This window comes from Hetaerina americana, unplaced genomic scaffold, assembly GCF_022747635.1.
Source record: "Hetaerina americana unplaced genomic scaffold, ioHetAmer1.1.p SCAF_7, whole genome shotgun sequence".
Classification (NCBI taxonomy): domain Eukaryota; kingdom Metazoa; phylum Arthropoda; class Insecta; order Odonata; family Calopterygidae; genus Hetaerina; species Hetaerina americana.
Genome location: NW_027287316.1, coordinates 7,333,947 through 7,550,048, shown reverse-complemented (window position 1 = coordinate 7,550,048; position 216,102 = coordinate 7,333,947). Strand labels below are relative to the sequence as shown.

The window sequence follows — 216,102 nt, the reverse complement described above, 5'->3', positions numbered from 1 at the left end:
TTTTTATGGTTTTGGGGGAAACTTGAAAAATGGCTAGGATGAGTGGCTGGCCCATTGTATAGAATGTCTTGATGTCATGGAGGAATGGGTTTTTGTGCATTGCCATTTATTTCTTCTCTCTTTTTCTACTACCAGTTTGAATTAGTATTTAAGCCAAAAAAAATGTTCTTGTTTAGGACTGAATTTGGCATTCTTGTGCATGTATTTTTACTCCCCCTTTGGTGCCAAGACCTTCCAGCCCTTGACAAGCTGTATTTCCCCCCCTCCTCCTTGACTGTGGTGATTCTTTTTTATATGTTGTGCAATCGACACCAATTTTCTTTTGGGATTTCCTTTTTGCCATGAATCAGGAGCGGTAGTGGATCAAGTATTCATAATAATGTCCAACAGAGAGTGGGGTTTAACCTTTCCTCTGTTTTTGACTTCCCATCAAGTGATTTGCATGTTTGTGTGCGCGGTGTTTGTTGGGCATTTTGGGGGGGTGAGTGATGTGAAGAGGATCGTTTTTCATGCATTAAATGTGCATTCAGCTTGTCCTCTCCTCTTGCTCGACCCATCTGGCACGGTGTGTGTAATTATTAATGGAATAAATAAAAGATAACAATAATAAAGGCATAAGCAGGGAAGCAGAAATAGTCTTCTCTCTCTTGTCATCAATTTTTGAGGCATATTCAACCTTCTTCCAAAGCCTCACACCGTAGTGACATGTAACTTAGCGACTTCTTTGTTGTTTGCATTCTGGGAACCATGGAAAAAGTTTTGGAAACGAAACTGTGGTACCCTAGTGAATCGTTCCAGACTTCTCGAGTCCACTTGTGTGCTTGTACCGATGATGTTGATGGGGTTCCCATAGCCTTCATTGGTTGAAAATTGGCCATTTCGTAGGAGAGGAGGGTAGAGAAAAATAATAGGTAATGTTATAACATCAGCATTAATGACTTTAACCGTATAGACTAATTTTTTTAAGAGAATCAAGCCAGAGACCCCCAGAGTCTGTCTGTCTGGGGAGAAAGAGAGAGAGATAGAGAGTGTATTTATAAACAAGAGAGGGGAAGAGGAGCGTGTTTTTTCACGCCTCATCCTTTTTACTGAGGCGCCTTTCTTTTGCATTCAATATATTTTATGTGGTTAGTGGATTTTTGATAAGAATTGGAACTAACAAGTGTCCATTATTTTTATGCTTAGGCAGTCAAAGCTAATGAATTTATCGAAACCAGGAAAGGCTGTTGCATGAGGCAGAGGACGGTGTGGATGTTTGAATTTTGAATGCATTTGCAGAAAGTTCCTCGGTGGTTATGTGCTTTTTTGAAAAAGAAAAAATCTATATATATATATATATATATTATATTAATAAATAGGTCATTGATAATGGGAACGAAGGAAAAAAAATGTGAAGAGAGCAATGTGTCGTGTGGTTTGTGTTTTTTGTGAAGTCGGTGGTTTGTTGAGGCATGGGATGCGTCTAGGTGGGAAAAACTCTCCCATGTGTATGTCTGAGTGCGTGATTGTTGTCCAAAGTAAGGATTCATTAAAAAATTGTAACAACAGAAGTTGGAACTTTAACATTAAAACAGTTCTCTGAGTATTGTCGAGGAGATGATAACCAAAGACCTCCTCACAACTGATGGAGAAATGCAAATTGTCTTATGTAGCCAAATGGAGGGGGGTGAAGGAGTGTGTTGCGCTTCTCTTGGCTGCACTGATCTTCGTCTTCAAGGCTAATTAAGTAAAGAAAGGGATGCAGTTGATAAGGCATTTATTCGATCTTGTATCAGGTTTATTAAGATTCATAATTTGCAATTGAATTGTACCATGATAGCCTCTTTGATATTTAATTATACAATGATTATCAAGAATAAAATGGATTTTTTTCTTTGTTCATTGAATTGCATTTTGCAAGGTACCACCACAACCTTAACCCTCTAGTTTGTAGTTTTATTTTAAGTAAATATGGAGTATCCATCCTTGTTAAAATAGCCAGTGATCTCAGTCTTTGCGAAATATGTCTAGAATGTTCAATTACAGGTTATATTAGGGTGATCTGAAAAGTTATTGGTTGGATGATGAAATTGACAATTTTTTCAAATAATTTATTTTTCAACATGGTCGCCCTAAATATAAATACCTTTCATCCAGTGGTGTTACTGTGCCATTATCCCATTTCTGTAGTTTCCTTCCTGAAGTGCCACAAAGCACTCATCTACAGCCACATTGGCTTCTTGACTGGAAAGAAAACCTTGACCAGATGGGAAACTTTCTGAGTTTTCGGAAGAGGTGGAAGTCAAAGGGAGCTGAATCTAGGTAATAGAGTAGATGTTCCAGCTCATCATTTCAGTGCAAATCCCTCAATTTTCACAATAACAAGATATATTTGTGGGCAGGTGTATTGTCCTGATGGTGGACTGATTTTTCAATTTGCAAGCCAGGTCTGCTTCAGACAAAATTTTGCATAGTTTTGTTCGAAGATTAGAATAATACTCCCTAGTTATTGTTTAACCTTTTTCAGCATATTCCATGAACACAATTCCTTTCACATTTCCAAAAAATCAATGCCATGGCCTTTCTGTTATGCCTTCTTTGGATCTGAAGAACCAGCCTATATCCTCTACATCGTTGATGTTTCAATTCTGGCGTGTAGTGGCAAAGCCTTGTTTCATCCATTGTCACCTATCAAATTAGAAAAAAAACTTATTTTTCATGAAATATGCAAAGCACATTATTTGGATGGGACTGGTGACAACTATGTTACCAGTTTCCAAATCATCCAAATGGATTTTTGACCCACATTGTGCAGTTGTGGCACAAATGTTGCGTAGAGTTTTGCTCTGCGCAAATCCTCGTACAGAATCTGGCTGAAACATTTTTTTTCATATCCCTGGAGTATTAGCAATTTCACACGCCTTGCGTCAATTTTCTGAAACCATATTGTGCAGTTTCTCCATGATTTCGGGTGTGGTTACATTTTTCGGATGTCCTTCATGTGGATCATCATGGAAGCTTTCATGGCTACGTTTATAAACCGCTGCTAATTTATTCACATTGGAAATTGAAGGAGAAAGACCCCTATATATGTGCATTTACAATTCTCACATGAATTTTGGTCTACATTGCACCATCTTTCACGAAGAATTTTATCACTGCATGGTACTTGATATATTCCATTTCCCACGAAACGTCTGCTAGAAGTGATTCTTATGACTACCTTAAGGCGAGCTGCTGGATGAAATGTCTTGCAATTTCACATGCCATCTACTCACAAATGTGGCATCATGAGATTAAAAAATCATGGAAGTAGTTCTGCCATTTATGGGCGAGACTGAGAACTTTTCAGACCACCCTCATATATATATATATAAATCTGGATGCGTTTGTTTATCGATTCCTTTCTTGCGACCAAAATAGTTCATGGATTTAGATTAAATTTGCCAAAAGCCTAGATGGGCAACTTGTTCAAAATGGCATACTAAAATTTGAGTTTGTGGTCCAGACTAGAAATATTTGTTTTTCAATGGTGTTTAATGGAAAAAATATACTTATTTCATGTAGAATAATTTACTCATTAAAATATGAAATAATTATGCCATGAGTCCGGGATGAAATGCTGTCTCAAGATTGAAAGTTTTGTGTGGATTTCTTTTTGTATCTCATTTGAGTTTAAAGAATATACATTTAAACGTGAATTTATTAATATTTAATTTTTTTAGCGTCTTTAAGTGGTTACTATTTTCTGAAGACAACATTGTGGACGCTTCTGACAAGGACACACTTAGGCCAAAATTCAAGGTCAATGGGATTTTTGTGTCAATCAGTAAAACTGACAGGAATATATGTATTTTGGGATCGGAATGGTGGTTGCTAATTTACTGGATTCCCACCCTGAATTCTAAATCCATGAGGTGGCAGGATTTTTCGGTGGCATCCTGATAGATGCTTTTTGGAGGGCAACACGGTCACTCATTAGATGGGATGTGAACCATTTGATGCCTTTTGTTTTAAGACTAGGTTAGTGATGATGCAAGATTTCATACCATCCACCCTCCTTTCCCATAACATGCTGATCATACCAAATTACCCACAAATGACCTCAGCTCTTGGTCACCTCCCCTAATAACTAATATTAGTACTATGAGATGAGCTATTGAATGTAAATAAAGAAAATAACAGTTTATTTTATTATAGGACAATTCGGGATTGTAAATTGATATTGTAACATTTAAGGTAGGTTTTGGATGTATACAATCTGAATATCATATTTGATTCCATGGTCTAACAAGCCTTAAGCCTAGCTCCTCTAATATTTCGGATACGCTACAGAGTTCGTTTTACAAATCTAGCTCCTCTACACTAGGCGATCCAATTTAATAACTGTCTAACTTCGTATGGATCCCTTATACTAGAAACACATTCTAAATTAGGCCTAACCAGCGAAATTCATATAATTTCTCTTTGACATTTTCATCACATTTACCCAGTACTCTGTCAATAAATACTAATTTTTTGTTAGCTTGTCCATTTATTCCCCATTTGTGATTCACCCAAGAGAGGTCGTGAGTGAGGGTTACGCCTAAGTATTCAATCGAATCTAAGTATTCCATTTCCTTGTTCACGATGCAGCAGGCGTTCAGGAGGGAATTGCTCTTTTTCCAAAAATTCATCTTTACCCACCTTTTTAAGTTTAAATCTAATTGCCAAGTGTCGCGCCAGCGATGTTATAGGATTAAGATCATGTGATAAGGCTGCTGTGTCCTCAGGATCACTGGCTCTTTGGCATTCATTTGTTTTAGTTTGCATTGTCAGTTTAATCAAAGCTCTGCGCTGGCACTGTTGGCTCATTCGACGGTGATTTTGATCTAAACGCGTGTTTTTTTTCAATCTTCCTTCCCAGATAAGCATTTGCTTGAGATACCAGCAGGACTCCAGCACTGAAACCTTTTATTTTTTTTGGTCGAGGTTCCTATGTTTGTGCCTGTGCACGAATGAAATATCGCGGTGGAAGCGTCATAAGTTTTGCGAAGCTTACTCGTAAATGGAAAAGGTAAAAACGGGGATGGGGTGGCAGATTCTGCCTTTAGCAGATTATCATTGTTTCCCCTGAAATCTCTTGTTCCCGATTAATGACGTCCTTCATAGGGTCTGGCGAGGGTTGGTCAGAAGCATTCCCCGACCTGGAACCCAATGTTCGGTTGTCAGAAGCTGCAGGACAGCAGTGCCCTTAATACCCAATCTCTCAACCAATGAAATGATGAAGGCTATACAACTTGGTTGGCGAAAGCTCCGGAAGAGGAGTAAGGGGTTGAAGAGTCGCTTTGATTATCACCGCTGCGTCGCTGAATTTAGGTTTGTAGAGTGTATTTTTCAGGTATATCGTTTTAAGTTGAAGCAATTGTAACAATTATCACGTGAAGGAAGCGTCTTACCCAGGGTGTCGAGCGGGTGTGTGGTTGCCGTGCGGGCGACGGCTCTGCGTTAGGTCGTGTCTGTGGGCGGTTGCCCCCTCCCCCCGTGTAAGGGCGTGAGTCGATGGGAGGGGGTCGGGCGCCGCTTCGAAAACAAGTGCGACGCGGGCGTCGTCGTCCTAAGGCGAATTTTATAATTAGGGGCGGGCGTGGATAAATATGTTTCCACACCCGTCAGGTACCGGAGGGGGGGTAGGGAGAATGACGTCCTCGGATTACGTCACCGCAGATCCTCCCGTGGCCGGTCGTCCCCGGGAAGGAAGCGATGGGTGCACGCACCCATATGCGACACGCCGATGCGAGCGCAGTGCACCGTTGTATGACGAAGCGCGGGATGGATGGCAATGGAGTGACCGGCCAGGGCCCCGGGCTCGACCACCCGGCGCCCCGCCAGGGCGATCTTGAGGCGGCGAGGGCGCCAGCGCTATTATTTCGTTATTGCGCATAATCATAAACTATTGATGCGGTTCATTTATATTGGAGATTTAATACGACGATTCATAGAGTATGATTCGTAGGATTCATAACAATGGAATGGTATCATGTCATTCGATGCATTCATATAAGTTTATTTAGTTTACCTTCATCACCAAGGTCTGTTCGAAGAATGTTTGCATTCTTCTTCCATGTACCATTATTTGACGGTCAGATGCAGTATTTGGCATTTGGGAATGTAAGTTTGATTTGAGAGTTTCTGAGGTTTTTGGTTGTTTCTTTCGCAATGTATGCACTGTCGCGCTTATCTCCTTTTTATTCGATTATTAACCATTTTAAATTCTTTTGTAACCGGGTGCCCAATGATTGGTAGATTGGGAATGTAACTTGGTCCTGAATTTATCCGTCTTTCCGAATTTGCCGTTTCAGCACGTTTACTTAATTTTATTATTGGATACCACGGAACGGTATCCGATGGTGTGGTGGCTTATCAGGGTGCGCTAGGCAAAGGGGCTTTCATAAGGAGGAGGGAGTTGATGACAGGGACGTTGAGTAAGGATATTAAGAAAAGACTCGTAAAAACTTTAATATGGAGCGTAGCTATAATTATAAATAAAATGAATATGAAATGTGCGGCGCAGAAACGTGGTCACTGCAACAGGAGGATAGACGTAGATTGGAGGCTTTTGAAATGTTGGTTTGGGGAAGAATGGAGAAGGTGAAATAGACAGAGGAGAAAACAAATGAGGAAGTACTTGGTATGGTGGGCGAAGAGAGGGGTTTGTTGGGAGAAATCCTATGGAGGCAGGAAAAGTGGATGAAGGGGGTATTGACCGGCAGTGGGATGTTGAAGACTGTGATAGAGGGGAGTATGTTGGGCAAACGAGGAAAGGGAAGGATCAGGATGGGGATGTTGGACGGGATGATGGGAGGAAGAAAGTACTCAGAGATGAAGAGGGACCTGATATAGAGTAGGAGACTGGATTTTGTGTGTTGTTAGGAGTCACAAAATATTTATTAAGTAGCTGTGTCCATCCAACAACCTACCTTAACCGGTAGATTACCTTATAATAATGATTGGATAGGAATAATAACAATGCAAGTACACGTAGAGAATTTGAAATAGATATATGAAGACTCTCCAGCAGGACCAGAAGAAATGGCAGATGACTGTCCAGACGGGGATGAGTTGGTAACAATGTTACTATGTAATGTAAGTGTTTGTAAGGAGAATAAATGAGGAAGCCGTAGGTCCTTGGGGAGAAGACACTTAAAATGATGAAGAAGGAGAAGATTTTTATTAAAAAGTATACATTTTCATTTCCACAGTACCTGTATTATATTTAGACACGACCCGTGCTTCGACGTTCAACTTCATCATCAGGGAGAAGATCTATTGATTTCTGTGAGGGCCAGGAATGTGTTCTTATCGGTACTGATTTATTATCTGATTTATTGAGAAAAGGCGTGGTGTTGGAATTAATGTTACTGATCATCTAAAAAATTTGTGGTACATTCGTTGCAGGAAGAAAGTGAGGAAATATTTATCGGAATGAGTTCCTCGCGGACTTACCGGGGGAAATGGCCCTTGTCCTTCGCTATTACTTTTGCTCCCTCGAAATCGATGACGTTTCCCGGCTCACTCCAAGCATGCCCGGCGGTGGCTAATGAGTAAAAAAGTGGAGTGTGTAAGCTAGGATGTGAGTATGATGTAGTGTATGTTGGGCTAACCGGCCAAAAGTTTCAAGAACGGATAAAAGAGCACCAAGCCTGCGTGAATAAAAAAGTCAACGTCACATTTTGCAAAACATTTATTGGAATATGGCAGTGACTTTAAATTTGAAATTTTGCAAGTAGAACAGAAAGGACTTAGACTAGACTTAGCTTTGGAGCAGCTTGAAGTGTACGCTCCAAGGAGAATATTGTTAATGACCTTTTGTACACCTCCCACTCCCCCCTTATAGACTTAACACTTCTTGATACCTGCGCTTATGAGGGTAAGAACCCCTCTACTTCCCCCACACCCTCCCTTGACCTCAGAGATGTGTAAAAGGTTTATGTATTCATGTCTATGAACCGATAAATCCCACCCACTATCCTCCGCCATTATGAGGAATGCTCCTCAAAGGGTGCCTCATGTTTTGTACCCTTCCCTCCGACTATCATAGCTGAATTCCCTATTCCCCCACCCACCCTCCGACCCTTTCACCTCCCCGCCCCTACCGGAGTGTAAGATGGATATCCGTCAGAGTTGTCACCTGAAGATGACGTTAAACGTCGAAACACGGGTCGTCTCGTGATAAACATTTTTCAGTGGAATCACAAGTTGCTATTTTTCATTTCCGAGTTAAATTGTTTCTTTTACGTCGCCCTGCAATGCTCTTTAATCCGTGTTGAGTGTGAGATCCGCGAGGTATTTGAAATCTTAAAAAGACCCCCATCTACTCTTAGTGGTTCGGTCCCTCTTTGACTAATAATCACCGAATACTTTAGCATTTGCCTAGTGATATAATATTCTATGCCACGCATCATGGTGATGGCTCGCAGGATAAATATACTAGTATACATATAGACGCGTCAGTTTGGGTACGGATTATGTTAAATTCAAAAGGTGCGTGAACGGTACATGTATACCTCCTGCGTAATATCTACTAATTACCATTGATTTTCAGAATTACCGGAACTTTGACGAAAATTCAAGGAATGACGCACTTCGGTATCGGTATCCAGAAGAAGGAACCTCCATTTTACGCATTCACTGAAGGCGTTAAATTATTTAGTAACGGTCAGCCTTTCGACCGATTCTCGGAAACAGGGACAATTCTCTGCATTAATTACGTGTCCACAGAATCTCTCGCCCTCCATTCCATGTAGTGAGGAAACTACGGGCGCGTCACCCGTAGATGACGCGGCTAGTCCCCTCCTCCCCCGCTTAAGTTCAATCCATGGCGATCACCGCTGTTCTCTCTCTGCTTCTTCGGATGAGAGCTCTGTTTTGAAATAATCCATTGCTGATTTGCTTTTTTTTTAATGAAATCTTTGAACCCAAAACGATGATGAGTGTAATTCCTCATGGGCTTTCTACGTCCATATCTCTCTGGTCCACGCTGTCCTCCGCGGGTTTCTTCGTTCTCCCATGCATTCCCTCCATCTTGGATCTAGTATACGCGACCTCGCAAGCGGCCAATGTGGTTCCTAATCTAAAAAATAAATGCTTATCTAAATTGGGGAAGTACTAAGCATGAAGGGACAGCCATGCGTGGCGTGAGATTGTAAGCATTTTGCATTGATGTGCATATTAGCGGATGACACAGTTAAAAGCTACTGTTGCGGCATCTCACGCAGTTTCTTTGAAATTGACCAGCCATCGAGTGGGCTTCTACTCATTAACATAAGGGCGACAGACGAATATTACGTGATGCATTATGATCGGAAACTTGCGAGGAGAGGACTGAAACCCCAGACGGATTCTGGCAATGATAATTAAGTCCCGAGTTGCTGTTCTTTCCTTCCGTATAGAATGATTAATGAGTGATTCCTCGAGAGGGCGTGTGAGGCGGAAGTGGGAATGGAGCTCTCGGCCAGAAAACCTGGGATTCGATTCCGGGTGACTCTAAGTCGCCCCCAGCAACGACCGCAATTAGTGAAGTGCTTCTGATCCAGAAGTTCTCTAGCTGGGGAACATTGGCGTGTCACGCCGAAGCGGATAATTAGCTGTCCTCCCCCCCCCCCCCATGACCATTAATAAACGCCCCCGATAACAATGCGTGGGTTCCACCCGCTTTACAGGGTGAAGTGAACGAGGTGACCCCACCCCCTTCTGACCAACCTTCGGGTCGATGCCTGCGATTGGTGCATCCCTTTCACAACGCTCTCTTGGTGCCGTCACCGTTGGCCATTGATGAAACAGAATCACAAAATACACTACTCGCCCGCGGAGCCTCGACCCCCATTCACCAAAACTTCCCTCCGCCATTCATCGCATCCCGTTATTCAGATTCGGCTCAGTTCCATGGCGATTGACCCCAAAATACTCACTCCCATCCTCCCCCACCCCCTTGCATAAAGAGGGCGCATCGGAATAGGACGCTTCCGAATTTGGAAATGGCGGACCGTATCGCGATCCATTGATTGAAACAGTCCGACAGCGCCCTTTCCCTCAAGCACGTCATCATGATATCCGTTAACAAAGCGATTTGGTTTTTTAAACATTCGAAACACTTCAAGAAGAACGCCAATGGAGCCCCTTTATTCGAGACACTTTAGGATGGAATGGCTTCCATATGGAGTTGAGCACGGCGTGATTCCCCCCGCTTTAGGCCGGCGGGGACCGTGGAAATGTGCACCGATGGCCGATTCGTCATCGTCCCTCGGACTCCTCTTCGGATGAGGTCCCACCTCGCCGCCGTGGGGATGCAGGCACGAGCGTCTCCGGGGGGTTCGGGGGCGAAGACGTGGCCTCCAGTCGGAGGGTCACGGTATCTGACGGGTGGGAAGGGAAACCCGTTGCCGTCTCCAGCACTAGGATAGTCGGGTCCGTCAGGGAAGGCACCTAACCCGCACGGATCCCATTCTAAGACGGAGTCAACACAAGAACCAGTAAGAATCACTCTCATATTGTAACCGATCCACACAACTCCATTTGCAACTACGCGGAGACACTAGCACTTTAGGCGCGTGACCGCGCGAGCACTAATCAGAAATGTGATTTCCGTTGATATGCTGAGGAGTTATTCATGCGAGTTCTATGGGCTTGTGATATGTCTCCCTTGAAAGTGGCATCGCTTTCGATCGATTATTGAAAGCTCTTCTGTTAATCCATATGCACACACGACGAGTCCGTTAGCGTGCGGTTCATGCTTTCATCGGAAACTAGAAATTAGCAGAAAATCATTTCGCTGGACCGCTATTCGGTAACGGCTCTGGAACACTTACTCGCTCGAATGGGGATGTTTGTGAATGCACCCGTCGACGCCCGTGCGCCATCTGAGCGGCGGAACTACGTCACCCTCCCCTTCACTGTCATTCACGCTAAACAAACGAGAGCGGTAAACCGAAGGAAAAAGTAATCGCAGGCGGACTGCCACAATACCGTGCACATGGCCATGCATTTGAGCACACAACTGCATCTGATTAGGTCTGCGTCAATCGAGAAACGGACGCAGTGAGTTATTGAGCTATGCGGGGATAATTACGGCTATTACTCAGGAGACTTCTGAAAAATTAGACGCGAACTGGGGCTTCAATCAGCGCCTTCAGCACCAGCCGAACTGTGGTGATCTGAGCCAGCAGGCTGGTGTCATTTTTAATGGTTTCGCGCCCTTTTATTTTTAGCAGTATTATGTTATTCCATGATCGAAGTGTTGGGGAACTGGGCGAGGGAAGATTGGGAACTTCTTATCGAATTTATTATACGGTAGCATTGTTATGGTCGAGTTAAAATTCTTATTTAACCAACGCAAAGCAATCGATGGCTTTGGAATATGCCGCAAGTATTTGGGATCCTAGGGAAAAAATCTGGCAAGAAGAGTTAGATTAAGTCCAGAGAAAATCCGCTGGATTCGTTAAAAATTGTTATGATAAGAACACAAGTGCGACAGGTCTCTTAAGGGATTTAGGCTGGGAACCACTTGAAGTATGGAGAGAACAAGCGAGGCTTAGACTTGTAGAAAGGTTCAGAACAAACGAGTTTAACGATGACACTAAAGGACTTAAAATGGCCCCACACTACTTAGGTAAATCAGACCACAAAGATAAAATAAGGGAAATAGATTCCAGTACAGATAGATAAAAATACTCATTATTTCCCCGAACAATCAGAAATCATAATATTAAGAAACCGAAGTCATTTTAGAAATATTAAAAACATTGAATTTAAAAGTCGGAGCAAAGTTAAACACTGCAAAGCTGTTAGGTATACCTTCAGGTGCATGTGTATGTAAGATGTAGATTGAGTGTTTGCATGTGTGTGGGGTGTAAGTGTTCATGCATGAATGTATGCCATGTTTTTTTTTGTGGATGTATGATTTTGTGGTTATTGCATGCGGTTTTTTTTTCTTTTCTAAATTACGGGTGGTGTCCTAACACCCCCTGCCACACGCCCTTGCGGCGGCTTGAGAGGTATTAAGTAGATGTAGATGGCGCAAAGCTTCGTTTATCCCGTCGTGTGTCTGTGATCTCTCCTACGCCAGATACCCCTGGCCCTGCCTTATTGAGAAGGAAATCGGAATGTGATTCCATCGTCCTCAACTGAAGATTCAGTCTATTCTCTGAGTCATTAATTCATATTATGCGGTTTTTAAAGGATTTTTACTTCGGGAAGTATTTATCTCGTGTAGAAAGAGTTAATTGTATTAAGCCCGAAGTAATTAATTAGGAGTAACTGGATATGATTCCTTTCGGGGCGAGATTATGGAATTGAGCGAATTATCGCAACTCTTTTGTTTCGCGGTCTCTGGCAACAAAGTGGGTGGAAGACGACTCTCCTAGCAGTGCGATCATTTTTGGCAAAACAATCCTTGAGGAATGATTGTAGTGTTACCTATTGAAAATTATTAGATATTAGCTCGAGTGTTGTTGAGGGAAGCGGTCATTTTCATACGGATTGTTATACGCTAACAACCCGCGGGATTTTCTATTGCAGCACACATGTTAACAATGCGCAATGTGAGCAAATTAGACAGTCTGCACACTAAAACAGGAGGATGTGTACTTAGTGCAGGGACATTTAGACACCAAGATGGTGGTTCCAGCCTTACCCATCGCCACACTAGGCCGAAACGTAAGTTACTTTCTTGACAGTCCACATACTAGTAAAAGTAAGAACGGCATGCTTGAGTGTGTTCACGCGGAGCGGGCCACGGTCTTTGAGAGGCGACGGGTGCTCAACCCCCCCTCCCCGCCACCTCCCAAGCGGGTGGTCACCGTGCAGGCGACGGCTCTGCGAGCGGTCGTGTATGTGGGCGATTGTCCCCCCCCCCCCGGGGGAGGAAGGGCGTGCGTCGATGGAATGGGGTTCGGGCGCCGCTTCGAAAACAAGTGCGACGCGCGCGTCGTCGTCCAAAGGCGAATTTTATAATTAGGGGCGGGCGTGGATAAATATATTTCCACACCCGTCAGGTACCGGAGGGGGGGTAGGGAGAATGACGTCCTCGGATTACGTCACCGCAGATCCTCCCGTGGCCGGTCGTCCCCGGGAAGGAAGCGATGGGTGCACGCACCCATATGCGACACGCCGATGCGAGCGCAGTGCACCGTTGTATGACGAAGCGCGGGATGGATGGCAATGGAGTGACCGGCCAGGGCCCCGGGCTCGACCACCCGGCGCCCCGCCAGGGCGATCTTGAGGCGGCCGAGGGCGACTCCCGCCGGGTCACGAGTTGGCGTCCAGCACATTCGGGGTGCCCCCACTATTTGCCCCGTGCACCACGAGGTCAGTGATGCCACGGCTACACCCACGCCTCCAATCGGGACGACGCCCTTACCTGCTATGAGTATCCTTTTGCCCTCTCCAGCACTATCCTGCAATTTGTTAATTATCTTAAAGTTGACTTAAACTCGGCTAGTCAGTCGTCACGAATATAACCAGCCGTTATATTACGCTAATTTGCGCGAAAAATCATTTTGAAACCAATACTTACATCGTCGCTTTAAGTAACATCAACGGTGGTATTAATATTGCGCCGAACAGATATGTAGAGACTTGACGTGTTCAATGAGAGGAAATTAAAGTGCAAAATTTACAACAAGACCAAATACGTCATCTGAGGCCAACATCCGGATGTTGGACACACAAATTCGCTTAGCTGACATACATTGGTCGCTTGGATCCGGCATATAAAATTCGGGAAATAGATGCCAGAACTAGCAGACTCAAGGACTCCTTCTTCACACGGACAATACGGGATAGCAACTGCAGGGTTATGCATAGCAAAAATTCCACTTGCCACCCTCAGCGTCTAGGGAATAATTAGTTCTACTTAATTGCATGTACTTTCATTAACCTCGTGTGTTTTGTTGTGAAAACCTATTCTTTCCGCATGACCTCATTAGGATGCCTTTAAATAATGTAGTGGTCTTTACAGCATTGTTTGTTCTGCCTTGTATGTTTTCAGGTTTCTCCTTCTATCCCTCGTCTCTCTCTCTCTCTGTGGGGGGACCCTCCAGCTACCTGTATCGTTGGGTCACATTCCCTATCTGTGTCCTTGGGAAGGAGACCGTTGTATATTGAATGTCCATGTAGTAGTGGAATTTCGCCTTCTTACTTTTCAAATTCTAGCTTGCACGTTATTGGATACATTTCTTACTGTATCCTAAGGTGCAATTATTTGTTAGATGATAGTATATGTACTTGCATGTGTTTAAAATCAAAGGATTTTTGCATGAATGTATACGCCAATTTGGGTATAAGTTTGCATGTATGTGTTGATTTTGCATGCTGTTTTGTTACTTTTTACGGATGGTGACCAACCCCTTCCCCCCCGCCACACGCCCTTGCGGTGGCTTGCGGGGTATTTTGTAGAAGGAGATAGATGATGTAGTGTTATAAAGCCCATTAAAGTTTTTCTCTTTGAACATATGCGAATTTTGGAGGAAGCAAGCCAGTATGCCTTCTCTACGAAACTGATAGCTCATTATGACAAAATATGAAATCCCTGGTAATGCATGCTTTGGCCCGTTATATATTCGCTCAAGGTGTTCTAGTGTTAAATATGAGCTTCCTCCATGTGCCTAAATCACACCTTTCGCATTAAAACGCATCCCGATACAATTCCAAGGCCCTTCACTGTAAGAAAAGTTATGGCCTTTCTTGAATATCACATTTTATTTTGCTATTACATGGATGAAAAAATTGATTTTCCAAGCCATATTTAGACCTATTTTCATATGCATATTTTATAATGATCTTTGAATAAAAAAGAACTTAATGAGATTCATTCTGTTTGTATCTTTAGAAAGCCTTCGACACAAAGCCTCCGCCGCCCTAATGATACTTAGGGTCCAGGGGTATAAAATAAATGAAAAGGAGGTGAACCGGGCACTTGACTTAAACTATTAGAGGATAAGAGCCAGTTTGAGTTTTTGCTTGGATAACATTGATCTAACTCCAATTTTTACAATCCATTTCTTAGACTGGTTTCCTTGGAGGTGGTTGAAGTAATGCCAACCATTTCATGCCACAGCCACTGCGATCCACGAATGCCATTCCAAAGATTTCGTAAAACGGGCCAATGTTTAGTGAATGGCAGTGACCGATCTACCATCAGATGAAAGTTGCTGTGGAAACAATTTGGGAATCCACCGGGGGTTCTAGTGCCAATGCTATGTCGTATTCGTTGCTATCAATAATGGACACGAGTGTAGCATATTCGTAAAAAAGGGATGATCGGAAAAAACGATTTTTTTTCCGTTCCATATTTTCGATATGAGCATAAGTTGTCAATTAATGTCGAAATTCTCCGCAAAAAATAATTTCGAAATCAGTTAATATTCAAACCTGCCGTCTTGCCCCGGAAGTTTAAACTGGAAAATTCGGGCGATATTTACCATTAATTCGTCCATAGAAGACGTGACATTTTAAGCGTTATAGTATTCACTTCACGTTGAAGTGCATTTTCTCTTAGCTTGTGCTAAATAAAGACATCTGCTACCGATATAATATATTTTTTGTCATTGTGACTTCAGAGAGTTAGTGACAAATTTTGAATAAAGGCCACCAATCCCTCCTTCCCTCCCCTCCCTCCCCCACTACGATGTCAACGACCAAAAATGTGTCATTTTTGGTCACTTAATATAAAAAAAAACTCGTTTTCCCAATTCAGTAATATTTGTTTCAATTATATTTTTCTGAAGTGTTCGTCCATCCTTCTTCGCCACGGAATAGAGACTCATCAGAAGGAAATGCCTGCGTTTGGAAATTTCTTGTAAGATAATTATTTTCCGAGCGGTTTTGGAGTCCTCAGTAAACTTCGTCATGCGTTAATCGTGTAAGTAGATGTTCTTTTGGGAACGAGTGCATTCATAGCCATGTGTTAACCACACTGTTTCCCCATGGTTAGTCTAGGTGAACCTAGCGCTTCCAGTTAACCTGATGGATTTCCTAAGAAAAAAGCATTCCCGTCCGAAGAATCTACCGGCATTCGCTTGTATAGATCGTATAAGATGCATTGCATCACCGAAGAAGCAGCTTCAGTACTTCCATTGACCCTCTTGCGTGGTGAGCCTGGAATGTTTAACGATAATGACCAGTATATTGTTGAAAAAGACAAGTGAAGTGAGGACAAAAAGAGAAAGGTTTCGATCAAAAGAACACGAGGCTATAAAAATTGCACTTATATTTCAACGACAGAAATGTCTTGATTTAATTATGCGTGAATGCAATACGATTATGTGAAGTGGATGAGCAAGCTACGCCAATCGAAGAACGTACTCATCTATTAAGGACATCTGACGCCCTTATGAGTTTAATATAAGGTTTAACTCGAATCAATCCATTTCTACGAGAGAGACACATCTCAAAAAAAGAGAAGTCGAGGTCTGTCCAAAAATACGCGAACTGAGGCCATAAAAACTTTATTTTGCTAAATTTAGTCTACATCGATTTTGTCCCCTTTCAAAGTACTCTCCATTCGTTGCTGTGCACTTATTCCATCTTATTCTCCACTGTTTAAAGCACCCTTGGAAGTCCTCGGCAGTTAGGCTTTTTAGTTTTTTCGTCGTTTCCTGCTATACTGTGTCCACATCTTCCCAGTGATGCCTCCTCATCACATATTTTGCATTGTGGGAATAGGAAAAGGTCGAAAGGGGAGAGACTTGGCGAATAAGGAGGATGATCAAGTATGGTGATTGAATTATTTGCCAGAAACTGGCGAACAATCAATGTTGAATGTGCAGGTGCATTGTCATGGTGAAGGATCCATCCATCGCATTGAGTCAAATTTGGTCGCACACCACGCACGCGATCTCTCAAACGCTTGAGAATTGTACGGTAGAATTCAACATTTCCGGTATGGACAAGGTACGGCACACGATCAATGTTGTCGTCAACACACTTGTTTGAAGGTCGTCCCAGGCTTGCATCGTCTGTGGCGTCTTGTCGGCCATATTTAAAACGCTTAATCCACTCCAAAACGGATGTTTTTTTAAGAGCATTATCACCGTAAACAGCTGTCAACATTTCAGTAATGTCTTGTTAACTTTTACCACACTTCACCAAAAACTTGATGTTGATTTGTTGCTCCGTGATTTCGTCAACATTCCGACAACCAGAAAATCTTGAGCCAGGTCACTTATCCGAGGATGTCAAAGACATATTACGGGCCCAGAATTAACTGCGGCAGATCAGATCACGTACGCACAATCACAGAGATAGATAGTCGACCGGATGGATTTAAAATGTCGTTAGAGATCAAAATAGATATGTTTCGCAGGTGCGAAGGAGATGATTAGTATTGATAGTGTACAGGTATACTATTTTGTCGATGTCATGCATGTACGAGGGGAGGCTGAAAACTAATGCACACATGCTTCTAGACTACAAACAAAATGACCTTCGGAAGCACTCCTAGTGGCACGTGGAAGTAGCATTCCCCTTCGACACGCATTCGCAGGTTTGAGGTCGTTACATTCATCCAGTGTATTTTGAGAGGCGGAAGAATGGAGACTTGTTCTAGTGCTATGTCAACGCGAGTTAAACAGCGTGCTGTTATCGAATTTCTAGCTTCTGAAAAGTGACTCCTACTGAGATTCATCGTCGTTTAAAGGCTGTTCATGGTGACGATGCTATTGATAGGTCTGCTGTAAATCGATGGGCAGTAAAATTTCGTGGTTGCGAGCCTGTAGAAACCATAATTGTCGATGAAATACACAGCGGACGTCCGATCAATTCCACAGACGATAAAAATCGCAAACTGGTCGAAGATTTGATTCAAAATGACCGGCGAATCACTCAAAAGCGTATCGCAAACCATATTGAAATATCCAAGGAAGAAGTTTGTCGCGTTTAAAGTCGCCTGGCGCCAAATATCTTGCAAATGACAACGCTCGTCCACACACCTCGCACACAACTGGAGAGGCTCCACTAAACCTGAAATTTGAATCGATTCCACACCCTCCTTATTCCCCCGATCTTGCGCCTGGCGATTATTATTTTTTTCTTGCACTCAAGAGACACCTCAAGGGTAATCATTACACCTCGGACGATACGGTGAAGGCAGCTGTCAAGTCCTGGATTCGAGAAAAGTCGCAAGAGTTTTTCAGTGACGGAATAAAAAACTTGTTACACTTTGGGAGAAATGCGTTTGTCTTAACGATGACTGTGTTGAAAAATAAATATATGTGATTTTGAAACTTAATAATTGTACTTTAATGCACTTTCTACCCGATCTTGCTATTTTTTTTCGCGCTCTACATACAAGCATGCGTGCGTTACATTTCAGCCCACCCTCGTATTTCTTTGAATTTATTCTTTCATTGAATATTTTTGCACGTTATTGGCTTCATCGTGTGAATAGCCTTGTTCGAGTGCGAGCATGATCGAGCTGATATCTGTGTAGAGGTTCAATGATTGTGCATGTCTGGATGGTGACCTAACATCCCCCACCACACGCCCTTGCGGCGGCTTGCGGGGAATTATATAGATATAGGTGTCTTCTAATTAAATAGAACCGTCGTTTAACAGCAACTCTTCATTTATGGTGTTCTACCTAAAAGGTGACGTTTATTGGACGGTCCCTAACTCCTATTGCCTTCTGCGTATCACGAGAACCCCCTCTTGTTTACCCCACATTATTTGTATTAGTAGTGATTGCTATTGCATAATAGTTTCAATTTAATTCTTCATATTACTTTATTAATAAAGTCTATGAGTAATCTGTTGTCTCAGGCGTAACTTTGTGGAATTTGCATAACATATTGAAATGTAATGAAATAATTGACTTTGCAATTCCACACACTTTCTTTAAAAAAAAACACGACCCAGGTTTCGACGTTGAACATCATAAATAAAGTGTGTGGAATTACAAAGTCAATTATTTCATTACATTTCAATATCTATGAGAAATCGTTTCCTGTTCTGAACTGCTTAATAAATATGGTATACAGCTCACCGGTTATGGCGCCGTCGTTTATGGAACGGGTCTTTCTAATAGCATTTAGTTGTTTGGAGGGGGTAGGCAATTCATAGCCGCACCACTTAGAACCACTGCCTCGTGTCACAAATGGGATTCAAACAAAAACCCTCGGAATGGGGAGCCAGGTCGGTCAATCAGTCGATCAATTGTGAACAACTATATAAAATCAGTAAGAGAAAGTTGCCATTACATAAGGATAAAATGAAACGATTCGAATTTTTTCAGCTAAAATGACAGTGTTGAAAAGACGGCCTTAAAGAAGAAAAACTTGCCAGCAATATTCACAGGACGAACTTTATGAACTGGGAAACATGTCCAATCTCGTCTTACGCTGAAAAGAGTCTGAAGCTGGAGAATAAGTATGAGATCCTTCATTGCTAATTCCGTTTTCGAGAATTTTAATGTTTTGCTTGGTTCACTTTTATCTTTTGAATTCACGCACATGACGGAGATACTAGTATTTCATTACGGCGTGAGCGGATATTGGAAAGGTCGTCGTGGGTGAGGTCCTGAATAAGTGGGTTTAGGCAAAGCCCCCTAGCCCTGACATGTTGTGTATGGGGTCTTGGTTGGGCCCGAGATGCCTAAACCACCGTCACCGATTCTCTTCTCTGGACTTATTTAATGTGGCCTCAAAGGAAGGCTTCCGCATTACCCAGAAAAACCTTCGGTCATAAACTACGTCATCACTGTGTAATCCCTTACCTATATTCTCTCTGATGAAGGTGCAGTAATTACTACCGGGGTGCCTAAAACGTTTTTAGAAGCGTTATTTCAGCTTTTCTGCAAAGGGAATTTTCAGAAGAAATATTTTCAAGCTCTTCAATGGCAACTTCAATGGAAATAAATTCCATCCTTTTAGACTAAACGATAGAATTACTTTATTTTGGTACATAGTTACGTATAACTGCTCTGTGTAAAAATACTTCAAAGCGTCGTTTTTCCCTGAAATAATACCCTGTCTCTAAATTTTATGAGAAAGTGCGCGTGTGCATGTACATACTATATATCAAACGAAGGAGCAAAATGGCGTTGACCATTGACGGACAAAAAAGGACGCTCACACGTATCCCAACATCTTCAGTGGAACAACCACCTTCTTCTGCGCGCAGGAGTAGTGTTTCAAAATTATCAGAGGATCCAGGTTGGGAATAACTCACGGAGCAAAGGTTGAATTGCAGAAGAAATATCTTTAACCCAATCATACTATGGTAAAACAGATCATATTAATAAAATTACAGAGATTAAGTGAGGAACATGTACACGTAAATTTAAGATGTCATTTTTCCCACAGATGATAAGATATCAGAATAAAATAACGTTTGTCCGACCGCGCTAGGAAAGGTGTTGGGTCAAGGGTAGCCGGGTGTGTAATGACCCTCTGCAACAGGCCCTAGAGGTGGCTCGCTGGATACTAAATAGACTAAACTAAGAAACTTAGGAGAAGGTTGAACGATAAGATGGCGACGGATGGAAAGGGAGGGGAGAACGATTTGAGAGGGATGAGATTCATGAAAAGATTTGGGAGTGGAGGGGGGAATGAAAAATTGTGGAGGGTGGGGTGTCAATACATTATATTTATTCCTGGGATATGAAAGGCGTTTAAGAACCATATGCACGCCTGCTCTAGCATCTTAAGTTGGAGTAGAGTGTCGGACGGATGCTAAAATGGAGACGCCATAGCGTCGGTTGGACCACCGAAAATTTCAGAATACGTATGAGTGTCCTTGTTCATGTTTCTGTCTCCATGTATGATAGTCAACCAAATCTCGCTCCTTCGTTTGTTTATTATTCAATGTATATATATATATATATATATATATATATATATATATATATATATATATATATATATATACATACATATATATAGTACAATACACAGTAACACACAATATAGAAACACAAAAAAAGAACACTCACACGTATTTCCTTGATATTTCGACGGAAACAATCCGTCTTCATCTGAAGATATAGAAGTAATGACTGCTGGAATTGTTGAGGTGAGGGGTGCGAGAGAAAGGGAAGGGGGGCAGGGGAAGGGGAGAACGGGAGGCGAAGGAGGGGTGAGAGGAATGGTTGGGGAGAGGAAAGGGAGAGGGAGGGGGTGGAATTGACACAAAATCGGAAAATAGAACAACATGCTCACCGCAACTATTGCAACATACGAGACCCAGGTTTCAACCTACAAAGTATTGATCAAGACCTCGCAAGTCAAAAAAAAGGCCACGTACACCAAAACTCATTCAGAAAAACACAGTGTCCACCCGCCGATATGCTTTGATTCCACAAAGCAACAATTTTAGGCCGCTCCCATCAGTGAACGACATTGAGGCCCGGATGCTGATAGGCCATACAGATGTAAATGAATGCCATTTCAAGAGTTTTTAATTCTATAGGGTTATCGGATGTGGGAAGGGACGCTAGGACGGAAACATTGTAACACTGGTTGAAAGGGGTATTATGATGGGAAGCATGTTTAGGGATGGGGAGACCCGCGGACGGGGAGGAGGGATTGCACGAGGCGCGGTGGTTATTAATCCTAATGTTAAGTGGTGTAGAACATTGGCCTATGTAAAAGGCCGGGCAGAGTTTACAGGTAAGAAGATAAACAACATTCTTGGAAGTGCAAGAGGAATAGGGGAAGGGCGGGAGAGAGTTAAATGGTGGGATGGAGTGGTGAAAATAGGGCAGGTTTTGCATCTTGCTCGATGACATGGAGTGGGTATGGCTCTGGGGGTGTGAGGGGATTTTGAGAGCGGCCTAGTGGATTTGAGGATATCTGCTAGGTTGGCGGGACGTTTGAAGGTGACAGAGGGGCAATTGGGGAGAAGGTTGGAGGAAGTGTTGTGATTTTTAAGGATGGGGAATAGGTCTTTGAGGATGAATTTGAGAGACTGAATGCCTGGGAAGTAGGTAGTACAGATTGAGAGAGGCTGGGAGTCTGTGGTTGAGGCAGGCTTGGGGGTGTAGGAATGTTTAAGTATTTTTTTATGGAGGAGAGAATCAGGGTATCCTCGTTGGAGGAGGGAGTGGTGAAGGTTGTTAAGGTATTTGTTAAGGGATTCGGGATGGTTGCAAATGCGGTGACCGCGGATAGAGAGAGAGTAAGGGAGGGAGCGCTTGGTATGGGAGGGGTGACAACTGCTGTAATGAAGGTATTGCTGCTTATTAATAGGTTTGGTGTGAACAGAGGTAAGGAATTTGTTATTACTGAGGGAAATATTAACATCGAGGAAGGTAATCTGAGAGGATGAAATGGTCTAGGTGTAAGACAGAGATGAGGAATCATTGAGTTGGGAGATGAAGGAATTGAGGGAATCTATGTTGTGTGGCCATAGTAGAAAGATGTCGTCAATGTATCGGAGCCACAGGAGGGATGCAGAGGATAGTTTGAAAGGAAATTCTCTTCCAGGACACTGAGGTGGAGGTTTGCATATGAAGGGCTGAATCTGCTACCCATGGCACAGCCCTTTATCTGGAGGTAATGGTTATTGTTGAAAGAAAAGGAGTTGCGGGTGAGAATGAAATTGGAAAGATCAATGAGAAAATCGGTACTGGGGATTTGAGGGGTAGGGCGTTTGGAGAGGAAGTAACGTAGGGAAGAAAGGCCTTCTTGGTGAGGATGGAAGTGTATAGGGAGGTGACATCGATATTAGCCATAGTAATATGGGTATCAGGAGGGAGGGAAGTTGAGTGGAGCAATCTGAGGAAGTCGTAGGTGTCTTTTATAAACGAGGGTAGGGAGTGTACTAAAGGTTGGAGATAGTAGTCCACGAAGGCGGAAATTCTTTCGGTCGGAGAGCTACGAGAGGAGACTATAGGGCGGCCTGGGTTGTTGGGTTTGTGGATCTTAGGAAGGATGTAGAAGTGAGGGGTGTGAGGTTGGGAAGGGGAAAGGAGGGAGATGTCCCTGGGGGAAAGATTCTCCTTAGGGCCGTTGTCTCGGAGGAAAGCGATTATTTCTTTTTGGAATGCGGGGTTAGGGTCAGCAGGAATATGTTGATAGGAGGAAGTGTCGGAGAGTAATCCGTTGCATTCTTGAAGGTAGTCTGCAGTGTTTAGGATTACAACTGTCGAACCCTTGTCGGCAGAAGTGATGACTAGGTTGGGGTTGCGTGTGAGTTTTTTTTAACTCAGCTAATTCGGCCGGGGAGAGATTAGTTTTCGGGTTTAGAGATTTAAGGAAAGAAGGACTAGATGTTTTGGACAGGAGAAGATTGATAAAGATTTCGACCGGGTGATTTGGAGGGAGCGGTGGAGGCTCAAGGTGGGAAGGCGGCCGGAACTTGGTGAGGGCGCTGTGTGTGTGTGCGGGGGATTGAGTGGCGGGTTGCATCGCCCAGAAATGTCGCCATCTAAGATTTCTGGCAAAATTTATGACGTCTGCGAGGATGGTCACGTGATTAACCTTGGGGGTAGGGGAGAAAGAGAGGCCTTTTCCCAGAAGTGAGGTTTGGTGCTCGTTCAGCGTGGTGCTAGAAAGGTTCAGCACGTGTTCGGCAGTATCTATTGTTTGGTCGACCGGCGGGGAAGGGACGGATTGAGAAGGGTTTTGTTGGTGGCAACGGCTCGGTGGAATTCCCGGTGTTGGTAGGGAAGGTGGGGGTAGGTGGAAAATAGTCGCTAAATCCGGTTTCTGTAGGTAAAGGGGTGGGGGAGGAGGGCTAGGTTTGACAAGTTGGAGAGGTAAGGCAAGGCCTTGGCGGAAGTAAGAAGTGCAAAGATTGGACAATTTATTTAAGGCTTTTCTGCGTCGGAACTCAAGGGAGCGGAGAGCCGATTTAAGGATTCGGTTTATATTCGAGAGGAGATGTGGGGAAGTGAGAGAAAGAATGTTGATGAGGGAATGTGTGGAATTGTGATATTTGTGAATGAGGCTATTGTATTGATCTCGGATGAACGTGCAAAAAAGAAAGGACTGGTGAAACTTGAGTGCATGTAGACTGGGGTGTAGGACGGAAGGTAGGCCTGATACAGGGTACTTTAGCCGACCCTGGTGGCGGCGGGGTAACGTGCTCGTCTGCCATTCCAAGGGTCGCGGGTTCGATTCCCGCCTGGGTGAGTTTTCCTCCACCTAGGGCTTGGGTGTTTGTAAATGTGACCATTGTTATCGTTGTTAATAGTTCGATGTAAAGGCCAGAATGCGCTGTTTTCGGACTTATACTGGATAAATAAAATAAATAAATAAAATTAATGCATAAACCATTGGAAATGATACCCAATGCAATGCATGCCGAAAGAAATTCAGAATGGCAGGTGTATTGGGCGAGTTTGAGAGAAAATTTCCGAATCTGGCGTAACTAAGATGATGTGGGATCAAAGTCGTTCATCATGAGAAGGGTGCAAAAATAAAAAGGAAGGGTGTTAGGATGGTGATTAAGTGGAAGAGGAAAACTAAAGAAACAGTAGTGAAGGGAAGGATAGGACACTGAGAAAGGTAGTTACAGCTTACAATACTGGAACCGTAGACACAGCACGTTGACAGAAGATGACAGGGTGATTGCTCATAGCAACAGTATATATACTTTCGTAGACGTAACACGGAAGTGCCGAATAGTACAATACACAGTAACACACAATATAGAAACACAAAAAAAAAGGAAAACACTCACACGTATTTTCTTGATATTTCGACGGAAACAATCCGTCTTCATCTGAAGATATATATATATATATATATATATATATATATATATATATATATATCATCGGAACGCACAAGCCCTTCCACCACGTCAAGGTTGTAGTCCGGGGAGGGATATATATATATATATATATATATATATATATATATATATATATATATCCCTCCCCGGATGGATAAAATTCCCGCGGAACTATTAAAATGTTTAGGAAAATGTGGGAGGAAGAGGCTATATGGGCTGATTCGTAGTATCTATGAGGAAGGAATATGGCCGGAAGACTTTGTGAGATTAGTTTTAGTTCCTATTCCAAAAAAGGTAAAGGCTACATCTTGTGAGGACTACAGGACGATAAGTTTGATATCCCACGCGGCTAAAGTTGTTCTGAGAATCATAAACAAAAGATAGAGAGTAGGGCAAATGGTTACTTAGGGGGTGGACCACGCAACACGACACACGGCCGATTGGGCCGAGCCCCGTAGTTGCCGGGACTAAAAATCCCTGTATTGTCCATCATATTTATCTTGGGAATGATAATTGATGTGGTTTCCCGTTGCCTTCCTCAATGGTGTTTTTAACGTGACACCATCACTTATTGGCCGCCCCACTGGGGTGAGACGCCATTGCAGCCGCCTCACTGAGGAACAGACGCTGCGTGGACTACCTTTCGTCTGGCTCCTAACCTTCGACCTATCTGCCATGGGTGACCCTACCAGGAGCAATTATTATTACTCCCGCCAGCCCTACTGTAGGGGTCATCGGAACGCACAAGCCCTTCCACCACGTCAAGGTTGTAATCCGGGGAGGGATATATTCAAATTTATAAATATATGCATATGTGTGTGTGTGTGGGGGGGGGGTGTTTGTGTTCGCGCCCAGGGGCCCACGGCGCCGGAGTCTAATTCGGAAACAATGGACTCGGTGAGCAATTGGGCGGCCTGGTTCCCTTCCGTACGAATCCGTCCTACCACCTTGTTTATTCGACCCCCCACTCCTCTTTCGGGCGGGTGACTGCTCTCTCGTGTGGGCGAATGGTGAACAAAAGACGCGATTATCGCGTATTTATAGGTGGCGACTGCGGGTGATGGCGGCGTCTCATCGCCCGCGGCGAATCCAATATTTCCGATCGCGGCTCGGAGTGACCAGCGCCCGGCTGACGGAAATTCAAAACTTACGTCGCGCGTCGATTTCATCAGAAATCTAGGAATTGCTAGAATCAGAGTTCGTACATCTCTTTCTTGAGATAAATCAGCGGAAGTGTGGAAGATATTAAAAAAACTGATTCGTAAGAAAATGTCGCTGGTTATAAAGATCTATCACTCTGTTTAGAATGCATATACGAGGGTAGGCTAAAAACAAATGCAGACATCCTCATCGACCACAAACTAAATGGCCCTCAGAAGCACTCGTGGTAGCATGTGGAAGTATTGTTCCCCCTCAACACGCATGCGCAGGTTTGAGATCGTTACATTCATCCAGTGTATTTTGAGAAGCGGAAGTATGAAGACTTGTTCTAGTGCTATTTCAACTCGAGTTAAACAGTGTGCTGTTATAGAATTTTAACTGCTGAAAAAGTGACTCCTACTGTGATTCATCGTCGTTTTAGGGCTTTTTATGGTGACGATGCTGTTGATAGGTCAACTGTAAATCGATGGGCAGTAAAATTTCGTTGTTGTGGGCTTGGAAAAGCCATAATTGTTTACGAATCGCAGCGGACGTCCGATCACTGCCATAGATGATTAAAATCGCAAACTCCTCGAAGATTTGATTCAAAATGACCAGCGAATCACTCGAAGCGTGTTTGTTGTGTTAAAGGCAGCCTGGCGCCAATAATCTTGCAACATGACAACCCTCGTCCGCACACCTCGCGCGCAACTGGAGAGGCTCCGCGAAACCTGAAATTTGAACCGATTCCACACCCTCCTTATTCCCCAGATCTTGCGCCTTTCGATTTTTATTTATTTCCTCAACTCAAGAGACACCTCAAGTGTAATCATTGCACCTCGGACGATGAGGTGAAGGCAAAAATTTGATACAGGCACACTTTTTAACTCGCGTTGACAGCACTAGAGCACGTCTCCATACTTCCGCTTCTCTTCCTCTATCTATCTATGTATCTTCTCAATATACACTGGATGAATGCAACGACCTCAAACCTGCACATGCGTGTTTAGGGGGTATGTTACTTCCACATGCCACCAGGAGTACTTCTGAAGGTCATATTGTTTGTGGTATACAAGCATGTGTGCATGAGTTTTCAGCCTCCCCTCGTACTCCGCATTATTCATCGTTGGAGCAGCGGTTTCAACATTATGAGCTCAATTAAATACACCATTCAGGCTCACATACCCCCTCTAATGGGACTAAGAGTCGGGATCCAATCGTTCCCAGTATGAGGAATGACTCTCCGCTGACTTGCCCCTCCCTGCCACCTGTGGTGACCGAAGCCTCCCGTCCCCATCCGCCCATGAAGCTTCATCGCTCACCGAAAGAGCCCTGCCCTACTAGAGAGGGGCTGATTCTTCTGTTACCAACTTGACGAAAGGATGAAGAAAAGTGAAAGAAAATCTATTCCATTACACATTCATTGAAAATAACGGAACAAAGAATGCTGTGATAGGTTATAGCAAAAACTTGTTATAAATTATAGCCAGCAAAAATCAAATCCTCAACATCATTAAGCTAGATTCCAAGAAATTGCGGGAGATGCCGCAACAGTTACTGTTGACAAAATTTCTGAGTTTAAACTGACGCCTCCTTAACTGGCCAAAACACTCGGCCGGACATCGAGGGATCCGGGTTTGAATCCCGATCAAGGCGAATGATTTTTACGCTCTGAAATTGTTGCATTGAAACCATCAAGTTAGCTTCACTGCTAAACGAAAGCTCCATTCTCTCTTCCCACTTCATAAGTTTAATGAAACGGCGATGCTCCGGCTAGTATGAGTAATATGCACCATAAAATTTTGTCATCGTACACATGGAATAATTTCAAACTCTCAAATATATATCTCGTTCAAGTTGACTCTGTTCTATCGGTGAGGCGTGTCCATTTTGTGGAATGATTCATACGAGAGATTGGGGTGGGGGGGAGGAAACCGATCGGCGGCCCAAATGCGAAAGGTGCGGCCCTCCGGCAGGGCGGGAGTGGGGGGGAGGAGAAGATATGAACGATATTCACGTGAAATCGTGATCCGGAATGATTATTATACTCGTTTTTTTCAAGTCGAAAATTACATCCATTACTAATATTATTTTATGTAATTAAAAAATCGTTGCGACTACAAATCTGAACAAATGGTCTATCAAGTAACAACTCAGGTCGGTTTTGTTTTAATAACTGATTTGAGCACCCTAAACAAGAAGAGGTAATAAAAAAGAAAGTGGTCTTGATTTTCAACAGTAAGTTAATTCAATGAATGAACAAATTATGTCACCAAATACCTTACGTAGAGTACGAGATAAAATGAAATTGCATATTGTCATTTGCTTTTCGTTATAATTATTAAAATTACAGAGGTACACTTAGGTAATTTGTAGAGCTTTTAATACATTTAACGCACGCTTAGGCATACCTCAGTAGGTGTAAAATATGTAATTATTGTGGGAGAATGTATCGCGGATCCAGGCGCTGTAAATTGTTTCGCCGTGGAAGAAGACCCCACTGCAGCTTTAACTGCAGAAGCAATCGAGCGGATGGCCGTCGGGTCTGGCATGGAATCCTGGTCCATACCGTTCGCCGTGGAATTCCTCCTGTCACGTGCGTGCACCCACGCCAGCGGGTGACTCCGAGAAAGGCACCGTCGCTGCAGAGTATTTGCCCGCGGCGTCCTTGAACATACGTCTGTCCTGGTTTTTACGCTCCGTGTGCACAGAGAACAAAAGGCAATCATCGGATGGTTACGCCATTTTCTCACCCATTTTTATGGACAGTACTTTTCCCAATAATGGCCATCACCATCCACAACTCTACAGCCCGGGATGGGCCTTGACTTCCTCCGTTACATACTCGCATATGCCTCCATTCCCTTGTCCTTTTTCCCTTCTCCCTTCATCTTGCCCTCTCACTGCCCTCAAGTCTTCTATGACATCCTGCATTTAGTCACTTTCTTCGTTGAAATTGGATTCAACCTTTTGTTGCAGTGGTTTTTTTCCTTCAGAGCGCTGAAGAGGAGCGCTTCGTGTTCGAAATCCGCTTATCCACTTTCCACACCATTGTGTGTTCCCTAGTTTTCACGTGATTTTTTGCCTACCTCCTTTACGTATTTTTTATTTGTTTCTTCCTTTTGACTGAAGGGCTTTATTCTCTGCCATTTTCGGTTTTGACAATGCCATCGGACCATCCAGTGTTTTGTCCACTTCATATTCGCCAGTGTTGGTATTGCCTTGCGGTAAAACCTAGTGAGTGAGTTCGTATGAATGTGTGTGTATTATAAGTAGGTCCCTGGTGTCTGGATTAATTTCTTCGTAAACCTATTCGGTCTCTTCCTAGTTAACTTGTAAGTGGTTGAGGCAGCCCAGAGCCGGTCCTTGGCTAGGGATAAACTTCCCCGTAAACCGCTTTAGGCTAACCAGAGTGACTGTGTGTGCTTTGTTAAGTTCCCGAATACGGCATAGGATTAATAACAGTATAATATATCAGGCCATAGGATTAATTTCCTTCAAAACCTATTCGAGGAACACTCCCCCTTCCCCTTGTGTAAATGTCGACGTCTTAGTATATTTTGGACGTGTATCTGATCAATGGTGAAGAGGGATTAAATTTCCCCGTAAATCTCCACACCAATCTCAATATTCCCCTCCTTTTTTTACTTTTACAGTGGTGTAAAAAATCTAGTAAGGCTCAAGGAAATATTATCTAATATAGTCAGTGTATTGGGGGCCAAGGGCAAACCCTAGAGCAGATTAATAGTTCTTGTCGATCTAGGCAGTATTTTGAACCGAGATTTCCAGAGTAGTGGAGACATAAGAAGAATTACGTCAGCCAGAGAAGCTGTCGCAAAGAAGAGGGGAATAGATGACTGGGACATTGAGTAAAGATGCTAAGAAAAGACTCGCCAAAACTTGAATATAGATGACGGTTTTGGTACCGTGCTGAAAAATGGCCGTTAAAACAAAATGATAGATGTAGAAAGGAGGCTTTTGACATACGCACAGGGTGTAAGGTAGGATGTAAAAGGTGTGATGGAAAGAAAGAAAGCAAACTGGGACTGGCTAGGAATGGTGGGGGAGTGAGTGGATGTGAAGAATCAAAAGGAGGCGGGAAATATGGGCACAGCAATTTTATTGGCAATGGGATATCGAGGACAGGTCGAGGGGAGAAGGTTGGGCAAACGAGGAAGAGGCAGGAATAAGATAGGCATGTTGGACTCGATGGAATTGAATATCCTCAGGTGTGGACTTAATGATGCAGTAAATGACTTAGCGACAAACAAGACACTAGGAATCGACAATATACCCTCGGAGCCAGTGCGAAGTAAAAGCTTCGTCCATCGACGCACTGCACACGAAACACTGCGATTCCCATCTATGGGAATCGTTTTTAATGTCAGTTTTGAATTTCATGTAGGTAAAATACTTCACAAATTCCAAAGAAACTGCGGGAGATGCCGCAACAGTAACTTTTAACGGAGTCATCCGCTAATGTGCATTTCAATGCAACAATTTCAGAGCGTGAAAATCATTCGCCTTGACTGGGACTCGAACCCAGATCCCTCAATATCCGGTCGAGTGCTTTAGCCACTTAAGCTACCGAGGCGTCCTCTTAAACTCTGAAATTTTGGGGCTTTTAAAGGAACTAGATGTTATGACGAAATACCGTACATACAATGTCACATGTATTCGTAGTCGTGCGCGAGGCGCCACTGTCCACGAGGTTAAAGCCAACTTTAAACACGTATGGTGTTTTCCCTTTGACAAATTCCAAAGAAACTGCGGGAGATGCCGCAACAGTAACTTTTAACGGAGTCATCCGCTAATGTGCATTTCAATGCAACAATTTCAGAGCGTGAAAATCATTCGCCTTGACTGGGACTCGAACCCAGATCCCTCAATATCCGGTCGAGTGCTTTAGCCACTTAAGCTACCGAGGCGTCCTCTTAAACTCTGAAATTTTGGGGCTTTTAAAGGAACTAGATGTTATGACGAAATACCGTACATACAATGTCACATGTATTCGTAGTCGTGCGCGAGGCGCCACTGTCCACGAGGTTAAAGCCAACTTTAAACACGTATGGTGTTTTCCCTTTGACAAATTCCAAAGAAACTGCGGGAGATGCCGCAGCTTAAGTGGCTAAAGCACTCGACCGGATATTGAGGGATCTGGGTTCGAGTCCCAGTCAAGGCGAATGATTTTTACGCTCTGAAATTGTTGCATTAAAATACTTAACTTCTGGTTGAACAGGCCTTTCTGAACTATAGTCGGAGATATGACTCCCGTCTTCAAATATTCGCCTGTCTTAATTTTGTCGATTATGCGTAACTAGTTTCTATTTATTTCAGTGGAGACCTCGCTACCATCGAAGGTTGGGGTCGAAAATATCCAAAACAAGAAGTCCTAATGGAAAAATCCAAAGCCTATTGAATCCAAAATATTACTAAATAATTTTAATATATACTCATATGAACTTTGCGACCAATTTCATTCTGCATTTATTAATTACCCTGGAAACCGTTTATTTACTATTTACCTCATGTGTTAATAACCATTACCAGTTCAAAGAAATTATTTCGGTTTATTTAAAATTAATATGGCAATGCCAACTCTGGAAATTATTACGAAAGGTGCTCTAGTATTTGGACATCTACACGGTTTTTTGTGTACTGCATCGGGCTCAAAAAAGGGATTATAAGAATTGGAAATGCCGTCATAAGTGCGGTGCAAGTTTGACTACCATAAATACAGGTCGGAGTGTTCGTGTGCGCAGAGGAGATACTGCTGTATCTCATCCAACTCACGGCCCTAATCCCGAAGAAGCACGGGTTTTGCGTATAACGAGTGGCATGAAGAGGCAAGCTTGTGAGTATTGGAGCGTTCACCATCTGCAATCATACGGCCCGCGATGGACGTCAGCACTTCCGTACAAGCTCATTTACCGGCAACAGGAAATATTCTTAAAGCTCTCGTGTATTAACGAGCAAAAGATCTACCGCCGAATCCCACTACACTTTAGGATCTACAGCGTATGCCAGGCAGATTCAAAAAAACTAAGGTTGGCGAATACTTTCTTATTTATGATTCTTTCGAAGACCTCTTTTATGACTTGACTTGCGGAAGAATTATCGTCTTTTCAACCGTCAAATATGGTGCTCTCATACCCATCTATTTTTTTGCTTTTTGAAAAAAAACATTTTGTACTTTTCAGGCTTTGGATTTCGTTACTTTGGATTTTTCAGACTTTGGACTTTATTGCTTGGACTTTTTGTTTTGAACTTTTTACACGCAATGACCGTCGAGCACTCTAAAAACCCCATTGGCGGACAGTATTCGTCCAATCCTGGACGGCAGCAGGCGAAGAACAATGGTACAACAAACGCAAAAATATGAAAATCACGCAGTATCTATGTACACATTTAAGTAAGCAATCCTTTCCCTGACCACGTCGTGATGTAACTTTTCCCACCAGTTGGACGGGGGTCGATTTAAACTTACCTAAAGGGTCTCTCCCAAAAATAGGTAGAATAAATCTAGAAGGAAGGAATCCAATATAGAAGGAAAAAATCAATGCAGATCAAAGTACATATTACTAAAAATCCTTCCAAAGACCACCCTTGTCCATCGACACACCGTTGTCAGCGCCTTTGCCAGTCGCGGTACGCTTCCTGGAAGGCGTCGATGGCGACCTCGTTAAGGCATCTTGTCACGGCATCTTTGACGTTTTCCAGCGTTCCGAAATGGTTGCCTTACAAGCTCTTTTTAATTCTTAAAAAAACAAGTCCGGTGGTGCCACATTCGGTGGGTCACTTTCACTGCGGTTCAAGGGATCACGCGAGATTGTCACACGAGCAGCCAGTCTGATCTTCCGATAGCACATTTAGGGCCATCTTTGCCACACACTTTTCTCATTCTCTCCAAATATTCTGTATGAATGCGATGCACTGTGGTTTTCCGAATATTGCAATCTTCTGCTCATTTTTCTGACAGTCAGGCGTCGATCGGAATCGAGAATGTCTCTCTCACTTTTTGCACATTTTCGCACGTCGCACTGTGTCGTTGACGGACATCCACGACGTTCCTCGTCATCTCTCTCCTCTCTACCCACCCGGAACATCTTGCGCCAAAGGAAATCCGTTCCTTGGGACAGTGATTCATCTTGCGAACCCGATTTTTCGAGCTTAAGACAGAAATGTATCGCGTATCGTGGCTCCTTGGAACGTGGAATCTTAAATTCGAGACGTGGCCCTCGAACAGGGGTCAAGTCTAGAGGTGATCAGCACTCTGTAGCGGCCCACGGACAACTGACGTGGACCGCGTCGCTTTCCCGAGACCTCCAACCACCTCTCTGTCACAAAGTGTCACGCGTCGACGAGAAAAATATCATTCTCTACACATATTTTTGGGGCAGAGCGTGTATTTCACCGGCTGACTCTGGCCGGCCACACTAATGCACGTGGGTGACACTTCAATATACCGATAGGATGCATAGATATCCCCCCCCCCTCACCCCCACTGCGTTTTCTCCCCATAATATTCCCTTCCTCCGCCACCCATTATCCCTCGTACCTCCCGCTCGGGGGTGGAAGGGTACACGTGCGCCCCCAGGGTTGAGTCGGGGGGAAGGGCGGCCCGATCACGTTGCTGCCCGCATAATCCCTCCTCTCGGCAGCAGGGGGACGTCTGGTTAACCCCCCTCGCCCCCCGGGGCCTCTCCAAGGGAAGGGTGAGGACAACGACGCCAGCACCCCCCTTATCCGCGGATTCGGCCTCCGACGCGTCACATGTTATCCTCGCGGTGCGTCATCAGTTGATCCCCCTCACCTTCTGAGGGCATGCCTCGGAGGGAATTAAATCAAATCCGCAGTTCACCGTCAACCACTTCTGCCTTCGTGAATGATCTCTTGACCCTCCGAATTCAATGCCGCCGCATACTCCTCGTGTTTGTCTCCCCGCATCATCTTAATGAGCCCATCTGAACATCGTTTATCATTTAAACCGAATTAAAGTTTCATATGCAAGCGAAAACCAGCTTAGTGTTTCAGGGAATTCATTGGTAACGAATGCATTTGTAACTATCCGCAGTGTGCATTTAGAAGGCCTGTCCCAAAAGTAGTACCACTGAGTCGATTTAAAATAATAATTATTTCAAAATTCTTCGAAGTAGCATCCTTGTGCGCCCACACACTGCTGCTAGCGGGTTTTCCACGCCTCGTACGCTTTCTGGAAGGCGGCGCCCTGAATGCTGCTAAGCTGCCTCGTCACAGCATCGTTTTAACGCTTCAACAGAGCCGTGGTGAAGTCCTTTCAGCGAGAATTTGAGGCGTGGGAAGAGTAAAAAGTCTGGTGGGGCATTGTCTAAAAAATTTGGGCCCTCACTCACGTGGTCGAGAAGCTCTTGGCCGATCTACGGGCGAGTTTCCTTTTTTTCGCCCGAGAGAAACAATTAGGATTTATTAGAAGAGTACTAGGTAAATATCATGGAAAGGTCAAAGAGAAATGTAATATTTAGCTTGTTAGGCCTCATTTAGAATATGCTGCAAGTATATGGGATCCTCACGAAGTTAGATTAGTTGCCGAATCGGATCTCGTGCAGCGTGGAGTAGTTAGATTTGTAAAACGTTGTAATGATAAACGTATTCAAAATATTAGAGCAGCTAGGCTGGGATTCACTCACGGAGCGAAGGTTTATTACAGATTGAAGCTCTTGCATATATCAAAGAAACTGCGGGAGATGCCGCAACAGTAACTTTTAACGGAGTCATCCACTAATGTGCATTTCAATGCAATAACTTCAGAGTGTAAAAATCATTCGCTTTGACTGGGATTCGAACCCAGATCGAGGGATCTGGGTTCGAATCCCAGTCAAAGCGAATGATTTTTACACTCTGAAATTATTCTCTTGCATATAGTAAATTGGAAGGGTGTCTCTTCAGCAGTGATGTTGAGAATTCGCGGAACCAACTTCGCAAACACCTTTCACATACCCATCTTTTCGGTTACAAGTCGATGCAAATCACATTAAGGAATGCCAAGTTCATCAGAAACCATGCGAACACTAAATCTGCGATCCAACAAAGCTTTCTTTCTTGCAAGATATTTGTCACTTTTTGAGGTCGAAGGGCGGCTCGAAGGAACACTCAGCGTCTTCAACATCTTCTCTGCCTTCACGAAACAACTTTTGCCCCTCAAAATCAATCCGATCTGCTCATGGCGTGCAAATATGCAAGATGAACAGGCGCAGTGAAGAGGCGCAACAATGGTAACTTCTATAGAGTTCCCGATAAACAAGATGGCGTGTTTCAAAAGAGGCATTTTCTCTAAGCATATATTTAAATTATCGGGGGATGTGAAATCAACCTCATAAAAACTTCGGTTTCGTTGTCTCCTTTATGGAATTAGAGCTGTTTCTCGATTAATAAAACCTTTTTTTTACTTGGTAATAATTTCTCCGAGTTATATCTCCATGGCAACATTGTCAACAAATATAGAATCCCAAATAAACGAGATGCCGTGTTTGAGGAACCGCATTTCCCGCTTCGCAGAGACCTTACTAATTACGTGAGGTGAACTCTCACCTATCGATCCAAACCGTCAGGTTGAATATTTTGGTTAGTGGTTAACGTGCTGCAATGATTCTGTCAAGTTCTAAATGAAATAATTTTATTCGAAAGATTTATTTATTCATCAAATCGCTCATGTTACATTGTAAACAGCTGGCAATGAAAACTCATCCCACTCGCAGAGGTTTTGAACTAGTCGGAGATGATGACGCGAGGAATATCCACCGATTCCATCTACATAATGGACGTCGTCTAAAATATGTAACGACTCTACACGTAATGAGATCGCTGAATGTTATTTTAGAACCGGTTTCAATGAAGTTAAGTCATAAAAGGCGCTCAATTTTTCCTTCAGTCGACCCATAGCTTAATTTTCGCACTGTATGGGGCGTTGGTGCAAATAAATGAGGTTGACAAACTCACTGAACCTGGCAGACCGATGTGTGTTGCGTCATAAGCATTTTTCCATCGCACGCCACGGTGGCGCTCCGTCGACCTTACCCACGGGTGCACCGTGACCTTGGCGCTGGCCCGTCGAGCTTCGCCGATGGAATACGATCACCGCTCTTCCGCCCAATGAACTCACCGCCGGAGACTCGGTGATTTGAGGTAATCTCCAAAAGCATAATGGGCGTCAGGTAAACCGTGCTCTTTTCTTCTTTCCAATTGAACTGAGGAGCTAGAAGATTGATATGTTTATTTTTAAATTTACTTTTTTTGGGAAAACAGCTGATGTATTTTGATTTATCAGCCAATGGTTTGTTATACTCAAAACGCCGATGTCAGAAACATATGAACGTTATTTTATTACTTATTATGGAGCCAGTGAATTTGAATTACTGTGGAAATCTTTCACTCCTCAAGCTTAAAAAGATTGCATTGATGGAATCACGGACAGGCTTCCTAAGGACGGGAGGCCATGACTCTTGGACTTGTCTTACTTAACGTAACCGTCTGCGGTGTATGCGCGCTCGCAGTTTGCTGTCTGTAGCTGCTTGTTACTTTTGTAGAGTAAGCAATGATTCGCCGGCTAATGTGGGTTGACTACACGCTTGATTGTCTTTCATAACTTACGACTTTATAATTTTTAACTCCAGAGATAAATATCATCAGTCGTAAAATCGCCTATCCTATTCCGGCTTAACGAGTGTCTATGCCCAAAAGAGACTTGATCTGTGAAAACGTTATCCGTGCAAAATGCAGATATCTTTTAAACTATGATTCACGTAAAATAAATTGCGTGAAAAATAGTAAGTGACATGTGTATGATATCATGGAACTTGCCCTCACAATGAAAACCTCGAGCACTCTAAAATAAAAGGTACAGTATAATACATATATACATAATGCCTTGCGAGCCACCCCTAGGGTTTGTGGCGGGGGTAACTACACACCAGACTTCTTTTGACGCATAATACTATCCCTCCCTTGCTCGGTCGGATATATTTCCTTTGATCCTTTTCGTGGGAGAAATGACATCTTAAATATATCTGTTCTACACTCAATCTCACTCATTTTATTTGCATGATATCTCCTACCGTAGTATGATTGGGCTAATAATAAAGACATTTTCAACGTCATCACCCGAGAGACATACTTCCAATTAATGAAGGAAATTTAATCCATAATTTAACTTTCGCTTCGTGAGTTATTCCCAAACCAACTCCTTTAGTCTTTTGAATACGCTACTAAGTTTATCATAACAAATCTAGCTCCTCTACGCTGCACACGATCCCATTCGGCAATCAATCCAACTTCGTAAGGATTCCATATACATACTAGCAGCAAACTCACTCGTAGATGAGGCCTAACCAACGAAGGATAACATTTCTCTTTAACCTTTTTATCACACTTACCAAGTACTCTTCTAATGAATTCTAATTTTTGCTAGCTTGTCCATATATTCCCCGTGTTTCACCCAGGAGAGGTCGTGAGTGAGGTTAACGCCTTATTATTAATCGTGTCTGCACTTTCCATTCCTGGAAGAAATTGCTCTTTTTTCAAAAATTCATCGTTACGCACTTTTTGATGTTTAATTATAATTGTATAGTGTCGACACAACGTTGTGTAGCATTAAGGTCATCTGCTAATGCTACGTTATGCTCAGAAATCTCCGTAAGCCGCAGAACCGTCGGCAAATGAACGTATCTTACTATCCAGTTAATTAACTTACTATGGAGTTAATGTCACCAAATAATGCCACTAAATAAAATTATAGGAATCTGTTGAAACAAATTTTCGCAATCAAACGGCTGATTTGCAGTTAGTTTCCTTTTTCATCTCTCATTAATTTGCGACGGTCAAATCATGCTGCGCATGACTCCAAAAACATCACTGGACGATCATGATGCATCTTCGATTTATTTCCATTCCATAATTTTCGGTAGCAGTCCTTGATACTCATTTCTTATTTAACTGTGAGAGAGAGGCTTCGATGAACAGCGCTTCGACGATGTTAATATTTTCGTGTTTTCAAATCTCGATCGGCATGTAGCAGGGAGCCAAAGATACGGGGGGAAGCTGAAAACTAATGCACACATGCTTGTATACCACAAACAATATGACCTTCAGAAGTATTCCTGGTGGCATGTGGAAGTAACATTCCCCCTCAACATGGATGCGCAGGTTTGAGGTCGTTACATTCATCCTGTGTATATTGAGAAGCGGGAGCATGGAGACGTGTTCTAGTGCTATGTCAACGCGAGTTAAACGGCGTACCTTTATCAAATTTTTGCCTTCACCTCATCGTCCGAGGTGTAATGATTACCCTTGAGGTGTCTCTTGAGTTGAGAAAATCAATAAAAATCGCAAGGCGCAAGATTGGGAGGAGGGTTTTGTTTGTTTTCCCCTGCTACCCATCGTGCACAGATTTCACGGTATCCCAATTGTTCAATAATGAAGTCGACACGTTCCTTGGATATTCCAATATGGTTTGCGATACGCTTTTGAGTGATTCGACGGTCATTTGGAATCAAATCTTTGATGAGTTTGCGATGTTTATCTTCTGTGGCAGTGATCGGACGTCCGCTGCGTGTTTCATCGACAATTATCGCTTTTCCAGTCTCGCAACCACGAAATTTTAATTCCCATCGATTTACAGTAGACCTATCAACAGCATCGTCATCATAAACAGCCTTTAAACGACGATTAATCTCAATAGGTGTCACCTTTTCAGCAGCTAGAAATTCGATAACAGTACGCCGTTTAACTCGCGTTGACATAGCACTAGAATAAGTCTCCATTCTTCCGCCTCTCAAAATACACTGGATGAATGTAACGACCTCAAACCTGCAAATGCGTGTTGAAGGGGAATGCTACTTCCACGTGCCACTAGGAGTGCTTCCGAAGGTCATTTTGTTTGTAGTCTACAAGCATGTGTGAATTAGTTTTCAGCCTTCCCTCGTACATGCATGACATCGACAAAATAGTATACCTGTACACTATCAATACTAATCATCTCCTTCGCACCTGCGAAACATATCTATTTTGATCTCTAACGACATTTTAAATCCATCCGGTCGACTATCTATCTCTGTGATTGTGCGCACGTGATCTGATCTGCCGCAGTTAAGTCTGGGCCCGAAATATGTCTTTGACATCCTCGGATATGTGACCTGGCTCAAGATTACACACAAAGTTAAAGCTACAATTCAACCTGCGTTCAGCTAGTGGCTCCAATCCTAATTCTTCCAATAGTGTTTTGACACCGCTAACTTATTCATAATATTTTTTCTCAAACATGGCTATTTCGCGTGATTCACTTAATATAGTTCCGGTTTTAAGCCTACCTCGTGAGGATCCTATACAACCTTTGCATATTTGTTAGCCTACGCTGTTTAACTCGCGTTGACATAGCACTAGAACACGTCTCCATACTTCCGCTTCTCGAAATACACTGGATGAATATAACGACGTCAAACCTACGCATGTGTGTTAAGGAAGGGGGAATGTTACTTCCACGTGCCACCAGGAGTGCTTCTGAAGGTCATTTTGTTTGTGGTCTACATTAGTACATTAGTTTTCAGCCTACCCTCGTATCTGAACGTGGTCATCGTAAATCGGCCAAGGGTGGTTTCCCGCACCTCCGACTCCTCTCCTTCGAGCCCGACACCACTCACCTCCGTTCGGGTGAAAGCCAAGAGAGCACCTACGGGCGCCCGCTATGCCCCGACTGCATTTCCCGCCCGTCCTTGCACTTTCCCTCCTCCGCTCGTTGGCCTCGCGTCGGCTCGGAGCGCACGTTGCCCCTGTCGAACGGTCACGTTGCTCCGCCCCACCCATCGCCTCGTCACCCCCCCCCCCCCTCTCCCCTCTTCCACCGTGGGATACGAGAGGCGGACGTGGACTGCCGTCATCGCCTCTGGAGCTCATAACTGCCCCATATAGATATAGTGCTTCCTAAGCCTCCATATTTTCGTAAATATATTTCACGCTGATCTTGACGTTGCCACCAATCTAAAGTCTTCGCATTTAAAAATCACCGTCTCGAGAATTACGATATCGCGCTTCTTCGCCCGGAAGGCACGGGCTCGAATGCGGGGTCGAATCCTCCGATGACACACCCAACTCCAGCATCTGCAGACTGATTTCAATGGATGCAAGGGATCCGTTTCTCAAAGCTACGCACAATTTGATTTACAAGTCCTCATAATTTGTCCGTACGGAGTCCACTGAAGGTAATGTACGAGGTGTGTCCGAAAACTACCCGACCTGCGTTCATATCTTCGCATTGGTGCTATTCTTCGTCATCCGGGTCGTGGCATCCTCCGAAGTAGTCCCCATTCGATTGAACCACACGCTACCAGCGGTGATTCCACAACTTAAAGCAGTTATCGAACGCAGATTTTGGAATGGCCTTCAGTTCGCGCGTCGTATGTCCTCGAACCGCTTTCCTTTGAGCGCCATTTTCAATTTTCTGGAATATTCAGAGGGAGCTAGTATGTCGGGACTTAACGGAGGCTGGCGAAGCTGTACAATCTTCTGTGTTCCACCGAAAAGTGCTGCACAAAGTTCGATGAATGCGTTGGCGCGTGATGTTAGTGAAGAAGCCAGACACCGCGTGACCAGAGACGCGGTCGTTTTCTTCTCACGGTGTCACGCAATCTTTTCAGAACTTTAACGTAATATTCTTTGTTGATCGGCTGACCTCTTAGAGCAAATTCATTGTGCACAACACCCTCACAATCAAAAAACAATAGTAAAAAAACGCAGGTAGGATACTTTTCGGACGCAGCTCGTATGGCGAAGCACTCGTTTAATGAAACACTCGATGAATCTGAAATTTCATTGCAATTAAGACCTGGTGTGCTAGGGGACGTGATAAATCGACTTTTAAACGCGAGGGACGAGTCCCGGATCCTCCCGGAGAACCACAGGTGGCACGCAGGGAACTGAGCCACTTAATCCGTTGAACTCCTCTCCTTGTTTTAAACTAGGCGAGCTCTTAACTTTGCATATCAAGTTCAATTCCTCCTATGGATAGAACTCTTATGCTTTTGGTTGGGAAGACGGTTTTAGTAAAATTATTTAAACTTGATGAAAGAACTTAAGCTATGCGCCGGAAAATATTACATGGGATGGATATTACACTGCCCGTCATTTTTTCCAACTTTTCACGCTCGAAAAACGATGTCGTCATAATCCCTCTCGGATACTTTTTCGTTAGTACGGCTTGCTTGCTTCCGTTCAAATGAAAGGTTTCCTTTATGGGTGGTTTTCGCGTTTTAAAATGTCTTCCAATGTGAACCATACGAAAATACTCGTAAAATGAAACTTACGGGTTTTCTTAAGTAATGGGAAGTTTATCAATGGAAAATATTTCTGCATTTTTGTTTTTTTTCAATTTTGAGATATTTGACTTGAAGTCAATATATTTCGAACATTTTCTACGTCCGGACGAACAAATAATTTCAAGACAAAATTTCAACCAAGTTTCTTTAAGTGTTTAAAAAAAACTGGAATTGTTCATGATTTTATAAAAATTACCATCCAGTCGTATTGAACCATTATCATTTTACAGACTTTAAAATACAGTAAAATTCTTAATTCCTGTAGTTTATTTAGATGCGATAAATGCCCAACTTATAAAAGACATGCGTTCTATTCATGTTAAGTACCTTAAAGACCAGAAACTCTGTTTTAAGAAACATTCCGTCAGAAATTGTTTGCTTAAATAGCAACCATGTGGCGACCTTTCTCCTAAAACAGTGCAAACCGTCAATTTTACTTGTCGCAGTGGCGACCGATTAACCTAAATCGAGTATGGCGGCAATAAAAGAGACCAAAATACTTTAGATGTGTGTAAAGGTAAAGGGAACCTACGTTTAAAATAGGGAGGTGGTCGAGCGTTCGTTTAGTTTGCGATTGAATGATTCCACTTGGAACAACTCAGTTTTGTTGAAGAGAACCAATTCATTAAATCGACCAAAACCTCTCATTTCATTGCTTTAAGTTTTTACTAATATTTTATTAATATCATTATATTATAGCATTATTAATACAAGTAATCTCTGTATTATGGTTGTAAGAATGTCTGAGTATAAATAATAATCCCTTATTTTCGAAGAAAACGAAAAAATACGATAGCTCTTTAATTTAGGGTAATCGTATTTTTTTATCCGTTTATTTGCATCCATTTATAAAAAAATAATTTTTATACTGATTATTTTAATATACGACGCGCATGTGATTGTTATAACTTCAATATTGCGTTGGTGGCATCTGTTGAAATAATAAAACATGCTCGGTTAGCCTACACCTGTTTCTGATATTGAAAAATACTTTCCACGAAGGCGTTTCTTCGCATTAGGGAACAGAAAATAGCCAACTAACTACTTGGGGATAGGTCTGGTCTGGAGTATTGGAAGGATTTAGAACATATCTCATGTTGATTTTTGAGAGACTTTTAGCATAGAAATGCGCGACGTGCGACTTGACATCATCGTGCCCCAGCATCCAGCCTGATATTTTGAAATGTAAGTTTTCCCAATGATAGCCGACCCCGGTGGCGGCGGGGTAACGTCCTCGTCTGCCATTCCAAAGGTCGAGGGTTCGATTCCCACCTGGGTGAGTTTTCCTCCACCTAGGGCTTGGGTCTTTGTGAATGTGACAATTGTTATCGTTGTTAATAGTTCGATGTAAAGGCCAAAATGTGCTGTTTTCGGACTAATACTGAATAAATAAATAAATAATTATAAAATAAATAAGACCTTGGAGAATCATCGGTATATCCCTATAATATGCTCTATTTACAGTTATGTTTGGCGCCATACATTTATACACCATTATCATTTGAATTATCTGAATTATCATTTGTAATCTACTGGTTAAGGTAGGTATCTGAATGGACACAACTACCAAATAAATATTTTGTGACTCTTAAAAAAATACAAAAGCCAGCAACCTACTCTACATCAGGTCCCTCTTCATCTCTGAGAACCTTCTTCCTCCCTTCACCCCATCCAACATCCCAATCCTGTTCCTGCGCTTTCCTCGTTTGCCTAACATTTTCCCCTCAATCACAGTCTTCAACATCCCACTGCCGATCAAATGGCTATTCATCCATTTTTCCTTCCTCCATAATCTCCCAACAAACCCCTTCTTCGCTCACCATACCAAGTACTTCTTCATTTGTTTTCTTCTCGGTCCATTTCACCTTCTCCATTCTTCTCCAAACCCACATTTCAAAAGCCTCCAGTCTACGTCTATCCTCCTGCTTCAATGACCACGTTTCCGCTCCATACATAGCTACGCCCCATATCAAAGTTTTTACGAGTCTTTTCTTAACATCCTTACTCAAAGTCCCTGTCATCAACTCCCTCCTCCTTGTGAAAGCCTCTTTGCCTAGCGCAATTCTTCTCCTTACGTCCCTACTACTTTGACCGTGTTGGTCCAAAACACTACCGAGATACGTAAACTGTTCTATCTGCTCTAGTTTTTGCCCTCCTATTTTAATGTTTAGCTTAGCCTTTTTCTTTCTAGAAAATCGCATAACCTTTGTTTTATTAATATTGATTCTCATCCCATACCTGTCGCACTGAATTTCCAATTCATTAAGCAATGGTTGCAACCCCTTGACTGACTGACAAACTAGAGCTTGGCCATTAGCAAACTTAACTGAATTCCCCGCCGAATTTTATGCCTATCTCTAGTTCTTCCCATGCCTCTTTAATCATTTACTCCCTATATAAGTTGAACAGCACCGCATTACCTGAATATTTACGATTAATACGGTCGTAACTCTCCCAAAAGAAGCCCTATCTATATATTTGTGCGCAGTTATCACTTCGTTTTGCCATTTTTTTGCCATAGGTGATGCCGGATATTTCCACACATTTTTAAACTCTCAGGATAAATATGACGTAAAAAGGTTTCACCTGCTGCGATAACCTTTGAAAAAAAACTCATCTTCCCGTAACTGAAATTGCGAGGAAACCTTAAGTCCTGTCGTTCGGGTAAGAACAGTCACTTTTAAACCACCGCGTACAAGCACATCCCTCGTGCAGAATTTAGGTTGCCTACGTTTTTGGGCGGCACTCATTGGAATTCTCATAATTTTCGCCGGTGCTCTGGACGCTACTCGGCCATCTCCCCTTGAAATGGGTCAGCTAAAGCGCTTCTACTTCCGCAAGAGCATAACATTTGTTCTCCGAGTCCACTTTCTTTGGAAGTTGATTGTCTTCATTGATTTCAACATTTAAATCTGGCGGTGCTCAATTAAGTGACAGACTCTCCATGATCCTCCTCCTCAACTATTGAATGGGCCTCGGATGACGATTTTTAGACGATCCGCGCACAGTTAAAGAATATATTAAGTGTAACCTTCGGTGCGGTATATTGCTCGTCTCACACCTCTTCCATCGTTGACGTAGGCGAACTGGACGTGCTTCAAATTGCTATGACTACCACCGGCGTAATACCGGACTCAAATCAATGAATTTTCTACCACTTATACATTACACATTAAGTTAGCAGTACAAAATGCATTTTTTTAACAATAAATTATGAGTGTAAAAGAATATGATCTCTCTTTACTGAACGTTTTTCGTTTTAGTTTGACATTTATCTGTTATTTTTCATTGCATTTAAATCAAATTTAGTTTCTTCCTAGTTATGATCCCTTATCGCGTGAAGGATTGCTAATTTTTGCGCTCGTGATAACAATTTCATGGGGCGACACTTTTTAAAAACTAGTTTAAGCTTTATTTAGTTCCCTGCGAGCCACCGCGAGGATGTTTGGCAGTTTGTACCATTCATTCGATGGCATTGCACACTTTAGGCGTTGGCATGTAATCGTATGAAAATAGCAAACGTTTCGCCCATCTCACTGGGAACGTCATTGGGCGACATCGACAAATATACATTATATTTTATATTCTTGTACATATATTTTTTCAAATAGTCGCGGCCAATCCTGAAAATATGCAATGTTACGGGGTGTGAAGGCATGTTGCTGAGGCCACTCCTCAACTTCCATGATGCGTTGCCTTCTCGTCACGGCTGTCAAGGAGACGCAAGAAACCGCAATAGTTATTGGCGAAGACTCTCTGCATACCAAGTAACAGACACAATGCCCTCAAGTCTCCACGCATGTTCCACATACACTTGTTGACGTGAATAGCTTCCATCTATGTAACTAATTCTATTAAACGAAATGCGCAGTTTCATTAGCCTCTTTCTTAGGAACAGAATAGGTCGTTGAAACGGAAGCATATTTACCATTTTTTATTGTACACCGTTATTATTACTTTAAAACTGAGTTAGGTGTGGTAGTTTTAGGGTTTAGTCCTTGTCCTCTTCTTGTACGCAGGTATCAAAGTGTTTTTCATCTAATCATCGATGTTTCTGATGACTATCTTGCAATATCTGTGTGATTATCAGAATTTCCTTCAATATTGTCGCTTTTATTGGCTAAATTTTTGGGAAGCATGAATTAGTTCACTGCACCGTGAGAAAAGTACTGTTGTAATCTTCGCAGCGTGAAGTTTACTTTCATCTCTCATGTCGAGCATTGAAGTCAAAGATGGCGTATATACAGATATGATGCGCATTGTTTTTACCTCCGACTAATTCCAAGAAACTGCGGGAGATGCCGCGAAAGTAACTTTTTAATGGATCCATCCTCTAAATTTGCATTACAATGCAACAATTTCAGAGTGTAAAAATCATTCGTCTTGACCGAGATTCGAACCCGGATCCCTCGATGTCCGACCGAGTGCTTGAGACAGTTAAGCTACCGAGGCGTCCTCTTCCACTTTGAGATTTTATGGCGCAGTTTCTTGAAATTTGTCCATAAAGGTGAGTTGACGGACAATGCGGAAGCCATTCGGGGAAGTATTCATCTGGAGGGCGAAACCCTGAAGGTCACAGAGAGGCGTGGGGACAATCGGAAGATCAGACCAGGATATCATTAAGAATCTTTTTAAGTCGAGTGTACTGGAGACGTGACAATGGAGGCATAAACGACGAAGTACAGAGGAGAGTAAAAGACGGTATTGGGAGCAATGCACATGAGAAGGACAAATTTGATTAGGGCACCTTGAAACGCGATGGATTTGCGAGAATGATAACAAAGAAAGGGAATTTGAAAGAAAAGTTCCGAGAGGGAAACCATGGATACAAATACTTGTGACAAATATAGAAGGATGAAATAAATACGTGCTTCCATCACTGGTTTTTGAAGATTGTCATGGATTGCAGGGGGTAATGTGGAGCTGCAGTCAATCAACCCTCCGCGTGAAAGTTTTACAAATGAATATATTCAAATTTAATGAAATGTAAGTTTTCCTGATCGAATGGAGAAAATACCAGATATGGATAAAAAGTATCGGGGAATATTTTTCCCTGGCGTGACTGTACGTCGCACCACGAGGCTCGGTGGTGGGGGGCCTTCTAACCTTCAACATGCGCCAATCGCATGCGAACGTTTGTTCAGGCTATATCGTGTTTTTAGTGGACCCCTTTCGAGAGACTCGGTGAAAGCGTAAAATGCGGCGAATGACTGAACAGCGGTGCGCCATCAAATTTTGTGTCGTACTGGAGACATCGGGCACGGAGATGTTGGGCATGATTTCCCAAGTGTACAAGGATGAAAGCATGGCACAAACTGCGGTTTTGAAGGGGCACCATCACTTCAAAGATGGCCGAGAGTGTGTGAAGGACGAGCACCGTGCTGGGCGGCCGTCGACGTCAAGAACCGACGACTAAGTGCGACGTGCGACGTGAAGGGCTGAATTCAGACCGTTCGGGTTAAGTGTGATCGCATGATCGCAGACATGGTAATGGCTTTGATAGGATGACACCATAATCAATAAAAATTTGGCGATGCGAAAGATCTGCGCTAAACTTGTCCCGAAGGTCTAGACGGACGATCAAAAGTAGAGTCGAGTGTCTGTTTGCGAAGACCTTCAGCTCCGGTATCGCGACAATTCCCCAATTCTTTTTTCGTTCCGACTTGGAACCAACAGAATATTTCCTATTCCCAAAAGTTAAATCCTCCCTCAAAGGACACCACCACCTTGCCGATCACCACTACCGTCAAACCCGGTAGGGAGTGTCGTCAAAGAAGCTTGCACGCGCGCCCTTAAGGACCTTCCGGGATCCTTCCTACCGGGGAGTCTTCGAGTCGCGGAAAAGCAGCTAGCAGAAGTAAATCGGCGCTAAAAGGTTTTTAAGGTATTGTAGCAATATCTCAAATAATTCTATTTTCCGAATCTTTTGCCGATACTTTTTATAGACCCACACACCAAAAGAAAACCTCCATGAGGGAGGCCATATACACAAATACTTATGGCAAATGAAGACGGATGAAAGGCGTACCTGCTTTCATCACTAACTTTTGGGGATTGTCATCGATTGCATGGAAAAATGTAGAGCTGCGGTCAATCAATCCTCCTTCTCGTGAAACATTTACGAATGAATCCATTAAAATTCAATGGATTATATTTTTTTCTGATCGAATGAAGAAAATATGAGATCACCCAAAATGTTTTTTGATTCCCTTCAAATCCCCTTCAGGACGGATAATAGATATATATGATAGTAAATGAGCAAATAATGAAACTTTTCCGTCGAAACCACGGCTCCTACTGTGCACGGTAGACACATACACCGTCTCGTGTTCGTAATATGAGAAAGTGTGGACCAGACATCCACGGCATTCGGTTCCTCATAATTTTTCCCCGAATTCGTCCCCGATATAATTATTTGATGATAAAGGGAAAATCTTACCATAGGACTTTGATTTGAGGTGAAATCCAATTATTTCTGGAACTTGAGAGATGTGGCCGAGAAATTCACTCCAAGGTCACTATCAATTTGCGTCCAGAAACGAAAGAGGTGACACGGCAGCAATGATATCACAGGCGGAAAAGTAATATGTAATACTTCCAGGATGTACTTATTGTTTGTAATCCACATTTCGAGAAGGCGTTTGATTGATAAGCAAATGAGAGATAATTGATGAATTCATCACAGAAAATAGGCATAGAATGAAGGAATAGGCAAGTTGAGAGTAGGCTAATGCCGACACCGGGTTTCTCTCCACTCTTTTCCCTGAATATCTTCCCTCGACCAAATTAATAACATATCCACAATGGCGCAAATGAATTGAGCTGTCGGTCCCCCTTCCTTAATATAGATAAACTAATCTCCGATTTTTAGGAATGGCGTCTTCAGGTTGACGTCAGAACCTCATGACGACTTTTCACTTACGGCGGCGTTGTTGGAGTTCTCCCACTCATATACGTCCGATTAGGAAAGGCTCTTTTGCGCCTACGTCATTTCCTGCAATCCACCAACTCCCACTAATGTGTTGGTCTGCGATACATGTATTCTTCTTCACTTGATTGCTTGACTTGAAGTAATTTCGCTTCTTCAACGCGTTTGCTCGAATGCAATTTTTTTCGCAATTAGTATCCCGATTCACGACTGTTTTAATATTATTTATGTCTCTTTGACGAATCATTCTTGTCAGGTCGTGGAAATGAAAACAAATCAGGAAATTTTGTGTCCGAATTTTACTACGTTAATTGCGATCTTTCGCCGGTATTAATATCTTTACTTTTAAGTATTTACATCTGTATGCTAAGTCCAAATCATCTCTGAATAGTTGCACGTACGAAGGTAGGCTGAAAAATAATGCCCACATGCTTGTAGACCTCAAAAATATTATCTTCAGAAGCACTCGTGGTGGCATGTGGAAGTTACATTCCCCCTCAACACGAATGCGCAGGGTTGAGGTCGTTACATTCATCCAATGCATTTCGAGAAGCGGAAGTATGGAAACTTGTTCGTCTAATTCTATGTCAATGCGAGTTAAACAGCGTGCTGTTATCGAATTTTTAACTGCTAAAAAATGACTCCTACTGAGATTTATCATTTTTTAAAGGCTGTAAATGGTGACGATGCTGTTGATAGGTCAACTGTAAATCGATGGGTAGTAAAATTTCGTGGTTGCGAGCCTGGAAAAGCCATAATTGTTGATGAAACTTCTTTTGACTGTGTTTTGCGATGCTCACCGAGTTTATGTGACCGATTTTCGGGAATGAGGAGCAACGGTAAATTCTTCTCAGTAAATAAAGACTCTCAAACACCTCCTACGTCGAGTTTGTCATGTTTAAGGCAGACTGGCGCCGATAATCATGCAACATGACAACGCTCGTCCGCGCACCTCGCGCGCAACTGGAGAGGGTCCACGAAACCTGAAATTTGAATCGATACCACACCCTCCTTATTCCCCCGCCGATCTTGCGCCTTTCGATTGTTATCATTTTCTTCCACTCAAGAGACATCTCATGGTTAATTATTACACCTCGGACGATGAGGAGAGGCAGCTGTCAAGTCCTGGATTCGGGAAAAGTCGGAAGAGTTTTTCAGTGACGGAATGAAAAAACTTGTAACACGTTGGGAGAAATGTGTTAGCCTTAACGGTGACTATGTTCAAAAATAAATATATGATTTTGAAACTTAATAGTTGTACTTTGATGTACTTTTTGTCCGATCTAGCTATTTGTTTTTGTTCGCGCTCTACGAGCATGGGTGCATAGCTTTTCAACCTACCCTCGTAGCTGCGTTAACTAGGCAAAGTATTATGCACAACTCACAATCGTCGACGCTTTCAAATTACACAGACTCGATCCTTTTATTTTGCCACGTTTATTTTACATGTATTGTTTTTAACTCACATAAAACAAAACACTATAAACCACAAGGAAGGCTTTGCAGCAAACATGGCGTCATTAGTTGCCTATTTCGCTCACGTGAATAAGACCCCTGACCTTTGGCCATGAAAAAATTAAGTATTGGCGAAAATTACTTGGCTTATTCGTTAATGATGGTAATAACTATATCCTGGAATACTGTCCGCTATAATGCGTCGTCGTCATCATTAATCCATGGTAGTATTACAGAGTCTAGGATCGGCTCGTGACGTAGGTCCCTCCACTTAATTCCACAAACAAACCAAACCAATCTATTCAAGACACAAAATGACTGCATGTTCAAGTGCCCTGCCTTCCATTGTGTGCCCTATGTCTCACCCCTCCCGCTCCCTCTCGTCCGCTTCAATTGTCCTCTGGCGGCTGACACCACTCTACATAAGCTCATCCCCTCGCTGCTTCGCGTGGACCTCTTTCCCCACCCCACCCTCCGTCGGATTGATTCATTTCTCACTTCCACCACCCTGCCAGTCCATCTTGACCCTTCTCATGAGGACCACGGAGCCACGCCGTTGACCTGCCAACTGTTCCTATCCAGCCGCGGCAAATGTCTTCATCTGTGTAACAAGTGCACACGCCTCATTCGTCCATCTTGCTGAAGGATAATACCAGGTTTGTGGGTTAGAAGCTGTGAGTTCTTCTCGTAGAGAAACCTCTCCTGGGACACTAGCGCTCATCCGATGACTATGCATATCCGAATTGGTTTTTTTTATTCGTTGAAGGAAATCCTGTTTCTCAAATAACATAACTCGAAGCTAAAAATTACTGTTTTTATGCCATTTTTGTGCCTCATAATCACGTTCAATTGGAAAATGTTAACAGATTTATCACATTAATGTTACAACCTACTTCCTGTGTGGATCGCTGTAGAGGATGCATGCTTTGCTAGCGGATTTAATTGGCTCGTGCTGAATGGAGATTACTGTGTTTCCTAGTTGGGTGACTTCCTCAGAAATGTAGATTCTCAGAGGCCCGGCATTAAACTTTCAGAATATCCATAATTTATCGCATTTAAATGGCAATCTATCTACATCTACATGCTTCCCTGCAAAGCCGGTACAAGGACGTGTAGCGGGGGTTGTTGGGGGGCCAACCATGTATGCGCAATCACAATCATCACACCTCCGCAAAAATGTCAGTTCGATTATTCACAAATTAAGCACATGAAAGAGGGTGCTTACGTGCAAGAATATTCAATAGCAGGATTCAAAACTATTCAATAGCAAATTATATTCAAATAATGCGAGGACATTGTTAAAAGAATTAAAATTCATGCGTGATATCGACAAAGTCAACCCATACTAATTATCTACTTAGTGCCTACAGTCATATCTATTTTAATATCTAATCGCACGAAGAATATAATTATTATTATTTGGTATTTGTATTAAACCGGACCCCATATCATTCGGCGCACGACAAAACTTGTTCCTCAGATAATATACGTACAGTAGTAAATCATGAACACCAGCTAGTCGATAGATAAAGAAACAAATTTCAAGGGAAAGCAAGCATAAATTTTAGTCAATTATCGGGGTACACTGAGCAAAGAAGGCAAGGCTACTAGTCTATGAGAATATACCACGAATGAAGTATCAACTCTAATAAATATTAAAATGCACTCTGTATTTACCATTTGATCATTTGTTATCGTATGTATCGATATGATCAAAAATATGATCACGACTAAAATAACTTGAAGCGATGATAGTCCTGGCATCGCAGAAAAAGTTACTGTCAACCGATGAATAGAATGGTTTGAGGCGTCACTTTGTGGGAGCGATTCCTATCGGGAAAGAACTACTTAGTTATTCCACATATATGTAATTAAACACGACCTAAGTTACGACTTAGGTCGTGTTTTGTTACGATCCTAATGATGACTTTGTAAGTTGAAACCTAGGTCGTGTTTAATAAAATGTATGTGGGATAACTAAGTATTTCTTTTCCTTTACTGTCAACCAGTGAATACAAGTCCAAGGTGAGGTACTGTGACGAGAAAGCACTGCTCCAGAGAGATTTTTTATGAAGAGGTGCTGCCCTGGCCCTTGTATTCAACTGATTGTCACAAACTATTTCTAGGGTGATTGTCATTAATATTACCTTTAGTTGATAATGGCGTATACTATATGACGTCATTCCACTATTTATTTCACCATAAATTAACTAGTAACACAGTGAGATGGCAATATCTTTATTTTAATCATTTCAAAATTATTGCAAAAGTAATTAAAATAAATATTTTATGCACATATTTCGGCTATTATTAATTATTACTCGATTTTATTAAAATAAAAAGTTATCGTTCTTCTATCCTGCTAATATCAGAGGTTCCATTAGTGATTGAGGATTTATTTGGTTTTTCCAGTAATTCAGATCGGCGGCTCTTTGACAAGACGAACACGGCGGAAATGAGTATTCGCAACATAAATATAGAATATCGGGCCTCGAATTTTAGGTCGCATTTCCTTATTTTTCAGTCGCTGGCATATGCCAGGTTGCGGTCTTTTTTCCGATGAAAATCCATGCATGAATGGTGATGATATTTTACGCGTTCATATTTCCGTCTTTCTCTTCATTTCCGGGTGGTAAAAACAGCCGATAATGTTTTCGAAGGTTTTGTTTGTTTTTCATTCGATTTCGACGAATTCGAGTACATTGGGGACCGTCCCTTGTCGCCGTGTTTTATTCTCGTCATCAATTGTTGCGTGTCGAGGCGGCGGCGTCCCGCGAGAGAGACAGGAATGGCGGAGGGAACCGAATGGGCGAATATTTTTGGGCCCGGACCGAATTAATATCGGCGCATAATGGACTCAGCTCCTCCGCCCCCCGTTACGGAATCACCCCGAAGGACATTTAAAATCGGCCCCGGAGCGAAATTCTCCCCTCCTCCCTCCCTCCAATGTATCCATGAAATGTGTGTGTTTTTGTATTACACAACTTCGCCGCCGCGCGTGCCCCAATGAATGTATGGGGGAGAATCTGAATGCCACCCCTCCCTGGCGGCGACGATCTCCCCTCCTCCGCCCTCCCCTCCTCGCCGCCGCTGCCAATCGGATGTGTTGCCGGAGCCGACTCACGTGGACGGCACCGTGACCACGAGCAGCGGTCGGCGACGATTCCTCAGTCGCTCAGCGAGAGCCAAGCGGTCAAGAAGCTCACCTCCAGCGAGGGTCTCTTGTGCGTTTTTAGCGGGTGTGTGTGTGTGTGTGCTCGAGTGAGAGTAATCGATTCTATTATTTTGTATTTGTAAAACTATTCTCATCGTGCGACACCGATACGAATGTCTCGCGTCGTCGAAGGTGTCTTCACGCCGATCCTTTCGACTCCGGCGCGAATGACGAGACGCTGAAGGTTCAGCCTCTTCGCCGAAGATCTCCGAAGCGCAAATATTAAGGCGAAGGTGAGTACTCTATTTACAACTTGTCCGTCTTTTCTCTCTCCCATTACCTTTTGTACAGGACGATCCCGAAGGTGAAGGGGTGAATCGGTTGCCAAGGTAAACAAGTCAGTTTGCAAACAAACTTTCGACCGGCGATTTGACCACGATCTGATTGCAGTTCGCCGAGTACGTTTTTTTTGTTTCTGGAGGGTTAAATAGTGTCCTAGGTTGTGCCCAATGGATTTTTTACTCGCCGGTTGCTTTAAATATATCCCTCACACCTGGTCGACGTCGTCGTCCGCCGCGATCGTCGGTGTGGAAGGTTAACTTAATTCGTTAGCAGCGGGAAATTGAGGAGTTTATAGATCGTGTGGGACGAGAGGAATCGTGTGTATTCGTGCTCGTTTTATATTTGACCCTCGTGCTTGAGTGATTAGCTCGATTGATACGGCTGGCTTCGCCACGTTCTCTCTTATTGGCAACGCCCTCGCTCGGGACCGTGACATCAAGCCGCATCACGCCCCGTGCAACGTGCTCCGCTGGCTTAGGGGAAACCGAGCGTGTATTGCGCTGCAGTTGGCGGCCCTCGAGGATGAAAACCGAGCCGTTTTGCTTGTTAAGACTCCCGCTTTCTGCCTCCTTCCCCCCCCCTCCTCCTCCCCCACGTCCCCCGCTTACGCTCGATTGAGTATTTCGTCGGGGACCATTCCACGAGTCTCTCTTCGAATTTATGAGATTTTTGTGACCATTTTGCTATCTCTTGTCCCAATTATCACTCGCTGAATTATCACGTAGGCACTCGTGGTCACACATTAGATTCATTCGTTAATCATGAATCGACAAATCGTAGTTTTCCAATTCGAATTGTTATATTTCCTTCATCGAAGATCCGATCGTTGGAATAATTCGCCTCCCAGAGTATTTCACCAGGAAATAAATGCAATCTCTTCTTATTTGTAAAAGCCTAGCTGCATGTTCTTTTACGGAGGCTATTATGTTTGATTGGTTTCCTTGTTGCATTCCGCATGTCAATGGGCACTGCGGCCAATTACGTGAATTTTAACTCTCCCCCACGGCCTGGTTGGGTCGGTTGATCCTGAATTTAACAGTTTATTGCACGGTTATTGACACCCGTTTTTTAAATTTTAATTTGAATGTGATTTAATTGAGAAAAGTAATAAAAATAAACTTAGAATGTAACCAGAATTTCTTTTCTGTGCTTCTTTACGCTTGAGGTGGCGTTCCACTATGTGTAGATATGGGGAAAGATACAAGAAATGTTGTGGGATATGGGAGTAAAGTGGTGGCAGGATAGGAATTCGATTGAAAATTGCATATTAATCAGACGGCAGAGGTTAGGATAGTAGGTCGAGAATTGGTATTAATAGTAGGTTGCCCGGCATCGCCGGTAGTTTTTTTAAACATTTATGTTGATGAAATGTTAAGGGTAGCGTGGAAAGGGCTGGAGCTGGAAAAACGTGGACGGTGAGGTGATTAATTCAGTGATTCAACAGATTGCCAAGACGTGGTGAGTCAGACAGCCAAGGGATTGTAGTTATTATTGAGAGCTTAAGTATGGGGTGAGGATCAACCACAAGAAGCCAAAATTAAAGACATTGCCGAGTGGGAGAAACGCAAAGTTCAATCTTGAGGAGGGAATAAAATAGAAAAGATGAATCGGTTCATGCAATTGGGCAGTGTATAAGAGTACTAGGGGTAATTGTAATTGGAAAATCAGGAAAAGAATGGCATTAGCGAAGGAGGCATTTGCAAGAAGAGGTACGAAATTGATGGCGGGTCCACAGATTAAATATGAGAAGAAAATGTTAGCAAAAAGTTCATAATGAGGCTTTGCGGACGCTTTGTGGATGTGGAAGAGGAAGGGCGTGGATTGGAGTCTTTTGAGGTGTGGGTGTGGCGGAGAATGAAGGAAAATAGTTGGCCAGAGTGTTAGACGAGTGCTGAGGTTTTGAACTGAGCGGGCAACGAGGAGAAGTGGCCGAGGGAAATGCGACCGAAGCAGAGAAATATTGAATGGTAGTGGGAGAAATATTGAATCCTCATGGAGCTCTGAAAGTCACCCGCTAGGGTGTGCAGAAGGGGGTGATTACTTACCAAGCATAAAGCATCAAAAATTTAGTTTTAACAATTATTTACAATATATTTATGTAAATTTCGAATAATTTAGTTAATTACAACTACAGGTAAATTTACTACGATATCTGAGTGAGATGTACTTGTCTACGCATACGATAGGAGCTGTTAGTTACGAGGAGGAAAACAAATAATGATAGATGAGAAAGTGTCAATATACGAGGCTACTTAAACTTAAAAAAGGAATACAATTTCTTAAAATACTCGTACAAGGCTACTTAGACGGAAAATACTAAAACGTTATTTCCCGCGTCAGATAAACCTGCCATAGAACGATGGGAGCTAATGAAATGTACATTTTCAACATCATTACTGAAGAGACCTACTTCCAAATGTTGCAAGAGATTTAATCTATTTTAATTTAACCTTCGCTCCGTGAGTGATCCCGAGCCTAGCTCCTGTGATAATGTTGATACGCTACTCAGTTTGTCGTAAAAAGGTTTTACAAATCTAGTTCCTCGACGCTGCACGCGATTCAATTCGGTAATCAATCCAACTTCATGAGGATCCCATATACTTGCAGCATATCCTAAATGAGGCCTAATCAACGACAGATGGTTAAGCCTCATTTAGAAGAGGCCTCGACAATTCTCTCTCATCTTTTCATTACATATACGCAGTACTCTTCTAATAAATCCTAATTTTTTGTTAGTTTGTCCACATATTCCCCAAATATGTTCCACCCAGGAGAGGTCATGAGTGAGGGCAACCAACGCCTAGGTATTTAATCGAGTCTCCACTCTGGGGGGGAATTGGCGTTTTTCCAAAAAATCATCACTAGGCACTTTTTTTTAAAGGATAATTCTAATTGCCAAGTACCGGACGAACGTTTTATAGCATTTAGGTCATCTACTAAACCTACTTAATCGTCAGGATCATGGATATCACTTTAAAACACTGCATCCTCGGCAAATAAGCGTATTAACATCGCAGTCAATATTGCTAATGTGAAGTTAATGTTGCTAATGTGAAGAATAAATAAAAGAGGTCCGATGGAACCTGAAATGATTACTACCGCATTAAAGATAATACTGCCCTTTGTACGCGACCATTCAAAAAGTATTAAATCCAACCGTGGATATGCCATTGACCTCTATCTTTGTAAGTAGTTTACTATGTGGAACTTTGTCGTAGGATTTCTTAAAATCTAGGAAAACCGCGTCCACTAAAACATTGTACTATCCTGAAATAAGAATATCATGAAAAAAAGCGCAGGTTTTGTCTCACATTTTCCGAAATCATGCTGATTTTTCATTTGATTGGCGAGGTTGTCTCACGATCGAACTAGCAACTATACGTATGTTCCATAACCTTGCATGAAATGGACGTGAGGAAAAAAGGTCTGTAATTGCTCGGTTCCTTCTTTTCCCATTTTTTAAATATATGTGTTACATTAGCCATTTTCCAATCTCTAGGAACCTTGTGATCTACATGTTAGAGTATGTATGTCTTAAGTATGATATCCAGATACGGCGGAATTTCCGACGCTAGTTCCTTAAACATACGAGCTGGTTTATGATCGGGCCCGGAAGATTTCATAAGGCTATTGTTTTTCAGCAAACATTCTATTCCATTATATGAGATTTCAATTTTGACCATCGGCTGGCCGGCACGATTTGGTAAGCTATCGAAGTCATTGAGTGAGACACTGGTGAAGACGCTTGGAAAAAAGGAATTTAATAAGTTAGCCTTTTCCAAACTGCTGGTTACTATTTTCCCACTATCACTTTTCAGTGAATTAATTGTAGAATTATTTACCTGAATCTCTAGGGATTGGGAGAGAAATGATGGTGGAATCTGTTTTAAATTTTTAGTCAATCTATTCTTTTTGAATTCGCTCGACGCTTCACAAAATTCTTTATTGGCATTCGCCCTAGATATACTATTGTGTTGGCAAATGATCTCATTTCGTCCGTCGCGTGAGATATCGTTCCCCATATCTTTCGGAAACCGTGATGTAAGGGAGAACTGAGTAAACGGGGCAGAGGAAGGAAGAGAGTGGCTTTGTAGACAGAATGAAGGCAGGCTGAAGTTACTAAGAAATAATTGAAGAAATATTAAGTTCCTACGTTGCATGGAAAGAATTAATCGTTAGGGACTGTTCGAAACGTGCCTTTTGGAAAACTTTATATTTTTATTTATTTTAGTACCCTGCAAGCCACCGCTAGGGTGTGTGGCAGGTGGTGAATACACACCAGACTAATTTTGACCCGAATATTTTTACCCCTACCGCGGTCGGACAAAGTTATTCTGATCCCTTAACGTTCGTGGAAAAAATGACATCTTAAATATCTCCTTCTACACTTGATCTCTCTAATTTTATTGACATGATCCCCTTCAAAATAGGCAGAATAATTGCTGATGATTTATTTTCAAGAAATATTGAACAAACCATGAGACAAATTGTATTTGTTGTATATTTTAAATGCTCCGAAAAGCGAAGTAAGTTGGGGCGGATACTACTCGGAAGAGCGTGCATCAGTTTGTATCGAAGAGAGAGAGAGAGAGATAGAGACAGTTGGGATCGGGAAGGGGGTAGAGTGGACTGGAGTCGGCGTTGGGTTTCCCTCACCACCCGTCATTTCGCCGTGTCCTCAGGCCGCCCCTTCGCGGTGTGTGCGGGGGAGGGTGAGTGCAGTCAGTCGCTCCTCCACACCACGGGGTGGTGGCCAAGCGTCGCGGGGGGGGGGGGTCGGGAAGAGGGGGGCGAGTAGGGTGGGAAGGTTTTTGAGAGAAATTCTTTGCGTTCCGAGGCTTCCAAACTCGACGTGGGCATTCAAATTCCTATCTCGGTTGGTTTGCCAGAGAGTTGTTAGCCCCGGATTGAGGGAAAGTGCCTGGGGAACTTCGCGTCGCTATAATTGCACAAAATCGCACCAAAACGCTCGATTCGTTGTTTTAAATATGCTCAAGCTCAAATTTATGCGGAAGTTATTCCATCCTCCCGAGTCTCGTCGCCTCCATTCGCGGTCCATCCTGAAGTGTTTTCAATTTTTTGAATAACAAATCCTTTTTTTATCAACGGATGTCAACAACCTTTTGTCATGGTAACGTCCTGGAGGGAGGGATATACTATATAGAGATGGAGGGGTTGGGGCTGTCGGACTGTTTCAATCAATGGATTGCGACACGGTCGGGCATTTCCAAATTCGGAAGCGTCCTATTCCGATGCGCCCTCTTTATGCAAGGGGGTGGGGGAGGATGGGAGTGAGTATTTTGGGGTCAATCGCCATGGAACTGAGCCGAATCTGAATAACGGGAGGAGATGAATGGCGGAGGGAAGTTTTGGGTGAATGGGGTTCGAGGCTCCGCGGGCGAGTAGTGTATTTTGTGATTCTGTTTCATCAATGGCCAACGGTGACCGCACCAAGAGAGCGTTGTGAAACGGATGCACCAATCGCAGGCATCGACCCGAAGGTTGGTCAGAAGGGGGTGGGGTCACGTCGTTCACTTCGCCCTGTAAAGCGGGTGGAACCCACGCATTGTTATCGGGGGTGTTTATAAATGGCCGCGGGGGAGGGAGGGCAGCTAATTATCCGCTTCGGCGTGACACGCCAATGGGGTGGGTTCCCCAGCTAGAGAACTTCTGGATCAGAAGTACTTCACTAATTGCGGTCGTTGCTGGGGGCGACTTAGAATCACCCGGAATCGAATCCCAGGTCTTCTGGCCGAGAGCTCCATTCCCACTTCCGCCTCACACGCCCTCTCGAGGAATCACTCATTAATCATTCTATACGGAAGGAAAGAACAGCAACTCGGGACTTTATTATCATTGCCAGAATCCGTCTGGGGTTTCAGTCCTCTCCTCGCAAGTTCCCGTCATAATGCATTGCATAATGCCCTTATGTGGGCTTCATCGCCTAAAGTGGAAGTAAGATGATCGATACACTCATGTCTTGATAATTCACGTCGAAAGTCGTGAAAATTGTAGCACGCAAGTATTCACAAGTTAACTCAATTTTTTCGCTGAGACAGCATTTTTGAGTCACTGTAAACGACACAAGTTAAGATCAAACGACAAAATGTTCAGAAGAAAGTTAGCGTTAAATGGGTCAAACTTTCAGATGGAAACATCAGATGGCGCTAAAGCACTTAGTGTTTTCGAGGCTCAAATATAAATAGCAAACCTCGCATTATCCTGATGACAATAAATGGAAGCTGGTTAGCATCTCACGCCACGCGCGGGTGTCCCTTTTTGCTGAGTACTATTTTCGGAATCCGTGGCTGGAAATGACCTTCGCCGCCACACGGGACAACTGGAGGCGTAAATACTTGTACTGCCATTTGATTGGTTAACAGATGAATGTTTTCATCCTCATATAAAAAACTAATGAAAATCAATCATCTTTCCAGAGATGATTGATTTTCGTATCATCGTGATTGGATTCTTTGACTTTTCAATCTGAAGATTCTGCCGACTGCAGCAGCCTTCTGGACTCGTCTCCCCTCCATCCACTTCTCCCCTGGATGGGTACTTTCTCAAATTCGCCTCCCATTCCCTTCTCCCTTCCCCGTTAACCCATTCCCTCGCGGCCGCGTTCTTGCGTGCCCCAATTCATACGCGTGCCTCTTCCCTCCCCCTCCTGCCCTCTCTCCTTGCCATCTTGCCACTCTGCCTGCCTCCGTTCGATGATCATCGCCCTCTGCCTTCGGATGATCCCGCTGCTCTCCGACACGGATCCCTTGTCAGATTGTCTCTCGGATTGCTCTCCTCATCGCGGTCACTATTGGCCTTTCCTCTTTCCACTCTTCTCATACGCTTTATCTCATCTTAATTTGCGCCCCTTCGCTTGATGTTATCATCATCCGCCATCAGAAACGGGTAGAGAGATCGACTCCGGATCAGGGGGTCTGGGTTTGATTCTCGGTAACTTTTGACTCACCCATTATCACTCTAACCCCGTTTTTCATGGTATCAGTTCTTTCACTAAAAAACACAGCCAATTAAACTTCCCTCCCACCCTGAGGGGCGAGGGGGGGGGCAGTTAACCACCTACCGTCACCAGCCAAAAACCAAACTACAGGTTAATAGTAACTATGGTTCGTGTCTAATTTCGACTGCCTGATTCAATTTCTTCCTCCTCTTCACGTCCGCCTTCGTATTGGTCCACGTCTCTGATTTTATGGAGTGCCTTTACCACGTTATATGTTTTTATATGGATAGCGCTATCTAGCCTCTCCGTTTAAATTATCGTTCACACCCGTGAGACTTTCCTTTCTTTCGTACATATTTGCTAATGTAATTACGTTATCGAAATTTGGATCACTAATTTTCAAGGTTCCGATTTCGCGTGGCTAGAGAATTTGACTGGAGACCAGATGGCCTTTTGGTTGAAATCTGGGCGGTCTCTCTCTCTTGACGCCTCCCGATACTCAAGACCGTTCTGCGACATTTTTCTGGATACTGTAGTGTGCGTTGAAGCCGTAGGGGGAAACCCCAAAGGGAAAGGACTCGACCCTGCCATCTTCTCCCCCTCCCGTCCGTCTTTCATTGCTACCGGGATCAGCTGCTTGATAAATCAACCTCGTACAGTTCTCAAATACGGCTCGGGACTAAGACTGATCTGACGAAATATTCCTTACTCATACATGCTCCGAATTTGCCTGTAAAAACTCTTTCTTTCGCGGGTATTCTGGAGGAATTAAAAAAAAACTAAAGTTCCCCTTTTCTAGCGATCTCTTCAAGCGTGTTATTTGTTATCCATTGTTATTTCATACGCCAATCACCTTTTTACGCTGCTCTTGGGAAACGTATCACCGTATAATCGTATAATTGCTTGTATCTGTGCTGGAAGGACGCGGTGCTAGCACTCTCACAAGGTCTTGAATTACTTTGATCCGGTGGCACAAGCAGTTGCGTTCTTTGGGTCGTCCGCTCACTAGTGCTGATGTTCTTAGACCATATAGACTGAATATCAGGTTGGGAAACCAAATTCGGGGCTGTGGAGGTACTGTGAGATCGGTTGGGTCGAAAGGCAAAGATTTAGCTTGTTCCCTTTCACTTTTTGCTGCTCTGCTGGAGTTGGAGACTTTCAGGAGAACTCTGTCGACGACAACTGCGTCTGTGCGTTCGTGTTCACGCTGGAGGCTGCATATTCAGAGGACATTGGCTGACCGAGCTGGCAGTAAAGGTCGACATTAAATGCCATACTAAATAAACGCTTTGGCGCGTGGTTGGAGGCCTGCGTCTTTACGGAAGTAAAGATGGTGGTTCAATAAATGGTCGAGTGCTAGCATATTATTTATTCTACTCAAATTTGAGCACCGACGTGGACTAATTTATTTGTTAAGTAAATGTTTTTATAGTAGTTTACGACGGTTGCTCCAAGTTAATAGGTAGATCAAAGAATAATGAAATATGTTGTGGGTTTCAATGCATTATGTTGAGAAAGAAGGTAGGAGGCACCGTGTAGACAGACTATTTATAAACACACTCGTCACTGCATAAGCATAAGAGCAAGTGTAAATTTCGGAGAAAGTTAGAGGAGCGGCATTAAGCGGGGAGTAGCCTCGGAGCGTCTTGGTGATGGAGCAACGGCTGGCTGCATTCGAAGGAGACAGTCGTCGCGAGCGAAGGCACGTGGAGGCGAGCGTGCGACGGGCGAGGGACGACAGCCATTGAATAAGAGTTGGAGAGGGGAGAATTGCGCAACCTGCTTCCGTGGGAAGGATGTTATCTTCAAGCGGGCGATGATGATGGTCGGGGGACGAAGGAAGTTTTAGGGGCCCTGGAGGAGGGAGGTGAGATGTAGTGGATTGTGACGGGAGGATGCTCGAATGGCAGGTCCCCGGGGACAGAGTGGGGGGGGGCGGATGAGATGTGGAAGGAGGGAGGTGAGAATTAATTCGCATTTACAAAGCGGATTCGAGAGCGTGACATATATCCGGAAGGGATGATAAGTCAATGGACGGATGTAATAAGTTTGCACACCCTTGGTTTCCTTCGTCGTGGAATGGAGTGGAAGAAATTTCATCTTGCATGCGATTCAAGAGAAATGTCATTCGAGCCAGAAGTGGAGGTTTAAATGTTCCTCCCTGAATCAAGGAGTGACACAAATTTTTATGCAAAAGTACAAGAGATTTCAAATATCTAAGGACATCCATGATTGGTATATGACGATTATTTTTATTGATTTTTAATTTTTTGGAAATTGTGTGAAGTATGTTTCAAGTTTTCTTTCGGAGTCTGACGACCATCTCTTACGGGCAATGTGCATGAAGTCGCGCTATTTATTGACTGGTAAAGACCACCTGCGGTTTTTCGGGACTTGGCAAGGATTGGATAAAACCATGATAAAGGCATTACTTCTCCTTATTTTCTCACAAAAACTGTTATATTTTATTTCGGGGTGTTTGATCGAAGATAATAATGAATGTATTTGTTGGAAAACACCAACAGATGAGAGGCAAAATATTCATCGGCCACGCGCCAGGTATGTTACGGATGCTGGCCACTTCCCTCTCCGGAGAAATCACGTATCCAGGCGGGGTTTGAAAAAAAACGTGTTTTGGTCCTCGGCCTCCTTCAGGTCCCGCGATCCTGCTTCCAGGTTAAGCAAGAAAGGAAGCGCAGTGAAAGTGTATCGGGAAGGGGCAAACTTCCGTCCTGTTCCCCCTCGGAAAGTCTTGCATCCGCCTCCTGGTTCGATTTCCGATCAATCGTTCTCGTAAAGGCCGGGACACAAGTATTGTGGACCCTATAGACTTGTTCATTTTTCCGGAACATATTCGTTTATCTAGGACAGGGTTGTCCAATTGGTACAGCGCACGGTACTACTGTCCGGCGGGCCCAGGTTCGGTTTTCGGTGATGCTTTCAGGAACAATTGCTCCATTGTGCTCTGCTTTATGCATTTCGGGTCTCCCTTCCTGGTTTCACTTCCTGATTTACGGAATAGGTGGCGCACGGGGTAACAAAGAATTGGCCAGCCTCATTGATTCCCTATTAATTATTGTGTGACGCGCGAAATGTCGCGGGAAGTGGGTGGGCTCTGTCCGGGGATCGATGCCCGGCCGGCCGCCCGTAGGATGTCGCAGTACGCATCGAGTGGACGGTGACCGCAGTTTGGGATATCGGGGGGGAAGATGCGCCCCACGGGGGGCGGAGGGGACGGATCGGGGCCCTACCCTGCAGAGGGGGTGGAGGCTGCTCCTGGTATCCGCGCCCTCGGAAAGGTCGGCCATTGTGGCGCCAGCCCCCGCAGTGGCCACGTGACCTCCACCGCCGCCCGCGTCGCTTCTTTTGGGCCGGCCATTGTCCGTGAATCCCCCAATCCCTCATCTATTTCATGCCTTTTATGTCCTCTCACCCCCCGAAGCAACTTTCCCCTCCCTTTCGGAATGTCAGCGGACGGAAATATTCGGGACCCAAATCAGTCCCTGCGGGACGATCTCATCCCGCCGAAGGATGAATTGGGAAGGAGAGAGTGTGGCGGTGATCGGGGGTCCCATCGATATTGTCTCCCCCACTCATTCTTTTGCCATTTGGACCAGACGGATGGGTGCATTGTTTTCCTCGAAAATAAACTAATATTTCTCGTCGAAGCTCTTGCGCAAAAAGTGGACCCGATTGGGAAATATTAGCCATGCGAGGGTAGGAACACAGGAGCGGAGTGGACGCCCCCTCCTCCGGTCCCCAATCACCGCAGTGTGTGGTGTTGAGAGCGGGAGGCGGCTTGATTTGACAGTTCTGAAAAAAAACACGACGGAAATAATAACATACCGGAAAAATACCCGATCGTTTCGATGGTTAGAGGAACAATTCGTCGATTGATGTTTTTGTTCCAAATTGTTTGACGTACTGGGTGGGGAAGGGAGGGGATCTTCCGGTTGGTCCGTTAGTGTTAATTAGGATCGTGGCGAGGGAAGGGCCCAACCGCAGTGGGGTGCGCGCCAAGGATCTCGGGTGTCCCCTAGCAGACAAGAGGGACCGTCGAAAGTCCTTGAAGGTGAACCGTCGTCTCACCTTTCACCTCATTCGATCCTTGCTATCTCTTGTCTCACACACATATGACACTCGACCGGAAATTGATCGTTAGGTCTCAAGTGACAACAATTTAATTTGGTGCCGTAGAGGCAAACTCTCCGGCATTCGTTCATTGCTTTCGCATTTTGGCCCAATCGGGTGTGGGTCATCTTCATGATTAATTCCATTGCCCATGTTCATTCTAAGCGGTAATAAACATGTGGGATCGCCTCATTTATGATTAATTACGAGGGAAATTGCGAGATATTTGAAAATGTCTCGGAATGGAATAGAATCAAACGACTTAACTACGTGAAACCTTTTTTTATTTTTTTCGATGTTGTCTCCTTGTACACTAATGCATTTGGTCTAGCGATGCTCCAATGTCCTGATCCCATCTCGAAAATCAGATTCCTTCGGGCCTGCAAAATCCGTCCACCGAGGAAAATTTTGGGCTTGGGGAAGAGATGGAAATCTGATGGAGCCAAATCAGGCGAATGAGGCGGGTGTGGCAGCAATTCATATTTTAGCTTGCCAACGACACTTGTGCATGGGCGTGCATTGTTTTGATGGAAGATGGCTTTATCCCTTGCAAACGAGCAAAGCGCGTCTGTGTGGGGGGGGGTTATCGGAGTACCAAACTATATTATGAATGCGGAATTTTAGAGGATATGGCAGATGATAGCAGACCACCATTTCTCATTCACGATTTGTTTGGACGAGAAAGTTTTACAAGTATATTAATCGCGATGAGTACTGTTGAGTGAGTTATAATTGAAGGACCTTTTCTTGATTGTATTCGACCAAGCTAAGTGAGGAGATGAAGTGAAAGAAGACTCGTAGGATGGCTATTAAACTGCTGACGTGTTCGCCCATCGTGCCAGTATACCACTGGGGGCACTACTTTTGCTTCGGGCCGATTCCACCCGCAGCAGTGACTTCTGCATCTCGGGTCATTTACCGATTTTGAGCGTACCAGAGAGAGAACCTTAGAGTCATGAACCATGATCAGACCGCAGCAGTTGAAACAAAGAGGGCATTTGTATACACTTCCTCGTGAGGCAATCTTTTCCCGCTGCGGTCGGTCATTAAACCGGGCGACGTCGTTATCTCCACGCGCGCCTGCCTCCGCACTCCCTGCAATGCGTTCCCTTCGCAATAATTCATTCTAATTGGCCGTATACACACGAGATAATTCTTCCCTTTTGTGCCGTTAGTTTTCATTATGTATTGCTGTATGGTAGATAAATTCCACAAGCCTACGAATGCTATTTTCCTATTTTTTTTAATTTCTCACACTAATTTTCGTGACTTTTCTTTCCTTTCAGTCGTGGTTGCACCAATCGGTGACGGCCCTTTCTCTGCAATTAGAACAAAATATGGTTCTCTATCCTACTCCCAGCCCTCTTTTTTTCTCATACACACACCTAGCATTTACTCTGAATGTGAAACCTAATATAGAAACACAGAGATTTATTTACCATAGAACAATAAACAATTAAATGGCCTTCGTCAAAGATTCAATGAAATTTACAGGTACATTAGATTCACATACATACAAATTCATACACTAATGGATGGATTTAAATTACGTAATAACCGGGATTATAGATTTTAAAAGCAGATTTCCCTGCGTTGTCTCTTTTTAACTATTCTTGGACACTATAAAAAACATTATTTGCAAAGAAGTCTTTTAGCATTTTTTAAAATTTATTTTCGTGGGGAAGTATTTGTTTTTGGTCTTCAGGAATCATATCAATATTTCGTTTCGCAACTTCTTAAACGGTGATCCCTATATTAGCTTCCTTAATTATTTATGTACTTCGGGGATTCTTATCGTGAAGTCCCAACCTTTTCACGCTACTTTCATGAAAAATAATGGAAGGTTCTAACGTCGAACTTAAACCTTTTTCCAGTGTAAGTAGTATGTACAACTTTTCCTGAGTACGGTGTATGGATACGAAATAATCTCCGTAATTTTCATTATTTTAGAAATATCGTGGTTAAATTAGTCGGAGGACATTTGCGCAATGTGCACTTGTGTGCTCTGCGAGTACTCAGTGAAAAATTGTAGGGAGGAAAGGAGTGTGAGTTTCTGGCAGGCCTGTTTCTTATCTAGGGAGATCAGTGCCGTATATCGCTTGCCCACTGGACCTTTTTGACTCCCGAGCATCATAGTAACTAAAGAGCAATGTGTGCCTCAAACTTAGGGCCGTGCCGTTGAGCGGAGATGTATTAGGAGAGGAGGGGGAGGGTGTGTTGTCAAACACAGTCTGTGGGGGTGGGGTACGAGAGAAGTCCATTGGAATGGGTCCTTCTCAGCTGGGGGGGAGGGGGTTGGTGGCGACGACGACTTACCCCACCCCAAGAGGGGAGTCGCTCCCTGCCTCCTTCTTCCCCTAAAAACGACACCGATTGACCCAGAGCTCGCATTTCCCTCTTTCCTCTCCCGACCCCCACCCACAAACTTGCCATTTTCGTCGCTGGACCGATTGAGGGGAGGAGGGGGGACTATTTTGTGTTCCTCTTGTTTGTGTAAATAGGCTGAAGCACGAGGCCTTCGGACGTTTTGGGGAAACGTAAATTTATCCGAGGACGACCGTGTGTGATTGAATGGGGCAATGGTCGGATGACCGCATTCATTCGGAACGAAAATAATCGAATTGCGGAATAAGAGGACAATTTTGGCAGAGTCAATTCGAGAGAGACGGTGGGGGATCCGAAGAGAGACCACCAAAGCGTTGTTTTCATCTGGTCGTGCTGTTTTTAAAAGCTGTCATCAAGGTATAAATACTGGTCTCCATTTGACCGGAAACAGCTTTTATGACAGCCCGTGGAATTCATTGCACGCCCTCGCAGATTTCTAAGTAAACATTTCCGCGCGGTTGTGAAAAACTCTACGGAATGGCCGAAAGGGAATAATAAATATTCACATTTGGAGAGATGAATATAATATGATTGATAACTCTATTGTGCGCCTTAAAAATTAATATAATCGCTGGATGGTGTCAGCTGTCAGGTGATTGGTTGATGTAATATGTACATGTATTCAATAGCTAATACTCATAAATATTCAAAGTCAAGTACTTCAACCCTTATATGAGAATATCGAGGTCAAAGGGCGTTAAAATATTTTACTATTTGAAACTTTGCAACACGATTCTGTCTGTCAATGAATGTTAGAAAATATATTTCTAGGCAAGCATTGATAGAATTGTAGATAATGTAGGTAAATGAAAATGTAGGTTATAGATAGTAATGTAGGTAAGATAATAATATATATAAATGTAGGTAAGCAATGATTTAGATATGTATTAATAAACATAACAGTTTCAGGTTTAACTTTGAGTGTTTCATTCGTTATGAGGGTAAAAATAAACTTAATATTTCCACCTAAAGGATTGAAGATTTCACGACCATGGTTTCGATGCTGTGCATCACCTGCTCAGGTGATGCGCAGCGTCGAAATCATGGTCGTGGAATATTAAAATCTTTTTGGTGGAAATGTTAAGTTTCTCTTTACCCTCATATCTATTGATGTTTTAGTGCGAAAGTCAACAGACTGAATTGAATTCTTGTCCATGTTAGTCTTCTTCTGACAAGTTAATAAAATTACTTGTGTGAAATCTTTACAGCCATGTGTGTATTGTTTTAATAATTGATGAGGGAAAATTTTAAATAGCAAAAACTTGTGGCATCAGGAACAATACCTAATTATAAAGAAATATTTTTCACGTACTTCGTCGATTTCCGATCTCAGTATTACTTTAAGAATCTTGTTCAAATTAACATTAATGGTGCACATGGGTGGGGGAACGTTGAATTATTGCGCTAGTTCCAATCATTTACCTGTGATGTTGTGTATCTCGCAGATAAATAACATTTACTGATAATATTGCCAATAAATTATATAATACAAGAATAAAATGATAACATTATTTTGTCCTTTCTTCGTAAATCATTGTTAGCGATGAAACTCGCTCGTAAAAATGTTTTTACATTCAATGCAATGATTAAAATATTTAGCAGATGCGGTCGTCAAAAATTATTTTCGCGAAAATGAAAATATGTACGTATGTGCAATACGTGTATGTAGATGGCGTTGAAGACAGAGTGTTATTCGATATTTCGTGGGAAAACTATCGATACATCCAAACATTGGTATATTTTGGCCATCACTGCCACACCCCATTTCTCCTTCTCCCCCCTCCATTCTCCCCCTTCCCTCCCCTGCACCGTGATCACGCACGGGAAAAGTACCCCACGCGTGGTACACCCTCCGAACTACCTCCGAATTCCTTCCCTTCCCCCGCAATTCCATCAATCCTTCTCCACGCTCAAATCTTAACGTTGCACGCATCTGTTCACTTTCCGGAAAGGCAAAAGTTTCCGAGGGTAACAATCACTAGAATTGGGCCTTTTAATATTATCAGTAATCTACCGGTCAAGGTAGATTTTTGATTGACACAAGCTACCGAACGGTTCAGCGACAATTCTCCTCTCTCCCCTTAACAAAACACAACGCGACTTCTTAAGCTTCTTATACTTCCTTCCTCTTTCCATTCCGTCCAATATCCTTGTCCTATTCCTGCCCCTTCCTCGTCTGGCTCATTTTCTCCCCTCTATCACAGTCTTTAACAACCCATTACCGATCAATATAATGCTTTGCATCCATTTTTCCAGCCTCCTTAGTATTTCTCCCAACAATCCCTATCCGCCCCTCTCACCACACCCAGCACTTCCTCATTTGTTTTCCTTTTGTGTCCACTTCACCTTCTCCAAAGCCAACTTCCTCCAATCCTTGTCTATCATCCTTTCTTCAATGGTGATGTTTCCGCGCCGTTCAAAACTATGCTCCATATCAATGTTTAAGCGAGCCTTTTCTTAAGATTTATCCGTAAAAAAGTTAGTCACTCATGTCGTTATTAGTTCAAATGAGACCTGAGACCTGATTGACATCTTAGTAGAGGAAGTGTGAGGTATTCCCGGTACTGCTTTTCTAATTTGACGGCGTTAATTCTCACGTAAGCTACCATATTAGATTTACTCCAGTAAGCACAATATTATATACAGTTTCAATGATTTAACGATATATCTACCTACTTTCTCGCGATTTCGAAAATATCTATGATTTATACAGGGAGTGTGGGTCAGAATCATATCATAAGAAGTGCAAATGTGAGTATGAGAATGGGAAGCAAGGTACTAAAGGTAAAGCACACGAGCAAATACTTGAATTCCTCCAAGCAGGGGGAGGGGTAGTCGGAAGTCTCTCTTGCCCCCTTCCATTCTTGGGAAATCGCGAGTTCCGCTCAATGAGTCTTGGTTGGATTCTTTGGACGGCCTGCGTGGGAACGTGGTCAGTAGTGGAGAGGCGTCATGTCGTATTAGTTGGGCCACGTGTAGAATGTGTATTAGTGTCGCCTTGAGTGGTTTAAATTAAGGTATAATTATACGGATTGGTTGGACGACATCTTTGAGGGACATTTAACAGAAGAAGAGGGAAATTAATTGGACACCTCCTGGGGTCCAACAGCTGGCTGAAGGCCATAATTGAAAGGAACAGAATGGAGAAGAGTTACGTAGGATGGCCGGAAAAGTGTCAGAACTAGGGGTAGTTAGTGGGAGATGTCAGGATAGGGAGCCCTGAGAGAATGAGGAGATTGGAAAACAGCGGGACAGTTTGGAGATTTGCTGCAAACCGATCCTGGGATTGATTACCCGTAATGATTAAGTTCTATGAGGATCAAGATACATTCGCGAAAAACTATTGCGTGAGGAAACTAGCGTGACGGAGTGGGCGTTGCAGATAGGGCGGGGAGGGTGGATGGAGAGGGGAGTGGAGGGAACAGCTAGGGACGCACAAGAGGGTTCGTTTGGAAAGGAACGCGAGTCGCTCGGTTGTATTCATGGCGCTGACGGGGGATTTGTTTAAAGCCCAAAATATGAAATCGGCAAATTAAACTGCAAGTGTGAATTCAGCGGGGGAACTGAAGGGTTTTAGGACTATTATCTCTCGTCTCATTCGCAATCGCAGCAAAATAAAATTATGCGCTCCAAGAATTCCTTATAGAAAAGGAAATTATTGAATTATAATACTTGTCATCTGCCATTTCATTTCCAAACATTTAACATTTTCTCTCAATTTATTATTCTCTTTTTTCAAATCCCATTGCTTTGTTTTCCTTCGAAACTTTTGACTTCTCTATTCTGTCGAACGCCTTTTCAAATTTCGCAAGCATGAGAAATATATTCTATCATTTTTATCTTTTAATATTCGGAATGCCTCGTCGTACGTTCCCCATTTCTTGTCTCACGCCCAAACAATTCCCAAGGCAACGTTCGACGCCATTCCCTTTTCTCCAGGGTGTTGCGAACGAATCCCATTGTATCTTCTAATCAAGTGGCATCAAAGCTACCGTTTTGAAATATTATTTTATCCTATTAGAATCTTGTATGGCATTGGCCATAGATTTAATCCAATGGAGCTTTCCATCCTTATAAATGGTGCAGCATAGCCAGAACATTCCTTCCATTTTTATCTAAGGGCACAAAAAAATAATTACCTTAGGCGAAGAAACGTTTTAAAACAGGTGAGAGTTTGTGTCAGGGAGCTAAGGTAAGGATTCAAAGAAAAGATCAATGAAATCTTTTCAATGGAGTATTGTTTTGTATGCCTACAAAACTCGATCGTTCAATCAAGAGGATGTCCGCGGATTTGATGTTTTTGAGAAAGGGGCGCGGAAAGTATTGGAAAAAATAATAAAAGGAAAGGGATGCAAAGGAAGAAGGGCTTGGAATTCCAAGGGAAGAAGTTGCCTGAAGAAATGAATTCGAGGAAGTCAGGAGAAGTGGATGGAGTGCATATTGACTGGGGATGGAAGACGGTGATGGAGGGGAGGATATTGGGCAAGCGATGCGGAGGGGGGGGGGAGAGATTAAGACACATTGGACGGAATTAAGGGAAGCAGTGAGAGTTGGTGAAGTTGAGGAATTGCTTATTATAGTACAGGATGGGTATGTGTTTAGTTTTGTGTCAGGCGGGGCTTAGAAGTGCATGTAATAGTGTATATGGTCTCTGGGCCAATTCAAAATCTACCTTGGCTTGGTGGCTATCACGAAAAAGTCTTTCTATTCCAAAACCAGATTGTTTTTCTCACCACATCCATGCCTTCTACCGCCCGTGATTTGCCATCCCTTCCTCTGATCTATGATTCCCCATCACTTACCTGGTGTTTCCTTGAAAGAAGATTTTCAAATGATGCCTCGACAGCATCTTAGACTCACGTTGGGTCTCTCTCCTTCTGAATGCCTTCATATGCGGTCGGATTACAGTCAGGTTTTTAGAACTTTCATATATTTATACTATATTTATTTGTAATGATGGTGGTGGGGATAACGTCCTTGCCTGCCAATCCAGAGGTTGCCGGTTCGATTCCCGCCTAGGTAGGTTTTCCGCCACATACGGTAAGGATGTTCGTAATTGTCTTCATTTCAATGTGTTAGGGGTCAGGTGGAAGAAGGGACTATAAAGTCTCAATCTCGCCCCATTGAAGTCGTGAAATAAATAAATATATCCTCTATTCTGTCGTGCTAGCGATCTAGAGCCACTAGCCCTCTGCTATTCCTACGTATTTGTCTCTCAAAGTGACATCGTTTCCCCGTGGTGGCTCTCCACCCGCCGCTCTACACCACTCGCTTGCCATCGCTTCAGTCGCCCACTGTTATCATAACTGACGGACGCTGCTCTCCATATATTTCTAATCTATTCCTGACGCCACTGTGCATCATCCCCTTCCTCTTGGTGCGTGCTCCCTTCGTTCACAATATCTTCCCCAAATTCCCTTCACTTTACTCCTACTTTCATTCCAGTACTGCCGCAAATGTAAAGTGTTCCGCCCGGTCCATTCATTCCGGTTTTTCTATGCACTTCAAACCGGGCGTTCTGATTTATCGAGAACCCCTTTCACCCTGGCTGCATTGCGATCTGCCTTCATCCTGTATACCTGCCTCTCACTCTGATTCTGTGATGCGTTCGACATTGATGGCAATCACTTTGCCGAGTCGCTAACTTTAGCTTGATCATCTGCCAATCTTACGTATTCAACTCCCCGTCTGCTTTCTTTTCCTGTCACCGTCCTTTCTTTTCCTTCATTAGCTTTCCCTCGTCGTATATGTAATGGAAGCACACGGCCGATAACGGACAACCCTCTCCGTTATAGCCCTGCCAATCCCATTTCTCCACCTTGTACCCTCACATTCGTGCAGTTTGAGCTGCGAGGGCTGTGAAATTTTGATTCTGATAAATTATTGTAAAAATATTTGATTTTCATAAATTTTTAGCTCAATGTGTTTAGCCTAAAGTTTCATTGGTAATACTCCAGTATTGCGTTAGTGGTAGCCGTTGCAAACGTATAACATGTTCAGTTATCTATGACTGATTTTGATTTTTTGAAATACGTACTTTGCACGAAGTTTTTTTCTTAACATTGGGGAATAGACAAAAGTCCTATGGGCTGTTGCAAGGATTAAGAACATACCTCATGTTGATTTCCGCGAGATTTTTCGTGAAAGCATTTGCCATGAGCGGTCGGGGATTGCTATGGTGCAACAACCAGGCTTTGTGCTTTAAAACGTGGCCTTTTGAAATTGATATGGCCTTGGGGAATTATCAGGACATCCCTATAGTGTGCTCTATTTCCAGTTGAGTTTGGTGGGGGGGATATTGATACTAAATTCCCCCGGTATCTGCAAATGATATGACCTTAACGTTCCCAGCAGTTTTGTCCTTTGGCAAAAGGCCAAAGTGCAAATGATACGGCCGAATTTGATCTTTCGTGATAATATTCGAAATAAACTCCACAACTTCGTCTAACATTGATTTTTAACTATGAACAAAACTGCTCACGAATGTCCTGTTGTTCGGGTGTGAGCAATCTCGGAACCGATCGCGCACAAACACGTCTCATGTGCAATATTTCTGTTCCCAGTGTACATTTTCTTCACCATTTAAATTTTCGATATTTCTCGTATTTGCACTCTGAACGCTTTTTGACTATCTTCTCTCGAAATGGCAGGAGAGGTGAAGACTTCTGAAAGAGCGGTGAAACGAGCTCCGGGCCCACCTTCCTTTGAAATTATCTTCTCTCTATAAACATTTTCAATCAGCTGTAGATCTGCTGTAAAGAATAGCAAATTTTCTCTAAGCATCCTGTAGCATTACATCGACCTCGAGAGGGGATATGTTTAAGCGAAAGCAACACTTACACCGCAGTACTTTGTTCGTTTCGGGGTTCCTCCATCTTTTCGGTAGGCGCGCCGATAATGTTTCAAACTGCAATGACTACAGCTGACACAACGTTGGTGTCAAATAAATGAAACTTTTACCGCATGTACATTTAATTAACAATTCATCATAAAATTACATATTTTTAGGGTGAATTGTGCGAATAAATGTTTTGTCATCATTTCTGAATTCTGCAGCGCTCATAATATTATACAAGATGCCAATCCTTCCTCTCCGTTTCTATCTCCCGCAGTTATTTCATTAAATTTGTGCACTCCTCCTTGCCTAATGCGTTCGTGTTACCAATTGAAGAAAATGAAATCGTCCCGGTTCCATTCTTTTCCGTCATTGATCTTTTTACGCTTCCCTCTCCTCATTCTGATCCCGAGGCGATCTTTGGATTGATAGTCATTTTCCTTTCTCTTGTCTCTTATTGATGATTCTTACTACTACCTTTTCCACTTCATCATATGTTTGTGTGTGTGTGTGTGTGTGTATATATATATATATATATATATATATATATATATATATATATATATATATATATATATATCCCTTTCTATGTACTTTAACTGCATTTACATTACATCAGATATTACCCTGTAAGCCACCGCAGGGATGTGTGGCTCGGGGTGTTTACACACCTGACTCCTTTCGGTACAACATACCTTTCCACCCTACCGCGGTCGGACTACGTCATTCTGGTCCTTGAGCTTTCGTCCGAAAAAGGAATTCTTAAATCCAATATATTTTACAATTAATTTCTCTAATTTTATTGACGTGATCTATCCTACCGTAGATAGGGCTGATAATACCTTGAAGTAATAGCTAATAATGTTATGGAGCTATTTATTGACTAAATAGAAATTAAGCCAGTAAATACCTCCAAAGATTCAATAATAGCTTGAAATGATTCCGATGAAGTAGAATCACCAACGACTCGTGGGCGCGCAGTCTACTGCTCTCGTGCTCAAGGGGGAGAGGAGCGGTGAGAAGAAATCACTCCAGTGTCCGAGGTGTTCCTTCGACCTAATTTTAAAAATTCGACCGATTTGACCTGAATAACCGGATGGAACCCGTCTAGTTACATTCACATTAACAGATTTACTTGAGGAACATTTTACAAACTTTAATTTCTTTCAATCATTTATCGGGGGCTAAGTGAGAGGCGGTATTAAAAAGATTTTGAAAGGCATCGCAAATCCTAAACACTTTGAACCGGCGCAAAATCGTGATTGTGTCGCCCTCTTGATGGCTAATGCTCCTTTACAACGCTCGTAGATACCATCCGTGGTCTCTCACCTACATCAATCTTGTAGCAATGCTTCATGGGTTTCACGCTTTACGGATCGCCTCCACGGCGAGGCCCTTCGAGCCTATTGGAGCGATAGCTCTTGTCCACCTTCCTATTTATTGCCCGAACTACTTAAGTCCTGACCTTTGGGATTATCATTTAAACTCTCATCAGAGGCACTGAAAATCCATCTCTCTCTCTATATTGATTTAAAATCGTCGGAGAATGTGGAGTGTCTGTGCAATGTACGCTCTACATTGGTATTTTCGTCTGTTTAGTGTGTGAATCGACATTCGGTTGTTTTTCTGTGGTAGTCTTATTCTCTTTCTCTCTCTCTCTCTATTCCCTTAATGTATTCTCCACGAATCGATTACGGCGTATCCAATCCATTTGTTATTTCCCTAATGCATATCGTGCATTCAAAAGAAGGCGATTTGCTATTTTCTATTCATCCCCAAGATCCCTTACCTTCCGCTCGATCCTCGCCTCTCTGTCCATCCGCTGTCGAGCGACACTTTTGAATAACACCTCCTGCCGGTCGCTCACTTGGCCACTCGCTCGCGGATTCCATCCAACTCTCATCGCCGCCGAAGTGGGAGAGAATGGCCACGACTTCCAAACGTTACCGTTTTTTATTTCGTCTTTTTATGTAAATTGTCATCGAGGTTCGTATTTTCCGTAACCTTTCTTTGATGAGTAGTGCAAAAATGCCCCAATAATTGTCTGGTGTAAGTAACCTAGCGCTCTCTTTTTGTCGGTTATTAAACGATATATCGTTTTTTTAATCAGTCGTAGGAGTTTCATTTTGAAAAATTCAACATGGCTTAATCAGGATTAGAGAGCTGGTTAGATGAAAGACTCTCCATTCTCGGGATGTCACCGCGTAGGTTGTTTTTCTGACAACAGTTTCGCCCGTGTTTCAACGAGCGTCCATAGGTCGATGTGCCGAAACGTTACTTACTTTACTTTTAAAGGTTTTATTTCCGTAAAGAATCAGCGTTACAAGAGTAAATATAAAATATACAGTGAAAACATAACATCAACAATACGGAAACCCCGTTTTAGGATCAGCTCCTCTTCAGGGTGGAAATAACAAAATAGGACAGGCTACAAAGGGTAGCGTTTGCGGAATAACCTTATTTAAAATTCTTTCATCGGGAGCGGTATAGGCCTGGCATTCACCCGCGGGACGTTGTTTTGGCCGCGTTAATATATGTTTCGCCAGTCCATCCCTGAAGACGCTCGTTGAAGCACGGGCGAAACTGTTGTCAGAAAAACAACCTACGCGGTGACATCCCGAGAATGGAGAGTCTTTCATCTGAACGCCGCGAAAATCTAAGATCCCATATCTGGTTAGATCTCTGTTTGTTGTTCGATGCTGGCTGAAATTAAAACGAAGACGAAATAAGAATTAAAATCAAAGAGCTCGTTGAATCTAGTTGATGATTGGCCTGTTACAAAACGCATTCGAAATACCCGACGCTAAATTTGTTGAATAACGATTAGGAAAACCTGAAGCGTATAATGCATTCCGAATGGCAATCGGCGTATCGCATCGGAGTGGTGCAATCGCCATTTCATTACGCGATGTGAAGCGACTTGATCTAGTCATTACAAAGCCCGCTCTCGCAATTTTACCAGCGGTTGATTCCTCCTTCTGAAAGTTCGAGATGCCGTCGTTTAACGTAGCTTTATGAGTTTTCGGTATCCATTCAAAACATTGTTGATTTGTGGTTGAAACGTAGCCGGAAAGGGAGAAACGAACGGAGGGTAGAATTTATTTCAGTACTTAAAACTTTTCCACTTCCATCCAGTCATCGTCGAAGAATCTTGTCCCCATGCCCTTACGAGTGGAGAGAGGGAGAGAGGGTGTCCGGTCGGCTACATGTTCAAGGGGCCTCGCCGTGGAGAGGATCGGTAAAGCGAGTCTCCGGTGAAACATTGCTCGGATGACGTGTGCGTAGATTGATGTAGGTGCGAGGCCACGGATGGTATCTACGAGCGTTGTAAAGGAGCATTAGCCATCAAGAGGGCGACACAATCACGATTTTGCGCCGGTTCAAAGTGTTTAGGATTTGCGATGCCTTTCAAAATCTTTTTAATACCGCCTCTCACTTAGCCCCCGATAAATGATTGAAAGAAATTAAAGTTTGTAAAATGTTCCTCAAGTAAATCTGTTAATGTGAATGTAACTAGACGGGTTCCATCCGGTTATTCAGGTCAAATCGGTCGAATTTTTAAAATTAGGTCGAAGGAACTCCTAATTGACTGCGGACACTGGAGTGATTTCTTCTCACCGCTCCTCCACTACTGGAGCACAAGAGCAGTAGAATGTACGCCCACGAGCTGTTGGTTATTCTCTTCATTAGAATCATTTCAAGCTATTATTAACTATTTGGAGGTATTTATTTTTAGCTATTATTTCAAGCTATTATCAGCTCCATCGTACAGCGGTAGGAGAGGTCATGTTAGTAAAATTAGAGAGATTAATTGCAGATTAATGGATTTAAGAAGTCATTTTTCCTTCGAATGAGTTCGTGCGTCAAAATGAAGACTACTCATTATGCTGTAAATGAATAATTAGTTAGCTTTTTTCATTTCTTTGGAATTATTTTTCATTGAATAAGTCCCATTCAATCTCTTTACTAAACCAAAATATCCAGAGTATTTAGGGGTGTATCTCTTGTTCTCGGTGATTTGAAATCAATTTGATTCATTGTGCCGGCCGTGCTTTAGCTAAGATATGGATTCATATAGATTTTGGATTTCGTCGACCGAGGGAAGGTCCGATTTCCAATCAGTGCGATCGACACGCCTCGGGGTGGCCGAGGGAGTCACCAATCCTCCCGACCCCCTCGCTCCTCCCCTCCTCCCTTCTCCTGGCGCCATCCCTTCGCCGAATTGCACTTTACACCCGTTTCATTTATACTCCCGAGTACTTGGACTAATTGTAAATCAAAACCGAAAATGATTGTCATCTCTTAGTAATGATTGGGCGGAATTGGGTCGGTGAAAGTGAGTATGTCGGATTATCTGATGGTTGGGATTGAGGTCATCAAATGTGTTCACCGTGTGGCGGTTCGATCCCTCGGCTTACAGGGGTCAGCTCCGACGTAAACGAATGTCCACTCGACGAAGGAGTTGTGGTGGACTGCGAGCGACGGTACTCGAAGAATGTATGTTTACGTCCCCTATTAATGCGCAATACTATTACTCCTACGTGAGGGCGCTGGCATTGTAAAAATCCCTCGGGCGTATCAATGTTAAATAACTGTTATTAAGTGTAGAAGAGATAGTTTTAAGATTTCATTTTTCCCAAGAACGATAAGGGATCAGTACCACGTTTTCCGACTGCGTTAGGAGGGAAAAGTATTTTGTGTCAAAGGTAGCCTGGCGTATAATCACCCCCTGCCACATACTCGAGCGGGGACTTGCAGCGTACTATGTAATAGAATTAAAAAATGAAATGAATCTTGAAAAAACGTACGGTACTTTAATCTTGAGCAGCAATATCTTTCCCTGCGTTTGAATATTTTTTAACAAAATGCTTTCTGAAAAGTTGAAGGAAAATGTATGGCAACGGAATCCTCCTAGAGTTACGAGTAAATATTCTGGAGATGAAAATAATCGGAGAGTAAGACTGTCCCGGGAGCAGTGGCGGGTGGAAAGGGTATGTTCGTGAAGTGCATTCATTGATTTCAGATTTGGAATTAAAGTATAACAAAGTGGACTGAGCCGGAGGAATGAGTCTTTCAGAGTGTTTGCTCAGAGCCGTTAACGTCACCTGTCAATGAAAATATCCGAGTGGACATTGTGTCGTGCCTGAAATATAATAAAATAATTATCAAGATGAAAATATTGGCAAAACTCGCGAACATATTGGTGAAGCAGAGACACATGCCTCGAGGATAGTGAAGAAGCAGAAGGGTGGGTGCGACGACATCGCCGAATTGATATGAAATGTAAAAGGAGAGAAAAATAATTAAACTCGAGGGCTGGAATGCGTGAAACTAGTGAAGCGGAACAATTGAGGATAGTGCTCATCGGAATTCTGTCAATGCAAACTGACATATTAGTGTTGACAAATGCGCTGTCTCGAAGTCGTTGGCGACGAGGATAATGCGTATTATCTTTAGGAAGTATCGTATTGATCCATTATAATAGAAGCAGAGATTCATTTACGAAATAGTGGATCACAAACATTTTGAGTGAAATTTAGGTGGTATCCAAACTTCAACTGCATTCAAGTGTTAAATTCTGGGTACTGAAGAAAACAATGAAGGACCACTGAAAATATAAAAAAATATTGAAGGTAACTCGAAGCTGAGCTGTAAGTCATTGAGTGCGTCCACAGGGTTGCGGATATTAGAGAGAGCAGTACAAGTAGTGGTTAGAGCTGCGACATAAGCGAATATACTCGTCGAATAAGTAGTTGTGGATAATTGGCGACAGCAGTCGGGGTTACGTGGAATTGCATCCTTTGGTAAGGTGACTCAAAAAGTCCAGGGAAGCCTATGAAAGTGCGAGTGGCCGCCGCCAATCAGCCAGAGCAGTCAGGGCAGTTGTCCTCCTGTTTCGTGAGGGTGGAGACGGTCGGTAGAGCGACACTCATCTCACTGCAAGTGTCCCGAAAGTAACTTGAACGGCCGCAGCACTGCGATGTGAACGGTGGCGGGAGATCACCGCGTTACCATCCCGAGGAGTCGCAGCTTCTGAACTATCTTTTTTGAATTCTAATAACAGACGGTGAGCAAATCCTCCATTCCGGGACTCCTTGGACTTTTTCCATTCTTTGTCTCCAACTGAGAAATGGAGCAGGAACAGGAAGGTTATAAGAGCGAATTTCCTGGAGAAATGGGAACGGGAATGGGAAACATTAGAAAATGAGGAAACAACCAGACAATTCCGGCCTAGCGTGAAGGGAAAAAGAATGAAGATCGAATTTAAAACTTACAAAGGAATTACGCAATTTTTAACAGGAAACGGGGAGTTTAGATCATACCTCGATAGAATAGGGAAAAAAGGAGGGTGGGACGTGTGAATGAATGATGGAGGAGGACATGGCAATACAAAGAGTGAGTCCTTTGTTGCCCAATTCATGCCGAGAGAAGACGCGAACTGGAAGCTATCCTTGGATATTTGCATAACGTCCAACAAATTGGGAAATATCTACTCGAGGAACTGATTAGGAAACTATTGGATAGATTTATCAACAAAAATAAAGTGGTAACGGGGAGAAGGACGGAAAGGAAGGGCATATAACTCATATTTTGTAAAAAAAATAACGAAATTGTATTGGGGGTTTAAAAATAAGGTACCCCGAAATAATTGAAGCAATTAATTTCCCGATTATAATCGAATATTCCAAATTGTTATTATTTTATTACTATTCCGGGACTGCTTGGACTCAACCGCGAGAGACTACACCAGCTAAACGTATCCTCGATCTATTAGGAACGAAACTTCGGAATGTTCGATCACTCCGGGAACGTGAGAGGTTAGAGGATGTGAAGGTAGAGATTAGCGGAATGGAAGATTAATAGGAAGAATAATATATTGAAGAATAAAGAAGGAACTAGAAGCGTATTAAGCGAGGACCGACTTGGATTTAGAAGAAGTAGAGGAAAAAAGGAAGTTATTCTCGCTCCCAGACTCATGATAGTAGGAAGATCAATCGATCTATACCGTCAAATGAATCTATATACAGTCAAATGAAAAACGGACACCCGCCATGACACACTGTTCGCTTAAAGCTTGAAGCTAGCTTTTTACGTATCGATTCTGCCATCGCTCCGGTTATTCGAACTGCAATAGTGACAACTCACAGGCGCGCGAAGTTGTTGGGTTGTTCTTGTCGGCGCGCGGCCTGGGTGTTGTAGAGGGTGTTCGGTTGTTATTTGACTGCCCATCGTACAACCTCAAGATAACTGTCTTCAGTCGAACGAGAGAAGAACATCTCCAAATGAGACTACGGAAGAACACACTAGAACAATGGAAGAGTTTTCTTATTAAGGTAGCAGGGTCACTGGTGATGGAAGAAGCAAGGACAAGACAAACAGTAAAAACAAGGACAACAGAAACCGACATAACTACGAGGGTCATCCGGAAAGTAGTACCCGTTCGTGCCGCATGAAGTGCTGACGACGCGAGTAGCCGCTGGACGAGGTCAGATAGCTTCAGTGGCTTGTCTGCCTTCTCTGAGCCAAGTTGCGTGACGCTAGCATTGCCTGTGTTGTTTCTGTGATTGTTTACAATGTTTAAAAAAATTGAGAACGCCGCCAGTTGTGAAGTGAGGGCAGTGATTAAATTCCTCAATTCAAGAAACGTTCGCCCATGTGATATTCATCGCCAATTAAAGGAGGTGTATGGAGACAATGTAATGGACGAGTCGTCTGTTCGGCGGTGGTGTCGCAACTTCAACATGGGGAGGGGGAACACACACGACGATGAGCGTTCGGGGAGACCGTCTGTCATTACAGACCAACTGGTGAGCTCAGTTGACGAATTCGTGAGGAACGATCGGCGCGTCACAATTGATGACATCTGTGAGCATTTTCCCAATGTTTCTCGAACAATTGTTCATGAAATTGTTAAACACCATCTGCATTATGCAAAAATTTGTGCAAGATGGGTCCCTCGCGTATCTCAATGAGCTGGCGGCGAAGGACTATGCAGCAGGAATACAGAAACTTGTCACACGTTATGACAAATGCCTTAATTTGCTTGGAGATTATGTTGAGAAGTAGTTTAAAGTATCCTCTTTCAAATAAAATTTTTTATGTTTGTTAATATTTACTTTTGTGTCTTTATTTCACGAACGGGTACTACTTTCCGGATGACCCTCGTATCACCATGCGCACAGCTCGACGATCCGCCAAGCACAGACGGCTCATTGGGTCTCTGTCAACTAGCGCCGCTAGCGGGCGGGGATATCGTCCGCGTCATGGCCGTCAGATTGCACCAGATTGCTTATTTATTGTACAGGCTACGTCTGCACGAGTCGTATAGTAAGCAGAATGGAAAGAGTGATTAAGGCTTTCTGTCAGAGGAAACAGATGGCAAATAGTACCCACACAGGCATAAGGCAGTGATTCATTCGGAGTAATATTTTATGGCATCTCATTTCTTGCGGATGTGACACATGGGAAATGGGAGCAGCAGAGGAGAGAAGGGGTGGGAGGCGGTGTGGTGCGGAAGGATGTTGGAAATAAAGTGGATAAACCGAGTACATATGAAAAGAGGCATTCCGAAGAGTGAGTGAAGACGGAAGCCTATGGATTGCACTTGCAAGGGAAAGAGGGAAATGAAACGGACATACTCTGAGGCACGATAGTTTTACTGGAGATCACAATTGAAGGAAGGAGGGAGAGCCGCTCATAGGAAGGCCAGGGATCAATTAGGAGAAGCAAGTGATGGAAGACGTCGGCGCAAGGGGCTATTAAAGGGGGTGAGGACATTGGGAGTGAACAGATTGGGAGCAGAACAGATCAGAGGGATTATTGGGGAGTTGCTAACGAATCCTCGGATGGATGAACTCCGAAGCTGACTGGTGGTAACCGAGGCGAGGATGACATTGTGGCGGGGAGCAGGGGGTGCACTGGGAGACCGTATCTGCACGGGGTAACTGTAGGAAAAATGGATAGATGTGAAGAGTGGAACCCCGAGAAGGAGACCTCGGATCGCAGGAGAACTGCTTGCTCTAGCAGAGGGAGAATAATGACAACAGCTCACGCACTGAGGAAGTGAAAAGTGCGAAAGATTACGAAATGACCGAAAGGTAAGGGAAGTTTGAGAAGAATGGATACACGAAGGAGCGGCGTGGAGAAGTGCGACAAAAGAAAGATCGTTTTCACTATGAAGTACATCTTTAAAAGTCTTTTTAATCCATCGTACAAATCTCAATTGAAAACAAGAACGATTATTTGGAAGGACTTTATGATGGAAAGAAAACAATCCTGGTAGATATTCATATATCGGTGGAAAAACTCCATTATCATCGAGAGAACTTGGAATTGGCTGTTCGAAATTAAAAATGTTCTATTATTACGAGAGTGGGGAATCTTTTGAAGTTTTTAGAAGTATGCTATCTTTATGCCTAAAGGAAAAAAATAATGAAATATACGAAACTTTGGGATAGTTAGCTTGGCAACTTCAGGGTTGAAGAAGGCGGCAGGTATGCGTGTAGTTTCCCGAATAATGGAAAGGTTAGTGGAAGAGTGTGCAAGCAAAGGTAGACTGGAATGGGGGAATCGCGAGAAGCGACTGTTGCTCTCGAGCCTATCGGCGAGAAGACAATGGAGATTATCCAATCATATGGGAAAAGTATGATTTCAAATGTAGAGATGTAAATCCTCACTTTTGACTGTGGTCAACAGACATACAATTCATCTCAATATAGGTTAGTGATAACAGAAAATGGATGGCTCACAAAAAATATATTTATTCAGAGATTTAATCGTTATATTTCCAAAAAGCGACTCGGAATAAGTCGAGCAATTGAGTGCCACTCCTTCTACCTTAACCTCGTTTCCTCAGTTCACATTTTCAAGTCTGCTTCTTCCAACTGTCCACGTATCTGATCCTCACCCATCCGCACTCCGCGCGCATGCCTCCGCCCGCTACTTCCGACGCATCTCATTGGGGCGTGGCAGTTGCCCCTTCGTCATGAGCGCCCTCTGCGGCGTTTTATCGCGCCGTCTGTCCTTGAGCGTCCTCCTCCCACATATCGTCTCGCGATGCAGTTTTCCGGGAGGGAGACGCGTTCCACTCCGGCTGGCTCATGGCCTCTTCCCTGTGCGGTATACCGACTGCATTCAGCGTATTACCTGGGGCGAGTGTGTACATGGTGCGTTCCAGAAGAATGAAATGATTTTTAAAAATTAATTTATTGAACAGATTTGCACAAACACTTAAAATTCTTCAAAGTACTGTCCTTGGTCATCTACACATTTTTCCAGCGACTCTGCCATGACCGGTACGCGCCCTGGAAGGCGTCTTCGACGACCTCTCGCAAGGTCTTCGTCACGGCTGTTTGGATCTCTTCTATGGACGAAAAACGGGTTCCTTTCAGGGCTGCCTTAATCCGAGGGTACAAAAAGAAGTCTGCTGGGGCGACGTCAGGGCTATAGGAGTGTTGGGGTAGTGTTGGCACCTGGTGTTTGGCCAGGAACTCGCGAAGTCGTAGTGCGTTGTGGCAAGGCGCGTTGTCGCGAAGCTAGATAGCGGAGATGTCTTTTCTCGTCCTGATGGCCCTTTTGCGGAGTCTTTCCAGGACTTATTAGGCAGCGTTAACTGTCTGTCCTTGAGGAACAAAATCCTTATGGGCCACTCCTTTACTATCGAAGAAGACAATAAGAATTTTTTTACTTTTGATTTGCTCGGTCTTGCCTTTTTGGGCATGGGGGACTGGTCGGTGTGCCACTCAGAGCTTTGGCGTTTTGTTTCTGGGTGGTATTCAAAAAACCCAGGTTTCAACACCAGTACTGACTTTGCCCAAATAATCAGGCTCATTTTAAATACGTCGCAAAAGTTCACTTGATATTTCCGCTCGGTTGGTCTTTCGTGACACGGTCGGGGCGCAGAGGTTTGCGATAACTGACGTCCTGCCACTTCCACAGCTTGGAGAGCACTGAAATTAATTTTGCAATAACGCTCTGCGTCCCCCCCCCACCTACTCCAAGTCATTCGATCCCACTCCCAACCAATAGGACCGGCGCAAAAAATTTAACTGCATTATTTTTGGAACTCACCCTGAATTTATTGATATTTCTAAAATTTGAAAAAAAACACTCTAGGGTGATAGTAGGTATAAGAATTCTCGTGATGACTTTTAGCACTGTGCTCTCTTTTTAATTTCGTGATTTTGGAAACCACGAAATCAGCTGATGTTTTATACATTTTAAAAAGCAGGCATTTGTATGCATGGAAATAAAAATGCATTTTTTACCATAAATATTTTTCTGTGGCACTTAGATTTTAGAAAAGTTTGATTGCACTTGGCGTTGATTTGCGGAAATGACCTCTTTAGCGATTTCACATCCCTTCCCGCCACCCCGATTCCCCACTCCTCCCCCCCTCCCCCCTCATACTAATCAGTGAATGACTCAGTTCCGAAAATACTCTCGCATTCCTCATCACCGATACAGCAGCGAAGTCTTTTTAATGAGCTTGCTGACCGACGGAGGTGTAACATTTGGGTTCTCGATGGATGCGGAAGGGAGGCGGTATTCGCACATTCGTCCTCGCCATTTGCATTTGGCGCATTTGGGTGGTGGAAGGGAGAGGGGGGTGGGAGCGCAATGGGTGGTCACGGCGACGGGGCCGCCGTCTGCTGTGGTGGAACGCACGTAGCACCGGGAGTCGCTTCCGGCCGAATCACATGGCGGGCCCACGTGAGGGTGGATCGATCCGGCCTCCCTCCCTCCCTTTGATGATGAGAGAGGAACCACCGCCCCCTGGAGTGCCTCCTTCCAGTGGCCCACACGTCACTCTTCATCACACCCCAATGCTCACCCACGGTTTCCCGGGCGAATTCATGTCGTGTCCTGTTTTCTCGGTAAACTTGCTACTCACCTTTTGATTTTTTAAGTGATTTCTCTCTGCTCTTTCCACCTGATGCTCTCTGCTCTTTTTCAGTCTTTGAAATGTTATCGCGCGCGCATACACCGCTATGTTTATGGCCATTAATCTGCTGTTGTCACTATCAACGTCTGGACTAGAGTAACTTCTATAATTTTTTTAGTTGTTTTATTTGGTTCTCCCTCATGAGTAGAAAATGATCAGTCTCTTCACGGCTTTTGGTGCCCGCCAGGCGCACCTCATCCGTGGGTTGCGTCCAAACTAACACTGTGCAGTAAACATACAGGTATGGTCTCTCACAACACGGGGATGCTACCGTTCTCGAGTGTACACATTAACGTCAGTGTATATGTGATCCAAATATAATAAGGTTTTCACCGGTTTTAATTCCTCTTAACATCTCGTTTCGTTTGATATTTCCAAGTGCTTTCCTGCTCTCTCAATGTCTGGATTATTAGTAGGTTCGTGCACTTCTAATTATCACATTATCAGCTGGGTTTGAAGGTTTTTCCAGAATAGTTCAACCATTGTATTGCATGCATCCGCTAAACTTCCTGGCTAATTTCCTGTCTAATCCTGCTTGTTGTATACTTGTTCTACTCCAACATAGTCAAGTCTATTATTATTATTATTATTTACACTTCGTTGCCATCAGGAAAATGGCCCGGTGGCAATGGTCAAGTGACGCACCCTAATAACGCACAAGAAGGACACATGTGAAATAAAATGCATTTAAACACAAAGGTACTTAAAGATTCTCGAATTTCCCAACCGTACCTGCATCATCACATTATGGCCCCGGTTCACACAATACGAAGCAACCCACCGTCCAACATCACACCCTGTCCAAATAAACACTTTTCTACATCATACCACGCCAAAAATCACGCACCGAGATGGCACCACGCACTTTTACAATCCGACTCCTCATGCCATCCACATCGCATACGAAACAATATTTTTAGTAAATAAAATAATATAATATTCACCGACAAATAAAGTTTACCAATCAGTCCTTTGTCATGAGGCTGCACCTATTCTTAAAATTCCTAAAATTTGATGAAAAAGGCTCACCAATTCTGCTGTTTAAAAATTAATATTTTTCTTATTCGTTTTTTATGTTCTTATTCTAAAACTGTGGTCGCATTTTCCCTTAAAATTTTTTGTTTTTTCTAGCTCCTTCCGCAAGTCTTCCCACGCTTCGTCATTTTTGACTATTCCGTACATCTTACATAACCTACTCCTTATTCTTCAATTTTCCAAGATTGCCATCACTATACATCACTTTGTAGTTAACATTCCCACGACCCCTCAGTATTTCACCGCTCACTTTTCCTACCTCCTTCGGATTGACATAGTAATATCTAGTAAGACATTCGAGCCTTCCTACCATACTAGTAAGTCACAGGTATGAACGGCGAAAAATTGGCAATACACGCACACGAACAAATTAATCGATGGATGACAGAATTTCAATCCGCTTAAGAGAAGGAAATGTTTCATTATGTGCGAGTGTTTCTTGGCATGCTTCCCCTGAGGAAGCAGGTTCCGCACCCGGAACCGCCCGCACCCCCTCGTAGTGGCACCACCCACACCCCCTCTGGGTGACGCCACCCACACCCTCGGCGGACTAGGAGGGGGCCACGAGGGAAACGTCGACGCGAATCCGTCGCGTAGTTTCCGACTTAATGAATGAGTCACACTTGACTGGTTTCCGCTTCCGATTGCATCGTATGCTGTGCTCTATTGGCTCAAAGTGACATGCTTCTGATGAAGACTTAAGACCGAAGGCTTGAGAAACGTCATTACGGAAACAGTGGACGCTCACAGCTCAGGAATTAGGAAATCCAGAGGCTACCCGTTGCGTACTTATTCGTGAAATGACTGCGAATTCCTTCTGGAAAACTCTTGCGGGAAGTTGGCTAAATGGTAACGAGGGTATGTATTGAGTAACAAACCGTGACTCACCGAAAAATGCTTCATTTTCTGTTTTCGATATGTTGCATGATTATCGAGAATCATGTACCTCTATCTAACATAGTACAAGCATTCACAAAAAAATGAGCGTCATATCATGTATGCAAATTGTTTTTATAAAGCAGAGATAACGCAGAGGTATATTCCCATTCTCTAAAATAGTAAATTTTGTCTGTATTTTATAATATATACATTTATATAATCTTCAAACACGAAATCCCGCCAAACGGCGAACAAATACTCATTTATATAGAAACAGATATAAGGAAAAGGGATAGGAACACAAATAAGGACGAACGCAGGAGAGGTGGGGAAGGCGGAATCAAGCAGATCACGAATGTAAAAATATTTCCTAGACCGGGATTTGAACTCGGATCTTTCAACTTGCCGGGCGGAGGCTCTTAACCACTTGAGCTATCCAGGAAACGTAATTTACACTGAGATCTGCGATGCTTATTGCAACCAAGTGCCCCGATTCTTTGGCCAAGAGATGGCGTTAGGGAGCTGTTTCACCCACCAAAGGAGAAATAGGCAAGACACACAGAGGAGGGATAGTAGTAAAGGAATCATACAATATCATAAAGGATAAGAACAGTGTCAAAAATCACAACACTTCCTCCAAACTTCCTCCCAAATGCCCCTCTGTCACCTTCAACGGACCGCCAACATAGCAGATATCCTCAAATCCACCAAGCCGCTCTCAAAATCCCCTCACACCCCCAGAGAATACCCACTCCATGTCATCGAGGAAGATGTAAAACCTGCCCTATTTTCACCACTCCACCCCACTCCATCCCACCATATAACTCTCTCCCGCCCTTCCCCCACTCCTCTTGCATTCCAAGAATGTTGTTTATCTTCTAACCTGTAAACTCTGCCCGGCCTTTTACATAGCCCAATGTTCCACACCACTGAACCTTAAAAATTAACAACCACCGCGCCTCGTGCGATCCCTCCTCCCCGTCCGCAGGTCTCCCCACCCCTAAACATGCTTCCCATCATAATACCCCTTTCAACCAGTGTTACAATGTTTCCGTCCTAGCGTCCCTTCCCACATCCGATAACCCTATAGAATTAAAAACTCTTGAAATGGCATTCATTTACCTCTGTATGGCCTAAAAGCATCCGGTCCTCAATGTCGTTCACTGATGGGAATGACCTAAAATTGTTACTTTGTGGAAGCGATGTATATCGGAGAGTTGAATACTTTGTTTTTCCGCATGAGTTTTGGTGTACGTGGCCTTTGTTTCGACTTGCAGGGTCTTGATCACGACTTTGTAAGTTGAAACCTGGGTCTCGGATGTTTCAATAGTTGCGGTGAGCAGATTGTTTTCTTTTCCGATTTTGTGTCAATTCCATCTCCTCCCTCTCCATCCTTCCCTATCTCCGCTCCCCTCTAACCTATCCTCTCCCTTTCCTCTCCCCAACCATTCCTCTCACCCCTCCTCCGCCTACCGATCTCCCCTTCGCCTGGCCCCCTTCCCTTTCTCTCGCACGCCTCACCTCTACTATTCCAGCAGTCATTACTTCTCTATCTTCCGATGAAAACGGAGCAGAATTCCGCCGAAATGATCAATAAATAACGTGTGAGTGATCTTTTTATGTGTTTCTATATTGTTTGTTGCTGTCCAATTCATTATTCGGCACTTCCGTGTTACGTCGACGAAATCAGCTCTCTATATATATATGTGTGTGTCTATATATATATATATATATATATATATATATATATATATATGTGTGTGTGTATATATATAGGTATATATGTGTATATATATTGGTATATATGTGTATATATCTACATCTACATCTACTCAATACCCCGCAAGCCGCCGCAAGGGCGTGTGGCGGGGGGTGCTAGGACACCACCCATAATTTAGAAAAGAAAAATAATTAAAAAAAAATCGCATGCAATAACGACAAAATCATATATAAAAAAAAACATGGCATACATTCATGCATGAACACTTACACCCAACACACATGCAAACACTCAAACTACCAACTAACATACACATGCACCTGAAAGTATACCTAACATCTCTATAGTGTTTAATTTTGTTCCGACTTGTAAATTCAAAGTTTTTAATATTTCTAAAGTGACTTCGGTTTCTTGCTATTATGATTACTGATTGTTCGGGGAAAGAATGAGTATTTGTACCTATCTGTCTTGGAATCTATCTCCCTTAGTTTATCTTTGTGGTCTGATCTACCTAAGTAGTGTGGGGCCATTATAATTCCTTCAGTGTCATATTTAAACTCGTTTGTTCTGAACCTTTCTAAAAGTCTAAGCCTCGCTTGTTCTCTCCGCACTTCAAGTGGTTCCCAGCCTAAATCCCCTAAGAGACCTGTCACACTTGTGTTTTTATCATAACAATTTTTAACAAATCTAGCGGATTTTCTCTGGACTTTATCTAATTCTTTTTGCCAAATTTTCTCCCACGGATCCCAAATACTTGCGGCATATTCCAAATGAGGTCTAACTAGAGCAAAATAACACCTCTCTTTAACATTTTCATTACATTTCCCCACCACCCGTTTTATGCAGCCAAGTTTCTTTAAAGCTGATCCGCATATTGTCCTGATATGTATATATATATATACGCAATCCTATATATATATATATATATATATAGGTATATATGTGTATATATATATGTAGGTATATATGTATATATATATATATATATATTTATATACAAACAGATATAAATGAGTATTTGTTCGCCGTTTGGCGGGATTTCGTGTTTGAATGTGTGTATATAAGAGTTACTTGAAGAAGGCCGAAAGCTCAAACAATTTACCACGTGAGTGTCCTTTTAAGTGTTACTATTTTATTTGTGTTCTATTGTGCAGTGCATATATATATATATATATATATATATATATTTATTTATATATTTATTTATTTATATATTTATTTATTTATTTATTTATTTATTTATTTATTTATTTATTTATTTATTTATTTACTTATTTATTTATTTATTTATTTATTTATTTCCTTCCGTTATTACTCATAATCGCAAAAAATTAATCGTCTTCGATGAATCGGAAACTTTCCCATTTGCTAAATGTATCAAGTTTCCGAAAATATATCGCTCACTGGTGATATCGCTTCCATTGCAACGCAAATTCGATTGGACCATCACGGGTTCCTCTTATTTGCCCTTTCCGTCAAAAAAATCCAATTACACACGCCAACGTTCCTCCGATAGCATAGCGCAAAAACAGGGTGAAATATGTTTTATTGGGCCAGAAAGCCTTGTGGAATCCTTTAGTAAGCATTTCAATCGGTGTGTAAAACATGTGTACTCGTAAAAGTCCCCTCTCTCCGAAAGGCAGTGGTAGAAGGCACTCACTCCTTGAAGTACCTACCAACAATCTAAGCAAGAGAGCAGCAAGAATCGAGGCACAGGCCAAAGGTTGATTCCTTTGATAAGTGAGCAAGTGGAGCATCATCAATCCAGCTTAGGTACTCCCCTAAGCGGCGTATGAAAGCACGCATTAAAACAGAGTATTGATAAGAGACGCCAGTTCTTTATTAGTACTCTTTGCCGGCTGCAGTTTCCTTGAGAGATCTGGTAGGCCTGAAATACTTGACGCAGCCCGCCGAAAGCTGAAATTTTCTTCGGAGGCGTCATCAGGAATCGAACCCAGGCCTGTCAATTAGTACCTCTGCCCACCAAACCACAGCGGTCCAGAGAGAACGAATATTAATTAAATTAAATTCCGGAAATGTGTGAGGTAGATTAATAAATGATTATTAAATAGTTTATTACGAAGGATTAAAAAATCGTCTAAAGAAATCGTGAAGCGCTGAGAACGCTGGGATATATTTGCGAAAATTTCAGAAATGCTGTTCGTGTAATAGTGATGAATTTAGGAGTAGTTCGAAATGCAGGGTTGGTCACCACCAAGCAAGTGACCCCGCTGCGGTTCCGACGACTGCGGTGGGAAGAGAAGAACCTGGACACCCGTCCTAGGCACGGGGGCGACGCCGCGTCGACGCGAGGGCGGTGCGAGGATTACGTAACCCCCTCCCCTCCCGCTGAGGAATGGGAGGGGAGAGCCGCCTCCACGGGCACTTCCACGTGACTGGAGCTCCGAAGGGTTTCGTCGAAGTCCTTCTCGTATCGGCACGAGGCACGTCACACGGTGGCCGGATTTTCGCGAAATCCTGCATTTCTTTTACCCCAAGTCATCCCCCTCGAGAAAGGATGGATGTAACTTGGCCGTGGGTTGTCGCTTTAAATGTTGGCTTTGCTGCCGGATTCTATAGCATTTCTTGAATTGCTACCAAGATTTTTATACAGCACACGCTAATTAAGGCTTTGCAGAAATATGGACCTATTTTTTCTAGATGATGCGGCATGGAGGCGATACATTAATGCCCAGATATGTGAAAGGTGGCAGTATTACTCGTACATACATGGTACCTTGCAAGCAAGCGCCAGGGTTTGTGTAAGGGGCTGATCACATACCAGCGTGCGTTTGGCATAAAAAGAAACATTACGGTCCATTAATTTTGTTCTGATCCCTTGTCGTTCGTGAGGAAAATGACATCTTAAATCTATCTATTCTGCACTATATCTCTCTAATGTTATTGACATGATCTCTCCTACCGTAGTAGAATGGGGCTAATAGTACATTTTCAACATCGCTGGTAAAGAGACGTCCTTTCAATTTATGCAAGATATGTAATATGTTTTCTAACCTTCGCTCCGTGTCTTATTCCTTAATTAGGCCATCCAGTTTATCACAAAACGTTTTACAAATCTAGCTCTTCTACGCTACACGCGATCCAATTTGGCAATCCGACTTAATGATGACCCCATATGTATGTGCTGGCAGCATATTCCGAATGAGGCCCAAACAACGAATGATAACATTTCTCTTTAAACCATTCGTTGCATTTAATTCATGAACACTTCATTCATTAACACGCTTTGCTATAAACAATGGAACTTGATTTATGATGAAAATATTAGATATCTGGTTCAGGAACGCGCGAATCGCTGTAGTTAAAAGCAAGGGGAAGTACTTCAACCAACATACGAAAACAAAAGAAAAAAATTGGCTCGGCTCTATAAAGCTTCTAGAAAAAACATTGCGTTTTTGTCCTCCGCAAGGGAGTTACAGACTACACGTATAACCTTTGAGCCACGTCCTTTGGGACAAAATAATTGCAAATGGTGTGGGTAAAACTAATATCACGATCATTATTTTGAAAGCATATGTAAGTGACCCAAAACCAGTCGAATATGATCCTGATATGTATGAATAGATAATTGGTGTATGGGTATCTCCCGTACTGTAAGGGATTTGAGCGCGTGCGCTGAAAGTGTCACCAGAAATCCCTTCCTTATGCAAGGAAGCATTGCCAGTCGAGTAAGCATTTATCGAATCCGCGTCATATCCAGTTATAACATCTGAAATAATAAAGCTCCTGGTATTTACCAACTCATCTTACATATCATGAAAAAATCTTATGCATGAAATTTTGGGGAACGCCCTGCACTCTCTTGACTTGAAGAAGATTTCCCACAAATATTCAACACAGTTTTCGAAAGAGTAGATCTGTTCAAGTACATTTAGTGCTAAAAAAGTGGACGCTAAACTTCTTAGACTTCGAAAAAGCTTCGATCAAATACCCAATATAACACGTAAGCTGATGCACAAATTGCCGCGTATTATGTGGAATTCAAGAAAGAGTAGTGAATCGGTTTCGCGACAGCCTCGGTAGGATACGGACTGTGAGTTTGTATCTATCTTGCTCGATGCCATTGGTAGGTTTTCCTTCTTCTTTCAGGCTTTATTCTCAATTACTTGGGGACCAGATTTCCAAATTTTCAACCTGCAATGAGTTCTATTCAATGCCGCCATTTGTATAGCAGCACACTCCCAACACATCCGTCTTCACGTCCACTCCTATCATTCATTTGTCGTCCTCGGCCTCCATTTGTTCTTTCTTCCTCTGAACTTCAATTTCATGACTTCTCTCCCAATAGAGTCATTGTTCCTCCTTAAAAACATGGCACCACACCACCTCGAATCCGTCCTCTTTCACGTTTTCTGTTACGGGCGCCAGTCATTAGCTCCCCCTCATGAGAATATTCCGAATTCGGTCAGCTCTGCTACGACCACTTACCCACCTCGGAATGCGCATTTCATTTTAATGTAATTCTTTACGGCGGCTATTTTTAGCTTCCCAGTTTCCGGCACCGTATTTAGAATCACGGTCTTTTAATATGGACTTGTACAAATGGACCTGTAGACATGGCCCTTGATCCCTTGACGTTCTCCTGTCAGGATAAGCCCGTCATCGATTTCCATTTGCACAGGCTGTGCGAAAACCCTGCTCTTCACGTCGCTACCAAGGTCCCCGTTCTCTTTCTTACATCAGAGTCACATGATATTCGGCGTATCCGTTTTTGTTATATGTTTCTCCTTGATGTGGACTGCGCTCTCATCTATTGCCCCGTCTCAAATTACTCGCTCTAAAATCGTTTTTGTTTATAACCTCGATGAGTCCAAACTTACGCGACGGCGCATGGGTCCAGGCGTCTGGCCTTGCCCGTGCAATGTTGATGGATTATGCAGACGTATTGGCAGTCGTAAGGGACGAACAAGAACCATTGTGCTTCGTCCAGTACGTCCGTGTTAATAGGGTGAATGACCAAATCAAATAGGCATGGCTCGGAGTTTATCCTTGGTTTTAAGATGACCCGTATCCGAAAGCGCTCTGTCTTCCCTGAATTTTTTCTTTGTATTGTGTGTTGATATCATCCCACAGGTATCTTTCTGATATCATCTCACAGGTTCTTTACATTTATGTAGCTAAATGGGTTTTTTTATGCAGGTTGTACCATATTGCACTCTGTCGTTTATGTTTTAGAGGTCTATAAATATTAGGGATATATATAATTGTACCTTTTGGGCCTAGGTCTTTCTTCGCTCTTCCATACTTTTCCACCAGTACTTTAATGACAAAGAAAGCATCAGTGATTGCATCCCCCCCCCCCCCCAACATCAATCCGACCTGCTTGTTGTTGGCAGGGCATTCCAGTCTTAGTCCCTCCTCCATGATCTTCTCACACAGCTTCGTTGTATGGCTAATGAACTTCATGCCCCTGCATTGCCCTCATTTTTAAAGCTCGGTATGAGCGTGCTCAGGATTATTATTCTATAGATATGATTGAATCGCACTGGCCGACCACAACCTCTCTGTGTGGAACGCTTTCAGATTAAAGAGGAGCATTTTCTATGCCCATTGATTCCTCTCTCTTCGTCCAATTTGATGCTCCCTCTACCTACATCTTCGTGATGATCCTCACCTAACCAAGTCAGGCCGCATAACCTTCGCGTCTTCTCTTACGACAACTGTTGCTTGAGTCCCCTCGATGAGCTGTTATTTCTACATCTACATATACATAATACCCCGCAAGCCGCCGCAAGGGCGTGTGGTGGGGGGTGTTAGGTCACCACCCGTAAATAGCAGCAATACCACATGCAAAATCAACAACATGAAAAACTACACCCACATCCTTTCAAGACAACTGTCATTTTTACTTCTTAATGTGAAATCTTCTTAGTTTATATCTCAACTTTATCCTAAATGCTTATCTATTCCTTAATTTTTGTTATCTATCCACCATTTTGCCTTTGCTATTCACCTATTACTGCACTTTTCATCGTGAATTACTACAATAAAAACCTCCGTAGCCAATATTTCGTTCAGACTTGCAAGAGCCTTCCCGCGTATTATTGTGCCCTCGCTTATCGCACTTCCCTGTTCTTCCCAACTTGATCATTGAATTCTTCACAGAGGAGAAGGCTTCTTCCAAATGGGATCTAGAACATAGTCCATTTTGTCAGACAGCTGTTCAAGGAAAAAAGCAAGGGATGAGTTACAGGATCAGCTAGGGAGACACTCCGGATGGGATAAGGAGGTGCGAATATTTGTAAATATTAAAGCAAAGGCTGTCAAAATATCAATAATAATCGCGACTGATGAAAGTCGAATCGAAGCCTGAGACAAGGCTAGACTAAGATCAATCCTTCTTGACAATGGTGCGCGGATAAACGCCGACTTATCGCCTTTCATTTCCATTCCATTACGTCGTCTCTATTTATATATCCTGCATGTGATTCCACGTCGACGTGGGATGGGAAGAGGTGCGGGGGGGGGTGTTTAATATTTCCACCTTCATTGCATAAATTAAGGCGTATGCGATGAGTTTGTAATAAGGATTTGAGATTAGATTTTTGAGAATTTCTGTTGGCAAAGTTGAATATCGCAAGTGATCTCCTTGGTTTGTGATATCACTATAATTTTTTGTAGATCCTTTCGCCAAATATTGAGGAAAAAAGCGGAAAAATACGTTTCCTGGAGAATTTTTAAGTGTAGGACCTCCATGCACTGGAGTTAAAACCGAAAACTATAGCATGCAAAATAACGAACACATTGAAAAAGAATTTAACGCTACCTTCCGCTCGGACGGTTAACATTTTAATGAAATTCTAGCCATTATTTTTATACCAGACCATTGGGATATTTAGAGTGCATTGCATACACGTCTATTTCAAATAAAACAGACTAGATCATACAATTCAAAATTTTTTTCGTAAGAATGATTATCATTTTAAAAAAAGGTTAACTTTAGCTTCATTTCAGTAGCATGTTATGGAATTTTTTTTAATAATTGCCGTTTTAAAATTTATTCCTCACAGTACTCGTTAGGATTTTGTGTCCCTTACGCCGTGCATTTGCCCAAAACATCCTCTGCAGTACTTCCATTCATTGCATTTTACCGATATTGTTCCTTCTTCGCGAATAATATTTTACTTACGAATCGATTTGCATATTGGCGAAAATAAAAAAAAAATGATTCGACTTATTAATTTCTCTGATTCAACTTCCACTCGAGAAGCTTGTCACTGTCGGGACGGTTCAATGAAATCCTCTCCACGGCTTAAAATTTCAGAGGCAGAGTGCATTCCTTCCCCCATACACCCTCCTCCCCACACATCCTCCTCCCACTACACCCCCTATCCTCTCCCTCGCAGTGGTGGTGATTGTGTTCGCCTCCAGAGGAGCCAGCGGGCGAGTGTATTCCCTTGTTTATTTTGCAAATGGCGGAGCGTGCACTGATGAGGGCACCCCGCGATTCCATCAGCATAGATATGAACAGTAGTGGAATGCTTTCTCCCCCCCCCCCTTACGCTCTCTCCGTCGCCCAAAATAGGCAAGTCAGTGAAAATAAATCCCCGTGCCACTTCCACGCCCGGCCTGTGAGTGAGTGTGTGTGTGTTCGTCTATGTCTCCCTCGATGATATTGCGATTATGGTAATCGACGACTCTTTACTGCTATGCTGCCTTCCCCCGCACCCCTCCAACCCCCCTTCCTCCTTTGGCTGGGGACGTTGGTTGAGAGCTCAACCCCCCTCACATGAACCCACCTCAGAGAGGGGTCAGAGTCCCCCTCGGCCAGAGCGCTACACGTGGCCGGAGGCGCTCGCATTTACCGTCGAGGTGAGTGGATTATTTGGGCGCCGTTCCCTCTTATCCACCCGGGGCAAACGAGCCATCGGACAGGGGGACATTTGATTCCAATGTGGACTTCGCCTGTTTTCCACCAGGTGTCATGGTCAGGCATTTCCCTGCCGTCGACCTCGGGGCATGGCTCAATGCTCCGAGGACGACGAGTGAGTTAGACTTCGGAACTTCGGCAGCGGAATACCCGACACCTGGTGGGAATAGTTCTGGGAAGTCTTCATGACGTCGTCCAGCTCTGTCACCAGTGCCCAAGGGTTCGTTTGTCCGGGAAAAAATAAAACTGCTTTCGACTCCTTGCTCCTCGACGGCGAAGAGGAGCGCCTTAGGAGAGTCTTATCTGCAGTACGCACCGGAGAAAAAAACAAATCCTTCATTATGCGATGTCCCAGGCATGCTATCGTTGCCAGGTATTGATGAAAGAGATCACAGTAAAACCACCCAAAGTTTGATTCGACGAGGATGGAGCGGTGAACTATTGAACTGATTGCTTCCTGGTGACCTTCGACAGAGCTGTGCAATGGATGTCGGGTCTAGCGCGCCTCTTATCCTTTGAAACTGCTGTCTGCAAACGGGAGAAACGAACTTTGTCCTCCGTAATAGCACGCCATTAAATACGGAATTAATTGCAATCAACTGGTAGGGCCTAGCCTACGTGTTGAGCACTATCCTGCTGCAATGTAACAAATAAAAAAATGCGACAATAGACGTCACTTTGGCAAAGAAATCGAGAAAATAATTGAGAGAAAGTAATACTCCAGGAACGGACGTACACAGTAGGAAGCGTTCACGGGTAGGTCCATGCAGGAAACCGACATAACAAACTTGGAATCGGTAAAATATTTGGCATTTACAATGATGCAGGATGTCCTGGGGAAAACATATGCGTGAAATTTTCGGAATAGCAAATATAAAAGTTAGTATTCATGAAAAGGATACTTGGAAATTATCGGTTAAGGAGCTTTGTTAATCCACGTTAGTTAGGTCACACCTAGAGTACACTGCGGTTGAATGGCATCCTCATGAGGTAAGCTTAATTTTGGAACTAGATAGAATGCGAAGTAGAGCTGCTAGGTTTGTGAAAAGTTGCGTAAAATTGAGGCAGGTTACCTCTCTGAGGATGTTAAAGAGGTATGGCAGACCGCTGCCTACTATAGTAGATCAGATCACGAGCGTAAAATCAGGGAGATAAATAGTAGAGCGGATGGATTTAAAATGTTTCTTTTCTTCGTACCACTAGAGATCAAAATAGACACGGCAGAAATCGTGTAGGAGATAATTAGCAATGGTAGTGTATATATTTTGTCGATATCATGCATGATCTATAAATAGGTCCATCTGAATAGTATTGTTCCCGCATGGTTTCAATATACTTGTCCTGTTATTGAATATTCTTGCATGTGAGTACCTACCTCCGTGTGGTTAATTTGTGCAGATGCGTAATGATTGTGATTTTTCATGCATGGCAGGTGACCTAAAGCGCCACGCGTTCTTGCGGCGACTTGCGGGGGTATTATGTTGATGTAGGTTTAAATGGATCTCAATTAAATCAAATTCATTAGTTAAGGACTGTCCGAGGTGGAGTTAATAGTGCAATAAATTGACTTCCGATCTGTTTAAGGCCTGGGATTGGTAATATTACAAATAAAGAGGGAAGGCAGTGAACATGCTGTTGCGAAATTTTAGGAACCTTAGTTTCACTATTTTACCAAAAACGTTACTTACACAGTTCAGAGTTTTGAGATTAGGTGGAGGTGTCATCATCCATATGGGCGAGTTATGCTTAATAATTGGAAGAAAAACGGTCGTAAGTGCGAATTTAGTGTACGGGGATCTTTTAATTACTGTGAAGCGGCCTAGTGGGGACATGGTTTTATTTTTAACTCCCTGGATATGGTCAGAGAAATTTAGTTTAGTATCTGTTAGTGTACCAAAATTCTTTACTCTCACTATGCATGTATTTTGGCTCATTTGCATGGAATTAATCGTGCCGTTGACGTTCAAGATGGATTTATGTAGAGATAGAAATTACATTAGACTTAATTGGGTGAGGTATATTTTCCAGAACTTTCACCATTCTGAGATCCTCTTCAGAGCATCCTGAAAATTGTAAAAGTAGGTGGCACTACCTATTTGTTTAAATATACCGCAGTCACTAGCATGAAGCAGGATGTGAGCCTGTGAGGATAGAAATAGGCTAGGCTCAGGTATCGATGTAAAGATTGAAAAGATATGGCCCTAGTACGCAGCCCTGGGGTACTACCCTCGATCAAGCTGATAACACATCTTAACGCAAGTGTTTTCCTGGGTTCTGTTACTAAGATAGCTGAGCATGAGGTACAGGAAATTGCCATGGATTCTCAACCATTAACTGGATTTATAAGGTGGGAAAATGCCGAAGGTTTTGGAGAAATCGGGAATAAATCTGCGTCGACTTTGTAATTGAATTCAGAGCGTATTGTTGAAAGACGGCAAAGTTTATCACACATGAATGGGCAGGAAGGGCGTTGGTTGCTATTCATGAAAGGAGAGGCGTGGAATAATTGAGAGGATTCAAAATGATCCTCTTACAGACCAAATAAAGAACAGGAGGCTTGGAACGAAACTTAGGTACGCCATTTTTTGACCAGCTTTATGAATGGGGATAACATCGGTGGTTTTCCATTGGTGGGAGGGGAGTTCATAGAGAAAAGCAGCGGTTTAATAGCAGAATTGAAGGAACTGAGAGGGAGGAAGTAGATACCCGTGCGAACTTAGGGCTTAGAGCATCGGAGCGAGGAGAACAATTGAGGGGTGTTGTAAAAAGGCATTAAAAATCTCCCGATGTGAACTAGGTTAACAGTGTTTATAGGTAAGAGTTGGGGAATGCTCACGGGTATGTGGGATATTATATGGAGACGTAAGAAATTCTGGAAAGACATTGGAATAAATTTGACCAATCGGGTCCATCAGAGTCAACATTACCCCAGGAAACGTTGTTGATAATTCACGGACTGCGGTGGTGGTTAACAAAAGATCAGATTTTCTTGGGTTGGAAATGAAATATGAAGATAGACCTGCGCATATTTCTGGGTATTTTTGGAAAAAGAGCAATTCCCCCCCGAACGCCTACTGCATCAGGAATACTGGAATAAAAAGTGTAGACTCGATTAAATACTTAGGCATTACCCTCACTCACGACCTCTCCTAGGTGAAACATATACGAGGATTATGTGGATAAACTATCAAAAAATTAAGATTTATTAGAAAAGTATTGGAGCAATGTGGCCAAAGGTTGAAAGAGGACTGGCATCATCCGCTGGTGAGGCCTTATTTAGAAAATGCTCCTAGTATATGTATTTCTCATGAAAATGAATTGATTGGCGAATTAGATCTCGTGCGGCTTATAGGTCCTAGATTTGTAAAACGTTGCTATGATACACTTAGTAGCGTATCCAAAATATTAGAGCAGCTAAGCTGGGAATCACTCAGGAAGCGAATGTTAAATTTTAGATTAAATCTCTTGCATAAATTGGAAGGATGTCTCTTAAACGATGATGTTGAAAATGTATTATTACCCCCATCGCACTACGGTGGGAGAGTTCATGTTAATAAAATTTGAGAGATTAAGTGAATAACAATAGGGGATCATAATAAAATCGTCCGACCACGCTAGGAGAAAAATTATTTTGTGTGAAAAATAGTCTATTGAGTAATCCTCCTGCCACACACCCGGGCGGTGGCTTGCAGGGTTTTAGGCAATGATAGTAATTAAATATACAGAGCTCATAATCGCCGCGGATGAGTAATTTAGAACGAATTCGTAATTCACTGAAGCTTCACCGAGTCTTTGTATTGGGAAAGGCTTTGAAGAGGTACCAAGCACGATTATTATCTCCAGGAAATATGGGCCGTGTCCAACTGGAACCGGAGAGAATTTTTTATTTTCATCTTAGCAATAGAAGCCAGGTCCTTAATGGCACTCTCAAGGACAGAGTAAAGGAAATCCACTGCTTCTTCGGGAGACAAAGAGGCGTGGGCACCCCAGGGCATGAGGTCTATGCAGCGATGAAGGTCCTTCCGGCGGACCTTTGACCAGGAATAATAGGAGTAGACGAGGAGGGGGGAAGGCCGAGGTGCTTCCTCGAGTCTCACAAGTGAAATAAAGCATCGACGGCCTCGTGGTTGGAGTCGAAGATATTTCGGCCGGGGGTGATCACCTCAGGGGTGACGGAGGAGAGGAGAAAGTCCAGCGTTGCACGTCACGTGTGCCTTGGAGGCAGTGCTGAAAAAGGCGAAGTGCACGAATGAAATGCTCATAAAAAGGGCGCAGAGGAGAGGAGAAAGTCCAGCGCGCAGATTTGGTGCAGATTTCTGGAGAATGGATTAGTTGAATTAACCAGAAACAATCACTAGATCGAGATCAATAGCTTTCATACATCTACATAATGCCCTGCAAGCCACCGGGAAGGTGTGTATATAAGCTACGGGTGTATACGTATTCACATCGGGCATTCACTGTGCAAGAATGGGCAAGGTCATGCACAATGTATGGGACACAACCTCAGGAATAAAAGTTTCGACATGCAATGAACTAGTAACCACTCATCGCACTCCAGAGGAAATCGCATGGCACCACCGCCATTTCTTGTAAAATCATTCAACAATAGTGAGATTTTTGTTGTTAAACATAGCCTCGACTACTTTAAATAAAAGTATGTACGTATGCGTATCCATAGACATACACACACACGCAGATGCTAACATGCAAATTTGCTTACACCGTAAAATACATTCACAAATGCATACCTACATGACGTAAATAAATGCAGCATTTATTCTATTGAATCCCCAGTTGTTATAAGCAGCAGCTGTTACTGTCTCTAATATTTTATGGAAATACAGCATCTGAAACATCCGTTCTACAGTCAAGCTCTCTAATCTTGGATGAATGGTCATGTCTTCCATAGTAATTTGGGATTTTTTAAAAATCTGATCGACGTCTTCGGAAAACTGATCGGTCTCTACCAGGGACCTGGTAGTAAGAGTAGATTTTTAGTAGTAATACTACTTAGTGGAGTATCGAAGTATTTGGGGAGTTTCCAAGGGGACACTGTATTGAACGATGAGAAATGCTCCACCACCTCTCGAAGGTCGATCACAGAGGTAAGCACTTTGGCAATCTGAATAAGATAGTTCACTCTCGCATACTGAGGGAGAAAGCCAAGTTTCCAAGGCGGATATTATTCCTAAATGGGAAAGCTAATCACAGATTGAAAGCTTGTTCTCAATGCATCTCACTTTTTGACAGTATACATGCACAAGTATTAAATACACTGGAGAGAAGGGTCAGGGGTTGAGATTCACATCACCCGACATAAGAGCAAGGAGTAGAATACACCGAGCATACAGCATTGAAGTGTAATCACCGGGACCTGAACGATGTATCTCCGAGTTAGAGACCCCTAAGGGGTAAACCACACGGAGCGAAGGCGGAAAAATGATATCCTCTGTAGCTGATAATTTTTGTTGGAACTACTCGTACCACTGGCAGTCGTTGGTGCGTTCTATGAAAAATAGTTACATTGCGGGATTTGAATTTTACGGGGTTGGTATGAGCGAGAACTAGTGCGGTGGTCCTTCCCGCCAGCGGAGATTCTCGGCATTTGCAGAAAAGCAGACAAAATGTTAGGAATCATTAGAGGGATACTTGGGAAATGTAATGAGAGGAGCTCTGTTATTTTACTTTTGTTAGACCTCACCTAGAGTATGCTGCAAATGTATTCGATCCCCACGAGGTAGACTTAGTTTTAGAAATACATCAAGTGCAACGGAGAGCAACTAGGTTTGTATTTATGTATTAATGAACAATGCAGCAGTGTCACGACGCTATGGGAAGATGGGATGGGAGACAGTGAGAGGCCATAAATTGGATTACAGGTTCAATTTACTTTGTAAATTTAGGCAGGTTACTTATCCAAGGATATTAAAGACATATCATATGCCCCGAATTACTATAGTCTATCAGATCTCGTCCCCTCCCCGGACTACAACCTTGACGCGGTGGAAGGGCTTGTGCGTTCCCATGACCCCTACAGCTGTGCTGGCGGGAGTAATAATAATTCCTCCTGGCAGGGTCACCCATTCCAGATAGGTCGAAGGTTAGGAGCCAGACGAAAGGTAGTCCACGCAGCGTCTGTTCCTCAGTGAGGCGACTGCAATGGCGTCTGACCCCAGTGGGGCGGCCAGGAAGTGATGGTGTCACGTTTAAAACACTATTGGGGAAGGCAAAAGGAAACCACCTCAATTATCATTCCCAAGATTAACATGATGGACTATACAGATATTTTGAGTCCTGGCAACTACGGGGCTCGGCCCAATCGGCCGTGTGTCGTGCCCGGCAGCGGGTGAGGCAAGGCCTCCGCGGTCGTCATCCCGCGAAACCCTTGCAAGGAAAAACCAGCATTAGCAGGACAGAATACGCAGGAGAAGAAGACCAAATTAGTTCGAATAAGAACGTGGAATGTTAAGACAATGATGAGGACGGGGAAATTGGAGAATGTTAAGCGAGAGATGGAAAGGGGAAATATAGATATTTTACAGGTCTATGCGAGGTGAGATGGAAAGATAGCGGGGATTACTGGAGTGATAATCATAGAATAATATACAGCGGCGGGGACGAGAGCCAACGAGGGGTTGCAATAGTATTAAATGAAGAGGTAGGAAGAAGCGTAGTCAGCATAAAACAGGTAACGGACAGAATATAACTACTGGAGATAAAAGCAGAACCGACGAACTTCGTTATTATTCAGGTGTACATGCCACCGAGCAACCATAAGGAAGAAGAATTCGATAGGATACACGATCAGTTAGAGGACATAATCGCGTGTGTTCCTGCAGGGAAAAATTTGATAGTTATGGGGGATTGGAATGCGACGGTAGGCGAAAGAAGAGATGGTAACGAGGTCGGGGACTACGGTTTAGGCACGAGGAATGACCGCGGGGAGAAAGCAGTTGAGTTCTGCAGGAGACAGGGCTTAGTCATTACCAACACTTGGTTTAAACACCACAAAAGATGCAGGTATACATGGAAAATGCCAGGTGACTCAGAAAGGTATCAGCTAGATTATAACCTGGTTAGACACAGGTTTAGGAGCAGTGTGATTGATTCTCACAGCTTCCCGGGAGCGGATGCGGACTCTAACCACAATTTAGTTGCTATGAAATGTAGCGTCCGTTTCAAAAAGATAAGGCAGGGGCGGCGAGTTAGAAAATGGAATGTAGAAGCATTAAATGGTTTGAAAAGGAAGTAATACAAACAGGCGGTAGAGGAAATCATGGAGGATGGTAAAGAGCTAAGTACTATCGAAGAAAAATGGGAATGTATCAGGAAAGGGTTGTCTAAAGCCGCAAAAGACACTATTGGAACCGTTAACGCTAAAAGGACTAGGAAACCATGGATCACGGATGAGATGATTACAAAGATGGATGAGCGGCGAATATGGAATAATATAAATACAGAATTAGGCAAAACGAAGTACAATAAATTGAGGCGGGCAACAAATAAAACAAAAGAAGCATGGTGGAAGACGCGGTGCGAGGATATGGAAAGCCTGCAGAGGAAGGGTGAAATCGGTGCGCTGTACAGCAAAGTTAAACCGTTATCGGGAAGTAAGAAAGGAAGAGCTATGCTAACAGTTAGAGATAAGGCAGGTAAGATAATAGTTGACACAGGAAATATCCAAGAGAGATGGAAGGAATATATAGAAGAACTGTATAGTAAAGAACTTAGACCAACAAAGTTAGACGTTGAAAAAGAATATGACGTAGAGGAAGACAGCTTAGGTCCAGGCATACTAGACAATGAGATAGAAAGGGCGTTAAGGGAGATGAAACTAAATAAGGCCGTGGGGGTGGATAACATTCCCGGGGAACTTTTAAAATACTTAGGAAAATGTGGGAGGAAGAGACTATATGGGCTGATCCGTAGTATTTATGAGGAGGGAATCTGGCCGGAAGACTTCGTGAGACCAGTTTTAGTTCCTATTTCGAAAAAGGTAAAGGCCACGTCATGTAAGGACTATAGGACAATTAGTTTGATATCCCACGCAGCTAAAGTTGTTCTCAGTAGTAGTAGTAGTAGTTTTTAGGGGAGGCGACCGACAGTTAAGGTCATTTGCGCCATAGGGGATGGACAGGAAAGGATGAAGGGTGGAGAGAAACCCGGCGTCGGCATTAGCCTACTCTTTACGAAAGGCGCCAAGGGGTCCGCAGCTGAACGTCCCATCCGACGGACGCCGCACTCACTCAAAGTGCCCTCCACAAAGCACCTCAAGTAGGGATCGAGATACCTCTGAAAAATATTCAACACCGCCGGGATTTGAACCCGCGCCCTCAGGCTGGGAAGCCAGTACGTTAGCCCCCGCACCATCTCGATCCCCAGTTGTTCTCAGGATCATAAAAAAAAGGATAGAGAGTAGGGCAAATGATTACTTAGGGGATGATCAGTTTGGGTTTAGGAAGGAGAGAGGTACGCGTGATGCAATTGCAGGAATGAGATTATTAATCGAGAGGAATATAGAACACAACCAGGAGGTATTTGCCTGTTTCGTAGATTTCGAAAAAGCGTTTGATAGAGTGAATTGGGAAAAACTAATGAGTATATTGAAGAAAATAGGAATAGATTGGAGGGAAAGGAGGCTAATCCGCAACCTGTACATGTCTCAGACTGCTCAGGTGCGAGTGGGGAACGGAGAGTCCGGTTGGGCAGTGTTAGGAAGAGGTGTAAGGCAGGGTTGCCCATTATCTTCGTTGCTGTTCAACCTGTATGCAGAGGAAATAATTAAAGAGGCATGGGACGAATTCGAGGTAGGAATGAAAGTGGGCGGGGAATTCGTAAAATCAGTTAGGTTTGCTGATGACCAAGCTTTAGTTTGTCAGTCAGCCAAGGGGCTGCAAGCATTGCTTAGTGAATTGGAAATTCAGTGCGACAGGTATGGGATGAGAATCATTATTAATAAAACAAAGGTTATGCGATTTTCTAGAAAGAAAAAGGCTAAGCTTAACATTAAAATAGGAGGGCAAAAACTAGAGCAGGTAGAACAGTTTACGTATCTCGGTAGTGTTTTGGACCAACACGGTCAAAGTAGTAAGGACGTAAGGAGAAGAATTGCGCTAGGCAAAGAGGCTTTCACAAGGAGGATGGAGTTGATGACGGGAACGTTGATTAAGGATGTTAAGAAAAGACTCGTAAAAGCTTCAATTTGGAGCGTAGCTATGTACGGCGCGGAAACGTGGTCATTGAAGCAGGAGGATAGACGTAGATTGGAGGCTTTTGAAATGTGGGTGTGGAGAAGAATGGAGAAGGTGAAATGGACAGAGGAGAAAACAAACGAGGAAGTACTTTGTATGGTGGGCGAAGAGAGGGTTTTGTTGGGAGCAATCCTATGGCGGCAGGAAAAGTGGATGAAGGCGGTATTGACCGGCAGCAAGATGTTGAAGACTGTAATTGAGGGGAAAATGTTAGGCAAACGAGGAAAGGGAAGGGACAGGATAGGGATGTTGGACGGAATGAAGGGAGGAAGAAAGTACTCAGAGCTGGAGAGGGACCTGATGTAGAGTAGGATGCTGTGTTTTACTAGGGGTCGCAAATTATTCAATTAGTAACTATGTCCATCCAAAAACCTACCTTAACCGGTAGATTACCTAATAAAATCAGATCTCGTACGTAAAATCAGTAAGATAGATAGTAGAACGGATAGATTTAAAATGTCGTTTTTCCTCGTACGATTAAAGATAAAAATAGATAAGATTTCTGGCGCGGATGTAATAATTAGTACTGGGAGTGCATATACTTTTGGTCGATATCATACATGCATCTTAAAGAGACTCAATCATATAACATTGTTACCTCATGATCTGAATGTTAGCGTTGTTGCTGGTCATTTTTGTATTCAAGTAGCTTCTTTCGTCTGATTAACTTTCATCGAGTGTATGATCGGGCTGTGCAGATATATAATGATTGTGCATGTATGGCTGTTGGTGACCTAAAATTTGGGCGCCACACGCCCTTGCCACGGCTAGCGGGTTATGTATAGATTTAGGTGAAGATATACAATATGCCTTCGAAAGCTATCCGACCTGCGTTCATATCTCCGCATTGGTGCTAATCTTCGTCATCCGCGCCGTGGCATCCTTCGCAGTAGTCCCCATTTGACTCAAGCACACGCTCCTAGCGGTGCTTTCACATATTAAAGCAGTCCCCGAACGCAGATTTTGGAATGGCCTTCAGCTCGCGCGTCGCATTACTCTTATGCCGTCGAACCGCTTTCCTTTGAGCGCCATTTTGGGAACACCCAAAATTCGCCGGGAGCGAAAATTGCTGCACAAGGTTCGATGAAGTTATCGTGGTGAAGAGGCGAGTCACCGCTTGACCAGAGACGCGGTCGTTTTCTTCTCACAGCATCACGCATTCATCTCAGAACTTCAACGTAATATTCTTTGTCGATCGTCTTACCTCTTGGAGCAAATTTATAGTGCACAACAACCTAACAATGAAAAAATAATAACCCCTCCCCCACCACGCTAGTCGGATACTTTTAGAACACGCCTCGTATGAGCCATATGGAGCACCCGCCGTTTGACCTGAGTTGAGGGTCGCGTGATGCCAATAGAGTGGACCACCCGGACGAGAGAGAAACAGGGAATCTGGGATTATACATTTCGATGCCCCGTGGACCAATATTAAGCTAAATATGTTCAATCGCAAAGGGACGCCATCATTCCTTTTTTTAAGCATCCGCCAAAGTGGAAACTGTCTACTGACCCAGAAAAACGACACAAAAGCAACTACAGCTTAAGGTTGATGCCCTGACACGTGCCAAAGTGACGGCTCGAAAGATACGTACGACGTACGTATAAGTGGACGAGAAAACCTTGTGTGTTGAGTTGTGTTTTCAATTCGGATATTTAGGGATGCCCTGAAGATATTTCGGATGCTTCTTGAGACCCCGTTATTATTGAAGATTGTCTACCGATCCGAGGTTTCAATTGAATTCTCAATCTCATCTGCAAGACATCATCTCGTCCATCCGCACTATATATTGCAAGCCTACGTAAAGGAGTGTGGCGGAGGGTGTTCGGGAAGAAACCATATCTGCATACGAATATATATTTGTCCGTATAAGCAAATACTCGAACACACACGCGCGTGCAGTCCCGTATGCACAAGCGTATTGGTGTATTTGATAAAATCTTTAAATTTTGCCTTTTAAATAAAAATATTCGGGTGCGTGGATCGATTTTGTTATGATTGTGTATCGTACAAGGAAAGGAAGAGTACTTGAACCTGTCGGTGACGGTGTTTCTCTCGTTTATTTTATACTAATGGCCCAATCTGCCAGTTTGTAAGGTGGGGTTCGTAATTATTCCCTCTGTATTGCAAGAATATTCAGTTGTCCTGTTCCTTCCTAAAAACCAGTCTTCTCTGCTCACTTCATGAATCATTATTCCTCCTATTTTAATTCCTCCAGCATACCTGCCACACTTACTCTCATCTAATAGTAATTTTTAACGTTAATCTCATGGATTAATGACCAAATAGTCACAGTTATCCACTAGTGAAAAAGTATTTTTACTGCCGACCAGGTTTCGAAGTACTACATAATCTTTAGGTCGTCTGAATATGATGTAGTACTACGGCACCTGGTCGGTAAAAAATCTATTTGGTAATTAATTAATGATCCAGTTCAAACGAATTGCGCCCAAGACGACACGCATGCAACGAATTTTCTCTAAATATTTTCCAGTTTCTTAATTAACGTATTCTCCAATTGATCCCATATACTTCCCGCGAATTTCTGAGGCCTAACTAAAGAGGAGTAAAATCTTTCTTTTAGCGTCTCATGACATTTTCCTACGACACTTTGAATGAAACCTAGCTTCTTAAAGGCTGACCAGTATATTCTCTGGCTGTGTGTTGCCCATGAAAGGTTTGACGTACGTAAGTGTTAACACCAAAGTATTTCAGCCGTTCTAAGTAGCTCAATACGATCCAATATATTTTTATGACTTTCCTCTTTTCCTTAGCTGCCGAAGTTCACTGAAGTGCTATGTTTAGTGTTTCAATCTAACTCCCATTCCTTATAATATCCCGATATCAGATTTAAATGGCTCCAGAGCAGCGCACATACTGCTGGTGTACTTATTCCCTGCAATTGATATACTAATGTTTCAGCTAAGGTGGGAACTTGGGTATTTACTGTACATCAAGAAGAGTAGGGGTTCTAAAATAGCTCCCTGCAGTACTTCTGAAGTTACGTCTGCCTCTAATAAACTCAATCTATCCGCGACTCTTTTAGTTTACAGTCAGAGAAAAAGTTCCTATTCAAATTATTCACTTTATCATGGATACCATTATGCCTTACTTATTTTTTGTATAAATTTATAAGGAGAGAACCTGTTGAAGAATTGCGTGAAATCTATTGATATAGTATCCAATTCCTCTGAAATCTGGATAACATGGATAAAAAGATTCAATTGTGTTTCGCATGCTCTGCTTTTCCCAACTTTGCTGGTTTCGGCAGAGTATGTTCCTGCAGTCTTATGCTTTAAGAGATCGCAGGATATCGATGCTAAATAAATCAGTCTATGAATACTGGGATCCTCCATATTGCAGAGGGAGGTTATGTGAGTCAGTTTTCAGTCGCAAGGTTTAGAACCTTCTTATATTGATTTTTATAAAATTGTTCATAAATAAGGTGTGATGTCTTTAGAAAATTCCTTTTTTGTGTTAGAGGGTTTTTTCTCGGAAGTGGAGCTTCGCCTTTATACATATTTCGAAACTTTTTCCCATTCCTTCCCGGGTCATTACGATATGTTGTTCACGGCCTGCCCAAGTGTATAACAGACTTCTTCGTATCGCGCACTAATATTTTTCCTGTACAAGTTTCAAATGAAATTGTTTTGGATATTGGCCTTTTTAACGCTGTCAGTTACAATTTTGGGTCAACTGCCAAATTTTAAGACTTTTTGTCATTGTCAAGAGAATATTGTCACTGCCATGGTGACTTCCTTGTGATTGAGCCAAGGGGAACCCCGAGGATAGCATTCTTATACGAGGCTTTGAGTACCATTTCTTCCTGTGAAATTTTCGAAATAAATTTTCAACGTATATATCTTTAAGTATTGTCAGTAAAACATAAAAATACTGATTAATAATTCGTCTGCCGATTCCTTTTATACTTGAATAATGACTGCTATTAACGTAATAATTTTTGCCAACAGCAGTTTAACATATCTTAGCTTCCGCTGGTGACCCAAGTCACCATTACTGCCCCTGTCATTTGCCATGTCATAATAACCTCTCTGAAGTTCAGTACCCATACTCCTACTTTTGATGAATTTTTGCCTTTGAATTAAGGAGATAGATGAAAGACTTTGAAGTATAGAGCAGCATTGCGTATATGGCACCTCAACCTGGTTTTTAAGGAGAGATAGGCTTTTGACATGTGGATATGAAGCAGAATGGATGATGTATTGGCAGAAAAGAAAATAAACAACCAAGTGCTGGAAAGGGAACAGGATGTTGTTGGGAGAAATCTAAAGTAGTCAGGATAATTATTGTAGGAGATGACTAGAGTCGATGGGATATAAAATAATTTGAAAAGGGTTAAAGAGAAACGAAGAAATAGGAGGTGCCGAGGGCTTTTTGAACGGAGTTAGAAAGATTGGAGAACTGAAGAAGAAAAATAAATGTAAGGCAGAAATTTTCTAATATACCGTGAAAAATCCTTATGAAACAAAAACGTAGTAGTAAGATAGTTCCACGACACTATAATTTTGAAAGTCATGCATGCATGTATTAACTGTGTCAAATTCTCATTTTGTTCTCCATGCAACTTCACAGTAATCTGCAATAGAGAATTACGCCCTTAATTCCTTCCACTAAATTTAAAAGACCATAGTGATTTACGGAATTATTTTTATACGCTCAACATAAAAGCTGGTCATAACGTAGCACCATAATTATAGCGGCAGATACATCATTACCATAACTCTCCCAGTTTGAATGCGTCAACTCACAGAATTCGATCACACGCAAAACTTTAGCGTGAATAATTTCAAAATATCTCTCAGGGTCAATGCAGTTATTTGATTGAAATATGTAAGTTCCGGACCATCAGTTAGTTTTCACTTTCATCATCCAAAAACACGCTATCTTATTTAGGGAATAAACCTTTTCAGCGGTCGACTTGATGCAAAGTGAAATTCGATAAACTTCTCTATGAGTTGTATTTTCTTAAGAAAAATAAGTTTGAGCATGTCGTCTACCAGATAAATATCAGAGGCGGAGGGCAGGTCTTTGTCGCCATTTTTGTGCAACGGTCAGGGTCTGCGTATCGATTTATTTAAAATTTATCCAAACAATGTGAAAACTTCAAAAAATAAAAATACTCAACTTTTATTTGAATATTGCTGTTGGTTTTGGTTCAACGCGAATTGAAATCAATTTTTATTCTGCCATTTGAATCCGACTTTGATGCCAAAAATCGATAGTAACATTCAATTTTGCATGCGATGTAGATTATTCTTACAATGGGTAATAATAAGACGTTCGGCGTTGTCTTGGAGCGACTCGCCTTGGGGCGCGTGCTGTCCGGCTGTCTCCATCCTCCCACTTCGACTCGTTCGCCACCACCCTCTTCCAGTCCCCACCCCTTCCCATCTGCCTCTTTCATTTCCCTCTCGCCTTCAGCGTGCATTCATTTATTCCCCGTGCCCCCCACACCATCGTGCCTTAATCATCTCTGCTTCCTTGATAGCTCACAATGTTTTTGAATTTCGTGTAGCCTGATTCCCTGCACATCCCGTGTTACTAATATCTCGAGCAGTGCTTGAACCGGTTGGGGAGAGTGAGCCGTCGACGCGTCCCTCGGCGAGATTAATTAATAAAGTATCTGAGCGCGTATGGGAAGTGGGAATCGCCAGCACTTTCCCGCGGTTTGACAGTCTAAAAGCAGTTTAATTCGTCATCGGCTGTATTATTCATATCCATGCTGATTTTTTCATCATTTAGTCGCACGGAATTCGGCCAAACACTTACCCAAACCTACGGAAGTGACTTTCACACTCGCTTGATCCTTTCCCTCTAATTTACATCAAATTTACGAGAAGTTCTGCGCGCGCGTCAAAGCAAGGAAGCGCTGCGTCGCCTTAACTCATCCCAACTTAACCCATCACTCACATATCGCAAACGCCTTAGACTTGATTGCTTCGGATTCTATTACTGATCTGTTTGCGTTAATTTCTGGTCGATACGAAAGAATACTATCACGCCCTGGTATCTCCTTCCAGTTATTACCCCCGCGCAATATTGAATGTAATGTCACTCACTCCCCCACGACCCTACGATGGTGACGCTTTGCCCCGACCCCTGTTGACATGCGTGCATGGCATCAAGGCGACCCCACGTCCATCCGAGGCCTCGTCAGCAGCACAGGCCGCTCGTGCTTCATAGTTTTCGTTCGGGAAAGAAGAGGGAGAGGCGCGTTTCTAGGTTCGACTTCTCCTGTCGAAAGGTCGCGATTGCCTTGCCCGCCGTTTCCTCTCTGGGTCCTTTTATCGATGCGCATTTCATTTCTCCGTTTCTCTCTTATTTATATTCACGTAAATTCCCTCGTTCCCCTGCGGTAAGATGGGCACCCGCTCGTGAAATATTCATTCGGAAGTACTGAACGGAAACTTTGACCAGTATCCGCGACTGCGCCATCCTGACGACTGGAGCGCTACCGTGCGCAGGAATGTCCGCCAGTTGTGTGTGTGTACTTGGAGGTTTTTGTTGGTTATCGATAGCCGTTGACGAAGTCCTTGCCTTCAGAGCCCCCGGAAACTAATCAAATAAATGAACATCGTGGTGTGAAGTAAGTAGATTCGAATGTTAGACTCGATGGCCGCTAATGTCATCTAGTTGCTAACACGCCATACAAACCAATGTTCACGTAAGAAAATAACGTTGTTAATAATTGAATATTTGTTTTCCGAAGTTGCCTGACCTTACCGTCGGTAGCCTTGGCACTTAGCAAATTTGCTTAATTTGATTCTTTTACAAACATATGTTCCTCTAATGTAAGGGCAAACCAGCTATCATTGTATTCTTTTATAGTTTTTGAACCTTCACCTAATAGAATTGGATCTTGCAGTTTCGTATCCCTCGGCACTCTATTTCTATGTTTCCCTTTATTTATCAAAACACTGTAAAAGTCGAAGGTGGAGAAAGGTAAACCAGAAATCATAAAAAAATCAGAATTTTGGCATTAACTCTTTCGCCATCCAGATTTAGTGAAAAAGTGCAAAGGACTTGGAAAAGCGACACCATTCCGCATCGAATGATGTAAATTTCATGGCTCAGGTATGAGCTATGATATGAGTCGGGCATCTTTTTGACGGAAATTTCAACTTTAATTGTATTTAATGTCAAATGTTTTTGGTGATAATAAGCCGACGAATAATTTTTACAAAATTATCTTCATGAATGCTAAATTCACAGCTTTAACCTAATTACAGGAAGTCTTATCGAACACTAATCTTGATTATTTGCCAATCCTTAATCATGAATCAAAACATTGGATGTTTCAATCGGAAGGTTCACTAAGTTGAATTTTGCGGAAATATTTTGCTCAAAATTGATAACAAACATGCTTGATCTCACTTGAGGGATTTATTGGATCTTCATTTCAAAAGTATCAGGTGAGGTCACATAAATATCAAGTAATCATTTGACCTTACCCGCCTTCCTCTATAAATACAGGAGGATAATGAAGATAAAGGTCTTATAAATTTTTATATCGCAAATTGTAAATGATAGTTTGTGTAATCGATGACATTGATTCCATAATACATGTCGAGAACTCACCAATACCGCTGCCCCCATCCTCACTCTTTGAATCTCCTCCGTAATAAGCACATGCTCTATTTATACGTGGACATTCCCATTTCTTATTCACCCCCTCCCCCTTCATTCTCAGCAGTTTCCTTGAAAGAAATAAATTCATCCTCGTTTCTGCGTGCTTGGTTGGTTGCGACCAAGTTCAAATTCGGGAAATGAATCGGGATGGGAGGCATATTAACGGGTCAAAGTGAAACTAAACCCCTAAGTAGCTGGTTTCATTGTCGAATTCGAATTTCACATTCATCAATATGCACGTAAGACCCTGCAAGCCACCAAGAAGGTGTGTGGCAGGGGGTGTATCCACACCTGGAATACACAGCACACAAATAGTAAATGCCATGCACCAAGCATGAGAGACAAATGTAGGGAAAATATGTCGATGTGGAATAACTAAATATATATATATATATATATATATTAAAAACCATAAACACAGTAATCAACCCGAAGGTCGGTTTAGGAGGTGATGGTAGAGATCACCCAGTACTAAGCCCTATACGGTGTGTGAAATTCACAAATCAGGGTAGGGGGGCCAGTTCCTTTCCCTGTGCCGGTTATGGTTTCCCAGGAAGATCTGGTACCCGAAAAATCACTTTAGCTTGGGTAGAGCTGCAGGTGCCCAGAGTGCCTTGCCCGGGGTTCGAAGCCGGGACCCTCCGGTCAGCAGTCAAACGCTCTACCCACTGGACTACCGCGACCAACTATATATATATATATATGATTTTGTCGAAGTAACACGGAAGTGTTGAATAAAAAACTTGGACAGCAACAAACAATATAAGAACACATAAAAAGATCACTCACACTTCATTTCTTGATCATTTCGACGTAATTCAGCTCCGTCTTCATCGAAAGAAATAATGATTATTTCTTTCGATGAAGACGGAGCTGAATTCCGTCGAAATGATCAAGAAATGAAGTGTGAGTGATCTTTTTATGTGTTCTTATATTGTTTGTTTTTTGCTGTCCAAGTTCGTTATATATATATGTGTGTGCGTATATATATATATATATATATATATATATATATATATGTGTGTGTAATTATGATTATATTTAATCCCTAGCTGATTTTAGTAGTAGCTTTTGCTGTCTCTAACAGTTTTCGGAAACCCGAAATCTGAAGCCTAACCGTTCTGCAATCAATCTCCCTAGCCTCGGATGAATGATCATGCCTTCAATATTAATTTGGGATATTTAAAATGTGTTGAACGTCTTCGGAAAGTTGATAGTTCTCAAATTTACTTAAGAGATTCAATTAAAAATTAATATTCACTTTTCGAGGGGATCCCATCCCAAATCCTTCAACAATGTTGTCACACTGCTGTCTGTGTAATAAACTCCTTTGACTGATCTCGCTGCCCGACGTTGCACGCGGCCCAACTCTTTTATCAAACCTGCCTCATGAGGATCCAGGATACTGAATGCATACTCCAGGTGAAGTCTAACAAATGAGAAGTAAAATCGCTCTTTCAGTTTCTCATCGCTTTTCCCCAATAACCTTTTTGCGAATCCTAATTTTCGGTTAGTTTCCCCGCGTGCGATCGTATATGTCTAATATGAAAGATAGATAATATGGGTAACAGTGGTGTTTATAGATATGTTATAGTTTCTGCATTCGTCAGCTCACTATGCCGTAAGTAGTTTGGGGAGAGCAATTTCATTACCAGTACTTCATAGCAAAACATTATTAAAAATCTAATTCTAAATGCCATACCTTGCAATGTTACTTATCCTATCCTAAAGGTAATTAGCCAACAGGATTAAAATATCCCAGTACACTACTGCACCGTCAGTAAACAGCCAAATTTTACTCTTGACACTGCTAGCTAAGTAATTGATGTATAATATGGATAAATGGGGACCTATGACGCTTCCCTGTGGGGCACTCGAAATTATCTCGATTGGAATTCTAACTGTGCTATCAATAGCGATCCGTTGCGTGCGACAGTTTACCGTGTGTAGGGAATCAGGTGGTGTCGATTGAAGTCGAGAGTCCATTGGATACGCTGGTGGAATCAGCTGGTCGAGCGGAATTTCTGAAATTTCGAGCCCTTTGCGTGGCACAGGGGGAACAGGGGTTTTGCGGGAAGCGGGGTTGGAAGCTAATTTTGGCGGCATAACTGGGAAGTGCGATTGGGGCATAGGCGCGGAAGAGGCAAGGCGACAAGGGCGTTAGTGAAGGGGAAAGGAGATTAAGGGATGAGGAGAACCATTTTGGCATTGAGGTCTTGTGCCGCGGTATGGGCACTCCTTAGGGAATGCGAGCTTTTGGGGGAGCGCTCTTGGGAAGGCTGCGAGTCCAAGATGCGAGCAGGTATGGGATTTAGTGACAAGGGATGAACGAAAGTGGATGCCTGGTGAATTATCGGAAGAGTCTGCGTGTGCGAGATACGGTACCGATACGGTAATCGTGGATCCAGATGGTTTGCACGCTAAGGATCATTGATGAGGCCGACTGTGGGTGGACGGTGGTGTAATACATACCAGTACCAACCAACTGTATTTCCGAACTTATCGTTACTCTTGAATTGTTCAGTAATCAATCAAGGTGGCAAGCATGTTTTTATTTCACCGTTGATAACATGAACAGTTTCCTCGTGACGTTTCACCCACCAAATAGGTAAGCTCGTGAGCTCACTACAAATATTATTCAAGATGGCGGCCAGAATAACGCTCTCTATTTGAATTCCTAACTCCCTGATCCGTGTGTCTATCCAGCGGAAGATTATTTACCTATTTCATCTACATAATGCCCCGCTAGCCGCCGCAAGGGCTCTTGGGCCACCAGCCATGTAAGCACAATATCAATCATTACACCTCTATACAAATATTAGTTCGATCATGCATTCGGACAAATAGAATCACACGAAAGTAGGCACGTACATATTTACAAGAATATTCAATAACGGGATATTTTCAATTCTAACGGGAAAAATCTTATAAAGATGAGTCAATTTCAAATTCATGCAGGGTATAGGCAAAACATAAACACACACTACCAATAATAATTATTCCATTCACATCTGCGATCATATCTCTTAAACTCTAATAGTACGAGTAAAAAACGACATTTTCAAACTACTCACTCTATTCTAGTATATCTCACTGATTTTACGCACGTGACTTGATCTACCATAGTGAGTCGGAGCCTTTTATGTCTTTGACATCATTGGAAAAGTGATCTGGGTCAAGTTTAGGTATTTGTCCTACCTATTTAAACCTACGGTCAACTAGAACCTCCCATCCTAATTCTTCCAATTATTTCGTGACTCGGCTACCTTGTTCATGAGAACGTTCCATAAAACTAGTTGCGCTCAATCTAGCTCCAAAATGAATCCAACCTCGTGAGTATCCCATACACCCTCAGCATATGTACTTCAGATGGGGCCCAACTAATGTAAAATAGCAAAGCTCTTTAACTCTCTAATTGCATTTCACAAGAATCCTTTTTTATGAATTCTAACCTTTTATTTGCTATTACGCAAATCCCACGAGTGTTTTCCCCTGGACGTGTCCTTAGTTGTCGTAACTCCCAAATATTTTTGACCGATTCTACGTTTGCCATGTTGGTTTCCTGTGCTGTTTGCTTTTCGCGAATTGAAGGGGTAATTTCACGAATGCGTCTTTTGATGGAGGTTATCGATATATTCCGATAGTCGGGGAGGCGAAGAGGAAGTGGAGTGGTCAGCGTGGAACGGATCGACCGAACCCCCGAGTGGCGCAGGGAACAAAAGACGATAGCGGCATGTGGACCTGCTGCGTGACGGGACGCCGCCCCTTCCTCCGTGCGTGGGACGGCCTTTGGGGACCCCCATTTAACGGTCGTCTTCCCTCCCCACTTCCGTCGTCATGGTCTCGGCGCATTCGTCACTCAGTTGGTGTTGAGAGTGCACCCCTCGTTGCGGGGGGGGGGGGAGGCTTCTGGGAACGAAGAGGGTATCACCCCGCGACTGGTCGATGGCAAGACTCTCCCCCCCCCACCCTGGATCACTGTATCCTTCGGCTCCACCCACTCCCGAGTGCATAACGTCCGAAAGCATTCTAATTCATACGAGAGTCTAGGTATTGCTTCAGAAGGGCATGCATTCGTGAATGGCGGAAGATGATCCAATTTCTCACTCCTTTTTCGATTCGGTAACTAGTCCGTGTGCGGAAGATATTATCATGCAGATGGAGACGTGCACAAGAAGCACCAAAGGAATAATTAAACTGTTCAATTGTGGACGGAAATTATGAAGAAATCTCGATATCGACAGACCACTACTTTCCCCATACTAGATTTCCCAGTGTAGACTCTAGACTCACGATTGTTAAAAAAAATATTTTCATTTGGCGTTTCTACATTATGTACTCAGCAAGCAAAATCATCGATTATTTCTGGATCTTCTTTGCATAATTTTAAACCCAGCTAGGAACTATGTCTGTTCTCCTCTTCTATTTTCCTTAGGAGTTATCACAACGATTATTCCAATTTATTTGCAATACTTGCAAGAAATGGACCTTATTTTTAGGAAAAGATGAGTAAGATGGAGTGCAATAGTTATCGAGCAGTTGAATATATAAGTAAACAGAGGAAACTATTCGGTAAAGTTTCGATTGAAATAGTACGGAATATGCCATTGGATGAAATCAGTTGGATTGGGGTGCGGCCTAACTATTTAAAAGAGATTCTCAGACTATTAGTTTGTTCTTCCGAAAATAAAAGATGAATTTTACTTTTCTCAATCGTCAAACTTGAGAGTTCATACGGCAGGCTGATTATAGACATATCTTGGACATTTTTGAGAGACCACGGAATGATTTAAAAGTTGATGCATGCTAAGGAAGCAGTGTATGAAGATAATGCGTCGAGTGTGAGCTATGATGGGACCTTGAGTGAATGGTTTGAATAAGGCATGGCGCGAAAGGAGGATACGCACCCTTGCTAGGCGGGGCTGTTCAATGTATTTATGGAAAAACGTGTGATGGATGGAAATATAGATGAGGTAGGCGTCATGATTGGAGATGTAAATGTACCCGCGCCTCTATGCGCGCCTGCGATCCAATGTTGGCGGCCGAGAGCCCCGCAAGACGTAAAGGGAGGCCTCGCCGAGGTAACGGAGAGGACGACACTGATGGAAAATGGCTCCAGGACGAAAGTAACCGTGTGTTCACTGTTGGAATGGGAGGAGGGGAATTTTAAATTAAAATTTAAAATTGTATTTGTGCATATTGGTGGAATATTGAAGAGGTTGTGGAGCGTATTAAGAGGCGTGTGACTGCCGGCAGAAAGGTTGTTGATTTAATGTGGAATACGTATATGAATTGTTTGCCAAAGGTAGAAAAAGTGGCAGTTTATATAAAGTTTCAGGGAAGTGAAGCTGGAGTAGATAGATAGATAAATAAACGTGTTTATTCGGGCGAAATTGAGACCATAAGGTCCCTTCATCCATTTAACCCTTCGTCAATTACATAGCAACAATAACAACAATAAGAGGAAATATAAATCGATTTAGAAAAAGGCAAAAAAGTATGCCAGGATAATGATGATGGTTGACTCAATGTGGTTGGCATGTGGTGTGCTTGATGATTTTTTGTGGTAAGACTTTGAGAGAGAGATGGAGGGGGGGTGAGAAATTGTTGCTTGGTGAAATAACAGAGGTTGGCTGTACTGGGCACATAACCCTTTCGTTCAATATGTTCCGGGACATATTGAACGGGATATTATATTGGGATGCGCAAGGTATAATTTACCACTACCTTGAAAATGGAAAATCAATCAATAGCGACTATTGCATTGGTGCTTTTTGAAGGGCGAAATCGCAAAAAAATGACCACACATGAAGAAGAAAAAGTCATATTTCATCAAGACAATGAACCACAGTGCCACAGTTCAATGAATACAATGGCCAAATTGAACGATTTGGGCTTTAATTTGATTCCCTACCCACCATCCTCTACAGTTCCAGCCACCAGCGAGACCACTGGCTGGCTGTTTGCTCATCTCAAAAAGATGCTCCAATGGAAATAGATTTGGAATTTCGAATGAAGAAGTCATCGCTGCAACTGAGGCTTATTTTGAGAGGACAAGTGTACAAATCGTTGTACAAGTATGGTATCGTAAAGTTAGAAAAGCGATGGAATGATTGTATATAGCTCTTGAAAGTGATTATGTCGATGAATAAAAATGAAATTTGCGAAACAGATGTTGTTTTCTTAGTTAGTCCCGGGACTTATTGAACGATGGGTTACAGGTTTGGTCATACTCTGAGAGTGGCTGAGTGGAATCACCAAACAGGTGGATGAGAGAGGGAGGGTTAGGGTGAGCAAGTCATCTGGGACAGAGGCCCTCGAAAACAAGGAATGTAGTGTAGGGTAGGTCTAAGGAACGAAAGAGCTTACAGGAAGCAAGCTACGAGTGAATTCGACAGAGGTGAAGGAATTGTACGAACTGGAATGATATGGAGACAGTTGGCTGAAAGGGAGTACATTTTCTGAAGGGACTAAAATTCATAATTTTTTGCTTTGCCCACACCGAGAGGGAATGAAGTGAATGAAAATTTTTGAACGCTTTTCGGTGACAGAAGCTTGGAATGTACATGATTTAGCAATAAGTTTGCCTTTTGATTGTTTTATTAAGATTTTTTGGACGAGTAGACGTTGGCAACTTTGACGCTCGGAGTTGTTCTGATGAAAGTTGCGGACGATTTAAAATACTCGATCGAACTGGGGGGAAATCATACTATATACGCCCTATTTGTGGAGAGGCCCAGAAGAAACTTATTTTCATCAAACTTTAAGTTAACAATTGTAGCGATGAGGAAGTGAAAGCTCTTTTTTTATCTTTAATTAGACCCCACATACGTGGAGTATGTGGCAAGTGCATGGGATCCATCTCAATTAAATATTTGACAACAGAATCGAAAAAGGTACAGAGAAGGGCAACCGTATTGGTAATAAATTCGTACTAAAGACACAAAACGTAACACATTTGCTTCAAGATCTGGGATGGGAACCCATATATGCGAATGGAAGGATGTCTCTTTAGCAATGATGTTGAAAATGTATTGCTACAGTAGGAGAGATCGTGCCAGTAAAATAATAGAGATTAAGAGTGTAACAGATAAATTCAAGATGTCATTTTTTCCACGAGTGATAAGGGATCAGAATAACATTGTTCGACCGCAGTAGGGTCATATTCGGGTCAAAGTTAGTCTGGTTTGTATTCATCCCCTGCCACACACCCTAGCGGTGACTAGCAGGGTACTAAAATATCTAAAATAAGATTCAGAGCTAGATTAAACGTATTGCAAAGATCCCATTGTGTGGTTTTACATCTGGCATAGAAAATACAATTCAGCCTCCCAATTACTGTATGCTTATCGCCAGAACAAACAATTTTCACATAAATAAGAGAGAGAAACTCCTGAATGGTTAGATTCAAGTAACCATTTTTCCCGCGCGCGCTATTCGCGAAAGCATCTCAAGGGAGAAACGCCAAGACGAGGAGGAGTAGGCACTGGCGAAAATAGTCGGGAACATACTAGTTTAATTCCACCTTAACTCAATTAATAGCCGGTATCCTAACTCCCCCCGCCACTAAGATGCCAGCCCTGGGGCCGGGTGCTGGGGTGTTCTCTGAACAAATTTGTGTTTCTAAATCATTTGTGAATTGTCCGTACCGTATGAGTGGAATGCTACCTGATAGTTGATGACTGTTACATCTAAGGCCACACCTTTTAATGGGATTCCTTATTTGTGTTCTTTGTGTAGTTAGGAGAGTGGTTGCTAAGAGGAAAACAATTGTACTGTGCATGACGAGTGTTCCCCCAAGTGTGTGCCCCCCCCCTTTCCACATGCCCTTCCACTGGAACGCGGGGTTTCATGTGTTCGTGTAATTTTCGAGTGCATGTAATATGGTTGGTGACATAGCACCCTCTGCCACACGTCCTCGCGACCGCTTGCGGGGTAGAATGTAGAAATATGTAGGATGAATTTTACCTAGAACCTTTTCCGACGATTAGTCAGCTATTTTATAACTAAGCAGATTATTTTAGGATCGATTCGAATTAAACATAAGGAAAGGATCGCTTTGGGGCCAGAAAAATGTGAGACCTGATAGATTGCAAAAGAAACCAGGCGAAATAAGGAAGATTTCCGAGAAAAACATTGGGGTTGGCGCCCGCAAAGCCAGCCATCTTTTAGCTTTGAATTCTTTATTGGAAAACGTCGTGCGAAGTTCCCCCGCCCCCTTCTCCGCTGCCCCCCGCCCCGCCGCTCCGCTCCCCCGGGGATGACTCCGTCTCGTCGTCTCCGGCACCAGTGTGGTCCCCTCGTCCGGAATGGCAAGCGGCGGATGCAGCAATGCGAGACATCCCTCCCTCCCATCCACCGCCGAGGGAAGGGAGGGAACAGGGGGGGGACTGCCTGCCCGTCATCGGTCGACCTTGGAGGCGCCTCGGCACCGCACCTCTCCCCGCTCACGCGCGGCCCCGGCCTTTGGTCCTCCCCCCCGGCCCTTCGTTCACGTCAAACGCTGTTCAGTTTGCCGGACTGTAGCGGACCGTGTCTCAAAACTACTATGCACATTGCAATTGTCATTTGATGATATTAGTGTTGGAACGTATTAATTTCCGGCTGCAGATCTCGCGCGTTTAGTAGTAGTTTTATGGGAGGCGACCGGCAACTAAGGTCATTTACCCCATTAGGGATGGTTGGGAAAGGAAGGGTGGAGAGAAACCCGGCGTCGACATTAGCCCAATCTTATCTATAGACGCCAAGGGGTCACGCGCAGTTTAACGTCCCATCCAATTGACGTCGTACTCACTTAAAGTGCCCACCACAAAGCACCTCAAGTAGGGATCGGGATACCACTGAAAAATATTTGTTGTCTCCGGGATTTGAACCCGGGCCCTCTCGGTGAGAGTTAGCCATCGCACCATCCCGATTCCCTCTTGCACGAATTGACTACAAGGAGTTGTAAATTGACCTTTTGCTCACAAGAAACAAACCACTGGTTGCCCTATATTTTTTTACTTATTATAGTCTAAGGTTAATAGAATAAGAATAGGGAAGATAATTGTGAATAGTATTGCTACATAGGTTTTGAAAGTGTTGGAATGGAGGGAAACCTAAAACTAACTGTTTGGATAGCACAAAAGATTGGCGATGGCACAAAGGAATTTAGAGGATTTTTCTCTTCGAGGAAGTCTGAAGAGAAATTCGAATACAAGTATTACCACTAAGCTCGTAGGGAATACACGCAGATCTAATTGATGAATTGTGGATCATAATGCTTAACGTAAATAGTAGGTGAAAAAGAATGAGTGTCAGTGGAAGGCCATCTCTCGAAGTCTGGAAATTATTCCGAGCGGCACCCCTCACCTTAATGGAGCGATTCGTCCACCCGAGGTGGAAACATTTAAACTTATCGAACATACGATTTCCGAACACGGTTAGCCTCTCGAAGGTTCACAGTTTCATTGTTCGATTTCGCAAGATTTGCTGAATGGAATTAATCAACTGAAGCAGCCATTGTTGCTACAAATATGGTGAGTTTACGGCAGTTAATCCTTTTCGTTCTGCAAGCTAGAAAACAACCAGCTCAATACATTAATATTTTCTGTATTCTCTTCCCTAAAGTCCTGACGATTAAACTCAATATAAATTTCCCATCTTACCTTAGCGGCTTGTTTCAGCAATCATGAGCGTTTTTTATTATTTCAGTTCCTCGTGCTTACCCGTAGCGTTCGATATCAGTTCAGCACATTTCTACTACATGCTAGATTCTCTTCTTCTTATCTTGCTACCTACGCCAGCCCAGTATGATTTGCTGTTTACTATAAAGAACATTGGTTCTGTGACCCAGGATGGTGCGTGGGTTGTTCAATAGTTCCTTTGAAGTCCAAGAGATGGCGGTCGTAGTATCGGAAAAGTTTATCTAAAGGTTAGTCTGATCTCTTACTACACTGCCGTTCAATTTCAGCTACATCAATAGCGTCGTTTCATTGAAAAGGTCGATTGAAGTAACGAACTTTTGTTATGGCCAACCCTTCCTTCATTGGCTCTCTTCCTCTCCACTGTATACGATTATATTACAATCGTATACAGTGGAGATCACTCTGACTCTCATTACTCAGACTATCATTCCAGTAATCCCCGCTATCCTTATACCTCTCCTAGCAGAGTCCTTAAATATCTTTATTTCCTCTCTCTATCTTCTGTTTTTTATCTTCTAATTTCCCTGTCCTCAACATCATTCTAATATTCAAGGCCCTTATTTTAACCATGAGGGGCAGTCAAATGGCAACCAAACATCCGCTAAAACAAACGTTCCGCATACCGATTAGGACATTGCCCAACAACTGCGTGCGCCTGTGAGTTTTCATGATGGATTTTTCCTACCACAGCGATGGCAGTATCGAATATAAAAAGCTAGCTTCTAGCTTCTAAAAAAGCTACCTCTATGGTTGGTGTCCGATTTTCATTTGACTGGCACTAGTAGATCGTTCCTCTTTCGATTTCGCTTTGCAAGGATTTCGTGAGATGACGACCGTGGTCGTCTTGCCTCCCCATATGCAGGGCAACGGGCTGATTGGCCCGAGTCCATAGTTGCTAGTATCACACTCAGGTCTCTGTGCACCATTTGTTTTTTATGGGGCAATCAATGTTTAAAGATTATTTTGAAATTGTACGTTTAAAGATTACTTTAAATGGTACACACAAAATTATTGATCACGTTTTTCAATGGTAATTTTCTACTCTCATACATTTCATGTATTTATCTTGATTTCAATTGATTGAATAAAATTATTAGGAAAAATCACCAAAGAATCTAAAGTTGACGCTAACAGAAGTCATTCAATGCCTATGCACTTTCGATCGCACAAATAAAAAGTTAATTAATTTGCTTATTATATCTTTCTAATGCGTAAATTATTATGTCACAGATGGATGCTGGTGAAAAGCAGTTTACCTTCCGATTATTTTTTTATAAAATCCTATGGAAATTAAAATAAGAACTCCAAGAACTGCAATATCTGTATCGCCAGGCCTCTATGAATGGAAAACGATGTTGAAAGACGAAAGTGCCACCTTTTCGACTCACTTAAAGGCAACACAACATAGGAACAATACAGCTATTTTTGTTGAAGTGTTTTCATGTTAGTATGGGCCAATGAGCCACCATTATGAGCCATAATGAGCTGCTCTTGGTTGACTAACCGCCTTCCCATTTGAATGAAATCCCTCCCTGGTTTCGCGACCTACGACTCAGTTGACTAAACTCAGACTCCTTTATCAGTTGACTAGCCATATTCTCCCTATAGCAGTATAATCTGGTGCTTTCCCGGCGTATTAGTTAGGTTTCCTCGGGTCTTCTATCGAATCAGGACCCCATGTTGGCCGATTTTCCGACGCTCGACGTCGGGCAACATAGAACCACTGACCCGCTGGAAGACTCGAGAAAGTTTCATTCAACTTCCAATAGCACTCCGGAAAATTTACCATTCCGCACACCCTCACACCAAGTTAGTTTTGATTTTCTTCTCTTCCTCCTCAGTAAGGCATTTTTCTGTCATATCTTGTGAACCTATGCAGTCTCGAGAACAGCGAGCCGTAGCATCATCTAAATAAGCACCAGTTTAATCCTTGTCCTTGTACAGTTCCTCCAATCCGATCTCTGATTTCATATCGTAATCTTTTCATTTTGGTCAAACCACAGATACGTCTCCAGGAGCCCAATTTCATCGATATCAGTTCTTCCGTTTAATTAATATTATTACTAATATAATAATGAGAGCTTTCGAAATCGTCCACACCTATTTCTTACTGCGTTCTCCTTTTCGCCTTATTTATAATATTTTCTCTTCCATTGGCAGCAGAGCGCAATTGTCGAATCACGCTCTTCCCTCGCTAAAGTCTACTACGCTACTCATCGCTAGACATAATGCAATCGCTCCCGAATAATTAGGCCCCTATCTTCACCATTAGATATCTGGCTACTTTACCTACTATCATTCACTCTGTTTTCTTAAAATGTATTTCTTGGATCCATTTTTATGACACTATTCATGAAGTCGGCCGCAATACATATTGGGTATTCTCTTCGTCTTCTGCAAAAACCTCCAGGTCGTCGTCATAATTTACGAAAAATAATGTGCTGTCATTAACGTTTATTACAATAGCTCCGAAGTTGTCCGGATTAAATTGATACTTCACTCCGTTTCTTTAAGAAAGCATGTACTTGGGCCGAAAGTTCGATCGCATTAGGACTATTTTAGACAAATTCCGGCGTTTAAGTCTTCCCTTCCGTCCCGTTCGACGGTTATAACGAGCCCCGTTCCTGTCCCCCAGGAGTGAGGGGGGGGGGTTTCGTGGGCTGTTCAAGGGCTTGGTGGTATGCGGCGGAGGGGGAGGGAACTGCCCACGCCGCCCCCGCAATAAATGCCCTGCTCTCCGGGTGGTTGTGATTGGCGGCGGAGAGACGCAGCTTGACTGGGGGGCTGTTTCCTTCCGCCTCGGACCAGCCTCTCGATTGATCGTCGCTCGCGGAGTGTGCATGTGCCTGTGTGTGTGTTCCCTTCGTGTTCCTGGTGCGTGGGATTCGACATCGTCAGCATTGAAAGTGGTCTAAAGTCCATGACGGTTTCTATGAAAGGGCCGTAATTAGCGCGCGTTAGGAGCACCGAGCGAACGCGGCATTTCCACCACCACCGCCGCCGCGGCGTATTTATAGTCGTCGGCTCCCCCTAATTCTGGCCTCCCTCGGGGGCAGTCCTCCCAGGAGGGCGGGGGCCGCTGCTTTCGGCGGCTATCCCGCCCATGCGTGTGCCCCCGTTCCATCCCACAATGGAAAATCTATTCCCGCCTTAGTTTCCGTCTCGCGTCGAGTAAATATAACCATTTATCCGCCTCCACTCCTGCATTTGGGTGAAATTATTTCCTGCACTTAACCCTCTCACTATTTTGTGAATTGAACAGCACGAAACGTACAAATCTTAGAGGCAAAGGCCTCGTCCGAATTCGCCAATAATGCTCTCAATCGCCTTCTTCTTGTCATAAAAATTATTACCATTGTTAGCACATTTTTATTCTCCTCTTTCATTTGCCGGTCTTTTTATTTCTTCGTAATCTTCTTGCTCCTACATCCCCTTCATCATTTGCTCTATGGATTTATGGACTCATGTCTTCCTTTCGTCCAATTTTCCCTCCAATACATTGACGATGGACTAGTCGTTTATGAAAATTATTACTATTGATGGTATTCTTCCGTTTAATTAAGGTTTTGGATGGAAACAGAATGTATAATGGTACGAAGACATTTCAAAAACTTCCAATGTACACCTATTGTTTTGCTTCAAAGACTATGTACAAATCCTTGCTCCAAATCCAAGATTTCATGAGACATCTCGCATCTGCATGTAACATCTCGACTCTACGTCCCTTCCCTCCTCCTTGTGAAAACTTCTTTGACAGTGAATTTCTTCTTATATTTACACTAACTTGACAATTTTGCCCACCTATGAGCACATAAAACATTTTTTTATGATTAAATTTTTCTATTGTTCAATTTTCTCACCTCTATATAACGGTCATCCATAATTTTCTCCGTCTTTTCTCTTTCTCTCTCTCTTTCGGGCCACTTCATGACTCAGTCATGCACCCATATAATTTCTTGTAAAGGTAGGAATCCGTATTGAAGGTGTCCAGATTCTTTCAGGGTTAAATTGGTGGCCAATCGCAGCTGAATATCCACTGTTGTCAAGCGGAGGAGCGAGTGACCAGGAGCCCAGGGTTATCTCAGGGCTAAAAGTCAATTTACGTACCTATATTTTGTTCGTGTAGGACCTTATGGAAATGATCATGTTCCAGTACTTAACATCACGTGTGTTTCCAGATAATTTGGGGCTTGGAATGATACATTAAAAATTGTTTTTAGAGAACTGTTTTATCGACTTGCAGTTTTGAGAAATTTGGTCCAGAGGATGCTCGTCCTTATACAGTACCATCGTGGAATTCGTAAGGTAAACAATCAATAAATCCAGCAATTGTACTTGTTTTGCAAGCCAAAATTGCCAACAGTTGATGACTCATATCGATCAGTGATTTCGCATGAAGTTCAAAGTTGCTATGTCCAGCTCTGAAACATGAAGGGGGAAACAACCTTTGGCCGCCAGAATCGAATGTCATATTTCGTCATGATAGCACTTGTCAAGTCATAGCCCTCACATTTTGATGTTCTCCTCCTAATCCACCGTCCCATCGGTCGTTATGAGGCAGTTAGCTGCCTTCAATGGCTTAAAATTTAATACCAAAAGCTACCTTAATGCTATACAACGTTTGTGCGACACTTGGTAATTTAAATTCAATTTTAAAATTTGCTTGTTATGAATCTTTGGAATAGAGGTAGTTTCCTCCCGAACGCCTGCTGCATCAAGAACACTGAAATGGAATGTATAGACTCAATTAAATACTCAGGGGCTACCCTCACTCACGACCTCTCCTGGGTGAAACTTATATGGGGATATGTGGGCAAGCTAAGAAAAAATTAGGCTTTATCTTAAGGGTACTGGGTAAATGCGATGAAAAGGTCAAAGAGAAATGCTTTATTTCGCTGGTTAGGCCTCATTTAGAATATGCTGCAAGTATATATGTATGGGATCAAACACATACGGGGAATATGTGGACAAGCTTACAAAAAATTATGATTTATTAGAAGAGTATTGAAAATTAGAAATGTTATCTTTCGTTTCTTAGGCCTCTTTGGAATATGCTTATAGTGTACAGGGCCCTCGCGAAGTTGGATTGATTGCCGAATCGGATCGCGTGCAGCGTAGAGGAGCTAGATTAGTAAACCGCTGTTTTGACAACCTGCGGAGCGTGTCAAAATTATTAAAGGAACTAGACGGGATATCACTCACGGAGGGAAAGTTAAATTACAAATTAAATCTCTTGCATAAATTGGAGAGATATCTTTTCAGAGATACTCCTTAAAATGTATTAATATAGCCATCCATTTACGATAGGAGAGATCATATTAATAAAATTAGATAGATTATGTATAGAACAGATAGATTTATTATGTCATTTTTCCCACGAGTGTAAGGGATCACAATGACGCTGTCTGACCGTGCCAAGGGGGAAAAGTATTTTGGGTCAAAAATAGTCTGGTGGGTAATCACCCCCTGCCATGCACCCTCGCTCACCATGGCTCTCAGAGTACTATTTAACGTAATGTATCACATTTATCATTCTATACAGTTAGCATGAATTAATTTCTAAAAACTTCTTGCATTCATAATTGTTGTTAGGGAATTTTAAACTGCCTAAAATATTGGATGAAATAATCTCAGCTCAAATCATTTAGAGACTAGAAAATAAACAGATATCCGCTAATTGGTCGCCGAGTATTTCAAAATGTCTGGCACCAACAAGGGATTTGGGGCTTCAAATTTGGAGGATGCGGCTGGACACCCCCACCTAAAATATCCTGACTGTATGATATTCCGATATTTCTATGAATACGAGTGCTCGTACTCCGTCAATGAGCGGAGTTTAAGCGTCCGTCGCATAGGGCACTAATTATCCGAGGGCATTGCGCTGTCCTCAGCTTTCGCATCGTTATTCGAAGTGTTGACTTTAGTGTTAGCAGTGTCATATTTAGTACAACGCAGGCTAAAATGGCTTTCTATCTGGAGAAACGCCCGCTAATGGCAAATAGAACTGTTACAGTCGGAAAGAAAACGGGTCAAAATTACTTATGCATGGTGTCTGCTTTTCCACGAATATGAGACTTGGAGAATATGATCAGCAGAGAACAGATGATTGGAGGCAATTTAAATAATTTAAGTATAGTGGCAAAGAAGAATGATGAAAGATATAAATAAAGTATTATTGCATGTAAGTGTGTATGTATGGTACAATAGAACATATATATACAGGGTTCGTCCGGAAAATAAGTGTACTGAGCTCAGGAAAAAAAATTTATTACACTTTTACATATCTTAAGCTAATATTCCTCAAAATAGGACCCTTGTGAGTCGATACACTTGTTCCAGCGGCGTTCCCATTCCTGGAACGCTCCCGCGAAGGCATCATCGGGAACCTCTCGAAGACACGTCGTCACGGCCTCTTTGACGGCGTCCAAAGTCCCGTATCGCGTTCCTTTCAAACTCCTCTTTATCTTCGGGAACAGAAAGAAGTCCGGTGGTGCCAAGTCCGGGCTGTAGGGCGGGTGCGGCAGCGTTGCCACGCCGTGCTTGGCCAAGAAGTCCGACACGACAAGCGCGGTGTGAGACGGCGCATGATGCAGCCGCCAGATGTTTTTGATCGCTGGTCGGACGCGGGCGACTCGTTTTCGAAGCCTTTCGAGCACTTGAACGTAAAATGCAGCATTTACAGTTTGTCGTTCAGGTACAAATTCGTAGTGGACGACTCCCCTTTTGTCAAAAAAGACAATGAGCATCGCCTTGATCCGAGATTTGCTCATGCGAGCTTTCTTTTGACGGGGTGATGATGGGGTGTGCCACTCCGCACTTTGTCTCTTCGACTCCGGGTCGTACTCAAAGATACACGTCTCGTCACCCGAAACAACGTTCTCTAAAAAATGTGGATCATTTTTGCAGTGATCCGCAAGTTGTGTCGCGATTTCCAAACGATTGAGTCTTTGATCATCACTGAGCACTTTCGGCACCAACTTTGCACAAATTTTTCGCATCTGTAATTGCTCCTTAATAATCTCGTGCACTATTGTTTTTGGCACATTACACTGCTCTGCTATCATCCGAACACCAAGACGACGATCAGAGTTCAGTACATCGCGAACTTTCGTCGGTGAGTGTCGTTGATGGGCGTCCAGGCCGTGGTTCGTCGTCGACCTCTTCTCTGCCCTCCACGAACATCTTGTGCCACCGAAAGATCATGTTTCTGGACATGGCTGACTCCCCGTAAGCCTGGTTAATCATACCGACAGTTTCGGTAGACGATTTCCCAAGCTTTACCGCAAATTTGATGGAATAACGCTGCTCCAAAAACTTCGGAATCGCGTTCCGTGACGTGGGTCGAGCGTGGAGGTTCGCGTTAACAGAGCTCCTCACTACACCACAGCTCAGAGCCGACTGCCTTTTTCAGCGTCGCTTGCCAACATACCCCCCTCCAATCGCAGCCCGTCAGAGCGGTGCTGGGCGCGCCTGGAGCGGCGGGAAAAAATCAGTACACTTATTTTCCGGACGAACCCTGTATATACATATATGTATATATATATATATATATATATATATATATATATATATATATAGGTAGGTTTTTGGACTACATATATATATATATATATATATATATATATATATATATATATATATATATACATATATGTATATACAGGGTTCGTCCGGAAAATAAGTGTACTGATTTTTTCCCGCCGCTCCAGGCGCGCCCAGCACCGCTCTGACGGGCTGCGATTGGAGGGGGGTATGTTGGCAAGCGACGCTGAAAAAGGCAGTCGGCTCTGAGCTGTGGTGTAGTGAGGAGCTCATATACACACACACACACGCATACATTTATACACACATAAAGTATACTAAAAAAACTATTAATTGAATTTCTCCCGAGGCACGACAGTTTTACGAGGACCATAGGACACGGTTGAGTGGGCGAGAATAATTAGACAATTTATTTTTTCCCCCTTAGTGGAAATGCCTTAAATTCATCGCCAACTGCCATGAATACCAATAGTCAGAGATGGACAGTAAAACGTTTATTCGATTGGGATATCATTATATAATACTTTCGCGAAGATGTTGAAACGAATTATTCCGACTAATAATAGAAATACTCTTGATACTAATTTATCAATGAATAGTTTACAATACATCATGTGGATTCTGGTGAAAAAATAGGGGGTCTTCATTTAGGAGAATAGGATTTTTAGCACATCACTTTTGTGATATTGATGTGCTGTATTTTACAACTAATGTTATTTTCTTTTCATATCGAAATATTTCCTTTGACCATGCGCGGTACCAAGGAGACAGGAACTATTTCTCCTTTTAAGCTGACGTCCTGAAGGCCCCCTCCCCCTTCCAGGGGCTTTGCGTGGTTATTTACCACTCGTAAATTTTGAGATATTCGTCTCACGCGTAATTTGGAGAGAGAACGAAAAATGAAGCAAGAAAATTAAACTTCCTTTAACTCTTATATGATACGTGTTCTAGCATTAAATGCGTCTTTCTTCATTCTTTATTATAATTTCTGAACAGATATTTCTTCCAGTCTCTCTTTTTGGGCTTTTTGTTATGACTTCCTCTTCATATTCGTGTCAGCGAATTTGAAGAGGATGAATGAAAGAAATAGGGATGTTCATAAGTACGACACGAGGGGTAAGGAAACTTGTAATCTCTATTGTGGTTGTTGCCGAGTAGCAGCGCTAAATGAACACACCATAATTGTGGAAGTGCATGGCTAACTGCTACTCAGTCGGTTTCTTGAAGAGTTAAACCAAATACTTCGCCAAAAAAATATTTTTAAAAACGTCAAATGACCGTTTTGGGATAAATGTGTTATATTGTCCGTGAGTACATTAGTAGATGTAGGAAGAGAGAAATGCTATGTAATATAACGTGTTTGTAAATTTGATATTTGGACGAATCCTATACATTATTGTTTTACGGTGAATAAATCTACCTATGTATGACGCCGACGTGACCTCTTTCCCTCTCTCTCTCTCTGATCCAGGAAGCAGCCATGGAGGAGGCGGAGACGAGCAAGACGAAGGCGTCCGATTCGGCCTATTCCAATAGCTCAACCAGCCAGTACCAGAGGAGGTACGTGCCACACGCCCCCCAACCTTTGACCCCCACCCCTCTACCTCCGTCATCGTCGCTACGGGCGCGCGTGCTTCAGCCGCCACCGCTCCGACATTCCGTGGTTGGCGCACAGCTGATACGTTTCCACTCAACACCAACCCCCCTTCCAGCTTCTTTGATCTTGCCCCTCAAAACACTATAAATCTAGTCATTTTCATCCGTTCATTCTTATCGCTCAGCTCTGGGCTCAATCACGGTTTACGAAACATTAAAACCTATATCTAAGATTTCCATGGCGATTTGTACATTTTTATTTTACAGGGTTGTTGATAGATATTGTTTGGGAGGGGAATTGACAGATTAGCGTGAGTTTACCGCGCTGAATCGAGGGAGATAGGCTAGGCGGCTGACTCACTCGGAATGCGCACGGAGGGTTCTGGAGGCGATCCTCCCCGGCGACGACTACCCACGGTCCCCGGCGGATGCGGAGAAACACACCCCAAAAGGATTCCTCCGCGTCACCACGCCCCCTGTTCCGTTCGGAAAGGATGCCTTGGATGTGGGAGAGCCTCTGGACGGAAATTTCAAAGTTCAGAGCCATGGAAGGTCCGTCCCCCTCTTGAGAGAGGGGGATGGAGGGGTGAAAGAGGCCGAGATTTTGGCCTCAACAAAGAGATACCGGGTGCTTCACTGGTTCAGAGTTATGACAACATTCGTGAGAGACCCCTGTAGGACCCCTTTATCAGAGATGCAGTTAGAATTACAAGTCACCCGAGTGCAGTCTTCGGATGTAATAAAAATCTTTACAGTTTGCAAACTATCTAATGTAGGCAAAGGAAAGTTTTTCTCCGCTTATTGGTATCACCTGACTACGCGAGTAAAAATTCAAAAAGGACTTGTAAAGTGACTCATAGCTTCAGTCATGGGTGTGATTGGCGCTCGAAGAGGAGGAGTCGTGCGGTGTGCTGAAGGACCAACACGCGCCGTCGAAGGGAGATGGGGGTTCAAGGCGGGGTGCACCCGCCTTGAACCCCCGCCAAGGGAGAGGGCCCGCTGCCATCCCCGCAACTGTTGTAGGACAAGCCCTTCCTGAAGGAGACACCTGTGTGACGTCGAAGCCGTTCAAAGATCTCCAAGTCTCTCCAGCCCGCTGGAATGGGTGTTGTCACCGAAATGGCCTGAACGGCCCCTCCTCCCCCAGCGGGCGAGGGGGATGGGAGGGAGTACTACTACTCGGCGGCATGGGGAGTGAACCGTGACTGTCGATGCAGGGCCCAGGCCCTTGACTGTGACGCCATTCGTCACGGTCGCTCCTCTCTGAAGAGAACTTCGCATCTCGGATACAAATTTATACGGCATTCAGAGGTAAACAGTGAATCCGTTTGGAACATCTTAAGTATTTTTTCGTTTAGTAAATTTACCATCCGTTTAATTGATCAGATCAAAGAAGTACTGTTTTTGCTTTTCACTAATTTTTTTACTAACTTTGTAATAAGTTTGGACGCATAGCTAGATTGAGGGAGGGTGTTTGGTGGAAGTCTGTGAGATTTGAAGGCGCCGGATAGTTCGACGGAGCGAGAGAGGGATGGTTTTGCGACATCTTGGGGGTTGAGGAGGGAGAGGATCTCTGGGCGTGCGCAGAGTGGGACGGTAGCGTGGGGGGTGAAGTTGCGGAGGAAAGGGGGAAGATAAGGTGGTCGTTTGCAGGTGAATGGAATACGTAAGAGTCTTCATTGAATGTGCTTTAAGTGCCGAGGTGCTTGGATATTTCGGGCATTATTTCTTTGTTTTTGGCATCTAATACTCGACCGCAAATCTCGCCGGTGAAGTGGTCTGGGCCGCAAGGGACCTTTCCCGCGCCTCGGTGCGGCCTGCAAAACCTTACCTCGTCTTGCCACTCATTCGTCTTGGACCAGGACTCGAAATGCGCACCGTGCCTCTCCACATAATGGCGTCGGGGTCGGCCGGGACATCCTGTTACCGAGACTACTCCCAGTCTGCATCCATCTCGTGAACCGGATGCCCTTCGTGTCAACTGTGCCCTCCGCCGTCCACGTCGATGCTCGGATGAGCAGTGTTGATGAAGCCTGACGAAGTCGAATCAGGTGTCGAATCCTATGATTTCGTTTTCTACTCGTAGTACCTTCAGGAATAGTCAATTGTAAAGCTCTTCGCCTGACCTTCGAGATAATGTTTTAATCAATTCGTATTTTGTACTATTTCGTTGACAATTATTCGTGCTCTCCTGTTTTCCCTCGTCAACTTGCTCTAATTAACATTTGAATTTCCATTTCTAATTTTCACATATCGTGCCTGTTCCGTCACTTTTTGTATTTATTCCTGTTGTTTCTTACTTTCGAACTCTGGATGTCCATATCCAAAGAAAGAAGGGGTTTACGGAAGACTGTGATTGAGTGGCATTAAACATTCGAATGCAAAACAAATGAATAAATAAGTGACTATAGATGCGTTTCATATTATTTAGCTTACTTTAATTGTCATCCTGTTGAATATGCAACACCCAATGGTGTTTATAAATGCACATTGCCTAGCTTTCAGGATGACACAGCAACTCGTGTTTTCAAAGGCTGGTTGGCCTGCTAACCGGACAACATTTGCAAATCCAGACAACCGATTTAGATTATTCGTAGTGTTTAAACTAGTTTGCACAAAAATTTACTACTATGGTAATAAAAAGCTAAATAATTTTACTTGGGTTATTAATTCGCTTAAAATATCTCTATATTATTTAATTAAGCGTACGGCTGCATATACCGGAATTCATTCCTTTAAACTTACGATATGACTGTTGAAAAAATACAAAAAAGTTTTCTCAAATGGTTGTGTTGCGAAAATAGTGGCCATTTTTTAAATGCAAATCACTGCGCCGATTTATTACCAATGCTAAAAGTCGAACTCCTTTAAATGCAAAACGGTACGTTGTCGACGTAGTTTTTTCCACAGCGTGTTGGGCAGTCCTATTGATTCCAATCATATTCCAGGTGTTGCACTTGTAGATATTAACTTTTATCCGCAAAGAACAATAGAACCTACTTTTCCAAGGTCGATTCGGTAGGGTGGATGTTAAGATGCTGGAGCCATTGATATGGATGTCACGATCGGCCATTGAGTTTTGAGATTATGATACTGACCCTTGACATTTCAAATGACTTAAACAAATATTTTAAGAAAAAATATTTACTTTTAAATATGAATTAATAGTTGCGCTATTTGTATTTTATTGCCTATTTTACTATTTATTTTGTTTTATATTTATACAGTTGAATAGGGTTACATTTATGAGTTTGATAAATTATTATTATCAAGTATCGGAAAGTAGTCTTTGGAAGCAAAGCATGTGCGTAGGTAAGTTGGAGACTTTTTAGACGTGGGTGTGGCGGAGAATGATGACGCTAGCAGGACCCACCGATGAAGTTGCCGGGGAAACCTGAATAAGGCATAAAATGTGTTTGAAAGACATGTTGAGAGGTGGGGTGGGCTGAGGACAAGGCCGTGGTAGAATGGGGAATGCTGGGTAATCTGGGAAGAGGAGGGGAAAGAATAGGCTTTCAAGACGGCAGGACGTCGGGTTAAAGGAACGGCGAGATGAAGAAGGAAACGGTGCAGGGCTAACAAGAGGAAGTGAATGCGATGTGATTAAGATAAAGAGTCATTGAGGGCTTTCTAAGACCCGTCTTCAATTGGTACCTTATAAAGAATGAAATAGATAGTTATCAACTTAATCAATCATTATATGAAATTTGGAAGAATAGGTTAATGTTTGTTGAAGTCTGTTCACGTTCGTTAACAATTATTTGAAGTCCCGAAATCACGATTATGATCGGATGACCATTTTCAAAAGCGGTAATAATTGCTTTCATTGTAGTAAGCGATAAGGGACTAATCAATCTCAGGCCCTAGTCCTAAGAAAAGCTGTTGTCTTTCTCATTATGCGGTGAATTATAATGTTGTATCTTGTATGCTATGTATTTTGGCAACAGTTATCACGTAAACGATATTCAAAGTTTTTCAGTAAAACATTATCCTAATTTTGGGCACCCTTAATACGTAGTCCAAAGGCGCTGTTGTTATGGAAACGCGCTCCTGCGAATCCTTGCGCACACATGCTGAGCATAAGTACAGAAAGGGTGAATATTTCGCGTCTCCGCTAGGAATTCCAAAAATGTAGGAATGAGTATTTCCTAAAGGGGAAGCAGCATGAGATGGATATTACTCGGGGAACGGGGTCACGCTAAGTGGGCTTTTGTCGCAAAAAACCAACTTCTTCTTTGCAACGAAGATAAGTTTAAGGAACAGGAAAGCAATATGTGAAAGCATTCCCACTAAACGTCACACTATATGAGTCAGAGACATGGACCATAGGAAAAGCACACCAGATAGAAGAATGTAATATCTCAAAACGTGGTGCAGGCGATACATGCGATGGATGCCGAAGAAAATGGATGGACAAAGTGAGAAATGAAAATGAGTATGCGGGAGAGTAGAAGAGCTTGATAAAGAAGCTGAAACCACATGGATTGGGGGCACACACCTTTAGACGTAATGGATTCCTTAAAGGAACACATTATGGAAGAGGGGGGAGGCGCCAAAGGAAATAAAAAAGGGCAAATACGTATCGGCCAAGTAAAAAGGAACGTAAGAGAGAGAGAGAAGCTGTAAGGGCGTCCCTGAGAAAGGGATAGCATTGGATAAGGGGAAGAGTAAACAGAGTGGGAGGGAGCAGTGTGTCAGTCTTCCGGTTAAAATGAATGCATCATACGATGGCGGTGAGGTAATACCTTGGCCGCGGACTTCTACTCCGAGGCGAATGATTGCATTCGACTGAATAATTCAAAGGACCCCATTCCTTGCCCGCGGTTATATATTTGCACCTATTGGACGGAGAGCCTGCTGCGAAACCCAATCGAGTCAGCGTTTTCGAAATACAATTCCGGTGCTCATTCCACCTTAAAATAAGGCAAGAGGGGACCCCGAGGTTCTCGAAGAAAATTTCGATTTCAGGAGGAAATTTCCAGTGAATATACAAGTAAATAGTCGAGGAATTTGGGTAGTTTATTTCTCTCCAAAGGTAAAATGCCTTGAAAAAATACCTTCACCTGTAGTCACTCGTACATTAAAATAAATCTTTTCGTGTGCTATTAGATGCAGTAAGAGTCATCTTAAACGCTTTGTCAAATTTCGTGAATATGAGCTCGGGAATTAACTACTGTTATTTGAATTTCTGTATGTTTATTTTAAGAACGACTTTGATTTACTTAGCTTAACTGCCATCAAGTAACAAACCGCTGAGGTCAAATTAAAGTTTAATAAATGAAGAATAGTATACATTGCATACATACGTGTTTTTGTCTAAGTATAAATGATTGTAATTTTATTAAAATTGTACAGGGCATTCATTGTATACCCCAGACAATTGTTTCTTTCGACTTGGTATTTAAAGCGACGATGTTTTTTTTTATTTTACTCCAATAAAAACGGTGCCTCAGCATCTGATGCAGGAATGTTAACTTTCGATAACGTGGACCTTTTTCCTTCCAGCGATGGCAGCAGCAAATCCAGACACAGCAACTCGAGTGGCAGCAGTGGTTACTGCGGTCAGCCCTCGGTCCTCAGCATCGGGTAAGTGGTCTTCAAGGCGGAAGAGGTGATTGCCGCGCTTCCCGCGATGTAATATAATGCCAACTAGTCAAGTACGAGGGTCATCCGGAAAGTAGTACCCGTTCGTGCCGCATGAAGTGCTGACGACGCGAGTAGCCGCTGGACGAGGTCAGATAGCTTCAGTGGCTTGTCTGCCTTCTCTGAGCCAAGTTGCGTGACGCTAGCATTGCCTGTGTTGTTTCTGTGATTGTTTACAATGTTTAAAAAAATTGAGAACGCCGCCAGTTGTGAAGTGAGGGCAGTGATTAAATTCCTCAATGCAAGAAACGTTCGCCCATGTGATATTCATCGCCAATTAAAGGAGGTGTATGGAGACAATGTAATGGACGAGTCGTCTGTTCGGCGGTGGTGTCGCAACTTCAACATGGGGAGGGGGAACACACACGACGATGAGCGTTCGGAGAGACCGTCTGTCATTACAGACCAACTGGTGAGCTCAGTTGACGAATTCGTGAGGAACGATCGGCGCGTCACAATTGATGACATCTGTGAGCATTTTCCCAATGTTTCTCGAACAATTGTTCATGAAATTGTTAAACACCATCTGCATTATGCAAAAATTTGTGCAAGATGGGTCCCTCGCGTATCTCAATGAGCTGGCGGCGAAGGACTATGCAGCAGGAATACAGAAACTTGTCACACGTTATGACAAATGCCTTAATTTGCTTGGAGATTATGTTGAGAAGTAGTTTAAAGTATCCTCTTTCAAATAAAATTTTTTATGTTTGTTAATATTTACTTTTGTGTCTTTATTTCACGAACGGGTACTACTTTCCGGATGACCCTCGTATTACTGATTTGTTCGTTGATAGAATTCTGAATATAAAGAACAGGTTTTGCCTTAGTCACAAAGCCCTATAATATGCGGTTCAGAGTGAACAGTGATAGAATAAAATACCTTATTTGCTCCCGCGAGTTTTTCGCAATTTAAAATGCGGGTAACTAATAATTATTTCAAGCTTTCTAAATACCTTTCTTTAACGCTCTTCTTGCCATATATTGAAGAAAAAACTCGAGAGATTATCAAAAAATGTCTGGAATCAGTCTCATTAGCTTCATTTATGGTAACTGAAATGGCAAAATACAATGGTGAGATAATCAAAAAGAAATAACTTGAATTGCATGCATTCATGCCCGGAAATTTCTTTGTGAAAAAAAATTAGACGAAGGAGAATAAAAATTTCGATGATATGGAATGAACTCCGATCGAGAAATATTGCCGAATGGACACAACACAATAAAATATTGGGCGTATTACGAAGGCAGATCATAATATGAATACAATAATCTCTGGAGACTTGATCGGCGTCTTTTTTTACTTTGAATCTTTAAATATAAAATAAATAGACATTACATAGACTCTTGGATGCTCTTGTGCGAGCGTTTTAACCCCCGTAGATGTCACCTTAGACTTATAGCCTTTTCTTAAGTAGCTGCATTTCTTAAGTAGCTTTTCCTAAGTGCTGGCTTTATTGAAGTCACGTGGGAAACTCTTGCTTTCCCCTCCTAATCACAAACCCCTCAACCTCCGCGATCAGTATACCATTCCAATTTATTAGCCAGTTGGTATTTTTCTATCGCTCGTTTCACTTCTGAAAAACTGCCTCAGTAGTTTTCGATCGCAGTAGATAAACGACAATCCTTGGCGACCGCCCACTCCCACAATGCTCCGCGACGTTGTTGGCCCGTTGGCCGGCCCAGGGCCACTCTCTCATGGTAGGCCGTTCGCAGGAACGACGATGGGTTCCCGCAGCCGCAGACGTGCACAAAGAGGAAGGAGAAGAAGCGCAAGCAGCACAAGCAGGTGGCCATGGAGACGACCTCTTCCTTCTGGGACGGCAAGGAAGGCGCCTCCGCAGCCGTTGCAGTGGCTTCGGGCGCCGCGGCGTCCGACGGCCGAGCGTCGCTGGGCGGCGCCGCGGTCCTGGGCGCCCCTGGGGAGGCCGAGCCGGTAGTGGCGGCGTCTGAGGTGGCCCCAGGGACGACCCCCGGGCCCCAGGAAGGCGGCGCGGGCCCCCAGGAGGCGGCCGGCGCCGGCGAAAGCAGCGAGGCGCTACAAATGGCCGCCCTCACGCAGACACTCCACTGCCTCCAGCGAATGAAGGGCAAGGAGGCCACGATGAAATGTGAGTGTCCTCGCGTTGCTCCACCTTCCCCCTATCCCCCTCCCACACTTGCATCTCCCTTAATGCACACTTCAACAAAGGCACTCGTCCAAAATATGCACTTGCCCTACTATTTGGTTGTTTCAACTTTTAGTTGATGCATCAGATAGGGCACTGATGCAGGTAGCTAGCTTTTTGGAAGTTCCTGAAAATGTTTATGCCACATTTGTGAAGTCCAGCTCTTCATCTTAGCACTGCATTCTCCCTTGTCCGTTCCAAGGATGAATTTGCGAACGAAATACTGTATCCCTCCCACTCACCCCTCCTAGATCTACCACTCTTTCACATCCAGTACTCCCCACAGGGGGTATCCCCGTCCCTAAAAGACCCCCATTAACAGCCAACTAATGACACCGTATACTGTACTTCCCTTTCCTTTCCCTCCCATCTAAATCCAACATTTTAACCTTCTTTTTACCCCTCCACCAACCCTTCCCCTACTGCTCTGACCACCATCCCCTCCTTCCCCCACTCTGAAGGTACAGAGTTGTCTTCTGTAGGAACTACCTGATGACGATGTCAAACATCGAAACCTTGGTCATGTTTTAAATAAAGGGCGTTTGGAATTACTAAGTTACTTCCTTCATTCCAACATGTTGGATATTGTTTCTATACCAGGTGCGGCAAGAATCATCCCTATCAAAAACCTGTTGAATCTCTCTGAAAATCTCTCTCTCTATCTCTCTCAGCGCTGTTGTTGGGTCATCACTGCATCAGTAGGTATCACATGACATATTTTGCATTTGTTCTCTACAAATAACATAAATCTTCAACTAAATGGCCAATCAAGTTCAACTCTCCTAAAACACTTTCAATACATCTCATGCAACTCATTAAACTATGTTAGCATAAATATTTACATGTGAGCATTGATTATCATTGAAATCCTATTGACCTAAGAAATCTAAATGCATTTTGTCCTGAACACAAAATACTCCAGCCACAATACTTGATTTGTACCCCAACTGATGAGCTGCTTTTGCAATTTAGGCCTTCAGGGGGAGAACGGTGTGGCACGGTCTGTGAACCCTGGTACATTAGACAGCAGAGTGAAGGAGCACCTAGACAGCTACTTCAACCGGGACACCAGCAGCCCACAGGATGAGGTAAGACACAAATAGAAAAGAAAAGAAAGAAGAAAGCCTAGTGTGTGTATCTTAGGTACTGGAAACTGCAGCCCAGTTCTAAAAAGAAAAATCCGTGACACCATTATCTGCAAGAAGTAATTTTTCCTTACTACTTTAGTGAATACGTTAGAGTGAAGTGTAAGTTGCATGCGCATAGGCACAAGAACATGAGAGCTAGCCATTGATACCCTATACTTATACAAATTTCAAAATAATAGATAATAAAGCATAGGGTAAGAATCCTAGGTTTTCCTTTGTATTCAGGTACTTTTTTTATTGTTTAATTATTATATGTAAATGATAATTTTACCAGCAGAGATTGTAATTGCTCCTTTATTATTAATATCAGATGACTTTTACTCCTTATTTAACTTTGATTTTTTAGTGAAATACTTCTGGTATTTCAGTTAGTATTTCAACTTATTATTTTTTTTACTTTTCTCAAATAGGAAATAGTGTAAATTTATTTTTTCTTAGCTCCTATATTAATTAACCTTAACGGTAATACTAATTTTTTCACCCTATTCAGGTAACAATTTTCGAAAATTCATATATTACACCAATTATTACTATGAGAGTCCTATGGGTGCTCAGATTTTTTTGTTTTTTAATGTAGAATCTTGTGACAAAGATTTTTCTTAAAGTTTATTGGATGAGAGAAAATTTATATTACATAGCAATATTTTCAACCACTCTGGCATGTTTCATCACCCTAGTTACCATTCTAGGGTTAATTTTAATACAGTTAGAATCCCTTTTATGTAAACGTGCATGCTTTTCTTTCTTATTTAGTTCAAAAATATATGTATATATCATAACGCCTGGAATTTTTGTATATCTGTGATTGCAACAACATTCCATGGTATTTTAGAAAAGGTCTGTGGTGTGAGCATTGCATAAGGAGTACCAACCTCTAGCCTAGCCACTAATGCCATTGACAGACAGGGATTTGCTATGCCATTGCATACATTGCACTCAGGGACATTGCGGGAGGGAAAGCCAGAGGTACAATGACAAAAAGGAGGAAAACAGATCTATTAATACTTACCTGTGTATTAACCAAAAACCTCTCGTCTAACCATAAATATAATTTAATCTCAGGTTAAATTTGTGCAAGTTCCATAAGGCCTTGGCGGCGTTGCCGGCCTCGGTGGTAACGTCCTCGTCTGCCAATCCATGGGTTGCGGGTTCGATTCCCGCCTAGGTGGGTTTCTTCCACCTTGGGCTTGGGTGTTTGTAATCGTCTCCATTGTTATTCTTTGTTAATAGTCCGATGTAAAGGCCAGAGTGCTGTTTTCGGACTTAGGCTAAATAAATAAATAAGGGAAAAAAGAAATGTAAACCTGTTACTATGAATATTTTTTGGAAAGAAGCCAATGTAATAAGTAACAACTATCCCATGGCCTGTTAAAAAGAGGATGGGGCTGTAGTTGGATATGCCTGGTGATGGGGAAGCATGTGTGCTGGTAAAATTATCTTTTAATCTTATGTATTTCCACTCTCCATACACTCTTCTGTTTCTTATTACGGTATAAGAAATAAAAGGAATTGGAAAGTCCTCTGGAAGAGATAAAGTCCCTCACCACTGCACCTGTTGATATATATTGAATGGTTATTTGCCCGTGATCCTTTGCTCTGATTGTTGTAGGGAGGTACACTCAAATGTAATCTCCCCATTGAGCCAAATGCTTTTCTCAATGCCTTTTCCTTCCACCCTCTCCTCCCCCCAATCTCTCTTCCATATGCAACTGCGTGCCTGCTGCTGGCGATTACCAGGGTGAGGGGTTTGTTGTGGTGGTCTCCATGGCAGATGGCACTGTTGTGCACACAACCCCCAGCCTGTCAGCCTCCCTTGGGTTCCCATGCGACATGTGGCTTGGCAGGGATTTCATTGACTTTGTGCACCCTAAGGATCGCATGTCATTTGCCAGTCACATCACGTCAGGAGTGGCAAGAGGAGAAGACAGCTTCCTCAAAGGTGAGAGTATAATGCCCCCCAACATACACTTCGTTCAATCAAATCTGGTGTTCCAACCATGAGTGTCCACTCATTGCTTTCTTACCCATTGGATTTTTATTCTTATGTTTTTATCATGAGTATAAAAGGATATAATCTTGGTCCTAAACGTTCATTGTGTTCTTTCTGTATCAAATTGGATATAATGAGATTAAATACGTTTCCTTCATTTCAATGGTTTATGCCATTGTTTCTTCTGTTTTTCTTTGTCACTCAACAAGAATTGGCTTAAAGTTAACAGTTTCAGGCTTAACTTTGTGGTATTCCTTCATGATGAGGGTAAAAAATAACAGAAACTTTGCACTTCCACACACTTTTAATGTCCTACAACCATGGTTTTCATGATGTGCAGCATCGAAACCATGGCCGTAGGACATTAAAAGTGTGTGGAAGTGCAAAGTTTCTGTTATTTCTTACCCTCATCAAGAATTGGCTTTCTTTGTTTGTTTGTGGTTCTTGGTACTTAATCCACGTCTTTCACTGCAAAACTTGAAACTATGTTTTGAAAATATATTGAGCATGAGTTTTCATTGTTATGTTATTATTATTTAATTAAGTAACTAAGCATCCAATCATAAAAGTTAAGTTGGAATTTTAAAACACTTCGCTTTTCCACATAAAAAGCGAAGTGTTTTAAATTTTATTTCAATATGAAGTATTTCCACCAAGGGACGCCAGAAACTGTTTTATTTATTTATAAAAGTTAAGATTAAATTATATTTCCCTTCAATGATTGCACAAAAATTCACCACCTCTAGACTGAAAATTTTTCTCCTTGTTTGCAAATCTCCAGGTCTGCCCACGAAAACGTCTTTCTACTGCAGCTTGCGGCAGTACCGCGGACTTAGAAATGTTGGCTATGGAGTTACAAGGAAGCGAGTACCCTACTTGCCATTCCGCCTGACGTTCACATTTCGAGAGATGAACATTCCACTAGAAGTGGACTCTCCAGCAGTGAGCACATTATCTCCCAAGGGAGCATCGGCTGCTGCAGCAAGCGTGCCAATGGCGGTGCCGCAGCCTTTCACATCCCCCCCTGTCCCCATGCAGACCCAAGAGAAACCCACAGGGGACGCCAATGGGAAAGAGACAGAAGAGCTGAATAGGAGCGTCTTCATTGTCATCACGGCCACTCGTATTTACTCTGCATACAAAGGTACAGTTATCTGTGGTGGTGAGTGTGTGATGAAAAGCTAATTGTCAACCATTGTCCTAAATTGGGAATCGGATATAATGACTAACATGAAAACCATTTTGTTCTGACAACATAGGTTGATCTTCACTGAAAATGTCCAGTACACACAAGCTTATATATCGTGTAAACGGAGTAGATCGGCAACTCTCGGCTGGGTCTGTGAGTGAAGGACAGGTCTGGGTTCTGTCCCATTATTCCATAACTCTACTGATTACTTGCACTGTACTGTTTCTCTTGATCATTTTCACTTAGTTTTTATGGCTGTCCTTAGACGTCTCCAATTCTGTTCTATAACAAAATAAATAGTCTAAAACCTCAGGAGCCACCTCTCTTCCTCTTATGGCCATTATGACAGACGGTGGATTTTGTGGAATTCTGTGTCTTTTGTTTATACTTGGATCATTTTTTTACATTCCACCTCAGCATTTCCATGCTTGCTAATATGCACCAACTATTGGTGGTACAATGACTTACCCTAATTGCTGTGCATAACAATATTTAAAATTTTTATAGGCAATTATAAAACTAAAGCAAAGGGAACTCTTCAGTGAGATGGTTGGCAAAATATTTGAGGAGTAAATTTGCATCTCACTAAAGGTAGCAGGTGACAATCTGCATTGCGTACTGTCAAGTGTCTGCATTGTGTAAAAGGAAATTTTTCTTTTTTTCTGCATTTTATACGTATTTTTAAATATGTGCTATGCATTATACAGGTACGTGGTAGTCCAGGGGTAGAGCATTGGACAACTCGCCAGAGGGCCCAGGTTCAATTTTCATAGATACCTCTGGGCACCCTCTGCTTCATTGAAGTTGTGTAATTTTTTGAGTACCAGATCTTCCTGAGAAACCATAGGTAGCACAGGGAATAAAGAACTGGCAACCCTACCCTGAAGTGTGAATTTCAGACTCCATTGGGCTTAGTGTTGGGTGAACTCTACTCTTACCTATTAAACTGTCTTAATGGTGAAATATGCATTATCCACCCTTTGATTTTCATTTCTATGCCTCTTTCTGATTTGGCAATAATATTTTGATCTCAGTTTTAAGTCATCTTCATAATCTCATGGAAATGTTGTCACCTTTTTGACCAAATTCACTACTGTATGAAATTTTGATTTCATGGAACTGGTTGCAAGGTCTTCAGAAATATGTTGAAAAATATTTATGATATTTTATTGCATGTTATAATCTTGAAAATTTCATGAATGCTCCGAGCAGTTAAACACAAATATTGTTGGATGATGTTTGGGCCAGTCTCTCCATGATACTTTGGTGAACTACGTATTTATGGAATTTCACGTCCACTATTAAGAAGATCCACAGTGTAAAGCAAAAAATGGAGGATTTTTTCTCATTTAAACAATCAAATGAAAATTGATTAATATTCCACTTTGAAATGGTTGGTCAATTTACAACATGTTTCGTTTTTCAATTCATCACTTTCAGGTACATGTATCTTAAGATGATGCCAAATATCAAAACATGTTGTGAATAAACAAAATATTTTGAAGGGAAAAATTGCTAAATTTATATTTAATTTACCTTTGGTTATCCATCATATGCACAGAACTTAATGTTGTCATAGAAATGAACATTTCCAAGGACCTTCTTTTCATTATCATAGATGTCAATGTCATGGAAGGAGGGAACTCATCACTGAAACATTTTTGATTTCTTTCCCCTGAAATTTTGTTTAATGTTGAATTCTAATGCTTTAGAATTTCCATCTGGTACCAATAGTTGGTCTGTCTCATCTTGTTTTGCCTCATCAGGCCTTAACTTTGAGATGAATTAAATTTCTCAATTATGATTGTGCATTTATATCTAAATGTTCTCTGTATTAGGGGAATAAAATACTTACGCGTAGCCATTCACACTTCTCGATACTTCACATGTAGTAATACCCTCATTAGTCTGAGTATTCCATTTCACATATGAGCACCATTCATCAAATAGTTTGAGATACAGCATCTGCATAAAGCCAGGACAGCTAGTCAGCTAGATATTTGGCCATCCTTAAGAGCTTAAATGTCATGACTAGGTATCTGGACTCCGTTTGGAATAGTTTTTTTTTCCAATGGCATTGTTTTGACCAGGAACCCATTTGTTAAAACTAAAGGTCAATTTAAAAAACCTCAGAAAACAGCCATAAGTCTGTATAAAAATGTCTGCTTAAATTGCCCTAATTCCTAAACTTTCAATTGATGTGTAATCTAGGCAAGTACCAAATAGATAAGGTGCAAAACTCCTAATTTGTATCCTGTATGAGAAATACTGCATGCCAAGGTGAAAATAGTTATCATGTCAGGAAAAAATCATCTACAGAAAGAAAAAAATGCAACTTCCCCTATCTACTAAGAAAAAAAGCAACAATGCCATGGCTACAATTGAAGGCTTTTGAAAAATATCCTGATGAATCCTCTTGGATTTCTGTTCATGCAAGTGTTGGGGCTATGCTATACTCATGCTAAGTAGTGAGTGAAATTGCCTCTGAGAATTAGGAAGATTAAGTTTCTGCTGGATCAAAGATTGAAGATATGCATAATCATTGGATCTCTTGATACCAAGTCAAGGCCACACTGAAGAAGCTGAAAATGGAAAATGAAGTTTTTGAAGGTTCACTCAGAGAGCTCCTCTCACCCAGGGTTATCTGGAACTGATTTGTCTATCAAAGACAATGGCATGACATGGTATGTTGGGAGAAAAGCAGCACAGTGGATTTTTTAATGAACAGATTAGTTAAAAAATAGAAGTAATAGTTATAAGGGGAGGTAACTGACATCTAAGGTCATTTGTGCCTAATTTGGTAGAGGTAGGATGTTCAGGGAGTTTTGGTAGGGACAAACCCAGCAGCGGCAACAGCCTACTCTCAATAACTAAAGACGTAAAGGGGTCCATAGATTAAAGTTCTATCCAATGGGCAGCATACTCCACTTGAAGCGCTCTACACATGAAACCCAAAGCAGGGATATTGGATGCCTCCAAAACATTCTGCCCCCACCAGGATTTGAACCCAGACCCGCTGGTTGAGGAGCCAGTACACTGGGCACCACACCTCTCCCTGGGTAAATAGAAGCTGGACAAATGTTTCACCCATGTGGATAGGCAAATGCATGTAAGCACTATATGTATAAATACACATACCAAGTAAAGAGGCACAAAAGAAAGAAGACCAATGAGAGCATAGAAGAGAAATGGCATTGCATAGGGATGGAACTTACCTGATTCCTGGGCATCAAGTGTTCTTGGGGAGCTACAGGGCCTTATGAAATATTGCACTGGACGCCATGGTTACATCTAAATACTTGAATTTCGCATGCCGTAAGGAGGAAAGCATGGTGAACCATGATTTGGGTCTTCTTCATCTCCATCACCCAATATTCCTCCTACTGCCATCTACTGCCATGATACACCAACAGAAATAAAATGTCTTTCAATCTCTGCTTTGGATATTGAACAAATCAAATAATGTTACCAATTGGGTGCTTATCCTCCACCCTCTCTTGTTTTCTATGCTAGTCCAAGAACATCTTCATTAAGTCAAAATATATTGTTTATACATATAAACTTAAACTTGAAGTGAATTTATAAATCCATCTTATAGCTGATGAAAGATGCAGGCTCCTGTAATGTCTTAAAAGATATCAATATAGTCTCACAGATTTGCATAACTAATATGAGATCCTTGCTTTTCCTCTAATTTTATTCACTGTTCTTGTGTTTTTATGAAAATTGGAATTTGTTGTCCTCTGTAAATGGTTCATGCTTTAATATTGCACCATTTATTCTTTTCCTGCAATTGAAAGTAGATATCTAACTTTATTTCACAAAGTTAGTTTATCACAGATAAAATGCATGTTAGCAGAAAACATCCTTCACAGTTCTTCAGGTAGGTAAGTGGTAATCTCATAAATTGATGATTTTCAGCCGCCATCTTGGGAGTTTATAGATGTTTATGTTTCAAGAATTGCTAATGTTCCTCATTTGTAGAGAATCAACCTTGGGAAGTGCCACCTCATTGTTCCATTTGCAGTTTTTAATAATTCAAGCGATAAATTTAAATACATGTATTTTGGTTTGGACATTCAAAATTCCTCTCTTCTCTCATCTTATGCAATATTCATCACTATCATTAATATAGATAACAAGCACCTATTTAATGGAATGAGAAAAAGCACATTTATATTCGACAAACACTTTTTACACTCTGGTTTTTTACTGATCACTCCAGTGACATGATTTATAGAAAAGTCACTATCATGAATGACAGCATGTTTTGGCAACAGAATATGGAAATGGAATGGAAATTTTAAAGCTCCTTTGACAAATTAATAAATGATTACGGAATTCTGAAATGGTAGTTCATTAATGACCTTTTGAACAAAGTGTTAAGTATAGTGATCAATGATAATTAGAACTCCCTCCTCATAAAAATTGACTGAAATAACACCGTGATAAACCTTAGTTAAGATTCCTCTAAACCCCTCCCCCTCCGCCTGCATCACATTTAGGGAAATGCAAAGGAGCCTTATATGTATAAGGCCTTGAAGGAAAGTCTCTTAAGAACAAGAATGAAGAAGACAAGCAGGAATATAAGTTAGCGAGTAGAGGAGTTTAGAGTATACTTTAGGATGAGATATACAAGTGGTTGGACAGATAGAGAGAGAAGCTTAGAGAAAGGAAAAAAGAAATGCACTGTAACTTTTGCCCTCTCTTGTCCCATCAAGCATTCCTTTCCTTCTGATTCTCTATCCTATTCTCTACGACTATTCCTAGCTAGCACTTTCAGCTAAATATGTGTCGCAACAAAGATGCCTTTCTCTTTTTAATTTCTCTCAGCAGTTTTCTTCCCTCTCCTATTCTTATCAGCAAGTCCTCATTCTATCAGTCCACTTTTTTTCAAGCATTCTCCTCCGCGGTCATATTTCAAGAATTTCCAAGTATTTTTCATCTTTCTTTTTAAACGTTAATCTTTCACTGCTGTAAGACACCTGATTCCAAACAAAACTTTCAGCAACTCTCCTTCTCAATTCTATTGGAATTCTACTTGCTGTCAACAGTCCTTTCACCCTCTCAAAAGCTTTCCTATCCATAGAAATCCTCTTCCTTATTTCCTTAGTACTACTTACATCCCAAGTTTCTATGCTTCCAAAGCCATGGTAATTATTTATAAACCATATACTACCTTGATCAAAAAGTTCCCGGAATAACCACCGTGTGGCGCTCCCATCGTTCCGATTTGAGTTCTGTTTTTTTTGTTAAATTGGTACATCTGTTGTTGATATTCCCTTTAAATCTTAGTGTCATAACTTGACATTTGCCAAAGTTACGTAGCCAAGAGTACATCTATCTCTGTGTGTGTTGGCGATTTTTTACAATTTCAGAAATGGATTTAAATTTGCAACAACGAACTTGTATTAAATTTTGCGTAAAAAACGGATTTAGTGGCGCACGGACGTTGGAAATGTTGGAAAAGTGTTTCGGCAACGATTCTCTAAAAAAAACGGTCGTTTACCAGTGGCACGAGCGGTTCAGAAGTGGTCGTGAGTCAATCGAAGATGATGAACGCAGTGGCAGACCATCGACATCGAAAGTCGGTGAAAAAATTGATAAAGTAAAAGAAATGTTGGTCAATAACCGCAAATTAACCATCAGAGAAATAGCGGAGGACTTGAACATTGCCTATGGATCCGCCCAAGACATTGTGGTTAATGATTTGGGTTTCCGTCGTGTAGCAGCAAAGTTGGTGCCAAAAGACCTCAATTTCATGCAAAAAAGAGACCGTGTTGACGTCGCAAAAGACATGATTTGCGAGGCTGAATCCGATCCCACATTCATCAAAAGGATCATTACTGGAGACGAGACGTGGGTTTATGAGTACGACACGCAATCCAGACATCAGGCAAGTGAATGGCGTTCACCAAATGAGCCGAGACCAAAAAAACCACGTCGTTTTCAGTCAAAAAAGAAGGCAATGCTGACGGTTTTCATGGATTACAACGGTGTAGTGCATCATGAATTTTTGCCAGAAGGCCAGACAGTAAACAAAGAGTATTATTTGGGCGTTATGAGACGTTTGCGTGAAGCAATTCGCCGAAAGAGACCAGAAATGTGGGCAGAAAACTCGTGGATTTTGCACCATGATAACGCACCGTCGCACAGTGCTATCATTATTCGTAATTTTTTGACGAAAAATGCAACAAATACCATCCAACAGCCACCGAATTCACCTGATTTGGCTCCCTGTGACTTCTTTCTGTTCAATCGAGTTAAAAAACCATTACGGGGAACGCGTTTTAGCAGCCGAGAGGAAGTAATGGAAAAATCGCAGGAAGCACTGATGGACATACCGAAAACCGAATATAAAAAATGTTTCGAGGATTGGATCAAGCGCTGGCATAAGTGTGTTGCAGTCGATGGGGATTACTTTGAAGGGGACAATATAGATTTAGATGAATAAACTTGTATTTTTAATTTTCTGAATAAATTCCGGGAAATTTTTGATCAAGGTAGTATTAGTTATCTGAAGATCCAAATTTTCTCAGAAATCAGTTAGTTTTTCCTCTCTTTCAATTTTCCTACCAAGTCCAATGTCCACCAAATATGTATATATTCCGCTCTTTCCATCCCCACTCCACTATTCGAATCTCCCATCATTGTGACCCGAGAAACTGGGAGTAAAGTTTGAATTCACATTTTTAAAGTCACCTACATTTGCTTTAACTTCAAGTATCATACCCATATTCTAAAAATTGTATTGATATGCATTATTTCAAAAGAAAGAAATCAATGGTAGGGAGGAAATTGGCTGGGCCCACGGTGCGAAGTTTTGGATGGGCCTGACAAGGCTGATTTTCACCTGATGATTGCAACTGATCTCTCAAATTTAATCATTTTCTCACCCCCCCCCTTCCCTACAGTGTCCAACGAGGAAATCATGCAGCCAATTTCACCATCCCCACGGAAGTCTCCCCCCCTGCAGTCGCCCAGGCCAAGCCAATCGCTGCTGCATCCACCCCCCATGCCCGAAGGAGGAGGCGCTGCCAAGGGCAAGTTTGTGACTCGCCACCTTCCCTCGTGCTACCTGAGCCACATTGACCCCATGGCCGTGCCCTACCTCGGCTACTTGCCACAAGACATGGAGGGGCGCTCAGTCATGGACTTTTACCACCCCGAGGACATGCCCATCCTGAAGGAGGCCTACCTCAACGGTGAGTAAAGCAGCAGTATAATCATCCCCACCCCTTCAGTCCATGAGAGGCTGTTTCCATAACTTGAAAACTTCAAAAGCATATATAGAGGAATTTTTGGATGTGTAGCTCTCTCTGCTTAATATGTAATCAGTGAATGTCAAGGTAATGGAATAAATGACATGGTTATTACCCTGAATTTTCATACTGAGGGTATTAATTTCAATTCCAGTAGTGGTAGTTTATTTTTCAAGGGCATTATTCTGATATCTACTCAGATGCCATTCGTGAAGAACTTCAAAAGTCATACCCATCGATTGGAAATTTTATATCCTCTGACTCACATTGATGCCTTTGTATAAAAGTATGCAAATGCCAGTCCCAGGTTTCTCTCTTCCCTTTACTCCAGTAACATCTCATATACCAGTAAAATGCACCTATTATGTACAGGTGTGCTGTCGTTCATTTCTTCTAATTGCTACTGCTCATCCATGTGTATCAACAAAATACTTTTATTTTTTGTAGCAATGATTTCTTCCCCCTCTCTCTTTTTCCAGCTCCCATTGCTAACCAAATATGCCTTTAGAATCATTTTAGGAGGTGTAATAACAATAGATAGATGTCTACTGTTTGCACAATTTTTGGCCCTTTCCAAAATGGTGTTTTTGCCTAAATATTTGATTATTAACAAAGGAGGATTACATGCTGCAGTTTAGCAACAATATCATAGTAATTTTTGTAAACAATTTCGCCTCATTTTATTTTTTATTATTCCTCTCTCTCCTTCCAGTTATGAGCCAACCAAGTAGTCCATTCAAGGGGAAGCCGTACAGATTTAGAACTCAAAATGGCAGTTACATTTTGGTTGAAACGGAATGGTCAAGTTTTGTGAACCCTTGGTCCCGAAAACTGGAGTTTGTCATTGGTCAACATCAGGTGCTGAAGGTAATTCAATTTTAAGTTATACTTTCAGAGATGCTGATTTTGTAATTACTGTAATGAAGAATGCTATAGTTAATCCTTATAATTTTAAAGTTTTAAGATACACTGAACATGTAATAAGGTGGCCATTGAAAAATCCTTAGGACGAGTATACAATCCTTTTCAAATGAATGCTTATGCCCTTTTACTTATGCATACATCAGTAGTGCAAAACGACAATGAAATGGTATTCATAAATTGTAATTTCTCATCTTTCAATAACCTCTTTGGGGAGTACTCCTGTATTCCATCAAACTGGTGTGAACAAATTTCTATTCTTGTAATGTGGTACATATATCTGTTATAGACCCTAGCACCATCTTGCTTTGCCATAAATGTGTACCATTTTTATATCATATATACCACTGCACACAGCGTCTGTGGCACTATCTACAGGATCACTGGAAAAACTAGGATTGGGAGCTCCCACAATACTCAATAGAGCAGTATAGACTAAGGCTTTATAAAATTAGAGGGCACTTAAGTTACTTCTGGCCCTAGAGAGAGGGTATTACAAGGACTTTTACATGACTTTATGAAAATCATTTTCTCTTAAAAATATATTAAATTAAGTTGATTTTCTAACTTAAATTTTATTGTCCACTCTGACTGGGATCACCTTATAAATAAATTGGATAAAAAAATATGATTCCACCTATTTCCCTTGAAGATGCTCCCTCTGGATTATTCTGCAGAAATTTAAAACCCACTGTGCAGTCAGAAGCCATGATGTAGTGTGGTTAAAAGGCGATGGGGATGAAATCAAGATTAGTTGCTTAGTGCCAATCATAATGCAATACTCTTTATGGCCACACAGAGTTAGCATTTTCAATTAAAGATTCTTAAGTGTCTTTATTTAAACGATTAGTTGAACTGCCATTGCATATAGCTGCTCAAGTGGGATCTCAATGTGTTGTCACTGATTTGGGTTTTGTGTTTTCCTATGGCCAGGGTCCGAGCAATCCGCAAGTGTTTGCTGAGCCTGGCGAGGACTGCCACCAGTTCCCAGACAAGGTGCTTAAGGAGAGTGAGGCAATCCACAAGGATATAATGTTCATGCTGGACCAGGTGTGTTCTGGAAATAAGGTGAATGCGTCTCTTTGGCGAAGTAGGCTAGCTTGTAGTGAGTGCGAGAATCACTCGGGAACCTGCAGCCTCCTAACACACTGGATGGATCCTCCACTGGGTCGTGAGCACATCTTGTGGTATTCCTTCTCTCTCATTCATGAAGACATGATTATTCTTAATGTATTGTCCAGTTCCTTAAAAGTTACACTAATGTGATTTGTTTGGTGTCATTTACTCGATGTGTGTTCATTCATACACAGCTCTCCTTGACAGTTTGGAAGTCTCCCATGCACTTCATTCAGATGGATTGAAAGTTGTGTTAACTTCTATGGATATTACTTTAAATTGTTTATGTAAGTATAACATTTTAACACCCGTGGTGAAATTTAGCTATTTCACTAGTTCACGATTTTTGAAAGTGTTTCGTATGTAAATTACAACTTACATATCATTTGGAATTCATCCTTTTTTGTTCTTCCAAATGAATTTAATTTTGGTTCCTGAAATGGAAAGAGAATATTTCAGCCTTATGCTCTGAGGAAAACCGTCATTGAGTGTGAGTCATTAATAAAAGAGGAGTTGGCTGCAGAATTGCTTCGTTGTTCCCGAGGTGTATTAGGTGGTCCTTTGAGGAGCTGTATATGTATTCTGGATGCCCCTACCACCCCCTCCAAACCACTCCATCGATCCTCAGGAGGAATGAGTTTTCTGAACAAAGGATAGCCATCAACATGATTACTCAAAGCTGTGAACTTTTGTGAGATACTCTATCAGAATCTGCACTTTTGGATCAACCATAGACAATACCAAATGGAATTTTGAAATGATCTATCCAGTCATTTTATGTTTTTGAGGTCATCAATGCCGCACTTTTCTTTTAGCAAAACTTTATTAATCAATATGTTTGCAGCTCTGGAGGATTGAAACTACGTCATCAATAGTTTTTCAGTTTTATCATACTTAAAGTACATTATATATTTATGTTTTTTAAACCATGGAGCCATATTCTTTTGCATATCTTCCTATAATTTGAAGAGATTTTACTGTCTTATCTAATCTTGAAATTGGTATGACAAGCTCCATAACCAGGAACACACAAGTACCAATATATGAGTCTACTATTTGCAAAATATTGATTTGATGTTCAAATGACGACAATTTCTCACATGTTTTTTTGGTATTTTGAAATAATTTTCTTCAATATTACCAGTAGTAATTCTACACTTAGTAAAACAAAAAGTGAATTACTAAAAACACAAGATGAACAGCATAATTGTGTCAAGTATGAGTAATAATAAAGAGGAAAGATCACTATGAAGTAAGCGCCTTTGGAAATTTAGCAGCAATTTTAACCTAGTCGGCAATATTACAACAAATTCTTAGGAATAGTTAGCCAAAGAACATCCAATTAAATATCTTTATGCTCGATGCTGAATTGTATCCATGCATATACTATTCTATGAAATTGTTCCATTGAAAAACAATTCAATACAAAACTATTACATAGCTAGGCATACATATTTGTCATACTATGGTGGTGAAGTAAAGCACCACCATTAAACAAAGAAATAAGTATATTTAGGAAATTGAGTAATCCAGCATATTTCACGTTTATTATCTGTAAATTTCATGTGATCTGTTTATTTCATGTTTAAGTATGATCTGTAAAACCAATCTTTTTTGTCTTTGCAATGGGCAAATTGGAAACTCACCATTTTATATCTCATCAGTTGTTGTAACCTGCAGGATATTGGATAATTCAAAAGTGTCAATAGCAGTATAAGAGACAACAATTCATTAATTCCAGGGACTTAAATAAAATATCGTAAATCAGGAGAAAGCATACATTACAGGGGTTTAAACGCAAATTTACAGTGTATACGAATACTTTATTAAGTGATGTGCCTCTGCTACAATGGCATATCCATCCATTAATATTAGTGTATTTGAGTTAGAAATATCCATGAACAAAAGAGAGATTTAGAGTTAGGGTATGGAAAAAATCACAACAGAGAATCTCAACATTATTATTTAGAAAATGTCAGATTTTTAAATCGCATTATATTGCATTTTTTTTCAAAGAGTTTGAATCCAAATATTTATTTATGTAAATCCAACATAAAGCTATGTTATCTTCCAAAGAGCTCTTGTCAGACAACTCACTTTACAAATCTTCATAAAGTTCACTCAAATTCTGCTCCTAAAAAATATTTTATTTGGATACCAATGTCAATTGGCTCATTTATGTGCCCTATTAACTGCTTCCTCAAGTTTATACTTTTTGTTCTTTTTTTCATGCTATCAGAGGTATTTTATAATTTTTTGCATACATTTTTTGGTGTCTCAATATTATTACAACAAAAAGGAAATGTGTGTAGGTGATCCTTGTGGATTTGACCAAACAAAATGGTTGTGCTGGATTTAATTAATCAAAACTTTTCACAAATTGCAATGATTAAAGACAGTGGATTTCTCACTCATAGGAACACAACATACATGAAGTTTACTTCTTATCAAGCTCCATAATCTTTATTTTTCCATGGCAGCATTTCCTATATCACCAATTCTATCCTTTCCCTTCACCTTAATATTAATATATTATATCATTCTCCCCAATTCATTCACCTAACCACTGTGGTACAACTTGGCCGCCAGTTACCTCCCCTTTTAAAGATAGCAACAGCAAATTTCAGGGAAGAAGCAATTATGTGAAATAGAATGTGAAATTGTATTTCACATGGAATAATGTGACTGAATAAGGCTCAAAGCAAATAACTGTAAAAGATTCTGGGGCATTCAAATTTGAATCATGTTTTAATGTTCTGTAAACTTTAAATTTCTCAGAAGGTGACAAGAGTGTCAGAATCAGCCAGGCAACAAGTTTCCAAACGTTGCCGGGACCTGGCATTCTTCATGGAAACACTAATGGACGAAATGGCCAAACCTGCTGATCCACTCAGAGTGGAGCTTCCAGCTCAAGACGAACACTGCTTTTCTGTAAGTCATACATTTAAATAAGTTTTATGGTCTATAATGAAAAATTCAAGTCTCTTTTGGCCTCTAAGACAGGAACAAATTAAATGGGGTCAGTTAGGTTGCCTTGATTAATCCTGTTTCCTCCTTTTAGTTGGAAATGAGTTGATGAAGGCTTTGATGAGGAATAAAGCTGTTCATTCCGCTCATTGCTATTTTTATATATGATTCTGTTTCACATAATGTGATTAGTTGGCATGCTAATTTAATATTACAATTATAATGTTTACTTATTATGAGATGCATCACAAGTAAAATAAGAAAGCTTTCTAATCATCAAGTATAAAAGGTAAGTGCATAATTTTACACTCCCCTGATGGATCACCTCACGCATTCTATTTTTATATTGGTCTTCGTTTAGACTGATTTTTTTAGACAGAATGAAGACAGGCAAAAATTATGAAGAAGTGGAATAAAATAATGTAGGGCAAGCAAAAGGAAGTTCTAATAATAAATAGGGGATAACAGTCATTAGGGGATGTCCAAAACTTACCTTTAAATAAGTGGCAGAACATCTTGAATGAATGCATGTTTAGGAAACCTCTCAAGTTTGTGGTCTCCAAGTTGATTATCTTGGTATGAAATGGGTTTGTTCTTGGAGGGCTCTAATTTGTAAGACATGCTCCAGTGGCTTGGCCTCCTCACTCAGCCAATGGCTTCAAGATAATGGGGAATGCGCTGAATGGCATTTAGATACAGCATAGCCCGGTAGGATGTTTTGGATATTTGCAGTGGTGGGCAGAGAAATTTAAAGGGATGTTTTGGTCATTCATGTTGAATTGAATTAATGTTGACTGGCTAAAAATATGTATATAAATATCTACTGCATGTTACCCAAAAGTAAAACTCCATATTTGTTACAATGCATGACATGCCTCCCAAGGTTTTGTAAAAATTCACCAAAAAATATTTAGTTCGAGGGTGGTTCAATAAGTACCCGTGTTTGACGGCTAAGGGCGTTCCTGAGAGAAGTTTATGTTATCATCGTGTGCTGTCATCTATCAAACGACGGTGAAACAAATTTCAGACTGATTTAAAGGTTAGTTAGGATTTGGCAGCCATTTGAATAAAACTGTTTCGTGATTTTCGCTAAGATGGTGTTCGGTGTTTCGTGATTTTCGCTAAGATGGAAAAAGAGCGGTATCGTTCGGTAATTCGCTTTTTGTTTTTGGATGGAAGAAGTGCGAGGAGATAAAACTAAAGTTTGATGCTGTTAATGGGGACACTTCGCCATCTATGACCACAGTTAGATATTGATTCAACGAATTTAAACGTGGGCGAACATCTGTTTTTGATGAGGAGCGACCAGGACGCCCGGCAGGCGTGGTTACCGAGGACATCATTCAAAAAGTCCACGCCATGATTATCGCTGATAGACGAACGAAGGGGCGCGAAGTAGCAGAGGCCGTGGGTGCGTCGACTGGAACGGCAATTAATATTTTACATGACAAGTTGGCGATGAAAAAATTGTCTGCCCGATGGGTGCCGCGATTGCTCACGGTGGACAACAAGCACCAGCACATTCATCCGGAGTTGTCGCCGCCAAACTGCATGAACTACGTTATGAATTGCTGCCGCACCCCCCTTATTCACCCGATCTGGCTCCCTGCGACTTTTTCTTATTCCCTAAAATGAAGAAATGGATCACGGGAAAAAAAATTAGCTCAAACGAGGAAGTTATCGCCGAGACAGAGGCGTATTTTTGAGAGTTCGACAAATCCTATTTTTTGGAGGGGTTAAAAAAATGTCCGGAACGTTGGGAGAAATTTATCCCACGAAAAGGGGATTATGTTGAAAAATAAAAGAAATTTTTGTGAAAAAAATGGTTTCTTCATTTCTAAAACGGGTACATATTGAACCACCCTCGTATGTATGGGAAATAGAAATTCTTATTTTTGTCATAAAACAGGTTAGTGAGAGTTTATACAATAATCCTGTATTCGGTAGAATAATTCAACAACAGGTAATAAATGAGGTCTGTCCGGAAAGTATCCTGACATGCAATATTTTGGGAAATATAGCCTATCTAGAACAATAAGTAGGCCTTTGTCCCCTTTGAAGTTCTCCCTTAGGGACCACACACACTTACCCCAGCATCTCTTCCACTTTTCCAAACGACCGGCATCCCAGTCAAGGCGAATGACTTTTACACTCTGAAATTGTTGCATTGAAATGCACATTAGCGGATGACTCCGTTAAAAGTTACTTTTGCGGCATCTCCCGCAGTTTCTTTGGAATTTGTCAAAGTCCTTTTTGGAATGATCGTCAGCTGCCTTGTCGCATTCTATTTTATCTCATCAACATCAAGAATTTCATGCTGCAGTTGCAAGGGACTGGCTCCAAATGATCATCCAGGTTTTCTAAAAAAGATCGAAATGACTTTGCCGATTGTTTTGAGAAGTGGAAGAGATACTGGGATAAGTGTATTGGTCCCAAGAGGAGCACTTTGAAAGGAGCTGAAGGCCTCATTCTTCTAGAGAAAGCTATTTTTCTCAAAATATTGCATGAGTGGATAGTTTTCGGACATACCTAAGTAATAATAACTTAAAATTTGATATCCAAAATTTTACTAAGCTCATGAAAATTTTGTAGAAACAATACTTGAAACACTCAAGAGACTCTAAAAATTACTCTTAACCTCATTTGTTTAGAAAAAGCATGATCCTTTAGATTTGTCACTTAAAAAGAGTATGTTAGCATAGTATTTGAGTCCTAAAAAGGTCTGATGTGATATTTATTTTAGTAGTTCCTCTGGATCAATCATATAGAAGTTCCTCAAACATTTTAGAAATGCACCTAGGGAATCTTTTAGCTTCCATTAAGATATTGACATCTTGTCATCTATTTTGTGTCAATATATATTATTTCACATCCATTGCTGCCTAATAAATTAAGAACCTTTGAAAGGACGTTTTTGTTGTTTAATTTTTTGGTGTGGTATATTGAGTATATTTTAAAATAACTCAACATTTCTTTATACAAACAATGTCTACAGGAATGACTGCATAGTATTATTCATTTCTAGCTCTTATTTATCTGAGAGAGTTGTTGATCATCTTTAAAAAAAAAAATATTAAATGGGCCATTTTTTCTTGCTCTGGTGGTTGATAATCATTTAACAGAGAGCTGAGAACCATCTTTCCTAGTAAAATTAGATAGTTAGTTGGTACTCTTCATTAATCTTAAATCAGACAAGACTAATATAGCTGTATTTTTGCAAAAACTTTAGCCCCATCAGAGAGTATCTCATGTCTTAGTTGTGATATGAAATGCTTGGTAACAGCTGAAGTCATCCACTATCTTGACTTAAAACCACTTTTATGATCCCTCAGCCTGACCTAAATTGGCCATTTGATTTGTGCAATGGAGCTTGAATCATAGGTACATAGAATCTCATATCCAAGAATATCTAGAATTTGTACAAACCTCCAAGTATGGTACTAGGTAACAAGGTGCCCCTCTCCTCCTAGGAGCCAGGAAAGGAGCCAGCCTCCTTATTTGAACCAGGAAAACTGCTTGTGGCCAGAAACATTGGGTCTCCAGTTATATAATAATATTCCCAAGGAGCTTAAATCTTCATTAGCATCTCTTTGTTTCAATTGAAGTTGAATGCATTTTTACAATCAAAATGTTTTATTCAGCAGAGGAATCTCTGTTAATTTAAATCCATTATGTGTTTCTGCAACAATATTGCTTCAATCTAAAATTGTATTATTTTTCTAATTCAGTGTATCAGTCCTTGATGTACCATATATCTTTATGTGCCAGATTTTAGGGCAAATGAAATATAAATAATATATATCATTTAGCATAATAATTTCAATTTAATTTTCTAATTTTTTTTTCTAGTTCTTTCATGAAGGAATGCATGCAGCTACACTAAGTTGCACTTTATTAACATTAAAGACAACCTTTTATTTCAGGAGAGAGATTCTGTCATGCTGGGAGAAATATCGCCACATCATGATTATTATGATGGGAAGTCCTCCACCGAAACGCCCCCTAGCTACAATCAACTTAACTACAATGAAAATTTGCAAAGGTATGTTATGATTCCTCTGTAGAATGCGTCCTTGTGGAGAATTGTTAGGTATAACTTTATTTATTCACCCAAAGAACAATACAGAAATATTTGATTATAGGAATTTGCTGCCACTACAACAAAAAATAACACATGAAAACAAGTTGGACGCATTTATTTGGGCATAAATATTTAGTTCAGCTCTTTACAATATTCGATGAACTCATCTGCATTATAGACTTGTGTTATTTAAAATTGACTGTTTTAGTGATGTTAAATTTGACATAAAGCATGGGCATGTAGCCTTCTTTTGTATTTTCAAAGGATTAGTACTTTAACTACTATCACCCCAGAAGATTTTGCCACAGGAAATTAGGGACTGGAAATTTGTAAAATATATAGGCATACATTGAACTATTTATATTAGTCCTGGCTCATTAATGTTGAATTTGAAATATTGCATGTAAAAATAATGTCGTTTTCACTTTGCTTGGACCATTTCATAGAACTTTCAAAAGTCATACCAAACAAGGGAGTATCGTTCACAAAATATATTTCAAAATTAATGAGCTTCATATTTGACTGCTGCAGTAGATATTAAAAGCCTAAACAGATAGTATTTTTTTCCAAATTTATTGCCAACATACGAGGGTCATCCGGAAAGTAGTACCCGTTCGTGCCGCATGAAGTGCTGACGACGCGAGTAGCCGCTGGATGAGGTCAGATAGCTTCAGTGGCTTGTCTGCCTTCTCTGAGCCAAGTTGCGTGACGCTAGCATTGCCTGTGTTGTTTCTGTGATTGTTTACAATGTTTAAAAAAATTGAGTACGCCGCCAGTTGTGAAGTGAGGGCAGTGATTAAATTCCTCAATGCAAGAAACGTTCGCCCATGTGATATTCATCGCCAATTAAAGGAGGTGTATGGAGACAATGTAATGGACGAGTCGTCTGTTCGGCGGTGGTGTCGCAACTTCAACATGGGGAGGGGGAACACACACGACGATGAGCGTTCGGAGAGACCGTCTGTCATTACAGACCAACTGGTGAGCTCAGTTGACGAATTCGTGAGGAACGATCGGCGCGTCACAATTGATGACATCTGTGAGCATTTTCCCAATGTTTCTCGAACAATTGTTCATGAAATTGTTAAACACCATCTGCATTATGCAAAAATTTGTGCAAGATGGGTCCCTCGCGTATCTCAATGAGCTGGCGGCGAAGGACTATGCAGCAGGAATACAGAAACTTGTCACACGTTATGACAAATGCCTTAATTTGCTTGGAGATTATGTTGAGAAGTAGTTTAAAGTATCCTCTTTCAAATAAAATTTTTTATGTTTGTTAATATTTACTTTTGTGTCTTTATTTCACGAACGGGTACTACTTTCCGGATGACCCTCGTATTACTATGAAGACATTCATGAAGATATTGTAAACTAAAATTTACTTTTTCCTGTAACTCATAGTGATTTTGGGCTTGAATTAAGACATTTGTACCATCAGAAAACTGAGCTGTTTTTAAATTAGGAAGATTATCAGGAGGATATTTATCTCTAGAGCAAGTGGTGATGGTCCAATGATGAAGCCTTGGGAACACAATTTTTATATTAATTTTAATATTTTATTGATGTTTTGAAGAAAAGATTATCTGTTTGTTAAATGGGATATTTATCAACTGTGTGCGAGTAGAGACCCAAATAAGACAGGAAAGAAGGTTGCAGAGCATTTTGACAAATGCTTAAGCAATGGAATCTTGAAGAATGTGATGGAAGTGAAGAAATTATACCTATAATGATAATGATATATGATATAATGATAGGAAGAGACATTTAGGATAGAATGAAGGGAGGTAGAATGTACTCAGAATTGAAGAATAGTTAATTAGTCTTGTAATGTTTTAACTTCATAAGCATTGTAATAACATGCCATGACTTATGGTATGAAAACTTTTGTTAAATCAATGAACATTCCCAAAGTTTGATTATTGCTATCAAGAGAATTTACAATGCAATTAATAAAATATGATGCATCTGATGTTGAACTATTTTGTTTGAAGGTAACAGCAGCATTTTTGTTAGATGCCAAAATTGAACATGATTTTTTGAAAAATCAGAAAGTAGGCTAATGGTTCTATAATTATTGTCAGTCCTTTTCATTTCCTTTTTTAATAGTTAGCAAACATAATTTAAGTTTGTGTGGAAAGGTACAGTAAGAGATTGATAAGTTGCGAAATGAGTGAGTAGATAAATAATAAATGGAATCAAATACTTGGCAAATTTTTAAAGTGTGCCAGCCAGATAGAATTTTGCTTTAAAGGTATTTACTTACTTGTAGTATTGTCCAAGGGGCAACTGGTTTAAGATTAGGTGATTTGGTATGCTAAGAAACAGAAAGCTTATATTTATAATGATTAATTATTCATGGCATCTTGAGCTCTGTTTGTAGCACCAAGAATTTTTTCAGGTGTTTCAATAAAAAGACCATTAAAAGCATTGGCAACTTAAAGTGGATTCGTCTCCAAGACAACAGAATTTTTATCACATAGCCCTGAGACTGAAAGCCAAACTTCATCTCACTTTCCTAATTCATGATGGACCATGTTATTTTTGTCACATTATTAGAATTATTGGGCATCCCACTGATGACACCCTCAAGCTGCAAGCATTGTTGACTGCATTGGAAAGTCACTACAGTAGGAATGGATTGAGAATAAATGCAAACAAAACAAAGGTTATATTGTTTTTGAGAAAGAGACAGGTTAAGTTAACCATTATAATAGGAGGGCAAAGCTGTAGCAGTTGTAACAGTTTATGTATCTTGGAAGTGTCTTGGGCCAAGATGGTTACAGTAGAAAGGACCCAAGAAGAAAAATTCTGTTTAGCAAAGAAGCTTTTGCAAGGAGGAGGGAATTCATGACAGGAACATTTTGTGAGATTGTGATGAAAAGGCTCAAAGAAACTTTGATATTCAGCATGATTTTGTGCAGCTCGGAAATATGGCAAGAGGATAGGAAGGATTGGAGGCTGTTGAGATTTGGGAGTGTAGAAGGATGGAAAAGGCGAATTGGATAGATAGAAATTCAATTGAAGATGGGGTAGGAGAGGGGTTTGTTTGGAGGAATCCAAAGAGCCTTAATCTATTCACATTCCAATCATCTGTTCACTCATATGACAGAAAGCACAATCTAGACATTACACAGTGCAGGGTATCTCAGACCTACTCATTGTCCATTATTAATATAACATTAAAAATTTTTATTTGCTCTAAGAGATGTGGTTGCATGTATTGAATAGTTCATATATTGCAGCACATACACCAAATAAGGAGTCAGATTAAGTCAAATACATACATTACTAATGCAACAACTTGGCGATTAAAGTTTTAAATGAGTTTCTAAATGGTGCCTGCTCAGTAGCCAATTTAAGGTTGAAAAATGTGATTGAGAAATGGCTGTGCACTAATCCTTTGTATTCCATCAATGAATGTGGCGAGCTAGAAATGGGACTATTGTGCTTTAAATGCACTGTTGCCCATTTTTCACATACTTATCCTCCTTATGTATACATGTATTTATATTAGAATACTGCTGTGATGACATCCACATGGAAATCTCCATGGCATGGAGATTTCCATGTGGATAGAATAAATATTTTTGTTATGCTAGTTAATCTTTTGGGTCAATTTACTTCCCTTAGGACAGCATTGTGATCAGAGAAACCTGGTTCAAAAATGTCCACTACAGACTTATTATCAGGGATATTTATCATTATTCGATTGAGTACAAACTCTGTACTCTAGCAGTTCTTGTTTGGCTCATTAAACATACATGCATAATACAGTGTGTATTTTGCCATGACTCAAAGGCTCCCTGGTAAGTGGATTCCGGAAGGTCCTTAAGGGTGCAAAGCTTCTTTGACGGCACTTAAGGTCCCAGGGTAGTGTCCTTTGAGGGAGGATTTCACTTTTGGGAATAGGGAATAGTCCACTGGTGCCAAGTCGGGACTGTTAGAAGGTTGGGGAATCATTGCAATGCCATTTTTCATCAGGTAGTCTGTTACCTTGGAGCCTCAAGTGCTTAAGACCTTCAGGATGGGTTTAGTGCAGATCTTTTGCATTGCTAATTTTTTAGTGATAATAGTGTGCACTTCATGCCCATGTTTTCATTGGTTCTTGATGTCATTGTTATTTTATTTTAACACACCTGTGACTCTATCACTGTGTTAGACATTTTTTTTTCAGACACAATGGTGAAAGTATTCCATACCCATGTCTAGTTAACTAGTCAGCTGCATACTGCATAATCAAAAAAAAGCAAACACATTGCAGTCTCTATCAATATTTCTCCAACTACTGTTTTTTAATAAATTGCATTAATATTAAATAGGTATGCGAGTATACATTTTCATTTTAAATAAACTTTATACGTTATACATCTGTTGAATACTGTGGTTGAAAAGTGTCCTGTAATAGCCAAATTATAAGTAACCAACTGACGTTTACCTAGAGTTCGGGGTCATGATGAGATCAGTAACACATAAAATATTTCTTTGTACACTATAGATAAGTAATGCATGCACAATTTCAAATGAGCTGTCAGTGATGGTATATATTTGGACTCTCATCTATTATCGATGGATAGGTGCCTATGCAGTAGGTGTTTTTCATTTTATTATGCATGCGCCTAGTACTTCGCCAAAAAAGAAATACCATTTAGTGAAATATGGTATCATAATAATAGTGACAATTGGTACAAGATTATGTAATTAGGTTTTATTTATTCAATTTTAACTTAAATGAGACTGAAGGGTTAGCACAAAATCAAACAAAGGACTTACCATAAATTGGAGTATTAAGAGTTTTTTCAAATTTCAGTTTTGTTCATTAATAAGTTTTATTCAAGATGTTTTTTGTTATGCCAAAAAAATGGATGATGTGCATTAATCCATTACAGGGCATTTCATACTCTAGGAGTATGCACCATGATGTAAAAAACCCATAATGCATAAAAATATACAAGTAAAATGAAGTTGGATGAATTGGAAAAGATACAACTATAAAGCCAAGGGACTTTATCATAAATGAATCCTTAGCCACTAACAGCTTAGCCAATAGTTATATTTCTATGATTGCAGCATTTTCTCCAAATGTTTCAATAAAGCTATGTGTTTTGCCTATTTTTTGCTTGCCCTTGACAAATCATCACATAGAGCTGCTGTTGTAGTTCCATTGTGAAGGTGAATGTGGAGAGTAGAGTTCAAGTCAAAATGATGGTCTATATATCCATTGCCTTCCAGGTTTTTTGAAAGCAAGCCCAAGACAATGCTATCAGATGAGTCTGCTGACATGAAGATGGAGGGGAGTGTGGGCAACAACCAATCACCACTGAGTACAGATGAGGAAGGCAAAAGCTTGCCCAATGCTATGGATTCAAGTTCAGCATCCGGTGGTGAGAGGTGAGTTTCAAAATGCAGTTTACTCTGACCCCCTACCTAATTCACAGGAGACTATTTTATAATGAGTAGAAGTACCGGCTTTATGAATTATTGGTCACACACAGAGTTATTCTAGCTCTGCTCACTACCAATTAAACTCTTTTTTAATGCAAAAGAATCATGCTAACGGCAAAATTGCCCATTTTGAGTTAGAGTTAGGGTGAAAATCCTGATACATTGAGAAAAATGGCTGAATTCACAATGGAAATCATCAAACTATGTGATGAAGTTGAATGGAAGTATTTTCCTCGAATTCCTGACATAGCATTGAAGTGAAAATCCTCACACAATGTTGTAAAATTATAACAATGGATTTAAATGAAATGAATTTTTTGATTTTGTAATTCCACACACTTCATTTAAAAACACGACCCAGGTTTCGACGTTGAACGGCATTATCAGGTGTAAATTAAATGAAATTTAATGCTGGTAAACTTAGTAGAAACCAGTACAAATATGTAATGATAGTTCAGAAGAGATTCCTACTCCACATGTTTTACTGAACGTGAGTTAGATATTGTCTATTCATGAAATTATCACTTAGGAATTCGTGCCGCAAATTTCTGCGGCAGTGAGTGAGGTACTGCACCGTTTTTGAAAGATACACATGTGAGGGAGTCCATCCATTGAAAATTATTTACTTGAATCTTCATTAAATACTCTGCAACTATTTTCTTGAATAGGTATGATAAAAGCATGATGCCATAATTCTCATAGCTAGATCCCCCTCCATGAAATAATGACTAACTCATGGCTTCAAACCAATGGAAAGCTGTTTAAATCATGTGACTTGTTTGAACCCTTGGAAATTATAAATTATTAATTTTTTTGTTGAAATTAATACATTTGATAAAAACATATTAATTCCTGAAACATGTTCCTGTTATTTGTTCTCTCTGGAGTAAATTTATCGAATTTCCATAATATTTTGAAATGAAATAAGTGACTTTTTAATTCCATTTGCACTTGTGTCTGTAGAATTATAAAATTTCATGTTCTACTACTCATATATGCCTACGGCAGCGTTTATGTTTATTACCCACAAGGAGGTGAGTTTAATTGCTAAACAATTGAAGCGATTGTTTGTTTGTAAATCTTAGTGCATGGGTGAATTTCCATGCTTTCTTGTTTCACTACAGCATTAAAACACACAAATGATAATTTGAGCTGGGACAGAAAATTCAAATTTTTGCTACCATTATTCAGAAGAATCACTTACTTATAAAGGAGGCTGACATAAATGCACAGGCATTTCACAGCGTCAAAATCATTTGCCGTGGCCAGGATTTCTCCCTGAATTCAGTCAAGTGCTTCAGACATTTAAGCTACTAGTTGTTCTCTTGCACTGTGGATATTCACCTTGGTAGCTTGGCACATTGAAGCATTCAGATTCAAATCTGATCTAGGCAAATGATTTTTGCCCTGTGAAATTCCTGCCTTTCATTCTACATTAATGTATGACTCCATTAAACTCATGAAATTTCCTACAGCATCTTTGAGATGGTTATAGTGCCATCCATACTTGTGGTTTATGTTGATGATTTTACTACCATCATTCCTTTACTTGTGACTAGTCATTCTCAGTTGTAAAAAATAGGTTGTCATTGCATACATGTGTATTTTGTTGTCAACCATTCAATATTTCCCAGTCTATCTAGCCATCAATTCACACTCTTTATTTACAATCTCCAAACTCCAGGATATGATAATAATAATTTTATTAGTTGTAGAAATATTACAAATATTATAGGCATCATCTTAAGATATGCAGATGAAGGTTTACAGAAATGAGTATATAAGTGGCAGTTTTATTTTAAGCTTACTGATTTATCTCTAGAGCCTCTTGTAGTGTATAAAATGGATATCAAATATGCCATATACTCTATTTACTTTTGAACCCTATTAGAGGGTCATTTTGTGCATCAACCTGCAAATTGCTGAATACTTCTACTCCCATTACATGATGCTATTCCTTGTTCTCTTGAGTTTTCAAAAGGGCAGGTCAATGTAAATGATTCTTCCTCCTATTGTAATTGTGGATGTCACTCCTCATTCTACAATTAACAATCCATGTCCTTGTGTATACCAGCACTTCTAGAATGTACAAGTTTATCACATTCATTATTTGTTCTATAAGTGTTTCTAATGACCATCATGTATCAGTCACTAGAACTGTCTCACTTTGTTTTTAATTATTACAATATAATTCAACTCAACAAATTTAGCACATTGAAATGTAGACAAGTCATTTTCCTCAGTGTTGATTCCTTGCATAGTCTACCTTTCTCATTTTGATAAAAAATGTTGCCCAAAACAATGCACCTGTGTAAACTTTACTGCCTATGTGGAAATTTTGAATAACCATTGAGAAAGAGCATTTGAATATCCGGTGAAAAATGTAATGCTATTAACATTTAAGTAGGGTAGTTTCAGTTCAACAGCATCTCCAAGTTACCCAATGATGCTATTCATTTAAGGTATTCTACCAATTGAAAGCAGGTTTTCTATGGTTCCTTTTGCCTATCATCTTCCATGTATCATTAAAACTTCCTCTTGTTTGCCCTACGTTATTTATTTCTTAATTTCTTTGTAGCATCTGCGTGCCTTTATGTTTTCTAAAAAGCCTAGTTGCTTACTTCCTTTACCCCTCTTACCCAAGAGTCTCCCTTCTAGCAAAGTCTTCAACATCCCACAAAAATTCAATATATCCTCAACATGAATCTTTTGTCTGTTTTACATTTTGTCAAACAACTTTCTTGTTTTCCCATCTTATTTAAAACTTCAACATTTGCCTTCCTCTCTGCCAAACTTACTTTCTCCTTTCCCCGCCGTACCCATGTCTTCAAAGCATCAAATCTATTAAAAATAAAATATGCTGCTCTATCATGCCGGTAGTCTTTAATTGTTCCGTGATATTCAAATCTTTACATAGTGTACCTGCCATCATCTAGTTCTCTTCTTATTGTATATACTTCTTTTTCACCCACACAATTCTTCTCCTAATGTCCCCATTACTACTCCTATTCTCCTCTAAAATACTGCACGGATAAATGAACTGCTCCATCTGCTTTCATCTATTCCCTCCTACTTTAATGTTCCACCCAGCCATTCTACATCTCGAGAATCCCATTATTTTGGTTTTCTTGTGGTTTATCTTCATGCTACACTCCTTGCCTTGCACCTGTCAAGCACTCAACAATGACTGCCATCCCTCGGCTGCCTGACTATCTTTGTTTGATCATCTGCAAATCTAACTTGCTTAATCACCTTTTTTTCCCTAATTAATTCCTGTCCAGGCCAGCCTTAAAATTTCCTCTGTATAGAAGTCAAAAAGCATTTGTGATGTGCTTCATTCTCCTCCCAATCACTGCCCAAACCAATTCCCCCTCCTTGACCTTATTCATACAATCTGATTCATGTGCAAGATTGAGTTATTTGCCTGTCCTGCCAATCCACTTCCATCATCCACAATATTTCCACTAACTATGTCTCTTCTACATGGATGGACGCCTTCTCAAACTTCATAAAGCACATAAGAACATCTTGATTATATCCAAAATATATTTCTCCATTAAGTATTTCTGTAGAATAGAATTGCTGTTTGTTTTAAATGAATTCTGTGTGTGCAACTCTATTCAGGGCCAAATTCTTTAGTGAGGGTGTTGTTGTTGCATTCCCAAAACAGGAAGTACTCGTCGCAAGCCAATGAGAGTGAGAGTGGGGGGAGTGGGAGCAGAGCGAGGGGAGGCACGGGGGTGGGAGGCAGGGCGGGGGAGAGTGCTGGGAGAGGGAGGGAGGCTGCGCCAGAGGGTGTCGTTGGGGGAAGCTACCAGGAAGACCACGAGCCAGTGGGGGGTGTGAAAGCCATCAAGCCCACAAACAGCAATGCCAAGTTGTTTAGGGGCAGCCGGGGCTCTGCCATGGATGGGCAGGCCAACACCAAGGGTTGTCTCGTGATGCTAGGTGGCCAGGAGAAGGGCAGAGGGGCACCCAGTCAGCAATCAACCAGCCCCGAGGGGACATACCATGGCCCACACCTAACGGAAGCACTCCTCAGCAGGTCTGTGTCACCCCCGTGCGTGTTCTCACCTGTCTCCCTGCCCTGTTAAACAGTAGGGAACATAATTCTGAGGGAAAGTATTGGAGTGAAGGCTTGGCACACTGACTGATTAACATTTAACTTCTCCCCTCACGCTATTCAAATGCAAAACGAGGGTTTTTCTGGCGTATTAACTTGATGCAACTCTATCTCTGCCCTCTTCTTCCTCACCCATTTCATTTGTAGTTGGCATCCTGAAGCCACATGTCCTTGCAATGGCTTCCTTATAATTTTATACAGTTTTGTTCCTAATTAATGTATATTTAGTCACTTCTCTAAGCAATTAATGATTCACAATGTGTAATGTGTAAAAAAGCACAAGTGTTGATTTTCATCAAGGAATGTTTCACACTCAAATCACATGATAGTAAAATATGCTGTTTGATGTTATTAAATATGTTCCAACGGATTACATTCTGCATAAAGTACATAAACGCAAGTAGCTCGCATGGTCAGATACATGTAGCATTATTCATTTGTAGGAAGTTTAGAACCAAAGCTTACCATGAAATACATATGTTATCTCTATTATATCACACATTATCTGTCTTCAAACGCCACTTTGCCATGCACAAAGTTAAGAATACATTTTTGAGAGAAGTAAATGTGTATTTCATTGTATATATATAACAATGCTTTGAAATATAGGTTTGTTGAAACCATTCCAGATATCCCTTTCCAGAAAAACTGGCAAGGGATATGTTTTTCTTCTGTATCATAATGGGACTTCATCATGTATAAATATCATCTCTTCCCTCTGTAAATAGCCATTGCAGTCAAAGCTATTGGTGAGTCATATTTGATGTAGGATGATCAATAGTTTGCCTTGAATGCATCCTCTCACTCTAGGCAAGTGAAGGGGCTATGAGTGAATTATTTACCGATTCAGTAGTAAGAAAGATTTGAGTCATGATAATTGGCAATTTAATTTAATATTTTCTCTTGTCATCTTTTTCTGCTCTCAGCGATATAAAGGTGGTAGTTGCCAATCTAATTATGGTGATAAATTGGTATATTTGAGTAAATTCTCAAACTTCTTTTCACATACATACAGAAATATTTTTGGAAGTTGAAATCACCATGCAGTGAATTGATTATATATAGTACTTCAAAATGTCTTCTTGAATTTGAATAGGGTGATAAAGCTTAGATGAAAATTGATATCAAGTTCACTGTTTCAAAATGTCATGTATGTCCAATGTATTTACAGTGCTCCTTTGGCTGATGCAAATGGTTTAGTGTCTTAAGAATGATATTGTGTTGAAGCAAGTTTTATGAGAATTTATGGCTACTGTCCATATGTATGATATTCTATAAAAGAGATATTGAAGAAACAAATTAATTTATGCTTAGATAGGATATACATAAATTGAGTAGTTATGCACATTGAAGGAAAAGAAGAATGTATGAAGTCAATGTGGAAGGGGTGCAGACTCTGAATAGAAAATAGTTTTCCTAGAACAGGAATCAAACCATGGACATTCTGTTGGGTGGGCAGATACCACTAGGCCCTTAAGAAAGAATGATCCTCATTAAAATTGGCAGGATACAATCAAATTACCAAATATTTGAAGGTACTAGATGGCATTCGTGTGCTGTTTCACCCACTATGAGAGGAGGATAGCAAATGTGGGAAGAGCAAAGGAATTACTGGGCAAGGGATATAGATCAGATATGGAGAATATAACCAATGTGTGCACATGGGTATACACAATTCACAAAATAGGCAATGTCACTGTCCCCAAGAGTTATCAAAAAAAACTTGCTGTTATCTTTTTGTTATGTCTGCATCCACAGGCACAATGAAGACATGGAGAAGATAATGGTGCAGAAGCACCGTGAGCAGAGGTCTCTGGACAGAGAAGGGAAGCATAAAGATGGGCGTAAGAGCACCCATGAGAAAGCACAGGTATTGTAAATATTTGTTTTTTCATCGTATTCATAATGTAAATGTTGATGTTTATTTCATGAGGCCTGGATTTGACCTGGGTTCTTCATCCGTATATGAATAAATAGGGTAAAAGAGTGTGAATGGAAAGTCTGGCACGTAAACTTGGCAAATAGGTGTCCTCACAAAAATAATACCTGGATTCCATACCCAAAATTCATTTCCAAATAATGACTTTGATCCCTCCATTACATATTAAATATAATTTAATTTTGATGATGTTGGTTATTCTTAGATAGCTCATTTATCTTTAACCCTTTTGTACGATAATGCATACCATTTATAATGCATATAATTTAATTTTGATGATGCTGGTTATTCTTAGATAGCTCATTTATCTTAAACCCTTTTGTGTGATAATGCATACCATCTCAAAAAGAATGAATATCACTGCAGTGATTGTAATTTCATGCAAATAACACAGAGTAGTAATTTCTGGGCATGAGAAAAGGATGAATCATGCATGGTTTGTATAAAAAGTATCTATAACAATGTTTCCCTGACATTCGCATGAAGTGCTGTATTCGGTTCAATGTGTACATGATTGCAGATTGTATTGGCATTGATAAGATGAAACTATATCACTGAAAATTTGGCGATGCAAAAGATACACTCTAAACTTGTCCCGAAGGTCTTGACAGATGACTAAGAGCTTTGAAAAGACCTTATGTAATAGCATCGCAAGGATTCCCGAACCCCCTGCCAGTCCCGACTTGGCACCAAAGACTATTACCTATTCCCAAAAGTGAAGTCCTCCCTCAAAGGACACCACCATGGGACCCTAAGTGTCATCAAAGAAGCTTCCACGAGTACCCTTAAGGACCTTCTGGAATCCACCTACCAGGGAGTCTTCTAGTCATGGAAAAGCTGCTGGCAAAAGTGTGTCGATGCTTAACGGAAGAAGTGCTTTGAAGAATTTTGAGGCAGGGTAGCAATATTTGAAATAAATCTATTTTTCCAAAATTTTCCCAGATACTTTTTATAAAAACCATTTAGTTGCTGGAGAGTAGTTTAAGATGCAGATACTATGTCCATATTGTTCATATATATGTATATCATCATCAGTATTTGAACCCTAGGATTGGTTTACTGCAGAATTCCATTCTACTCTCTCTCTCTCTCTCTCTATGTATCGTATGTATAATTAATGTAACACTTACAGATGCTTGAAATTTTCAATGGATATACTTTCATCTGCTGAAGGAGAAGTAGATTCTCATTTTTCCTTCCGAAAATGGTGGTTGTGCATTCACTAAAAATTTGGAAAAACTTCTATGAGTGTCCTATGTATTTTTGTGTGTCTACATTTAAAGTAGTCTATTTATTAGGCAATACATTCCCATTTTTGAGTGTGGAAGATGGGACAAATTTTACATATGGTTGCAACGTGTCGGTGTTCATTCATGGGTTTTGGGGGATTTAGATTGAATTTATTGGTTTTCAAGATGCCAGAGAGATATATGTATTAGAATGCTATTTAAAATTGACATTTAGGCAACAGGTTAACCATTATTTTGTGGTTGGTCTGAATGGGTAAAAGGTCTTTGAGGGTATATTTGAGTGTCTGACAATTAAGTGGTGCAGGTGGAGAGACCGAGTGGGTTATTATTACTTCTGGAAGGCACACGGAAATTTTGGAGGATTTTTTAATTTCATCAGGTCTTTGGGGTGCCATAGGTAACAAGAGAGTTGTGTGAATTGGAGAGAATTTCATTAAGGGGGTTTGGATTATTGAAGATTCAGTGGCAGTGGTTGGCGGTGGAGTTTGAGCATGGGAGAGAGCTGCTCGGTGTGGTATGGGTGGCACGTGGTATAGTGGTGGTTTTTGTCCGACCTGTGGTTTATTCGTGAGTCTTATGTAGACAGAGGTGTGGAATATCTGATTGACGAAAGATAATTGTATATTGATGTTTGAGGGAAGTTATAACTGGCATATGTGATACATAATGTATACACAAATATGTATTGCATAACTCATATGTATGTATGTAGAAACACACATGAGAGGGGCTTGTTGATTTTCAGGAGCCAATGAACACCATGATGCATGGGGTAAAGCGCAGTGGGTCCCACTCAATGGAGGGGGACCGCCAGAGGGTGAAGCACCAGCACATTGAGCAGCCTCCACAGCAGCAGTACCAGCACGGGGGCATTGTGGTCGGGAGCCACCACCGGCAGTGGGCCGAGTGCCAACTCCCCATGGCGGTCACCACGGCCCCTCCTCCCCCCGCAGTAAGCAGCACCATGGGTCCAGTTAAGGCTACGGCACTCCCCAGTGCCAGCACCATGGCTTCATCTTCTGTTGCACAGAATGCCAAGGGAAACCTCAGGATGTCTGTGGTGGACCGACCTTTGTCTCCCCTGCCATCAGTCAACCTGTGGCCTCCAATCTCGGTGACGCTGACCCCAATGAACACCGGGACTCAGCCTTGCCTCACTTACAGGTCAGTCGAATCCATGGGGGGCCGGAGGAGGAGAGGATGGTCTAATCAAAACTAATTTAAACAGAGACACATGCCAGCAAACAGTATTTCTATGTTTATGAGTGGTTTTTGTGAGGTGTGGTGCCACTCTTCCTCATTTTGGGTATTCTTGTGCAAAATATTTGTGCAGCAATCTATTGCCGCATGCCAAAATTCAGCTAAATTGCTGTGGCAGTTTGCAAGAGATTCCTGCATTTCTATGTTTTCAATTTTATCCAATTTTGGTTTTGATGCTCAGCATACCACTTTAAAGGTAAGCACATCAGATTGTCATGGGGCTCTGTAACATCATACATGTATGATAGACCTCATGACATTGAGCCCAAACCATAGTCAGCTAATAATAAAACTTTTTTATGCACGAGTCATTCAGCACTTTTGTTGCAAGTTTGAAAATTTCCATATATAGAAAAATATTTTGTGCGATTCAAATAAAATGGAAAAAAATTAAGGCTATGTGGGACAATATTTTGAAAGTCCAAGATTTTTTCTGGAAAATTCTTTAAAAGATGTGGGATTTTCCCCATATAATCTAAAAAAACATATGGATCTATTAATTACTTGAAACAGATGCATATTATCACTGCTTCTGTGTATTAGTGTGCAATTGCAGTTGACATATGTTCACTATAAGAGTATTTGGTGGAAGAATTCCAGTTACTACATTAAGCTTTGAAAAGGACAGGGAAAATATTGATTCTGCTCCACTGATGTAGAGAAGGGAGATGTCTTTGCATTGCCCCCATAATACATATGAACCTCTCTATCTTTGCTCTGATGTCAATACCATACAATTTGATCCTTAGACAGAAAGTCAAGGACTTAAGATACCGTGGCCAAAAAAATCTTTTTCTGCATCCTTAATTGGACAAGGGCTTTAAATTTTATTAGATGGGATGGGGATCATTCATCTTGTAGTTCATAATGGCAGGTACAACAGATATAATATCATTTATGCCCTTTTCTCAATTAGAATGTTGATCAATTTACATCAAGCAATGAAAACTTCATGAACTAAGTGCATAATTGCACTATAAAAATGGAACTTCTTGAAACTCTTGAAAAACATTTGAAAAATTAATTTCACAATGTTTATTTGAAGCTGGTTGACTACAAGTGAAGCCTTGAATGATAGGGGTAGGCACCACAATGTGGCATTTAAGTTCATATAATTGCTCATTTGGGGAATACTGATATTTTAATGTGAATAGGGAGTATTTTATCTTTTGTTAACAGTATGTACATTGATTTATAATATTTAAGTCTCTAATTACAAAAAAAGCAGTCGGTGCCATTCTGTAAACAACATTTTTAATTTGGGACAAATTTTAAAATTTATTGCATACCTGATACACTTGTGTAAGCTCCAGAAAAAATGACTGAGGGTAGTAATGAGGCATGATTATTATTCTCAAAGATGGCTGCATACTCCAAGAATAATGTGATGTTTCTATTTAATTTAATTCATTGCTAGGTACTACTTGTTATGAAGGTGCCTACATTTTAGGAAGTTTTATTCAAGTAGCTGCTTTGAAAATTTGATATTTTCCTTTGTGACTCACTTTTTGTGTATTGCAAAGGAAACTGTGTCTATGAACCTGAATTAAAGTGTCTTTTATGGGTAAATATCAAGTGAACATGATTGAAGCATAAAATTGGTACCAATTGAATTATTATATATTGTTGAATCATTGCAAAATGGTATGCAATTAGTTTGAAAGGACTAATAATCTATTTGTGCTTGAAGCTATATCCCTCCATTTATGGCAAGATTAAATGCTAACCTACTCTGAATGTATTGTAGACATTGATTAATTGAGTTTGATGACGTTACATTAAAAACACCATTGAGGAAGGCAATAGGAGACCACCTCAATTATCTCTCCCAAGGCAGCTATGATGGAGAATACAATGACAATTAGTCCTGGCAACTACTTGACTCGGCCCAATTGTCCGTTCTATTTCATTTTCTATGTCCATTCAAAACCTGTCTTAACCAGTAGAATATCTAATAATAATCTTGGATATCAATGGTTTATATGCATTGTATATCCAAACAATGAGAGATACTCTGTGGGATATCACCAGATTTTTGTTGTGCAGTTTTTGATTGTAACAGAAGTGCCAGCCCACAGTAGTTTCTTGTTTTTGACCCTGTCTCCCACCAATGTATTATGTTTTTGCAACATTTTTTTGAGTAGTCCACCATTGATAAAACTCATCTTTCAAAATACTTCCGCCATTTCAAAATACCCATATTTCTAAATAGTCCACCATTAACTTATGCTGATTGGTGGGGCTTGAGAGAAATGAGCATTTATCATTAAAATGATAGTCATAAAAGTCATAGGTATTGTGTTCTGTGCACCTTTCAGCCAACTCTTTGAAATTTCTAGAAAATCAACATGCCACCAGAAAAAACTGGTGAGAGAAAATTTGTGGGCAAAATATAATGTAGCAAGCTAAAGATAATTGTTCATTTGTGAGACAAGAATTCTGTAATTCATCATCTCTGAAAGTATAAGGGTTATAAAAGATAAAAGTAGAGTTCCTGTCACAACCAGGGCTTTGCTGTGACAATTTGATGCCAATTCAAGTTGATCAAATGGTATTAACTACCCATTGGAGCACATTTCATGAAATGTATAGGTGAAACCCATAAGCCTCAGCAAAAATGTTACCTTATTGATCTTTAAGTATTTTTTTAACAACTTGTACAGATTGAAATAACCAGCACCAACCTTCTTTAACCAAGTATCAAGTTTTTACTGATCCTGGAATGATGGTTCCATAGTTTAGATAATCCTTAGATATCCCCAAGGCTTAGCGATTTTCAAGCTAAAAAGGATTGTTTGTATTGATCTGTCAAAGTATTATTCAGCATTCTCTCTTCCTAGCTTCAAATCTTCAATCAATGATATTTGAAGTCATTAAATGGAGTTGATTAAAATTAATGGTTTAAAGTGAGAATGTGAAGTTTTTTTCACTCAAAATGATGTTAATATATACATACATGTAGGTACTCCCTGCATCTGATCATTCAACTGTGATATTACATATACTAGATATCAAAAGCTAAATGATTTTATATTCTTATTACTCATTGTTGGGTGATTATGGCATCACTCATGTTGACCTATTAAGTTCTTACAATGAAAGTGCTGACAACTTTGTAACATAAAGTATGGTTGCATTGTACAGTATTCAGATATATTTGTAGAAATGAAAGAATGGGTCAGATATGCATTTGTAGGGGTCATTAATACAATATCATCATTGATTTTAGTATATTTATAAAAATATTATCAACTCTAGCATTATTTCATTTCTCAGTGAAGTGATTGTTATCCATGAACTGACACCATTCTTTCAAAATTAATTTCTTAAGGAGAACAGGATGTAAAACCACAATAAATACTCAACATTGGAATGCCACATCTATTTGAAGCATTCATTGAGCCTCATTGCCTCTGCACTCATTAACTTGGGTATTTTTAGTACCTTTTTGGTTTGAGAAGATGTTTTCTCTCAACACCTACAAGGAAATTGGCTCAGTAGTTGCAAACATTATATTTATTTAAGGTTTTCCTAGCATATCCATTCATCCATCATGGCATCGGTGTCAGTGATTCTTCTTGGCTAATCCTTTGTCACCGCCATTTGACTTTTGTTGTATTCCCTTTCTTGAAGAGAATGAGGTAAGTGATAATGTATTGGTTTCTTAAGCAGTACATAATTGCATTAACTTGAAGTGTGGTATTTTTCCTTTTTTCTGCTGCTGCTGTTGGAGGAAATCCTCCAATTGCAAATATAGTTGTTTTCTGTAATTTGTATGCTTTATCATTGGGATCTTCTTTCAACATTTGATAGCTGCAAAATATTTTCATAGTTTAAGTACCTACTAAATTAATTCCACTTGTGACACAGTTTAAAAACTTGAAATTCTTCATCTCCCAGAGTCATCTTCACTGACTTTGAGTAGGTACATTTATTGATTCTGTTTAAAGTACTTATTATAGACAAATAATCCACTCATGTGTGGATACCTGAAAAAAGTATTGAGGTAATTTGAATAAGTAATTTCTTGAATGGTAATAACTTTTCCAGTACCAAAAAAATTTTTAGAACCAAGATATCTGTAAATACTTTCATCTCCAATATTCATCTCTGTTTTTAATGCTCTTTATGTGCAAAATATTGGCACTAAAATATGATCCCACCATTCCCTCTCACCCAACTTTATTTATTGCTGACTACATACTGGTACAGAAAATTCTGAAACGTAGAATAGAATTGAGAAACTTACATGCAATAGACCTTGCTGTGATTAAAACTTACCTTATTGGTCAAAATATTAGTAGGCTATTTTTTTCCACGTTCAAAGGTTGGAACATGGAAAAACATGTTATTTTCCAGCTCTAAGAAAACAAATTCCTGAAAGCAACCTGGACGGAATAATTTTGATGCACAAATGTTATCTAATTCCATGTGATCAAGCATTCAACTTAATCCCTCCATGATATCAACTGGAAATATCATAATTATACAAACCAATTTCAGCATGATGCCAGAGTAATATTTTCTAACTCAATTCACTTGTGATGAGGCACAGATCCTTCACCTATCAGCACCCTTCCTATTCTGTAGTCCCAGGAGTTTATATTCTTCATTACAAACAGGGTAATGGGAAATCACCAGATTGGGGCTTTGTTATCTTAAGGTGATGTCCAAGGAGAATGGTTATGGTGGGCTCTTTAATGGGAAATAAATGCTGGAATAGCAGCTAAGTTGTTACACACATAGGTTTTCATAGAAGATTTTTCATGGCATTTCAAATCTCCATACTTTCTGTCATGTTTGCATTATCATTTATGTCCCTAACATTCTAATTCATATTACTACTTGTCTTATAAACATGTCAAATGTTTGCTTTAAAATATGGTGGGTTTAACATGCAAGTTCATAAATAATTGTATGCTACTTGTTAAAGAAATAAACAATGCAATGCATTTTGGAAGCTGAAAGTGGTTTTCAGAATATTTATGTTTCAAATTATAACTCATTGATGCATGCAGTCATGAAATATTTTTTTGGAACTGATACTCTTGTGTTTATATAAAATATAGTTTTTAAGTTGCACCTTATACATCAAGTGTAAGGTTAGTGAGAGCTTGTCTAGTAACATGCTAAAAGGAATGCAAGAGGGCAAAATATTTACATTTGAACAAGCTTATTAAATTAGTTCAAGTCTTACTGTTAGATAGATAGAAATATAGAGGTCTTCATTTGGGTAAAATTGAGACCAAATGGTCCCTTCTTCTATTATGGTGGCACACGACATATGACATTGATCAAGCTCAACCAATTTCCCTGATTCTCCAATGCATTGAGCAGCAGTGAGGATGATGATCAGTGTGAAGACACAGAAGATGAGAAATAGTAGGCTGGGGGGATTTAAATAGGATATCTGACCCTTAGTGAAAAAGTGAAAATTAAATTTGAAGCAGTCTCACGGGAGGTTTGAGGATGAAATGGATCTATTGGCATGCAGTAAATATGTTAATTTTGTGGAAGAGAATCTTTTGTAAATGAGCAATATACATGTAAAATTGATTATGAAATACAAATAGCAAACTTTAGGCGTACTATACTTGCCAATCCTAGGCACCAGAAGTTTTTTTTCTAATATAGCTCAAAAAACAAAATCTCCTTATTTTGGTACTGTCTTCCAATTAGGCATATAAGGTATGCTCTATATACAGTTATTTCAAAGTAGATGCTGCACCTATTAAGGGGCTGGTATCCATAGGTTCTCTGCCTAAATTAAATGAATAGGAATTGGCCAACTTACCCTACAGTAAAATGTCAAAAATTAAGCATATAAATACAAATTAAGAATTATATTTTTGTTTCTGATGAATTTTCCACAATAATTTCTCAGACATTTTTACTGTTAGCATTATTCTTGAACCAAATGCGTCATATCACTTAATGCAGAATATAATGGTATTGAACACAACTGTTTTTTGAAAAATAATATTTTGAAAAGTTTGCCTAAAGAGTGATCAGATTTTGGGATTAATTTGATGAATTACAGAATTTACTGTGCTTGATTTACTGTCCTATGATTTTAAACTATTCTCATTAGTTTCATTAAAACTCATTCAAACTCTACATTTTTAGATACTTAGCGATGCATTCAACAAGAAATTTATTTTGCACAATCACTATTTAAAGTATGTACATATATGCTTACTATTTAAATGTTTTACAAAGTTCTCAATATAACTGCCATTAGTTACAGCTTTACATTATAATTTAGTCATTAATCATTGCCATTAAAAGGTTGTGGCAAAATCCAGTAAACAAACACCTGTACAAGTGCAGGTGCATGCCTAAGAAATGACCTGGAGAAACTTTGATCATGCTCCGAATTCTCTCCCAAGTTACCACCCTTTCCTCTTGGAAATCTGTAAATAATTTAGTAATGCAAGTACAGTTATATTAAAATGACTAAGTCTGCACCTAATGGATAAAAAATTATTCGACTTATACTTACTAATTTCAATCAACTTACATTTTCTATTTATATTCTATGCCTTTGACAAATGAGTTCTGCATTTTTATGTAATAAATTGTGTCCCAGGGTATAATGATTATAATGTTTGACTGGATGCATGTTTATAAATTTGAATTCATCTGAATTGAAACTGATTAGCGAATATTATATTGTTTGGAAATAATTCTGGTGCAGGAGCCTTGACAGGAAAATTGCCAATGCAATACTCAAGTAGTCTTTTCTTTCACCATGATTAGGCGTTCTGACGTTTGGTGGTATCTGAAAACCATAAACCTCTTTCAAAGGTATCTTTGGAATAAAATTATATTGTGCCAAGTAGCTACAACTAACGTATTAAAATATCAATATTCTCCATATGAAGTAAAATTGTGTAGATACAGTTTCTCTAAGATATTTTGTTACTTTCAAATTAATGCTGCCCATCCCTATTGTGACGTCACTGCTGAATGCCATTCTTTACACATGTTCATGCTTTAATTCTATGCCCACTGCCAGCTTATGAATGAATTGAATACACCAGCTCATATATGTACTTATGCATACATTTATATAAACATACACTTCAAATAGACCAAAGAAAGACGTACGTCAGTATATTGGTGCACGTCATGTTAATATTTACAGCATATCATGGCATTAAATGTAATTGTTACACAGCTTAAATAGTAACATTAAACCTGACTTGCTGCAGTGATACTCTACTGATGGTAACTGCATACTCTCACTAATCATCTGTGTGTCCATTTTTTTCTGGGTAGGACATAATACAAGGTTTTCTATGTATAACAATTTTTAGTATCGCTATTTGATAACGTATAAATTCGTTAACTGAGGGAGAGAGAGAGAGAAATAATATTTCTGCTGATAATATTTCTAACATCACAATGAAAATGTTCAATTGAGTCATGACATCATTGAATATGAGTATTTATATGGAATGATTCCTACAAAGACCATTTGATATTGTATGTATATTACACTTAATATTTATAATAATATAGTTAGGTTTGGACTAATCTTTAGCCCTACATTTTAATTGAACATGGTCATGAACAGATTTTATCCCAGGGTATGATTTTTTTAAATATCAGCATGCATGAAATGATTTAAGTTTGAATTAGTATCTATATTTTTCCCAATACCATCCATAAATTTTAAAGCCATGGGCCCAGAGCTGAACGATTTGGAACACAAGAATAGGTCTTAAAAGTTATTGAAGTGAGAAAATCAACTTTGACTATCTACAACCAACAAAATGTCTTTTCAACCATTCAAGCATTATACCATCTACACCATCTGATTTTAGTTATTTAGCGAAATGGTTTAATATTTTAAATGCTTCAGGAAAACTTGTTCAGGTATACATTCTGAATTCACCCAGTAGCAATCTTCTAATTTTCTTCAGCAAATGGGTTGACAACAAGGAGATTGGTACCTATGGGTTGACTTGGCACTCCTAAATTTGTGGCTTGTTGGCAATAATTTGTGTAAGCAATAGACATGTACATATTGGTTTTCGAAGGTTTTTTATCCAAAGGATGGTTTGTAATTTGGCAGATGTGTTCCATTTTCATTTTTTTCATTCATTTTAAAGAATAATACATCATAACTATGTTTACGTACATTCAGAAATATGCCTGATTTTTTAAACATTATGTACAATAGGCTTGGCAAATGAATTGAATGTGTGAAAAATAAATAGGGTATAAGATTAGGCCTGCAGCCCTTATTTAAGTCTAATGGATATAACTTTTTCAAACTATCATTCATATTCAATCAATTTATTGTATCTACCTAATCAGGTTAGGCTTTGGATATTCCCTTATTCCCTTTTTTACATATCACAAGAACTCCTTGTTTTCCCTACATTATTTTCTTCTAATTCTTCATAACTTCTGCCAGTCTTTATATGTCTAAAAATCCTATTCCCTTCCTTCCCCTCCCTTACTTGCCTAGCATATTCCCTTTTGTAATAGCATTCAATATCCCAATATGTTTCAATATTTCCCTCATCCACTTCCTCTGCCTTTTTCAGATTTCCTCTAACAAATTCTTCTCTTCGTCTGTTAATCATATTATAAATTAGTCATTAGTCTTCCTCTTTGTCCAACTGAGCTTCTCCATTCTTCTCATTACCCACATCTCAAAAAGCCTCTTGATTTTGTCACTTGAGCATTACATTGATATTTATGATAAGCATGTAAGTTATGTTAATCAAGTTAAGCATCACCAATTTCTTGTGAGAGCCAGGTCTCTCTCAGAATTAACTCATCTCAGACATCAAATTGTGGCTCATGAACTAAAAACTGTTATTTTGAATTGATTAGCCTATACATATATGAACTATATCTAATTGCACTACGATTATCAAAGCTGTTTGGGGTGATGCAGAAAATATTAAACTGTAGGGATAGACAACTTACTTAAAACCTGCACATGAATCAAACAGTACAGTTAAGGCTAGCAGAGGGCAACAGTCCAGCCGCCTTTACTCACTTGTTCCTGTTAGGTCACCAAAGTTAAGCAATAGTGGGCTGGGACAGAGGTTAGATGGGTGGTCTCCATATCTGTAATGTGGTTCTCTTGTCTTTATACAGGTGGTAGGCAGTTTATTCAGACAGCCACCAAGGGGTTGTGGTTTGTGGGGTTGCTGGAAACTATATGAGCGTGGTCGGTGCTAGGAAATACTAATAAATCACATTTAAAGCATTTGAATAAACAGCAGATTTATTCTGTGTGCTGTGCATAACAGACAAAGGTCAACGCGGTAAGATATATGCCATGAGAGCATTGTGCACAAGAGGGATGAACGCTCGGCTGGGGTTGAGATGTGATTGGTTCCTCGTGGGTCAAGATGCCTCCTTGTGGGTCGTGCCTAGGGTGACACCTCACAGTACACCCCTGAATCGCACAAAAAAATGAACCCCCACATGGTCATTGAGTGCTTGATAGGTGCAATGCAAGAAGTTTGGCATGAAGATTAAAAATAAGAAAACCATGGTAATATTATGCATTATGCCTTTTAGGAATGAGGAAACATCATAATCACAAGAAATATAGGTGAGATGTGTTTGTGTCCTTCCAAAACCTACTCTAAATGGTAGACTACTAAATAATAATTATGTGAATTACAAAATGAGCAATGCAAAAGTCTTTGTGACGTTTTTGATTGCTTTTTTAAATAAATACGAGGGTCATCCGGAAAGTAGTACCCGTTCGTGAAATAAAGACACAAAAGTAAATATTAACAAACATAAAAAATTTTATTTGAAAGAGGATACTTTAAACTACTTCTCAACATAATCTCCAAGCAAATTAAGGCATTTGTCATAACGTGTGACAAGTTTCTGTATTCCTGCTGCATAGTCCTTCGCCGCCAGCTCATTGAGATACGCGAGGGACCCATCTTGCACAAATTTTTGCATAATGCAGATGGTGTTTAACAATTTCATGAAAAATTGTTCGAGAAACATTGGGAAAATGCTCACAGATGTCATCAATTGTGACGCGCCGATCGTTCCTCACGAATTCGTCAACTGAGCTCACCAGTTGGTCTGTAATGACAGACGGTCTCCCCGAACGCTCATCGTCGTGTGTGTTCCCCCTCCCCATGTTGAAGTTGCGACACCACCGCCGAACAGACGACTCGTCCATTACATTGTCTCCATACACCTCCTTTAATTGGCGATGAATATCACATGGGCGAACGTTTCTTGCATTGAGGAATTTAATCACTGCCCTCACTTCACAACTGGCGGCGTTCTCAATTTTTTTAAACATTGTAAACAATCACAGAAACAACACAGGCAATGCTAGCGTCACGCAACTTGGCTCAGAGAAGGCAGACAAGCCACTGAAGCTATCTGACCTCGTCCAGCGGCTACTCGCGTCGTCAGCACTTCATGCGGCACGAACGGGTACTACTTTCCGGATGACCCTCGTAGATTATTCATTATTTTTTTAACATTTGCCATGATGTGCCTCAGTGAAAAATAGGGAAAGTAAGGGTGGCACATTTAATTATATCATTAAAAGAACTATCAAGGATTTTCACTTTGTAAGGAAATGCACATGCATGGTGAAAGTTAAAGGGAAATGCATGCAGGTAGTACCCTGGGTGATGAGATGAGAGTGGGTGATGACAAATGAAGATTGGAAAGGGTATGGATTAGGGGGCAAGAAGAGACCAGGAGAAGCAACTCACCATGTTGTGCAGTTGAACAACCAGAAGTTAGTGTGTTTGAAGAACACATTGGGAAGCTCCTGAAGTGGTGCCTCTGCCTTCCTCATTTTGGGAGCACTTATTCCGTACAGTCCACAACATTAAGTCTACAGAATCCCTGTGGTGGAATTTTCAAGATACCTTCCTGTGAAACTAAGGAATGTGGCTGAACATGTCCAACAGAATACTAAATTTTATGCTCAATCTGGGAACATATCTAATGACAGGGTTGCAGCTAAAGAAAACGTGTTGGGCCAGTCCTCAAGGTCAGGGGAAAAATGGTTTAAACTAGAGACAAATCTGGTATAGCTGTAAATGTCAAGAGAAGAGCCAGACTATGCCCCCATGGTTCACTGGACCACAGAGGGAATCGTGCCTCATCCACTGGCATCGGCACCCTCATACCATGGATTGGCTCAAGAATATTGGAACAACCTTGGCACCCAGCTCAGCAGTTAGGAGTACCCTCCGCATGCTTGACTCTTTCTTAGAGGATAAAGTCCCTAGAGCTGCCTCCTGCTTGCTGGACTCAAACATTAAGGTGGTTTTATAGGGAGGTCGGCTGGGTATGATGCCATGACTAGGAAAACCTTCTTTTGCCGTGACTTATGTGTATTTTTGAAAATTTATTGAATTGATTTTCATAGCAAAAATGCATGAGTGACCTGAGGGGTGTCACACTTTATGCTTTCAATACTTTTGTGTTTGCCACAAACACTTCAGCTAGGTCTCAGTCCCCACAATCCACGAAAGGGAAAGAATATTCTGTTAGTCTACCCTGGACCCTTTCTACAATATACAATAGATATTTCAGCACTGTTAAAATTAAAGATACCTGCAGTCAAAAGGTTGTTTTGGTTTTTCTTTCAGAGTTAGTGGTTGGCTTGCCCACTATCATAGGTAATCAGGATTTAAATTTTCTAATGTTATAGATTACAAGTCTATTTATTCCCCCATACCTCTCTCTCTCTATCCTCAAAGACCTCCCTCCTATTATATACCTTAAAACCTCCCATTTAACCTATCAAAATTAGCGGGTTGATTCCATGGGATAGCCTGAAGAAATGGTAGTTTGTAATGTTGTATTGGTATTTTTTTTAAATAAGGTATTTTATTATTCATTTCTCAGAAATGCTTTTTATTTTGACTTATTATATCATCTTGCATATCATAAGAAACTAAAAGTCTTGCACTCTGAGAACCGAAGAGTGGCAGGTAACACCACAAAGAGTGTCATGCCTTGGTGCATCATGGTGCCATGGAGGCCTCATGGGTGCTATCATGTTCTTAGAGTATAACTCTAAGTTCACCATGGAGAGGCACTCTGGTCTCATGGTTTTTTCAGTCTGGGTCCCTCCAAATTCCATGAGAGTTGACTCATCTGAAAAGCATTGCATTGGACTAGTGATCATTTTGATCCGACCAAATGCAAACGAAACACACCACACAAAGAAATGACCCTCTGTTAGATGTATAAAAATGTTGTATTCACACCTGTATTAATTTGTTAAAATGATGTTCATGAGGCACTCCTTGACGCATGAGGCATGTTTTCAGAGCATATGACATGTGACGTTTCCTAGTTAATCTTATTGCAGGAAAAGGTGGTAAAATGCTGATGTGACCATAAAGAAATGATAATTATAACACAAAAAATTATTGAAAATATATTTACAATAACCTATGCTTGAACACATGGTAACTGAATGGCTTTTTTAGTAGCTAGTGTAGTGCAAGGTAGGTAGGCACTCTATGTCAGAGTGCATAATATGTATGTAGCCTTTGGGCACTTATGTAAAAGCAATGAATGAGTACATGGACCAAATGGGAATTACAGAAAGTTCAAATTTTGTTAATGACTCTTTTATCTTGTATTTTTTAATTATTGTTATCATCATGGGATATCAATCTGAGGACTGGATTGTAGCTACTCTCCAAGCTCTCATATTATAATCTGCTCATCTCTTGAGTCCTTCAAAGTTACTAGAACTGACATTTTTCATCACCTGCTTCCTGTAACTGCTCACTTTGACTTTCCTCTTTATAAATCTTACCATTCACGTTTCTTTCTATTATGATTATCGGTGAACCATCATGTCCCAGGAAGTGTCCATTAGTTTCCCTCCCCTTCTTGTGTCTTCCTTGGGCTTCCTCTTCACCCACTCTTCTAAATTCTTCTTCAGTTGTTACTGTGACACTTCTCCTTATTTTCAAAATATGATCGATGTCCAGCAGAAAAAATTGGTTAGAAATGTTTGATAGATCATCAGATTGTATGGTCCTATAATAATATTTTTACTGTTCTGGTTTGATTAGGCTAGTTTTGATCATTCCTTAATACTTTTGAGCACACTGCATAGTATATAGGTCACCAATACTGCTTTGTGAAGCAAATGACAAAATTTGAGACTTATCTGTGGAAGATTATCTTTTAATAATTCTTTCAGGAATATGCACATATATCAAATTAGGATGATTTAGGCAAGTGCTGTGTTTCTCCAGTCAAATTGTGGTAATTTTGAGGCAAACTGTGACAGCCCTTGTGGAAAGTGGTAAGTTTTCTGTTTTCTTCTTTTTGGGAAGCTCAGAAAACTTTTGTTTGGTAGATTAGGTATGGTGTTTGGTACATATTCTATACTTCAAGCTGTATGACTCAAATCTATGCCAGAGTGTCATGGCCAAAAATATAAAATGCATGCTGAATTTTCAATATTCATTGCATATTTTACATACTAACCATTGTGTTTACATGCCAACTTTCTCATACTGCAAGCCAACTTTTTTGCATGCTTTTGTAGCCATTAATTTTTTTTCTGGTAGCATAATCTAAAATTTATGGTTGCAAAAGCATTAAGAGCACATTATATTGGCACAAAAATGAATAAAATTTTGTTCTGCATGAGAAGTAAATCAAGGTCGAACTACTTCTTTACTGAACAGATTAAATAAATGAATAATTAGCATTATATTTTAAGTTTGTTTCTTTGCTATGAGTTTAGTGGCCTGATAAACATGTTGACTCCTAATTTGATGCATCTATGCATTATGATTGCTAGAAACCCAAGTGGTGACCAAGAATCCTTATTTGCACAACATCTGTAGAAGTGGGTGCATTGCCTCTATGCATGAATAGTTTAGTTGATGCATTCTTGATTCATAACATTCTGTGATGTATAAAAATACATTAATGTTGGTGTTTTTGCATGCAACATGGACTGTAAACAGTAATCTAGGATGGGTAATTAGCTGTTTTTAAACTGATTAGATGTGATTGGAATTGGCTTGTTATTTGATTGGCCTTCTTGTTTGTTTTACTCTTTAAATTGAGTATAAAATGGATCCATGAGGTGCCATTGCTATTTACTGAGGATGTTCTCGAAATGAAAGACCCAAATTTGTCAAGTGGGGTTTTTGTTTCCCATGCCCTCCATGGAACTTGATCGAATTACATTTTATTCAGTAATGGGAGATAACTTGAACTGCATAGGTATTGTTGCCAGTAACATTTTGGTTGTGTGTGCAGTAGTGAAAGTTTTGGATTATCTGAAGGTTTCAGTTTAAATTTCTCTGACAAGAAACATTAATCGACATCCATTTTGTATGGAACTAGTTATCAGGTTAGACAGATCTTTGGGCCCTGAGCCCTGCCAAAGCATCTCAAGCACATCCACTGACATTTAAAATTGGAACTGCCCCGGAAGTGTGACTAAAACGTTATATTGGTTGAACTAAAATCATACCAAGAGTCTTTGTAGGAGAGCCATTGAAATGAGACATCAACAATTGATTTGAAAGGATGTGTGTTCAAATTTTATGCATGGTAATTTAACTGAATTGCAGACAACTCTGAAGGCATGAAGAAAGCCCTGACTTTGTTGAGAAAGAATATTACTTTACTTGACTAAACCTAATAGTTATCTTCAGTTTTATTGAGGCTAATCAGAAATTATGAGGATGAAATTGATTACTGCAATGGCCTCAAACATTGTTGCTGAAGAGGAATGGAAAATGGACACCAGTTTAAAAAAATGGAAACCTGACAGAACATGCATGATCATTTTTAGCCAATCCACAAACTTTTCCTTTTGCATTAAAAGTGACTTTGTGGCTACTAAGTAATTGGTATTTAAGAGCAGAAGCCAAAATGCCAATAAATAATCACACCGGAGAAAAAAATGAAAACTTCTTTTGGGTTTTTTGTCTGTAGTTTATCAATTACTGGGTAATATTTAGATATTGATAATCTTTTTAGTATCTTTTCACTATGTGAATATGTAATGAAGTTGTTACTAAAGAGGGAGGGAGATGCCTGAATCCCGCAAAATTCATAGATAATTTAAGAAGTAGATTCATCATGGGTCCACAGAACTCTTGAAAAGTTTTTTTATGTGATGAAATCTTTGCATGCTACTGGAGGTGGTACCTAGCTTGATAAAATGAATTGGATTTATGCATGAAGATGAAATGTTAATTTTTAAAATACTACATTTTATTCACATATTTATTATAGATAATCCACTAGAAACTAATACAAATGGTTGCCAATTATACTGGCCACATATTTACGGCAAATTACAGCAGTGACGTCACAGGGCTTCATTTGATTCAGAAGTTATTTTAAACTCATACCAAAGTTGCAGTCTAATTAGTTACTAAAGCTAGCATTCTCCAACATGCAAGGAAGGTTCTCAGTTTGGTGATTGAAGGAGCACCTAGAAAAAACTTTTTCCATTACCACCTACATTTTGAATAAAAGAAAATGTTCAAGCCAATATTTTCGTACAAGATGTTTGGAACTTATTCTATTTGGAATGTTTTAATCAAAGTATGATATTTGAGAAAAAGATGTCTTCAAGTAATGATATTACATGCTTAAGATGAATGAATGGTGGAATTTCAATGTTTTTTTTAACTCGTATTTAAGAACGGCAACAACATCAATGTGAACAAACTTTTAGTATCATGGTGCCCATTTCTATTTAGGTATAGTGCACATTGAATATTTTTCACATCTAAATCATTCTGTGTAAAGTTTGCTCCTCCCAATGGAAATTATCTCTTCCTCCCTCATTTCCGACTAAATTTTTGGGTTGGGATTAGTTGTGGTCAGATTGGATGGAGCGGTCCTCACAGGGAACAGTTTCTGGTATAGAGAATTCTAGCTTGGGAGCTCTGGGGACTGGGGATTCTCACTTCATCTAGTCATGTAATACAAGAATTTAAGGGGAAGTTCACATGGAGTAAAACAGAGAGGTTCTCAAGACTCTTGATGATAACAATGAATGCAACACCCATGGGCAGATTGATATGCTCACTCACGCACTCACACACAGCATGGCACCACAGAAATCTTCGTACCGTGCTCACTTGTACCTTTCCTCTCCCACTCTCTGATGTTCGTCTCCCCCTCCTCTTCTCTTCTCCATCAGTTACCCTGGGATGATGATGCCACCCAAGCGACAGCAAATTCCCAACCTCGCGTCTTCGGCACCCCCTGCCATCGTGCCACATGGATCTGTGGCCATGCCAGAGCTGCCAAACCACCAGCACCGGCCCCACCCCCAGCCCCCTGCCACACTCCTGCCGGTGCCGCCTGCCCTCATCCCTACAACCAACTCCTCCTCCACCACCGCCACCACTGCTGGGGGCACCATCAGCCACAACAACCCCCCACTGGCCGCATCTGCTGCTCCCCCACGCCCACCCCAGGGCCTTCCATACCCCCCACTCATCCCCCTGCAGCCCTTCCCCTCCCACTTGATCAACCCACAGCAAGGTGGGATGTTCTATTACATGCCAGCCGGGTCTGCGGGTATGGTGCCCATGCAAGTCAATGTCGAGAATAGCAGAGGACAGCCTGCCCAGGTAGCTGGGTTCTCACCCCAGCAGGTCCCATTGCCACCAGTACCAGGATTCCCCTACCTCATTCCCATGCATCCGTCACAGGGTGCGGATCTTCCATCGATGGGAGGGACGCCCTACATCCCCAACCACCGTGAGTACTTAAGTGTTTATCCCAAGTGGCCAGATGGAACTGAATCTCACCCACACCATAGCATTCTCTTTCTTGTCTATTCAAAGGTTACAAAAAATTAGCTTTTAAACCATCCACAGACTTTGAAGGCACTCGAGACCTTCTTAAGATATCTGGAAAATGTCCAATAATGTATTGTCTGAATGAAGTTTAATTTAAATTTCCTTTGACTCATCCCATGTTGGTGATCTTAATGTCAGTACTACGTTGGATGTGAATTCACCTAACTGTGTTCCTTTTAAACGAAGTAGGTATTCAAATGACATCTCCAAAGAGGAAAAACAATAGAGGCTTAAAAACATCTCATTGAAATACATTTTCTGGCATGGATATTGACATGGTATTAATGTTGCATATTGCAAAAGTTGCATTGGAGGTTATCATAAAAAAGTTGTAATTTAAATGCCATATAACTTTGAATTTGCTGGCTTAAACATTATGCTTGAGTCATGTACGAGGGTCATCCGCAAAGTAGTACCCGTTCGTGAAATAAAGACACAAAAGTAAATATTAACAAACATAAAAAATTTTATTTGAAAGAGGATACTTTAAACTACTTCTCAACATAATCTCCAAGCAAATTAAGGCATTTGTCATAACGTGTGACAAGTTTCTGTATTCCTGCTGCATAGTCCTTCGCCGCCAGCTCATTGAGATACGCGAGGGACCCATCTTGCACAAATTTTTGCATAATGCAGATGGTGTTTAACAATTTCATGAACAATTGTTCGAGAAACATTGGGAAAATCCTCACAGATGTCATCAATTGTGACGCGCCGATCGTTCCTCACGAATTCGTCAACTGAGCTCACCAGTTGGTCTGTAATGACAGACGGTCTCCCCGAACGCTCATCGTCGTGTGTGTTCCCCCTCCCCATGTTGAAGTTGCGACACCACCGCCGAACAGACGACTCGTCCATTACATTGTCTCCATACACCTCCTTTAATTGGCAATGAATATCACATGGGCGAACGTTTCTTGCATTGAGGAATTTAATCACTGCCCTCACTTCACAACTGGCGGCGTTCTCAATTTTTTTAAACATTGTAAACAATCACAGAAACAACACAGGCAATGCTAGCGTCACGCAACTTGGCTCAGAGAAGGCAGACAAGCCACTGAAGCTATCTGACCTCGTCCAGCGGCTACTCGCGTCGTCAGCACTTCATGCGGCACGAACGGGTACTACTTTCCGGATGACCCTCGTCTGTATTCAATTATATTAAATTAATTAAAATTTTTATTTTAACTACACTTCTTCATTGACTAAAATTTAGTCAGTCAAAAATTTATGCCACCACCAATATGAATAAAATTATTAAAGGAAAACTCAATCAATTAATTAACAAAAAGTTAAAATGAATAAAGTTCAAAACAAAATTGCATAATATTTTACTGTGAACTAACTTTACATTCATTTGTTTAGTTATTTTAATAAAGATTGATGAAATGCATTAATGTAAATAAATATTCAATGAGATTTCATTTAAGTATTAATCAGTAGTTCCTCCTCAGAAATGGGCCAAATGATTACTCAATGTGTATAAATCTGCTTAAAATCTAAATAATTATGCAGTCAAGAGGCAATACATGAATCCATGTTTCAAATAACTTGTGTGCTCAGTGAAGAATCACTTCAGAAGAGAATGGTTCAAACATAAGTGTGTCATATTCAGGGCTTATTTATTGAGCGTGGAGTTTAAGTTAAAACTATATGTTGAGGATGGAATTTAAATTAAAACTATGTATCACCAATGTATTATTTTTGAAGGACACAAAATGCTGATTTTTGACAATAGAATTATATATTATATTGTGAGTTAGAATATGCTCATAGTTGAAATATTTGTTGGCTTGAAATTGATCTAACAGTGAAAGCAGTAAATAGTGGAATGAATAAATTATGAAATTAATATTTAGATTGATAAATAAGATAGAATAAGCATCCATTTTAAATTGGACATTTGGCATATATATTCGATTTTAAATCATCTCTTCAAGTACACCCCGGAAGGATTTTATTGCTCTGATAATTTGTAAACCGAAAATATCTTTGTTATCCCATGATGATAACTTGATGAATAGGACAACATGCTGTTGAAACTATAGTCAGCCATTAAATTTGCTGTGTTCATATTTCAGATTAATATGGAAAGATTCAATGGAATACAATCAAGTGTGATTATTAGTTGCAATGAGCGACTACAAAATTAGAGACAATAACATTCAGTTATGGTGCTAAAGGAAGGGAAATAAAAGCTGAGAAAATTGTCATACTGAAATTTGTGTTTTGACCGAAAAGTACATTACTGCTAGTTACTCAATACTGCAAATTTATCATTTATAAAGAATAAAAATATATCAAACTATAATCAACTGGCATTTAAAAAAAATCACTTTTAGATAAAATTTATGTTTCCATCAAATTACTGTTTTGATTGGGGTTAATCCTGCTGTCTGAGAATTGGGAATGAAGTACCGTGAGTGTCTTTCCAATGCACTCACTCTTTCACATTTTGTCTCCAGCGCAATACGCCAATGCCATGCCCCAGGTTTTGTACCAGGCAATGGGATCCACACAGGCGAATGGGTCGGCTGGCACACAGCAGCTGTTTGTGCCATCACTCAACACTTACATGCCGGCTGCGTATACCTCATACCACACCCCTTCGGCTCATCTCTCAGCCCCCTCTCAGCCAACAGCCCCCGAGATGCCCCTCCTCCAGCGAGCCCCACCCAACTCTGCAGCCAGCACCCAGTTCCTGCAGAGGGTGCAACGCCCAAGGGGCAATCACCACAGCCTCCTGCACCACATTCGGCTGCAGGAGCAGGTGCAAGTGGCCAAGGGCCTCCCCCACCAGGGTGAAGGCTTGCTACGGGGGCGGGAGGGCCTAGGGGTCCTCCTGATGACTGATCGTGAGGCCCTCTCATCAGCATCTGCGACGATGCTCGGGGGTGCCAATGGCAAGGGCCCAGAGCACATGGTGAATGAGGCGGACGACGAGAAGGGCAAAGACGGGAATCCTCTGGTGTTCTCGTCCAAATACCAGAGGCCATCTTCACAGGCAACGTCGGTCAAAGCAGAGCCTGGTTCCGCCGTCGGGAGCATTGCATCTGCCTCAAGGTTGAGGGTAGGAAGATTTGCTGATTCTCTGATTGCCAATGTTTTTTTCGAATCTTATTTCATTACCTGACTGATATACAAATTCTTTGCTCTGTACTACCTGGGATTGCTCACTTTTACTCTGCAATTGCATGGGCACTAACCCTTTTCGAAGCTATTACTTCACTGTTATATAAAAACTCTGTAGTAGTGGAAATGATCGGTTGATACGCCTTTGCCTAATGCATGCAAATGTTGGCCTTTTCTTGGACTGTGCATGTTTGGCACCTCCAGAATCAGTGCTATGTGTATCTGTATTGTGGTGAGCATATATTAATAAAAACATCCTGTTTGATTCCTTCTTTAAAGTGCTTTGTTGAGCATATCAACCTCCTTTCCATAGTATTACAACAAAGTGAAGTAACACAAGCTGTTCTTTTTTATTTTTAATGACTGGTGTACTAATACCACCTACCACCAGCTCCTGGTGGGGGAATGCTGTTTATAATATAGGTGTGATTTAAAACAGTTATATTAGCAATTGAATGCATGCCATGGCCAATCACATTGGAATTAAGTTGGCTTCAGCCAGTTTTGAAGACATTTTAAAATTAAAAGAATCATCTCAGTTCAAATTATTGCTGATTTGATCAAAACAAAGCATCACAATTACTCTTAGAGGACTATTAGGTGCTTTGAGTGAGTGAGACAATAAAATATAGTGATTATTACCTTTTTAATTGACGTCTTGTTTTGAACTCACCTCTTCTCTTGGGAACCAATTTTCAAATGTGGTTGGCCTTAAAATTTCTTCTTTTGATAAAAAAAATTATAGTGGGTCATTTTGTTTTAATTTATCAGACCAAAGAGAATACTGGCATTGACTGAAATCTGAATTTATAATGTTTTAGAGCTCCTGTAAAAACAGCAACAGGGCTGGGGCAGTTTCCCTCCATCGGTCACCTAAAATATCTTATATGCAGACTGGTTTGGAGGAATAGGAAAGGCATTGAAAGATATTTTTACTGGAAAATATTTTTCTTGGCATTTTTGGGATGAAAATCACTAAATAAACAACTTTGCCCATGCAATGTAGATGACACGGACATTTTTTTCGTGAACACAGTTTCATTACATAGTTGCCATAACGATTAATATAACTAAAAAGAAGATAAGATAAAAATACTGAGAGAAATAAAACTCATGGTGCATGTCTTTAGGGTCCAGTCTTGAATTACTGAAATTCAAATTCCACAATATCTAAAATAGTGGACAATAAGAGGTGCGAAAGAGGAATTATTTCTGTAAGTCCACAGATCTAAGTTAAATGCTAGTTCAGGCCCAAAATCAAATATCTCCAAGTCTAATTTTTAGAAGAAGACTTTCCCCTCTCTCAATTCTAGAGAAGATCTAATGAGTCAGGGATTCCTGAATTTTGAGGTTGACCCTTCCCTTTAAGTTGTATGGCCACTTCAGGATAGTTGCATCCAGCAGGAATCTGACCTGGGTCCTCCAGTCAGATGCTGAACTCTATATGATACTGGCTGCTACTGGTCCTTCAAATACATATCTTTATATCAAAATTTGTCCATATGTTAAGCTGCACTTGGGTCACTACTCATTCATTTTCTCACTCAATGAGGAATGTATAAATGCTTGGGCACTTCTAGGCATACTAGAAGTCTGACATTTGATAGTGTGGGTGAGTGTTTTTGTAAAAAAAATCTGGAAGAATCAAAATTTCCAGAAAATTGGTTGAAATTTGAATACAGATAAGTTTTCCCCCTCCTCCAAAGAAAACAGAATCCATATAAAATTCAAGGCAAAATTTTAGGACTTTAAAACAAATATAAGCAACACACAATCATGAAACCTGAATTAAAATTAAACTTGGAGATAGAACTTTCTTTTGTTATCACCAAGAGTCACATCTCAGAGAAAAGTAAATAAAAAGTGCATTAAAATACGTTAAATTGCGGACCCCTTGGCACCTTCCGACAAGAGTAGGCTAATGCCGACGCCAGGTTTCTCCCCACCTTTCCTTTCCCATCCATCCCTAGTGGTTCAAATGACCTTAGCTGTCGGTTGCCTCCCATTAAAACTAATTAAGAGTTTTGAACAACTTCCCCATCATAGTAGTGACTGTATAAAATGGAATGTTCTGTCTACTACGTTTGCACATGTTGAAAATGGCTAATCTGAAGTACTTAAGCTTATTGCCCCTTTTATTATTGAGAAATTAAATATTGTGACATGCATTTTGAGTTAATTTCGGCTTTTTAAAGAAAAACTCTCCAAGTTTCTTCAAAGGTTTATATATAGCATTTTACAAATGATGCTAGCTTAAATGCACAATCATAAAGTCAATAACAGTATCTCCTTCCATTTAATTAATATTATCAAGGAAAAATTTCCTCTTTCACTCCATGTTCACCGCACCTATCAGTCACAGAATGAGACCAATCTAGAGATATTAAAAAATTATTGAGAAGATTCTAGATTACTTCATGCACCAGATGGAGAATTTAAATGTTGCCATTTGGCAGATGATGTTACTATCCTTTGAAAATGTTTTATTTTGATATAGGATGTTGCCTGCTGATTTCTAATTTTGCAGAAGTCAGTATTGTGAAAAGTTTAATAAATACACCATTTCAATGTCAAGTAAATCTTCCGGTGTATTACTTTATTTTGTGAGAGAGTATAGATATGAAATAGAGTACAGAAGTGTCCCTATAACGATGGATAATACACTCCCTATTAAGTTGTACCAGGGTTACATGAAGCCACAGACAATACCAGTTTTGAATAATGTGATAGTAGTACCATATTCTTCAATATGTTGAAGTTTAGTTGAGAAATTTCATACAATATGTTGTACTAACATCCAATAAGACATAAATAAAGTGCACTGTACACAGTGTTTTACACATACTTTGTACTTCCATTCTCACTCTCTCTCTCTCTCTCCTCCATGTTCTTATGGACTGTGCACATTTGCCAGGCTTCAATTCTGTCCTTTGGACTGCTATTACTCAGCGCCCAGCTTAAAATGTTTGGACTTTTTATTATTTTTTTTCAGGAATAGTTAGTCATTGATTCTGAATCAATGAATAAAGAAGCATAAATTGTGATTTAATATGTATTCTTGCATAAAACGCTGTGATGCAGCATGTGGCAGTACTTTAAGAGGCTAACATTGACTGTTTCCTTCTTCCTCTCAACATTGGCCTAATGATACACCCTCTCCTCCACGCAGGAACTGTTGGAAGTTTCGAAGAAGTGTAAGTCGATAGGGTCCTCAAGGTTGAGCAAGGGCAAAGGCCTCGAGGAGGAAGATGAAGAGGCGGATGATGAATACTATCGCTTCAGTGGGGAGAGGAAGATGTCTGGGAATGGCAGTAACAACAGCAGGAATGGGAACCTCCCAAGGTCATTCAACCTGCTGCAAGACCCGGAAACCATTTGCGATGACAGCAGGTGGGTGTTCTCTTTTGGAGAGGGTGGGAACACCATGTGGAAGAGGGCTCAAAACACTCCTCACGAACATGGCCATGCATAGTGGGGTGGTCCTGAGGTCTCTTTTCTGACAATGGTCACTCCAGGATGGGGGATGTTACACACAAGCCTATGCTGAAGTGGTCATTAAATTGTAAATTCTTGTGGCTTCATTGCCCACTTGGAATCCTAGCTTCCCGAAGACTCAAACTCTCCATTGCATCATGTTCTGCTCAGCCTAGCATAGTAACACTTTGCAATGGATTTGATCTTGAGTTCCAAGTGATGACAGAGAAGAAGTGCTCTCGTAAATTTTAAAATTTAATTTAGCCTGTGAAAATTACAGTAATTTTTTGGTCAATTCAGGACAGTCCATCAACACATTAGTTAAGGTTTTATAATATCTACTTTCTGCATTTGTTTTTAGTAGATTATCTACTTGTCAATCACCATCACATACACCTAAAACTTACAGGGGATAATTATTAACTTTAAGTAGTTTTAATGCGGAATATAAGCTTTCATAAAACTATTTACAAGAATAAAATTAACACTTTCAGGAAAAGTAAAATGTACAATAGTTTAGATTTTGCTATATTTTCTCCCTTGATTTTCAGTCAGATTTGGGTCCCTATATCCTTGGCTGAGTGCTTTCAGGTTCATAAACCAAAAACTTATCATCCTTTTTTCACTCCAAGGTACAAAGAAGAGTAATAGTCAGGGCCATGAAATATTTCCAGGACAATCACATCATTCAAGTTGTGTAGGTTTGAAGAATGGCCATCCATATTTGGTGGTGAATAATTAAAATTCCACAAACAGATTTCTGTTCAAAAGATGTGAGTCTGTGCCCTGATTACGGTAACCATTGACAAAGTTGTACTCAGACTTCTGCAAAACCCAATCAGTGTATTGCAATCATTTCCATTGGAGGAGAATTGAAAATCTGTACTATGTGCTCAGTACCCTTAATCTAACAAACTCATCAAAGGATTCTTTGTGCATTTGGAATGTTACTTTAAAGTTAACTGAGTCTTTTAACTTCCACACTATATTACCCACACAAACACAAATGTGTTGAAATGGTGAAGTGGGTAATGTACTGGCTTCCCACCCAAAGGGTCTGGGTTTGAGTTCCGGAGATGGCAGTATTTTTCAGCTGTATCCCTATTCCTCCTTAGGATCCTGTGTGTGTAGATCACTTGCAATGAGTATGCCATCCATCAGATGGCATACTCACTGCAACTTAAACTGTGGACCTCTTGATGCCTTTCTTAAAGAAAATACGAATGCTGAGGCCAGATTTCTCTCCATCCTTCCTCCATTTCATGATCATTCTTTCTCCAGCAAAGCACACTTATCCCTAATGGCACAAATGATTAGCTTTTGGTCCCTAATAACTACCACTGACATGAAAATGTCAGCCTGAAATTATAACTCAACCTATCACATATCAAAAAGCAATTCAAACATATGACAGATGCTGCACCAAATTCTTATCATTTGAATCTCTCAAGTTCCAACTTTTTTACAGGGCTAACTTGAGGATAATATAAAAGTTCCTATATTTTCAAATACAAGAGACTTATGACTTCTAAATATTACACCATTTATAAGTTTCACTCTTATTATGATGTTACAATGTACACGTAATTCTGCAAGCAATTCTAATGCATTGGCAGCACCACAGAATATTTTGGTGTAACTTATTTTTAATACATTTGTTTTTATTAATAGAAACATTTGAATCTTTGTATATGTTGACATGGTATGTGCATATATGGATGTATAACTGTGGTAATTGCATTAAAATTTACCTACAATGATCCTCTTTTCCCTTTTCACATTGCAGCTATTCATCAATCTATTCATTTCTGAGGACAGATAAAAGTGATGAGAGTATGAGGAGCTCTGCTTGGGATGGCAGAGGGGAAACCTTGGGCTGCAATGATTTCAAGGTTAGTTCCCAATGAATTCACATTTTCTTTATCCCTGCTGATGCTTGCAGTGGTGCTTGTGACCCTGGGATCCTCATGGTCTCCTCTTGGCTCATTGTTTCATTTTCCTGGGTTGGAACTGCCCTTAGGGCACACAGGTCCACCTAGCCCCCCCACACCGCAGCCAGATTCAAACTTTTGATACTCAAATTAGCCTGTGGGTCATGCTTTCCATTTGATCAAGCTAGAATTTGAGGAGTTCTTTATGCTTTAAAATTTTCTTGAAATTAGTCCCTAGAGGCAAAGTGGGCCTTTGATTTGAAGCTGAGGACCTACTCCTACCTGGATGGTATATTTGAATGTGATATCCCTCATTAAAATTACTGTAGATGTGTTAAGTGACATTAAATGTTGCTATTAACTCTTTTGGAACAAGACTGCAGTCAAATATACAGCTTTTCAACATGAAATTTTTGATGTTGCTTTAGAGGAAAGGGTGACTTTAGTCCACATTTTCCAAAAAAACATTTTACTTCCTGATGGAGATCACGTTAGCCTTTTGACATTATCCGGGGATTTTGTTTCTGTATGGTACTACCTCATCGTAAAATACTGAATCAAATACGAGCGGATACTCTTTAGCCTTATTCACTCCATTGTACTATTGAAATATTTTTGTATGATATAATGCCAAAACAGCATTTCTTTCTTGGATGGCTAAGGGATAAATGCACGTGACAAATAAAGAAGAAAATACATTGCACAAAAAACTATGTATATACCTTTTGATTAAATAACAGGAACTGAAGGTGCTATACAATGTAAAACTATTTCCAATGAATATTCTGCTCTTAATATAAATTAGTCTTCAAAAGTGCTCCAATGTTTTATTTTATAGCAATTGTATTGAAAGATAGGAATGAGTTACAATTTCAATTGAAAGCAGTCAATAATTCTTACTTTGTGTCTATTCAGGATTTGTAAAAATGTGGCTCTTGTACAAATTTGGTAATTTTCAAGACTTGTTTGGCTTTGAAAGTGTAATATTCTGTTTCTCCATCTCAGGGTAATGGGAAGTCTTGGGGGTCAGATGGCAGAGTGAAAGGAGCTATTGGAGAGAAAAATGGACCAAAGCCATTGAGAAAGGTGAATAATTTCAAATACCATTTTCTGTAGTTTGACTTTTAACTCTAGCAGGCAGCACCAACAGCCCCTCACATGCTCTGCATTGCCTATTCATAACTTTCTTGGAGTGTTAGCCTTCACTTTCACTGTGTTCCCCTCCACTCCCATTGACCTTCCATCACCCTCTTCCCCATGGCTTGTACTAATTATGGCACAAACAATATCCCCATCAATCATGCAATGACTCTTCATTACAATGTATTTTCCTGATTGTCTATAATGCCACGAGAGAAATTTTTCTTCGGAACTTAAAAAATTCCTCTGCTTATCATCATGGACCACTCACTGCTTAATATACCTGCATCAGCACATCCAAACCTATAACCCTGGGTGTCTTCTACCTTGTTATATTCCACCTACATTAATGGCCATTGGTTTCCAAGCATCTTTAGACCTCAAATATTGTCAATCATTCCAGAAAAGAAGTTACGTAATCACTGGTAATGTAAAAGTAATGAAAAGCAAGCAAAATTTTGCTTAGTACATATGGTGAAATACAAGATCTTTTCCTCTTCATATAGTATTTAAACCAGAAGCTATGCATTTTCCCCTATAAACCATATTCAGATTAATTTCCTTATAGACTATAACTGCAGGGGATGGAAAACTTCTGCATCATAATTCATGTATGCATAGTCATATGTAGAATTTCTATTTGAAATGGATTCTTGCAGATGATTTTAAGGTATCATCCTTTTACTGAACTATTTTGTTGACCTGTTTGAGTGCCTAAAAGTATGTAAACAGTGCTGAGCTAAATATATAGCTTTGTAAGGAGATGGATTCTGAAATATTTAAGCTTTTGGTTTGTGTTTTTTTTAAGTAAACAGTTTAGATACCTTCAAATTACCATTTGTGGGCTAATTTTAGTTTGTTGACATATACCTAATGACTAATATTCATTTTTGATTAAGAAACTTGGATGTGCTCATTTTCTATTTATGACTTATGATAATTGCCAAAAATAATTTCTTGAAATTGTTTCTTCACAGGGCCCTTCCTGGTTAGAAGAAGTTGATGTCACACCTGACTTAATATTACGTTACAAAATGGATGACCAAATTCTTCGCAATGTTTTGGAAGCTGATATGAAGGCATTGAAAACAGTTGCCCAGGTACATATTCTCCCCTCCTCAGGGTATATATCTCGATTTCATGTTATGAACTTTGAGAATTTTAATGGAGTTTTCAAGCATTCAGGAAAACAATCATGAAAAAAGTTGGGAATAGAAATCTAGACAGTGAGTGTTCACTCTGCTCCCTGTTCACAAGTGTTTTAGAGTGCCAGTACATTATTAGCTTGTTGGTCTGGTTCGGTATAACTCATCCCAAGGGCAAAGAGTTCACAGTGGCTTGGCCAGAACACTTCATGCCACAGAAGCGAACTCAGTGTGTATGGATTCTGCACTTCATGTGATCGATACAAATGGATGCCTCACTGGGTGTTAATTTTACTCACTAGGGTGATAACTTTGACTGCTTTTAATTGAGAACCAAAAAGAAACAATATTATCAAAATTCCATTCCAATTTATATCAGCAAAGAATTTTAAATTCATGAAAAACTTTACTTTGCAGAATTTATCATGAAAACTATTCAAAATCATGTATTTTGTTTTTTTTTTAGGAAAATACAGATTTAACAATAGCTAATATTTCACGTAACTTTGCATTCTTGAATATATTCGTGCCCCCCAGTAATGTGCCTTGGTCTAATTTTGCTTGTAATATTTCTGTTTTGAGCAGTCAAGCACCGTGAATGAGCAACTGAGCCAGCTCTACATGGACATGGAGCTGGAGGGCAAATCCACCAAACTGAGCCTGGAGGACTCTGGGGGTTTCACGTCCAGTGGGACGGATGAGGCACCAGCACCACTGAATGGGAGGGGTATCAACCTCAGCCCCTCACCTTCGAGGATTGGCAGCAAGGTAACCACACACCCCTCTACCTTTGTGTGCTCGAGAAACTATGTCAATTGCAATCCCTGACCTAGAGGCCACCCTCAACTCTCAAGTGAAACAAACACGATTAAATATGCACGCCTGTTTACATGAAGTGAAAGAGGCTCACTTCACGGAGAAATTTTAACATTTATTTGGTGCCATTATTATTTTTTGATTTCATTATGTTTTATTGCACTCTTGCTAGTGGTACTTGAACCCTCTCTGAATGTTGTATTCATGAGTGCAAGAGTTAAAAGATGATCTGCTTAAATGATGATCTTATCAAATGGTTTTCAATCTTGAAATGAGCTTGTTAGGTGCACTTTTCCTCATTGGTATTTATTTGCAAGTGTACATCATGACCTTTTACTCAGACACTTAAGTTGTCTGCCCTTGCATAGTGCCAAGTGGTATTTAACGAGGACTATACGTGTACATGGGTGAACAGAGTTCCTTAATAGCCTAAAATATATTTGTGATAACATAACTGACATTCTAATCAAGCTCTAGCTAGAATTTCATGTAAATTATGCACTAGAGGATAAATAATTTACAAGTGGCTTCAATACTTATTTGAGGATTTAGGTCTATCATTTTCCATGGCCACTGAATATTACTACTCTCTGTGTGAGCTTAAAAGTTGAGGACACATGCCACCATGACCTTCAGTTTGTAGGTTACAAATTAGTTCGTGCATGCATTTTCAAGGAAGAAAAAATCATCTGTTAAACCATAAAATATACAGTACTTAGGATTTGATTATAGTAGTGATTTTTAATTTTTATGCAGTGGATTCTATTGGCTTCATATTTTAATATGGTTGCACATAAAGTTACAATTTAACGTATTCAATAGGACATAGCAAACTGCAACATCATGATTTACCTATTCAAATTCCAAATACTGTATACAATAAAGGCAGAACAGATTCTTATTGAACAAAATACAACTCGTGTATATTGTGTACTATTTGGTAAAGATCTGACATTCACATTTCAATTTCAGAGCAAGAAGAAAAGGAGAAGTATGGATTATGGGAAGTTGGTGATGATATTTGAAGAAGATGCCCCATTCCCACCCCCATCCTTCTCAACCTGAAAAACAATGAGGTGTTGAGAAACATTAGATATCTTGACATCTTTATAGTGTACATTTAAGTATCATTAGTATTCTTATAAGTGTTGTTTTTTATATCTAGAATAGAATTTGAATACAGTGTTTGTTTTGGTGTATAAAGTATCATATGCTGGTGAATGCATGCTTCCACTTGAATGAATGAGCTGTTTTCAGAGCCAATGCTAATCCACTCACATTGAAATGTGTATTTGTGTCCTTTGCCCTCACAAGTGTGCAAATCATCACTGCCAGTCATATCTGAAACTCATACAGTTTGGAAACTGTTTTTCCTTGACCCAGGGATGCATTTAAACGATGTTTTCCAATGTTTTATTACCATTTCATACACATACAGCATATATTTGTAAGGTATCTATTTCATGAAAGGTGACTAATCACTGTTCAGAGAGAGCATATACTATGGAATGAGTCTGCATGTATTTTTTGTCAGAATTGTTGATGAGAAGAAAACGAGCAGTGCTGCTAAATATAAAAACCAAAGGTGAAGAGTAGATAAGTCAAAGATGTGATTCATGAGGTTCCATGATTTGAGGTTCTGTCTGATTATGACAGTGCAGTCTGCCCTACTTTTTTATTTCTAGTAGGTTTCATTATATTAATTAATAAAACTGTGGCATTATACATTATTATAAACAAATCATAGTATCTGTGAAATTCAGTCTATTTTTTACAATAAGCATTTAAGCATGATAGTTGGACATTAAGAATTATACAAAATAATGATAAGAAGATTTATATTTTAAAGAAAATTGCTCTAAATTATGCTAGGGTGGTATGAGGATTGATCAAATGAGATGTGCATTTTAGATGAAAATTGCATTTTAATTAGAGCATTGACAAATAGGACTGATATTCGGAAATGTCGGTCCACACTATTTCATAAAATGATGCCACAGCGGTAGAATATTTCACAAATATTTTCTACTAGTTTAAGTATCTCAGTCAATTAAAGTTTTATGTTTTTCTAGCACGCTTGCAATTTCAAATATACAAAATATGTAATTTTATTTTGACATATTACATATTCAAATTGACATATTAGCTTGTGAGTATTTTTTTTTTTTAAGTTTAAGATGTTTGGTATTAGATTTATCCGACTTGTTGTGGAAATTATTTGGAGTGAAATGTTTTACAATGTCAGTTTCAACTAGATTCAATAAGCACCCTGTACTGTAGAAGAAAATCATAACTAAGATATACCTAGCCATTCAATCAATTTTTAGTCTTAAGCTTGGATCTCAGGAGTTGTTATTTCACATTTTGATGAGCGAATCAAAGTAGCCACATGTATATATTGTCAAAAGAATAATTTCTGAACATTTTAGAGTCAAAGTAAAGCGATGTATAACATCGACAAATTTGTAACATCATTTTTAAAATTTTATGATGCTGTAATTACGGCTTAACTAGGGATTAGCAGAGCAAATTTAGGAAAACTTGAATTTCTTTAATTTTTCCACAGTGCAACCTGTATTCCCTTAAGTATCTTCAATTTAGAATCTTGAAAAGCCTGTCATTAATTTCATACCATTGCTGAAGGGGAGACGTTCTGGTTGCAACAAAACTTGAGAGGTTCACGAGTGATGCTTTTCTCATGTGGCATTGCTTTTTATTATTCAGATGCAGTTTTGTGATTCCTTATAGCGAATACCGTCATGTGGGTAAGGGTACTGAAGCAGGTCTGTTATCCACCCTCAAATATAAAGAAAAACCATTTATAAAGTGCCCATTATTCAAAAAAATTGTTTTTATGATAAATTATTATTTTGTTTAAAAGTCTTTAGTTTTTTAATCGATGTACACATTAGGTCGACATCGTAAGTCATACTGCCTTTCCTCAACTTTCTAGCTAATGGATTAAAACACGTTTTTGCTCAAAAACTCAATTGAGCTACCTACATTATTCACTCATATACAAAAGAAGACAAGGTCATGCATGTATGTTCTGATAGGGCAGAATCATTATGATAACTGTTTCAAGTAACTATAATTTGTTTATCCTTCATACGGTATGTTTTCTAAGATAGCATTACCACAAATACATATGATAGAAAATCTGATAGGTCTACAATCTTATCTCATAACCACTTAAAAATTGATCAGATAAACCCGTGAAAATTAGGGTAGTTGGTATGGGCAGGATAAGGTTTAAGTCTGAAGAAAGATGGATAAGCAAAAGGAAACTGGACCTACCACAGTAATCAAACCCATGCTAAGACTCGATGATATCACTGCATCCTTCATGTCAACTGCTCTTAATCTTCAAGCAATCATTCTTAGTTTCATCATTACTATCAGGAAAATAACAGGGACATATCAGTTTAGATACTTGTTTTGCTCTATCATGCCTATTAAGATAAGAATTGCCTCAGGGAGAGTGATCAGAAGGGTAGAAAAAATGCACTCACAACTATCATAGGAAAAAGAGAATGGTTGCTGAAAATCATATGTCCAATTGCAGTATTCCAAAGTTAAATCAATGTCATAAAGACAGTTTAAGAATTACTTCAGTCTTCAGTAAAATGGACAGACTAAAATCAACCTTTAATCACAAATAGAGAGATAGTTTTAAATTTTGGCCACTTGGACAAGTGGTGACTGCAAAGTATGTATGTTTGCATTCAAATAGTCTGCTTACTCTGAGTCAAGGTCACATTTCCTGTTCACATTTAATATCCAAAATATTCCCACAACTATTTACAAGTTTTTTTGGAATATAAGAATGCATGCAATTTATTTTTCGTGCATTAATCAATCCATACTGAATTATGTGTCCCTTAAATGGTAATGAGTTCTTCCCGTGTCAATTAGCTTTGCCCGAGACTGTGAAAAATGTGTAAATTAGAGCTAATGTCTTTGGTTGTTTGTATAGCCTTTCATGCATTTAAACAACCCGGCATATATGGAATGGAACAATGGGCATTGCTATGTTATCATTGATTTCTGTGATTAAGTTTGAGAAGACAGAATTCATTATGAGGATCTGTAGGAAACTGGTTTGGTAAAATCCCCTGCCTTGTTAATCCCTTCTAAGTTAGAAGCTGTTTTAAAGTGAATTATTGATCCCAATGGAAGTGAGTGATACCAGCATATATGATTTTGCTAAAATATTTTGTGATGAATGCACATCGTCCTCAGTTTTTAAGGGAATATGCTAAATCCTCAATTACTTGCACCATGGTGTTAGTTGACACAATGTTATTTAAAAGAGCTGCACCATACATGGGATTTTCCAACACATATTAGATATTTTATCTATTGTTTTTCGGTGATTTCAGAGTACAATACTTTAATAAATTCCAAAGAAACTGCAGGAGATGCCGCAACAGTAACTTTTAACGGAAGCATCTCCCACGGGCATCTCCCGCAGTTTCTTTGGAATTTGTCAAAGTATTAACACCATAAGTGTTTAAAGTTGGCTTTAACCTCGTGGACAGTGGTGCCTCGCGCACGACTACGAATGCATGTGACATTGTATGTACGGTATTTCGTCATAACATCTAGTTCCTTTAATAGCCCCAAAAATTTCAGAGTTTAAGAGGACGCCTCGGTAGCTTAAGTGGCTAAAGCACTCGACCGGATATTGAGGGATCTGGGTTCGAGTCCCAGTCAAGGCGAATGATTTTTACGCTCTGAAATTGTTGCATTGACAATACTTTAATATTGGAAATGTATGCATCCAGAGTAATAGAATATTTAAACTGATCAAACAATGGAGACAACTAATTGCATTGAAACAAATTGACATATTGACATTTTGAGTTAGCAGTCGGTGGCCACACTGCATCAAAATAGCAAAATGTAAGATGACTCAACGTGAGGACTTGCTCCAAAATAGTTTTGATAACGTTTTAAAAGGTTAACAAAATTGAATTATTACAGAATTAAAATTTTTTTAAATCAATTAGTTTAAACGTCATAGTTATCTGTCATTGAAGGGATGTGTGCAGGGATTTTGTTGAATCAGGCCATATTAGAGCATTGCTATGTCAAATGACCTTCCTGCAGATTTGTCATATTTGCCCTCATCAACATGAGAATTTTGTTCAAGGTGTGCATTTCTTTCTTAAGAGTGAGTGAAATTGGGACTAGGGAGCCAACCCCATTAAAGTTTATAAGGTACAACTCTCCAATCAGGTACTTTCATCTCTCATGAGCAATTTTAATTTCAACCATTACTACTGACCTCCCGAAAGTCTTCCCGAAATTTAACTCTGTGCAGCAACACTGTGAGTTGTGAAAGGGATTGTTGGGTATGGTCTGCGACCAGAAACCAACAAAATTGATTAGCACGCATCTCATGGATACACCACTTGTTGTGCAAGATCAGTCTTAATCAGGGAAATTACTGTTCAAAGCTAATGGGAGAATGAATTTGCTTTTGTCATGTCTTATGTTCTTGTAATGATATACATATGTACACATAATATATTAAGGAACTGTGCGCATGTGTGCGTGAGTGAACGCATCAACCCTAAGTGAACTTTGATAAATGCTGTCCCGGTGTGAATCAGATCTTCTGTGATATCTCCTCTTCAACAAATTTTTTTTTAAATTACTTTCTCACTTTTGGGGGTCTGGGGTATTTTTGATATGCTTATTTGTGTGATATACAGCAGCTTCTAGTCATGAGTGGAAATCTATACTTTTTGAGATTTCTTTTACCTGAGCTGTAATTGAAATTTATATGCACACACACACACACAGATACCCACATATATATAAATATATATATATATATATATTTATTTATACATACATACATATATATATATATATATATATATATTTATATATATATATATATATATATATATATACACACACACACATACATACATACACACACACATACATACATACATACACACACACATATTTATTATTTTTAAGACGGTGGTAATTTCTTGATAATTTCTCACTTAGGAGTATTCCTGCAAGGTTTAAAAGGTTACTTGACTTATTGTGTACTTTTTCAAATGATGGATATAAATTTATTGCATGTACAAGGCAGTGTACTAGTTATATTTGAGCACTGTATTCGTCTTAGGCATGTAAAGAGAGCTAAGATTCATGTTTCGTGTCTGAGCACTTTGTGTACACCTGAAGTTGTAGGGAAATTAATTAAATCAAAACTTTGTATGAATTTATATTTTTTATGAAAACAGGAGTATTTCCATGTCTCTACACCACGAGATATTTTATGTGTAAGACAATCCTACTAACCGTGCAGCGGTGGTGATTGTTTGATTGTCCATATTTTTCATGTTTACCAACAATAAATATTGATATATAAATACAGGTTTTTTATTGCTTTGGAGAGTCTACATTTCCGTCATCAATCTGATTTGGTATGAAGTAAGTCAATGTCTATCTTTGCATTGATCAATAAGTATTCTTTACGCCATTCATTGAAAGTTTAATAAGGGATGGGCATTATTTGGAGCAAAGGTATTCATCATGTTTTGAATCCTGTAAGTTTAATTTAAAATACATAAAATGGAGTATAATAACCAAATATAATCTAAGAACTAACTTAGCTACAGACTGGAAAAATATTGACATTTAGGTGAATGATAGTGTAGTCATTAAAATATTTTTTCCTTTGAGAATGTGACTATCAGCTGATCTGAGTTTGTCAGCTGATTATAATTTGGTTTTAGTATGTATATTGTATACATTAGTAATAGTTGTTAGTGGTAAAATGGCTGACCGCTGGTATCATTTGTACCAGATGGGATAGATTGCTTATATGGTAGAAGTAGGATTTTCAAGGAATAGGGAATGATGGAGAGAAATCTGGTGTCGGCATCAGCCTCCTCTTATTAAGAAAGGCCAAGGAGTCCACTATTTTATCTTCATCAAAAGACACTTTAAGTTCTCTTTCAAAAGAGCACTCAAACAGGTATTCATTCCCTTCCCATCAACTACAACCTTGACCTGATGGAAGGGCATGGTAGTTTCGATGTCCACCAGAGCTGTGCTGGTATAAGCAATGAAAATTTATCCTGGTAGTGTCAACCATGCCAGACATTTTGATGGAGGGAGCCAAATGAAGGTAATCTGCAGCCGTTCCATCTGTTCATAAGTGAGGAGACTTCAAAGGCATTTAATGCAAGTAGGTTGGCCGTTGAGGTGATGGGGTCTTGTTAAAAACACCCATTAGGAAGGAAATGGGAGACTGCCTCAATTATATATCCCAAGAAAATATGATGGACACCATTAGGAGAATGAGTCCTGGCAACCGTGGGACTGGACCTACAGGACTGTGCATAATGGCTGAAAGCAGAGGCAAGGCCACCACGATCACACCACATGCAATCCTGTAGAGCTGAGTGGATTGGATAGCAACACAAAGGCAGAGACAGAATATGATGGCCTCCCCGAAAACAAGGAGTTGGAATATTTGGGCGATGGTGAGGGCAAGAGTTGGGAAACATTCAGCAAGAAATCAAGAGGTGGAATGTAAAAAGTTAGGCCTCTACAAGGTGAGATGGAGGGATACCGGAGATTATAAGAGCAATAGTTACTGAGTAACATTAGGCATAGGAGTAAGAGCGGAATAGCCATAGTACTGACTAGGAAACTGAGGAGAAGGGATATGAGCATTGAAGAGATGAATGACAGAATTTTACGGATAGAAATAAAAGTGAACTAGGTCAATCCAGATCTAATCCAACTTCACATACTGACAAGTAGTCATAGGATAGAAGACGTAGATAGTGTACATGATTAAATAGATGAAATGGTTGGGGATCGAGATGGTGCGGTGGCTAATATATTAGCTTCCCACCCTGAGGACCCAGGTGCAAATCCCAAGGGATGGCTGAATTTTTCAGTGGTATCCCAATGCTTACTTCCTTGCCTTCTGTACCTGGTGGAGAGTACTTTGATTGAGTATGCCGACCGTCGGATGGGATGCCAAACTGGGGACCCCTTGTTGCCTTTCATTAAGAGTGGGCTAATGCTGATGCCAGGTTTCTCCCATTACCCTAAAACATCCCACCCATACCAGATTACCCACCTGATCCTTCTGGGGCGAATGGCCTCTGCAGTTGCCCACATCCCCTGATCACAACAACAAGGAAATGATTGTGAATGCACCTGGATAAAAGACTTGAGAGTGAATGGGGATATGCTATATGATATAGTCGTAGTCGAAGGTAGAAATGGGAGGTAGGTGAGTACGGCCTAGGAGAAAGGAATGACCGCCACGAAAAAAGAATAGTTTTGCAGGAGAAATATTTAAATGATTAAAAACACCTAGTTCAAACAACACAGTAGATGTAGGTACTCATGGAAAATGCCAGGTGATAATGGGAGACATCAGTTACATTATGTTTACGTCTAGATTTAGGAAAAGAGTGATCAACTCACATATTTTCATGGGAGTGGATGCAGATTCAGATTTCAATTTAGTGCTAATTAAGGGTAATGTTAAATTTATAATAATGGGGAAGGGAAGGAGTAAATGAAGACGGAATTTATGAGAATATTGTTGTGAAAAGGAAGGAGAATCAGGAGGCAGCTAATTAACATCTGAAGGAGTATATGGGTATGGGTAGAGTAGAAGAAAGATGGGAATACCTCAAACAAAGGATTAATTTCTGGTGTAGGAGGGACCTTTGACAGGAGCCATCATCATCATCAGGTGATGATGAGCAAAATCAAAACCATGGTCGTTTGAAGTATTTAATCTTTATTGTGGAAGTGTAAAGTTTCTTTTTTACCCTCATCAGAATACAAACTGACAGTCTGCAACCATAAATCATTGTTCAATTTCGCATACTTTCTCACACCCTTCATTCCTTCTAAAGTCAAATTTTTGTCCTCCCTTGCCTATTGTTTTCCCCTCAATCACAGTCTTCAGCATACCATTGCCTCTCAGTTTATCCTGCATTCTTTGAATATCTACCAACAACCTTTCCCCCTAACATGCCCAGGACATCTTTGCTTGTTTTTCTACCCATAAATTTTAACTTTTTCATACTCATACACACCCATGCCTCAAAAGCCCATACACTATGCATATCATGCTGATTGATTGGCCAACGTTCCACACATAAAAAACCATCCTCCTTGCCCAAGGCATCAATAGTCTTTTTTTAACCTCCTTACGGTCTATCCCTCTTATCTTTTGTAAGTAATACATAAATTTTAACCAATTTACTCTTATTGAATATGCCTTCTTGAAAACTACAAAACCCAGATTGATTTATGTTCCCCTTCATTAGTGACCTCATAACTTCCAAGGCTTATTGCATACCTCTTCCCTTCCTACATAATCCTTTGAGACCCCTTGTCTCCATTCTCTTATTGGAGGAGCTATATCATTAAGCTCTCCCCATGGACTACAACCTTGACATGGTGGAAGGGTTTGTGCGTTCCGATGACCCCTAGAGCTGTGCTAGCAGGAGCAATGATAATTGCTCCTGACAAGGCCACCCATGCCAAATGGGTCGAAGATTAGGAGCCAGCCCAAAGGTAGTCCACACAGCATCTGTTTCTCAGTGAGGCAGCTGCAATGGCATCTGACCCGAGTGGGGCGGCCAGTAAGTGATGGTGTCACGTTCAAAACACTATTGAGGAAGGCAATGGGAAACTTCCTCAATCATTATTCCCAAGAATATAATGATGGGCAATACAGAGAATATGAGTCCTGGCAACTACGGGACTCGGCCCAATTGGCTGTGTCATGTCCGGCAGCGAGAGGGGCAAGGCATCTCATCTTCATGGCAACTTCATCTCATGAAACTCTTACAAAAGAAAACCAACAGCAACAGGACAGAAGATGCAGAAGAAGACCAATTTAGCTAGAATAGGAACTTGGAATGTCAGGACAATGTTGAGGACAGGATAATTAGACAATATTAAGCGAGAGAGGGAAGGATAGCAGGGATTACTGGAGTGATAGCCATAGAATAATATACGGTGGCAGGGACGAGAGCCAATGAGGGGTTGCCATAATATTGAATAAAGAGGTAGGAAGAAGTGTAATAAACATAGAACAAGCAATGGATTGAATATTACCAGTAGAGATTTAAGCAGAACTGACGAACTTGGTCATTGTTCAGATATACATGCCGACAAAAGCCTATATTGGAGTGGAGACTTGATTAATAGGAACAATGCAATATTGTTTAAACTCTTGGAATTTCATTTCAATATACAAAAAATAGATAGAAAGGGCATTAAGGGAGATGAAACTAAATAAGGCCGTGGGGGTAGACAACACTCCTGAGGAACTGCTAAAAGGTTTAGGAAAATGTGGGAGGAAGAGGCTATATGGGCTGATTCGTAGTATCTATGAGGAAGGAATCTGGCCGGAAGACTTTGTGAGATCAGTTTTAGTTCCTATTCCAAAGGCTACATCATGTGAGGACTACAGGACAATAAGTTTAATTTCCCATGCAGCTTAAGTGGTTCTCAGGATCATTAAACTAAAAGATGGAGAGCAAGGCAAATGATTACATAGGGGATGATCAGTTTGAGTTTAAGAAGGAGAGAGGCATGTGCGATGTTTGTTTTATTTTTTATTAATTTTGCTTTTCTGTGTGTGATTGAGGTATATGTGGGTCACCGTTTCCCAGACACACCCAAGTGACCTAGTGTCCGTTCCCTATCTTTCCCCTTACTTGTAAATTTGTCCCCTTCCTCCCCATTACAAATCTAGCGCCAATCAAGTTTACGATCTCCGCTATCTTATTTTTCATTGCTTCACGACTGTAGGTACGTTCATTTTATATTTACATCATCAAAACTTTGATATGGAGCATAGTCGTGTATTGATCGGCAGTGAGATGTTGAAGACTGTAATAGAGGGGAGAATGTTAGGCAAACAAGGAAAGGACTGAAACAGGATCTACCTGTTGGACGGGATGAAGGAAGTACTAAGAGATGAAGAGGGACTTAATGTAGAGTAGGTTGCTGGATTGTGATTTGTTAGGAGTCACAAAATGTTAATTTGGTAGTTGTGTCCATCCAAAACCTACCTTAACCGGTAGATTACTTGATAATAATATCATTAAGAGAATAGGCCAGTGAGTATAGAAAGAAAATATTATCTTGATAAGGATAGCTTAGGGCTAGTCACTTGATTGTGATATAGAAAATGCATCAAATGATATGAAATAAAGCAGTAGGACTTGACGTCATCCTGGCCATTCAAGTATTCAAGACACCAAACTATTCAAGAATTTATATAACAGGGATGGATGAGATTTTATGGGCTTATTCATATGCCGACCCCGGTGGCGGCGGGGTAACGTCCTCGTCTGCCATTCCAAGGGTCGCGGGGATCGAGATGGTGCGGGGGCTAACGTACTGGCTTCCCACCATGAGGGCGCGGGTTCAAATCCCGGCGGTGTTGAATATTTTTCAGAGGTATCTCGATCCCTACTTGAGGTGCTTTGTGGAGGGCACTTTGAGTGAGTACGCCGTCCGTCGGATGGGACGTTAAACTGCGGACCCCTTGGCGCCTTTCGTAAAGAGTAGGCTAATGCCGACGCCGGGTTTCTCTCCACCCTTCATCCTTTCCTATCCATCCCCTATGGCGCAAATGACCTTAGCTGTCGGTCGCCTCCCCTCAAAACTACTATTCCAAGGGTCGCGGGTTCGATTCCCGCCTGGGTGAGTTTTTCTCCACCTGGGGCTTGGGTGTTTGTAAATGTTATAATTGTTATCGTTGTTAATAGTTCGATGTAAAGGCCAGAATGCGCTGTTTTCGGACTTATACTGAATAAATAAATAAATAGCATTTATAATTGAAGAATTTGATCTGTGGATTCTTTTTTTATTACCCATCCCATAAAAGAGAAGTGTGGCAGTATGTGAGAACTATATTTCATTTCTCATGCAACGGAGCTGTTATAAGAATTATCACAAATTGAGAGAAAACAAATTCTTAGGAGAGGATCAATGTGAGTTTAGACAGGGCTTGAGTACACATGATGCCATGCAATAATGAGGTACTATTAGGAAGGAAAATGGAGTGAAAGCAGGATGTATTTTTATACTTAGTGGATTTAATTTTATTGAAATTTAACATAGAACAATGGACACAGTTAATGATTTTTTTCCAGAAGATAAGGGTAGACTGAGGAGATAGAACACTGTTCTGGAGCCAGCACAGGCGTGAATAGGGAAATGGGATGGGCAGTGCCAGACAGGGGGGAGTAAGGCAGGGATGTCCATTATTACATGTTCTATTCGATAGAATTACAGAGGAAGAGGTAAGGGAAAGACCCGTAGAAGAAGTGAGGGTGGGTAGGAGTTATTTATAACTGCAGAAGCACCACGTCATTCATTTGCTAATTATAGAACTGCATTTACGGCTAATAACGTATTCGTGACAACTGTGGGTATGTTCAGTCGGAACATAAAATACCATGGAAAGCCCTAATAACTTATGCAATTATCAATTATGGTAAGGCAGCAGGAAGACAATGTTACTATAAGGTGCAT

At 40.9% G+C, this 216,102-nt stretch overlaps 1 protein-coding gene across 1 annotated transcript; it reads left to right on the top strand.

The window, feature by feature from the left end:
* Positions 1-52,746: 52,746 nt before the first annotated feature.
* Positions 52,747-209,936, top strand: per (period circadian regulator). Its single transcript, XM_071595307.1, has 24 exons — positions 52,747-53,001; positions 132,433-132,521; positions 138,063-138,143; positions 139,914-140,308; positions 141,338-141,453; positions 143,251-143,452; positions 144,285-144,647; positions 151,607-151,897; positions 152,667-152,821; positions 153,809-153,925; positions 156,770-156,922; positions 160,882-161,000; positions 166,272-166,430; positions 170,155-170,529; positions 172,366-172,477; positions 174,542-174,960; positions 191,231-191,796; positions 194,363-194,967; positions 198,199-198,419; positions 200,290-200,395; positions 201,440-201,520; positions 202,552-202,674; positions 203,305-203,487; positions 204,508-209,936. Exons 2-24 carry the CDS (start codon positions 132,442-132,444, stop codon positions 204,598-204,600), a joined length of 5,115 nt encoding a protein of 1,704 aa, XP_071451408.1. The 5' UTR covers positions 52,747-53,001; positions 132,433-132,441; the 3' UTR covers positions 204,601-209,936.
* The last annotated feature ends 6,166 nt before the right edge of the window (positions 209,937-216,102 follow it).

Coding starts and splice junctions, on each gene's coding strand:
- per (XM_071595307.1), top strand. CDS start 132,442: ATGGAGGAGGCGGAGACGAGCAAGACGAAGGCGTCCGATTCGGCCTAT. Junction 132,522..138,062: donor ACCAGCCAGTACCAGAGGAG/GTACGTGCCACA, acceptor TTTTCCTTCCAG/CGATGGCAGCAGCAAATCCA. Junction 170,530..172,365: donor ACGGAAGCACTCCTCAGCAG/GTCTGTGTCACC, acceptor CTGCATCCACAG/GCACAATGAAGACATGGAGA.